The sequence below is a fragment of the Bubalus kerabau genome, chromosome 22 (assembly GCF_029407905.1).
Source record: "Bubalus kerabau isolate K-KA32 ecotype Philippines breed swamp buffalo chromosome 22, PCC_UOA_SB_1v2, whole genome shotgun sequence".
NCBI classification, from domain to species: domain Eukaryota; kingdom Metazoa; phylum Chordata; class Mammalia; order Artiodactyla; family Bovidae; genus Bubalus; species Bubalus kerabau.
Genome location: NC_073645.1, coordinates 21,504,788 through 21,793,145, shown reverse-complemented (window position 1 = coordinate 21,793,145; position 288,358 = coordinate 21,504,788). Strand labels below are relative to the sequence as shown.

The following is a 288,358-nucleotide window of genomic DNA, read 5'->3' as shown; positions in this document are numbered from 1 at the left end:
GTGAGCTCAGAGAGCGAAGAGTCCTGGTAGACGAGGCTGGAGAGGCTGGGGGTGGAGGGGATGAACTGAAGCCAAGGGCCTGTGGGAAGCCCACCCATCATGTTAAAGATGGCTCTAGCTACAGGAGAATGGATGGAGGCAGGGGGCAAGGGGATGGAGGGCAGCCATTGAGGAGGTCACTGTGATGCCAGGAGAAAGATGGCAGAGCCCTGACTGAGGCTGTAGTGGGGAAAGGAGGAAAGCAGATGGATTCCAGGGCCCACTGGGGAGGAAGAGGGAGCCAGATACTCGTGGAGGACTCCAGGGTTCCTGGCTTGGAGATGATCAAAACAGACCTCTTTTCCCTGAATTCAGTCCTTCCTGAACACCAAATTATGTTCTGTGCTTTGCCCTTTAACCCGATTATAACCTCCTTGAAGCCAAATACCAGGTCTTGCTTCGCCCTGAACAACACCTGCCCAGGACTGTCTGGATAACAGATATTCAGTATGTTGCTGGTAAATGAATAGCCATTGAGGAAACGCTTGACTTGATCCTGTCTATGGTCAATCATGGCCAGACCTGGCCTTCCCTCCCCTCCTGGCCCTCTCCCCCTTCTTCCACTCCCTGCTAGTGACAGGTAGAACCCAGAGGCAAGGGTCAGAAGTGGCTTGTGGGCCTGATGCCACCTGGAATACTTAAAACATGAATTGCGAGTCAAGTGGCCCCTCTCACAGTTAATCGATGGCAGCATATCCTGATCGCTTTCATTATTATTATTTTCTTATGCATGTGTGATCGGGAGATTTATTGTTGAGGCTACAGAGGCAAAATCAATTATTCATGTTATAAATTAGAAAATGATTTATGTCTACAGGAGACGGGGCCTCAGCGAGCCGAGCCCATTACAGATAAGCTTTGCTGAAAGGACCAAGATTTATCTGTAAACTTCACAAATTGCAGCTCACCAATTCAGTCCTGTTCCCAACCCCTCCCCAGGGCACCCATCCCTCTTCCTTAGTCATTCTGTCTCTCTCTGTTGTCCACCACCTCCTTGACTCCGGTTTCCTCTTCCTCCTTCCCACTGACTTCTCCTTGTTCTTCTCTCCTTTTTTCCCTTTGACAAATGCCCCATTGCTTGCTCCTATCTCTTTGAGGGGCAGACACTCTTAAGATTCTAAATAAACTTTCTGGTCTCTGGGTACAGCCTGCCCTGTATAGGAAGAGATAGGTAACAGCTAGGCAAAGATCCTCCTCATTCAGTTTATCTGTAAATCTGTCGAGGGGATCCGAAGGACCAAGTCACATCTCTCAGAGCAGCTGACTCCTGCCTCTGGTAAAAGACCACTGGCACGCAACATCTGCAACCCATCTTTTTTGGAGATGCAAAGTGAGGATGTGGAAAGCCCATGGGCTTTGGAGTCCAACGGACAGGGAACTGAATCCTAGCTGTGCTATGGATAGTGTGACCTTGGATAAGTTACTCACTGTCTCTGATCCTCAATTTTCTCCTCTGCAAAATGGTTTCCCAGCATTTCCCCTACCTCATGGGATTGTTGAAGGAGAAACAAAATGGCAGACAGGAAGAAATACAAGGATGGCAGCGGCAGCGTTGTGCCTGACACACAAGATGTTAGCTTCATTTGGGTGGACAAAAAAATTGCAAATAGAATATCCCTCTCCTTTCTCTCTTCTGCCAAACAACAGCTGCTCTGGATTCAAAGAGGAATTGAGCTGGGAGCCCGAGGACTGGGAGAGGTATGTCCCGATGATGACTACCTCCAAAGAAAGCATCATGGGCTCTGTCCCAGGAGTCAGAAGACCAAGGTTCCAGCCCCGCTCTCTGATATGAACCTGTGACCAGGGCAAGTCACATCACTGTCTGAGTCTCATTTTCCCCTCCTGTCAAATGGGGATGAAATACTTGCCCTTCCAACCTCATAGATCTTTGTATCGAATACAAGGAAGGCTCTAGAGTTGTTTGGAAAACTCTGACCTTCTCAATAATCTTGATAATAATCACAGCAGGATCTTAAAGCATTCTTATTGGATGATGTTATAGGAGAAAATAGCAAAAAAAAAAAAGAGATTTTGGTTGATTGGAAAGCAACTGTGGCAGAAATGTGCTTAAGAAGAATTAGTCTCTTAAGTGATTGCGTAACCGCACCTAGAATGCTCTGAACTGGCCCCAAAGCCCTTCTGAGGGATCTTCACACTTCATTAGGGGCTGTGGTAGCCCTGCTGACCCACTGATGCCTGAGCCCCTGGCCCCATCAGACTCCCAGGTCCAAGGCTAGTAAATACGATGAGGCAGTGCAGTCTCGTAGCTGACTTAGTGCAATGGCAGGGAGCGCCGACCCCAGAGAGCATCACACTTCTGAGTGCCCGAATGTGCCAGGCACAGAGGATAGTAGAGAGCACACCAGGCCCAGCGGTTGCCCTCAGGAAGCCTGTAGTCCAGAAGCAGAGGAGAGAGGCATGATATAAAACCACACAAACATCACATACATAAACCTGTAAACTGCAGACTGTGAGAAGGTGCTATGATACGGACATACAAAGTGCCATGAGATCCAGGCAGGGGGCCTAGCGCCAGTCTGGAGAGTCAAACAATTTCCCATGAAAAAGCAGGTCTAAGCCAAGACCCAGATGATCACAAACAAGTAGGAGTAATGAGACGAAAGGGACAGGTGTGGGAGACTGTGTGAACACCCCTGAAGGAAGGGGAACAGAAAGGAAAGCAGCGGTTGTGGCCAGAGGGAGTAAGCCAGGAGGCAATGATTGGAGGCGGGGTGGGGAGGAGGTATGGGGTAACTTTTAGAGAGAATCCAAAACTGCCTCCAGCTCCCCAGCCAGGAAGCTGCCTGCATTTGGGTAACTGTCTAACTGAAACCCAGGAGCCTAAGCCCAGGCACGTCATCCTGGCCTGAGAGATTCAGCCACATCCTCTTCCAAGGGGCTAGAACCCTGGGATCTGTTGAGAATTCTCCTACAAGGGATCTCATGGTGAAAGACAGAGCTCCTCCTCCTGTTCCTCAGAAGGTCACAGGAGACCAGGCCCTAGGCTTCCAGGGGAGGTTCCATAGAGTCCATTCAGCACTGCCCCAGAGCCTCAGACCCTGTCCCCAAATCCATGGGTGCCTGCCCCATGGGACCTTTTGCCTGAAAGTAATTTCTCTCACCCCTATGACTCTTTCCTGAAGTCCTAACACCTGGTTTTTCAACTGATGGGAACCCAGCGAACCCATCCTCTCCCTTATCGCGTGAGACAGCCCCTACGCTCCCTGCCCCCAGCCCAGGGAACAACCACATCCCCATTGACCAAGAAGCCTCAGACTGATCCTAGCTACAGTGATATTCTCATGGACAAAACCACTAGATTCAACGGTAGGTCTTTCATCTGATTCTCTAGGGACTGGTGCCAGCTGTGTTCTTGGAGTGTCCGCTATTTCCCCCAGAAATTCTATCTACCTGAAAGCCCAGATCAGATGATTCTACTCCCCACTTCCAAATTCCAGTGGCTCCCCATTGGCCATATCTGTAATGAGGTTCAAAGTCATTAATATGGTAGGAAAGACCCTCAGAGTGGACCTCCCCATAGCCCTAGCCCTGTCTGTCCTCCATGTGTGCTAGACATGCACTGTCCCGCCTTCATGCCTTTCACACACACAACCTCACCATCAAAATCCTTTTGTGGCCCAGTTAAATGTTACCCATCCCCCAGGGAAGAGGCCTGCAGACATGGAGGGAGCACCCCAGGCTTGCCTCTTGGCTTCTCTAATAGCTGTGTACCTCGACTCAAGACACAATCTCTTTAGGCCTAAGTCTCTCTGTATCTTAAACACAGGTCATACCATTTCCCTCCCACTTTGGGGCAGGAGCTAAGATATGGGATTCAAACCTGGCTAAGGAGACAGAGGAAGACTTGAATCCAGGCAAAGAGATGGGGAACGGCATTTCAGAATGTAGCCTAGGCCTTTTGGGCTCCCCTGTTAGCTCAGCTGGTAAAGAATCCACCTGCAATGCAGGAGACCCCTGTTTGATTCATAGCTCAGGAAGATCCCCTGGAGAAGGGATAGGATACCTATTCCAATATTCTTGGAATATCTTGGTGTTTCAGATGGTAAAGAATCTGCCTGCAATGTGGGAGATCTGGGTTTGATCCCTGGCTTGGGAAGATCCTCTGGAGGAGGGCATGGCAACCCATTCCAGTACTCTTGCCTCGAGAATCCCCAAGGACAGCGGAGGCTGGTGGGCTACAGTCCACGGAGTCTCAAAGAGTGGGACACGACTAAGTGACTAAGCACACAGGCACAAGGCCCTTCAGGGGTCACAAAGCACTCCTGGAACAGGGCCTGGTCACCAAGGTGGGGACGAGGTGATGCCTGTGAAAGTGCATCCTGAGTGTTAGATGGCTGTGCATACTGTAGTTACCATCATCTCCAATCATCAGAGAAGGAAATCGAGAGCTTTAGAGGGAGAGGAGGCCGTAGCCTCAAGATAGGAGCCTGCAGCTGCCCCTGGGATGCCAACCAGCTTAGATCAGGATGGAAGCGTCAGCTCCTGCCGGAGAGGAAAGTGCGGGAGCTTGATGAACTAGCTTTGGCAACGCTTGGTTACCTTGTCCTGCCAATAAAGTCACCAGGATTGAAAAATGGAACCAACTCCCTCCCTCGCCCTTGTCCTCGGGTGTTCTATGTGTCTGAGCTCTGTCCTTCTGCTGCCGAATTACCTTTGTTCCCCTCGCTCTGAAAAACTAGTGGTGAAAAATGACCACCCCACCCCCACCCCGTGTAGATGGCGCCCATACGCTGGGTGCACCAGGGTGTGGACCATGCCGGAGCTAAAGATGCCTGACTCACGGGGGAGGGGAGCTGGGTCTTAAGGAAAGGGGCCAGGGATGCTCTCTCATCCCAGGTGAGACACAAAGCCTACGAGGCTTTGTTTAAAGATTAAAGGGGTAGGCCTAAAGTGGGATTTCTTAGCATAGGTTCAGAATCAGGTCAACCTGGAATGGAATATGAACTCTACCACTGAGTAGCTGTGTGACCTTGGACAAGTTAACTTAACCTCTCTGAGCCTTGGTGTGCTTGTCTGAAAAATGGGGGGAATAATATCTCCCTTACCAACTTGCTGTAAAGATTAAATATAATTACTTGTTTAACTTAATGCCTGACTTTATTACAACTGTTATTATTATTAATAAGCCTCCCAGGTGAACCCTCCAGCTTTCTCTGAGAACTATGTGAGAAGGCCAGAAAGTAAAGAGCCTGGGAGAAAAAACGTAAGATTGGCATTAGGGAGATAATTATGGCTGAGAAGATAATAGGTTTCTTTGGGGAGAAGACTTTCCCCAAGAACTTGAGAGCCCTACCTCGAATCCCCTCTGGCATGCTGTCAACTGAGGGAGTGGGCAGAAGAACAGAGCAGCCAGCAGGGTTTGCCCTGCCCCGCTATGCAGGGTACAGGCAGGGTCTTGCAGAGACTCTGGGCTGGGAGCCAGGCTGGTGTAAGTATAACTGAGTCTGGGGGGTTCCTCTTTAAAAGGATCGCTAAGCCTCTATGCAGAAAAAAGCTTAGTGCAAATGTAATAAATGCTTAATAAATTTTTGTTGAAAGGCAGGGAGGTGATGGGGAGGATGAGAGGGAGGAAGAAAGGAGGAGAGGAGGAAAGAGAAGACAGGCTGTAAGGGAGGAAGCCAGGGGGAACCGTATGGAGGCTGGGCTTGCACCTGTTCCCTGTCTGCAACACCTGCCAGGTAAGCAGTCTGCATCTGGTCGGTCGCATTGCCTCAGAAGCTCAGCTGCGTGTCTACAGTCTAATCACTCCTCATGCTGCTCAGAGGCCTAGAGCTGGCCCACAGCCCCTCTACGCGGGTCCTGGCAAGCCTGCACCCCCTAACGTCCAGCCCCAGGCTCAGGCAGGGCAGCGTCAGTAAGAACTAAGATCCAGGCTGCTGGCTGCCTCCCTCCTTTTCTGACCCCATGGATCTTTTCAGCTGCCATCCCAGCTTCTTTCCTTGCTTCACTGACCAAGCAGCTCATCAGCTCACTGTCCCTCTGGCTCTGGAGCCTTCCACGCCTTTGCGGCACTGGCCTGCTTCACCCTTCTGAAAGAGCAGTACTGTCTAAAACCTCCCACATCCTCCTGCTGGCTTGTAACTGCCTCTTCCCTCACCTCCCCCGTCACTGACTCTCCCCACCTCTCCCCACAATAGCTTCTCCCATCGTCTGCCTGGAAACCCCACTTAGTTTTGCATTAAATAAATGTATCTGATTATGCTCCATACAGGGGCTTATACATCCAGAGTCCTGTCCCATCCCCCCCACCCTTGAGCCACCTCCAAATTTACTATATCCTTGGTCTAGAACATTCTCCACTCCCCAATCCACCCTCAACCTTTCTCCTGCCAAAGGCTGAAGATGATGCCTCCGTAAGTCCCAACATTTAGCTCACTTCATCCAACACAGGTTGTAAATCAGGCCCAGCTCAAATATCACCTCCTCCACGAGGCCTTCCCAGAACTGAGCCATCAGAATTCATCACCAGCACTTTGCTAACAATGGTGTTTTAAGCACAAGTCACAGGATGCCTGCAATAGGCTCAGTCATGTGTCTGCCTCCCTACTCACCTCTAATTTTTTAAACAGGAAGCTTCACTTATGCATTTCTGCATCCTTGGCATCTAGCTTGTTGCCTGGAACATGAAAGGTACTACAATAAGGCTTATTGAGTTGACTAAACAGTAGGCACTATGATTTGGCTGGTTTACCAAGCACTCAGCTCACTCAGAAGATGAAAAAAAAAAAGTGTGTTGTTTGGAAGGATGTAACTTCAGTCTCACAGTTCCCTAGGGATGGAGCAGCGGCCTGGCAATTTTCCTCTCCAGGCCTGCGGCCTCCAGTGCACATAGAGAAAGACCCCTTTACGTTCAATTCCCATCTGTCACTGAGCAACCATACTGTGATTGCTTCCTTCAGAAGTGCTGATTTCTGGTTTGGAGTCTGCTTATTTTCTACTAGGACCTCCGGATCTTGTTCATCCATATGAATAGAGAGTCACTGGGTACTTCCCCCACCTCCCCCACACACCTTTTCATTCTTGTAGTTTATTCTTCCCTCCTTGGAGAAAAAAACGAAGCTTTGATATATTTGCCTGTCTAAATAAAAATACAGAAAATAGTCTAATTTGGGCCAGCAATCATCTTCATTCTTTTCCCAACTTCCATTTTCTTTGTGGATAACACCTTCAGGTTAAAAACCTCAGACATCTTTGCCCCTTCGGTTTCGCTCCTTCCCCATAGCCAAAGAACCGATTTATTCTTAGGAATGTTTCTGGGTTCATCCCTCCCTTCCCATTTTTAGAGATTTCAGTCCTCAACATCTCAAATCCAAGGAACAGCCCTTAAAGGATGTTCAAGCAGGAAAGAACAGGAGGAATCACAGCCTAGACTTCTTGTTTTAGAGAGGGGAAATTGAGGCTCCAGTGTGAAAAAACCATCCAGGGTCAAGATGAAAAAGAGTGGAGACACCCAGGAGGACAAGATCTGGGTCTGCCATATTCAAGTCTGTATTCCCAGCACCTGGCAGAGTGGCACACAGCCTCATACTCAATAAGCACAAGGCTTGACTGACAGAAGCAAATTCAGAACTGAGTCATCTGACTGTCGGTCTGGGGCTCTGTCCACCCCGCCATTGTTGTGGTGACCTGGGTCTCTCCCAGCTGCCAGCCTATCCCTTGCCATCTAAACTGTGGCTTAATGGATAAGGAAGTCATGGTACATATACACAATGGAATATTACTCAGCTATAAAAAGGAACACATTTGAGTCCATTCTAATGAGGTGGGTGAACCTAGAGCCTATTATACAGAGTAAAGTAAGTCATAAAGAGAAAAACAAATACTGTATATTAACACATATATATGGCATTTAGAAAGATGGTACCAACAATCCTGCATGCAGGGCAGCAAAAGAGACAGAGACGTAAAGAACAGACTTTTGGTCTCAGTGGGAGAATGAGAGGGTGGGATGATTTGAGAGAATAGCATTGAAACATATACATTACCATATGTAAAATAGATGACCAGTGCAAGTTTGATACATGAAGAAGGGCACCCAAAGCCAGTGCTTTGGGACAACCTAGGTGAGGGTGATGGGGTAGATGGGAAGAGGGTTCAGGATGGAGGGGACACGAATTTACCTATGGCCGGTTCATACTGATATATGGCAAAAAAACATCACAATATTGTAGAGTAATTATCCTTCAATTAAAATAAGTTAATTAATTAAAAAATAAACCATGTCTCAACATCCAATCAAAGCTGTCTTTGACAGGCTATGCTCCTGCCTCAGAATATAACACGAGTCCTTATTCCCTTATTAAACTTAGAACGAGTCCTATTTCCCTCCTTCCTCAAATTATAGGGGCAAGAATATTTTTCTTTCTGAAAAAAAGATGGAAATATATATTATTGAGGGTGATGCCTGCCTGCTGCCTGCTAAGTTATTCCAGTCGTGTCCAACTCTCTGTGACCCTATGGATCACAGCCCACCAGGCTCTACTGTCCACAGGATTCTTCAGGCAAGAAAACTGGAGTGGGTTGCCATTTCCCTCTCCAACTGAAGGTGGTAGAAGAAAGAGAATGTGCTTTGACATGCTAGATTTCTGAAACCCAGATCTGATCTCCCAGCAATAAGATCCCATGAAGAGCTGCTTGAACTGGTCTGATGCAGATGAGGAAAGGAGGGACAGAAGTGGGTGCAGGGCCAGGTAGGAGAAGGCAGAGGGGTCAGAACTGAGGAAACCGTAGCCTTGGCTGGGGATATCTGAGGTCAGCTGTGGTGCAGCCATAGGCTCTGATCAGGGGCTCATCAAGTCAGGCAGTCAGGACATGCAGTGTCTTCAGAAAGAAAACCAGGAGGCAGTCTCCCACAGAATGGTGTTTCCACTGAGTGCTTCCCTGTCTTGGGGCCTGGAGTTATCATAGTGAAGGGAGGACTGTCTCCCAGCATCCTGATGTGTGTGCTCAGCCTCTTGGTCATGTCTGACTCTTTACAACCCCATGGACTGTAGTCTGCCAGGCTCAGGAGCCCATGGAATTTCCCAGGCAAGAATACTGAAGTGGACTGCATTTCCTACTCCTGGGGATCTTCCTGACCCAGGGATCAAACCCACATCATGTGTCTCCTGCATTGGCAGGCAGATCCACTATTGCCACCCGGGAAGCCCCAAGCATCCTGGTGTCTTTAGTCAAACATCCAAGACTGAATTTCTGTCTCCATATTAGTTTATTTGGACTGCAATAACAAACTCGGTGGCTTAAACAATGGAAATCTACATATTTTCTCAGTCTTGGAGCCAGGAGTGTAAGAACAAGGTGTTGGCAGGGTTGTTTTTTTTTCTGAGGCCTCTCTCTTTGGCTTGTAGATGGCCATCTTCTCCCTATGCCCTCTTATGGTCTTTCCTCCATCTGGTATGTCTGTGTCTTAATCCCTTTTTACAAGGACCCAAGTCATTTTAGATTAATGACTTCATTTTAACTTAGCCACTTGTTTAAAGGCTCTGTCTCCAAATACACTCATATTGTGAGGTACTGGGGGTTAGGACTTCAGCACGTGAATTTGAGGGCACCAGAATTCAGCCCATAACATCCTCCCAGAGGAAAGAGTCCAGGGTGGGATGAACAGAGTGTTAAGGCTGCAGAGGACCTACCTGGCTTCTCCTTGACATGTGTCCATGGGCAAGGGAGGTTTGGAGATAATAGCAGCTGATGAATACCCATCAGCTGGGTTGAGGGGTTTAGGGGTTTTCAGTGAAAGATTTTTTTACAGGGTATTGCTTCTGAGACTGGCAGCAGCAGGCAGATTCTGGCATGCAGTGTCTCCATCACTATCCTAGGAAAAGCGAACAGCCTATATGGGAGACATCTCAAAGCCTACCTGGGCAGCAGAGAACTCTCAGCCATCAGAACTGAGAGCCAGAGAAGCAGCTCACTTAGCAGGACCAAAATGGTGAGAAGTAAAATAAGGCAACAGAGCAAAGACCTGAGAACGGAGGCCTGGTGGTAGGTTGATTGTGCTAATAGCCCCAGTGAATGGCCATGCTGAATTATACCCTCTACCCTTTAATTTTGCAGTTCTGCCCACTCCGACTCTGGACTTGGCCATGTAATTTGCTTTGGCCAACAAAATGTTAGCAAACGTTTGCAAACAGAAACTTGATAATTGGCTGTGTGTTTCCATTCCTTGGGTGATCAGGCTTGTGGACGTGTCACTCTGCCATGCCATGAGAATGTGTCTGGGCTTGGCATATTCTGTGTGGACACTTGACAGAGAGCTGAGTCACTTCATTCATCACAGTCATCCAAGCCATCCCGTCACAGCCATCCTAGATCAGCCAAAATAACAAGCCAACCACCCCACAAATGTGGAAGAATTCAGAATAAGAAAACCTTCCAGGGGCTTCCCTGGTGGCTCGGTGGTCAAGAATCTGCCTACCAATGCAGGAGACAAGGGTTTGATCCCCAGTCTGGGAAGATCCCACATGTCATGGAGCAGCCAAGCTTGTGAGCCGCAACTATTGTGCCTGTGTTCTAGGGTCTGGGAGCTGCAACCACTGAGCCCATGCGCCACAACTACTGAAGCCTATACACCCTAAAGCCCGTGCTCTGCAACAAGAGACGCCCTCACTTGCCACAACTAGAGAAAGGCCCGTGTAGCACTAAGGATCCAGCACAGCCAAAAATAAATAAATATTGTTTAAAATTTAAAAATATTAAGAAAACCTTCTAGCTGAGCCCAGTCTCAGTCATTAATCCATAAAGAGCTAAATAAATGCTTACTGTTTTAAGCCTCTGAATACTTGGATAGTTTGTTAGCATTATTGTAGCCATAGAAAGCTGATGCAAGAGACAAAGCAAGACAGTGAACATCTAAGCACCAAACAGTCAGTGAACCAGGGACCCTCCAGAAGACTGGGGGCCAGAGCAATAGCTAGACTTGAACCCTGATGTCAAGGCAGCTTCCTCCTTACCTTGTATCTCTGACCCCCCACCACCCCCTCAAGTCCTGCCTTTCATCTTCCTTCAATCAGGGTTACTTGTGCATTTGTCTAATTTTCATACTAGATTCTATGTCTTGGTTTGTCTGTCACTGTCCCTCCCCTTCTCTCCATATCCCAAGAGTGCTAGAAAATTCCAGTGAACCAAGAGCCAGAGTCTGGCTCTTCTAATACCAACTGGGTAACCTTGGGCAGTTCAGTTCAGTTCAGTCACTCAGTCGTGTCCGACTCTTTGCGACCCCATGAATCACAGCATGCCAGGCCTCCTTGTCCATCACCAACTCCCGGAGTCCACCCAAACCCATGTCCATTGTGTAGGTGATGCTATCCACCATCTCATCCTCTGTCGTCCCCTTCTCCTCTGGCCCTCAATCTTTCCCAGCATCAGGGTCTTTTCAAATGAGTCAGCTCTCCACGTCAGGTGGCCAAAGTATTGGAGTTTCAGCTTCAACATTCAACCTTGGACAGACCACTCCCCAGTCACTGATTTTCAGTTGTATTGTTTGTAAAGTGAGGGGTGGAGCCAAATGGCCCCTTGAGCTTTGATGGTCTAAGTTGCGTGTCATCATGATCCCAGATCTTTGGATACACGTGGGCTCTTTCCCTTCAGTTTTTACTCCCCCATTGTTTTTTCTTAGCCTTCTAGTCTGTATGCAGTCTGTTGCAGCTACCCGAGGAATAAAGCATTAAAAACCTATGCATTTCTGGTGTCATCTATTATCAGCTTTCACTCATCATCTACTAGGAAGAAACATTCTCCCTTATCTTCCTCTTGTTCCTAGAGTATTTTAAAGAATGTTTTTCTGTTTCCTTTTATGTGTTTTTCAGGTTCCACCTCATTCCTTTCTTTGATTTTTCTCTTCTCACACCTATAAATTCTGGCTATTTCTTTGTTCTTTTCTTGGGTGATCGGACTAAGCTTCCTGTTTTTGCCTTTCCAACTGGCAGATCTGTTCCCTCTGCAGCTTTTTGCTTAGCCAATGAGATTTCTCCTCATCCCTTACCAATCTTGTGCATGGAGTTTTGTTTTTTGTTTTTTTTTTCAAAGGACTTTAATTAATTCTGTATGCTGGGGAGCTGGTTGACAGTCACAGCTCTGCAACTTAACTGAGTGACCTTGGACAGATTCACTTAGCATCACAGAGTCTCAGTTTCCTTGCCTGTAAAATAGGGAAATAAACGTGTCCTTACTACCTACCAGAGTTCCTATGAGGCTCTGAGGAGACTGTAAGATAGATTTTGGTAAACTGCAGAGAATTGAATAAAGATTGCGGTTATTATTTTTGTGGATAGGCTTTATCTTCTGCCTTATAAAGATGAGCTCTGCAAGTAAAAACAGAGGGTTTTTTTTTTTTTTTTTGGAACCAGAGTTGCTTTTTGTCCCAAAGAGCTCATTGAGTAGGGCTGTTCACCTTTCCTGAGCCTACTTCCCACAGCCTCCCCACAACCCACTCAGGAGATAAGATCCCCTGACCTAATTGCCTAGGGCTATGTGTTTCTACTTGATATTTTTATTGTCCAGTCTGATTCCCCATCATTCTTCTTCTGGTTCTTTAGGAAGGTGCTCCCTCACTTCAGATGACATCTTTTGAGCCATCATTCTCTTGCCCTGTTTTCCCTCCTACTCTCAACAGATGAAGCCATGAGACTCAGGCTATCAACAAGATCATGTGCACATGGCCTAAGCAGAGCCAATCAGAATCTGCCCTGGGAAAGAGAAGGTACTTTACTGCTGGTGCTGCAAATCAGAGAGGGTGTGATTTGGGGGCTCCTGGCAGCCATCTTGTCATCAAATGAGAGCCTGTCTTCAGAAAAAAGCAAAGTGGAGAAAGAGGTCTGGAGGAAGGGGCAGAGTCATGATGACATCATGCAGTAAACATCCCTTCCTCTTCCTCTCCCCTCCTCACCACTGAGTCAGTGTATCTGAAGTTGGATTTATGCCTATACCTAAACTTCTTCATCTTGTGAGTTAACTACCTACCTTTTTGATTAAGCTTATTTGAGTTGAGAAACTATTATCCTATTGAAAGATCTCTATCCAATACACCTCACACATCTCAAATAATTCTGGGAACTCTCTGCTCCCTCTCACCACCAATTGGTGCTGTTCCAGGGTCAAGATGGCAAGGAGATCCTTAGAGGAGGAAGAGGAGCAGAGGAGCTGGCCTTTCCCTCATAAGTTCGAGTAAGCTGTGTGCATGCAGATTGAAATGTTCCTTCCTCCATAGTGGCCTAACAGAGGGAGTCATGAGAATTTAGAAAGACCACAAGCTTTAGAGGAAAACAGGTATGGGTCTTGATCCTGCTCCTATTTAGAAGCCATGTGACTTGGGACCCATACCGTCTTTGGGCTCCTGTCTTACAAAGGTATTTCGAAAGAAAGTATGCATGGTTTATAGTAGGCACTCAATAAATGATCTCTATTATGGAAAGTCTCCTAATCTTTTTGAATTCAACTTTATAAACTGAAACTGTGTTTTTTTGTGTTTTCTTTCCTCTTTTTCTTGGGAACCTATGTTGTAATAGTTTTCATTGTTTCCCCTAAGATTATCTTCAACTTTAAAATATTCAAAGATTTGTTCTTTCCTATTGTACCTAGATGCTGCCTGAACAAAACAGGCCTTCAGTGAATGTTTGTGGAGTGAATGAGTCAGTGAACCCTGAACTAGAAAGTGCATTCACCTCATTATAGTCCTACCTTCACACCATGGAGCTGTCTGCAGTACCCTAGAAGTGGGGAGTAGAGTCAGACTAGAAACTGAATGGATTGCCTAGCAGACTTTAACTATTTCAGGTGTATTACCTGGCCCCTCCAACCTAGTAGTAGGTTCCCTGGTAAGGCGGAACTTTTCATATGTTTTATTTTTTGCCTCATTCATTCATCCTTCATTCATCCAATACAACTTTATGCAAGTTCCTAGAAAGATACCTATTGTTCTCAAAGAGCCTATAGACACCCCTACAAAGTAAATTAAAAAAAAAAAAAGCACCTTTCCTCTACACATTTCTAGGCACATAAGTACAATGGAGATAAAACAGAATCACATGTTGTTAAAGGTGGAAAAACCATTAGAAATCATTAAATTCCACTTTCAGCATCCCAACCCATCTTCCCCATCACAGCTTATGTATTTATAAATGTAGACTGATGCCCCATGACTTGCCCAAGGCTGCACTTATAGTTTGCTACTTGTTTTTCAACAAATTCCATGCACCTCTGTTAAAGTATTAAAAGGTTTCCATCTTTGGATTTCTGGAGAGCAGCCCAAAGTTCTTCATAATTTCCCTCCTGATTAGCAACTCTCTGGCACTCCTCATCATGGGTCTACCTTGCTCCTTCCCCCTCCATCTTCTCCATGAGATTGCCTGTGCTTTGTGTTCAAGGCCACATCCCTGCTCTTTCCCTTTTTCACGTATTCCTTGCTCTCGTATTAGCCTGGCTGCAGAACTGGCCCAGAATTTCAATCATCCACATCACATCGTGTTCACCAACACCAGGAACCCCTCTGGGGAGCATGTGTTCTGCAGATTGCCTCTGGTAAGCCAGCATCTCTGTCTGAATATTCTGTCCTCTTCCCCATCACCTTTGGGTGTAGAATGTATTCGCCATTCTCCCCTCCCTGGCATAGAGCAGGAAAACTCCTCCATCCTCCTATAGTTCGTGTCATTCAGTGAGGAATGTTATTCAGACATGAGACACTTATCTGACCCTCAAAACTGGAGATAGGAAGCAGTGGATAGGGTCAGAAAAAACGGGAACCCAGGTAAGATTTTTAAGACCCTTCTAGACTGCCTCTTATACATAGCAATCATTCATTTTGTTCCCACTCTACCCGCACCAGGCTGGTACACTTAGAGTTTTTTTATGCAGATATATCACCCCCACCCTTCTCTACCCACTTCTGGAAAGAGGCTTCCAGGGGGAGAGCTGTGCATGGAGGAGAGAAGGACAGAGGAGAAAAAAAGTATCTGTGTGTTTGTTAGTTGCTGGTTGTCAGCCCCACCAGACTATAAGCTCCATGAAAACAAAAACCAAGTCAGTTTTGTTCACATTGTTTACCTAGGACTTGACACATAACAAGTATTCAATAAATACTTGTTGGATGAGGAAATAAACAAAAACAAAGAAGAGAAACTGAAGGGGCAAGCAGAAGAAAGGCACTTCCCTGTGCACATGTCTCTGTCTTGCAGCTAATGGAATGGGATGGATGAGAGGGCATCCCGTCCTCAGAGGCTTGTCCGAAGGGCTCTCATCCTCCCTCCCCTCACCCAAAGGCCAGGGTTGCTTCCCGTGATTTCTGATCCAGGGCTGACATTAGTTCTCGGGGGAAGACACAATGGGCGGCTGACTCTCTCTCCTTATCCTTGTCCAATCATCTGTAACTGTGACAGATGGCAGCCAGGGAGGGCTGCATGTGGAAAGGGGCAGAGGCAGTGAAAAGACGAGGACAGAGAGAAAGGAGCTGCCTCCGGGTTTCAGATTCAGGTCACTTCTGAGTTCTGAATAAGCAAAATGAACAAGCCTGTCTTTGGCCTTCTAACACAGGCCATGCTCTCTCTCCAGCCCACAGTGTGGACTCTGGGAACATGGGTATTCTGGCTAGTCGATGGCAATCTATGTGCAAGACTTGGCAGACAAGGTTCTTAGGGAAGGGACCAGGATGCCAGAAGTTAGCTCAGCTTCTTTAGAAATGCCCAGAAGTGCTGTGGGCCCTGTATGTCTTGGCTGGACAATATAAGCCTCCATTATTTGACCTTCAAACTACTTTACCAACCTCATGGCCCATTATACTCCCTCTATGCCTCTTGGCATTCCCTTCATGCCCCCTATGATTTCTCAGGAAATTTATTTAGCAAGTTCTAAACAAGAATCCATACAGAGAAGTCATGGTGCAAGAATAGCCATAACTGTTTCAAAGAAGAAAAAAGACAGGGGTTTGTCCTACCAGATGTCAAGACATAAATAGTGTGCTACCGGTTCAGGTATAGAGAAAAAGGACAATGAAATGGAACAGAATCCAGAATGAGGCCCAAGAATTTAAGGGAATTTGTCATAAAAATAAGATGTTATTTTGAATTATTGAGGAAAGAATTGGTGATTAATTAAATTGCCTTGGGGCAATTAACAATTTATGTGGAGAAAAACAAAGTCAGATCCCTACCTCACACCGCATAAAGTATATTCCACGCAGGTTACAACTTTTTTTTTTTTTTTTTTTTTAGGTTACAACTTTTAAACTACCTTAATTCTACTTCTTACATTTCTTTAAACATGGATTTTTTTTTTTTTTTTTTTTTTTTTTCAAAAACTGCACTCCAACATCTCTCTGCCTTTGTTGGTCCCCTTGTCTAGAATTTTCCAAGTCCAAACTCTGCTCCTTCTTTCCTCTAAACTCTCTCCTGAAGGCCCAGGCTACATATACCTTCACACTGACATTTTCCTTGATTTCCCCATTGGATTAGAAGCTCCTCAAGGATAGGACCTATATTATGCCTCTATATATCTATCCCTAGAATATAGAAATGTTTCTTGTAAGAATAATGAGCTCTGTTAGTATACACAAGTGATAATGTTTATGGTGATATTAATGGCAGTGATGATGATAAAGATGAAACTTAGCTGAATGCCCTGGGAAATAGGACTGATGACTCATGGTTTGTAAACAAAATAATCTTCATCAAGCTCCCTAATTACATCAAGAGTCAGATATCCCTGTAACTGATTTATGTTGATGTATGGCAAAAACCATCTCAATATTGTAAAGTAATTATCCTCCAATTAAAATAAATACATTAATATTTTTGAAAAGTACTGAAAAAAAAAGTCAGGTATCTAAGCTCAGTTCATTCTCTGACATCTATCTATTAATTCTTGATTTGGAATCCAAAACTTACAATGATACTTGGCTTTTACAATCAAGGCCATCCAAAATCTTCCTTCAACAGAGGTTAAAATGTCACTATTTGGAAAGTAGTAAAATATAGGAAAGAAAAAAATTTTTTTAAACCCTCACCACCAATCAATTAATTATAAAGCATTTATTTAGCTTTCTCTATGTGCCAGGATCTATAGAACATACAAAAAGCTAAACTCAAAGTAGCCAGTTATGAAGAATATAAACAGTATATGCCAAATTCTACTTCTGTGATTAAGCATGTGGATTTGAAATCAGAAACACATGAATCTAAATCCTGACTCCGCCACTTGCTATCCATGTGGGCTTATCTATATGAGTGAATTATTTCACCTAAGTCTATGTTTCGTCATCTATAAAATTGAAGACTATAAGTAACTATTTTATAAGGTTGACATGAGAATGAAATGGAATGTACGTAAAGCACTTAGCACTTAGCATAGTGACAGACATGTATGAGCCACTCGGTATATGCTGTCAATCCTTTTTTATTGTTGTTCTAGAACAGCCATTTCCAACCTGCAGGCAAGAGATCTTAGTAGAGCCCCAGAATTATTCTCAGGGAACCCCAAGTCCTGCATGACAATCGAGAAAAAGCCATAGAATGAATAAATACTATGCCTCTCACGTACGTCTATTCTTCAAATGCTGCTGTAACAGAAATAAAAAAACTGATCGAAGATAAGAAAGGAATATCATTGTTCACTTTATCTCTGGATATTTTCCCAACTTCTAAGCTACCTCACCCCCCAAATTAATCCAGACAGTAAGAAAGTTTTGCTTCCCTTTTTGTATGTGGTGAGGGGTGGGAACTCAGAGGCATGTGGATGAGTGGTAAGCAAAGGGTTCTAAACGCCCACTCCCTGCATAAGAAATGTGAGAGAAGATCCCAGAGTTTGGGATATGAGCTAGAGGTTTTGCATTCCTCTCACTATCTTTCCTCCCATCTGTAATCGCTCACAGATGGGAACCAAATAACCAGTTTCCTTCCTGATGACCATGCTTAGTGTAGGATGGTAGTACCATCACTTAATCCTCCAGTTTTCCCATAATTGTCATTACAGAGAAGAAGACAAGCCCCAAGTAGCAGTGGGTTGGGTTGACTTGGGGAGGGTGCCGGTGAAGAGAGACTCAAGGAGAGGTTAAAGGGCCACTTCTTAATAGAGCATAAGGGATTTGGAATTGTGAGAGGCAACATTAAGATTGATTTCCCAGCAAAGTGCCTTTTTCGTAAATGCTATCTTTGGGTGTTTAAGTGGATAATCTTTATTTTCAGGAACTTTTCTGAGGGAATTGGACTTGAATCTCTTAAATGCTTAAGTTTCATTTATTGAAACCCCTATTGGTCCCTAGTGGCCCAATATTTTGATCTCTTCTAATATTATTGCCAACTTTGGATTTCCCAACTAGAAACTCCAGGCATCTACAGGAAGGTGTGGCCAAGAGGGTGCATATACAGAGCAGGGGATAGAGCAGGGGTCAGCCCAAAGAGGTGGAAGCAGCCCACAAGGCAAGTTCCAGACACGGAGGCCAAGTGCTCAGCTTTCTCAGCTCAGAGAGAGAGATTCACTTTATCAGTTTCCAGAATCGTGTAATCAACAAGCCATTGAAGCTCAGAAAGAAGACTCTTTCCCGAGGCCAAGGATTGAAGGTCTGAAAATGCTGTAATTAGAACCTAAGTCTCCTGGCTCATCAATGACACCCTTTGAATCTGTCACATAGCCTTTCCCCATGGTGGCACCAAGGTGTCAGGAATCCTGAGAGTTGCAAGTAGGAAAGAAAGACTTTGCTGACATACCATGTGCTACACAGCTTCTGATTGGTGCCAGAGTAAGGATTTGGGGGAGTCACAGGACAGAGAAGGAAGGAGACTGAAAAGCCTTTCCTAGGGAATGTAGTTCAGAGAAGGTGATGGCACCCCACTTCAGTACTCTTGCCTGGAAAATCCCATGGACGGAGGGGCCTGGTGGGCTGCAGTCCATGGGGTTGCTAGGAGTCGGACATGACTGAGCGACTTCACTTTCACTTTTCACTTTCATGCATTGGAGAAGGAAATGGCAACCCACTCCAGTGTTCTTGCCTGGAGAATCCCAGGGACGGGGGAGCCTGGTGGGCTACCGTCTATGGGGTCGTACAGAGTCAGACACAACTGAAGCGACTTAGCAGCAGCAGCAGCAGGGAATGTAGTTAAGACTTCTAAACGGGACAGTCATGGACTGCTGGTCTCTGTTCCAGCAGCACTAAAGGCTCAGACTTGCTCAGTGTCCAGCTTACCTCAACCACGGGGACACCTTCCCAGCCCCTGTTCTGGAGCACTGCATCCAGAGACGGAGACCTGAGAAGAGGTTCAAGGAGTCTGACAATGAAAGAGTAAGCTGGCTCCTGGCTCAGCAGTGTTTGGGTATCCGGAGTCCTGCACTCCTTTGCAAGGTGACACGGTGTCTTCTGGTTGGTGGATAAGAAAGACGACCAGTTGGACTTGCTTTGGAAGAGGGGGCAGCTGGACAGGGGCTGCTGTCTGGGGCTTTGTGTAATTATAAGATAATCCAAGATATGCCAAAGTGCCTCTAAAGCCCATCCTAGCCTCTCCCACCCTAATTAATTCATCTCTGTAAAAGGCAGAGTTGGAAGAGAGGCACCCACAACTTCTGTCACCAGATTAAAGTATTTCTGAAGAAATGGGGAATGTTGTCTCTGTTACCTATTCTGGGTCCAGGCTTCCCAGAAGGCACCCGGTGTTCTTGTAACAGGGGCAAGGCAAGTGCAGGACTGTTAGCACTTGGGATTAGAGGTCCCGCTCTGCCGACAGTTAGCCTAGCAGCGATCTGGGAGCAGCGACTGTGGTGAGAGGGGATTGCAGCCTTCTCCTCGGGGCTCTCCAGGCCCTCTGACCTCCGCTGGTGGGTGAGCTGGGGGCCGGGGACAGCCTGAGGAGCCCTCGCCATGGCCGCCCACTGGTGGGGCCTAGGCCCTGAAGCAGCAAACCTCTCCTCCATCCCCATCTCAAGACCTAATGGCAGTGGAAGTCTCCATGAATGGTGGTCCAAGGGACCAGGCCCCCGTTTGGGCTGCCTGAGGAGCCTGAGGGCCAGCTGGGTCCTGGGCGCCTGGCTCCCTCAGTGATGATGACTGGGCAGGGTGTGGGGACCTGGCCCTGAGGGCACCTGCCGCCAGCTGAGATCTGCCTCTTCACCTGGGCCTGGGCACTGGTAAGAGGATCCAGACTGGGTGCTGGACAAATGCTCCCAAGCCTTTAGACCTGGTCCTTTCTTGTCAGAACAGAGAATTACATTTCTTTCAGTGGAGGTTTACAGAAACATGGTGACTTGACTGTGACCTGACCTCAAGAAAAAAGGATGTGATGTGACACCAGAGGAAGTTTGCAACCATTAACCATGCCCTTCCCTCACTTTTCCCAGAAAAGGGCTTCATTGAAAGCTTTTGGAGGATTTGGGATTTTTAAGGCATGAGCCTTGCTGGGCTCTGCAGTAAAGCTTTCTCTGCTCCTAACTCCCATGTTCTGGTATTATTTGACCTCATTGTGTGTTAGGCGAATGGACTTGAGCTTGAAAGCAGTTTCATCCCTACCCATTCCCCTTTGCCCGCTTTGAATGAAGCTGACCTCTGTGTGTGCATTTTGGTTGTTCAGTCGTGTCTGACTCTGTGACCCCATGGACTGTAGCCCACCAGGGTCCCTGTCCATGGAATTCTCCAGGCAAGAATACTGGAGTGGGTAGCCAGTCTCTTCTCCAGGGGATCTTCTTGATTCATGGTTCAAACCCACATCTCCTGCATTGCAGGCAGGTTCTTTACCATCTGAGTCATCAGGGAGGCCCAGCTACCTTCTATATCAAAAGAAAAACCATGGATATTGACTCCTGTCTCCAAAATTCATCTAGTCACCACCCCCTTATTTGCCAGCTTTGACTTCTGTGTGTGAATTTTTGCTTTTTCTGGCTTTCCAACCCCCCTTTCAATTCCTCATTTCATCTCTGGATGGTAACGTTAGCACCCACCCACTCCTTGTTGACAATCATTGTGGATCTTTCTTGGATCAACTTCCATTCTCTTCTTCATGTGTCATTTGTATATTTTCCTCCAATCCCCTTGCACAATGACACATGTCTTTGCAGAGAAGAGACACATGTCTTCAGCCTGCCTCGCAGAATAGACCATCTTCTTGTTCAGGACCAGCTTGCTCAAAGTGCATTATCTTGGCACCCCCTTCCTTTGTCTGCTACAGTTCAGTACTGAAGTTCTACTCTGCTAGACACTGAAGATACAAAGATGAGTAAGACAACAATCCCTGCTTTGGGGGGAAACTTGCAGTCTGGTGGAAGAGAAAGAACAGCAAACAAGAAAATATATCAGTAAAGATTCAGTTTGGGTGACCAACTTAGGCAAAAAAGTAGGGAAGTTAGAGGCAATGAGTTTTTCAGTTTGTTGCATCATATAACTTAAAAAGTTGAAGAGTAAACTGGCTTCAGACATGATGTCATCCAGGACCTCAAATGAAGTCCTGAGGAACGTATCGTTCTCTTCTCTCCATTCTACTTTGCTCTGTCTTTATTCTCAGACAGCCTCTCTCTATATTATTATGTCCTCCACTCCCATCCAGATGCTGCAATCCTATTACACCATTGAGGGTAGATTATAACCCCCAAGAATATAACTCTGTCCCAATAGCTCTAGTTCAAGTCTAGGATAGGCCTCCTATTGGCTTGATTCAAGTTACATGACTGTTTTTGAACCAATTACAGTGGTCAAGTGCAGTTCTCTGACTGGTTAAACCTAGGTCACCTGCCCACTGAAATTCCATGGATAAAGATTAAAGGTGGGATGGTTTCCCAAATGTTAATAAAAATCCAGATCTAGGAAAAAGACATTGGGCAGGCACAACCAAATTTACCTTCTTCTCACCTGTATTCTCCCAGCTTTTCCAGATTATCAACCGGCTGGCTTGACATCTAAAATGACTGATGTGTTATTGTGCACCAGTGTGTTAATAAGTCATCGCTGTCTCATCACTTATTTATACACTTTGTCTTTATTGGGAGGCCCAGTGCCACACCCTTTACAAGTGACCAATGATGAAAAATCACAGCCGTCAAAGTAAGACAAGGTAGGGGAACTCTGAGAAAGAACAGCCTTTGAAGTACCTCCCAAACACCGTATCCCATCATAGCAGCTTTTCCCCTAATTCTCAAAGCTGACCCTCACTATGGAACACTTTATGTACATGTAATAGTGTTTTAATTGCCTCATTTACAAGCAAACACAGCTGTTTGTACAATAAAGTTTTTCGTCACAGAGTGTTTGTGTATTTGTGTGCATGCTTGAGTCTTATTTCAAGCACAAACTGCCCAGCTTGAATTGTTAAAAAGCTTTATCATTTGCAAATATGCAAACATACCCCCCTCTGTCTTCCAACTACCTCCTCCCACCCTCGAGACCTGGAAAGCATTCTGCCAGATTAAAGAACCACCACCCCTCTTTCTAGACTGCCTAGAAGAGGGTTAAACTCTGTGCTGTGTTGAAAGAAAACCTATAGGTTAGTTAACTAAGCCATTTGGCCCACATCAACTGTCCCAACTGCCACAACATTGGCAATGTCCTGCCAAAGAATGACTCAACATTGTCAAGAATTCAAAAGAAGCTAAAAAAATCTGAAGAGAGGTCTACCTGCTAGGCAAGGATGATTCATTCAACCTGGAAAATAACATGTTGGCAATGAAACTCCATGGGTTAGAGCACGATGCTCATGAGGCCACATTGTCCCCCAGTGCTGACACTTCTTATAAACAGGAATGCCCGAGACTCCCTATAGACAGGGGCTGGAGGAGTCCTGAGGCCATCATGAGTCTGTGCCTGCAACCTGGGCTCTTCCCCTGGGGATTATGTAAAAGGACCATCTTCTTCAGGCAGCACCATAGAACTGAAAACTCTCAGGTTTGGAGATCACACATGCCTGGGTTTAAGTCCTGCCTCTACCACTTACTTGCTTTGTGACCATGAGTGAGCCTCAGTCTCCACATGTGTATAGTAGGGATAATAATAGTAACCATCCAGTTGGTGTGACCATTTAACAAATATTCACTGAGTACCTACTCAGTGCCAGACCTGGGGGGCACAGCAGGGAACAGATATGTGGTCCCTGTCATCAAAGAGTTCTAATTAATTAAGTCAGGTCATAGTGTTTGCAAAGCAATTGCCTCATAGGAAATGGTAGCTATTAGTATGATGGAGACCCAAGAATTCCCAAACTTTACCTCCCTTTGGGGAGAGGGAGGTGACTGAGGGTGAGAGCATGGGAAATAGCCTTAAAGGGCTTGGGGAAGTGGGCTGAGCTGAAATCCTTCCTCAACTGAAGAAAGCGTTTGTTGACAAACCACTGGGGAGTGCTGACTTTTAAACAGAAAAATCTTTTTCAAGCCCTGCTTGGATGTAATCAGAACCTTCTCAGCCTTAAAACCATCCTAACAGTGGTAGGTCAGTGTCCTCATTTCACCCAAGAAGGAGCTGCAGCTCAGCGAGGTTAAGTGCCTTGCTCAAGGTCACGCAGCTGGTAGATGATGGCGCTGGGACCAGTACCTGCGTTTGTCCTGTGCTCACCTCCATGCTCACCCCTGACACACAGTGCCTATCTTTCCACCCTGGAAAGTGATGTGCAGACCCCAGGCTCTAAAGAAGACAGCCCTTTCCCTGTGTCCACCCAGCTGCTGGAGACACTGAGCCCAAAGTTTACTCTGAAGAGTAGCCATTCTTGCATTCATTCATTCATTCAAATATTTATTAAGTACCAGACACTGTTGTGATCTTAAGGCCACAACACTGAAAAAGATAGGCAAAAATCCCTGCCTTCATGAAACGTTCTTGTAGGGATGAGAGACAATAAACACAACAAAGGAGAAGAAAGTATGGTAGGCTAGACATCAATAAAAACTTGGGGGAAAGACGAAGCAGGGAACGAGGCAAGGGGGTGTTGGATGGAAAGTTGCAGTTTCAGTTGGAATAGCCAGGGAGGGTCTAGTGGAGAAGCCCTGTAGAGGAAGGAAGCCGTGTGGATACCAGAGGAAGCCTAGAGAAAGAGTCCATTGAAGTGTAGAATCAGGCTGTGACTTGGCTTTAGGCATGCCAAACTGCAGAGTCATGGGGCTATGAGTATGTGCCAAAGCAGACCTCTAGCTGCAGAGGCAGGATTGACCAAGTCTCCCAGGGTTAGGCTCTGAAACCCACTGCCCAGTTCACAGCAAGACCCTGCTTTCCACAGCTGCTCCCAGTCCATGACAGACCACAGCACGGATGCCATGGCAGGCCTCTTCTAGAGACATCAGACTCCTCCAGTGGCCAACCCAGACTCGAGGATGTCCCAACAGCCTTGCTGAACCTTCCCTAGGTGACAGGGCAGTCGAGCTTGCTTCTGCCCAACCTTCCTTTCTGCACTCCAGGTCAGACTTGCATTGCTTCTTCCAACCTTTCTTTCAAATCCCTCCCCATGTTCTTTCCCACAGGTAACGCTCCCAATAGAACTGATGCCCCTTTAATCCCATCTGGACATCTGCTTCTTGGAAGACCTGGACTAACACAGGGTGGAGATAAAAAAAAAAAAAAAAAAGAAGGAAAGACTGTAAGAAGGGAAAAAAGAAAGGGAGGGAAGGAGGGAGAAAAGAAAGAGAAGAGAAGACATAGTAAGGGAAGGGAAAAGAGGAGAGGACAAGAGAAAAGAGGAGAAAAGGAAAAGAAAAGAGGCCTGCATTTTCAACCCTGTGCTCACTGGGCTGGTCTAGAGTCACCTTGGGTTGAAAAGTCCCAGCTCTGCAAACTCATCCATTTTCACTTTCTTCTCCTTTGTACTTTCTTTCCCTGGTTTGTTTTGGTAATTTACTAGGAGTTCCTTTTAAGTAACCGGCAGGGATAACAATAAAAGCTCCAGCACTGTCTCACCTGACCTAGGATGGGACGGTGCTCACTCACATTTCGACCTACACACAGCGGAAGCCTTGATGACAGTGGCAAGAGGGGATCAGAGGTCACTTGTGGCGAGGTAGCAGCCAGCCCAGCGGGACGCTGAGGAAGATGTTAACGCTGGTGGCCATTCGAGGATAAGAGTGGGAGGACTGAGCAGGGGCGGTGGGAGAGTTCCAGTCCTGCATCTCTCATGCCAAGGTTTCCCATGATGTTCTGGTGCATTGATTGATGTGTGGGTATTTCCGGGAGGGAGGGGAGAAGGGCAGGGTTCAATCAGGTCTGTCCTAGGCTCACTGACTTCAGTTTCCCTATTGGTTTTGCAGGCAAGTAAGTCATTTCCGGCTGTTCTGCAAACATCAGCTCCGATCGATAGCATCAGAACCGTTTCTTTGCCCCATTTGTTTTCAACAGCCTGCCACTGGCGGTCCCCCACGCTGACTTTCTCCAGCGGCAGCTGTGCTCTCTGCGCTCTCCCGGCTCCCTGTGGGTGAATGGCAGAGGTCCCCAGCCGAGCAGCAATCACAAGTTCAGGCCTTTAATCTCCTGCTCAGAGGGATAAGACCCCAGTTCCCCTCCCTGAGCAGATTATATAGGCACTTACTGTGCAAGCAACAGTCTTCCTTTGCCTTGTTCTGTCTTTGCTCTTGAGCAGTGCATCTCGGGGTAGGCAGGACCTACCCTTACCCACAGACACTCCCCGGGACTTTGTAAAACTCAGCAGCTGCAGGGAAGGCTAACAGCTAGGTTTCCTAGGAGGAGAGACTCCACAAGAGGAAAAGGGCTCATGCCTCATCCACCCGCGTGGAGGATTAGGTCTGTTCTAGACCTGCTCGCCAGACATCCTGCACCAAAGCAGAGGCCTAGAGTACCTGGTCCCATCCTCACCCATTTGCCCATCTACCCACATTTCTTCAGCAAATCTTCCTGAGCCTCTACTGTATGTGCCCAGCACTGGGTTACCCTGGAGCGCAAGAAGCCTGCTCCCACCAATTCTCCAGAACAATGGAAGAGAGAGCCGTTTGGACAGCTCATTTAGCTGAACTGAAAAGGTCTTCCAGGCCTGGAAGACAGCATGGTAGGACTTGCGGAGGAGGTTACCTGCTTTGTTGCTTAGTCTGTTTCCCTTTTTGTGTTGTTTTATAACCAAGTCTGGCTATACCAGGTAATGGATGGCAGTCATGGTGGGCACTGTTCTTTATGGAAGACCACAGAGTCACACACACACACACAAAATCAGTCAAGGAAGAAAAGTGGTAAAAATAGAAACAAAATACATCAAGTGATTAGTGGGTGGAGGTGGGCAATCACCCTTGTAGAAATAAGTTCTATGTGAGCAGGGAATTTAAACTATTTTTTTCACTGCTATAACCCCAGCTCCTGGTATAATGAAAGTGGAAAAAAAAAAAAAAAGTGAAAGTTGCTCAGCTGTGTCCAACTCTTTGCAACCCCAGTTCATGGAATTCTCCAGGCCAGAATACTGGAGTGGGCAGCCTTTCCCTTCTCCAGGGGATCATCCCAACCCAGGGACTGAATTCAGGTCTCCCACATTGCAGGCGGATCCTTTACCAACTGAGCTATCAGGGAAGCCCAAAAGGAAAGATGTTTCCACCCAGTTTTGAACCAAGGACCTTTTGCATGTGAGGTGAACGTGATAACCAGTACACTATATGCTCAATAAATACTTACTGGATGAGCACTGAGTTAAATTGACAAGGAGAGAGCTGTGATTCTAATATCAAGAATAATTGATTCATTTTAAGAACAAAATCATTAAAAACAAAATAATGATGAATGTACTTCTTTTGATGGCTAAGTGCATGCTAAGTCATTTCAGTCATGTCCAACTCTTTGAGACTCTATGGGATGTAACCCACCAGGCTCCTCTGTCCAAGGGATTTTTCCAGGCAATAATATTGAAATGAGCTGCATTTCCTACTCCAGGGGATCTTCCCGACCCAGGGATTGAACCCATATCTTCTAAGTCTCCTCCATTGGCAGGCGAATTCTTTACCACTAACGCCACCTGGGCAGCCCGATGGTTAAGAGTCATCAAAGAAGGAGAGGCAAAAAGAATATCCTCAAAGTGGTGACCAGAGAGAAGCAGCAAAAGGCGAGGAGGATAGCAGAACCAGTGAATGGGAAGGTCCACGTTTCCCTGTTACATTTCTGACCCATCTGTATTCCTTGTTATATCTGTTACCCAGATACTCACCAAAATTCAAAATGACCCAGATTATGAATACTTTAAGCCTCTGGACCCCACAGATGTCAAGTTTGTCCAGCTTGGACGTGTGTGCAGCAGAAAAGACAAGGATGATCTCATTTAGGCCTCAAAACAGCCCTGCAAGGTCGACACTATCATCCCACTTTACTGATGGGGAAAATTGAGGCTTGGAAGGTTAAGTAAGGTGTTCAAGGTCACACAATTAATAAGCGTCAAAATTGGGAGTTACTTCCAGGTCAAACTTGAAACCCAGTTGTAGTTTTAGCTCTGCAATTATGCATGAGACCTTGGTCAAATCACTTCACCTATTTGGACCTCAGTCTCCCCGACTGTATAACAAGGAGCTCAGGGACACCTACGTGGTGCAGTCCCACTCCCAGAGCTGTCTTTGCATCAAGGCAGCCCCTCCCACCCCCACCAGTCTTCCTGGCGCTGCCTGGATACCCCACATCTCTGCAGCTGGACCCATCCAGCAAACAGTGAGCCCAGCAATTCCACCCCTCACCTCCCCCATCAGATGCCCTCCCCCAGCCTGACTCCTAGAGCTACTGCCCCAACATCAGTTTCCTTGCTTCTGCACCCACACCTGCCCTGAAACTACTCCCTCTCCCCATCCTTTAAACCTCAACCAACCAGGAGCCACTTCCCCCTCAAGAATCCTTCCAGCTCAGACTGAGCGAAAGGGAATATGGGAGGCCCTCTTCCTTGATGTTGCCATTAGAACTGTTGGCCAAACAGGCAGATGCAGGATTGAAACTGTTGCTGTAAACAGTGGGAACTGGGCAAGGAAAGACTATAGAAGCATGACATAGACCACCCCCCCTCATTCTTCTTTCTTTTTCACCCCTTTTCCTTGTACCCCATGTCCCAGGACCTGGAGCCTGGTCTTCTCAGAAGTAGAACACAACACCTACTTATGACCCACATGGGTATTATGGGGTAGAGTGCAAATGAGAACAAAGAGCTTATAGCTGCAGCAAGTGGCTAGTGGAGGTTGGCAATGGTTCATTGCCAGCACTGGGAGCTGGCCAGGGCACCTGGGAGAAAGCATTGGCAAAACAGATCAGTGCCTTGGCATGTCTTCTCCTCCTGGGATTTGGGTTGAGTTCTGAGCTAGAGGACAAAATGCCTCCTCTGATTGCCTCTGAGGGAAAACGGGGTTGTAGCGAGGGAGGAGACTGGGCCTTAGAGGATCAGGTGGAGAGGTCTCCAGCCACCAGCTCCAGCAAAATCACAGGCTGCACATCACCCCTGGCAGCTGGGACACTCAGAACCTCTCAACCAACAATGCTATTGGTGATGTCTTTTATTGGGTAATGCTCAGTGTTTACAAAGCCTTTCCATGTACAAAGGCCAGGATCATTTGATGCATAAAATAATTCTGAGTAGGGCATAAACAGGCCCTACTTCACAAGTGAGGAAACTGAGGCCAGATACAACATTCAAACCAGGAATTCATAAATTCTGCCTAGGCCCAGGCACTCCTCCCAGCAATGACCCTGACATGGATAGATGCACGAATGAGGCAGGGCCAGAGATGCTTTCCTCTTAGAGAGAGAATATGGTGCAGTGTTTAAGGGAATGGATTATGGAACCAGACTTACTAGATTTGAATCCTGGCACCACCACTTTGGCTTCCTTGATGGCTTACGTGGTCAAGAATCTGCCTGCAAGTCAGGAGACCCAGGTTTGATCCCAGGGACAGGAAGATCCCTTAGAGGAGAAAATGGCAACCCACCCCAGTATTCTTGCCTGGAAAATCCCATGGACAGAGGAGCCTGGCAGACTGCAGTCCATGGGGTTGCAAAGAGTCGGACACGACTGAGTGCTTGATGGATGGATGGACCACCCACTTTACTAGCTATGTGACCTCAGGCAGGTCTTTCACTTCCCCTCCTTATGCCTCAATTTCCTTGTCTCTTAGAAAAGGAGGTGGCCAGGACCAGCTACATCATCTGACAAAGGGCTTAACCCCCACTGTGCTCTGTCTCTTCACCACTCTGTGCTCTGTAGTAGCTGAACAGAGACCTTGCATTAACTGTCCCATCAGTCACATAGAGGCAGAACTTGGTGTATAATTCATATCTTCTGACTCTCGTCCTGACTGCTCACAGTGCTAATTTCACTCTAATCTGTTGGCCACTCTCCTGAGCATCCCTGAACCCTTTTCACCACTGACAACATGAGGGTCATGACTCTAAATGACCTCGTTGGCTTGTTTGGAATTACTCTGGGATCGGCACGAGAGGCCTTTGTAAATAGGCAGGACTATTTAGACGGAATGAATAGCTAGCTCAGGCTCATGGTACTGTGCTTCTAGAGACAAGCAGGTCTGACAAGGTAAGACCTTGGTTCCTTGGGTGCTAGAGAGAGATACAAGGAAAGGGACCCATATCTGAAATTGTTCCAGCTGTCCACAGTGCTGACTTGATTCTCTCTCCACACTCTAAGGAACTCCACACATCTAGAGTTCACAGCAATATTGAGAAACTATAGTTCTCCCAAAGTTTCATGATCCCAGGGCAGTATTTCTTAACCATTTGGAGACTATAGACCCCTTTGAAAATACAATTAAAGCCAAGGGCTCTCTCCCCTGCAGGACACGTTGTCTGAGGATGCTCACATTTTGCAAACAGTTTTGAAGGCATCATAGTCCTCTCTGAAGACTGTCCCTGGATCCCTGACTCATGACACATCCTTGGGTTTGGTAGGTATAAGGAATAAGTCTTTTCTAGGGCAATGGCAACCCACTCCAGTACTCTTGCCTGGAAAATCCCATGGACGGAGGGGCCTGGTGGGCTATAGTCCATGGGGTCGCTAGGAGTCGGATACGACTCAGCAAATTCACTTTCACTTTTCACTTTCATGCATTGGAGAAGGAAATGGCAACCCACTCCAGTGTTCTTGCCTGGAGAATCCCAGGGACGGGGAGCCTGGTGGGCTGCCGTCTATGGGGTCGCACAGAGTCGGACACGACTGAAGCAACTTAGCAGCAGCAAGCTATCTAAGCATCCTGTAAGTAATAAGAATTTTTACATTTATCAAATATATCACACATTTAAAAATAGCTTCCATTCCACATCCTCACAGTTCTTACAACTTTTATGTTCATGATGAAAATGAGGCTCAGAGGACTTAGGAGCATTTTGCCCGTGTCACAGTACTGATAACTTCAGTTTACTACATGTTATCTGCCAGGCATTTTAGATATGCTAAATTTAACTTCCCAACAGTACCATACGGTAGACATTATTATTATACCCAGTTTGCGGGTTTGGAAACTGAGGCTTAGAGAAACCAAGTGGCTGAAGATCACACAGCTACAGGAGGCAGAGCTAGGATGTGAACCCAGGACTTCCTGAGTGTTTAAAAGGGAGCACTTGAGCAATGTGTATGTACAAGTGTTTCTCCAGTACAGAGCAGGAAAAAATGTGTATGCTGATACATTCAACCATCATAGCAGCCTGCCCAGATGTGGATCCTTCAACCAGGCCAGAACATCCCAGACCCCATGCAGCTGGCTCCAATCACAGAGCGCTCTGGGCTTACCAGGCCCATTTGCCAAAAAAGCCCTGGACCCTCTCAGAGCATGCCCACTTTTTCTCTTTGATTTTCCTAGCACTTACTTGGCATCTGCCCTCTTGGCTTGTCTCTCAAGCCCAGCTTCATCCTGCCCCTTAAACCTGATGACCAACTGAGCTTTGCTCCTCCTGCAGCCCTGACCTCTCTCACAGATGCTGTCTGCGATCATCACCAGTCCTGCCCTTGCACTCTCTGGGGTTCTCTGTCCCACTCCCGGCCCCTAACACAAACACTTAATAAGCCTATTTGGTCAACATCCTCCAGCCACGCGTGGACCTCTTCCGTCCAGGTGGGATCAGACAGTAGTTCTCAGAGTAAAATAATATGCTGCACTCTGGTTTAACAATCAGCCTCTTGTCAAGTTGCTTTGGTTGATATGAATCAGACATGCACTGATTAGTCTGTCACTCTGTCAGTCCGAATACCAGGAAGATATGCGATAGCTACTCAGGCAGGTGTGCATCCATCCACACATTTATTGAGTACTCAGAGTGTAAGGCCCTGAGCTATGTGCTGTGGACACACAAAAGGAGCTCATATGTTTTGAGTGCCTACATTGGGTGGAGCTCTGGGCTGGGTGCTTTTCATACATTCTTATTCAATGATGAAAACACGGACCCTGACCTAAGGCATGTACTTTTGAAAACATTTGGTAACAAGAGATATAAAAATGGCTTGAGCAAAAGGAAAAAAATTCACAGGTTCATGGGGGAGATAAAAATACATGCAATTACTACCATATATGATAGACTATTATAACAAAGCAGTGTGAACATTTACAAGAGCAAGATGATACTCGATAGTGGGAGAGGTGAACGTACTCTAACCCTTCAACTTTAAAGGGGCTTCTCCATATTTTCCACAGTGAATCCTCATATTCTCAGTCATTCATACACTTATTTTTCTTTTCCACCCCCCAGATCTTGTCCATCACATGTCAGCAGTAATTCCACTTGTTCACAGAGCAGATCAAGGCGATGATATGAACCCAATGCATCTTGATTTCAGCATGGCATTTGACAAATGCTTTGCCTGGTGCCCTTGAGGATGTGATGGGGAAATGAGAATTGGGTCAGAGGACAGGAAGTGGAGTCATAGCTGGATGAGCAACCACAGTCAAGAATGTTGATTAGTTTTTCTGTGTCAACCCCACGGAGGTCTCTAGTGGCCTGCCATAGAGCTCTGTCCTTGGCGCTGACCTCACTGGCATTGTTACCTGTGACTCAGAAGACAATGTACAAGGTGTTCTAATCAAGTTTGCAGCAGGTACAAAGCTAGAAAGCATAGTTACCACTTAAGATGACAGAAGGGAAATAAGAAATGACCTCAACTAGTTACCGCTACAGATGTCAGAATGGAAATAAGAAATGACCTCAACAGGAAGGAACGCAGGGCTAAAACCAACATGATAGAATGAGAAGAGAGAAATGCAAAGTCCTGCATTTAGCTTAAAAATTAATTGCACGAGTACCGGATGGGGTAGACCTGGTTTGGCAGCGGTCCATGAGAAAATGACCCATTTGTTTGTTATTCTGTAAATTGGCCACTAGCTCAGCCTGGTCCAACTGTGTTATGCAGTTGATACATGAGCCACAAAGTGTACACAATCTTGGCTACATCGAGGGAAGTACAGTGTCTCTGGTGTAAATCATAACATGACCTCGATGTGCTCAGAATTGGTCAGTCCTGTCTGGAGCACAACACTCAGCCCTGGGCATTATAGGGTAAGAAGAACACTGAGAAACTGGAGCACTTCCTGAGAGCGGCAGCCAGATGGTGCAGGAGCTGAAAGTCATGTCCATCAAGAAGGTTTGAGGGAACTGAAAAGCATGGGTCCAGGAGAAGGAGCAAATCAAGGGGCATGAGAGTGCTGTTTCAGACAAGTGACAGGTTGTTACGTGGAAGCTATGGACTTCCTCGGTGGACACCTCTGGACTCACCATTCCCAGCACTATTTGTCTGCTGGGACCCACGGACAGATAAAGTTCACATGCCCAACACATTCCCCTGGCAGATCCTCATTTTCAGCTCCCCCAATTCTTGCAGGAAAGTAGAGAACTTAACAATACCTTGTCATTGTCACAACAAAGTTCATTAGTTGTGATGACTAGTCAACCTCCAGCAGGAGTCCAGTGGTCAAGAAAATGTCTCAGCTTCTCTTCCTGCTTCCTCATGCCCCAGAAAAGAGCGTGTTTAACAGACCAACAGGTCTGAAGGTGCTGACTGGGGCATCCTGCTGGGGTGGAGCTTGAGTAGGGTAAGGAATAAATAAATCCACCATGTGCCAAGATGCTCTTGGTCTCTTGGACTCTCATCTACTTCTCACTGGCAAGTATGGCCTTTCCTTGAGCTGAAATGTTAAAAGCCAAGAATTGGGTAACATTTTGGCATGCAAGTTGGCAGAGTGGGCCTTGCAGCTGGCTTTGGTTCCAGGCTATCCTCCATGAGGGAAAAGCATTCTCGACAGGGTCCAGCATGGCTCAGTGACACCTCACAATGACAGCTGGGGCCAGAGTCCCAAGTCCCAAGAGGAATAACCTATTCCTTCACTTTGCCTTGTTCCCTGCATTCTATAATTCTAAGGATCACTCATGGAGAAGTGGCAGGATCCACTGACTTCGGTTCCTGGACAAGGATTATAGAGTCTCCCCAGCCCTCATGGGGCAGTAGTCATGGGATAGTTAGAGGCTATGGAAATAGACAGACCTACCTACCTGTTCAAGATCTTGTTCTGGTTTGTTTGTTTGTCGGCTGGGTGACCTCAAGCAAGTGACCTAACCTCTCTTCTGTTTCCTTATTAGTAAAATGAAGCCAGTAATGGTTCTTAACTCTCCAAGGAGTCATGTGAATGTTCATAACACCACATTCCTCTCCTCTAACCAAGAAAGTGTCCAGAAAGCCAGGAGTAAAGGCAACACTATTATAGGAGTAATCTTGAATCTGCACAATTCAATTTAAGAAGTCAATAATTTGCGAAATTTCCCCTACTATATTTTTAGGAAAAATTACTGGCAGCATATGTCACAGGAGGTTACATCCTTGGACACTGTGATACCAAGGTGAGAGTCCCTGCTTGTGAGTCTGGTTCTTACAGCATTGTGTGTTTATGGGTTTGTGTGCATAAGAGAAGGAAAGAGAGACAGAGAAGGAGAAGGGAGAGGAAGCAGAAGGTGGAGTAGAAATAGAGAGAGAGAGAAAAGGTGGAAAGAGAGAAAGAGACAGACAGACAGAGATGCAAATTCCTGAGTCCTACCCCTTGAAGATTTTGATTCAATGGGTCTTAGGGGGCACTGAGCTCCATGCCATATTTTCTGGAATACTGAGAAGTACAATTCCAGAAAACAGAACCAGGAGCTATTTATGGAATTGAAGCATCATGTAAAGGGAGGATCAATAAAAAGAAGAGTTTTCTGAAAAATAAAAGCTTCCACTGGTGGGCAGACAGGGGCCCTGGGTTCCCTGTCCCTGGAGCTATACACATAAGGACTGGCCAGAAAACCCACAGGCATTAGGTCAGAGGTGAGCTGAAGGAGAAGGGCACCAGCCAAGCCTGTCTTCCTCCCACTCCCACCACTGGGGTCTCTAAGCAGCTGGTTGGGATGTTGTGGAACTAGGTGTGAATCTCCACCCCACACCAGGAGAACCGAGAAGCAAAACTGGCCTTGGATAAGCTCTTTTCTTTACTGCTCCCTCCAGATTGGGCAGTAAGGAGGTGAGTAAAGACTCAAGATCAAAGACTCAGTCTGCTAGACTGCTCCTGGACTGGAGGGTGTCCGGGGTGAGGGGTGGAGGACCCCTTCTCTCAGAGGTGCCCACACCTTAATAAAGGGACTCCTGATATTGACAAAACCCTATGAACCTGCACTGAGGACCAGGTGGTGTCTATTTGATTAGTCAGAATCTAGCACTTCAGCAGCAGCAGCAGCACTTCAGTATTTCGCATATTCACAGTTGGAGACATACAGTGGGTGACTATGAGTGCGGGTCTTAGGCCACACAGCCTCAGAGAAATACAATGTGAGCCACTATGGCATTTAAAATTGTCTAGTAATCACACTGAAAATAGGAAAAAGCATCCAGTAAAGTTAATTTTAATAATGTATTTTATTTAATTCAATATATATCTAAAATTCTATCATTTTAACATATAATCAATATAAAAATTATTAATGGACTGTCTTACATTGTCTTTCTCTTGTCTTATTGTCTTTGAAATTGGGGTTATAATTTACAGTTAAAGTACATTTCAGTTCAGACTAGCCACATAGCAAGAGCCCAAATAACCATATCTGGCAAATGGCAGCATTATTATTGGACAACACAGCTCTAGTCCCTAAACACCTAAAAACTTCCAAGCTTTTTTACTTACTAGCACATGACCTCAGGTAAGTTACTTAGCTTTTCTTAACCTGACTTACCTCCTTCATAACTAAGAATAATAATAGTGTCCGTGTCATGGAGCTGTTGTCAGGAGTAAATGAATTAATATGTATAAAGCATTTATAGAACAGTGATTGGCACAGAGCAAATGCTCAGAAATTCAGTCCTCCCAGCTCTGTCACATAAGCAGGGCAGGAATGTTCATCTCTTTTTTATACATAAGACATGAACATTTATTAAGCCCCTCAGTATGTCAGGCTCACAGCTAGAGGTCATGATCTCATTAAATTCACCAATAACTCAGTGAGGGAGAGACGATCGCCATGTTTTAACAATGAGGCTCAGAGAGGTCGTGTAACTTGTCCAAGGCCGCACAGCAAGCACAAGCAGAGCAGGGATACAAAGCCAAGTCTGCTGACTCCAAAATGTTATTCTTTTCACTGACTTTTGTGGCCTGAGATGCAAAGAGCTGACTCAAGCCCTCAGAGCAGGTAGCGGCAACTCTGAGTCCCCCAGTGCTCCTCCCTTCACGCAGCTGCCTGCCCAAAAGTACAAGTGTGTACCCAGAACAGGATGCTGGAGACATTGCTGGTGGAGTGATCCTTCCAGGGATTCCTTCAAATTACATCTTTTTAAGTGGTTCCCTCAGTGTGTCAGGAAAACTGGGCCTTAGCACCTGAGTTGAAGTATAGAGAGAGTGGAAAGAGTGAGAGTTTCTTGGCTTCACTAAACACACGTCACAACATCAGAACCCAGTTCCTGCCCAGGTTCTGCCCAGTTTCTATGTCCTTGAATCCTCGGTGCTTTGAGAGAAGGAAGTGGGTGCTCTGACTAAAATGATACAGCAAAAGGATGTGTCCAGCTGCCTTTTCTGGGGTGCCCCTGCCCCCAGACACCCCAACTCTGCAGCCTGCAGGTGAGAGGCTCTTAGAAAAAAGATTTTAAAATGACAGGAGACCCAGGAACCAGGATCCAGTTACAGAGCGAAATGGGAGGAAAGAGAGCTAGAGAGAGTGATGGAGAACAGCAATGCAGCAAAAAGAGCTTTTAGTGATAATTAATAATTAACATTTCTAATGATGTCCCGGCGACAGGAAGAGGCCAGCACAGGGCTCAGGGGCACAACCCGGGGTGACGGCAACCTCCAGGAGGACCAGCAGCCTGAGCCTCATTAACCTGCATGAGCCCCCCTCCCGTTCAGCCCTTCACGCATCCAGTGGGCTGCCTACTGCTCACATGGCCAGTGTCATGACGATCTCAAGAACAGGGAGGCTGGGAGGGTGTGTAAAGGGGGATAGGCTGCTGCTATGAGATGGTTCTAGGAAGTTCCTCTTCTGGGCTCACAGATCCAGCTCCTACGAAAGCCAGATTTCCCTTGGCCAAGGCAAGCAGACAAGGAAAAGCATGTTCAAAGACAGAGCATTTTTCAGGAGTAGCAAAGGAAGGAGGTAAAGGCAGGGGAATGCCTGGAGTGAGGAGCTGCCCCAAGAAGGGGCAGGCATGGCCAAAGCCAAGAGCAGAAGGGACTGGCCTACAGAGTTATGGCTGTGAGGGTGATGGTCAGACTGGATGGTGGATGGTCTCCGCCAAAATGCCTGTGTTGAAGCCCTGAACTCACTGTGACTGCATTTGGAGACAGAGCCTTTACAGAAGAAATTAAGGTTAAATGAGGTCATAAGAGTGGGACTCCAGCCTGACGGGTTTGATGTCCTTATAAAAGGACATTCCAGAGAGCTCCCCTTCTTACCATGCACACACAGGAGAAAGGCCAGGTGAGAACATAGCTACAAGGTGGCCCTTTGCAAGCCAGGAAAAGAGCTCTCACCAGAAACCGAGTCAGCCAGAACCTTGATCTTGGACTTCCTAGCCTCCAGAACTAATAGAAATAAATTTCTGTTGTCTAAGCCTCTCCATCTATGGAATTTCCTTAGTGCAGCCTGAGTAGACTAACACGGTGATGGTTAAAGGGACTGTGGCAATCAGGAAATGAGTAACAGACTCTCAGGTGAACAACCACCTTGGTTTGCCCAGAACTGAAGGGCTTCCTGGGATAGAGGGCTTTCAGTGCTTAAACTGGGACAGTCTCAGCAGAGTGGATGGCCATCCTAGCTAGCAGTCATCCTAGTAGCAGCAGTAACAGCGGCAGTAAAAGTAGTATTTGTGTAATAATAGTAGCATCTCAGGTGGTCTAGTAATTAGCCGATGCTTTATATTACATTTCTATCATATTTATGTTTATTCACTTTTCAGCTGCCTCATTCCTAAAGGATGTGGATGCTTTGAGCCCTCATACGTATACAGAGATTTATGGATAAAAGAATTTTTGCACACACGTTGGCCCTGCCAATTTGAGCCAGCTCTTTGCTTCCCAGATTCAAACACAGCTCCTTTTACCCGAAAGGCCACTGTGGCCTCAGCCAGCTGGGGGACACTCTCCTGCCAAGGTCCTATGGCCCTGAGGAGCCCTGGCCCCTTCACTAGGTGCCAGGCAGATGCAAAAAGCCACCCCTTGGAATTTTGACCCCCTTCCAGCTGTGTGGGGCCTGGGATTGGGCAGGCTTAGTGAACCTCCTGGGGCTTCTGAGAAAAAGCAGTGCTCCCAGGACACTACAGTAGCTGTGTTTACTGCTATGTATGTTGAGTTATAATATCAAATTTATACAACAATTTCAAGAAGTGTATAAAAAAACCTGCCATATCTCCTTGACTCAGATTCACTAATTATTCATATTTTATCCACTTTTGTAATCATTCCTCCTATTTTTGAAATCTAAAAATAACACAGAAACTAAGCTTTTCTAGTCTGCATGATACAGATTAACAACAGGACACATATAATATATAAGTAAACACATCTATACATTGGGAAACATAAATACATTTTGGCAGCTCGATACCCACTCACTGATAGAAATGTGCAATCATATTCTTTGGTGGTTAAGCTCACAGTGATCTGGGGCTGGGGGAGGGGGCTGACTAGGATGAGGGACAAGGAAGCCTGGGGGTTGATGGAGACACTGAATCCTGATCATGATGGTAGATGCACAAGTATAGAAACCCATCTAAATGTACACCTACAACAGGTGTATTTATTGTAGACAATTTATACTTCAATAAAGTTGACTTTTTAAATGTTTTTTTAAGTTTAGTGCTCTCTGTTCTGAAGGACCCAGCAGAGGAAAACTGATGCCCAAAGAAGTATGGATTTTATGCCCTTAATGATCATACATTTACCTGGCCCTTCTTATAGGTTAGGCTCTGTTCTAAGCACTTTACAAAAATTAACTCATTTGAGCATCACAACAAGCCTGTGGTATTAGGGCAATTGTGGTCTGCATTTTACAGATCAGAAATAGAAGTTAGCTAGTGGACAAGACAGCACAGATAAAGTAGCCAGACATGACTCTGCACCCAGGCAGGCTGGCACCAGAGCCCCTCTCCTCAATATTATGAGAAGCAGCTCTTCTACATGATCGTGAGAAACCAGTTCCCGTCTAAATGTGGATGGTCCACTCCACAGAGGTGCCCCCGAGTGCCTGGGATCAGCTGGTGGGTCAAGGGAAGCTGACTGTCCCTAGGGCTTCCGCTGCTATCTATCCACATCACCAGACTTTCCTCCACACTCCTCCATCCTAGACACTCCCTGGGGCTGTCAGTCCCCTCTCTAAGGATTTCCAATTGCCGAATTTTAGGAAGGACCCACTGATGCATTTTAGTCTAGTGCTAGAGACAGAGTTGGCTATTTAAGCCACTCTGTCTGTCCCCAAGAGATACTAACAGAAAATAAATACGTGCGTGTGTGTGATTTCCTGAAGGTCTGTGTTTTAGAGGCCGGAATTGGTTTCCTCACTCCCTGTGTGCTTCCTGTAAGTTGGGGCTGTATGGCAGAGGAAAGCTGGGCAAGGTTTCAGGACACCTGGTTCAAGTACAGACTTTGCTACTGAATTGCTGGGTGATGTGGGGCAAGTTACTTCCCTTCTCTGGGTCTCAGTTTTCTCACTGAAAATGGCAGGAGATTAGATCAGATCAGAGGTCCTTGGTCTATGGATCCCTAGGAAGTCCATGGATGGGCTTCAAATGTTCTAGGAATTCCCCAAATTTTACATGCAGAGTGTTTTACACATGAGGTTAAAGGGGCCCCTAGATTCTTCTGATTTTCAAAGGAGTCCACTACCGCTTGAAAACTTCAGCATCACTCACCTGCCAAAATCCTTTCTAGTTCTAAAATTCTAAGGTTCTGTGTGTTAATCTAAGACTCCGTATTGCACACCAGCCCGAAACCGTCTTTTACAAAGAGTGACAGTGAAGACCCAGGACATTCCTGGCAAAGTGCAGACGAGCACATGGGTCTCCTGACTGAATCCAGCCTTATTCGGTCATTCAACATACATCCATTACAATAATTATGTGTTACTCAAATGATCACTTTTGACATAAGCCCAGAGTCTCTACTATATCCCAGGGCCTAACACAGACCTAGCACATAGCAAATATTTGGTGAATGAAACAGTGAACAGGAAGTCTGACTAGGTGCTAGGAATGGAATATGGAAAGAAAAGGAGGAACCCCTAAACAGAAGACCTTTGAGTTTTAGCCTTGAAGGCTCCACACAAAGCCTCTTCGATGCTGGCCTCTCTTTCTTCCATCTGTAAAAGGAGGGAACTAAACAACTAATCTCTGAGGTCCCTTCTGGATTTAAGATTCCAGGATGTCATGAGTACCTCTGGCTACCTAGATGGGGTTCAGGGAAAGATCAATGCCTAAGAGCCCCCATCCCAGGGAAGTCTCTATCTATTGCTGAGTACCAAATTAGCCTAAACTTTTGTAACAAATATTTATTATCTCACACAATTTTGAAGGGTCAGAAATCTGGGCAGTTGGCTCAGGCTCGCTCATAAGGTGCAGTCAAGATGTAGGCCATACTCAGCCATAAAAAAGAATGCATTTGAGTGCGTTCTAACAAGGTGGATGAACCTAGAACTTATTATACAGAATGAAATAAGTCGGAAAGAAAACAGCAAATATCATATATTAACATATATATGTGGAATCTAGAAAGATGGTACTGATGAACCTTTTGCAGGGCAGCAAGGAGATGAAGACATAGAGAACAGACTTATGAACATGGGCGGGGGAGAAGAAGAAGAGGGTGAGATGAACGGAGAGAGTAGCAAGGAAGCATATACACTGCCATATGTAAAATAGATAGCCAATGGGAATCTGCTGTATGAATCAGGGAACTCAAACCAGGGTTCTATAACCATCTAGATAGGTGAGAAAGGGTAGGAGGTGGGAGGGAGGTTCAAGAGGGAAGGGACATATGTATCAGTTCAATTCAGTTCAGTCGCTCAGTCATGTCTGACTCTTGGCAACCCCATGAATTGCAGCACACCAGGCCTCCCTGTCCATCATCAACTCCTGTAGTTTACCCAAACTCATGTCCATCAAGTCAGTGATGCCATCCAAACATCTCATCCCCTGTCGTTCCCTTCTCCTCCTGCCCCCAATCCCTCCCAGCATCAGGGTCTTTTCTAATGAGTCAACTCTTCACATGAGGTGGCCAAAGTATTGGACTCTCAGCTTTAACATCAGTCCTTCCAACGAACACCCAGGACTGATATCCTTTAGAATGGACTGGTTGGATCTCCTTGCAGTCCAAGGGACTCTCAAGAGTCTTCTCCAACACCACAGTTCAAAAGCATCAATTCTTTGGCGCTCAGCTTTCTTCTCAGTCCAACTCTCACATCCATACATGACCACTGGAAAAACCATAGCCTTGACTAGACGGACCTTTGTTGGCAAAGTGATGTGTCTGCTTTTTAATATGCTATCTAGGTTGGTCATAGGAGAAGGAAATGGCAACCCACTCCAGTGTTCTTGGCCTGGAGAATCCCAGGGATGGGGGAGCCTGGTGGGCTGCCGTCTACGGGGTCGTACAGAGTCGGACACGACTGAAGCGACTTAGCAGCAGCAGCAGGTTGGTCATAACTTTCTATGGCTAATTCATGTTGTTGCATGGCAAAAACCAAAGCAATATTGCAAAGCCATTGTCCTTCAATTAAAAATAAATTAATTTTTTAAAAAAAGTTGTTGGCCAGGGCGGCAGTCCCCTGAAGGCTTGACTGCAGTTGGAGTCTCTGCCCCCAGACTCACTCACATGGCTGTTGGCTGGAGGTCTCAGTTCATGGACCTCTCCCTAGTGATGCTCATGCCGTGGCATCTGGCTTCCTCCAGAGCAAGCAAATTGAGAGAAAAAGAGGGTCATCAAGATGAAAACTGAAATGCCTTTTTGTAACCTAACCAGGAAGTGACATGCTATCAATTACGCTGTATTTCAGTGGTTACACAGATCAATCCTGGTGTTATGTAGGAGGGCGCTACACAGGGCATGAATATCAAGAGGTGGGGATCATTGAGAGCCATCTGGGAGGCTGGTGACCAACCCAGGCTGGAGCCAAATCCCACAGGGCCCCCATTTAGACAAGGCCACTGCTCGTACTTTTCCAGGAGTTACCAGTGGGGAGAGTTTGGGCATGAGCCAGGCAGTATTATCAATGGAATGTCCTGCTGCTCCTTTCCAAAGCAAGCATGGGAAGTCTGCGCAACTCCTCTTGGAAACCCTGCTGCCTGGCACAGCCCTGCAAGGGTGAGGAAAGAGCTGCATAGGGGATCAGCAGGAATCACCTTAAATAACGTAGCAAAACCTCTATTATCCTAAGCAAAGTAAGCCAGGACACTCACCCAATCAGATTTTTTCTGATAAAGAAATCTAAATACTATGTTTAATGATAAAGAGACAAATGACAGTCAAATATATTGCTACTAAATATTTTTTAAAAATCTTCCAAGGATCTATATCTATAATCCTGTATGCTGTCTACAGCTAAAGCATTGTGAGATCCTGCAAGACCCAGGATTATCAGCGGATGATTTTCTGACTTTACTTGCTAAGGCAGAAAAGTGAAACAAAAACTTTAGGAGATTTTCAAAAAGCAACACTTCTAACAATACAGTCTTTCTATTGAACTTCCATCTAATTAGGAAATGAAATTAGCCAGACCATTTCACTTCCTCAGTAAATGAGACTGAATTTCTTGTGACTGAGACCCAGACTCCGTTCTCCATCCCCTGATGTGGCTGGCACTTCCTAACCCGGCTTTCATTCCTCTCTCAGCCTGGAATGCTTGGCAAGCTTGGAGTTGGAATGAAATGATATGGGTTCCAGTCTCTGTTCCACCTCTTATATCCGGGACATCTGGACTCTCTGAGCTCCTTTTTCCTCTCATAAAACGAGAGGATCATAGTCCATGATTCTTTGGGTATCTTTCACGCCTAACTTCTAGGACTCCATACATTGACCTTCTCTCCCTCTCACTTTCTGAAATCCCAGTGCTTTTTCAGGATGCAAGCAAAATGCTAACACCACCATGAAGCCTCCTTTATATCTGTGGACAGAGTAATTTCTCCCTTCTCTATGACCCTGCAATTAACAGATGCTAACACGTTTTCTGTATTAGGTATATATGCACATTTTGTCTCTCTGCCCAGACTCCAAGCTCTTTGAGAACAAGGGCCTTGTCCTTCTCTGTTTTAAAAAAATATTTATTTATTTTGGCAGTACTGGGTCTTCGTTGCTGCACGCGGGCTTTCTCTAGTTGTGGCTAGCAGGGTCTACTCTCTAGTTGTCATACGCAGGCTTCTCATTGCGGTGGCTCCTCTTGTTGCAAAGCATGGCTCTAGGGTGTGTGGGCTTCAGTGGTTGCAGCATGTGGGCTCAGAAGTTTCAGCTCAAGGGCGCTGGAATACAGCCTCAGTAGTGGCGCATGGGCTTAGCTGCCCCATGGCATGTGGGATCTTCCCTGTCCAGGGATCAAACTCGTGTCCCCTGCATTGCAAGGAGGATTCTTAATCCCTGGACTACCAGGGAAGCCAGGGTGCTTCTCATCTTAATATCCCTTAGCGCTGCATGTAATATGAACACAGTAAGTGTTCATATTTTATTTTGAAGGACGTCCAAAAAATGTTGTGATTTTGCAGCATACTCATGTACTGGCTGCCCTCAACCAGCAGGGGGAGAACGCTTGCTCCTTAAAAGAAGCTGCCAATTCTGAAAACCTTTCCTCTGGAGAGCTGTCGGATGGATTTACCTCTGAGGATGAGAGAAGCCCGTGGGACTGGGATGAAGGCAGAAATGAAGGAGAGCCTGTTATTTCTGACTACGAAACCACCATTTATTTTGCGACTTGGTAAACAAAATAACATCTCAAGAACAGAGAGCAACCTTCGTGATAAATTCAGAGCACTTCATATCTCTAAGGCCTGCAGAGAGTTACAGTGGGGATACATTCTTGATTAAACACTGTGTAACGTGGGGCATTAAGTCTGTGATAAATTGAGAGATAGGGACCTGCAACCTCATTTCTTTTAAGGATATTTAATTATAAAATTCTGTAACGAAATTACAGCCTTATTAAAATGGTTTCTCATTGAAGAAAGGGTCTCAAAAGGTGAGACATGCCGATAATACAGGTGCTGTGCCTTTAGGGTTTTCCAAGAGCTCTCCCTGCGCCGATGCACGCGGTCTGAAGTCAGAAAGAGGGGATAAAGCCCCTATCTCCTCTCAGGAAATAGTCCCTTAAGGAGGGCGATCTCTCTCCCCACTAGCCTGCCCCTGAAGAACTTATAGTGTCACACAGCTAGAATCCTGTCAGGGAGAGCTGTCTGGTGAATAACCAGGTTCTCTTTAAAAGATGTTCACCAGCCAGTAATGGGCAGATTGGTAGTCACTCACAACTTAGTGTAAATTACATCAATCTTCTTATTCCAGTTCCCCTCCTCCAACGACGGGGAAATGTTTAGCCTGAAAACGTTGGCTGTATGTTTAAAGCAGTCATAGTTTTGGAGCATAAGGTACTGTGGGGCAAGGAGGCCAGAGCGATGAGCCTGTGAGGGAGGCATTAGGGCCGGAGAATGGTGCGGGGGACACAGAACAGAGGGGCCGCTGAGTGGTAGGTGATTGTGCTGATACGAACCGCCCCTGGAGTTTTCAAAGAGCCTGCTCCATCACTAATCAGTACATCAGAGCACGTGCCCCCGTGTTTCATTCAGAAAACACATATTCACGGCCTTCCCGGTGACTTAGCATCTTTCTCACCATCTAGAAACAGGAAGACAATTCTGATGGCCCAGGGTTGGGGTACTTGTTTCGTTTCTCAGACATTGAGAACCAATCTCCTCAACCAGCAAAAAAAGAGGAGATATCTTGGGACTTCCCTGGTGATCTAATGGTTAAGAACCTGGGCTTCCCCTGCAGGGGGCACAGGTTCCATCCTGCTTGTCAAGCAGCGTAGCCGAAACGAAAAAAAGAGGAGGTCACTTACTCCTCTCACAGCAAACGTGCTGCTAAGTACATTACCCTGCCCGTGCATCACGAGCCCTCCGCTGCTGCTGCTGCTATCGTTGCTGCGGCTGTTGTTACTGTTGGTAGTGCTGTTTTTATTGTTGTTGCTGTGACTGTTGTTTTCAGACCCGACACACAAGAGACCCTTGGTAAACACTGGCTGGCATAATTACAGAATCACTCTGTCCTGCATCCGGGGTCGGCCTGTGACATCAGGTCTCCTGCTCATTACTTACATCCACGTTAGCTTTTCACCCCCGAGCTGCCTAATTAAGAGCTGGAGAACAGTACTGAAATAAACCCAGAAAGCCTGCAATGCCAGCTGCGCTCTGCCTTTCCCCGGTCACCATGCAGACCAGAGCAGAGCTCCTCAGGAGACAAGTGCTACTTCTAGGAATTAGATGTCCTGGAGGATTGGGTGGAGACAGTGTAAGTGCCAGATGCCTTGTGGCAAAGCCCCATCATCTTCCAGCTACGTGACTTGGGGCACTTCACTCAACCTCTTCTTTTTTTCCTTTTCATACACAAAACAGTTACCATCCTCATGGGGTTGCCGGTGTCACCGTGCCCCGTTTGGTGCCCGATGTACAACAGGAGTTCAATCAACATCGGCTTCCTTTCCTCCAGTCTTTTCTTCTGCCCCACCCCACCCCAGTAAGGACCTAGAACATCAGAGCTGCAGGATCTGAAAGCCCGGCCAGCTTTGTTTTATTCTTCCAGATGAAGGAAGGATGTACAGAGAGACACAGGCAGGCCCAGAGGAGGGTCAGTCTGCCCTCTCCTAGTCCATACCCACCCCCAGCATCGCCCTGTCCCCAGTCACCATCGCAGGGCTGTCAACTCAGAGCTCAATCCTCCGGGTTTCACTTAATTGCAATTGTGACTCTCCTCACTCTCTGAAATTATATCAGTGAAGCTCTGATGCCATGTGAAGCTCTGATGTCATGTGAAGCTCTGATGTCATGTGAAGCTCTGATGCCATGTGAAGCTCTGATCCGCCTGGTTTTTCCTTTCTGAGGTCCCTCATGCCTCTGGCCATAAGCTCATCTGTATAAGCCCTTGTACTCCACTCATGTTTTTGATGGACCCTGAGAACTGGGCCTGGATCTGGGCAAATGCAGGACTCTAAATTCAAGTTCACAAACTGGAGTCTGTTTTCTGGAGCACATCCAAGTGTGGGTGAGTGAGAGCCGGAAGTTTATAATCCCGAGATGCTAATCTACCTTTCCAGGTTGTGAATGTGGTGGAGGAAGTAATAAAGTTGGAAAACAGAATAGGTTCCAGGCCTGAATGAACAATTAAGTCTCTTTTTAAATGACCAAGAGCAATATCTATAAGGTGCAAGCTAATTAACAAGAATTTACAACAACTACTACCAAAAATAAATACAGACACTTTAACTATATCAAATGCTGAGGACTAGAAATGCAAGCCATCTTATTTTTACTGCATCTAATATTTTACCACCTATCTGTCAAATTAAGCCAAGTCCTAGCTCCAGCCTCAGTTCGCTTCTGGTCCTGGTTGCATGGGGCAGGGATTCAATAAAAGAAGGGGCAAGGATGACAGAAAGCCATAGGAGGGATAAGAAAACCTCTGTGTGAAATGCATAAAAGACCAGTCAAAAGGCCTTCTCTCCCCTGCTTCCTTCCAATCATTCATCCAGTGAATATTTATGGAGCAATTACTTCCCAAGCACCACACTAGGCACTGGGGATGCAGTGGTTCCTGCCACTGCAGAACTGACGTTCTTGGTGACAGATATAGACACGAACGGGCACTTGAACCGAAAAATAGGATAATCTCAGTGGCGCGAAGCCCTAAGAAGGCAACGCAGTAAGTCAATGAAACATTGAGGAACTGGGCTTGAGTAGGGGCACCTCGGCTGGGTGGCTGGAATAGCATCTTCCAGAAGGTGACTTCTATAAGCCCAGACCTGTATGATGAGTAGCCTGCGATGGGTAAACCTGAGAGAGCATTTCAGGTAAACAGGCACACAACTGAAAACACCCTGTGTAAGGATGAGCTCAAAAAACAGGCAAGGTCAGAGTAGCTGCAGCCCAAGGAGCCAGGGCTGCGGGTTGAGATAAGAGAGGTGGCAGTGGCCTGAAGGCATAGGCGTGGGAGGCAGGGTAAGGAGTGAGTAAGTAGGCGTGGCTCCTGGGGGGCAGACAAATGGGACCTTGAATCTCAGCTTTAAGATTTACCAGCAGTGTGACCTTGAGCAGATGACTTAACTAACCTCTGAGCCTCAGCTTCCTCATCTTTGTAATGGGGATGATAATAGGGCCAACCTCACACGATTAATGTGAGGAATAAACGAGAGGCGCCATTGAAAGGGCCTAGCAGAGCACCTGGCATCCATAGTGGTCAGTAAGTTCCAACTTCTTATCATGGACATCCAAGGTCATGGCTCACCGGCCATGGGTCCAGTTTCAGCCGCCACCACTGAGAAAGCCACCAGGTGGCAGTATTTCAAGCCTTTCTAGCTGCACCAGTGCCTGGCCATGACTTTCTTCCTTATTTTCACCCAATACAAAAGTGCAAGACACAATCCTCCAAAAACTTGTGGGGTACACAGTTACTGGAAATGCACAAGGAATCTTTTCTGATTTCAGCAACAAAATGAGATGAAAACCTGGTTAAGACCTCAATTCTAGTCTCTTCCTACAAAGCAATCAAGATTGGCAATGCATTGATCCTTCTGGGCCTTAAATTTCCCCATCTACCTACCGCACAGTGTCATTGTGAGGCCCAAGGGAGGTATTGTGTGTGGAGTGGCTAGAGGCTATCTAAAGTGTGCTTAAGTGACAGTCCCAGTAAAACTTGCTGTTTACTTATCCTGCTTTTCATCTATAAAATGGGCCTAGTAATAGAATCACAGACTTGTTAGGATGATTAAAACAATCAGAGCACATGAACAGTGCCCAGCGCGTGTAAGCACAACCTCAGTGTGAACTATTATCATTTGTAAAGCACTATCTAGGCAGACCAGCTTATTAACACACAGGCCGAAGTGGCTTTGGTTGTGGTAACTGCTGGGGACTGCAGAGAAAGAGGAGTATCTGTCAGAGAAAGATGAGTTACCAGAGGACCATGAGGAAGCAGAGAGAGGGGCGAACTCTACCTGGAGATGGGGAGAGAAGTGCTCAGTGACCAAGCCAGGGAACTATCTCCTGCCCACAGTTCCCAGGCAGAAGGCGGACCTTGCAGGATGCAGAAGGAGGGGCATGTCTCCAGGCACAGTTCCTGTTCCCTGTCTCTTTCTGCACCAGTTGGGCAGCAGTCCCCTGTGTACTATAAGCTCCTTGAAGGCAGAGAAGCTCTTATTCATCTTTGTTCCTCCCCTGGCCTAACCCAGAGCCCACACCTAACAAGCTCTGGATAAACGCTTGCTGGTGGCCCATCCATCCTGTGCCACATGGGGAACTGATCACATCCCAGACCCCTCTGGGCTACACACTGAGCCTGAACTCCTCCAACCCACCCTGGAAATTGTATGCTCTGCCTGTGACCTGGGGACACTGGTGACTGTGCTAATGTCCTCATCTGTAAATGCGTGAGCAATGCGTCAGACCCTTGCCTGCCTGGAAGGCTCTCAGGAGGGGGCACATGGTGGTGAGTGCTGTGCAACTGTTTAATGGCAGGGAATGGGTGTGAGGAGGAATGAGAGTCCCAGGGAAGGCTCAGGCACGTGGGACAGGCATGGCCGCCCCAAAGGAGCAGCCACATTCCCAGCCCTGCTTTACTGCAGAATTGTTGGGGGGTGGGGAGGGATCATTCCATCTTTCCTGTTTCCTCAAGTCCACTACAAAGAAAATATGAACACCCACTTCTTTGTCATAAAGGGCATAATGCCTGGCCCCCAGAAAGTGCTTAATTGCTTGTTGAATATCCCGATGAGATAGTGTCTGAGACACTGCAAATACTAGAGCAGCCGTGGTCAAACTGTTCTACTGAGAAACTGCAAAAGCAGAGGCCAGGGGTATCACGCACCCTACCCCAGGGCTCGGGGACCTCACCCTACCAAAAGCCTGAAAGGTCTTTTGTATAAAATGTGCATGTAGTTTTGCACTGGACTCCATGATATACCCACATGTATCAAAAAGGAAAAGTATATTTTTAATTTCTTACCTGTGAAATTACCTACCTTTCTTCCTCTTGTCCCTGCCCCTTAGTACATCTTCTAGCAAAAATGGATAGTCCAGGACGATGAGGTGCTTTTATCTGGGGTAATTTGTGGTTCTGAAATACTCCCCAAACAGCCCTGTTTAAGAAGCACAGTAAAAGAGCACAGTTTTATTTGTATTTAATATTTCGGTGGGCCAGCCTCTGCACCCTGCTTTACTTAGATAGAACCCATGATCTTTGCCCCTGTGGGGTCCAGTGGGTCCCTCAGGGTCCAGGCAGAGCCAGTTCCCTGCAGGCTGCCCTGCTCACCAGCCCCAGCCAGCAGGCAGTAATTGGGCAGATCAGACAACAAACAGCCTGTGGGCTCTCCTTCAGATCTCTACCTCCTGTCACTGCAGTTCCTGCTGCCTGACCTTCTGACCTGGCCTCCACGGAGCCTGCCCTCCCATCCCTGGCCCAGCCACTCGTCATGCCTTTGAGCTCTTGCCTGCCTCCCAAGAGAGATGTCCTAAACCCTCCTCTGGCAGCCTGGGGCCCAGCCCTACCCTCGCAGCTGTCATATCCACCTCTCGCTGGAAAGCGAATTGTGTTCCAGCTCTTAAAGACCTCCAGGGGAGCAGTTTCTACAACCTCTGCAGGAATCTCATTCTAACATCTCACAACTCTCGCAGAGAAGAAGCCTTCTTTTCATGAAATCTCAATTCCTTCCTTTTGCAATGAGCCTGGAGTTGCTTTTATTCTCTACTGATCTGAGCTACACTTAAACAACCCTAATTCCTCCTGATTTTCTCATTGCTCGCCAGAGCGTGGAATGTGGGCTTTGCTCTGGTCAGCCCTCATCTGCCGTGTGGTCAGCCCTGGGTCAGGCCCGGGGCCCTGGCTCTGAGATGGGAGCAGAGTGGCACAAAAGCAGCATGCACCCTGCTACCGATGAGGCAGGGCTGAGCCGAGAGTGGCCATGTACTGTCGTGGAGCCTTGGAGGAAAGAAATCAGCTGATTATGGTCGAAAGCCTCTTGTGGGCCAGAACCTAGAGATGTTTACAGGAAATATAAAACCAGGTCTTTATTCTAAGAATAATACCATGAAAGAAGCAATTACTTACTTGACTCTGTGGACAGTGGGCCATGCTCAAGAGATTTAAATTCGCATCCCAGCTCTGCCTTTCATTAGCTGCGCCACGTTGGGCAACCACTTCACCTCTCCGAGCCTTTGCTTACGTGTCTACCTCAGAGGTAGATGCTGTGCATGTACTCAGTCACGCCTGACTCTCTGCAACCCCATGGACTGTAGCCCACCAGGCTCCTCTGTCCGTGGGGGTTCTCCAAGCATGAATACTGGAGTGAGTTGCCATGCCCTCCTCCAGGGGATCTTCCTGATCCAGGGATCACATCCTGGATGTGATCTGCATCACGTCAATGCGTCTCCTGCATTGACGGGCGGGTTCTTTTCCACTAGCACCACCTTTTTTTGCTTCTGTGAAGTGCTGCTGCTGCCGCTGCTAAGTCGCTTCAGTCGTGTCCAACTCTGTGCAACCCCATAGACGGCAGCCCACCAGGCTCCCCCGTCCCTGGGATTCTCCAGGCAAGAACACTGGAGTGGGTTCTGTGAAGTGCTACACAAATGAAACTCTTACTATAGCTTGGGTGAGAAGAAAATAAAGGTTAAGAAGACCTACAGATCTGCCATTATAGGAATACAAATGCAAGATGCTAAAGGTCTGGGAGTAAAGTGAGAGAAATGAAAGTGAGTGGCATTTCAAAGGAAGGACAGGCAGGTGGAAGTGACAAGTTGGGCACAGAGATTGGAGGAAAGAGAAGAGAAGGATGACAGGAGCATCATTTATGGAGCGCTCACTGTGCACAGGCCCTCTGCTGAGTGCTGTGCATACATTATCTCCTGTGTTCCTTATAAAATCCTATAACAAGTTTTATTATCCTTATTTTACCTTTGCATCTGGCAGGTCATAACAATAGCTCTGGACTCTGAAGCTGAACCTGTGAGAAGTCCATTCTATCTTCAATGGAATTTGGTGTCAAGATGAGGGTGGAGTTTTAGGACAAATTGGGGAAGAACCAAGATGTGCAGAGATAGGGGATGATGGAGCGGAGTTCTCAACAAACCCTGGTTAATTAAATCAGGGTGGAGTAATCACCACCAAGTAATGGCCCCTGCAGTTTCCAAACAGGGATTCTGTCTCCTAATGGGAAGAATTGCTATCCTTGGTTTCCCTGTGACCCTCACGGATCCACTTGGCTGTCTTCTCACTCTCCAGATGGTGAGGAAAGGCCAGGGAACCTCACCTGTTAAAGAGGCTCCTGTTCCAACAGATCTTATCTGAAGCCCTTGAAGCCACAGGTGCTTTAGAATTCAGAAAGTTACCAAATATGCTGAACATGCCCCGTGAGGTTGTGGGCAGCATCTTATAATCGGCCACATTGCTATTTCTGCAGTAAAATATATGGATGACCATACTAAGTGGGTGTGAAGATAAAACAGCTTCTCATCAGTTCGTCCGGTTTTGTTGCCAGATGAAATTCGGCATCAAACCCGTGAAAAACCAAAAAAACCCCAAACCCATGTTTTGACTTTCAGAGATTTGGAAATTCGGAATTGCAGGTAGGGGACTGTGGAATGGTATTTTAGGCTAGATTGTCCCCAAAGAAATGAATGTGTTGGGAGGGGCTGGGAAAGCAGCACCAGTAGCAGAAGAGAAACCATGAACCAGGAAAGAAGTGAGAGATTTAAGGGAGTGTGAGGAAATGACCCCTCCTCAAACCAAGCCATATTGGGTTGTGGTCCATTTTCTCTAAGGACTACGTGTTTATTGGTGGCTGGTGAGTTTCAGACAGACTTGTGTTAACAGTGGCATATAAATGGCAGAGGTACAGAAGCAACGTTTGAAGGGAAGCAAATGGGGTGAAGATGACGGAAGCTCTTGAAGAGAAACCACAAACCATGATGGACTTCCAGATGGCCAGAGAACTAGTTCAGAGCAGCTGAAAATGGCAGCACATGCTACAGGCAAACCTCCAGGTAGAGACGGTAGACCTGGGAAAGAGAGACTAAATAACGGAGGGCGTTATGAAATCCTAGAAAAGTTTACTGAGGAAAGTCAGAGCCCCTTAGGATCAGGGGGAGCCTGGGAGCAATGATGGATATAGATGACCATTCATAATGTTAATCTGTACCCAGGCAGCCTGGGCACTTTGAGGCTTTGCCACACTGTAGTGGAGTGGCTTTGCAGTCAGAGGGGCTGGCTGAGAGTACGATGCAGAGAGGAGGACAGTAAAGGGGAAGGCTGTGGTGGACCCCTGACTGCACAGCTCTCTAACTTATAACTTGTGTGACCCTCTGATCCTGAACCAGAGGAAAGAGTTGGTTCATGACAGCCCCTGCTCCAATGGTCTCTCAGGATGACTGAGAAGACACACCCCAGATGTCTTGAGCTTTCAGAAAACAAAGTGCTGTGAAACTTTTCTAGCATTTTTGTTTGAAACACTCTTGTTGTTCAGTCACTCAGTCTTGTCTGACTCTTTGCCACCCCATAGACTGCAGCACGCCAGGCTTCCCTGTCCTTCACCATCTCCTGGAGCTTGATCAAACTCATATCCATCAAGTCAGTGATGCCATCCAACCATCTCATACTCTGCCGTCCCCTTCTCCTCCTGCCTTCAATCTTTCCCAGCATCAGGATCTTTTCCAATGAGTCAGCCTTTTGCATCAGGTGGCCAAAGTATTCGAGCTTCAGCTTCAGCATCACTCCTTCCAGTGATATCCAGGGTTGATTTCCTTTAAGATTGACTGGTTTGATCTCCTTGCATTCCAAGGGATTCTCAAGAGTCTTCTCCAACACCACAGTTTAAAAGCATCAATTCGTCAGTGCTCAGACTTATTTATGGTCCAGCTCTCACATCCATACAGGACTACTGGAAAAACAATAGCTTTGACTAGACGGACCTTTGTTGGAAAAGTAATATCTCTGCTTTTTAATATGCTGTCTGTCTAGGTTTTTGAAACATAAACATGTTTCATTAGAATAAATTAATCAACAAACTGTGTGTTCACTCTATGCCCAGTTTCACACTGGGTTCTACGTGGTAGCCGAGTACAAGGTACAAACTCTGGACTTAAAGGAGTTTGCGTTCTGAGAGGAAGGCTAAGCTTTCTGGGTAAGAAGCAATTAGAGAGAACACAGGACAATGTGTACAATAGAGTGCTAAGATGTTGCAGACCTGCAGGAGGGCTGAAAAGGCAAAGCTCCAGCACAGGCCAGAGCACTTTTGGAAGGTGGTGTGGGAGGTGAGACTTAATTTGGGTGCCAAAAGATGAGAAAACATTTTAGGCAAGTGTCCCAGGTAAGCAAGGGCAAAATCTAAAGGGACAGTACAGAGAGAGTCAACGTGTTGGGAGGAGACTGAAAAAGCTGGATAGGCGTAAGAAGCATGTTGAAAACGTGTGTGTGTGTGTGTGTGTGTGTGTCTGCTCGGGCTGCCATAACAACATACCACAGATCAGGTGGCTTAAACAACTGAATTTCATTTTCTTGCAGTAGGAGGCTGGAAGTCCCAGATTGAGGCACCAGCAGGTCTGGTTTCTTCTCAGGCCTCCCTCCTTAGCTTGCAATTGGCCGCCTTGGTCTGTGTCCTAAAATGACCTTTCTTCTGTGCGTGCCCCGAGGGGGAACGGAGAGCGCCAGTGTCTTTCTTTTCTTTTAAGGCCACCAATCCTAAGGATTAGGGTCCCACCCTTTGGACCTCATTTAACCTTAACTATCTCTTTAGAGGCCCTATCTCCGAACATACTCACAGTGGAAGTTAAGTCTTCAACAGATGAATTTGGAGGGGACACAATTCAGTCCATAAACATGCATGTGCCCTGAGAAAGCAGGATGTGTCTGGGAAATTTGTGAGGGCAAGATGTCTACAGTGAGTCAGGCAGGGCAGGGCTGAAGCTTCGAGTGGACAGAGACATGAAATGACTGAATAGACACGGAGGACATTAGCAGAATTAGAAATGAAAGGAGCAGAACGGCCCACTTGTTGAACCTTCACGGGTTTAAGTGCAGAAACCAAATGAATCGCCTAGAGAACTTCCTGGAGAGACTGTCTCCATCATTTCCTGCATTTCTCTGTCCCTCCCCAGCACTTCTGGTCCACTGAACCCTTATGTGGCTAGCTGCAGGAAAGCGTGAGGTAGAGCTGTTTTGTGCACAAAGCCTATTCACATCTGGAAGGCTAGTATCTGATAATTACTGTGTTGGTTACAAAATCTGGTGGGTTTAGGCGAGGGGAGGCTCCACAACTGGGACTGCTGCTCACAGCTTCACCAGCAAAGAGAGAGGTGAGAACAAAACCCAGCAAAGGTGTGCTCAGAAGCTTGGGATTGAGTGAAATTGGTTAATTACCAGTCACTTGCTGTCTCCCAGAGTTGGAGTTTCTGGCTAAGGAAGGCTCACAGATCAGACAGAACATGACAACCTGCAACTTATTTTTACACTAAAAGGGTGGCAGGGACCAAGATGCAGAGACAAGTGTGGAGCCGGGGCCATCACCACGTGACTCAGATGCCCTCAAACAGGTTGGTGGCATGAGGCAGCAGGGTAGAGTTCCCCAGACTCCTTGTGGAGAGGACTAGGGATCACGGGTACCCACGGGGCAAAAGTCTATTTGCTCTTTGGTGAAGGTTCCAAATCTGCTTTTAAGGATCCATGAACGCCCTAGCATTGCATGTTAACATGTATGTATGTGATCGAGCATTTTTCTGAGACACAGACTCTTTCCATTCATCATACTCTTGAAAGATTCAAAAGAGTTCTGTGATTCCCCAAGAGGAAGGTGATTATAAACCACTATCCTAGACCCCTAGAGAAACAGGAAGTTGACACTGGGCAGAGCCCCAAGAGAGTCCCTAATGATCCTGAAATTATACTTAAGGTGTGTGTGTGTAAATGTGTATGCTTTTCTAGAGAAAGGATTCAATGGTTTTCATCAGATTTTCAAAAGCACCCACCACCTTCAATAAGTTAAGAAACTGAGCTAGATCCGGGACCCCCAGAGCTAGAAAGATTGCCTATCCTTTGCTATTTCTTTCCACAGGAGGGTCACAGCCTCCTGAAAGCAGGGCCCAAAGTAGCCTCTGAACGTTCTGCTCAAAATCTGGGGACACCTGGGTCTGGGGCTGGAGGGACCTTCTAGGAAAGAAGACATTTGGAGTCAAGGGCCCAGAAGGCAGGGTGATGGTCATAAAGGCATCAATAGACGCGGAAACAGTCCTAGCTCCCTCCTCCTCAGATGGCTTATTTCCAGGTCTTTCTCTTCCCAAGTCTGGTCCCCCAGCTCTCAGAAACCCAAAGTCCTTATTCGGTTCAAGGTTCATTCAGTAAATCCTTACTAGGTAAATCCTTCCTGGCACCTGTTAGGTGTCAGGCTCTATTCTAGGCGCCTGACTTCAGGTCTCTTTCCAGTCCCGCACGCGAGGACTTTGCGCACTGCCGATCAAGGGCGTTCTTCCCAAGCTTAGCCCCCACTACACCCGGTCCTGAGAGGCTCAGACTATCCTGCCCACCGAAGTGGGCTGGGGTTTGATGAGTGGGGAAGCAGTACCTGTGAGCAAAGCGGTGAGGGAAGCTGGAAGAAAGCACTTGACCAGAGCAGGTGGGCCGGGCGCAGCCCTGGCCCAGGGAGGGCGGGGGCTAGGCGGGATGGGATGGGGACACCGCCAGCGGGGCCAGCGGGAAGGCGGAGGACTGAGGAGGAGGGACGAGATGCTCCCCACTGCCGCCTCCGCCGCGCCTGATCTCGGGGCTGTGCTCGCCCGCTCCCGCCTTCTGAGGCCGTCGCGAAGCTCCGCTCTCCATACTGAGCAGTCCCTGGGAGGCGCTCGGACACGTCCCCAGGCCGGATAAAGATCGGATCGGCGCTCGCTCCGCAGCGCGAAATCTCGCCATCAGCGCTGCTCGCGCTGCCGCTCCGGCCCGGCCCGGCGACGCCAGATCGCTATCTGGGGAATCGGGAAGGCACGCCACTGCCCCTGCCGCCACCCTCGACCCTGCGCACAGGGGTGGCCGCGGAGCCCTGGGACTCACTGCCCTCCCCTCCCCCTCCTCTTCCTTCCCGGAGCTTCCTCCCGGGGGACCCCGGCTTCCCGCCAGCCCCGGGACCCCAGCGCCCCGCCAGACGCCCTCGCCCCCATCGCCAGGCCCGGCTGCCTCCTGAAGGTTACGCGACGCAGCGGCGAGGCGCGGGGGGCACCCGCCCTAGCCGCCGCCTGCGCCGCCGCCCACCCCAGCGCCCGCCGCGCCGCGCCCGGCCGGCCCGGCTGCCGGCGGCTGCCACCGCAATCCCGGCTCCTAAATCAGCGCGGGGAGGCGCCCCCTCCCCCTCCCCGGCTCCAGGGGCTCTCCGGGCCGCGATTGGCCGCGCCACCCCCGGCCCCCAGCTCCAGCTGCAGCGCCATTGGCTGCGGGTCTCCGCCAGCCTTTACATAAGCCCCGGGGCGCTCGAGTGGAGTTGTATAAAGCGAGCGAGCGGCGTCGGGGCGGGAGGCTCGAGGCCAGCCCGGGACCAGGGCTCCGAGCTGGAAGGCGGCGGCAGAGGCGGCAGCGGCGGCAGCGAGCTCCGGCTCTCCGACGCCCCCAGGCGGCGGGGCTGAGAGAGCCCGAGGATGGCTGCGAGCGCGGACCCCGGGGTGAGTACCGGCTCCAGTGACCCCAACCCCTCGGGCAGAGAAAGTTTCTCCCGCCCTTTGCGCCCTCCCGATCCTCCCACAGGGTTGGCGGGGATGCTGGAGGGGAAGACCGAGATCGCTAAGGCGGCGGCGGCGGCGGCGGCGGCGGCGGCTTGGTTTCCAACTTGCCAAGAGGCTCAGGACTCGACTGGCGCGCAGAGCCTCCCGCGGGCTGTGGGGAGAGGCGGGCGCCGGGCCGGAGGTGGAGGAGAGGTGGGAGCGGAGGTGTGGGGGCTACAGCTCTCACAGCTGGCAGAGAAAGTGTTGGGGGCGCCCTGGAGGTCAGCTGTTTGGGGAGGGGGCTGTGGAGCTGGGAGGGGGCGGAGCAGGTGAGGAGGGATGTACGTGGGGTATTGGGGAGTCACCCAGCGAACCAGGCTCAGCTCCGGGCCGGGGAAGCTGCTGGCCTCGGCCAGCTGTCTATGCTTCCAGTGTGGGGGAAAGCTCTGAGGAAAGCTAGCGCTTTTCACCCCCGGGAAACCGAGCTCCTGGGCACAGCGCTGGGTGGCAGAGAGCTCCGAAAGCCAGCTCGGCGCGGCTTAGCTGTCAGCTGCTTTTGCTGGACCGAGGTGTGGTCTGCTTGCTTTCATCCAATCTTAGACAAACCAGCTTCAGGCATTTCAGGGGGACCGGGGGTCCTCCTCGGCCCAGTGAGGGGGCGGGGGGGGGGGAGGCACATGGAGGCTTTGATGGGGCAGGAGGCCGAGCTTGGGGGCATGCCCAGCAATGCAGCGTGCTTTTTCGCAGCATAGTAGTTGAGAGTCCTGGTTAGTCCCGTTTCTGCAGAAACCAACTCAAGAATCCAAAGTCATCCCAGCCCTGGATAGGAGCCTGCCAGAGTGGCGGTGAAATGTGCCTGGGGTTGGGGTGGGAGGGTCACTTTTTTCCCTCGGGGAATGACTAATGAATATTGCTGCTGGTGGTGCTATGGGGTACACCTAGTGTGGCTATTCTGTGTCCCAGGAGGTGCTTCAGCTCTCTAGACAAGACATTTTCTTCAGTCACACTTGGAGTGTCTTCTGGGATGGGTGCAGGACTTCCCAAGTGAAGCCAGGTGAAAAAGAAAAGGAAGCAGGTTCCAGCGATAGGGAACAAGTCTGTAGGGTTGTCTTGAATCAGGGGAGAACTCTCGTGGGAAGAGAAACGCTACAGGAGGGAGATTTTTTTGACCCTGATGACTTGGGCTGCAGCTACCCAAGACTGAATTGAAACAAATTCAGAGTCACCCTGTACCTCTCTCTCAGCCACAAGGGAGGGGAGATGGAGAATGGAGAAGTGGGAATATGGCGGTTGTTCCAATATGGCCCTTGAGGAAGCATTTGCTCTTCATCTGACTTAAGAACATGTTATTGGCAGCAGGTCCTAAAGTCCATTTAAGAGGCAACAAAGGCAGTTTAAGGTCTAGATGCTGGCACAGTGGGCCACAAATAGAATATTCTGGTTTACATTTGGTACTAATGGTCTCTGGAGAAGGTCAAAAGTAGACTGCTCAGTTGGGGCTGTCTCCTGTATCTCATTCCCAAACGTGGATGAGGGTTTTGAACTCCTGGGGCAGCTACGTCAGCCTGGAGATCTTTTAGCAGGGCTCTGGATTCATACCCCCAAACCTAGCTCCGTCCTCTGCCCGCAGTCAACATTTTTCTGCTGCATTTCCCAAGACCTTCTCACCACTGGGGATTTGTACAGCGAAATACCTGCTTGTTGCTCACTCTTCTCTTTTCTCCATCTGGGCTGCACCTGCTATTCCGAACCCTGATGTTTATTACTCTGCACCTTGATGTTTGGTTAAGATGTCCTATGGCAGCACAGTAGTGCCCTGTGAATGTGTGGGCCAATGGTCTATGTAATCTAGAAAGTGAAATATATTCTTAAGAGAGCAGGACTGCAGACCTGGAAGGCAGGCCTATTAAACAGCTTGTGACAGACCTGTTCTCAATCTTGCAGCCTGCTTAGGCAATGGAAGCTGCCCAGCAAGCTCCTTGGTGCCCAGTAGGGGGCGCCAAAGGCACCCAGCCAGGACCACTGACTTACTTCTTGCCCTTCACTGGCCATAGTAACTTAATGCTTTTAGCAAGCTCAGGCCTTTAACCGTCACCTTCTTGATTGGAACCCTTCTACCACGTACTTCCTGGACTTCAGGTGGTCCTGTGATCTCAGGTACAAGGAGATAGATACAAGTGCAGCATTCCAAGGAAATAGAGCCAGTACCCAGCTCCGCCTGCTCTCTGAAATTACCCGTTGTGCTTGGTGCTGGTGCGTTCTTTGAACTTGTTCAGTATTCATAGAGCCCCAGAATATTAGAGCTAGAAGAAAGGGACCTTGAAGAGCACCTACTCCAAAGCCATCCCACACAACTTACAGATGGGAAAACTGAAGCCCAGTCAAGGCAAGCATCTTGCCCAGGGTCACATGGCTGGTGGAAGAGATAGGACTGGGTCCTAGGATTTCCACTCTACTACTGAGAACTCTCTCTGCTCCCATGACCTGCTTCCTCTTTACTATGGAGATTGATGTGTGCTCTGCACAGTTGTTGATATTGTGTAGTCGCTAAGTTGTCTCCAGCTTTTTTGCAGCCTCGCAGACTGCATATAGCCTGCCAGCCTCTTCTGTCCATGGGATTTCCCAGGGAAAAATACGTGTTCATAATTGCTGACTGAACAGACATTGGTAAATTAATACATCTAGTAGCTTGGGGGAAATTTCCTCTGAATCTGTTATACAGACTGAGGAGGCAAGGAATAGATAAAGCTCTTGTAATGTACATGTACAGGTAATAGAAATTTCTAGTTATTCTTTCCCCTTCCTCCATTATCTTATCTTGTTATTCCAAGTGGTCATGTAGGGAAAAACAATGCAACTCCAGGTTTCTCTCCATGCACTTAGGAATCAGAAATGCCCAGCCCCTCGAGATGATCTTGGAACCCAAGCCTAGGGCTCTTCCTTCTGCTCAGGAATGCTGGAGTACGGTCTCTGTCCCGTAGTCACACCACTGCCTATGGGACCTCAGTAGTTGGATCCTGGGTGAAGCGAAGCATTTCCAACCAGTATTTGCCCATTTCCCCATCCTTGCGGCTCCCAGCTCAAGGTCAGAGTGCTGGGATGTTCTATTTTTGCAAAATCCTCATGCGAGGGTTTCTTGGGTGACCTGGAAGATACTACCATTTCCATTGCCCTTTTTCTGTTCTGAGTCTGGCTGTCGACATCTGAGCTGGGCCCTGGGAAGGTTTGCTGAGTGGCCTACGGGCTGGCCCCCTCCTCCGGTGTCCTCTCCCCACCCTGTTCCTTTGCACTGTGCAAGAGTTTCCCCCAGAGTGTCTGCAGACTTGGCGGTGACCCTCAGGAGGAACCAGTACTGCCGAGCCAGAACTCTGAGAGGCAGATCCGCTTCTGTCCCTAAGGCTCACCCAAGGGATGCTTGTTGCCAGGGAAGGTGCTTGAGTTTTCATCTCCTTCAGGCTGTCAGACAAGTTGTGTCTTTGTCTTCAGGTGGGGGAGGTGGGTGGTAGGATAATGTGGACCACAGAGCCATAGTCCCTTCCTTGAAAGCAGGGTTCTGAGAGCCTGGACTAGGGATTTGTGCCTGCTCCCAGCTCTGTCTGAAGAGTTGTGCCTGCATTCCCAAGGGTTGGATTTTTCTTGGATAAAGCCAGAGGAATATAATTGCATAAAACACAGTGATAGCATGGCATCTCTAGATTTTTGTTTGAATGTGGAAGCAGCGTCAGACTTTGAAGAAACAAGAAGTCGCCTCTTATATGAGTCCCACTAGATGACTGACCCTTATAACCTGCTCTCGCTGGGAAGGCAGCTCAGCAGTGGGAAGGATGCAGGCTTAGAATGTGACTCCCCGCTTCCTGCTTAGGAACCTTGGACAAAGTGCTTAACCTCTGCATGCCTCAGTTTCCTCCTCTGCAAAATGGTGAGGCTGTCAGACTGTGATGAGGGTAAGATAGTGAGCATCAAGAAAGATAGTCTTTAACATGGCTCTGCCTTGGTGAGATGTAAAGAAGACTAGATGGGAGGGGATAATATTACGGGGTCACTGGGGACTGCACTGGGTCTTCCTTTTCCCTGTGAAAGAGACCAAACGTCCAGGTCTGCCCATCAGCTTCTGCTCGCAGCAACATCTGGGCTGTGGACAAGACCTCCTTGACAGAGCTGCTATCTTCCTTCCCCCACACTGGGGCTTTCATTTGGGGGTTCTGCCATGCTTGGGGAAAAGAAATTTTACAGGTCCCAGGATAATTCTGAGTGTGATGGAAGGCCCTGAGCTATTGATTCTAGGAAGGATCTTTGTGCTAGGAGAAGGCTTCCTCGGAGCTCAGTGATTTAAGAGTGCTGACAAACCCGTGCTCACCGGGCCTCCTGCAGGCTGCAGATACAGGCTTCTGGGCCAGCCAGGGTTCTACGGGGGATTTCTGGGGAGCCTGACTGGTTGCTTAGGGGACATAAACCTGTGAACTCTCCTTAGGAGAAAGCATGAAGTCAATTGGTTCATTATCACACTAGACACCCCTGGACCATGGAGGGCATTTAAGAAATGAGAAGCTAGCAAAGGACGAGGAGGTTGTGTTTGAAAAGTCTATGGAAAGGTGTGAAGGGGTTGGAGAAAAAGACCTTTCTCCACTGAACCACATGATCTTGACCTTATTGATGTCCTTGGGCAGTGAGCGGAGGGATTACTGTGCCCATGTGGCAATGTCTGTAGACATTTTTGATTGTGACGGCTGGATCAGGGGGTGATGTTGGCATCTAGGGGGTGGAGGCCAGGGATGATGTCAACCATCTTACAGTGCACAGGACAGGCCCCGACAAAGAGCTGTCTGGCCTAAAAAAGTCACTAGTGCCAAGATGGAGAAACCCTGGACCAGAGCATCACAGCATGGACTCACAGCATGTTAGAGGTGGAGGGATTTTAGCAGTATTCTCACCCAGCCCTCCCACTTCACCGCTGTGGACCCTGCGGTCCAGAGGTGAAGAGACCAACCAGAATCATGCAGCAAGTGAGTGGCAAAGCTCATCTGTACCTCAGATCTGCTGTCTCCTAAGAGTGACTTACCCAGACTCCCCCCAGAGTTGTTGTGAAGCTTTGTTGGGGAGCTTTCCAAACTCCCCAGTTCTTAATAATAGCAATATTAATAATAACTTCTTTAGAATTTTCTAAGTGTTTTCACAGCTCACACTGAACCTTCACAACAACTCTGGGGGGAGTCTGGGTAAGTCACTCTTAGGAGACAGCAGATCTGAGGTACAGATGAGCTTTGCCACTCACTTGCTGCATGATTCTGGTTGGTCTCTTCACCTCTGGACCGCAGGGTCCACAGCGGTGAAGTGGGAGGGCTGGGTGAGAATACTGCTAAAATCCCTCCACCTCTAACATGCTGTGAGTCCATGCTGTGATGCTCTGGTCCAGGGTTTCTCCATCTTGGCACTAGTGACTTTTTTAGGCCAGACAGCTATTCTGGCTATTCCATGGACTCATGGTACAAGTTTGGTGCATCATTCCCCTGCCCCCTAGGCCTCTTGTGTGAGGGCCTGTGGGGTTGGGGGGGTGGGCGGTGGTCTCAGTAAATGACAATTTTATCATGATCAATATCTTCAAAGAAAAGTCCAAAGATCTGCCCCTCAAAAAGCCTAGACACTTTAAAAGAAGATAAAAATTTTCCTTGAAAGAAATCATGTTGACTTCGTAAGAAGAAAAACGTTTGCTTCTTGGAAAAACTCCAGTCCCAGGGCCCTGTGAATTGGTTCCAGCCCAGGAAATCTGATCAACATCCGGAGGAGAAGCTGAGAGCTCCCCAACTGACAAGCGGGCTGGATTTGTCCCCACTCCCTCCAAGACTTCGCCACCCTTTCCTGCTCAGCCCTCTTGGCACAGGGAAGCTCTGCAAGGAACTTGAAGGAGGGGTGGGCAGGCATGTCATTAATTAGTAAAACCTCGTTTACTTAACAGACATATTCTTAAAGATCTCTTCCGAGGGACGTTTTGACGTATTACTTTAATTAGCCATTGAAGAATCGAGAGTGCCGAGAGTATAAAATGACCCTTCCTGTGGTTTCCAGTTACTCTTATCTTTATTTGCACCCAACAAGTACAGTGACAAGGTCACGGGAGTCATTGCAGAGCTAAGAGGTCCTGTTGACTGGAGAAGGGACTGCAGGGACTTCTTCCCTCCTTTACTGCTGCTCCATCTACCTGGAGAGCCTCCCCACTTTGGGAGACCTGCATTGGCATCCCTACCCTCCTTGGGGATAGGCAACATGCCCAGGAACCTGATTCCCTGCCTGGATGGACAGAGGAGCCTTGCAGGGTTCCTGGGAGCAGCCTCAGCTGGTGTTTCTCACAGAAGGCCTGGCCCTGCCCTTGCCTTCCCTGCACTCACGATTGGAGGTAGGAAGTCCCTAGAGGCTCTCCTTAGAGTAGGGTTCTCCAAACACGGAGCCATGGACTGGTACAGTCTGCAGCCTGTTAGGAACCGGGCTGCGCAGCTGGTGATGAGCGACAGGCATTCGAGTGACGCTTCATCTGCAGCTCCCCATTGCTCCCATTACTGCTTGAACCTTCTCTCCCTCCGCCACTTGTCCATGAAAGAACTGTCTTCCACAAAACCTGTCCCTGGTGCCAAGAAGGTTGGGAACCTCTGCCTTTGAGGACCAAAGCTACACCATTCCCTGGCCAAACTGGGAGGGTGGACACACACACAGACCTCACCCGGTTCCTGTAGTGAACGTGGTGAGCATCCTGCAAGTCCAGGGCAGGCCAGCCTCCGGAGGTCAGTCCACATAATGAGACTTGGTGAGCACAAGGGCCCTTTCTCTCGCTTTGCCCCAGTGATGTCATGTTCCCTTGTGCCCTGGTCTCTAAGAACAGACTTTCTTGGAATGGCAATCATGTACCAGTCATCTGAGAAGCTATGTATATCCAAAGAGCCTTTTGCAGGCAGGGAAAGAAGAGTCCCGGAGAAGGAGAAAAGCTGCCTTGCAAGCAGCGGGGGCTGAGACACCATGTCTTTTGTTCTCAACTGCAAATCTAGTGCCTAGCATAGCATTTTGGAGAAGGCAATGGCACCCCACTCCAGTACTCTTGCCTGGAAAATCCCATGGATGGAGGAGCCTGGTAGGCTCTTCCGTCCATGGGGTCGAGAAGAGTTGGACACGACTGAATGACTTCACTTTCACTTTTCACTTTCATGCACTGGAGAAGGAAATGGCAACCCACTCCAGTGTTCTTGCCTGGAGAATCCCAGGGACGGGGGAGCCTGGTGGACTGCCTTCTATGGGGTCGCACAGAGTCAGACACGACTGAAGTGATGCAGCAGCAGCAGCAGCAGCAGCATAGCATTTGGTAGGGGGAGGGGCTCCACAGGTGCTCTGTGGGTGAACTACTGAATGTGTGGATGTAGGCAGCCAGTCTGGAGTAGAGTTGGCCCTTGGTATTAAAGTGAATCTCCAGTCCAGCTTTCTTTCTGGCTCCTTCTTCCCAGAGCTGGCATTTGCCCCAGGGCTCTGTAAACCCACAAAGGTCCTACTAATCAAGCAAGGTCTGAAAGTGAAAGTTGAAGTCATAACCCTATGGACTATAGCTTGCCAGGCTCCTCTATCCATCGAATTCTCCAGGCAAAAATGCTGGAGTGGGTTGCCATTTCCTCCTCCAGGGGATCTTCCCAACCCAGGGACGGAACCTGGATGTTCTGCATTGCAGGCAGATTCTTCAATGTCTGAGCCACCAGGGAAGCCGCCTCAGGAGCCCACATAGGACCCACACGTGACATGGTACCAGCTCTGAGCCTGGACGGGCTGTTTCTCTTCCTCTTCATCTCCTCCAGGTGCTCACCCCCGCCCTCCCCCCGCCCCGCCCCCACCCCCACCCGGCAACCAGGCTGCTCCAGGGAAGCCCAGCGCGGATCTATCTTGGTAGCAGCAAGCTGATAGAATAGATGATCATTTGGATTTCCACCAAAGACAGACTAGGGAATGAATCATTGCTTCACAGCAACATTCCCAGGAGGAAGCTTTTAAATAGCAAGGTCCACTAATGCATTTTAAATGATTTAGGGAAAAAACCTGACCCATAGACACTTAGGCCCAGGAAAGAACTTTGGAGGTCATCCAGGATGTCCAGTCCCCTCTGTGATACTCTCACTCACTGTTTGGAAACATGGCCAGCCTAACGGCCCTGCACACTGCCGCCCCAAATCTAAAATGCCATTTCTAAACCTGTCTGATCATGACTTCAAACCTCCCGCTCCTCACTCTGAGACAGGCAGGCTCTACGGGCTCCAACTGCTGCCTCCACGTGAGCAAAGAATTATCTGGCCCAGCACATCAGTAATGCTGAGACTGAGAACCCCGGGACCAGTGCACCATTCCTGCCCTCCCTCCTTTCCCCACTGCCCCCTCCGAAGGGCTGGAGCAAGGACTCCTCAGATGGGTCAGTTTGGGAGAACTGGGCATGGAGAGCCCTTTCTGGACTTACCTCCCTGCACATGCTACTCTCTGCCAAGTGCTGAGCTTAGCCAGGCAGGCTCAGGCCCGCGCCTCCCCACAGGGAGGGCTGCAGGAGGGTACAAGTACATCAGCAAGCACCTTGGACCCCACTCCAAAGCCTGGCCTTCCAAACGGCTGTATGTGTAATGATGGTGGCTTTTTAATCTCTATCTGAGCCCCAGCTGTCTCCTCCCCTCCCCACCTTTCTTCCCCTTCACTAATCCTGAATATGAACAGGGAGGGAAGTGGAATGCTGTTCACTGGACCCTTTCAAACCCCAACAATCAATCTGGAAATCTGACGTCATATTTGGTTCATGCTTCCTCCTCATTTTTCACAACTTCTGGATCACTGAGTCAATCTGCTTCACGAATCTCTCTCAAAGCTGCCCAGTCTTTCCATCCACACTGTCAAGGTTCTGCCCCCCTTATCCTTCAGCTGACTAGCGGTAATACTTGTTAACTGCTCCCTGCTTACTCTCATCTTGCCCTGCTTATAAGTCTCGGAGCTGATCATCACTCTTCAGGCTAATTCATGGGACCCTGTACACAAGCAAACAGAGATATTTTTTTAAATAGTAATTCTTATAACAAGTACTATATGAGGAATGAGTAGTATTAATAGTAACACCTACCTACCATTGCCTATGTACCAGGCACTGCTCCAGCCCCTTATGTGGATAATCTCCTTTAATCCTCATAGTAACCTTAGAAGGTAGGCACCACTCTTGTCACTCTTTTACAGATGAGGAAACAAAGGCACAGAGAAGTTAAGTAACTTGCCCAAAGTCACACAGCCAGAATGTGGCAGAGCCAGGATCTATGTCCAAGCCAACTGGCTCCAGAATTGATGTCCTTGGACACTACACTAAATAATCTCTTTCACTAAACGGTCTTTTTCTCACTTGATCTTAAACCAAGTGAGATGGGAACACACAGTGGAAGGAGCAAGCATCTGCCTGGGGCTGCCAAGAAAGGCCTAAGAGAGAGGCACTGATGGACTGGCCAGAGGGACAAGGTGAAGAAAGCATTCCAGGCTGAGGAGCCAGCGTGTGCATGGCGGCCGAGCAGTGTCATGCAGCCCTAGGAGGCTCGGTGTGGCTGGGGTGGGACAGGTGCTGAGAAAGGGTGCAGCTAGGAGGTTACTGCAGATGGTGACTGCAGCCATGAAATTAAAAGACGCTTACTCCTTGGAAGGAAAGTTATGACCAACCTAGATAGCATATTCAAAAGCAGAGACATTACTTTGCCAACAAAGGCCCATCTAGTCAAGGCTATGGTTTTTCCTGTGGTCATGTATGGATGTGAGAGTTGGACTGTGAAGAAGGCTGAGCGCCGAAGAATTGATGCTTTTGAACTGTGGTGTTGGAGAAGACTCTTGAGAGTCCCTTGGACTGCAAGGAGATCCAACCAGTCCATTCTGAAAGAGATCAGCCCTGGGATTTCTTTGGAGGGAATGATGCTGAAGCTGAAACTCCAGTACTTTGGCCACCTCATGCGAAGAGTTGACTCATTGGAAAAGACTCTGCTGTTGGGAGGGATTGGGGGCAGAAGGAGAAGGGGACGACAGAAGATGAGATGGCTGGATGGCATCACTGACTCGATGGACGTGAGTCTGGGTGAACTCCGGGAGTTGGTGATGGACAGGGAGGCCTGGCATGCTGCGATTCATGGGGTCGCAAAGAGTGGGACACGACTGAGCGACTGAACTGAACTGAGGAGGTTGGAAAAGGCTGTGGATGCCTCATGTACAGCAAAAGGGTTAGGGATGACCTTGCTGGAGAGACATGTTGGAAAGATGGCCTCAGTGGAGGGAAAGGCAGGGGCTGCCATTCAGTCACTCACTCAGTTATTCACTTCCTGGTCTCGTGCACCTCTGCCAGGCACTGTCCGAGCATTGAGAAAACAGCTGAGAACAAAGTAAAGTTCTTGCCCCAGCAGAGCATACATTCTAATGCCTCAGTCATTGGCATTTCTCCACGCTGTCCCCTGTCCCCTCTTCTGCCTTGCCAGCCTGGAAGACAAATGCCAGCCCTTCTGCACCTCTATGTCCTATGCATCTTCCCTAGCCCCATGAAAATATAAGGCTTCCTCTTCCTTCCCTCTACCTGGGGAGAGCTCCCGATGCTGCCTGAGGCTGCACTTACAGGAAAGAGACTTGGTCCTACTCCAGAACGAGGCAGATGAAAACTCAGGGGACCCAGGCTGGGAGGCGCCAGAGAGACCAGCAGGCTAATGAAATGGTGTTTCTGCAAGTGTGAAGACAAGTGGAGTCTCCCAGCCTCATGCACAAGGCGCCATAGGTCCTTAATGAGTATTATTAACTGCCTGGACTTCCGGGTCTCTAAAATGGGAAATGAAATGAGATAATGCATGCCCAGTGCCTGGCAAACAAAGTCAGTACTTGGAAGGTAATGGCGACAGCAAGGGTGCTATTGCTACTGATAAGCGTTTTTCGAACAAATGAACGCCTCTCATGAGATGGAGTCCAGGCCCACCAGGTGCTCCCGTCCTGTGGTGGCTGCCAAACGTTCAGTGGAACTCACAGGGCTGTCAGACTTTGAGGCATAGACTGGCTTCTATTGCTGATTTGTCTAGGGACCCTGATAGAGTTCTTTGACTTTTTAAACACTGCTTTCCAAATGCAAAACCTCTCAGTTTATAGTCATATACACATCCAATCTTCAAGCATTTTGCAGATGTTAAGGGCCAGGTTAGAAATGATGCCTGAGGCATGGCTTCTGACCTCAAGGAGCTTACGGTCCACTAGGGACGAGACACGATACAGGGGTAGGCATTCAGAGTAGCAACAGGTAGAAAGAGCAGAGAGCCCATAGGAGGGAGGGTATTGAGGTGGTGGGGAGTGGGAAGGGCAGGCAGGAAAGGCCCCCTGGAGAAGAGGAATGATGCACTGGTCCAGGAGCTTTCAATCTCAGCATTACTGACATGCTGGGCCAGATAATTCTTTGCTGTAGAGGGCTGTCCTATCCACTGCCAGCCGCATCCCTGGCCTCTACCCACTAGGTGCCAATAGCACCCCCCTTCCCTGGTTGGGGCAACCAAAAATGTGTCCAGGCATTGCCAGATACTGAGGGCAAGAGAGGCAAACTGCCCTTGGTTGAGAACCGGTGCTCTTGGCCAATGGAAGGTCCTCTGGATGGGAACCCGAAGAGGGAAAAATGAGTGCTCCCTCTAACTCATGACCCAGAGTGTGGGACCTCTAAATTTACAGTGCTAGGAGGGCAGGTTGGGGTGACATCTGGTTCTCCAGACTTTGAGGAATCTGATGTCTTCTTTATCGTCTCCTCCTGCTTCTCCTGATTCAGCTAACTTAGCATCGTTTACCGCTCAGCTACACCACCCTACCTGCGTGGAAATCTTCTTCTCCTCCACGTGGCTAATCTAGATATCTTTGTTCCCCTTCCTCCACAGCACCCCTCCCCCTGTACTGCAAATGTTGACCAGCTTTCTCCCTGGGACCTGGGCACGGAGCACAGTCCCCAGCTCATGGAGCAGGGCAGCAGGGGCGGGGGGGCACACAGGAAGTGTCACTGTGGGTCAGTGAGCTCCCCAAGCTCTCCTCTGAGGATGCCTCAGTCCCAGGCACTCCTTAGCGAGTCTCTGTGGGTCCCTGGTGGCCCAGCCCATGCAGGGTGGAGTGCTCCATGGCTGCTTCTCTTCCTCAAGCCTCTGCTCTCCTGCAGCTTCTGGAAAGGGCCTGTGCTCCCCACTGGTTCCCACATCTGAAGCATTCAGGGCTCTTGCTTTTGTAAGAGCTCAGGGCGGTGTCCTTGGCGCTTGCAATCATTCCAAAAAAACTGCTTGCCCTAAAAATTGCCCTGGAAGCCTCTCCCCACAGCTGCCTGACCCCACATCAGAGATCTAGGTTGCTTGGTTACCAGTTTTCAGACCCAATTCAGGAAAGTCCCGAGGCCGCAGAAAACTGAGTTTGGCTGCATGTGACCTGCAGCCAATGTCTAAAGACTGCCTAACCTTCAAGCTATCTGTGTGAACGGTGAGAAAAGAAGCAGTGAGCCTGGCCTCCGAGAGGCATTCCCTAGCTCACTTAACCCTTAAACCCATGGCACATCATAGGATTCACATGTTACAGATGAGGACACTTGAGATCAGAAAGATGAAGGAACATGCTCGAGGTCGCCTGCTACTTTCTGGTGGGTCCAAGTCCAGGCCCCTGACTCTGCTCTTTATTTATTTATTTTTCTCTATCTCACTGAGGATTGTTCGAGACATTTGCTTATGGAACATTTTTAAGAGATTATTACAAAGCAATTCTTCCCACTTCCTGAAACACAAGTCCTACCGCCTCTCACCCTTGTTAAGACCCCTCTGTGCTCCCTCCTCCCACCTCCCCTGCAGGAATAGCCTGGGTGCTCACGCCCTGCGCCCTCTGCCCAAACTCTACCCTTGGTACTTATCCTCACTTTCCCTGGGCTATGCTGCCCCTGGATCCTCCCATTGCACTTACATCAGTTACTACTTAATGCCACTCCTGCCTGTAGATACATAGTAGATGCTTGATATATAGCATTCAAGAAAGCAAAAAACGTTCAATTCAACCTACTTTTTAAAATTCTATTTTTAGCTTTTATCCACGTTCTTCTAGAAGAATGAGATGTTCACAGTGGTGTGACAGGAGGTTTCTGAGCCAGCCATGTAAAATATAGGGTCACCCCGCACCTGCTGGCCTTCTGCTCCAGGCAGTACCATCCTGCTCTGCTTTCTTCCCCTCCATATCCTGCCTCCTCCTATGATACTCTCTGGCTAAATAGATTTTCCTGATAGACCTCAACAAGCTGGTGATGAATTCTGGTAGCAGAAGCATTTTTCACTTCAACTCCAATTGCAGCTTACACTCCCATCTGGGGACCACAAGTCTGGGGTAGTGGTTCTCAGCCCAGGCTGAGAATCTGGGTGCAGAACCATTAACATAATCAGAGAGCTTCTAAAAATACAGTATGTGGCACCCAAGTCCTGCCCCAGACCAGTATATCAGAAACTGGGGTAAAGGATCTGGGCAGCAACCTATCTCTAAAAACTCCCCACGTGAGTTAACTGGGCAGCTGGGGTTTCAAATCATCAGTCTAGAGCCTTACTTCTGAAAGTGGAGTCTTGGGACCAGCAGCCTCGGCATCACCTGAAGGCTTGTTAGAATGCAGAATCTCAGGCCCCACCCCAGACCCACCAAATCAGAATCCGCATTTTACCATGATCCTCAGGTGATTTGTAAGCATGTTACAGTTTAAGAAGCACTGCTTTGGGGAAAGAACAGTTTCAAAATAACTGTGTAACAAGTTGCAAGCAGTTTCTGCTGATTCTCATTATCATTTGGACAGAGTCCTTCTTCCGTTTAACAAACGTTAAGTGCCTCCGAGTGCTCTATACCAGGATGGTTTGGGTTTGGGGAAACACACCGGCATGCTTATTTATCTTGGCTTACAAATTCCTGCCCATACCCCATTTCCTCTAGGCTCTGGCCATTAATAATAGCTGTCTATTGCCTACTAGGGAGAAGGCAATGGCAACCCACTCCAGTACTCTTGCCTGGAAAATCCCATGGATGGAGGAGCCTGGTAGGCTGCAGTCCATGGGGTTGATAGGAGTTGGATACGACTGAGCGGCTTCACTTTCACTTTTCAGTTTCATGCATTGGAGAAGGCAATGGCAACCCACTCCAGTGTTCTTGCCTGGAGAATCCCAGGGACGGGGGAGCCTGATGGGCTGCCGTCTATGGGGTTGCACAGAGTTGGACACGACTAAAGCAACTTAGCAGCAGCAGCAGCATTGCCTACTAGACCTGACGACATCCCCTGCCCCTGCCACCACTCCAGTTCCAACCTTTTCCTTCTTCTCAATTCTTTGTCAAAATTAAAGTCAGAATCTCTCCTTGTCACTCCCCATCAATTGTGGTCATTTGACTTTGAGCTGAAGACACCTAGTACTTCGAGTATCTAATGATCAATGAGCCTGCAGCCCTAGGATTGGTTTCAGCGTCTTAGATCTAGAAGTAGAGAAGTTTCTTAAACTAATCACTATAGGATATATGTATGGCTTATGGACCATAAATGTGTAGTTTATGGACCAGGACCATCAGAATCACGTGGGAGCTTATTCAAAATACAGATTCTTGGGCCCTCCTGCAGACCAGTTGAATCAGAAACTGCATTTCAGCAAGACTAGCAGGTGATTCATATAGTATATATTAAAGTTTGAGACCTCCTTCAAAAGGACTTGTGCCCACTGTATACTGCTGTATTCAGTGCCCCTGACCCTGCAGCAGGCCGCTGTTGACCCACACCTCCACCATAGACTCCTGGACACAGACAGGCACGTCTGGCTCAGTCTCTTGTGGGGACACTGCTCCTTTCTCCTGGGTCCTGGTGCACACAAGGTTTTGTTTGTGCCCTCCAAGAGTCTGTTTCCCCAGTCCTGTGGAAGTCCTATAATCAATACCTCTGGCCTCCAGAGTCAAAGCTGGGGGTTTTCAGTCCCTTTGCCAGATCCCAGGTTGGGAAATCTGTTGTGGGTCCTAGAACTTCCTTAAGAGTGTGAGAATTTCTTTGGTGTAATTGTTCTGCAGTTTGTGGGTCGTCTGCTCAGTAGGTCTATGGTGGGGCTAATGGCGACCTCCTCCAAGAGCTTCCTAAGTGATCAATGCAAAGAAATAGAGGAAAACAATAGAATGGTAAAGACTGGAGATCTCTTCAAGAAAATTAGAGATACCAAGGGAATATTTCATGCAAAGATGGGCACAATAAAGGACAGAAACTGTACAGACCTAACAGAAGCAGAAGATATTAAGAAGAGGTGGCAAGAATAAACAGAACTATACAAAAAAGATCTTAATGACCCAGATAACCATGATGGTGTGATCACTCACCTAGAGCCAGACATCCTGGAGTGTGAAGAAAAGTGAACCTTGGAAAGCATCACTACAAACAAAGCTAGTGGAAGTGATGGAATTCCAGCTGAGCTATTTCAAATCCTGAAAGATGATGCTGTGAAAGTGCTGCACTCAATATGCCAGCAAATTTGGAAAACTCAGCAGTGGCCACAGGACTGGAAAAGGTCAGTTTTCATTTCAACCCCAAAGAAAGACAATGCCAAAAAATGTTCAAACTGCCTCACAATTCCACTCATCTCACACACTAGCAAAGTAATGCTCAAAATTCTCCAAACCAGGCTTCAATAGTTCATGAACTGAGAACTTCCAGATGTTCAAGCTGGATTTAGAAAAAGCAGAGGAACCAGAGATCAAATTGCCGACATCTGTTGGACCATCAAAAAAGCAAGAGAGTTCCAGAAAAAAACATCTACTTCTGCTTTATTGACTACACCAAAGCCTTTGACTGTGTGGATCACAACAATCTTGAAAATTCTTAAAGAGATGGTAATACCAGACCACCTGACCTGCCTCCTGAGAAATCTGTATGCAGGTCAAGAAGCAACAGTTAGAACTGGACATGGAACAACAGACTGGTTCCAAATAGGAAAAGGAGTACGTCAAGGCTGTATATTGTCACCCTGCTTGTTTAACTTATATCTGGAGTACATGATGCAAAATGCCAGGCTGGATGAAGCACAAGCTGGAATCAAGAATGCCGGGAGAAATATCAATAACCTCAAATATGCAGATGACACCACCCTTATGGCAGAAAGCAAAGAGGAACTGAAGAGCCTCTTGAGGAAGGTGAAAGAGGAGAGTGAAAAAGCTGGCTTAAAACTCAACATTCAGAAAACTAAGATCATGGCATCTGGTCCCACCACTTCATGGCAAAGATATGGGGAAACAATGGAAACACTGAGAGACTTTATTTTCTGGGGCTCCAAAATTACTGCAGATGGCGACCGTGGCCATGAAATTAAAAGGCACTTGCTCCTTGGAAGAAAAGCTATGACAAACCCAGACAGCATATTAAAAAGCAGAGACATTACTTTGCCGACAAAGGTCCATCTAGTCAAAGCTATGGTTTTTCCAGTAATCATGTATGGATGTGAGAATTGGAGCATAAAGAAAGCTGAGTGCCAAAGAATAGATGCTTTTTTGAACTGCAGTGTTGGAAAAGACTCTTGAGAGTCCCTTGGACTGCAAGGAGATCAAACCAGTGAATCCTAAAGGAAGTCAGTCCTGAATATTTTGGCCACCTGATGCAAAGATCTGACTCCTTAGAAAAGACCCCAATGCTGGGAAAGATTGAAGGAAGGAGGAGAAGGGAACCAGATGGTTGGGTATCATCACTGACTCGATGGACATGAGTTTGAGCAAGCTCTGGGAGTTGGTGAAGAACAAGGAAGCCCGGCATGCTGCAGTCCATGGGGTTGTAAAGAGCCAGATACAACTGAGCAACTGAACTGAAAGTTTGAGAAGCACTAAAGCCCTGGTATAGAACTGTGTTTCTCAAATTTTTCAAATTAGAATCATATAGGGAGCTTCTAAAGTTCTGATGCCCCCACTGCATCTTATGCCAAGTAAGTGAGAATACCTTGGGTTGAAGCCCAGGCATAAGTATTTTTTTATTATGGTAAAATATATATAACGTAAAATTTACTGTTTTGGCCATTTGTAAGTATTTGATTCAGTGATATTAAATACACTCTTGTTGTCATGCAAACATCACTACCATCCATCTCCAGAACTTTTCATCTTGCCAAACTGAAACTCCATAACCATTAAACACGAACTTCCCATTCCCCTCTCCTCCCAGCCCCTGGTAACCACCATCTACTTTCTGCCTCAATGAATTTGACTATTCCATGTACTTCATATAAGTGGAATCATACAGTATTTGTCTTTTGTGACTGGCTTCTTTCTCTCAACATGATGTCTTATAGGCATTCATGTTGTAGCATGTGTCAGAATTTCCTACCTTTTTAAGGCATATCATATTCCATTGTAGGTATTTGCCACACTTTGGACATGTAGATTGATGGACACTTGGGCTGCTGTAACTTGCTTGTGGCTATGGTGAATAATACAGTTACAAACTGGGGTATACAATTATCTGTTCGAGTCCCTTCTTTCAATTCTTTTGGGTATATACCCAGAAATGGGATTGCTAGATCACATGGTAATTGTTTTTTGGACTTTTTTGAAGAACTGCTGCTGCACAGCAGTTTTCCACAGCAGCTGCACCATTTTACAGTCCCATCAGCAATGCATATGGGTCCCAAATTCTCCACATCCTCACCAACAATTGTTATTTTCTGGTTTTTTGATTATAGCCATTCTAATGGATGCAAAGTGTTATCTTATTGTGGGTTTGAGTTGCATTTCTCTAATGATTAGTGACATTGAGCATCTTCTTTTATACTTATTGACCAGTTGTGTATTTTCTTTGAAGAAATCTTTATTCAGGTCTTTTGAATTGGGATCTTCTGTTGTTGAGTTACAGGAGTTCTTTATATATTCTGGATATTAATCCTTTATCAGATATATGATTTGCAAATATTTTCTCCCGTTCCATGGGTTGCCTTTTCACTCTATTGATAGCATCCTGTGATGCACAAAAGTTTTAAATTTGATGTAGTCCATTTAATCTATGTTTTCTTCTGTTGCCTGTGCTTTTGGTGTCATAGCCAAGAAATTATTTTCAGACATGGGTATTTTTTAAAGCTCCTCAAGTGATTTCATTATACAGCTAAGGTTGAGCAGTGTGTCTCAAACTTTAATATGCATTTAGACCACCTGAAATCTTGTTAAAATGCACATTTTGATTTATTAAGTCTGGGGTAGGGCCCATGACTCTGTATATCTAAGAAACTCCTAGCTGATGCTTATGCTACCAGTCTGGGGACCACTGAGCAGCAGGGTATAGAGGAGCATTTCAGTGATTTCCTTCATCTGAGGCCTGAGATAGAGGGTGAATATTTGCCAGGCCTTTTCCTAAGTTTCCCACTATACCTGTTCCCCAACAGGCCCTCAGCTGACCCTCTAACTTTCAACTGGTGCTGAGCAGCCCTGGTGGGTACACTAAGCGCCTTTGGCATAGCAGAAAAATTCAAAATAAAGGACCTGTTGCCCCCACTCCACCCTCAGCCCACCCCCCAGAGAGACCATCCACTGGTCTGCCTCTGCTCAATGCATTCACTTCCACACTAATGATGGCTAGTTCCTGTCTGGCCTTGGCCCCTGTAAGGAAACCGCTATACAGCTCTGCTGAAATGCTGTTTGGCTCAAAATATATTTATTAATAATATGCTCAGAAAGGAAAACCACACAGATTGGTCTGAAGTTTATGGAAAAAGCTGGGGAGAAAAACTGCCAAAGGCCTGCTTCTAAAAAAAATTAATTAATCCAGAAAGGACCTTTAGAGATCTACTCCCAAACCCTCATTTTGGAGAAGGAAGCTGGCACCCAGTGAGGCTATGACTTGCTCAAGGCCATCAAGCAAAATAGAGGTCAGCCCATAGGTGTGTTATTTCTTTTCAATCTAGCTTTAGGTTGCGTGTGTGCTAAGGCACTTCAGTTGTGTCCGACTCTTTGCAATCCCATGGCCTGTAGCCCACCAGGCTCCTCTGTCCATGGGGATTCTCCCGGCAAGAATACTGGAGTGGGTTGCCATTCCCTTCTGCAGGGGATCTTCCTGACCCAGGGATCGAACCTGGTTCTCTTATGTCTCCTGCATTGGCAGTTGAGTTCTTTACCCACTGAACCACCCGGAAAGCCCAGGTTTAGGTTATTTATATGGAAACGGATAACACAGAGTAGCTACTTCTTTCAGATGGCTCCTTTAATTAAAGCTTTTACTTTTCAAAAAAAGATAAATCAAGAGGCTGGATTTTTGCCCTTCATGGCCTTCATTAGAAAAATCTCTACCTGATGTTTATATGACCCTAATAGGACCCTTATACGACCTACCACTCCCTGGTGGCAGTGACCCAAATTTCAGGCACAGTGCTAGAAGGAACTTAAGATCTTCTAGAAGGCATGCTCAGTACTGCTTTTCCTTCCATGTCCATTGCAAATGTTGTAAGCTGTGCACAGTACTCTTTCAAGCCACTGCCAATCAGTTTGGCTGTCAAGCTGAAATTCATTTGCCACCCCTACACTAGAGTTCATACCTTGAAAAGCCCTGTGACCTTCAGATCCACCCTACATTTCAACATGTTTATACTGGTTATTAAATAGTCTTTAGCTTCTCATTACCCTGCCCCACCCCAACTGCTCATTAATCCAATTATGAGTTCCCTTTATCCAACCAAACCTCTTGCCAAGATGCAGAACTCTGGGAGTGATGAGTTTGTCTTTGGTGATTAGACAGCCCAGTAGATGATGCTGTCATGTTCAGACATCTCTGTAATTGGGCCTGACCTCACTCTGACAGTGCCACACCCAGCATGTGCCCTCCGAACACGGTGCAAGAACTTCCTTCCCAGGAAGGCTCCCCGAGGTTAGCTGCTACGCTGCAGTTGGAGCCCTGCCCCTGGGTCTCTCTCCAGCCTCTCCAGTGAGGCATTAGAGGGGCTTCTGAATCACCTTTAGCTCTGAAGACAGTGCCTGGGCCTTTCATTTTGATCTCTTGGTTCCGAACTGGAGAAAGCTCCTATGCTGGCAGGAGTGTCTGTCTCCATCTGGGGAGTCAGTCTTCAGATCCTCTCTTCATTAAGACATCAGCCTCACTCAGCCTTGCTCTTGGCTGCCAGACACACTAACAAGCCAGCAGGGAAAGCTCCATCAGGAAGAGGTGTGCCGCCCTCTGAAGTCACGGCTTTGCCTGTGAGACTGGACCTGTGCAGACTTCATAGGACTTGTCCCAGGGGAGCCTTTGGAACACTCTGTGAGCCCTGATTCTAAGCCTGCAGGCAGCATCTCAGGGTGGTGCCGTTTCTAGTGTTCTAAGTGTCTTCATTGCTCATGCAAGGAGAGGGTGGAGTCCTTCCACTTCCTTGGCCATTCTCATTTGTCTCCTGGGTGGCTGCCGCCAGCTCCCGTAGCCCCAGGCTGTTTGGCAACACCCTGAGTTATGTTAGAGATATAATAATGAATTATACAATGGATTATACATAATTAATTTATAATAAAACACACACAATGGTTTAATTTCTCTGAGTGAATGATGTGCCACCCGCCAGTTCCTGCTGGGATGCATTCCATAACTGACTGCTTCCTGGTCTGGAGGCAACGGCCAGTGGCCCTAGGGAGGGACCTTGGCAGGGGAACCTTCCAAGTCACAGATTCTGTCTGGGCTACCTCCGGGGTCAGTCCCACACAAGGATAATCCTTTACTTTCTCTGCTATTGTGGACATGGACCCTCACGGGGGTGTCACCTGTCCCTGGATCATCTGAGATCTGTTATTTTCTTCTTTCTCCCACAGCACGAAAGATGCATGTGTATTTCTCCCTCCCTTCCTTCCTTCCCTCGCAAATATGTGTTGAGTGTCTCTTATGTGCCAGACACTGTCCTTGGCTTGATGTGCATCCATGAGCAAAACAGACAACAACCCTTGCCCTGGTGGAGCTTATGTTCTAGCTGAGGGAGACAGACACTAAATAATAAAACATGATGAATGAGGAACTCATCTGGCATGTTATACAGTGATAGATGCTGTAGAAAACGAAAAGGCAGAGGAGCATAAGGGTGACCTCAGTGATGGGGGCAGCTCACAGTTTGAAAGAGCATAGCCAGGATGGATCTTGTGGAGAAGTGGCAGCCTAGGGGTTGCCAAGCCCTCCAGGAAGCGGGAAGAAAGGCATTTCCGTGCCACCCTGGGATTCGGTTTTCCTGGGCTGCTTTCCGTCAGTAACATTTGTAACTTCTGGTTTCAGATGTTCCAGGTGTTTCTATGCCTGCTGCTGCTATGGTTTCTGCCCCTGACTGACGGGTCCCAGCGGGCTGAACCCATGTTCACGGCAGTCACCAACTCAGTCCTGCCTCCTGACTATGACAGCAACCCCACCCAGCTCAACTACGGAGTGGCCGTGACTGATGTGGACCGTGATGGGGACTTTGAGATCGTTGTGGCTGGGTAAGTGCCTCTCACCTTGAGTTTGACAGATATATCAGTCAGCTTTTGCTACGATAGGGCCGGATAACAAATAACTCCAAAAACTCAATGGCTGGCAAGAACACACATTCTCACTCACATGGGTCTTGGCTGGGCTCAGCTGGGGTCTGGTAGGCTGCATCCTTGCCCTTTTGCTGTAGCAGTGAATTGGGATGGAGGGTAGACTGGAAGAAAGCGGTTTGATCCACAGGCTTTCCAGAGAGAAGATTTGAATGCTGTGCTTCAAGGCATTCTGTTCATATTTCAACCGCCTTAGTTATACCAGTGTTACTTCCTTACCAATGAGACTGTAGAATCTCTATATAGGAGGGGCTGGAGGGTAGCAGTTATGATAGAGGGGGACGCTCAAAGCTGCCTTTGCACAGCATTTTACACAAGATTAAGAAATCATTCGGAGAAGGCAATGGCACCCCACTCCAGTACTCTTGCCTGGAAAATCCCATGGATGGAGGAGCCTGGTAGGTGCAGTCCATGGGGTCGCTGAGGTCGGACACGACTGAGCAACTTCACTTTCACTTTTCACTTTCATGCACTGGGGAAGGAAATGGCAACCCACTCCAGTGTTCTTGCCTGGAGAATCCCAGGGACGGGGGAGCCTGGTGGGCTGCCGTCTATGGGGTCGCACAGAGTCAGACACGACTGAAGCGACTTAGCAGCAGCAGCAAGAAATCATTAATTGCCTGTTTCAGAGAAGGGGGAAATATGGGGGTGAAGAGGGATGGCTAAAATCCCTCTAAACCATGCCTTGGTACCCCTGCTCCCTTCTCTCCTGAGAAGCAACATTGTGTAGCAAGAAAAGATTTGTGTTCATGCCCTAGATCTACAGCTTTCTAGTTGCATGACCTTGAGTGAGCCCCTTGTGCCCTGAGATTCAGATGTATCATCTGCAAAAACGGGGATAGCAATGCACTTCCTTGTCCTGTTAAAAGCTGTAACAGGCTATTGCACCTGACAGCTCATTGTAAATTCTGCCAGTTGCCATTAATAATCATTATTTATGGAGCACAGATATGTGCCAGACACTGTGCTAAGCCTTTCACATACACTGTCTTATCCTTCTGACAACACTATGAAGTAAATAGACAAGAAGAGGAAATTACGGTTCAAAGAGACGCAGTGAGTTGACTTGCCCTCCATCAAGTAAATAGTAAGAGGATGAGTCAGGATTTGAACCCCAAGGCTCCGTAAGTATAGAGCTGCTAAAGTACATTGTACAAAGTTTAGTTATCACTTCAAAAATCAGCCAATCAATAAAAACACAACAGGGGCCTGTCAACCTCATTCTGGAAGGCCAGAGTTTTTATGGCCGCACTGAACAAAGTAAATGGCAAGTAACATTATTTGTAGCCGTTGCATGTAACAGTAGAAAGTGTTGACTTTGGAACCAGAAAACCTGGTTTTAATCCTGTCCCATCCAATAGTTGTGTTCCATGTGCAAATTACTGAAAGTGGGGAAAGCTCCACCTTCCTCATCTGTAAAATGGGTATGTTGAAATCTACCCCCGCCTACCACACATGGTGAGGATCAATGGTAATGATGTATAGACAAAATACTTTGTAAGTGCATTTCTTCCTTTTTTTATTCTACCCCAAAAAGAGTAGAAATTCCTAGATTCTAGGTTCTCCTGGAAGTCTAGATTAGTGGCTGAAAAACAGAACTTTCTATGATGATGTACAAGTTCTGTGTTGGTTCTGTCCAATATAGTGTCCACGGGCATGAGACTGTTGAGCACTTGAAATGTGGCTACTGTGACCAAGGAACTGGACTTTATTTCATTGTAACAGCACAGCTCTGGGACATCAGAAGGAAAAACTAAAGAGCAGAATGTGATAGAAAAAGGAAAACCAGAAACGGTTGTAATGATCCCCTTATTACCCGTGCAGGGTTGGGGCCAGGCAGCTTGTCTGTGTTCAGGTCTGTGGCTGTCCAGTGACTGTCTAAATCCAAAAAAAGTCTTCTTGGCCAAATCCTGCCAACTGGAGCCTGTGCCACTGCACCAGAATCTCTGGGTGAGGGGCTGTGAGGCACTCCTGAGATGTTCTGGTTGGTCCTGCCTCCTGCCAGGTGACACCAGCCTCCCTCTGGTAGGCACTGGGAGCAGACAGAGGACAAAGAACAGTGAGGCAACTTCCCTGCTTCCCATCCTTCCCTCCTCTGGGGCCCCTACAAGTTACTGTGATGAGCAGGCTCTCCTTTCATCTTGGACGGCGGGCCACGACCTCGGATTTCCATCCCATCCAACCCTTTGAGGTGCAGGGGATGGTTACTGCATCTCCTGAGCATCCTGCTTTTTGCTTTCCCAGTGCTGGGCATTCACTTCATCTTCTCTTTCTTTTATTTTTTTAAAATAATTTTGAAAATTTATTTATGTGTTTGTATTTTATTTTGCTGGGACTTCACTGCTGTGAGGGCTTCTCTGTACTTGTGATAAGTGGGGCCTACTCTCTAGTTGCAGGGCATGAACTCCTCATTGCTGTGGCTTCTCTCGTTGCAGACCGTGGACTTCAGGGTGTGCAAGCTTCAGTGGCGGCAGCATGTGGGCTCAGTGGTTGCAGCTCCCAGACCCTAGAACAGGGGCTCAATAGTTGTGGCACACAGGCTTAGCTGCTTCTCAGTATGTGGTATCTTCCTGGACCAGGGATTGAACCCTTCACGTCTCCTGCACTGACAGGCAGATTCTTTACCACTGAGCCACCAGGGAAGCCCTCCCCTTTCCTTTATACTTATTTGTCTGGTCTTCGTTGTGGCATGCGGGATCTTAATTGCGGCACTCAGGCTTCTCTCCAACTGTGACACGTGGGCTTTGTTGCCCTGTGGAATGTGGGATCTTAGTTCCCTGACCAGGGATCAAACCCACATCCCCTGCACTGGACGAAGGATTCTTAACCACTGGACCACCAGGGAAGTCCCTCATCCTCCTTTCCAATGAAGCTTTTTTCACTTTCTGTTCCAAGGAACTCAATAAATTTACTTTTGTGTCTTCTACGGTAGAGAAGCTAGATCATCTTTCATAGGCAGTTTAGAGTAGATGTCCAAACATCTACACAGGAAGCTTGCTGCTTCCTGTGGGGCCTGCAGCACTTTGGAGTCATGCTCCAGAAAAGCAACCCAGACCATCCTGAATCAACCATAGTTCAGGGAAAGACTGAGCCAGGCGGCTCCTAACTGAGAAAGTTTGGATTGCTGGGTGTTCTAAAAGATGATATTGCTCACCCCTAGCAAAGGGCTTCCCAGGTGGCATTAGTGGTAAAGAACCCGCCTGCCAATGAGAATCCACATAAGAAATGCAGATTCAATCCCTAGGTCGGGAAGATCCCTTAGAGTAGGGCCTGGCAACCCACTCCAGTATTCTTGCCTGGAGAATCCCATGGACAGAGGTGGTTGAAGGGCTATAAACCATAGGGTTGCAAAGAGTCAGACAAGACTGAAGCAACTTAGCACGCATGCATGCACCCCCAGCAAAAAAGAAGAGTTGCACGGAGGGCAAGATGGCGGAATTGGGCAGCCTCCCAGCTCTAGGTCAGGCCTTCTTTGTGGCTGTTATGAAGCACTGTGAATTCTCAGAGCGTCAGAAAGACACGTTCTAATTTAAGTACCAAAATACATTCCAAAGGCAAATATAACTTTTTATTATCTTCAGCTCAGGATGATTTGTCACTGTCTTTCTTCTTGGGGCTGGATAACCAGGAGTTGACTGTACAGACATATTTAAATCAGAACCTTGGGAGGTCATTTGGTCCACCCCTTGCCTTCCAGTAAGGTCACACCTATGGGTTTTGGAGGCTCCATTTATTTAAAGCCTTTCAAAGGAGTGTGTGCAACCTTTTCATAATCCAGCTGAATAACTTATGTTAAAAAATCTTTCTGATTAATCTCAACCCATCATATTTGAGCTTAGTAAGCCATTTCTTTTAACTTTTGCCTTGCTATTATTACCTTTGAAGATATAAACCAAGTAAGTGGTCACTACCCTTTCAGATAATGACAGCTAGGATCATTGCTCTGCCTTTCATGCCCTGTGGACTCCTTGGCAGTGTTTCTGATTTTGACTTTTATTCAGTTCCATCCACCCTACACCCATATTTGGAGTTTCCCTGGTGGCTCAGGCAGTAAAGAATCTGCCTGTAATGTGGGAGACCTGGGTTCATCCCTGGGTCGTTTGGGAAGATACCCTGGGGAAGGGAATGGCTACCAACTCCAGTATTCTTGCCTGGAGAATTCCATGGACAGAGAAGCCTGGTGTGCTACAGTCCATAGGGTCACAAAGAGTCAGACTCGACTGAGCGACTAACACATACCAGTATTTAACTCTGTTTCCTTCTCTGTTTGATGGTAGAGGCTGTTTAGGAATCACATAGAGGGAATTGGAACTTTAAAAAATGGAATGTGAATGCCTTTACGTGGGCACCTGGGGTCCAGCTCCTGAGAGGCCCACTCTCTATTACCGTATAGACCTTTCCATTAGCCGGCCCCTGAAGGCATCTGCGTTTCAACCCCTGGGATAATGGCCAGCTCTTCAGTTTATAAGACGCGCTGTACTTGAACTTGTCTTGGATTTGTTGACCTTGTAGCATGTCTGATTCCAGCCCTGTTGCTTTGAGTATTTACTCTTTGAATAGGTTTGTTTTGCTTTGCTTTCTTGGTATCCTCATTCTGAGTATTGATGGCATTGATTTTGAACATGTTGCGGGTGAGTTTGTGTTGTATTTCAGAGTCTTACGTTAATTGTGATGGAAGGCGTGTGCTTTCATCCGACCCTGGGAGGAGCAGACAGTGACCGCCCTTTGTTCTGAGGGAATGCGGGAGGGAGAGGGACGGCTCTGCTCCTCCGCCACAGCTGGGCGAGTGCCTCCGCATGTGGAGGGCTTATCTGTTAACCGGCAGGTGCATGATTGCGGGTCTGCCTACAGTCTCTTCCCTGCGGGGTGAGGGGAGGATTTGATCACCCCCGGAGACGTTGGTGCACGAACAGACCATTGAAGATCTTCGAGATGAGTTCCCTGGGCAAATAAAAAACCCGGTGGCTCCTCCTTTCCTCAGTGGAACTAAACACCCAATCTACAGTCTCATGCAGTCTGGAACAGAGTCCCTGTTGGTGTCAATCTTGCACAATTCCTTCAGAGGAGCTTTTGCTTCCTGGGATATCCCCAGAGGTCTGAGATAAACCCTCTACACTGTCAGTTTCCAAGAAGTTTTCCCCAAATTGAAAGATTGCAGTGGTTGTAAAATTTAAATTACGATTTAGATCAGTTTTTATACACAAAGAGCATCCACTTGATAAAATCTTAGTGCATTCCTCACACTTGGAAAGGTTTCATTTAAAGGGATGCTACATATTGTAAACCAGCGTTTCATTTTTTCTTAATTTTGTAACTATGTCAGAAGACTTTTAAAATTTACTAAAATTAATTGAATTACTTAAAAGGCAAACTGATTCAATTACCAAATTAGTCATAATAATATGAGAGATATTTTTGCCATTATAAATAATAAGAACAATGATAAAGAATGATATATTTATCTATGATTTAACCAAAGCAGCATTTATGGATTTTATTACAAGCATCTATAGATATATGTGGTATCTATAGGTGGCATCATCGACTCAATGGACATGCTACTGCTGCTGCTGCTAAGTCGCTTCAGTCGTGTCCGACTCTGTGCGACCCCATAGATGGCAGCCCACCAGGCTCCCCTGTCCCTGGGATTCTCCAGGCAAGAACACTGGAGTGGGTTGCCATGTCCTTCTCCAATGCATGAAAGTGGAAAGTGAAAGTGAATTTGCTGAGTCGTATCTGACTCTTCGCGACCCCGTGGACTGCAGCCTACCAGGCTCCTCCATCCATAGGATTTTCCAGGCAAGAGTACTGGAGTGGGGTGCCATTGCCTTCTCCACAATGGACATGAGTTTGGGCAAATTTGAGGAGTGACAGACAGGGAAGCCTGCTGTTCTTCAGTCCATGGGGTCACAAAGAGTTGGATACAACTTAGTGACTGAACAACAACAGCAACAACAGATGTATATAGTATGTGTAGATAGATATAGTAGATAGATGTCGTATTCATATACATATATTAGATGTATGTAATAAGTATAAATATATATTGTACATATACATATATATATACACACACATACTTTTAACAAAATAGGAAAAATACTTTTGAAATTTTAGCCTTAACTTTGATGAAATATAATGTTGTAATAGATTTGATCATCAGTTTTGACAACCTGAAGTGTTAGATTATTTCAGTTTCTTTTTAAGATATATTTTACATTTTGATAGCATGAATATGTTTTCTTGCAAAAGAATCCATGCAATATAGATAAAGAAAAATTCCATCTTTATCAACCTCCCATCCCTATTCCAAGCTCATCCCAGTTCTCTTCCAGAATAGAAATTGTTTCCAGGTTGGTGCTTATACTTATGGGAATTTCTATGTTACATATATATATTTTAAAAATATATAATTTTGAAGGGTATCAAACTTTTGTTTCAAAACTTGCTTTTCTTCAGTGTGTAACATATTCTTTGTTCTAACATGTGGATCTAACTTAATTTTTTTAACTTACTTTGTGGGGATGTACCACATTTGTTTTGCCACTCCTCAAGTGATATTTAAGCTGTCTGTAATCTGTGACCATTGCAGACAATGCTGTACTGCACATCCTTACACACATATGCAGATATTTCTCTGGGATAGATAGCAAGAAGTGGAAATGCTGGGAATAATACGTACATTTTAAATCTTAATGAATATTGTTTCCAATCTCAATCTTTTCCCGTGTATTCATAGCCTAGAAATAAAAGGTGATTGGGGGATTGTGATTTCAATAGCTGTTCAAACACCTACTATGTGGACTGCCACATAGGTTCCAGGGTCTGAACTTTATCAATTTAGATGTAATAAAGAAGGGGGGGAAGTCCTATTCTACATGTTTAAAAGAAGCTGCTGCTGTTAAAAATTGGATTGAGGAACTTCAATACCCTGATTCAAACTGCTAAAAAGACTCCTCTAAAACTTTCTCTGCAAAAATATATTTCTTAAATGGGTCACCCTTAACCCTAAGATTCATTGTCATCAGTATCATGGAAGAATGATTGCAGGGTGCCAGCTCTTCTGCTGTGGTTAAGCATGGACTGCCCTTGATTTTGAATACTAACAAGGCATGAGCTGGAGCAGGAGCCAGGACTTTAAAACCCACTCTTAAAACTTCTATAAAAAGGTTACTCAGCAGTGCATGGCAGGTTTTCCAGAGATGTCTCAGTGCTATAAATGAACTTCCTTCTCCTCAGCCCTGGGTGGCCAGAAGCAATGGGCAAAAATTCCACTCTCCACTCCAAGTCACAGACTCTCCTGACAGCTTAGAGGACTGAGGCCCTTACTGTGTTACAGTGGCCACACACACACAGAGTAAGGTGTCAGAAGGTGTGGTAGACAGAATAATGGCCTTCCAAAGATACCCATGGCTTAAACCCCAGAACCAATAAATATGTGACATTGCACGGCAAAAGGGACTCTGCAGAGGTGATCAAGTCAGGGACCTTGAGATAGGGACATTATTCTGGATCATCTGAGTGGGCCCAATGTAATCACAGTCCTTAACGTGAAAAAAGGAAGGCAGAAGAGGAGGTCCTAGTGATCCAATGTGAGAGAGACTCAACCCACCATTTCTGGCTTTGAGAGAGGGGCCTGGAGTCAAGGAATGTGAGTGGCCTCTAGAAGCTGGGAAAAGTAAGGAAAGAGATTTACCCCTAGAGCTTCTTGAGGGGAATGCAGTTCTGCCAACACTCTCATTGCAGCACAGACCAGTGTTGGGACATACGCAAGTGTCAGATAATCAGTTTGTATTGTTATACTCCACTACGTTTGTGGGGATTTGTTACAGCAACAAAGGGAAACTAACATTACTACATTAGGTAAAGGTCAGGTGCGTGTGTGTGCTCAGTCGTGTCTGACTCTTTGCAACCCCATGGACTGTAGCCTGCCAGGCTCCTCTGTCCATAGGATTCTCCAGGCAAGAATACTGGAGTGGATTGCAATTTCCGGCTCTGGGGGATCTTCCCAACTCAGGGACTGAACTCGAATTTCTTGTGTCTCCTGCATTGGAAAGTGGATTCTTTACCACTGCTCCACCTGCGAAGTCAAAGGTCAGGTGCTTGGTGATGTTTCTCAGGGAGGTAACGGCCATCACCTATGAACATTTTAATAGTATTGTTTTACTAATTTCACAGCAATAAGAGAAGTATTCCACCCACAAACATATTATTTAGAAGAATAAGAGAACATACTTAAAAAGATATATCACCAACAAAAGTATTATTTCTATTCAGTGACAGTTCCCTAAGAACAGGTCCCTAAAATCACACTTGGTTCCTGGGTGACCCTCCACCTACCACATTAACTCAACCTGCAGCTCACCATTTGACTCCCAGTCCCATGGGTGGTTGGAAGTTGAGAGAGGGATTCAGAGCTTTTAAAGATCTCACTGTCCTTGGAGACAGACACACTTACTTCAGTGAGTCATAGGTGACTTGTGTCCCCAGGGAGATGCAAACGTTCCAGGAGGTTGGAGCAGGTGGAGAGTCCTTCCCAATGAGAATCACAGAGGTGGCATTTGGATGGTCTCAAGAAGGATAGGTTAGGTCTGTTTAACAAGGGTGCAAAGGCCTTTCTGGGTCAAACAGAACCTCAGGCTTATTTGGGTTTTGTTGTTTATTTGTTTTCAACTTTTTTTTTTTGAAGCATTCTGACAAAAAAACTGATTTTCACAGAGTATTGAAGAGTATTTATAAAAAGCTGCTCCAAAATAGTAATATAATTAAGACACTAAAATTGCCTCTGCTGAAAACGGCAAAGCTACTTTTAGTCTGAATTTTTCATCCATTCAGAAAGTGGATATATGCCCTGTCTCCAGTCACTTTCCTTTAATTTCTCTTCTATTCTTTTTTTTAAAGTGGTGGGGTGGTTGGAAGGTCTTCCTTGCCCCCTGGGTCCCACACCAGACTCCCCAAGGTGCAGGCCCATAGCAGGCTAGAGCCCAGACCAACCCTCCTCCCCACCCTTTCAGCCCTTAGGCCTTTTCCCCTGGCTCCCTAGCCTCCCCCATCCCCCTCCTCCCCAAAACTCAACTCACACCTCTCTCTGGAACAAGTGCCCTTTGCACTCCCAGAATCACTTCCGCTCAGGGGGTCCTATCTGACCCCTGCCTCCCTCTCTTGTGTTTTACCTCACGCACCCCTTCTCACCAGTCCTACTGACCTGGTGAGTCATTTTCTTTCAAGAATGATGTAGTTATGACTTCATTTTCCTTGTGAGGAATCAGTTGCTTTTCAAAACATGCAAGGATGTGAAGAAGCTAAAAGCAGACATTCCCTGCTTCCGATTTTTACATGTGCTCCCCTTGTTTGCAGACTAAAGTTGTCAAGGGGCGGAGGGAGGAAGCAACTTATGTCTTGTATTTTACTCACATCATCTCGTTTTAAACCATCACAGCAGCCCCTATGATATGTAGCATTTAATTGAGTCTAACTCACATATTTTTCCACATTTTTTATTGAGGTAGAGTTGATATACAATGTTATGTTAGTTTTGGGTCTACAACACAGTGATTCAAAATTTTTATAGATTATACTGTTGATAGTTATTATAAAGTACTGGCTGCATTCCCTGTGCTCTACAACATAACCTTGTAGCTTATTTATTTTATATATAGTAGTCTTTGCCTCTTAATCCCCTACCCCTAGTGACTTTTACATCTCTAAAATTGGGATGCGACCTACAATTGGCAGTTTGCATTTAATGGGCAGGGTTTTTTTTTTTTTTTTCCTAGAGATACATAAAAAAATAATGTCTTATCATTGATGATATTTTGGATTTCATGAAAGCACTGTAGATATAGTGTCATCCTCACTTTGCAGATGAGGAAACTGAGACCCAGAGATCTGCTGAGAGCCACAGAGACAGTGAAAGGCGTAACTGTTATTCTATCAGATTGGCCACAAATTTCATTCAGGTTTTTCCATACAAATGAACTTTTTGGCCAACCCAATATATGTGCCCATTAAATTGTTTGTTAATTGTGTTATTAAGATCATAATGGTAGTTTATTTCTTTCTGTAGTTCTTTGTTGGTATGTATATGTTGGGGCTACTTTAGTAGATGCAGTTTTTTATTTTTTTTAATTGAGATATAATTGACATATATCATTATATTAGTTTCAGGTTTACAAATCAAATGTAATGATTTGATATTCATATATACTGCAACGTCTTAAGAATTCTTATATTTTCCTGATGATAGAAGCCATTATCATTATGAAGACCTCACCCATCACTTCCCTGGTGGCTCAGTCGGTAAAGAATCTGCCTGCAATGTGAGAGACCTGGGTTTGATCCCTGGGTTGGGAAGATCCCCTGGAGGAGGGCATGAAAACCTACTCCAGTATTCTTGCCTGGAGAATCCCCAAGGACAGAGGAGCTTGGCCGGCTGCAGTCCATGGGGTCGCAAAGAGTCGGCCACAACCAAGCGACTAAGCACAGCACACAGCAGCACCCATCACGAATTGTGCTTTTTGGCCTGATATTATATCTTTATTTTGCTAGTATTTGCCAGGGATATCTTTTTTCATAGTTATACTTTGAAATGTCTGAAGTCCTTATGTTTTATATGTTTCTTATATGCAACATAAGTGTAAGTTATGTTTTTTCCAACCGTTGAACCATGTGTGACCTGTCGCCTATGAGATTAGTCCATTCCATTTAATGACAACATTAATGTGTTTAAACTTGTTTTCATTATTTTTTTTAACTTTCAAGTTTTGAAGGCTTCTTTCTTTTCTTTTCCTTTGTTGCTTTTTAAAAATTGATTGATTTAGGAGGTTTTTTTTTTTTTTTTATTGGTTGTGAGGTAGAGATTCTTGTTGAAATCTGATTTTCTGCCTCTACTGATTTGAGATTTATACCCTCTACTTCTGTCCTTCTAGTGGTTCCCTTTGAGATTTTATGGTACATTTTTTAACTTAATGAACTCTAAAATTATCAATGCCTTTCTATAACAATACATGGATTTTATTTTAGTACACTTTAACTCTGAACACCCTTTCCTGGTATACATATAGTACTATGGTCTTCTCCTTTGCAAACCCTATAAGTTATAATTATTGTTATTTTTTTATCTAAAGGCAATGTTTTTTTATTCTTATCCAGTTTTACTACTTTGCTTGCTTATTTTTTTTCTTGTATCTCAGACCTTCCAATCATTTTTCTTTTTCGCAATATATCTCTTTTAGCTGTTCCTTACTGAATGCCAGTTGCTGGTAGAATCTCTCAGTTTTTGTTTAATCTAAAAATATGTTTTTTGTATCTCCATTCTTGAAAGATAATTTTTCTGCATTCAACAGTTTTAGGCTGACAGTTATTATTCCTCTGTCACTTGTTGCTGAGATCCCATTACTGATCTTTCCTTTGTAGGTGGTCTGTCTCTTGTTCCTCTTTTTTGTCTTTAAGATTTTGCCGTTTTATTATGTGTATTGATACGGGTTTGGTTTTGTTTTGTTTTTAAATCCAGCATGTGCTTCCTGAATCTGAGAATTCATATCTCTCATCAGCTCTTAATGGTTCTCAGCCATTATCTTTTAAAAAGTTGATCCCTTCTCTCTACTCCCTCCTTCTAGGACTCCAGTCAGACATGTCATGTTTTCTCATTTTAGCCTCTAAATCTTTTAACCTTTTTTTGTATTATTCATCTCCTGTCTCTCTGTGATGCTGGTGGGTAACTTTTTGGATATAACATCCAGTTCACTAATTCTTCCTTCAGTTGCATCTAAATTGTTGCATTTTCATTTTTAAAACTGTTTTTCATATCTAGGGGCTTCACATCCTTTTTCAAATCTCCCTAGCCATTTCTCATAGTGCTTTGTTGCTTACTCATTTATTTCATCGCTTGTCCCATTAAACATTTCTTACATAGATATATTCTGTTTTGACAATTTTGATATCTACAGTCCTTGGCAGTTTAATATGTTCTTATTTCATTTTTTTCATCTGATTATTTGGAGTGGCTTTCCTTCTTAGTATATTTACTTGATCTTAAAATGTGGGAGCTCTGTAGGCCTAAAGTGGAAATTTTTTTTTTACCAGAAAGGGTTTATAGTTACCTGTGCTGGGGGTTTGAGAGTCCAATTGAACTAGGAACACTCTGGGTCTCTCCAGTGGTTAATTCAGGATTCAGTGTAGGATTCTAGGGCTCAGCATCTTCACCATGCTGTCAGCTCAAACCCATTTGTTTGCCACTCATTGCTGACAGATCTAGTTTGGCTCACTTTTCTGTGGGATGGGGTAATTTTTGGAGATTTCTCATTAGTTTGTGCCCAACAATACATTAAAAATAAGTTTTATCTAGAACCTACATGTTTTGTAGTAATAAGGTCCTTCAGCAATCTATCATATGGATGGAAACAGAAGTCTGGAGTTGTCGATAGGTTTAGAATCTCCAGAGCTTATTTTTCTATTACCAGGAAGTTTGGGGAGGGTTTGTACTGCTGAAAGAAGTAGTATTTAAGAGATTCTCTTCCTTAGCTCTTCAGGAATGCTTTTATTTACTTCTTGCAAAGTAGAAACTTCTCTGTAACATGGGATACTTTCATGTGAAATGGAGAAGTATAGGGATGTGTGCTTGTGGGCAGAGAAGCAAGTACAATAAGCCACGTGCTCTCAAGTAGCCAGGCCAAACCCTTGGACTGTGCCTCAAAGGAGGAGCATGGGAGAGTTAAGACCAAAGTCCATTGCCAGTGTAAGTGATACCACGTAAGGTCACTGGTGTTTGGTTATGTCAACCAAGGAAATGTGTGACTATACACATCCAAAAGGACCCATTCTCCCTCGGCAGCCATCTTTCCATATTGTTTATAGAATTATAGCCATAAGAAGTCATGGGCAGGACATTCCTGGTGGTTCAGTGGTTAAGAATCTGCCTGCCAATGCAGGGGACACAGGTTCAATCCCTGGTCCGGGAAGATTCCACATGCCATAGGGCAATCAAGCCCATGTACCACAACTACTGAAGCCTGCATGCCTTTGAGCCTGTGCTCCACAACAAGAGAAGCAACCACAAGGATGGGCCCACACCCCACAACTAGAGAGCAGCCCCGGCCTGCCACAGCTAGAGAAAGCCCACACGTAGCAATGAAGACCCAGCACAGCCAAAAATAAAAAAATTTTTTAAAGGAAGTCATGGGCAACTACCCGGTGTCCTTTGACATGCCCTAGTGTTGTGGTCACTTTATATACTGGTCACAAGTGGGCAGTGGAAAGATGAGCAGGCTAATGAGGGGTCCACCTGGGGCTCTACCCTGAAGAGCAGCACTGGATTGGCAAGGTCATCAGAATAGAGTAGCAGCATCTTTTCTTTGAACCTCCACACTGTCTTTACTGTTTCTCTTGGGAAGAACATTCCTTCTCCTTTTGGAGAACTGTTCTAATCACAGGATCCTTTGGGGCTGCCAAGTACCTTTTCTATCACTAGGGATTAGTCTGGGGTTCTCTGTAACCTAAGATGGTCCTATCAGCTTCTTTCTTAAAATAATTTTGCTTATGACTGTGCTGGGTTTCTGTGCAGGCTTTTTTCAGGTTGCAGCACACAGGCTTCTCATTGTGGTGACTTCTCTTGTTTGGGGAGCACGGGTTTTAGGGTACCTGAGCTCAGTAGTTGCAGCTCCTGGCTCTAGAGCACTCGGGCTGAGTTGCTCCACAGCCTGTGGGATCTTCCCAGATCAGGAATCTAACCTGTGTCTCCTACATTGGTAGGCAGATTCTTTACCACTGAGCCACCAGGGAAGCACCAATCAGCTTCTTGATCTGAGATTTTCCATCCAGAGTCTAAGAAGGAAAGCTCTACCTTTGCTCTTGGATCATGACTTGTGAGACTGTATCCCAGAATTACCACGGATATATCCCCATCCCCCATACCCATGGAATAAACTAAGAAATAAAAGTTACACCAAGAAAGAAGAAGAGAGAATTCCAGGGACATCAAGGCCATGATCCTGTCCCTGAGGTCCCCTATGGACCTCTTGCACCTCTCCAGTTCTGGGAACACCTTGCATACCTTCAACAAAGACTCACTTTTCTCATCAAATACCAAAACAGTGATTTGTACATTTAGACCAAGGCAGCCTCGTTGCCTGCTAGAGCAAGCACCCTCTCTGGTTCTGTGTTGCAGACCAGAGCATAACCATCCTAGCCCCAAAGGAGATCCTATGGTTGCCTAGTCAGAGGGAAGAGTCTCAAGAATATATAAGAGCGGTTGATGATCTGTGATTAGTGTTAAGCTGTGTTTCTGAAGGATTTTTGCTAGCTCGATCATATTGAAGAGGAAACTCAAGCCAAAGAAATATCATAATGGTATTTAATTAAACAGTAGACATTTTATATATACACTTTGATCAAGAATTCTCTTTAATATTTGCCCTCTCACATTAGATTGCAGACTCCTAAAGGCAAGAACTTTCTCTTTTTTATCTGTGCATCTATAGGACCTAAATCATACTCAGTGTTCAGTTAATGAATGAAGTGGAATAGGCAGGGGTCTCAGGGATGGATAGAGGGTCTTAGGTAAGAAGGTTCAGTTCAGTTCAATTGCTCAGTCATGTCCAACTCTTTGTGACCCCATGGACAGCAGCCCACCAGGCCTCCCTGTCCATCACCAGCTCCCAGAGTTTACTCAAATGCATGTCCATTGAGTTGGTGATGCCATCCAACCATCTCATCCTCTGTTGTCCCCTTCTCCTCCTGCCTTTAATCTTTCCCAGCATCAGCGTCTTTTCCAATGAGTCAGGTCTTTGCATCAGATGGCCAAAGTATTGGAGTTTCAGCTTCAATATCAGTTCTTCTAATGAATATTCAGGGCTGATTTCCTTTAGGATGGACTGGTTGGATCTCCTTGCAGTCCAAGGGACTCTCAAGAGTTTTCTCCAACACCACAGTTCAAAAGTGTCAATTCTTCAGTGCTCAGCTTTCTTTATAGTCCAACTCTCACATCCATACATGACTACTGGAAAAACCATAGCTTTGACTAAGCTTTGTCGGCAAAGTAATGTCTCTGCTTTTTAATATGCTGTCTAGGTTGGTCATAGCTTTTCTTCCAAGGAGCAAGCATCTTTTAATTTCATGGCTGCAGTCACCATCTGCAGTGATTTTGGAGCCCCAGAAAATAGTCTCTCACTGTTTCCATTGTTTCTCCATCTATCTGCCATGAAGTGATAGGACTGGATGCCATGATCTTAGTTTTTTGAATGCTGAGTTTTAAGCCAGCTTTTTCACTCTCCTCTTTCACTTTCATCAAGAGGCTCTTTAGTTCCTCTTCGCTTTCTGCCATAAGGGTGGTGTCATCTGCATATGACAGGTTATTGATGTTTCTCCTGGTGATCTTGATTCCAGCTTGCACTTCATTTAGCCCCACATTTCACATGATGTACTCTGAATATAAGTTAAATAAGCAGGGTGGCAATATACAGCCTTGACGTACTCCTTTTTCAATTTGGAACCAGTTTGTTGTTCCATGTCCAGTTCTAACTGTTGCTTCTTGACCTGCATACAGATTTTTCAGGAGGCAGGTAAGTAGTCTGGTATTCCCATCCCTTTCATTAAACCACAACAATTGTTTGTTGACTGAGAAGTCCCATGGAACTGACAAAATCGTTGAGCCTCCAGTCCTGGTTCTTCCTGGTTCCTATCTAACACCTCAAAGAAATGCACCACTAACTACAAGTGCCGGCAGCCTTATTTTGTTTTTGTTTTTTTTTAACATACACTTTTCCATCAATAATCTGTTTTCCATATTCTTCCCTCCAAACCAAAGCAAAGTATGGAAGGAGGCAGAAGGAAGCCAGCCACTTTCCCCAACTCCCTCCAAAAGAGATAGACCTTAATTCTAGTACTCCCAGTGTCTTTTCAAGTTGTCTCCCTTTTCTGGGAAGCTGTGGGTACACCAGGCTATATGGTCAAGGCTGCATTCCTCTATCCCCCATCATTCATTGTTCCACCTAGCTGGGCTAGGAAGGCCTTGGTTAAGCCATTTCAGCACCTGATTCCTGGACAGCACCAGAGTCTTGGAACAGATCTGAGGCTGAACCTGTCCTTCCCTCACTGCAACTCCCACCCACACACAAAGCATTTGTTTGCCTGCACAAATTAGGAAAACTTTGAAACATGCAGCAAATCTTATTGTAAAAGTTTCCTTTCCATACAATTCATTAATGTCAAAAGGGCAAAACTAGTGAAATAACGTATCTCAAAGTATCTAGAAATATATGATGGAGAAATAAGTTTTTAATTTAAAACTAGGAAATAAAAAAAAAGGACAACTTCATTCTTGGCTCAGAGAGCTAGAGAGCTAAGGAAATTTTCAAGGGACACTGTTAACTTTCTGATGGTTTTCAGACAATAATACTTCCTAGGTTGTGAAGACAAATAAGATAAGACATAAAAATTGCTTATAACAGCACCTGGCACATTCTAAATGCTCAGTTTTTAGTGTGTTGAGGGTGATTATGTTTATTTAATGCCTAATATAACAGAACCAACCCTCATCTTAGAAACCTCAGTGTTTCTCTCGATCCTTTCTTCCATCAATGAAAAAAGATAGTACTGTGGAACATTTTCTGTTTTTAAATTAGAACTATATATCTTCTGTTGTTAATTTTTAAAACAGTCATTTAGACATTTTTATACTGTGCTGTCTGCAGACATGCTGTCTTAAAATAAGTTACCTTGTATTTTACTTAGTTTCCTATAAATCATTACCCCACCTAGAAAAAAGTTTATTTACCCCTACTATATTACTCAGATTTTATTCATTTCACATTTTTTCACATTCATTTCACAATTTTTTTTATTAAGCTACCATGTGCCAGACACCTTGCTGAGCCCTGGAAACTAGTAGTGAGCCAGAGCCACCCCTGCCTTCACAGAGCTCAGAGAGAGTCAATATGCCTGATGAATTAAAGAAATCTGTACTTTGGGAAAGAATTTCAAATTCTTTCAGTGAACTCTTGCATCAGAATTCATAGTTTGAAACCAGAGACATTTCTCACTCCCACTGTCCATTCTTGCTAAAAGATGCTAATAAGAAATAGAATGATAAAACAAATGGTTATAGAAAAAAAGGCATGACTTGGGCAATCCATGAATTAATCAGTTCCTGAATAATCAAGAGGTGATATATAAAATGTAAGTATCATAGTTCATGCCTCCTTAAATAATTAAACCTATTAAAGAAGGGACTAAAAGACCACATTTCAGAAGAAATTAGTAGCCCGAAGGCAGAGAGTGAGCAAAAAGGATCTCTATAGTAGCATGTATAAGCCTCTACTATATTATAATAAACCAAGCCATAAGAGGGATGGTTGTATGGATTCTTCCATATATTTTAAAGTAGTAGGTGCCAACCTAGAGGTCGCAGAGTTATTACAAGGTGTCTGAGAATCTACCTAGGCATGGGCACTTTATCAATAGATGCTAAAGCACAGCAACTATTATACAGAGATTTTTTTTAACATTAAAAAGGTATCTTCATACTTGAAAAAGAGTTGAAAGCCACGGTCTTAAAATATGTGCTCACATACTGTCAAAAGAATGGGATTAAAAGGAGCCAGAGAAGCGTCACTGAAGGCAGAAAAAAGAATGAAAGACATCAGACAAGAGACGGACAGAGGATGAGAGAAAGGAGCAGTGGGAGAAGGAGAAGAGAAGGTGAGAGAGGAAACGTGCACAAGATATGGAAGGGAGACACAGGGTCCTTCAAACCTGCATTAATAGCCCACCTCTCAACAAACATGTGGCTGCCGACGGGGAGGAGAGGTGGGAAGGGATGGACAGAGAGTCTGGGGCTGGCAGAGGCGAACTTTTATATATAGAATGGATAAACAAGATGACACTGCTGTATAGCACAGGGAACTATATTCAATATCCAGTGATAAATTGTAATGGAAATGAGTATTTTAAAAAGAACATATATATATGTATGTATAACTTAATCACTGCTGTACAGAAGAAATTAACACAACATTGTAAGTCAGCTATATTTCTTTTTTTTAAGGCTTTTTTTTTTTTTTTTTTTGGCTATGTAAGATCTTTGTTGCTGTGCCTGGGCTTTCTCTAGTTGCGGCGGGCAGGGGCTCTTCTCTAGTTGTGGTGCGCGGGCTTCTCGTGGCAGTGGCTTCTCTTGGGCAGGTAGGCTCAGTAGCTGTGCTGCACAGGCCCGGTGGCCCCGTGGCATGTGGGATCTCCCTGGACCAGGGATTGAGCCCATGTACCCTGCATTGGCAGGCGGATACTCAACCCCTGGACCACCAGGGAAATTCTTAACTATATTTCAGTTTTTCAAAGTCTGGCTGTTTCTCTTTTCAGCTGTGGGACTTTAGAACAAGTTGCCTGACCTCTCAGAAAATTGAGTTCCCTCCTCTATAAAGCAGAGATGGGAATACCTAATAACCTACTTCATAGCACTTACAGTTACAGTGGACACAAAACTGTGGACACAAAATGTTGGGTCTTGTGTCTGACACAGGGAAAGCACCACCACCACCGTCATCATCCTTTCTTACTGCCCCACCTCTCATCTGCCCAGGAGACCTTCCAGAGACTGACCTGTCAGCAAACACCGGGGTGTGCCTCCTGGTCAGTACCTTTAACAAACTGGGCTAGTCAAAACTCTTTTGATTGCAATAACAAGTAACCCTGGCTAACTTATTCTTCCTCACCCCAAACAAAAGAGGATATATAGTGGAGGCAAATGGAAAGGAAATCTGGCCATCTGAGCCTCAAGAAAGCGGACACAGGGGCAGGGGTGGGGACGTCAGGACTGACAGGAGCCAAAGTCCAAAGATGGCTAGGATCACTCTCCCTGGTTTTCTGCCTCTCATCCCAGCCTCTGCATCTTGGCCTGTCAGCCTAATTACTTCAGAGCATCTTTCTCCCTGAGTCTGGAACCAAAACCACCAGCAGCTCCTGGCTAGATGTCTTTGTCTTCCCAGCTTGACCACCAGAGAGAAAGTTCCAGTTGTAAAAAGGAGGTCCTGAGTAGCTGTGTGCTGGTCCCTGTGGCTCAGGAAAACCATCTGGTTAGAAAACCCCTTCGAGTAGAAAGGGTTCTGTTCCAGATTCAAGAGGGCAGAGTGCTGAGCACACAGACAACCATAATAGTCATTTACTGAGCAAACCTTCTTTAAACACCTACTATGTTGCCAGTGCCTGTGTTCAATACTATAGACACAGAAGGGGCCAAGACATTCGTGGCCCTGCACTCATACAGCTGACATGCTCAACACAGAGGCAGCAATAAACAACGAAACAGGAAATCTGAATTTCTATAGAGAAAGAAGGTGCACACACACGTGCATGTGCACACAAGCACACACACACACCTCTTGGGAGGATCCTACACAGCCGTGTGCTGACATCCCTTCATCACTGCCCCTGGAGGCCTCGGGCACAGACCCCTTCCCCTTTCCAGGCTGCCCTAGAATCCCTCAGTTAAATCATCCACTTCAGCACCCATTTATTTTCCCTTCTAACCCTCAATTTTAATCCTTTTGAAACCTATTGAGATCCAGTGATGCAAAAAAGACACCAGCTAGATTTCCAAGAAAATTTGCATGCTCAGAATTATGAACTAAAGGTAGGGAGGTCTGGAGAAATGTTCCACGTGAACTCCAGTCAGGGAGAAACAATGAAAGAGCAGAGAGTAAAATGGGTGTGTGCTCGGAGTGTGTCATCCATGAGAACCGTGGCTTAGGAAGGAGTTAAGCAGGGCCTGTCACAGGGGCCCAGGGGCTGCAGCAACCCCACCGCATTCCCACACAGGTTAGATGCGTGGATTTGTGTTGGGTGCACTGGATATGTATTTGTGTGTGGATGTGTTCCAAACATTTTTTCTAATATGAGTATTTTTTAAGCTATGTGAATGATTTTGGCAACCCTGTCTTAGGGGGCCTTCATTTTTAAAATATATTAAGACTTTCAAAAACTGGAAGTGACCCAGTCTTCTTAAATTTGAAGAGGGTCTGGTATTAGCGTGGTTTTAAAATATTTCTTTCTTTGTTTATTTGGCTGCATTAGTGTCATAGTTGTGGCACTCAGGATCTTCACAGCATCACCTGAGGTCTTTTGTTGTGGCCCACAGACTCTCTAGTTGTGGAGCATGAGCTTAGTTTCTCCGTGGCATGTGGGATCTTAGTTCCCTGATAAGGGATTGAATCCATGTCCCCTCATTGCAAGGTGGATTCTTACCATTGGACTACCAGGGAAGTCCCTGGTTATAAGCATTTAATGAGCATCTATTATGTACCATGTACCAAGGGGCTTCCCAGATGATGCTAGTGGTAAAGAACCCACCTGCCAATGCAAGAGACATAAGAGATGCAGGTTTGATCCCTGGGTCCAGAAGATCCCCCAGAGGAGGACATGGCAACCCATTCCAGTATTCTTGCCTGGGGAATCCCATGGACTGAGGAGCCTGGTGGGCTGCAATCCATGGGGTCACAAGGAGTCGGATGTGACTGAGCATGCACACACGCCCTATACCAAACTCTCTGTTTTGCCCTTCACACACATTCTCATTTAAGGAGGTGGTACTGTTTCCTGTTTGTAAAGGAGGAGACTGAGACTCAGAGGGCGAGTCTCTTGCTTAAGGTCATGTAGTCGTGAAGCTGAGACCCATTTGGCTCCAGCATTCAGGCTTTTTCCTCCCTACCACTGGTTCCAGAGCCAGGCAGGTCAGGAAGGAAGTTGTTTTCACTTGGTACCAAAAGAAACTAAATAAGGATGATGCAATTTTTTCATAAAGCCAAAAATATTTCATCTAAAGGACTGATGTTTTCAATTCTAAGATTCCATGCTTTCTGCTTTTTTTGGTATTAAAAATATTTTTATGGTTATGACATCATAGATGGTAGTTGTTTTTTCATTGTCCTTAGCTGGCAAAATAAAACATTGGCAATCCCACGTGAGTGCTGCAAAGTCTGTGTTTTGAAGTTTTACTGTGCCATGAAATCTCCAAGTCTGGAAAGGACTGCTCTATATAACACTGGCATCTCAGAAATACAGAGCTGCTCTTCATTGAGTGCCTGCCATGTGCGGGCACCCGGCTGGATGGTTTTCATACATTATCTCAGGTCAAAATATGAAAGGGGGAGGCATTGCGTAGGGTTTATAGGTTAGGAAACTGAGGCTTAGAGAGGTGAGGGTCCTTGCTGAGGTTCTTGGGCTCCAGGCACACACGCTCACTCTCCCAGGTAAGGATGCAGACTGCTCATGAGCCCAGCATCTCCCTGTACATCTCACCCTACTCAACGCCCCCCCTCCAACCTCAACTCCTGGGGAGACACTAGTGCTCCCAGCTGACGTTACTGCATCATCTTCCCTTCATACCTCCTCTCACAGAGCCTGTGCCTTCCCCCACACATTGAAGCTTTGACAGTTTTCAGAACCTCCATAAACAGCATTCCGGAGGACCGAGGCCAGCGTCTGCGATTCTGTTCTGGTGCTCTGTTCAGAAGAACCTCTCAAGAGACTCAGCAGTGAGGTGGTGCTTTGTGTGATTCTGTCCCTCGCTGGCCAGGGCCATGAAGGTCCAGTGAGTTTCCCAGAGCTCTTGGCAGTTCTCAAGGAGATCTCTTATTTCAGTCAATGCAGGCCAGGCGGGGGTGGGCAGGCCAGCGGCCGCCCTGAGGGCCTCGGGACCTGCCTTGCTTGCTCACAATGGCCTGGGTGCATGCACCCAGCCTTACTTCTGTGAGCAGTGCGTGCACAGGCTGGGGCTGGTCATCTTGGCATCGTGCACATTCGGTCTGCATGGGGGGACCTTGGCACCTTGCAGCGGCAAGTGCACCTTTGAGCTGGGTCTCACTCATGCCCCAGCTGATCCACAGCCCCAGCCTCCTGGTGTGTCCTCACGTGACTGCCAGCTGCGGTGGTGACAGCCATTCATGCAGACAGGAAGAGTGCCCGCTGTCTTCATCAGGAGAGGAGAAAACTGAGCTTGTGCCCTGGACTTGTGAGCCTCTGGGGCAGAGAGGGTCTGGCTCTGCCTAGAGAAGATGGACCCGACTGGAGACCTAGGTATTTTTCAGGTGATGATAGATAAAGGGGAAACATTCTGTCAACTTATGGAGCTGGAGATGACCAATGAGGCAGATGTATTTAATTTACAAAGTGAGAAAACGTTGATGAGTATTATACATAACATTATGCAGGAGGAGGAGTAATAATAGCAAAACTGAGCTGTGGTTCATTTTTTGTCATTTTTTTGGTGTCTCATCTTTAGTCCTTCTTCTGAAACACACCCTCCCTTTCTTCCTCGTGGAAAATTGCTTCTCCCCTTTGGTGGGCAGTTTTGGAGAATGGTAATCAAGAAATACTGCCTGCACTCTGCAGAAGCCACAAACTCCCTGAAGATTCTTCCATCAGATGCCAAGAGGAAGAGCCAAGAGGTGGGCACAAGCTCCAAGCACATCCAATTGGATTCTCCCCTGACACTGTCATTTGGGGTCAGAGCAATGTAAGGAGGGAAGAAACATTTGGAATTTAGTTGTTTTTGCTACAGCATCTGAGCTAGCCTATCAGAGGGTTCCAGCTCTTCTGGAGTTGTCTGTTCTAACCTGGTCCATCCGCCTTCCCCTTGAACCAACCAGCTCCCCCATAGCCTGCCAACCAGTTTCCTTTCCACATAAGTTAGACAGAGTCAGTTTCAGTCATTTTTAACCAAAGAACCCCCACCAAGTCTCACCCACCTTAAATTAGTGGAGTCCTCTTCTCGGTGGCCCACTGGAAGGTCCTACACCTGGTTCAGAGGGACACCCCCTCCTCTGAACTGGCCTTAGGGGGCTGTTTCCTTGCAGCACAAGAACACGTGACCTTATAACTATGCCTCAATTTGGACCCCAAACAACATTACCAGCTCAATCAGCTGGTTATTCACCAGACTTGGCTACAAATGCCAAAAACCCTTTTGACTGTTTCCAAAAATAAAATTCAGCCTCACGGGATGAGGCTCTGCCACCATTGTGTCTGTTCCAAATAATGTGGCATTGATCTTGAAGAAAATCCTCCAGGGAGTGCCCAGAGTATCTGGAACAATGGCAGCAGCCTTGGGATAAATATCTGGCGTCTCTGGATGATGGCTCAACAGGGGGAGAGAATACCAGTTTGGATGGATATATTCTGATATTTGTATTAAATAGCTCATGTCATTATCTCATGAGCTCAAAGTCATACTGCATGGTGGAGACATGTTTCTAAACCTAAAAATTAGATTTTGTTTTAAAGATCCTTTGAAAAATCCCCTGCATACAAGCTGAGAACACCAACAAGTCCCCCCACCACTGCCATGCCCCCAGCCTAACTCATTCTCCAGGCCTGGCCAGGTAAGGATTTTTCCCTTCACAGTGGAAGCATGCATGCATGCTGTTTCTTCAGTCGTATCCAACTCTTTGCGACCCTATAAACTGTAGCTCCCCAGGCCCTCTGTCCATGGGATTCGCCAGGCAAGAATACTGGAATGGGTTGCCATGCCCTCTTCCAGAGGGTCTTCCCAACCGAGAGATCAAACCTGCATCTCTTATCTCCTGCACGGCAAGCAGGTTCCTTACCACTAGCGCCACCTGGAGGCCCAAGTGGAAGCAGTAGTTATTATCCGTTGTTCTTAAGCAGGACGAGTGTCCTCTGCTTAGGGATGGGCTGCGAATCTAAAACAAGAGAACATGTGACATCCATGAGCTCCCTTAGATCCTCTTATGTAGGCATCATGCTTTCTAGCTTTTGAAGTTTTTCTTAGCTTGGGGAAAGGCTTGCCTCTAAGTTTCCCAAAGTAAGAGTGTGTGTGTTTGAGTTGTATGTGCATAATGTTTGCTGCTGCTGCTAAGTCGCTTCAGTCATGTCCGACTCTGTGTGACCCCATAGATGGCAGCCCACCAGGCTCCATCGTCCCTGGGATTCTCCAGGCAAGAACACTGGAGTGGGTTGCCATTGCCTTCTCCAATGCATGAAAGTGAAAAGTGAAAGTGATGCTAAAGCTGAAACTCCAGTACTTTGGCCAGCTCATGCAAAGAGTTGACTCATTGGAAAAGACCCTGATGCTGGGAGGGATTGGAGGCAGGAGGAGAAGGGGACGACAGAGAATGAGATGGCTGGATGGCATCACTGACTCAATGGACATGAGTTTGAGTGAACTCCGGGAGATGGTGATGGACAGGGAGGCCTGGCGTGCTGCGATTCATGGGGTCGCAAAGAGTCAGACACGACTGAGTGACCAAACTGAACTGAACTGATTGTTTAGATGACACTCTGGGCACCAAGTTGAAATAGTAGAGTGGACAGTACCCACCCTCCCCACTGTCACTCCCATGCTGATGTGATCACCTGGCTGTGTCCAGTCAAACAAGGAGAACAACACCTCCACCCTTATCCACTCCCATGTCGCTGCCAGGTTCAGAGTCCTGGACCACCCTGACAACTGAAGAATCCCACTTTCAGGCCACAGGCAGGAGAAATGCAGTCATTCTTGATGTTTCTTTTGATAGGGAAAAGAAAAAGGAAGAGTGAAGCTTTCAGAATTGACTTCTGTCTTTTGGTGTCTTGCAGTTTCCATCTCTTTGTGAACCAAAGATCACAGCCCAGTAAGGGGAGGGAAAGAAGAATCTCTACTCTTGGCGGGCTCTAAGACAGTCTTGGATTATTTATTTGTTCTGTAACTCATTTCTGTCAAACAGTCTTTTTCTATCACTTGTCATAAAAAATTGAAATGCTAGTTTCTCAGTGAATGTCTTGGCTTTAACTATCTGTCTGACCTTGGACAAATTATTTAACCTCTCCAAACCTGTTTTCTTGAGCATAAGCACAGCGCCCAGACACAATGTAGATGCTCAGTAAGTATGTGTGTGAATAAATGAGATGATTTCTTAGGTCCTTTCAGTTCTAACACTCTGTGGCTTTCCTGGTCATTGAGGGGAATCTTAACAGTGGGTTTCTTCCCAGTGGTAGGCACCTCCATTGCCCATGGGCATGTTTCATATTCATTTGAGGGTGTTTATTCTCAAAAGCACTGCTCTGCTATTCTCCTGAGCATGCTCAGTACCACACTAGGCATATAAGGTTTGTCTTGGGAGTCTAGAATGCAAGGTCCACATGGTTTTTAACCAGAAGTGACATTGACCACCATTGCTCAATGGGCCTGGCTTTTGCTTGTCAAACGTTGTTTGCTCATTTACTCTGTGTTTTGAAAAAACTTTTTGTAGACAACACCTTCCCCACATCGTTCAACTCTTATTAGTTGCCTTTGTTATGTCACCCATAACAGGTGAAGCCATAAACTTTGTTCAAATGTTGAGTCACTCTTGGCATTCTTCAGTTGACCAGTGCCTGGAGTTGCACAGTTGAGGTGCTTATAGGGTTAATGTTGCTCTCTTGTGAAGTTGGCTTACAAAAGGTGTCCCCTCGAGGCTCACCCCTAATCTGGATTGTCAACTGGGGACCTGCCAGAGATTGATGACGGGGATTATAATTGTCTTCGTGTTGTGCTTTCATCCAATTTTCTGATGTGTTTTGGTAATGATGTTGACAGTTGTGTGAAGATCTGTTACTGAAATTAAAGCAGCAGCAGCAGCATTTTTAAGCTTGATGATTAGATTTGATTAGACCAGAGTGGGTTTTACTTCTCCCTCAGAGTCAGCGGAGATTTACTGTCCACTGACTGATTTAACTTTGTGCCAGAAGATGGTTAGTGACATAACTTACCATCAGAAAAAGAAATGTCAAGGAACATTGAAACAAACACCTAACCTTGTTTGACTTTTGTGATGACCTTGAAGGGGTTGGAAATGTACACATTATCAAAGGTTTCTGCCCGTAGAGCATCACAGAGAAAACAAATGTTGACACAATTTTGTGGACATTTGTATTGATGAGCGCCTTTGAATAGTAGCTATCATTTGAGTGAGTCAGAGGCTTTCATGAAATCAGATAAGGTAAAAAAAAAAAAGAATAGGATTATAGTTTCTGATTTTTCTTGCCACTGGCAGGTGGTAAAAGTAGCCATTTATGAGTCCGAGTCTGCATGACTTAAAGCCATAGTGAGAAGCTAGGACAAAGCTCATGAGTGGTCAAATGTGAGAATTTCCTGTAAGGTAATATGTGGAATTTCACTCTGTATGTGAATTCTTAAAATAATCATAACCAATAATTCACAAAAGAAGAGATGCAAATGGATAATAGACAGGAAAATAATATATAACTTCACTAACAATTTTCAAGATGCAGTGTAAAATCTGACAATAGTTTTCAGTAATAAAACTGGCAAAAATGTAGGCAGATTATACTACTCTGTGTTGGCAAAGATGTAGTGAGGTGGGTATTTTCATGAACTCCTAGTGGCAGTTCAGTACTCTGGAGAGAAATTTGTCAAAAGCTACTGAGAGCCTTAAAAATATGCAGACCCGTTGACTCTGTAATTCTACCTTTATAACTCTGTCCTAGGGAAATAATCAGAAATATATGGTCAAAAATTTATGTGCAAAGCTATTTATTGCACCTTTTTTATAACAGCAAAAAAAAAAACAGAAGCAACTTTATTATCCATTAGTACCAAAATGGTTAAGAAAATTATGGAACACCAACGTGATGAAATATTATGTGATCATTAAAAATTCTTTTTAAAGAATATTTAAAGGTATGAGGGAAATATTCATGATATTATAACTAAGGGAAAGAAGCAGAATGTTAAACTTGATACAGTATGGTCTTCACTTTGTAAAACATTTAAATATGAACAGAAAAAGACTTGAAGGAAATATACCATTATATTAATAGTTATTCTAGGTGGTTGATTTAAAGATTATTTAAATTTACTTCTTTGTGACTTCATACCTTTTTCCAATTTTTGTAAAATTGGCACATAATATATTTTTATAATCAGGAAAAACTTTTTAATCTGAACTTCTATTTATTGTTATTATTTTTATTTATCGGAGTATAGTTGCTTTGCAATGTTGTATTAATTTCTGCTGTACAACAAAGTGAGTCAGCTATATATATACATATATCCCCTCTTTCTTGGATCTCCCTGCCCCCCTGTCCCACCCATCTAGGTCAGTTCAGTTCAGTTCACTTCAGTCGCTCAGTCGTGTCCGACTCTTTGCGACCCCATGAATCGCAGCACGCCAGGCCTCCCTGTCCATCACCAACTCCCGGAGTTCACTCAGACTCACGTCCATCAAGTCCGTGATGCCATCCAGCCATCTCATCGTCTGTCGTCCCCTTCTCCTCCTGCCCCCAATCCCTCCCAGCATCAGTCTTTTCCAATGAGTCAACTCTTCGCATCTAGGTCACCACAGAGCAAAAAAAAACTTTTAGTGATCATAATCACAGCGTCCATAGGGTCACCCAAGAATTTCTTTCAGCATTTCAGATCCTCACGAGATCAGGGAGAGCAATTATATGTTTCTTTCACCTAATTTTGAAAGTTTTAGCAGAAATTCCTTGGGCTCCAGATGCCTTGTTCTTACAGCCACTTGATGATTTTCTGCACCTTGTCAAGAATCAGAGGGATTCTGCGAATTCTTTTGTCTGATATCACAGGATAGAGCTAAAAATGTGTTCCTCAATAATTGTCTTAACTGGGAAGGTCTCTGAAATGCTCTTTCCAGAGCTCAGGGACAGCTTCATTCTTATTTAACAACTCTCCATCCAGGAATAACAAGTAGGCTGGAGGCTACTATTTTGTGTGTGTATGTGTGCACACACATGTGCACATGCACATGTAACACTTAAATACACACATGTTATAAAATGTTGGAGGAATGCCAGATGCTTTCATGAGGGTTACTTTTCCATGTCTTCTTTGTGTCAAATTTCTTTGAGCCTCTGCCTAGTTTATAGTTGCCTTGGTTTCTCTCCCTCTGAGTGGGCATGAGTAGCTGGAAATTAAAAACCTCTACTTCCCAGCCATGGTGTGAGGAGGCTGGACTTCATGATCTCAGGTGTGGTTTAGAGTTGGTCACTCCCTCTATCCCCTCACTCTTCTGAAGAACCCAATTGTGATGTTTTGTGGGAATGGATCCCAGAACTTCCACAGACATTACTAATGGTAAATTAAAACCCACTCTTCAGTGGGTTTAGAATATAGAGTATATGGAGTATAGAATATAGTATTGGAGGTTCAAGAGGCTTAGAAGCAAATGATAGACATGATCTCTGATTTAAAAGGGAGGCAGGACCCAGACATTTGCCCATAACGGAAATGGATTGCATTGCTAGCTAGAGCTTCCCCAAACCCACCTTACTAGGGGCGGGGGTGGGGTAGGGGGGTAGGGGGACAAGTAGCATTCACGGGCACCTGCAGTGTGCCTGGCATTGTGCTGAGTACTTTGCATCAATCTTCTCCTGTACTCCTCAGCCATCCTCTGAGATAGATACGATTGTCCCCACCCCACCCCCATGATAAACATGAGGAAACAACGGAGGTTTAAGAAACCTTCCTGAGGTTAAGTTGCAACGCTAGACATCAGCCCTAGAGCTCACACAGGCCAAGTGACCAGTGTCTTCCAAGCTTGCTCAGAAGGATCACCCAGGCAGTATGTTAAAAAGACAGCACCCAGGCCCTCAGAGCTTCAGGGTGGTCTGGGGAGGGACTTGGAAATTGGTAGTTTTAACAAGTGCCTCTGGTTCGATCCCTGGGTGGGGAAGCTCTCCTGAAGAAGGGAATGGCTACCCACTCCAGTATTCTTGCCGGGAGAATCCCATGGACAGAGGAGCCTGGCAAGCTACAGTCTGTAGGGTCACAAAGAGTTGGACACGACTGAGCGATAACACTTTCACTTTTTTCTGGTGATTTTTAGCATCAGGAAATCTTGGGAGCGCCCATGTTAACTCTGTGATGGTTTTCAAGCCTAGCTGCAAGTTAGAGTCATCTGGGGAGCTTTTTTAAAAAATGCTGGTGCCCAGCTCCACCCCAAGTCATTGTGATTTAATAGAACTCAGATGGGACCCAGGCATTGGTATCTTAAGACACTCCAGGTGATTCTAAAGTGCAGTCAGGGCTGAGACTACGCTGCTGCCTCGGCTGATTAAAATTAAATCAGCCTGACTCACTCTAAAAAAACACTGATAAAAGAAGAATCACTCCATGTCGACCAACTGTCTCCTGCTTTCAGCCCCGCAATCAAAGGAAGACATGTAAAGGCTGAAGGAAGAAAAGCGAAATACCCAGCAGGGTGTGACATGACATTGCCCATTGGCTCCCCGGCTCCTGACTGAACACCAGGTCGGTCTGAAACCCCAGAGGCGCTTCCTAGCCAGAGCTTGCACACAGAGGGGGCCTCTCTTACTTCTTTACTTCAGTGGTCCACAAACTACAGCATGCAGCAGAATTCAGGGGAGAGGCGGGGCTTATTAAAACAGATGGCAGAACCCTGTATCCATAGTTTCTGATGTAGTTGGTCAGGGGTGGGGCTGAGGCTGCTGGTCAGGAGACCACCCTTTTTCGGACCACTGCTCTGGCTTCTTGGCTGTCACAGAACTCACATGCCATATGAACGCAAGGATGGCCCGGCCCTGCTTCCTGACCATTGAAAAACTGTGCCTTGGAAGAAGAATTTCTCTGAAGGAACTTTCAGTTGGGTCTTAGACCCTTTGCCTGTGACTTCTGCAGGAGTCACCACTGAGACATCTGAATGGATGTCATAGACCAGTCCCATTCCCCCAGCACCCAATCCCTGCCCTCAGTCACAGGTTATCACACACATACCTCCAGAAACAAGTGTTCATTTGCCCAGTCATTCAATAAAGGTATGCAATGCCTCCTCGGTGCCAGCCAGTGTTCTAAGAAAAAGGTAGAGAGTCGGACCTGAGTCTTTCCTTCATGGAGCTCTTATAGGAAACTAGCAAACATATTAAAAAAAAAAAATGAGTGAATGGTAAGTGATATGAAACAAGCAAATCTGAAGGGACGACGTTTGAGCTGCAACTTGAATGACAAAAGGAGCTAATCTTCCAAGGACCGGATTAAAGAACCCCTATATCAAGAATGTCACAAGTGGGTTCTTAAGAATGATGAGGGCACAGAGGAAGTGACCAGCTCCAAGTGTCACAGGCAGAGGGGACCGTTTGTACAAAGATTCCTGAGGCAGGAAGAACTTGGTGCCTGTGAAGAGCAGAGAGCAGGACAGCGAGCCAAGGTTGATGGGTGTGTGACCACCATGTGAGTTTCCTAGCGCTATAAGGTTCTTCACATCTGTTCTTAATGGGGGCCTCATGACAGCCCTGTGATGTAGAGGAAAGAGAGTGTTATGTACCCATTTTTTTTTTGTATGAAAACACTGAGGTGGATGCAGGTAAAGGGTCCCTGCCAAGGTGTCAGGGTAGTAAGAAATAGAGCTGAAGGCAGAGCTTCTCAAACTTTCATGGGCGGGGCTTCCGTGGTCCAGTGCTTCAGAACCGGCCTGCCAATGCAGGGGACGTGAGTTTGATCCCTGGTCTGGGAACTTAGGTCCCACATGCCACAGGGCAGCTAAGCCCGTGAGCCACAACTACTGAGCATGCGCTGCAACTCCTGAAGCCCGCTCACCCTAGAGCCCGTGCCCCGCAACGAAAGAAGCAGCACAGTGAGAAGCCGGCGCACGGAAACTAGTGCGTAGCCCCCACTCCCTGCAACTAGAGAAAACCCACGCACTGCAATGAAGAGCCAGCGCAACCATAAATAAATAAATAAAACTTTCATAGACAACAAGTCACTGGGAACCTTGTTAAAATGCAGATCCTTACTTTGTAGGTCTGGGGTGGGGCCTCAGAGTGTACATTTCTGACAAGCTCCCAGATGAGGTCAACCTGAGGTCATTATTTCATCGTCTGGTTCTTTGATCAGGTGGACTACATCCTTGGAATTGAGCTCCTCCCCACCTACCCAGGGGCCCAGTGTCAGAGGTCGCAGTCCTCCCAGACACTGATGTAACACACAGGAAGAAGCTGTGGGGACCACCCCATCTCTTCAGGGGCACCAGAAAGGCCAGCCGAGTCCCAGCTGGTGTGAGATCCTTCCTTTGTCTGGGGCGCAGCCTCCGGGTCAGGCCGTCCATACTGATGGCCCAGTGTATCGGCTCCCTGCCACTCTGATTTACACTCCTGAAGTGCTCATCAATTCCAATAGGCAACCTCTTGAGTTATTTTAGGTTTTCAGTTTTGATAGCGAAAACCAGCTCCACGAAGCCAACATATTTCTTCTTGGTTTCGTTTCCAGATATGGCATAGCTGCCTCCCAGCTCTCTGGTTGCCTTGCTAACCACATCTTGCTTTTCTTGGGGCCTCAGAGCTAACGTCGCCGCCCCCCCCCCAAGCCTCTCCAGTCTCAAATTTGGATGGGGACCCTGGAGAGTCGCCATTAAGACTGTCCCAGGCAAAAATTAGCATAGACTGCAAGTAGCTGGCTTTCTTTTTAACAGCAGGACCATCATTGCACTCGCCACCATTAGAGAGAGGAAAAAACTGACAGCATATGATTTGGGGGACCATTCACCATGCCCTGCTCCCAGAAACCATGGCAGGGAAATCACAGCTCCCGCCGTGCTCAGGTGCCAGACAGCGTTCCTGGAACTCAGCTCTCCTCCCCAACCCTGGTATTTCAGACTTCACAGTTCAGCCGCTGGCACGGTTAGCAGCCTGCCAAAGGACTTCTAGAACCTGCCACAGAAGATGCTGGTGCAGAGGCCCCTTTATTCATGACCTGGGCCCTCTTAGCTGTCAGGGGCCCCCCTAGTCCAGCTGTTCAGAATGTAACCATAAATTCTAGGCAGACCCAATACTAATTTGGCGGTCAACTGCCAGCGAATACCAACCACATAGAAATGCTCAGTGAATACTTTTCCTGTGACATCCTGAAAGTCCAGCAAAGATTCTTGACTTGCTCAGGGAATTATCTACTTCACACCTTTCGCCAAAATGATCCATGGACCTCAAATAACAAAAATGACTGAGCTGACCTGTGTTTGTCTACATTTTATTCAGTTCAACAAATGCTTCTTTAGGTGTGTGAAGGAAGCTTGCTAATGACTTGAAAAGAAACAGAGATGTAAAAGGAGCAGTCTTTTTTGTCAAGAAGATTATCATCTGTTAGCACTGGGCCCATAGATACATCCACAAATATCTGTACACAAAGTAGAATGTGACAAAGTCAGGATTCAAAGCAGGAACAGAGTGTGGCTAGCAGCTGGTGGCAGAGGGATTTATTCTAACTGGAGAAGTCTGGAAGGATTTTGTGGAAGGGGTGGCAGTGAATCTGGTTTGCCCATGGGATAGAATTTCAACTTGGGGATGAGCACTTTTAGTGAAATGAACAATATTTACCATGTATTAAGCTCTCACCATGTACCAGAGGCTGTTCAAAGTGCTTTACATGTTAGCCCATTTGACCATCTCATTAGCTCCATAAGATGGGTGCCTATGTTATCATGCCCATATTACAGGTGAGACAGGAAGCCAAGCCAGGTCAGGTAACTGCCCCGGGCTAAGTACTGGTCCAGGCAGAGCTGAGATTTGAATCCAGGTAGCCTGGAGTCGGAGAAGGCAATGGCAACCCACTCCAGTACTCTTGCCTGGAAAACCCCATGGACAGAAGAGCCTGGAAGGCTGTAGTCAATGGGGTCGCTAAGAGTCGGACACGACTGAAGCGACTTAGCAGCAGCAGCCTGGAATCAGAGAAGGCAATGACAACCCACTCCAGTACTCTTGCCTGGAAAATCCCATGGACAGAGGAGCCTGGAAGGCTGCAGTCCATGGGTTCGCTAAGAGTTGGACACGACTGAGCAACTTCACTTTCACTTTTCACTTTCATGCATTGGAGAAGGAAATGGCAACCCACTCCAGTGTTCTTGCCTGGAAAATCTCAGGGACAGGGGAGCCTGGTGGGCTGCCGTCTCTGGGGTCGCACAGACTCGGACACGACTGAAGTGACTTAGCAGCAGCAGCCTGGAGTCAGTGGCCAGGTTGATGACTACAAAACCCTATTGCCCCTATGTATAAGACATTGGGTTTTCTTTTTTCTTACCTTCATTTTCAAAATCACTAATCAACTCTGTTGAGGAGGCACGATAGGCACTGAGGACCTCCTGAAGATGTTTGTTTATTCCCTCACTACAGGCTGGTGAGCCTCCTAATCAGCCAGGCCCCCGAGGAGAACAGCCTGCTGCAGCCTGGCTGGCTGAGCTCTAGAAGCCAAGAGTGGGCTCTCCAGGCCAGCTACTCCCCTACCCTGGAGAGTCTTTCCAGTCCTCAGAGGCCAGCTCAGCCTGTCTCTCTGCCTTTGGGGCTTTGAGCTTAGCTTCCATGGTCCCTTTAGGGCCCTGAGATGTAAGATGTGGTTGTGGGATGGGGAACACACCCCTAGGGAGGAGAAGATGCTTCTGTCTTCCATGGCTTCACGGCTTGGGGCTGTTCATGGCCCCCAGGGGGCAGAGCCCAGGAACAAGCTCTGCCTGGTGGTCCTTCCCAGAGGCTCTTGGCACAGAGAAGGTGGCATTTAGGCAGGGCCTCTACAGGTGAGCTGAGGGCTTGGAAATCCTCCCAGCCCTCCCCTCAATGGGAGGCTGTGCTGGAAAGGGCACCTTTGTGTCATCTGTACAAAGGGTCCACTAGCACCCTGTGAAGGAAATGTGGCTGACAGGCTGAATAGAAATGGTGTCGCCTGACAACAACCCTGTGTCCTTAAAGAAGAAGGCTGGGTCCTGACCTGGGCCAAAGTACCGACAGGGTTAATCCTCTTTCTTCTCTCTGATGCCAAGTGATGTTGAATCTTTCAGCTACTTCTTCCCTGAAGAAAAGGAAAAAAAGAGAGGTCTGCAGGACCCCACCCCCATTCCTCCATCCTCCCCCCTCCCCCAGCGACATCTCTTTCTGTACTCAGGAGCTGGGAGGTCTGAAGTCTTCTTTTGAACCTTCCTGCCAGGAGGCAGGTGAGGAACAGGAGCTGCCTGCCTCCGCACCCAGGGATCTCTGAGAGGTGAGGGAGGGCCAGCCAAATCAGCGGCGAGCCAAGCCCCAGATCCCTCTCCGCCCTGGGATTGGTCCGGGAGCGTTTTGTGTTAAATGCCGACATATAAATTTGTAGACGTTGCTTGTGAGCAAATTGGATTCCTTCACGGGGCTCTTAAGTGCTGCCATTTAGCCAGATTTAACGGAGGCTCAGGCCACCGCCACTCCCCACCGCCCCCACTCCCCACGCTGACCCCTCCAGAGTCACGCAGCAATCGATCCCCAGCCAGTCCAGAAACAGCCAGGGGCCTGAGCACACTCCAGCCTGTCTCTGCACTGCTCTGCATCCTCTTGGCTTCCTCCCACCGCTCTCCGTTCTCCCTCCGTCCCTCCCCAGCCTCCCGCTCCCTTCCTCTGAACAGCTCCCCCCGCCTGCCTTCCCCTCTTCCCTCCAGTCTCTCCCTCCTCCTGTCTGCGCCGTGGCAGCTGCTTCCAATGCAGTGAGATGCACCAATTCATTCAGCCTCGCAGACTCTTTAAGGTCGTTACTAAATATATCAAGCAGAAGAAAGGGTCTTTTTTCCTATCTCTGAGCAGGGAGCATAAATGCTGGCCTTAGGATCCAAGCTGGTCTTCCCTGATCCTGAACAGCAGGCAGTCCAGAGCCAGCCAGCCGGGTCACTGGAGTCCTGGGTGACCCCCGAGGGGAGGGGCCAAGGTGAAGCCTCTAGAGAGGGGTGCAGGGGATTCCGGGGAGACAGTGGGCATAAGAGATGCAATTCATTTTATATTTTCAAGAGTTAAACAGCCCTGGAGACCATTTCTGCCAAAGCTACTTCTCCCCACTCTAGATTAAATTTTTTTTTATTTTTAAAGAAATTGTGAAGCATTGAAGGAGGCTGACTCACCAGTCCTGGAGAAAGACTTCTATCTGAATGCCCTAAGCAGTGTTGTCTCTGGTATTTTTCTAAGTTAGAAGCTGATGACCTTGCTGCTCAAGCAGTAATGGGTAGTGAAGCTCCAGACTTCAGTGTTGTGATTAGATGAAATGTACAACAAAGTTAGTCCGCATGTTACACACCAGGGCGGATGCCTGGCCGGCTCCCGCTTCTGGGGTCATAGTTGCCCAGCAGCTCCTCACTCCATCCAATCCTCCCTGCTACACACAAACACAAGCCCACCCTAGGAATCTCTGAGTCTCCATCCCCTCCTCCATGTGTGTGTGTGTGTGTGTGTGTGTGTGTGTGTAGGCAGAGCAGGCTGAGTTGTGATTTTAGAGAAACGCCTCCTCCCCATGCAAAAATATCTCCTGCACACAGCACGCAGCACCCATCGTTCAGAAGTTCTTGGAGGGGAGATAAAAATATAAGTGGTATTTTATCTTCAAATCAAAAGTAGATGAGGTCACTGGAGAACCTGTCGGGCAATCCTTTGTAACCTTCTTTTCTTTTATGAGACAAAGAATACTGTGGCTGTGTCCCCAGGTGCTGTCACATCACAGAACTCTGCATAACAGTGTAGGAGATGCCTGAAGCTCTAGGGCCTGTCTGCAGACTTGCTGGACCTCCAAGGAGGAGCCATGGTTGTGGAGAAGGGAGGCTGGGGACACTGGCAGTTCTATGACAATCCAGTGGTCAGGGAGGAGAAGTTCAGTGGAAGAGAACATTCTAGAAACCTGAGATGTCACTGACGCCCCTGGTGGTAATGGGCTCAGATTGGAGGAAGTGGTGTCCACCAGGTGCCTCAGGGGCTCAGAGACCCGGGAGAGGAGTTCCAGTGGGGAAAGGGGGCTGAGTCAGCATTTCCAAGTGTGGCCCCCGGGCAGGAGGGGAGTGGGGACATTTAATGTAGAGCCTTCTTCAGAATCTTGGCCCAGAGCAGGAAGAGGCAGCAAGTGCTTAGGAAACGTAGAGGAGGAAACTGATTTTCTTTCTGGGCGGGAAGTTAACGGGAGGACTTCAGAGGAAAGGAGTTTTGAGATGGGTCATTGAAAAATAAATAGGAATTCACCAAGCAGAAGAGGGGGGCCACGGAGGGCCTTTCAGGCGGGAAGAAGAGCATTTTCGTGGAGGCAGAGGCATGAAAGACCACGCCGTGTGTAGAGATCCAGGAATAATGTGTCGGCGTGTGGAGTCTGTGAGGAGAAGAATGGGAGGGAGGTATCACTGAAAGGCAGACAGAAGCCAGAGGGCACAGGGGCTGAGGCGCTTGTGCTGTATCCTGTCAGGCAACCAGCAGTCATGGAAGAGATATTTTTAACGTACTTTTTTCCCCCTATGATTCTAAAAGCAATATGAGCTCATTATAAGATTTTTTAATGTGGAAAAGTTACAAAGAAACATACACATAATTACTGTTAACATTTTGGCATGTTACTTTTAGTCTCCTCATCACTGGGAAGTACATCATTACTTTCTGTGCAGTTACACTTTCACAATGCTTCTTTGCAGAAGGAGTGAGATGCATCCTTTTTCAGAGGAGTTAAAATATTGGGTGGGGGGAAATCTGTGCCTTGACGTTGATGAAATAGGGTTTTGTTTTTTTTTTCCAGCTTAAGTTCTCGTATTTCAAATTTGGTATCTTGTTTCTTGACTCAGAATTGCAGCACAAGAATTCTCTCAGGTTATAAAAGTATTTATAAAAATCATTTTTAACAACTGCATAATATTCCACAACACAAATATTTCACAGTTTATATAGCTGTTTTCCTATCAGTAGGTATTTTGTTGATTTCTACAACTGTACATAGTTTTTAAATTTTGTTTTGTGTTTTTACTATTTTTCTCATAGATAAATGTATATACTCTAAGCTAAACATTGATACTGTATAATAAGACTTATCTTTGAAAAACATGTTACACTTTCTATCTCTCTGAGGGATATAAATAAACTATTAGTGAACTTAGCTATTTTTAGAAACTTAACTCAGTCCTCTTTTTTTAATCCAGTAATTAGAAAAATTTGGATTTTTTTTCTAATCACAGTAAAATGCATATAACACAAAGCTTACATCTTAATCATTTTAAGTGTAAAATTCAGTGACATTAGGACATTCACAATGGCACCCCACTCCAGTACTCTTGCCTGGAAAATCCCATGGGCGGAGGAGCCTGGTGGGCTACAGTCCATGGGGTCGCTAAGAGTCAAACAAGACTGAGCGACTTCACTTTCACTTTTCACTTTCACACATTGGAGAAGGAAATGGCAACCCACTCCAGTGTTCTCGCCTGGAGAATCCACAGGGACAGGGGAGCCTGGTGGGCTGCCGTCTATGGGGTCGCACAGAGTCGGACACGACTGACACGACGCAGCAGCAGCAGCAGCCGCAGGACATTCACACTGTTGCGCTACCATCACCCCCAACCAACCATAGAGCTTTTTTCTTCTTATGAAACTAAAACTCTACATCTGTTGGACAATAACTTCCCATTCCCCTCTCCCTACCTCCTAGAAACCACCCATTCTGCTTTCTATATTTTTTAATGTAACTGCTCTGGGTACTTCTTATAAGGGGAGCCATGCAACATTTATCCTTTCATGACCGACTTCTTTCACTCAGCATGTCTTCACGGTTCCTCCGTGTTATAGCACATGTCAGAATTTCCTTCCTTTTTAAGACAGAATAATATTCCTGAAAATACATGTTTTTAAGGTGTGTGTCTGCACCACATTTTGTTTACCCATTCATCCATCTGTGTGCATAAGCCTTTATCTGAATTTTGGACTCTCTCTACAATAGACTCTGTCATCAATCAAGAGATATTTTTTAAATTAACCTGATATATATGCAAAATTGCTTTCCAAAACCTTTATATAAGTCTACATTCTATCAGTGTATAAGTATGAATATCAGCATTGGATATTATTTTTGGTTTATTTTTATTACTTTGATACTAGAATAATAACATGTCATTTTTTAAATATGCATTTTTTTGAGCATTCCTAATGAAGGCGAACTTTTTCTTATATCTTCATTAGCCAGATGTATTCCTTCTTCGTAAATTATTTTTTGTCCTCTGATCATTTTTCTGTTAAAGATGTAGTATTTTGCTTATTGCTTTACATGCTATGCCTACAGATTAAAGGTTCCTTCATACAATCACCTGTGTCCTCGGAGTGCCTCCTATCATGGGTCAGGCACTATCTGGACACTGGAGATACTTCTGCAAACCATCAGACAAAATCCCTGCCCTCATGGAATTTACATCTAGTGAGGGAGATATTAAACAAGACAATAAGCAAACCATGTAATATGTTAGATGGTGTAAGTGCTAAGGGGAAAGGATTAATTGGGAAAGAGAGGTAAAGTTTGGGGGCTGGGTGTCAAGGGAGCCTCACCCAGACTGAGACCAACCCTGTAGGAGGTACGTGAGGAAACTCCATGGTCATCAGGCAAAGGGTCCAGCCTGTGCAATGGCCTTGAGGCAGGAACACAGGGGTCATGGGATCTGGTACAGAGTTAGGAAGGGGAGAGGGGTGAAAAATTAGGTCTAGATGTGGCCAGAGCAGCAGACCATATCGGCCCTGAGGACTGCTTGCTCAGCCTTTGGCTTCTTTCTCTGAGTGAGAAGACCGTTAGGAGACGGATTTTGAACAGAGGGGTGACGTGCTGTGACCTGCTCTTTAAAGGACAGCTCTATTTCCACGTTGAGAATAGACTGACAGAAGAAAAGGAGGAAAGCAGAGACAAGTGTTAGGGAGTTCTTAGAGTAATTCGCCTGAAAGGTGGTGGGGCTTGGGGTGGAGGTCAGCAGCAGAAGTGTGAGAAATAAGCCAGACACCGTGTATATTGAAGGTGGAGGCAGCAGGATTTGCTAATGTCTTGGGTGCAGGGTGAGAGAGGAGTCAAGTAAGACTTTGAGCTGTGAGCCAAGCACCTGGAAGTCAGCAGTAGAGAAAGGAAAGACAGCAGGAATCTAAGGGGGCTGATCAGGAACTCCATTTTTGACAAGTTACATTTGAAATGTCTATTAAACATTCAAGAGCAATGTCAAGTAGTCAGTGGGATATATGAGTCTGGAGTTCAGGGAAGAGGTCCAGGGTGGAGAGATAAATTTGGGAGTTGTCAGCGTAGAGATGGTATTTAAAGCCCTGATACTGTGTGAGGTCACCAAGGAGGAGGAAATGGATCGCGGAGAGGGGGAAAACCCCAGGACTGAGCTTGCTGCCTCCCACATCAGGAGAGATTTGCACCCTGCAGCTTGGTTTTGGCACCCTGAGGGTTAGCAGGCTGAGCGTGGGCAGGGGTGGGGGCGGAGACGTGATCAGATCTGTGTGTCAGATCGGTGGCTCTGCAGGGTCACCCGTGGTTTATCCCATCTTTCCTGAGCGTGGAGGGAATTTGAGAGCTTCCCATTAGAGGTCCCCAGTAGGCAATGGTGAATGTCTCAGATTTCCATGGTTACTTTTGACCAAAGATAAGCTAACTCTTTAATCTCAAGAGCCATCATCAACAGGACGAAGTACACTGACAGCCCTTTGATATTGACACTGGAAATGCAGGCTTAGGAGAAACAAGGAGGAGGAAGAAAGGGGGCGCACGGGGTCCAAAGGGAGACTCAGGGCGAGAAAAGCAGCACTGTCTTCATATCCTCCGGCTCCTTCCTGAAAGTGGTGATTCTTAAGGGGCCGGGGAAGGGGAGGAGCATCAAAACACTAGGGAGCTTTCTTAATCTATTTTCCCCTGGCCCCCATACTCCTGACCCCAGGAGATTCTAGAACCCTCCCCAGCCACAACATGAACCTCTCCTCATCCCCAGTAGAGAGCCCTCACTCTCAAGGGCAAATACACTCTCACATCAGAGCTGGGGTGAAATAGCTTGGCCAAAAGGATGCCTTGCAAATTTACAAGTCTTTCCTGTGTGGCTCAGAAACGTATCAGTATTAAGAAGCATGAGCATATAATTTGTCACCCAAACCAGGGCACTTTTGATATAATGCTCAGATACCTAATATTAATAATTTTCCAGAACAAGAAACGAACTGGGACTATCCTGTGTTAAGACCACTAGCGTAGCTCCAAATATGGTTCAGAAATTCCAAGATCAGCATCACCTAAAAGAGATTACTTTAAAAATAAATCTCTGAATCCGTCTCCAGATCTACTGGCTCAAAATATTTGGGGATGGGACTCACCCTTGGTAGAGGAAGTCTCTCTTTATCCCGTCATCTCTTTTCTTTCCTCCAGAGGTGTTTTACAGTCTTTGGGGACAGGGCATTAGCAGGAAGGAAGAACTTTTTCCTGCAGTGGAGTGTCAGTTCTGTACCTAACTTATGCTAAAACTGTGGCAATTTTCTTTCCTGGGAAACCCATGTGTTCAGGATGGTCAATTCCTCATCTCCTCTTGAACTCTGCACTGCTGCGTGTTCCCTGACCAGCCCCTGGTCTGCGGTACTAGAACAAAGAATTGTCCCTCTGACTATGCACGCTCAGGACTCTTAAAAGGGCAACAGGATTGACTCCTTGGATGTCAATCCCCTGGCATGTGTCCCACCCACAGGCCAGCATCACTTCCATTTCATAATCATTCTGGCTCTGTCATCTGTGAATTTAAAACCTTTTGCATTTCATTTATATTTTAAGCCTGTTTTCTCTTCTTTGACTTACAAAAGCCATAAATTTCCTACCTGTTGAAGAGTGTTCCTTTATGTGTTCTAAATAGTGGCTCTTTCTCCTGGCCCAGCTCCTGATAGGTAGAAGACGATGAATCTTTAGGGGAAGCCATATAGACCCTTTCCTTATAAGGCACAACTGTTTCAACAATCATAGGGCTGGAAGGGACCTCAAACATAGTCAGGTTGAACTGACTTTTCCAATTCCACCCACCAGATCTCCCCTTTCTTTGTAGTTGCCCTGTTTGCTGGAACATATTCAATGACAGAGTACTCACTACCTCCATTAGCAATCAGCTTCAACTTTGCGGAATGTCTTTTTAATGGTATTTCCTCCCTCGTTTATTGAGATATAATTGACATATAACATTGAATAACTTTGGTATACAATCAGATGATTTTTTACACACATATATTGAAACAATTGCCATAATAGGGTTAGTTAACACATCCACCACCTCACAAAATGTTTTTTGTTGTTGTTGCTGCTTAAAAATCAGCCTCCTCAGGGTTTTCTGGTGTCTCGGGTAAAGAATCACCTGCCAATGCAGGAGACACGGGTTCAATCCCTAAGCTGGGAAGATTCCACATGCTGCAGAGCAGCTAAGCCCGTGCACCACAACTATTGAGATGGTGCTCCAGAGTCCAGGAGCCGCAATTACTGAGCCCCCATGCAGCAGCTAGTGAAACCCACACACCTAGAGTCTGTGTTCTGCGACAAGAGAAGCCACTGTAATGAGAAGCCCGAGCACTGCAATGGATGGTGGCCCCTACTCGCTGCAACTAGAAAAAAGCCCGTGTAGCAACAAAGACCCAGCACAGCCAAAAGAAAAATTAATGTTTTAAAAAATCAGCCTCCCCTAGGATAGGCTGATTCACATGGCAATGGATTAGAGTTGGAGAAATCACTGTGACCTCATGTTTGGCTTAATATAGATACAGATGGTCATATATAGAAATATTTGTAGATATGTACACATACATGGATTAGTATCCTTCCTTGCTATGTCATCTGACAGCCTAGATGCAACGGACTATGCAATAGCAATGAGTGCACCAAGTCCCCAGATCTTTGTTTCTAAAAACATTGTTTAATAAAAGGAACCAGGGCTTCCTGGAGAGATGGCTGATCCTAGGACTAGGGCAGGAAATACACAAGATGAACCTGCAGCATCTGGTGAAAGTGAAGTCGCTCAGTCGTGTCCGACTCTTTGCAACCCGTGGACTGTAGCCCACCAAGCTCCTCCGTCCGTGGGATTCTCCAGGCAAGAATACTGGAGGGGGGTGCCATTTCCTTCTCCTTCTGGTAGTGCTAGAATCTAAGGAAATGGTCAAAAATTAACACTGATGGGTGTTAAAGAGGCCAGGAACCAGTAGAAGGAGCTCCCTGTGACAAAATATATGTGAGGGAGAATAAATAGACAAATCTCCCATGTAGAAGAATTCAAAATAATTTACATAGATACTCCGTCATCAGGGAGGTGAAGCACAGTTCCCTACTCCTTAAGTGTGGGTCCTTCTTCCAAAGGGTGCAATATGTAAAGGAAGAGGAAGAGGGACAAACACAAGTGACCAAGGTCAGCATCAACAGGAATAAGTCCTGTTAATAGGGTGTACCCTTGATGCGAGGTGATGAAAATGGCTCTTTACCTGTGTGGTCTTTCTTCGAAAAATGCATAACCCTGGTCTAATAATGAGAGAAACATCAAGAAAATCCCAATTGATGTCCATTCAACACAATACCTAACCAGTACCCCTGAAGCTGTCCACGTCATCAAAACTAAGGAAAAGAAAAGGTCCCTTTTCTATCCCAGATCCCATCCACACCACATTTAGTTGTCATCTCTCCTTAGGCTCCTCTTGGATGAGACACCTTCTCACTTTCCTTAGTTTTGATGACCTGGACAGCTTCAGAGCCAAGGTGAGCAAGGAGGAAGTATGGACTTTAATGCATCAATACTGATGCATTATCAACCTAGACAGCGTATTAAAAAGCAGAGACATTACTTTGCCAACAAAAGTCCATCTAGTCAAGACTGTGGTTTTTCCAGTAGATGTATGGATGTGAGAGTTGGACTATAAAGAAAGCTGAGCATCAAAGAATTGATGCTTTTCAACTGTGGTGTTGGAGAAGTCTCTTGTGAGTCCCTTAAACTGCAAGGAGACCTAACCAGTCCATCCTAAAGGAGATCAGTCCTGAGTGTTCATTGGAAGGTCTGATGTTGAAGCTGAAAATCTAATACTTTGACCACCTGATGAAAAGAACTGACTCATTGGAAAAGACCCTGATGCTGGGAAAGATTGGGGGCGGGAGGAGAAGGGGACAACAGAGGATGAGATGGTTGGATGGCATCACCAACTCAAAGGACATGAGTTTGAGTAAACTCCAGGAGTTGGTGATGGACAGGGAGGCCTGGTGTGCTGTAGTCCATGGGATTGCAAAAGTCAGACATGACTGAGTGACTGAACTGATCAACTAAAGTCCATACAGTGATAGAGGAAACTGGGTATGGTATATATGGGCACTCTGTACTATACATTCAGCTTTTCTATGAATCTAAAACTATCCCAAACTTAAACATCTCTTTTTTAAACAATCAGTCTTCCTGCCTCCTTACTCACTTTGTCTCTGTCCTTGGCCTGAATTCACTCTAGCACCGCCATCAGATTCACCGCTCCCCTTCCCCCACCTGCCTTCTCATCTCCAAACCAGTGGTCTCTATCTCCATCATCACATCCTCTGAGTCCTGCTTTCAGTTTCTCTCACTGGCCAGATCACCATTCTCCAGACTGCTCGGGTTAGCAACTGCCTCCCAAGTTCATTGACTTGCCCATAACTGAATATAGCCCCCTCTGAGTGTGGCTGCCCAGCCCAGGGAAGAGAGAACTCTGTTACCCCCTTCAATTTGTACACTCTATCTCTATTAGCATAATACACAGTGACTTCAGCAACTTGTATTTGGCGGGCTGCCACCTCATATTCATATCTCAACTACCCACTTTTTTTTTCTTCAAATAGATTCACTACAATCAACATAAGGAATAACTTCCTGCAAAGTTGAAATTTACCCAAAAAATGCCTCTGGAGGTAGTGAATGCTCCATCAATGGGAGTGTGCAAATACACTTGGCAACCTCAAAAAAAGGGGAGATTTGGTGGGTGAAACTGAAGAAGGAAGTCCAATAATGTTTGAAGTCCCCTGGACAAATTACTTAACTGCTCCTGCCTCAGTTTCCACATCTTTAAAATGGGAATAACAGTAGAACATACCTTGTATGGTGTTGAGGATTAAGTGCACGAATATGTAAAAAGGCACTTAGAACAGTTTCCAGCGCACAGTACTACATAAGCATTTGCTATCATTTTGTTTCTCTTTAATATTTGTCTCAAAGATGGAGACAGTGCAAGACCTCCCTATAAATCACTCCCGGCTCCCAGGTCCCTGTCGAATCCTGGCTCCACCCCCCTCCCCAGCTTTATGTCACCTGTCCATTTGATCAGCAGGCTATCAGTGTCCCCTTCCCATCCATCCATGTGCATGTCAAATAGAAGGAGACAGAGGGCAGAGCCCAGTGGTGAGTGTCATGGGGTGATAAGGCTGGGTCCCCTACCAACCGGGCTGGGGTGACACCAGGAAGAATGAAATATCCTTCATCTCTGGGCGCCAGATTGGTCTTCCCACAAATCATTGCAAACGCCTCACACATGCTAATGACCAGCTTCCTTTGGTTTTAAAGACCAGTCATTTCAGGAGCATCAGGGTAAATGATGGGCTCAGTAGCCACCGAGAAAGAAGTTAGAGGTGCTGGCATCTGAACTTAATTAGACTCCTGTGCTCTTTATAAGGCCTGATAAGGTCAGGCAAATACATTCAGCGTTAATAACATTATCAGCACCACGTGGTCGGCAAGCCTTGCCAGAGTCGATATGTCAAGTTTTTGTGGCTTGAAACATGTGTCTTCTATTCACACTCGGGCTTGTTTCTTCTGTGCCAGCAGCTGGTGCCACATCTGGATAGCTTGTCTCTGCCGAGGCTTCTTTTCTCCTGTGAGTGTTTTATGGGACACCCCACCCCATCTCAGTCCTTTTAACAGAAAAGAGCTCATTTGTTCATTCATTCTCTGACGGCCTGTCAAGGGGTAGCCCTGGGCATTTGTTACAGACTTGCCTGGACAAGATGAACTCACGTCCCAGAGCAGTGGGCCTGGAGCATCTGTGTGCAGAATAACCCCAGGGGAGGAGGTGCTTAGGAAAGAGGCATTTTTCAGACCCCTCTCCAAGCCCATTGGATTAGAACTGTGGGGCGGGGAGAGGGGTGGGTCACAGCCTGGGGCTCTGCATTTCACATCTACTCCCCAGGTGACTCTGATGTAGGTGATCTGATGACCACACTTTAGGAAATGCTCACGGAAGGGTTGTCAGTCACCAATAAACCACCCACCATAATGCCTCGGATCATAAGGGTCATTAGCAAGTGGTTCATCCTCTGTTGAAAGAGGATCAAGTGAGACTTCACAGAGGCTTATAGCACAAGCCAAAGCCTGAGAGCTCATGTCCTTGGAAAGAGAGTAAAACGGTCATTGAGGTCTGATTTTGAAAGGAAATACATTTAAGGCGTGAACCCTGGAGACAAACCTGGAATGAACTCCAGCTCTTCTCTTGGTGTCTGTATGTTCTTAGGCAAGTTATATCACCTCTTGGAGCCTCAACTTCTTCAGCTGTAAAGGACACCTCTGCTCCTAAAAGTTGACCGATTAAAAAGGGAAAAAAGAATAAACAGCATCATACAGGATATTTACCAAATTGTCAGTAGACTGCTCCACAAATAACTACTAATTAAAATAGTACTAATAAGAAATAACAGTCAGATATGATTCTACCTTGCTGAGAATTTCTAGGTTTTGTACAGGCCATGAGTAGCCGTATAGGGTTTAAAAGCAGAGGCTGTAGTTCAGTGTCAGCAAATAAAGATTTATTGTGCACCTACTATGTGCCAGGCTGTAACGAGCACTGGAGCTGATTAGTCTGTGTTTAAGAAGGCAGTTGTGGTGGCCAGACTGAAGGATTGCTTGGAGGCAGGCGATCATTATAGACCATTGTGACAGTCCAAGCCAGTGATTCTCAAGCTTGAATGGGCATCAGAATCATCTGGAGGCCTATTTAAAAACACATTTTCCTGAGTTTCATCCTCAGAGTTTCTGATGTGGAAAGTCTGGGTTTGGGGGTCTGAGAAATTTGCATTTTTAACTACCTCCCAGGTGATGCTGAAGCTGCCGGTCAGGAGACCACTCTTGGAGAACCGCTGGTCCAGGCAAAAGACAAGCACAGAAAAACATGATGAAGACGCAGGCACTAACCAGGGTTGGTGGTGGGGGTTGGTTCCAAACAAGGTTTTAAGGGTGAATGGACAGGAAATGGCGACGACAGGGCTCAAGGGACACTGGAGCTGGGCGGCCTCTGAGTCTGGCTTCTGGGTTTGCTTGTCCCTGGATTCTGCAGACCCTTGGGGTCCTGCCGGCCCACCAGCTTCAGGGGTGAGGAGGAGGTGCCAGCCAGCGTGGACTAGCCACACCTGTTGGAACCTTCAGTCCAGTTGTCCTGGCAGGGTTTCCCAATGTGGTCTCTCTCTTTATCTCTGTGTGTGTTCAAAAGAGAGCCAATTTTTTTTTTTAATGCCTTTCTATTCCTCCTGGGATGCTGGCCGCTGAGATGCGCGGGTACCGTTCCACAAGAGTGCCCGAGGTGTGTATTGAATTTCGGTCCCGGATCATTTAATGTGCGGTGACGGAGGCAGCGGCTGTTGTTTGGATTCATGGGGAACTCTCCGCCTTTTCTGTTTTCTGTACGGAAAGACCTCAGGGGCTTGCTCAGCAGCTGGCCCCTGAGTTCCCCGCCTGTTAAGATCCTCATGGCATCAGGAGCCCCCCAGCCCCACGGCATTGCCAAAGCTCTTGTGGAAGCCAGTGGAAAATTGGAACATTTGTGCAGGTCTTCAGAACATTCATTTCATTTAAAGCTCTCCACAACTGGAGCTGTTACTGAATTAAACATTGAAACAAACATCAATAGCCTGATAATATTATGTTCTGAAATGTGTTCTTTAATAATGACCGTGAAGCTCTTTGAGGCTGGAATGAGTCTGTGTGCGCACGAAATGGTGATCTGCATTAATTCCTTTCCAGCTGCTAGTTTTGAAAAATGGTCCTGAGTGTTTCTTACTGATGCAGGGTGTCCTGTTTTCTGTGGATCAGAAACTTCTCCTGGCTGTGACCTGGCCCTCCGGGTCTTGTTTGGGAAGGCTGCTTCTGATCCTCTCAGCCTCTCCTTTCTTTCACCTGGATGGCGGCTAAGAAACTAGACAGAGAGACCCAGCCCTGTGACCTGAGGCCCAATTACAGATGGGCACTGCATGAAAGGGAGGAACAGGCACAGAGGCTGCACGTCCGAGAATAGGGATCTGCTTGTTTTCTGAGCACAGTGAGGCTCTAGGGCTTTCTAAAGAGAGTTAAAGACGTGGAAACTGTCTTCTGGGATCTCGTGTTCTAAAATAGATATCACCGAAAAGGGTAGACACCAGCAATAAGTACATATGGAAATTAATCAGTTACCATTCAAATTAGATGCAAGCCTGGGGTAGGTGCTTATTGTAGGAAAAGGCATGAGACGAATGCATGTGAGCGTCGGGGCGTTCCTGCTTAAGTGGATTCAGAATTCTCTTCCTTAGCCACCACCACCCTAAAGGGTGGAAGTACAAGAAGAAAGTGTATTTGGGCTTTTGGTTTAGGATTGGAAGGCTCTAGAGAAGTGAATAATTTCCCCCAAGATCCTATACCGACATATTCTACTCCATGAACACATTCCCTCCTCTCCTTCTCCTCTGACTCAAGATCCAGACTGATTAATTTGTTTTCTAATGTCATTGAAATGATTTTTAGTGGTTTTTTAAAAAATTATACTGAAGAATTTAAAACACATACAAATGTAGACAGAATAGTGTAATGAATCTCCTATAATTGGGGTGGGTTTTTTTTTTCATTAAAAAAATTTTTTTTTAATCTTTTGGCCACACCCCATATTAGTTCCCCTACCTGGGATCAAACTCGAGTCCCCTGAGTTGGAAGCACAGAGTCTTAACCACTTGACTGCCAGGGAAATCCCAGGATGGGTTTTTAATGACTGTTTTTCCCAATCATTGATGTCCTGGAGTGAAGTGTTGGTATTTCTTGTTTGAAGTAACAAAAGATGAGAAAAAGAACAGGTTGTTGAGGTCTGATGTGAGGAATACAGTGTTGCATGTGATAGAAAGAAAGTAGAAGTTGCAACTTCTGGTGACTTCCATCTTCATGAGTTGTCTTCAAACTTGGACTGATGGAACCAATAATCTACTAAAGGATTACTTACAGCCTAAGGCAGGTGAGTTGCACAACTGAAATTAAATCACAACACAATGCACATCCCAGGGGCTGAGGAACCCGCTCTGCTCTTAAGGGTGCATGCTAAGTTGCTTCAGTTGCATCTCACTCTGTGCAACCCCATGGACTGTAGTCCACCAGGCTCTCTGTCCATTGGATTTTTCAGACAAGAATACTGGAGTGGGTTGCCATTTCCTTCTCCAGAGGATCTTCCTGACCCAGAGATCACACCCATGTCTCTTATGTCTCCTGCTTTGGCAGGCGGGTTCTTTACCACTAGCATGGTGATGCATGGTGATGCTGGGAAAATGGTGCAGTCTGAGAAGAGGCAAATTGTTTCAAACTGGGGGGAAAAAAAACAAAATACCTGTAAACTAACTGGGCTTCCATAGTGGCTCAGACAGTAAAGAATCCACCTACCAATGCAGGAGACCCAGGTTCAATCCATGGGTCAGGAAGTATCCCCTGGAGAAGTGAATGCCTACCCACTGCAGTGTTCTTGCCTGGAAAATTCCATTGACAGAGGAGCCTGGCGGGCTATAGTGCACGGGGTCGCAAAGAGTCGGACATGACTGAGCACGCACACATAAGCTAACTAACAGGAAGTTGGAAGAAATAGCATATACATTTTCAGGACACAGGGTGTGATCACCAGGAGCTAGCACTGGCTGCCTAAGAATAGTCCAAACACAGCTAACCTCGTTTCCTTACACGGAGGCATTTGGCTGGTGGTTTAGCAGGATGCTATAGACCTAGCTTAGTTTTATTTTGGTGAAATGATTAACAGCCTCTCCACATATTATTATAACTAACATGTTGACCCATGAGCCAGATGATCATTCTCTTAGTAGAATCATGTCCTGAAAGTTTATTCCAAAACCTGAAGGAAGGCTTTAAGTAGACTGCCTGGGGCTGTGTCCCGGGTTCTGCCTTGATGAACTCATTTTTTTTTTTTAATCAATGACTCAGCTGAAGAAATGAAAAGCATACTAATCAGAACTGTAAATGGCAACTAAGACCAGAGATGAAAGAATCATGATTCGACATTTGAAGAGGAAAAGGTTTTATATAAGCAGTTATTTTATCTTAGGTACACACTTGCATGTGTAGATATGTGTGCACTTGTGTGCTCGTGTGTTCTTTGTTTTCCAAGCGAGTACCTGATTTGACTCGAGGACACTTGTGGTAGTATGACGAGCTCTCCTTCCTGTAGAGAAAGGTGCAAAAACATGACATTGCTGGTATTGATAGCTGCAGTGTATTGAATGTCCACTGTGTGCCAAACTTCAAAGCAGGCTGTGCGGAAAAGAGTTAACATAAGCCTGTTATCCTTAGAAAAAGCTGCTTGCGAGGTTGGCCTTTGGCTGGCATATGGGAACTTGAATTTGGGAAGGGTTCTCACTTCCCCCCAGAATAACAGTGTCTAGGCTGTGGTTTGTATCGTATACCTGCTTTCCTTCTGGGAGTTCGGATTTTGGGTATGTGCCGAGCAGAGGGTGCCTCTGTGACTAGCTCCCAATACAAACCCCGAGTCTCTAACGAGCTTCCCTAGCAGACAACACTTCACACATATTGTCACAACCTGTTGCTGGGGGAATTCGACACGTTCTGTGTGAATCTGCTGGGAGAGGACTCTTGGATGCTTGTTCCTCCAGACGTCACCCGGGCATCTCTTCCCTCTGCTTGTTTCGCTTTTTACCCCTTCACTCTTATTAATCTTAGCCATGAGTACTATATGCTCAATTCTAAGAATCTTCCTGCAGAATCTTTGAACCTGGTGTGGACTCGGGGACCCCTGAGCCACAGGCTTAATTCTCATTACATCATAGAATTTTTATAGCAATTCTACACTTAGAGCTGATAACTCACAGATCCAGGACTTGAATTAACTCCAAAGGTTCGCTTGTTCTTTGGAATCACAGAGTAGCGTGATGCTCTGATAACAGGCCCGGAGACATTCACAGAGCGTCCTGCTGTTCTTGAATTTCCAGACAGTCTCCCAGGCTCATCGCACTGTCTTTTGGGGTGAGAATGAATCACTGAATGGCCCACCTTGAAGCATCAGGAATGAGGGGTGGTTCCTGTTTTGTTTTTTTTTTCCAAGCCCATGGAATTTATTCCTGTTAGTTTCATCTCTGTGGACTCTCTCCACCTCTCTTTCTTATCATCTGCCCCCCAGGAAATGAGCTGATTATATTTTCAGGTGAAGAAGGTATGGTATGAGGGTAACCAAGGGTTAGGGGCTGGCATCAGATGAATTGCCCCACCATGTGACCATGAACCTGTCATACCTTCCTGTTCCTATCAGATTAAAAGAAAAAAAAGGGACATGCTCCAAACCCATAGAATGTACAACCAAGATGTAAGTTGTGGACTCTGGGTGCGACATGTCCACGTTGGTTCATCGCTTGTAACAAGTGCACCGCTGCAGGGAAGGATGTTGATTATGGGGAATGTTATAGGCAGGTGGGGCCAGGTGCACATGGGAGCTCTCTATGCCTTTCACTTAATTTTGCTGTGAATCTAAAACTGCTTTAAAAGGTAAAACTTATTAACTAAAAAACGAAAAAGAACATGCTCTCACTTTAGGGTATAGATTAGAGCAGCAAGTGAATGCTGCTTTCTTAAAAGTGTGACTAACTTCTAACAATGAGCACTGGTGGCTCAGATGGTGAGATTTGCCTGCAAAGTAGGAAACTCAGGTTCAGTCCTTGGGTTGGGAAGATCCCCCGGAAAAGGGAATGGCAACCCATTCCAGTATTCCTGCCTGGAGAATCCCATGGACAGAGGCACCTGTACAGTCCACGGGGTCACAAAGAGTTGGACATGATTGAACGACTGATACACAATGTCTAACACCCCTCGCTACTATCTCCATTAAATGCACTGAAATGTCTTTGAAAGAGAAGCAACTGTCCCTTTTCTTTTGTCAACTGGGATGTGATGTGCCCATCCTCTCCTGCAGCTGAGAAGGCACAGAATGCCCAGTTCTCTGACTTTAAACTACATCGTTTCCCTGAGGTGCCGGGACTGAGTGAGCCAGAGGTTGAGCATGGAATGACCCTTTTTCATGAATGTCCCGTTTCCAGAGGGCGACCCCTCCTTGTCTGCTGCAGCTGCCCTGGGACCCTCACAGGAGTTAAAGAAGGCAAAGAAGGAAGGGACTTCCTCTATGTGGCCTGGAAAGTGATACAGGGATAGGAGGGAAGAGGGCTCACAGAACCTGCCCCAGTCCCCCCAAATCCAAACCCTACTTCTCCTGATTGACACAGGAAGTGATGAGAGGTTACAGTCAGATCAGATCAGTCACTCAGTCGTGTCCGACTCTTTGCAACCCCATGAATCGCAGCACACCAGGCCTCCCTGTCCATCACCAACTCCCGGAGTTCACTGAGACTCACATCCATCGAGTCGGTGATGCCATCCAGCCATCTCATCCTCTGTCGTCCCCTTCTCCTCCTGCCCCCAATCCCTCCCAGCAGCAGAGTCTTTTCCAATGAGTCAACTCTTCGCATGAGGTGGCCAAAATACTGGAGTTTCAGCTTTATGCGTTAACAAATGTCATGGCCACTTCTGGTTCCTAAGCCCCTCCCCAGCCCTCCCCATCACCACACTAATGTGTCTTTGAATCCTTTAAACCTAACTTTAAGGGTGTGAACAGTCCATCACACTCTAATACAACAGATACCACCGATGCAGGGAGACAGCCCCCACTGCATAAAAAATGCACCACCTTCTGAGAGCGAGGAACCAGCGACATGAAAGACAAGAAGGTTATATAAGAACACAAGCTCTGGGATCCCACGAGCCTGGGTTTGAATTGGCTTCTGCCACTTTCCAGCTGTGCAATTTCAGGCAAGTTGCTTAGCCTTGCGGAGCCTTAGTTGCCTCACCTGTAAAATAGGGGTAATAATCATTCCTTCGTTGTAGAGTTGTTGTGAAGGTTATTCGATAAAAGTGCACATCACTCACTGTAAGCGTTCAACGAGTGTCAGCAGCTGCTTCTGCTGTTGGCGGATACTGCAGATGCTGTTAGGCACAAGCCCACCTTCCGAGGACCACAGTGAAGACGTACTTTTTCTTATCACTCACTCCCCCTTTCCCCACCCCTCCATTCTGTTACCTTTCTCCTCAGTCTCAAAATCCTGCCATTGCCCCCTGTAGGGAGCCTGTCAATGCCAGGCAAACCCTTGTGCCAATGCCTTTTTGGAGCATCTCCTACTCCACCCCAGAGCAGTGCCTCCTCTCTTAAAATAAGTGTTAAAATAAGTGTTCTGCTGCTCAGAGTGCACTTTCCAGAAAGTTCTCCCTGCCCTGGCACCTCCATCTGAGAGCATGTCTGTCACCCTGGCACACCAGCATGCTTTAAGAGAAACAGTCTAGATCTGTGTTCATGTTCATTCCTTTTGTGAACCAATAGCTGTAGGTTTCTGGGATTCAGAGGAGAATCTGACCTAAAAGCAAAATTTTTGTTTGTTAGTGTGGGTTTTGTCGCTGGTAGCAGTTTGTTTTGTTTTGCTTAATTATCACTCTTACTGAATGTGACATTTGACAATCAGGGGAAGATCCTGTCCAAAGTGAAGATGGGAAAGAGCGGGCAGTGTGAATTCTTTCTCTGGAGCACTCCACTTCTAGGTCACAGTCCTGGGTGGAGTTGAAAGCACAGCCTCCAGAGGCTCCCATGGACCCAATCTGCACTGTGGACCCCCACTTCACAACTAAGTGACCTTTGGGGGGCTGCTTGACCTCCTGGGCCTCATCCGTAAAAAGGGATAATTGGCTCCTTGGGGGAACATGAGAACATGCAGATGCACACATCTTTAGCCCAGAGCCTGGCAGACAGTATGTAGTCAATAAACGCTAAGTTCTCATTATGATACACTCTAAAATTCAATCAGAACCTGTGCTTAAAGCAGCTGTTTTTTAATACATTGAAGAGGTTGGTGTCAGTCAGCCTGCTACCTGGAACTCACATGTTTCATTCAAGTGGAAGCAAATGCAATCGTAAGCCCTTCACAGAGGCAGGTAAGCTGCCCATTGCCGCTTACGTCTCACCTTACAGGGAGTTCTGCTTGGCCGTTGAGGCAGCAGCTGCTTTGCTGCAAGATTACCTGGAACCCCACAGACGTCAGCAAATAAACCTTTTCAATTATCAAAGCTGTCGAGAAAGTCCCACACCTCCCTCCAAGGCCCAGCAAGCTTCGCCATCACAGCCTCTTCTGGGACTCCTCTCCTGTCAAGGCAATGGCTGTGCCTTAAATTCATCACCAAGACCGGAACTCGGACCCTTTGGACATATGTGTGGATGACAGGTGGAGAAGGCAATGGCAAGCCACTCCAGTACTCTTGCCTGGAAAATCCCATGGGCAGAGGAGCCTGGTAGGCTGCAGTCCATGGGGTCGCTGAGGGTCGGACACGACTGAGCGACTTCACTTTCACTTTCCACTTTCCTGCATTGGAGAAGGGAATGGCAATCCACTCCAGTGTTCTTGCCTGGAGAATCCCAGGGACAGGGGAGCCTGGTGGGCTGCCGTCTATGGGGTCTCACAGAGTCGGACACGACTGAAGTGACTTAGCAGCAGCAGCAGCAGTGGATGATGGGGTCCTTGTGCATGAGCCAGGAGGAATGACACTGCATGCCGTTGTCCTGGCCTGAGGCACCTCTGTCCTCTAGAAGCTCTAGTGAGGGAAAACAGCTGGACCCGCCAGTTCTGGAGAGTCATTTTCACTTTCAAGAGGTCCTAGATTGAATATCTAGGAAACTGATCAGTAGAGAAATGCACAAGTCAATGACAATAACAATGAAAATGACAGCTTTTCTTTACCGAGCACTTCTGAAGCATTATAGGTGCACTGTAAGCTCATCCAGTTCTCAGGCCAACTCTTTGAGGTGGACACTGTTACTATTTCCACTGCACAGATGAGAAACGCGGTGTTCAGACAGGTTAGGTAACTTGTCCAAAGACACAGAACTCAGATGTGTCTGCCTCCAAAGGCGGGATTCCTGAACCTGGACCAATGCACAAACAATACCAAATCAGTGGAATTCAGAACTGTGTTCGCAAACTTTATTTTCTCAGCCTAGACAGCATATTAAAAAGCAGAGACATTACTTTGCTGACAAAGGTCCGTCTAGTCAAGGCTATGGTTTTTCCAGTAGTCATATATGAATGTGAGAGTTGGATTGTAAACAAAGCTGAGTGCCGAAGAATTGATGCTTTTGAACTGTGGTGTTGGAGAAGACTCTTGAGAGTCCTTTGGACTGCAAGGAGATCAAACCAGTCAATTCTAAAGGAAATCAGCCCTGAATATTTATTGGAAGGACTGATGCTGAAGCTGAAGGACTGAAGCTGAAACTCCAATACTTTGTCCACCTGATGCAAATAACTGACTCATTGGAAAAGACCCTGATGCGGGGAAAGATCGAAGGCAGGAGGAGAAGGGGATGACAGAGAATAAGATGGTTGGATGGCATCACCGACTTGATGGACATGAGTTTGAGCAAGCTCCGGGAGTTACTGATGGACAGGGAAGCCTGGCGTGCTGCAGTCCATGGGGTCGCAAAGAGCAGGACACGACTGAGCGACTGAACTGAACTGAGCCCTTTGGAACAAAAGGAAATCTTCTGCAGCCTCCTAACATCTACATCAGACCCAGGTGGGGCTGCTGTGGTGGAAGAGGTTTCAGAGCCAGAGACCTTCTTGCCCTCTTTTCTTTTCCCCAGAATCCTTGAGGACCTTCTGGCCCCACTGGCCACAAACCACCACTACCTGGTGAAGCTGAAGGAGTATGGATGTTAGAGCAGCTGTTCTTCCCTTGCATTGGGTAATACAAGTATCCACCTTCCAGAGTTACTGAGAAGAATAACTGAGCTAATGCATACGAGGGACCTAGTAAGCCCCCCTGGCTACTATTAGTGTTATCCTAACTGGTATGTCTTATAGGAAGATAGTTTCAGTCATTCAGCCGTGTCCGACTTTGTGACCCCATGGACTGCAGCCCACCAAGCTCCTCCATCACTGGGATTCTCCAGGCAAGAATACTGGAGTGAGTAACCATTCCCTTCTCCAGGGGCTCTTCCCAACCCAGGGATAAAACATGGGTCTCCCTCATTTCAGGCAGATTCTTTACAGTCTGCCACCAGGGAAGCCTTTATAAGAAGTTAAGAGTTAATTCAGAAGATGCTATAATGGGTCAAATGGCGATCCCCACAAAAGATACACCTATAGCCTAATGCCTGGATCTTGTGAGGATTGCCTTATAGGGCAAAATGTGTGATTAAGTTAAAGATTTTGAGAAAAGCATGTCCTGATTATCCAAGTGGGACCTCAATGCAATCACACATTTCCTTCTAAGAAAGAAGCAGAGGGGGCTGTGAAAGAGGAGGCGGTAACATATCGCAAAGGCCTAGGTAGAAGGCGGCCACAAGCCAAACTTCACCTGCAGCCACAGGAAGCTGGAAGATGCAAGGGACAGATTCTCTCCTGGAACTGGAAGGAGTGTGGCCCTGCTATACCTTGATTTTGGAATATCTGGTCTCCAGAACTGTGAGAGAATCCACTTCTGGTTTTGGGGTTTTTTGTGGGGGATTTTTTTGCCTGTTTTTTTGGGGGGGTTGTGGTGCTGTGCTGGGTGTTCATTGTACTGAGCAAGCTCTCTCTAGATGCTACATGCAGAGAGACTTAATTGCTGTGCAGCATGTGGGGTCTTAGCTCCCCAACCAGGGATCGAACCCATGCTCCCTGCATTGGAAGGCAGGCTCTTCATCACTGGACCACCAGGGACGTCCATCCATTTCTGTCTTAAGCCACCCATGTGTTTATTACAGCAACCACAGGAAGTTAACATAGGGCTCATTGCCTCCACTGGGCCCCAGCGCATGCTCTATGGACGGGTGCAAAGGGCACGTGCTGGAATCCTTGGACTAAGGCGTCACATTTAGGCCTGCATTTATCTGTTGAGGCCAGTGATTGTGGAGGCAGGAGCCTTACTTGTGCTGTCACCTACGAGCCTCATCTCCATCCACATCTGGGCCCAGAGAGGGCTCTCGGGACAAGTAACCCTTCTGGATGCCGCTCTCACTACAGCGCCTTCTCTCCTGTTTCACTCGATCGTCAGCCTTGAACATTGAACATGGAGCCGAGCCAGGTCACCTCAGTGCTGCCATGAGGGGCCACATTCCTCAGCTGCAAAGACGTTCCTCCCCCAGTGGATCCTCGGCAGCCAGGCCATGGAAACTTCTCCGCAAGAGCCATCTGGCATTGATTTTTCACCTCCACCTTTGAGAATTCACCAGAGTCACAAAAAGAAAGAAGCAACAACTCTTCTTTGCCCTCCGCACCCGCTGAGGGGCTGTCACGTGCTACATCTGCACTTACTGGTGTAATTTGGAGAGAGCTTGCCAAAAGGAATCCCTGGTCTAGTTAAAATAATATGTTGGTTCAGGAGCAGAAGAAAAATAAGGCCTTACAGTTGGGTACAAAGAAAGTCGAATTTGGAATCTGAGGAAGCAAATTCAAGACCCAGCCCGCCCACCTTCCAGCTGTGTGATGGGTCCATGATTAATCCCTGACCTTAGTTTCATATTTAAAGGGGAGACGAAATAACTAATGACCCCCACTGGATGGCTGAGAGGATTGAGTCATATGGGTGAGTAAACCAGAAAGCACTAGACGGCCAGACACACACCCCGCAAGGCCATGAAAAGTGAAAGTGAAAGTCGCTCAGTCATGTTGGACTCTTTGTGACACCATGGACTACAGCCTGCCAGGCTCCTCTGTTCATGGAATTCTCCAGGCAAGAATCCTGGAGTGGTTAGCCATTCCCTTCCCAACCCAGTGATTGAACCCAGGTTTCCCGCATTGCAGATGGATTCTTTACCATCTGAGTCAAAGTTTGATTCCCAGGATCTGGGCCAGACACTGTTCCACTAAAGGATCGCTGTTGAGGGCCAGCCTCTTTGCCCACATTTATTGATGCTCTGAGTCAATAAATACCCCCACCTGGGCTCCCATCACACATTGCCCCTTTTCCACTTGTACATTGAATTTCAAAAGAGGCTGGCTGGTTTTCTCTTATCTGTAAAAGAGAGTGTTATAGTTTGTGTCTCTCTCTTTCTGAAGGAACTGAAATGCAGACATCAAAAGGGAAAGAAGAAAGCTCATGCCATCCCCAAGGGCTGAGTGCTGGCAGATGCCTAGCCTTGATCTGACCCTCTCCTGACCTGTGTCGGGGAAGCCACGTAGGCAGAGCTGCAGAGTGCTGGACCCTACTGACCCTGAGAAGGGGTGGTGGACACAAGAAGGAGAGGGGAGGATTTATAGGAAAAGGCTAATGAAATGAATCACCAGTTTCCTATCTCGGCTCAAGCAGCTGAGCCCTGGGCTGGTCTCTGCTTGGTAGCCCCAAAGAATGAATGGTCCCTGAAAAGAGGAGTCTATTCTGCTCCAGGAGAAAAGCTAGGAAGGATGAGGACACAGGTCTGTTATCCTTCACCCTCAGGGAAGACATGTATCCACCAGTGTGGATGAGAGACTCAAATGCATTGTAAACTAGTCAGTAATAGAATCCTTCTAGTTATTTATGCCATAGCTTGCTCTCCACCTGCTCGGCAGTTAGAAGCCCCTACATGGCAGAGATCTCATCCATCCAAATCCTTTCATACTGGACTCAGAGCACCTCCTGTCAACTGGTCCTTCCTGGATCATGAAAAGATCAGAAGGACTAGGGGTGGTCTCACAGTTTGCTGAACAGGAAAGCCATCAGGGAGTTTGTTTCAAATGCTGATCCCTAGGCTTAGGAATTTGCATTTTTAACGAGCTCTCCAGGTGTCTCTGATGTATTTACATTTGGTCTACAGGCTACTCTTTGAGAAATACGAATTCAGACCAGCTAGCTCTTCTCAGACTTTAATGTGCAAGTGAATCACCTTGGCATCTTATTAAAAGGCAGATTCTGAGGCCTGAGATTTCACATTTTTAACACTCTCACATGTTGCCAGTGCCACCTATCCCCACCCCCACTTAGAGTAGCAGGGCTCTAAGTACCTGCAAAATCCCCCCAACCCCCTGCAATGGGAAGGTACCAGCTCCAGCATGGTCTTTAATCTAGATGGATGGTTCAAACATAAAAAGCCTATGTTACCTAATATCTTAGGTAAAAGTCATGTACGTTTCATTAGTAATTAATATAACTGTTTATTTTGAGTTGCCAGTCAGGTAGGTAGTTTTTATACTGCAAGCACATTAAATAAATATCTAGGTACATTTGAATGCTTTCTCACCAATACTTAACACACAACATTTTCTGTCCCTATAACTTTAAAGCACATTTGCTCCAGCAGCCAGATTCTGATTAGTGTTAATGCATGGCTCAGGGAATTCAAGTCAGCTTGGCAACAAAGACCCCTCTGAATGAACGCCTTTCATAGTTGGCAGCTTTATATATTTTTTTTAAAGCAAGCATCTCTTCTAGGACTATTTCCTTCAAATCAAAACGAAGAGTTTAATTCATCAGTTAACACTCCATAGCAACTGGCAGGCTTTTGCTGCTTCCTCCAACCATTATTTCTCAAGATACAACCAGGCATGCCCCCATTAGCTGCAGAGAGAGGGGAAACTGGCAGGGACTTGATTTTCCTGCTGGGTGGGGATAGCCAGGTGTGTAGGGAGTGGAGGCCAGCAAGCGGAAGGACACATCCACAGGATCCAGTGAGAGCAAGGGGAGGTCCCGGAGGGCAGAGGGGTCCCAGAGGGCAAAGGGGGAACAATATATACGTCCCCTGTATCCTGGCCAGCACAGGTGGGGGCTCCACAGTGACTTGTACTCACAATTCCAAGCAGACAGTCATCATGGGGGGAAGCTCACCACCATGAAGAGGGGCCTGCACCCAGCTAGAGTCTGGACTGAGATTCTGATTGGACAGAGCCCTGGGCTAGAAGGACAGGCCTTTTCTAAGCTGAAGGCGGCCATTTCTGTTCCCCCTTGAGCTCCAACCACCAGGAGCCCACTGGTCCTTGTCTTCACATGAAAGCCCTGCCTTTCACCAGCCAATACCCATCTGTCCTCTGCCCTCACCAGGGTCTGTGACCTGTGTCTCATTGCTTGTCCAACCTGGGCATCAGGCCAGGCTGACTGAGAGCAGCCGCCTGCCTAGCTCATGTCCAGTCCAGTGCCAGCTCTGGACTTCCTCCCTGCTGGAGAAAACCATAGCTGTCTCTGACCAGGCTCTCAGAAAATTCCTCCTGTCTCCATTTCACGAGGCGTTCCTGCAGCTCAATGGGCGTATCATTCAGCTCTTGTCGAAGAGAGTAGAAGAGTGAGGGCTCCCGGGGGCTCAGGAAGCTGCCTCTGCTGCAGACAACAGTCATATATCGTATGCACGTGTGGGTGTGTGCATGTGTGTGTGTGTGTGTGTGTACGTGCACATGCAAAACCCACAGCTGTATCGTGGCTTACACATGTCCTCTCCTCTGACCTCAAGGTAGAGCAAATATTAATAGCCCCACTTTATAGATGAGGAAACCGAATCCTAGAGAATGCATGTAGGCAGGTTCCTTTATCAAACACGGTGATGGCAGCTAGAAGAATAAAATACAGTCTGGGACTCCTTGGAGCTCACAGTCGTCTGTGCTCAAGGCTACACAGGTTATAATCATAATAACTCATTCTTTCAGAAATATTTATTGAGTTCACATTATGTGTTGGGCACTGAGTGTAGATGGAGAAGACAGACTTTCTAACTAGTGTTTATTGAGCATTTGCTCTGCGCGCAGCACTGCGCTGACAACTTTACAGGCTTTATCTTCATCCTCGGCACCACCCATGGCAGAGGAGCCCGTATCAGGAAGCCGAGGCCTGGACCGACTGAGTGACTGGCTCAAAGTCGCCCACACAACTGGAGAGTTGCGAGCAGGGACCTGCCCTTGGGCAGTCTGGCTTGTGGTCCACACTCCTCACCAAGGAGCTGTGCTGCCTCTCAGCCTTTCTGTTCTCACTTCAGGTCCCTTGTGGTTTCTGCTGCCCCGTGTTGCCCCCACAGAACCCTCCTCACTCCCAAGAGAAGATGTTCCCACTGCTTTTTCCCAGCCACTCCAGACAGAGGCAGGCAGTTCCGATTCTGGATCCCAAACCTGAAACGCCTGTTCCACTTGTCCGCAGCCTGAGCCAGCCCCGCCCACCCTCTACCTCTGCCTGTGCCTCTCCCTGGACTGGCTGTCAGCCCCCTGCCCGGTGCCCCTGCTCTGCTTGCTTCATTGCCAGTGTTGTGTCTGTGTCTTCTCTGCAACCTCAGAAACAGATCCTGTCCTGCCCCTGCCCTCTGCCTCTCACCACCCCTCAAGTTGTCCAACTTCACCCTCTGAGGCGTTGTACCCTGCCTGCCCCATTTACTGTGGAAAATGGCAGGGTAGTGGCTCCTCAGCTAAGGACCTCACCTTTTATTTATCCATGAGCAGATCGAGGTCTCTGGGCATCAGCTCTGTAGTCTTCCACCCATCCTATCTTCTTACCCTTCTACATTTCCTCTGTCTTCTCTGAATTCCAAACCTAACCTACCTGCTGGTGCTTAGACTCTTCCTCTCAACCTTCCATGCTTCTTGCTCATGTCCCTCTAAATCCACTGCCCCCTTGCATCTTTTCTTCTTGCCCACAAACATACATAGGTCTCAGAGCTTGGTGATCCCATCCCATCCCTCATCTCTCTGTGTTCTGGCTGGTATCCCAGGCCTCCCTGAGCCTTTCCACCCTCAGTGAGTTATGTGCATGGCTACTCCTCTCTCCTATGCCCTGGATCTAGCTCCTCTCTCTTCTGTAATGAACGGCTTCCTTGACAGTTACCAGGAGCTTCCAAACTGCCCAATCCACTCTCCACTTCCAGCCCTTGGCCTTTTGGACCTCTTGGGAGCACTTAGTTCTGTTGGCCATGCCTCGCTTTTTAACCCTTGCTTTCCCCATTTCTGCGCCTTCTTGACCATGCTCTGTCTTAGGAGTCATTTGCGGGCAAGGAACAGGAAGAAGTTTTTGGAATAATCCAGGCGAATTTCCATTTTCTGCACTGTTATTACAGTTCTCTCCCCTGACCCATCCTTCACTCACATGGCCACCAGACAACACTGCAAATCGGCACTCTGATGTAATGGTACCCCTTGTTCAGAATTCTTCAGCGGCTCCTCATTTCCTGCCAGATAAAACCTAAACTCTTGGTTTACATGTCACATCTTCCACTGTCTTCACTGCCAGATACTCTCCAGCTTGCTTCTGCTCTTTTCCATGATTGTCTAATACACACCTCTGTGTTATTCAGTTAGTCTACTTTCTATTCCCTAACCATGTTTTTCTCTTCTCTGATCTGCTTCATAATTCACACTATTTCTTTTGTAAATGCCTAAATCGTATGGGGCTCCCCTGGTAGCTCACGGGTAAAGAATCTGCCTGTCAATGCAAGAGACACAGGAAATGCAGGTTCAGTCAGGAAGATCCCCTGGAGGAGAGCATGGCAACTCACTCCAGCATTCTTGCCTGAGGAGTCCCATGGTTAGGGGAGCCTGGTGGGCTATAGTCCATAGGGTCGCAAAGAGTTGGGCATGACTGAAGCAACTGAGCACACAAATCCTATATCTTCTATTAAAATTCTATATATCCTTCCAGTTCTAGATCAAATGAACCTTCTTTATGAAGACTATCCCAGTGGAAGTGACCTGTCTTCCTCTGAAAGCTTGGGCTTGAGATGACTCCTTATTTGGCATATTAAGTTGGAGGCTGTCTGAGCAGAGAATTCCTCATATGCCATGCAATATGCCCAGTCTGAAAACAGGATCCCAGAAGGGGAAATGAACTCATTGAGAATGATTGGTATATCTTTTTGTTTTAACTCTTCGAGAAGAGTGAAGCATCTGTAAGCAACTTGCCCCACCATTCTGCCCCTGAACTGACCCATCTTAATCAAACAAGAGACAAAGACCAATAGCTTTTGAGCTAAATCTTCTAGTTATAGCAGGAAGGAGAGAAAGTTTGAGCAGACATTTAAAGTATCTGTAACCCAGCAGTTAAACATGATCTGTCTTAGTCCACAAGTTAATCACACAGTGGGGCCAGGGCTCCCCTTGTGTCCCTCCATGCCCCATGCTGGGCTGGCACTGCCAACTCTCAATGCCCTCCCACCTCCCACCGCCAGCATGCTGCCTGGAACAGAGGCCTGAGGAGGAAGCCAAGAACTGGACCCGTTTCTAGAACCTAGTGAGTCAGTTGTTCCACTTTCTCTGTTTACCTCTTTCTGGGGCTCCTGAAGGGGAGTGGGGGTACCTTGAGATGTATCTGAAGGACACAGGGACTCAGTGGTGCCAGGGAACTGCTGCCTTCCATCAGTGGGCCTGGCAAGTCTGTCTCCAGAAGTACAGGCCCAGATGAGCCACCATCTCTATAGAGACACGTAGCTCATCCTTCCTGGCCCTTCCCTTCCTGTAGAGACGTGGCTCCTGAGCTGCTGCTTTCATGAACACTGATCCCAGCTGAAGGCTGTCAACTGCAGGCTCCAGATCCTGGCTCAGAATGCACGTGTGACATAGCCTGGGCTAATCAGGATGCTTCCCTGGGGTCTTTCACATCAGAGCTGAGGAAAATAAGCCTCTACTCTATGCTGAAGGTGTCAGTCTGAGTGTGTACACAGGTCAGGCCTTGCAAGGAAGGGTGGTGTGAGGGGATGAAGCTGACAGCAAACGGGGAGAGGCCAGGGTAGAAGAAGTCCTGACACCCTCCTGGTCAGAACCCTGGTTCTAAGCACCCCAAGGCCTCGCTGTGCCATTGCTCTTGGCAGGTTGGACACCTGAGCCAATCCTTTTTCAGTTAGTTCAGGTGGAGTGTTTGCTACTTGCAAAAGAATCCTGATTAACCTGGCCCCCATCTGGCACTCGAATCCCTCCTTTGATAGTTTATAGAATTCCTGCCTCCCCATCTTCCTCTTTTCTTGAGAAATAAACCTGCCTCGAGGGATGGAGTCATAATCTTCACCATCACCACCGTCCTCATCATCACAGCAGCAGCAGCAGCAGCAGCACCATGGCCTGTCTCTTCCGGGCATCAACCTAGGTATGGAGGGCATGGAGCTGCAAACAGTAGTCTTTGCCTTCTGGGTGCCTCCATGCTCATCAAAATACAAGAAATTCCAAGGGCACAGAGCACATGCTGAGCACAGATCTTTTTTAGAACAAGGCATAAATCAATCAGTCTGCGTGGAGCTTTCACAGAACATAGACACTCATCACTGCAGATTATTCTGACCTTTCGGTGCCAAACATCCCTTTCTGGAAAAACCATCCACCCCTTAGGACAAAAGGTTTTTATCCTCATCTTAAAGTTTCCCTCTTATTCTTTGCCCTGTATTTGTGGGGTCTTCTCTACCCTGGTTAGCTCCTAGTTCAGGATCAAATTTGTTTGTTTGTTTCTGGAATGCCCTTTCCAGACTCATTCAATTTACCCCCATGTAAAATCCCCAGCTCCAGATTTCTCATCATGGCTCAAAACCTCCCGTTAACAAAGTCTTCATTCCTTTAAACTGATACCTGGCCTCTGGATATGTCCTCTTCTGGGATACAATCTGTGAATCTCCTGTTGGAATGCCTTCCCAGATGTTTTCTGGTCCTATTTAACTTCAATGGGTTTCAAAGAATTAAGCTTGTAAAAAGGAAAAAAGTGCACTATACCCAATTCCAAAGAAATGATCCATGTTCAGGGTTGTGCTTTCCAAATGGGAAACAGATGTAGCTAGAAACGAAAGAAGAATTCAGAGGAGGAGGAAAAAAATAGGGGTTTCTGGACTCCTTGTATTTCTCTTTAGGCCTCCACCCTCAGGCTCTGCAGAGACCCTCAGATATTCTAAGTATCAACTCAACAGATCCAGGCCTCCCTTAGAAAGACCTGCCTACTGTGAATTCAAATGGCTATCTTAGAGAAGTCTACTGATTAATGAGTAATGTTTATTCCTACTTTGCAGGGGAAATTCCTCTTCCCCTCAGGTCTGAAATGATCGGGCATTGTTATCTACTTTCTTGTCCGAAAATGTAGTTAGTTAAAAACAAGTTATCCTTTCTTACAATGCTGTGGGTGGGGAATTAGGGCAAATTCAGCTGGGGGGGATGGGAAGGGGGGTGAGGGGCGGCTCTTCTGCTCCATGTGCAATCAGCTGGTATCACCTGCTCAGCTGCAGTCAACTGTCGGTGGCGCCAGGCTGGGCTGGAAGGCCCACAGAGTCTTCACTCGTTTAGCTGGTGCCTCGTGCTCTTCCACGTGGCCTCTTGCTGGGGCTAGAGTGCCCTTCCCCAGAGCATGGAGGTCTCGAGGAAGTCAGACGTCTCAACTGGTGACTGGCTTCTCCCAGAGACAAAGTGGAAGCTGGTGGGCCTCTTTAAGCCTAGACCCAGAACTGGCCCACATTCTGCCAATCGAGGCAAGTCACAAAGCCTGAGCCAGGGGAGGCAAAACAGATTCCACCTCCTGATGGGTGGATTAACATGTGCATACAAAGAAGAAAGAAAATGATGACAGCCATCTCTGGAGATCAGCTGCCACATCTCTTTAACCACTTCACTCACTCAGAGGTCACATGCTTATTTCTCAACCTTAGATAAACCCCATGTATAGAATAATCTTCTGTCTCTTTTCCCCTACAGATTGTTTTGCCTCACAATCTCCATTCTAAAACCTAGTATCTTCCTTCCATTCAACTTACTCTCTCCCTGAATACTTGTTTCAGAAAACCATATTCCCAAGCACACAGCTCAAATTAATTTTTATTAAAGCTTATTTTAATTTTATGTTCTGTTATGATAATGATCACTAGAACTTGTAATATACTCATAAGTTGACAACCCTTTAAAATCTCTTCTGCAAAGTGCCAGATGGCAAATATTCTTTACTTTGGGGCCATATAGTCTGTTACAACTACTCAGCTCTGTCATATAGGAAAATCAGCCATGGAAAACTTGTACATGAATGAGCAGGCTTCTGATCCAGTAAAACTTTATTTACAAATATAGGCAGCCAGCCAGACTCGGTACAAAGGCTTGGTTTTGTTGACACCTGCTTTAGAATAAGGAATCCATTTGTCTTTCAGTATATTTCATCTAATGATTAACTGTTTGACTTTCAGAAAGTCTGAAATTCACTTTCTTCCTCTATGAAATAAGGATATTGAAGTAACCTTCAAGAAGCAACAGTTAAAACCAGATATGGAACAACTGACTGTATCAAAATTGGGAAAGGAGTATGACAAGGCTATATATTGTCACTCTGCTTATTTAACTTCTATGCAGAGTACATCATGCAAAATGCTGGGCTGGATGAATCCCAAGCTGGAATCAAGATTGCCAGGAGAAATATCAACAACCTCAGATATGCAGATGATACCTCTCTAATGGCAGAAAGTTAAGAGGAACTAACGAGCCTCTTGATGAGGGTGAAAGAGGAGAATGAAAAAGCTGGCTTAAAGCTCAATATTCAAAACTAAGATCATGGCATCCAGACCCATCAGTTTATAGCAAATTGAAGGGGAAGCCATGGACACAGTGACAGATTTTCTTTTCTTGGGCTTCAAAATCACTGCAGATGGTGACTGCAGCCATGAAATTAAAGGACACTTGCTCCTCAGAAGGAGAGCTATGACAAACCTAGACAGAGTATTAAAAAGCAGAGACATCATTTTGCTGACATAGGTCCATATAGTCAAAACTATGGTTTTTCCAGTGGTCATGTACAGATGTGAGAGTTGGACCACAAAGAAGGCTGAGCACCAAAGAATTGATGCTTTCAAATTGTGGTGTTGGAGAAGACTCTTGGGAGTCCTTTGGACTGCAAGGAGACCAAACCAGTCAATCCTAAAGGAAATCAATCCTGAAAATTCACTGGAAGGGCTGAAGCTGAAGCTCCAATAATTTGGCCACCTGATGCGAAGAGCTGACTCACTGGAAAAGACCCTGATGCTGGAAAAGATAGAAGGCAAGAGGAGAAGGGGATGGCAGAGACTGAGGTGATTAGATAGCATCACTGACTCAAGGGACATGAATTTGAGCAAACTCCAGGAGATAGTAGAGGACAGAGGAGCCTGGTGTCCTGCAGTCCACAGGGTACCAAAAAGTCAGACACGATTTAGTGACTGAACAACACTGAAGTAACCAACATTACTCTGAAATGTTGTTCTGAAAACACCACACATCTTTAAATAACCTTTGAAGGAAATTCCCAGAAAGGCCACAAGATGAGTTGTTTCCCTGTGACAATGTCCCAGAGCCCTGCTGATATTTCCACAACTTTGCATCTTTCCAGGGATCTCTGTCTCCGTATATCTGCGTACCCTCCCTTCTGTGGGTCTCTCTTTAAGAGCGAGTCTCTTTAGCTGTGCTTACAGTGTTTTTCTCTCTGTTCTCAGGGTTTTACTGCCCTTCAATTTCAATTTTGTATATTCTTGTGTATCTCTCTTGCATTCAGATTTTTCTCTACATCTATCTCATTTCTCTGCATCTCTTCTTGATTATGATGTTGGATAGCTTTATATTTTTTCATTTCCTTTTCAATGAAAAAAGTTCCCTATTCTTAATTTTCAAAATAGTACATTTTTCAAATTTTAGAAAATTTTCTGTTTATATACGATGAGATACGTGTAAACTATTTAGCATATCCAGTGTATAGCAGGTATCCAGTGTATAGCAAGTACCAATAAGCATTACATCCTTTTATCTGGCTTCCCCTTTATGTAGCTGCCTAAGTTTATTTTTTTTTTTTTCATATGGGTCAACAATTTTCAACAGGAAAAAAGGTTGGTCCTCTGTCTTTATCTAGAAGACCTTGCTACTCTCTCACCCTTACCCAGGACACCCGCTCTCGACCTACTCCATGTCATTACCATGCTTGTACATATTTTGGGAACTAATGAAGGTAGAAGGTCGAAGTCCAGGCAACAGACTGGAGGCTCAGTTGGCTTTGCTCAGCCACCCAGTGTTGATCTGGTACTTCCCGCAGGCTCCTCTTTCATTCGCTCTAGTAGTATTTTCTGAGCACTCGTTATGCCCTAGGTGACGGGGAGACCGAAGTGAACACAACTCACAGTTTCTTCCCTCCTAAAGCTCATGGTTCACAGGGAGAACTGGATGATAAGTAAGTAACCAAATCAGAGTAGGGCAGAGGATGCAGCGACTGGAATATAGACGAGGGGAGGGTCTCTCGGAGACGCCTTTCAAGGTGTGACCTAAAAAATGAGAAGCCAGCCCAGGAGGGAGACGGAGGGAGAATGTTCTGGTCAGAGGGCTGAGACCGTGTCTGCTGGACCGTTAGGAACTGAAAGGAAGCTGGTGTGTCTGGAGGAGGTCAGCAAGGCACGTGGCAGACCGAGTCGGCTCCCAGGCCAGGCGTGATAAAGGGTCTGGGTTTCATTCCAACATAGTGGGAAACCAGCATAGAGTTTTAGGCTGGAGAATGGCTCATCTGATTTATGTGTTAAAACGATGACTCTGGCTAGGGTGTGGGGGAATTCGATTGGTGGGGGAAGTGGGGAAGCAGAGAAAGGAGGCTCTCCAGAGATGGTGGCCATGGAGGCGGAAAAAAGAGAAAGGATTTGAAATATTTTAAGAGGCAGAAATGACGGGATTGACTGATGAATCCGATGTGGAGACAAAAGGGTGGGAGAACCAAGACTGACACCAGCCTTCTGGCTTTGGTACTTGGAGGCCCATTGCAGGGAGGAGGGGGAAGGAGCGATCAATAGTTCCATTTTGGACGCGTTCCGTCGGAGATGACTGTGCTGCGTGCAGGGGAGATGTCAGGTAGGCAGCCGGATAGATGAGTCTGAGCTTGGACTAGGGGTTTGGGTTGGAGATATAAATTTGGGAGTTGTCAGTCATGGGAATGGATATTAAGCCCTGGGAAAAGGGGACAGAGAGAGGAGAAAGAAGCCCTGGACCAGACCTGGGGACTCCGGCATTAAGAGGCAGAAAAAGGAGGAAGCACCTATAAAGGGGAGAAACCAGAGAGAAAGAAGGAAAGCCGGAGGAGGATGGCATCCTCGGAGCCAAGAGAGCAGAGTGTTTTTAAAAGACAAGTGGCCGAGAGCACAGGCCACTGTGCCAGGTACTGTTGAGAGTCCCCAGGAGAAGGGAGTGAAAATGTATCCTGTTTGTGGCCTCGTGAAAGCCGCCAACGGCCATAACAAGTTGAGATATAAATTTGACTGGAGTTAGATGAGTCATATAAACATGACTGGAGTTGAGGTGGAATGTGGATGGCGAGTGTGCTAAGTTGCTTCAATTGTGTCCAGCTCTGTGTGACCCTATGGACTGTAGCCCACCAAGGGTCCTCTGTCGATGGGATTTTCTAGGCAAGAATACTGGAGTTGGTTGCCATGCTCTCCTCCAGGGGATCTTCCCTACACAGGGATTGAACCCCTGTCTCAGGCATCTCCTGCACTGGCAGGTGGATTCTTTACCACCAGCACCACCTGGGAAGCCCAGAATGTGGATTGGGGTGAGGTAAATGAGCGGCAAGAAAGTGGATTCCACTTGTGAAGACAACTATTTGAGTTGAGTGACAAAGGGGAATAAAGAAATGTGAGAGATCACGGGTGGGATGTTTGGGGAGGAGAAACATTATTGTGTGTTTGGAAACTCAAAGTGATCACTCTGGAAGGTGAGAGATGGTGCCTTGGCTTTGTTTTTAATAACGATGAAAACTTACAATTGTGTAACTCTTCACAGTTTACCAAAGTGTTATCACACACACTGGCTTATCTTCACAGACTGGTAGATGAGGAAGCTGAAGCTTAGGGGAACGGAGTGACAAGCGCAAGATCAGAGCCAGAAAGTGGCAGGCCCAGGACCCCGCGCCCAGGCTGCTCTTCTTGGCCTGACCCCCAGGCCCCTCCCTGTCCACGTCAGTGGACTGGCACGAAACTTGGCCAGCACACACACAAGAATGGGTCATGCCCCACTGGTATCTCCCAAGCAGATTTTTAAATTTCCACCAAGCCAATCACTTGTACCTGCTGGCCTAGCCTTTGATATTATAAAGCCACAGCTGCTTTTCAAGAACAGGGAACCCTGTCCCACTTCCTAAGCCTGTTCAATTGAACTTCAAAGCCTCCTGAATTTCTAGAAGTGCCCATCAAGCTCAGGCAGGTGTTAGAGGAAACGTGAAACCCCATGTACCTCACATCCATCTCCCCACCCCTGTTGTGGGAACTGACACCCCAGAGGGACCGTGACTAACCTCTCACACCCCAGTCTCCAGATCTGTAAAATCCTAGGACTGTCATGAGGGTGATATGAGGTAGGGGTTATAGAGTATTTGGAAGGATGCTTGGCACACGTTGACTACTCTAAGAGTGCCAGTCATGATGCTTTTCCTGTATTCGCTCACTCATTCACTCAGACACTTGCTGGGCACCTTCTCTCTGCCAAGCATGGCTCTAGGCGCAGCAAATGCAGAGATGCACACACATTCTTCCTGGGCTCAAGAAGCATATGTTTTAATGAGGGGAAGCAATGTTGGAACACAAACAATTCTGCCTCGAGGGAATAAGCAAGGTGCAAAATGCTGTGGGTGTCCAAACAAGAGAAGATCACATCTAGGCCAGGCAGCTGGGGCAGGCTTCCTGGGAGGAGGGGAGGGAGGGGAGAACAACCCCTACCTGCAAGGCCAGGTGGTGAGGAACCAACTAGAGCGTCAGCTCCATGGAGCAGAGTGGGAGGGGATGCAGCTGGCTGTCCTGGGGGGAGACTCTGAGAGGCTCTGGTGTCAGGGCAGCAGAGCCAGCCAAGGGAAGCCCTGGTGGAAGGAAGGACTGGCAACTCCGTGCCCCACCCCCAGCCTTCTCCCCGGGTTGCTCCCCTGTGTAGGAGGTTTGGCTTTGTGTCTGTAGCCCCTAGGGGTGGTGGTGGACACCGTGGCCAAAGTGTCAGGTTTCATCCCAGGCTGCCTTATAGGTTTGGGCAAGACTCTGTGGCACCCTGAGCCAGCCTGGCACCTCCACCCCTCTACCCCATAGAGAGTACTGGGACTAGCACCCCCAAGTGGTTCAAAGGAGAGATGATCCAGGGTCATCTGCTACCCCAGGGTCACCACCATGGGAGCTTGTGTGACCACCCACCACCCCACATTCAGGGTGAAAGGACTGGCCTCCAATAGGTGTGGAGGCCATGACCTCTCCCCCACTGGGAAGTGGCTCCTGGGGGTGGTAGAGACCTTCCAGGAAACCCAAGGGACAGGGGGTGCGAAGGAGGGGCGTCAGGGCTGGACTTTCTATGGTAGCTCCTCAACCATAGCCTGGAGGGTGGGGCCCAGCCCACTCTGTCCCCTGAGGTGAGTTAGACTCAAGGCACTATTTTAAGAGCAACAGACCAAGAGGGGCTCTCACACAGCTTTTAGTCCAGTGCCTTTTAAATGCTGGCTCTGGAATCCCTTGTTTAAACTGCATTTTATGGCATATGATGCATAAAATAAAATGCATGCATGTGTGTTTAGTGACTCAGTCGTGTTCAACTCTTTGTGACCCCATGGACTGGCATGTTTTCCGAGCAAGAATACTGAAGTGGGTTGCCATTTCCTCCCCAGGGGATCTTCCCGACCCAGGGATTGAACTCATGTCTCCTGCATCTCCTGCTGCATGGCAGGCAGATTCTTTACCGCTGAGCTATCGGGGAAGCCCCCAAAGTAAAATGCATCCGCATAGAAATGGCTCTGTATGAAACTGAGCAAAGAGGGCCCGAGGCCCACCCCCACGTGTGTCCACACATTTTGTGACCTGTGATTTAGTCCAACTCTCGTCTTGCAGAAGAGAAACTCTCTACCTAGAGAGGCGAACTGACCAGCCTAAGGTCCCTAAACTAACCTCTGAAAGAGTCAAGACCTGCAGAGAAGCAAATGAAATCAAGGATGAGAAAGTGTTTTATAAACTGTAAAGTGTAGGGTTATTACCTCCACTTTATGGCAAGTTCTTGGGCATTTTCCCATGTTGCTACTTTGGGAGAGGTCACCAGAAAAAAAAAAAGGACCAAGAGTGTTGGCATCCAGGCAGTGTGGAGAAAGCACAGGATTGGACCTGAAGACAGTTATTTTAGAAGCCTTATGCTGCCACGTACAAGCTGTGCAGCCTTGGACAGCTTACTTTGCCTCTCTGACCCTCTGTTTCCTTTTCTAGAAAAAAGCCTTCTTTACTATCTTTCTGGATTACCAGGGTTCAGGTGAAGCAATGCCTGGGAAAGTGCTTGCAGCCAGGCCTAGACAGAACTATACTGTCTCATGAGGAGCCATAATGGTGGTAAATGGAAGACCTGAAGGCTTTGAGGACCAGCATTTAGCGCCCAGAAGACACTTGCTGCCCCTGAGGGCTTGAGCCAGCTGCTGGCAGGGCAGGAACTCAAGTGTTCCGTCTCTGCTGCCTAGACACGTTCCATAGGTCATACAACACCCCGATATGTAGCCCTCAGACACTCTTTGTCAAGGCGTCGAAGGCATGACCTTCCATCAACGGGTGCTGACTCAGCCCCCAGTGAGCTCAGCTCCCCTTTCGCACACTGTGGATGCCAGAAGGCGCCTGGCCAGTCACTCAGCACCCCCTAAACTTCACTGGCTATGTGTCTCAGTGACGAAGGAGAGGGCCAAATTGGATGTGTTTCAGGAAAGCAAGAAGTGATTTCTCTCAAAGACCTTGGAGAGTTCTTTCCTCCCTCCCCGCGGTGAGCTCCGCAGGGGACGTCCAGCAGCTGGCAGCCGAACTCTGCTCAGGATGCACACGCTTGGGCTAAAACAAAGGCAGGAGCCTGGGGACTAATGGATGGGGGTTGGCGAGCCTGGCAGGTGTTCCAGGAGGAGGGAGGAGTCCTCAGACATTCCTGGCGGTGCTGCCTGGGGGTGACCTTGGGCACACCACTTTCTCCAGATGGAAAGGCGACGGGAAGAAATCAACCATGGGACACCTAAGCCCTTCTGACTCAGCTATTGGGCTCTGAGGATCCACTCAGTCAACAAAGATTTATTGAGCACCTACTGTGTACCAGGCACAGTCCTAGGCCTTGGGAACAAAGGAGACAAAAACTTCTGCCTTCATGGAGCTGATATTCTAGCAGGAACAGAGAAAAGATAAAGAGGAAAATAGAAAATGATCAGCTAGTGGTAAAAGCCATGGGGAGGAGAAGGGAGGTGAGAGGTAAGGGATCCTGGGTGATGGTGATTGCAAGCTTCAGAAATGTGGGAAGGAAGGCCTCATCAAGAAGGGACAACTGAGTGAAAGTCTGAAGGATGTGAAGGAGGGAGACAGCCATGTGGATCTCAAGGAAAAGCGTCCTGGGCAGAGGAAACAGCAAGTCCTTGAGGCAGGAGCGTACAGTAGCGAGGCCAGTGTGGCTACAGGAGAGGCAGACGAGAGAGAGATGAGGACTGAGGAGCAATTTAATCTTTTGCTTTGTTCCTCAGGAAAAAAAAAAGATTCACCTGATGACTTTAGATGCATTCATAATGCTACTATTTAAGAGATTCATTCCAAACCTCAAGGACAAAGCCTTCTGCATTTCTAGGGCTCATTTACCACAGGGCCCTTGGGACAGCAGAGAGAGCCTGGGTTCAAGTCCCAGTACCTGACACTAGCTATGTTACCTTGGGAAGGGCCTTCAACCTCTCTGAGCCTCAGTTACACTGCTAAAGTTCATCAGTTGCTTCATCTGCAAAACAGGTTAATAATGCACCCACCCATGCAGCCATCCATGCCTACCTCTGGAGAAGGCAATGGCACCCCACTCCAGTACTCTTGCCTGGAAAATCCCATGGACAGAGGAGCCTGGTAGGCTGCAGTCCATGGCATCACTGAGAGTCGGACATGACTGAGCGACTTCACTTTCACTTTTCACTTTCATGCATTGGAGAAGGAAATGGCAACCCACTCCAGTGTTCTTGCCTGGAGAATCCCAGGGACGGGGGAGCCTGGTGGGCTGCCATCTATGGGGTCGCACAGAGTCGGACACGACTGAAGCGACTTAGCAGCAGCAGCAGCATGCCTACCTCACTTGATTACTGTTAAAGTAAAGGTCTCTCAGTCGTGTCTGACTCTTTGTGACCCCATGGACTATCCATGGAATTCTCCAGGCCAGAATGCTGGAGTGGGTAGCCTTTCCTTCTCCCAGAGATCTTCCCAACCCAGGGATCAAACCCAGGTCTCCAGCCCTGCAGGCAATTCTTTACCAGCTGAGCCACAAGGGAAGCCCAAGAATACTGGAGTGGGCAGCCTATCCCTTCTCCAGGGGATCTTCCCGACCCAGGAATTGAACCGGGATCTCCTGCACTGCAGGCGGATTCTTTACCAACTGAGCTATGAGGGAAGCCCATTTGTTGTTAAATTTAATGAGATCATTAATATGAAAGTGACTTTTACGTTGAAATGGGTAAGATAAATGTCACGTTGCTTTTTGTCTTCTTCAGCAAAGCCTATGATAAGGGTTCATCAATGGCTTCCCACTCCCTTCCACCACGCTGCTCCCTATATTGCATCCCATGTGGGCCCTGTTGACTCTCACTTTGCTTAAGCCACCTCTGATTCAGGGACGCTTGTCAGATGCCTGGAGACCCCAAGACAAGGCTGCCAAAAGTTTCCAGGAATGTTCTGGGTCTGATGTGTCCCCACCCTGGCCTGGCCAGGAGGGCTCTGAGTCCACTGCTCTGGTCGGGTGGAACCAGGTGGGCCCAGCCACTCCTCCCCAACATTCCCCTCCACCTTCCTGCAGGTACAATGGCCCCAACCTGGTTCTGAAGTACGACCGGGCCCAGAAGCGGCTGGTGAACATCGCGGTGGACGAGCGCAGCTCCCCGTACTACGCGCTGCGTGACCGGCAGGGCAACGCCATCGGGGTCACAGCCTGTGACATTGACGGGGACGGCCGCGAGGAGATCTACTTCCTCAACACCAACAACGCCTTCTCAGGTAAGGGCTGCGGGCCTTGGGCCTTCCCTGCTCCCACCTTCCTCCTCCCATCACCAGGTTACAGTCACCGGCTTCCCCAGGCCCAGGCCCTGCCACCTCCAGGACCTCGGTTTGTCCCAGCAATAACCCAACAGTGACACCCCCAGGAGGCCCTTTCTTCTCTTATGCATGAAGCTTTTTCTCACCTCCCAGCCCCTGGGCCTGCCGATAGACGCCTTGAGCAGAAGACCAGACCCTCTCCCTCAGAATTTATGTCCTGTTTGCCCTCCAGTCACAGCAGACCACCCCCTGCATCCTGCTAAGTAACTCATCCTCCCTTCTCCTCCCTTCTCCCCCAGCTCCTGTGCGACTCAGTCATTCAGGACTTCTCACACCCGTCACCCGCAGATGACCCCCACCTCCTGGCATAGATCTCCATGGTACTTTCAGGGAGCCTTTCTGAAACGCTCTGAAATCCTTCAGGGGTCCCCACAGTGTTCAGATGAGCTCATTCTTTCACCCTACATCCCTGCCAAGCACCTGCTCTCTGCCAGACAGGAGGCCCTCGGGGCTGGGGACACAACTTGGAGGACAGGCTCTGGGGCCTGTCCTAGCCCAGAGCACCATCCCGTGTCACTTGGGCTCTTGTGTAAATGCAGATTCTGCCTCAGCGGGCCTGGCTGGGGCCCGAGAGCCTGCCTTGCTAACAAACTCGCAGGCGATACTGCTGCTGCTGGTCCAGGGACCACACTTTACTTAAAGTGTGACGTCCTACATCCCAAGGAATGGCTGAGGGAAATTGATGCCCAGAAGGCTATATAATAGTAACAATGATGATAACTAATATTTTAGAAGCACTTACTCGGTGCCAGGGTGGGGGTCTAAGCGCTTCATCTTGTTCAGTTGCTCAGTCATGTCTAACTCTTTGAAACCCCATGGACTGCAGCACACCAGGCTTCCATGTCCTTCACTATCTCCCAGAATCATCTCATTTAAGTCTCACAACAGCTCAAGTATGTAGGTCCTGGTATAGCCCACTTTATAGTTGAGGAAACTGAGGCACAAAGAGGTCACATGACTTGCCCAAGGCACACAACTTGTACACCCCAGGATTCAAACCCAAGTGTTTGACTCCAGATCCATCTTTTTAATCAGCACACTCTATGGCCTTACTCAATCTGAGGCCCTGGGGACCTAGTAGAGAGCCAGGCTTACAGTTGGCATTCAGTATTCCATGAGTTGGGAGGCTGTATTCTTGGGGCTGCAGATAGAAGTCTGCTCCCATGGGGCCATACATCTGCAGGGAAGTCCCAGGCCACAGCTTCCTCCTGAAGGATGCAGGGTCTCATGTCCCTGTGGGGCCAGGTTGGACATGCCCTGGACTCTTCCAGATGGTGGCAGCCTCTTGGGTTGGTCTGGACCACACTGTGCAGTTCAGACTTGTGCATTCACTGTCCTGCACCCTCCCAACCTCCTGGAGTCAGGTGGTCACCTGACTTTGGGGACCACCCTCCCTGCTTACACACACACACACACACACAGTGGCTTTACCCTGGCCTATACTGTTGCCCCTCCTAGTCTCTGAGCCCAAGCCAGGATCCAGCCCCAGACTGCCCTTGCTGTTGAGCCCTGCCAGTTGCCTGAATGGGAGGGGATGGCGTTGGGGCCAGTGCCAGAGGGAGGGGCAGGGGCAGGCAGAGCTGACTGGCTGACAGCCAGCCTTGTGCAGCCAAGAAACAATGAGCCACAGCCCCGAGTGGTGTTTTATGGGTTTTCATCTCATCTTGCCACCAAGTGAGGCCTGAGAGATAGTAATTATCCCTACACAAATATCAAGGCATGATTACCCAGCTGGATTTACTGCCCTCTCTCCAACCAAGCCAAGATTGGATTAGGACACAATTAATTGATGGGCTGATCAACTCTTTAATGTGGGGCAAGGTCAGGAGGGGAGCAGCGGCAAGGGATGCTGTGGAAGGGGTGAGTCCCTGGCTGGAGGGAAGCTGAAGTGGGGAGGACTGCGGAAGGGGTGTTTAACACTGGCTTGGCGGGCGCGATGCCAGAGGAAGGGGACAGACTCTTCCCAGTCACTGAACACAGAGCACCTGGGCTGGGACCTGTCAGGTGTCTCTGAAGCGGCAGCCCTCCCACGCTCTTCGAGCATTTCGTAGTGAAACCAAGAGCCACGGTGCTCAGCCCAGGCTGCACATGAGACATCCCTGAGGAGCTTTAACACTCCCAGTTCCCAGGGAGCATCCTGGTCAGTCCAATCGGAAGATCGGAAAGCTCTCCGGGTGATTCCCCCGTGCAGTCAAGGTAGACAGCAATACCCTAGAGTCATGTTGGTTCCATGCTCAGCCTAATCGTCACCCCATTCACTCACTCACATATTCATTCACTGGATACGTACTTACTGAGCACCCACCATATGCCAAGCACTGTTCTAGGCACTGACGATGCCCCAGTGAATGAACTGACAAAAATCCTTCCCTCTCTCCTCAGTGCAATCTTTTATTTCTCTAGAAACCTGACCCCCCTCTCCTGGCCCTGTGGACTCTTAAGTTCCTCGAGGGCAAAGTCCCTGTGTTGGTCATTTTGTGCCCCATTCTGGCCCAGCCAGAACTTGAACATCCTAAGAGTACAATTAAAACTTAATAAATAAATCCAGGAAGCAGAAACAAGGCACACGCCATTAGGCCTATGAGAAGGTTCTCCAACAGAGGAAATGTGAGGAGAGGCAGACATATGGAGCCCCCAGAAGGTTCGCCTGGGAGAGGTTGGAGCTTGTCCCCCAGAACTGGGGTGAGGATGACAGGGCCCCGCAGCCTTAGTCCCAGGCATGTACCTCCCAGTGGCCTTCTGTGGGTTTGAGTTAATTTTTCAGTTGAGTGATTCAGTTGATTCATCGACAGTGGGCGGGTTGTGGAGCCAAACCTTTGTGCCAGGTCAGCACTTCCCTGGGTCCAGCTGGCATGAGGCTCAGCCAAGCTACTGCCACCCTGCCTACCATGAGGAACCTGAGATCCTCTCCAGGAGCCCCAGCCAGCCCACACCTGCCCCTTATGACTGGGGCTCCCCCGGCCTGTGCTCAAGCATTGGAGGGACCTGGGGAACGGGGACCCCTCCCTCTCCCTCAGCCAGCCTTAGGGAGTCAGCACTGGAGTCCCTGGAAGAGGGCTGGGACCCTGCATCCTGGCAGTGTCCTGTAGGAGTCAGCCTGTACAAACCTGGGATCTACCGCTCACTTCCTGGGTCACCTTGAGCACCCAGGGTGCTCGACACTTCTCTGTCTCAACCCCTCACCTATAGAACAGGCAAAATTGTATCAACTTCATGAGTTTAACTCCTTCCATAGACTGTATCCAAAGTCTTACCATCACCCACCACACCCCCTCCAGATGTGAGCCCCTTGCCTTTCTGACTCCTTCTCCTCCCCTCTTCCTCTTGCTCACCTCATTCCCCCCTGAGGCCTTTGTGCTTGCCGTTCCCTCCACCTGAAATGCTTTTCCCACCATTGTTCTCAGGACTCAGTCCTTTGCTTCATTCAGGCCCCTTCTCAGATGTGTCTTCCCTGTCACTCCCTATGCTCTCAACTTGCTTTATTTCTCTTTGGAGCACTTCCTACTGTCTGAGAGGAGGCTATATATTTGTTGTTCATCTTTCTACTCTTCTCCTAAACGCCATGGGGAGAGAGACTTTGTCTTGTTTTCTGCTGTATCTCCATGACCAAAGAAATACTTATGCCACTTAGTAAACATTAATACATATATCTGACTGAACAGCTGAACTAGTGAATGAAAATCACTTATTATGGTGTCTAGGATTTAATCCATGCTCTCTAAGCAACTGCTGTTATAATTCTGTGGGCTGAAGAAAGGCAGAGACTTTAAAAATGTCCTGGACAAAGGCGCCATGGGCCTCCCTCCCAGCTGCTTGAAGGAAGAGACTCTAGGAGCAGAAAGAAGAAAGGATCATCCTGTAAATAAGACACCACACAAACGAGGGTGTCAAGTGCACGCAGCTCAAGGGTTAATAATTGGAAAGTAGGTAAGAGGGAGGGCGCAGAGGAGGACTGACCACAATCCCAAGAGGCCTGAGCAAGGAAAGCAGCCGATGGCTTAACTGACCTGGAAAAGTACTACCGTGTCAGGCAACACTGAAGCCAGTGTTTCAGGCAACACCACTCTGGAAAATCAGGCAGGAGCCTATGCAGGACAAAGGGGGATAAGAGCCTGATCCAGCACCCCATCCACAACCCAGGAACCCAGGACCCCCTGCAGCTCCTGTTCAGAGCCCATCCCTCCAGGGTCCTGCACTGACTACCCATGCTGTTGTTCAGCTTGGCCCTGAGCTCTCCTGCCCAGGTGACCTGCCCGGGGTTACAGCAGTGTGGTAGTAGATGGGCCAGTGTGGACTGTGAGCCCCGCAATTTCATTCATTCATTCATTTCAGCAGAATGGTCACTGACCATCTGCCATCTTCAGTCTTCATACACCTCCCTCCTCTTCTACGCAGATAGTACTACTCACAGTACTGCCCCTTACTTTTTATTTAAGAACTGATTTTGGACATTATGCCACAGCCACACACAGACAGCTTTCTCATTCTTTTTATGGCTGTATAGTACTCTATTATATAGATTTGCCATTTCCTGAATTGGCTCTCTACTGAGGAATATTTAAATTGCTTGCAAACCACCGAATGAATAAGCTTGTACTGCATGCCGTTCTCCACAGCTGCAGGTGTGTCTGTAAGGTAAGTTCATAGAAATGCAATTGCTGCGTCGAAGGAGTATACAGGGGCAGTTTTGATAGGCACAGCCAAATTGTCCTTCAAAGGGTCAGTCCTAATTGCACTCCCGTCAGCCCACATGCCAGTGAGCATCTCCCATACCAATACTCTCACCAACTCATGTCATCATTTTAAAAAATATTGGCTAATCTGATGGGGGGGAAACTGGCATCTAAATTCAGTTTTGATTTTCATTTTTCTTAAAATGAGTGAGGCTGAACATATTTTTATATATTTGGGTCTCTTGTCTGCTCAGAGGCTTTGCCCATTTTTTTCTATTGATTATCGGCCTTCTTCATATTGATTTGTAACACCTCCTTATAAATTAGGAAAACCAAGCCTCTGTCTGTAATACAAGTTGCACATAGTTTCTCCTTGTTTGTCATTTTTCTTTTGTCTTTGTTCATGGTGGGTTTTGCAATGCGGAACGTTTTTGTTTTTATGCGCTTGGATTTATCACTCTTTTCTCTGATGGCTTCTGAGCTCCGTATTATATTTAGGCCTGCAGTGGGGCTTTTGTAACCTCTCAGAGAAGAGGCATCAGTCACTGTGCCAGAGAGAAGAAAGGGAATCAGGGGCGCCTTGCACTTTCAGCCTCTTTTGCCTCCACAGCAGATGAGCCGTCTGCATGGAGCACACCCATTATCCACAGCTCTTCACCCAGGCCCTGTTCCCACGATATCTGAGGATGCTCTGCACCTTGCTTCTCAAAGCATGTTTTGCCACTGAGCAGCACTGGCAACAGCTGGAAGCTCATCACTTTGCAGGATCTCAGGCCCCATCCCAGACCTACTAGACCAGAATCTGCATTTTACCAGGATGGCCAGGACTTCTTGTGCCTGGTAAAGCCTGAGACACACTGCTCTGAGGCTCCAGTCTCTTTCCTAGGATCCTCTGAAAAAGTGAAAGCATTAATCACTCAGTCATGTCTGACTTTTTGCAACCCTATGGACTGTAACCTGCCAGGCTCCTCTGTCCATGGAATTCTGTAGACAAGAATACTGAGTGGGTTGCCATTCCCTTCTCCAGGGGATCTTTCTGACCTAGGGATCGAACCCAGGTCTCCTATATTACAGGTAGATTCTTTGCTGCTGAACCATCAGCTACTCCCAGGGAACTCTACTCAATGCTCTGCTGCTGCTAAGTCACTTTAGTCGTGTCCAACTCTGTGCAACCCCATAGACGGCAGCCCACCAGGCTCCCCCGTCCCTGGGATTCTCCAGGCAAGAACACTGGAGTGGGTTGCCATTTCCTTCTCCAATGCATGAAAGTGAAAAGTCAAAGTGAAGTCGCTCAGTCGTGTCCGACTCTTAGCGACCCCATGGACTGCAGCCTACCAGGCTCCTCTGTCCATGGGATTTTCCAGGCAAGAGTACTGGAGTGGGGTGCCATTGCCTTCTCCACTCAATGCTCTATGGTGACCTAAATGAGAAGGAAATTCAAAAAGAGTGAATATGTATAACTGATGTACTTTACTGTACAGCAGAAACTAAAAATAATAGTTTATAGGACCTAAAACGGATTCTAGGGTCTCCTTATCCCCAGCCATATTTCCCTTAGACATAAGCTCCAGATTTTCAGCTCACCCAGCATGACCCCATTTGGGGAAATGAGCTCATGAACTGCTCAGGCCCCCTGCCCTCCACCACCATATGCCTCATTCCCATGTGGCCTCAGAAGAAGCAAGAATAGAATAAGGCTGTCAAAGTAGCACCATAATGAGTGTGAGCCCTGGGACTTTCCTGGTGGTCCGGTGGCCAAGACTCCACACCCCCAATGCAGGGGGCCCAGGTTTGATCCCTGGTCAGGGAACTAGATCCCACATGATACAACGAAAAAAGATCCATCGGGCTGAACCTAAGACCTCATGCAGCCAGATGAATAAATATATAAATAATTTTTTTTAAATAGTGTATAGAGCCCTGAAGCCTATTTCCTCAGTCCTAACACAAAAAGAGGTTCCTCAGGGGCTGGGACAGCCCCCCACTGGCTCCTACCCAGCTATCTATTTACTTTTAGTTTCTGCTGTACAGCAAAGTGCATCAGTTACATATATATCCACTCTTTTTAAATTTCTTTCCCATTTAGGTCACTACAGAGCATTGAGTAGACTCCCCTGGGCAGCAGGTTCTCATTAGTCATCTATTTTATATATAGTAGTGTATATATGACAGTCTCAATCTCCAAATCCATCCCACCAATCTTCCATTCCACCCCTTCTTCCCTTCGTGGCAACAGTTTTTTTTCTACAACTGTGACTCTGTTCTGCTTTGCAAACAAGTTCATCTGTACCATTTTTACAGATTCCATGTATAATCGATACTACATGACATTTGTCTTTCTCTTTCTGACTTACTTCACTTTATATGACAATCTCTAGTTTCATTCAAAGCCACGCCAAATGGCTTTATTTCATTTCTTTTTATGACTAAGTAATATTCCACCGTATATATGTACTATATCTTCTTTATCCATTCCTCTGTCGATGGACATTCAGATTGCTTCCGAGTTCTGTCGACTGTAAATAGTGCTGCAATGAACATCGGAGTGCAGGCATCCTTTCAAATTATGATTTTCTCCTCTGCACAGGAGTAGGATTGATGTAGGTTGCTCTGTTTTTAGTTTGTTTTTTTTTTTAAACTTTACAAAATTGTATTAGTTTTGCCAAATATCAAAATGAATCCGCCACAGGTATACATGTGTTCCCCATCCTGAACCCTCCTCCCTCCTCCCTCCCCATTCCATCCCTCTGGGTCGTCCCAGTGCACCAGCCCCAAGCATCCAGTATCGTGCATCGAACCTGGACTGGCAACTCGTTTCATACATGATATTTTACATGTTTCAATGCCATTCTCCCAAATCTTCCCACCCTCTCCCTCTCCCACAGAGTCCATAAGACTGTTCTATACATCAGTGTCTCTTTTGCTGTCTCATACACAGGATTATTGTTACCATCTTTCTAAACTCCATATATATGCGTTAGTATACTGTATTGGTGTTTTTCTTTCTGGCTTACTACAGCTCAACTCCAGAAAAATAAATGTTTTTAGTTTTTTAAGGAACCTCCATACTTTTTTACATAGTCCACCCAACTCTTTAATATGTGGGGTGGGGGGTGGTGCTTTGCAGTCAGACCACAATTTGAGGCTCAGCATTGCCACTTAACAATCTTAGGTAAATGGCTTAAGCCCCTAAGCCCCAGTTTCTCTCTCAAAGAGTCTATCTTCCTTACATGACTATGGAAAGGACCAACTGAGCTAACGTGAATGAAGCACTCGGCAGTTCTTTGGATTTCCCTCTTCTCCCTGGAATGGAGGAAGGAAGACTAAGGTCCAAATTATATTGGGGGGTGGGGGTGGCATGCAAGTGGGACACAGGGAAGCCTGGGTTCTTTCTTTTTTAAAATATCCTTTGCCAGAGCCAATTCTTTTCTCCCCTAGGGCCGTCACTTCTTTGCTGGTTTTCCACTGTCTTATAAAGCATTTTATACTTAATGTCACAATTGTCTTCTGGGGTGTGGCTTATTGAGGATTTGCAGTGGTCATGCCCTGTAATTACCTGGATGATGATGGTGGCGATCATGGTGGTGGCGAGGACGAGGAGGAGGAGGAAGATAGTGGTGGTGATGGTGGTGATGGTGATGGCAGTGTTTTTATTGTTCATTGAATTTAACATGAGCCAGGTATTGTTCTAAGTACTTTATTTACATTATCTAGTTTAATCCTCACAACAACCTGATAAATAGGCGGTCATTCTCATTATCCCATTTTATACACAAGAAAAAGACAAATTCATGACTTGCCCAAGTTCATCCCAGGCCCGGGATGTTGCTGGCTAGCTCCTGACCCTGCTGCTTGGCAGTCATCTCTTTGCCTTAAGAATGTAGCTGGAGGCTGAGCCCCCAGCCCTACCATATGCACTGGCCCACCCTTCTCTTTGCCACCATTATCAGACTCAAGTCAGGTCATCTCCCGGGGTGGGGGCAGCTCCTGAGGGAGGAGGCACTCAAGCTAACAGTCCTTAGCAAGAGCCCTTTGTAGCCCAAACTCACCCTCCCAGTGGCTCTAGGATGATCTGGGGGTAGAGTTGGGTGTGCAGATGACAAGATGGTGAATTGAAGACCGTTTGCTCGATGGAGACCAGTGCCCTCAATGCAGAACCTCTCTGTTTTCTATTTGTCTGGTAACTCCTCCACTTCTGCCCCTTCTTCTCCCTCTCAAGCCCAAATGTGCCCCCTTCCTGGGACTGAGTCTGTGGCCCTGGGCTTTCCGTTTTACTCCAGCTCCAGCCTCCTTTCCCTGCAAACTGCCATCGTCATGTCCAGCGAGCTCTTGGGCATGCCTTCTTGGCCACCTTATGATCCCCGAAAATGCCAAGCTCCTGCTCCCACCCCAGCTGCTCCAAAGCCCCGCTTCCCTCACTCCCCCACACGGTGGACTTGCTCTGACCCCCCGCACCTGGCCACGCCCTCCCGCCCTAGCCTCTGGAACCCAGCACTTGTCCCCACTTTCCCTGTTACCTCTCGTGCCTGAGCTACTACAGAAGTGGCCTCCCCACTTCACTATCTCCCTTGTGAGCCCACACCTCACCCCACTGCCAGGTGAATCTTCCAGAAACATTGTCTTCCCCAGATCAGAAACCACCCGTGCCCCCTTCAGCCTCAGTGCTGGATTAGCGGCTCTCTCCTGGCCTGCCTTGCTTCTCCTCCTGCCCCTGCACAAACCCTCCCCTCTAGGCATATTCAGTGTCCCCTCTATGTCTTTGTCTAAGTTTCCCTTCCTGCCCTTAGCACTCTCCCTCCCCCTCTCTATCTGATGAGCCGTGGGTGCGGTGCTCAGAAGTGCAGGCTTCGGAGTCAGAAAGACCTGGGTTTGAATCTGTCTGCACCACACACTGGCTCTTGGGGAATTAACCTCTCTGCCCCTCGATTTTTCCATCTGTAAAATGGGGCTACACCACTTCTCAAGGCAGTGTGAGATTCAGGCAAGATGATGATTGTAAAAAAAAAAAAGTGCTTCGTGCAGAGCCTGGCTGTACTAAGTGCTCTGCACGCTGGAGTTGTGCTATCGTTCCTCTGATGCTTCCCGTCCCGGTTCAGGTGCCTCCTCTGTCATGAAGCCCTCCCCGATCACTGTGACTGACTTCACAGCATCTCCGGATGTACTATCCTATCATCTCTGTGGGGCTCTTCTAGTTGTGGGATCATAGGCAAGTCCCCTTGCCTCTGGTGCCTCGGGTCCTTCATCTGTAAATTGATCTTGAAAATAGTACTTGCCTTGTAGGCTTGTGGCAAGTGTTAATGAGTGAATGTATGTGAAGCTCATGGCATATAGAAATCACCATAGGAATGTTAAGTAGTTTTATTTTTACTACAGTCCCATGGCATCTCCTTTTTGTAACCTTCCTATCTGCTAATGAACTGTAAGTGCCCCAAGTCAGGGACCGAGACTCCTACTTTGCTGGGGCCTCTCCAGCATGAGCAGGGAGTGGTGGGCCCCTGAGCCTCCTCCACTGGGCCGTCCCACTATCTTGCCACCTGGCAGCAACTGCCCTTTCCATTGGGCTGGCTTCCCAGGTGATGCTAGTGGTAAGGAACCCACCTTCCAATGTAAAAGACATGAGAGACCAGGTTCAATACCTGGGTTGGGAAGACCCCCTGGAGGAGGGCATGGCAATCCACTCCAGTATTCTTGCCTGGAGAATCCCCATGGACGGAGGAGCCTGGCAGGCTACAGCCCATGGGGTCCCAAAGAATCAGACACAACTGAAGTGACTTAGCACACACACACTGAGGCCTTCAAAGCTCCCTTAGTGCTAACATGCCAGATTCTGGGTAGGATTGTGCCTCACAGGGGATGTGACCTCCAGAGCCCCCTACCCTGCCCTTGAACGCCCTCTGTTTCTCCCAGGCCTCTGCTTTCTAGGAATCTCCCCCCAGGACCCAGGAGAGGCCCTCTGCCCTCTCCTTCCCAAGCTGCTGCCCCTGACTCGGTGAGGGACCCTAGGGCAGAGTGCAGCTACAAGGAGCCGGAAGGTAGGATTACTCGCTGACATGGGCCAGGGGCCAGTGCTGGGTGTTTATTGCCAGTGCCATCGACCCGCACAGCTCGCTGTTTATCTGTCTTCCTGACACACCTAATTACCCAGGTTGCAGCTGCCAGAGCGTTTGCTCTTCCTAAATCACAGGCTCCCATCCCTCCTGTCGCCCAGGCCTCCAGGCCTCTGCCTGCAGAAGGCCTGCCATTGATTTTGCCGTTCCCATTTATGATCTACAAGGCTCTGCATCACTGTTGCACATTTTACCTTAATTAGTTTATTCTTTGGGGCATCCCCGGTCAGCTCAGAAGCCAGGAGACTGGAACGAGGGAAGAGGCTAACGTGTCACCCTAACGCCTCTGGCCACAAAGCCCAGCATCTGGCCCCATGTCAACACCCCAGGGCAGCAATTTGCACAGAACAGGGCTAGCTCTGCAGGATGCTAAGAGGTGAGCTGCAAAAAGGGGTGCCATGGCTGAGTACGTTTGGGAAAGGCTGGCTTACATGAAATTAAGCCTGTAATATACTGCAAGACTTTTCAAAGTTTTGATAGACTGATGTCCACTGAGAATCTCCAAGTGGGGGATGAAAGGCGCAGTCTTTCCTGAGCTCAGATAATCATGAAATCTTTTCTCCAGGCAGCTCACAGAGACCAGGTTCCACTAAGCACACTTTGGGAAATGTGAGCAGGAAGAATCGGGGGTAATTAGGCAACTAGAGGGGGGATCAAGTCACCCTGGGCTCCTTTTTTTTCCCTCTTGCCTAGCTAAGGCAGGGACTCAGAGGTTTGAGAAAATTTTCCCACTGTATGCAGAGGTGCCCATCAGAGGTCTGCAGAGCCCCCACTGCCGGAGCTGCTTTCTCACCCAGCCCAAGCTTTGGTTGAGTTTAATCCTTGGTCACATTTCAGGGGGAACTAGACAAGCTGCTGCTGCTGATGCTAAGTCGCTTCAGTCGTGTCTGACTCTGTGCGACCCCAGAGACAGCAGCCCGCCAGGCTCCCCCATCCCTGGGATTCTCCAGGCAAGAACACTGGAGTGGGTTGCCATTTCCTTCTCCAATGCATGAAAGTGAAAAGTGAAAGTGAAGTCGCTCAGTCGTGTCCGACTCCTAGCGACCCCATGGACTGCAGCCTACCAGGCTTCTCTGTCCATGGGATTTTCCAGGCAAGAGTACTGGAGTGGGGTGCCATTGCCTTCTCCGAGACAAGCTGAGGTGTAGTCTAAAGAGGCCCTGGTTTGACAGAGAAGAGCAAGGGTCGCTCGCTATTGTGAAGGCTGGGCATCCGGAAGCTGCAGAACCATCCTTGGAGGCCCCCCAGGCATTAGAAGGCAATGATAAGGCTGCCACTTGCCTGGGGAACAGCCGTGAGTACGGCAGTCCACAGTTCCTCTCCCGCAGTCCTGAAACCCAGAACACTCTGAAAGCCTCAAGTGCTTTTTTTAAGTTTGTGGGAAAGTGAATTGATAGCAAAACCTGTCCTGAGCTGATGTGAGCTATTTAGGGGCTTTATTTATCCCACTTGGTGTGATATTCATATATTTCACTGCAGAAATATTAATGTGTTTAATTACAGGGTGTTGCCCTGGTTCCTGCTGGGGGTGTTATATAATAAACAGGGTGTGCATTGTGTTACCTTTCTGAAATGTGAAAGGGAAAATAATCTAAGTTTCTAAACATATCTGTTCCCCAGGGATTGTGACAAGGGCCTAGAGACCCAGGTGGTGCAGAGCAGCCAAGGGCCGCAGAGTTTTCCCCTGCAGTTCCCACAGCCATGCTGGGAGTGGGAGCCCAGCTGTTACCCCCAACTCTCAGATGAAAAAACCAAGGCCCTAAGAGGATAAAGAACTGGCTTAGGCAAATGGGAGTCAGAGCTAGACTTGGGCTCGGGCAGAGTCCACACCTGCGCTTCTGTCCTGATCGGGCTCCTCGGGAGTCCCAGTGGGCACCACCCCCAACCACAGTAGCTCTGGCAGACCCCCAGGAGCCCCAGTGGGCCCCCGGCAGCCACAACTGCTCTGTGCAGACCCTTGGGAGTCCCAGTGGGCACTCCCCCACCAGCCACAGACACCTGCAGGACTCCTGGATCTGCCTCCCGTTCCATTTGGGAAGGGCCTTCCCCTTCATGGAAACCGGTCTCTGCACGCCCAGGAGGGTCAGGCCAGGTGGCGTGGCTCAGTCCCCGGGCCAGCTCCCCAGAGTCCGGCAAGTGTCCCTGAGGTCAAGTCCAGGCCCTACAGAGAATGCACCTTCCCCTGTGGGTCCCCGTGGTCTTAGGAGGGCCCCATGTGAGGCCACTCAGAGGGCAGCCTTTGTCCCCCAGAGTCAGAGCCCCCTGGGGACCCTTCCAAAAACAGCCCTCACCAGAACATGCTCACATTCATGCACACACCCCCTCCCTGTCACACGCATTCTCACACTCATTCAATCTCACACTTACACTCACTCATTTTTACTCACTCTTATTCTCATACACCCACTCACTCCTGCTTATTCCTACACACTTTCACACACTCTCTCACATACTCAGACACTCTCAACACGCCCATGCAGTGCAGGGCTGAAGTCCCTGAAGCACCTCAGAGGGTCTCCCATCTATGAAACCAGAACAGTCATTTCTGTCGAGGACCACCCCCAACTCTGGGGGCGCTGTGCGCAGCCTCTGACCTGAGTTATCTCATTTATCCCTCGAGTTAAAGTGGAATGTAGTTATTATCGTTATCCCCATTTCCAAATAAGGAAGCTGAGGCTCAAATTGCCCACAGTCAACAACTAAATCCTGAAAGAGTCTCTGTAGAACCAAGCCTGAGACTCAGGCCAGTTTACTCAAAACCCCAAGTTTTAGCTGCCGCATCACCTGCTCCCCTCAGTCTGAGCCCGTTGCCTCTCCACTAACCCTTGCCCCATGAGTGCTGACCCCACTGCCATCCAGGTTTCTCGGGCTGTTGGTGATACCCCTGTCAGAGCTCAACTCCCAGCCCCGCCCTCCGTCTGGACTTTGAGACCCACCCACTGACCAGGACCATTTCTTCTGAGACCCACATCAGGCTCTGTGATTCTGCAGAGCATGCAGGGAGCAGCTCCTGGAGAAAGAGACATTCTTGGTTGAGTCTGGATGTGAAATACTGGCGATCCCAGGATGTCCCTCCTGGTGCCGCAGAAGCGTGGTGCAGACCGTGAGATCCTGCTATTGAGGATCAGCTCTGACACACACTAGCGGTCACACTTCTTCTTAAGTTCCTGAGGCCTGGGCTGGCCATCTTCATAAGCTTCAGTGTCTTCTCTCAATTGAGAATAACTGGGTGTCCCCAGGAGAGGGGTCCCCACTGCCTGAGGGCTGTGAGGAGCGTTCACCGCGCAGCAGGTGACCCGTCCACCTGCGGCCCCAACACCTGGGGCAGGCACCCCACCGACCACCAGCCCTCTCTTCCGTCCTGTCTCCAGGGGTGGCCACGTACACGGACAAGTTGTTCAAGTTCCGCAATAACCGCTGGGAAGACATCCTGAGTGACGAGGTCAATGTGGCCCGCGGCGTAGCCAGCCTCTTTGCCGGGCGCTCTGTGGCCTGCGTGGACAGGAAGGTGAGTCCAGGGGAACATGGGGACCTGGGGAGAAGGGAGGCAGCGTGATGGCCAGGAGGAAGCGCCAGCAGACATCCCCAGACAGAGCGTGGCTCCCAAGGGCAGAGCTCAAGGCCACTCCCAGGGCCTTGCACAAAGTAGATGCTAACATACTTTCACATCCTTTCTCCCCTGAGGCCCTCCCGGCAACCAGGGGGTGTCATCATTGTGTCTGCTGGACAGAGGACACTGAGCCCGAGCATGGGGCAGGGGCCTGCCTGAGGACCCAGAATGGATTGGTGGTGTGGCTCAGACGTGACTCAGAGTCAGTCAGCTCATAACCTTGTGTTCGTTCATTCAACTCAACTCATTTATGAAGTGCCAACTATATGCCAGGCACTGAGCCATCAGGCCCCCTCCCCCATAAATATTTATGGAACAAATGAAGGCATAGCAAAGGGGCTCATGAGCGGGTGAGTGGAGGGTTGCCTGAATGTACAGTACCATTCAAAGCACCATCGATACCTTCCTGCCCTGCTGGTCCACCCAGCACACAACTGCTCAACTCAAAGTGTCGGGGAGAAAGGCCAAGTGAGGAGGGAAGAAGCAGCTGCAACCATCCGTCCTGTGAGGGGGCCCCGCCCGGGCATCCCAGCCAACCCAGCCAGAGCCAGAGCGTGGCGTGGCGGTGATTCATCCCTCCTGTCACCTGCTCCCCTGCCGCCCCTCCTTGGCTTTTACAAAACATCATCACTAAATCAGGGACCCAGCTGCTGCCCAGCTTCCAGGGGACCGTCTCTGGCCCCCATTGTGGGAGTCGGGGCGAGGGGGCCAACTCATTCGGGATTTGAGATGGCACCAAGGGGATTGGGGATTCAGAGTGAATCTTCACAGCAGGGGCCTCCAGGCCTTGGGGAAAGGCAGGTGCCAGGTATAAATATTTATTTCTTAACAAGCTGGTGCTGGGAAGAGCAGCCAAGCTGGGCTGTGAAGCCACATTTAGCCCTGACCTGAATCTGTGCCACCTGGACTCCCGCCTGGTGGGAGGAAAGGGGAGGAGGCTCCATGAGAGCCCCAGGGAGTGGGGAGGATCTGGGGGGCGGGGAGGGGCACCAGGCCTGGCCTCTGAGAGGCCTCTTCCGTCTCCTCCTGGCTTCCAGTCTCCTTAGCCCCTTCAGGACCAGGGCGCCCCACACCCAGCTAAGGCGGGAACCTTCTCAGCACCGGTAGGAGGGTCTGAAGGTTAATCACAGAGAGATACACTCTGTCCTAACAAGGTCACCTACACACCCACGCACTTAACCACAGGACAGAGGCACCATGTGAAGTGCAAAAAGAAAAAAGGGGAAAAAAAGACACTTTGGCATGAAGCACAGTAGGCAGGCACTTAGCGGCTCGCTCACTCCCTACTCAGACCCAGCCTCAGGGAACTAGAAAGCGCCGGTCTGTCATCAGAAGAGGGGCTACTGTTTGTGTTCAGCCACCACCTAGGCAACCCCCGAGGCCCGAGAACTGTGGAGAGGTCAAGGCTGAGTGGAAGCTGAGAGACAAGGAAGCAGTGTGGTGCAGGAAAACACGAGAGCAATCGTAACACTAGGAATATAATATTAACAGAACACTAATAATAATAGCTATTATGCTTATTAAACTAACCCCGTGCCAAGCTCTGTGCTAAGTGATTTCCATTCATCATCTTACTGAATTTTCAAATAAGCCAATGAGGTAAATGCTGTCATTATCCCCATTTTACAGATAGGGAAACTGAGGCTTCTAGCACTTAAGCAGCTGACCTTGTTATCATATAGCAAGTGACAGGTAGAGCCAGAAATTGAGTCCTGCCTAGCTGAAAACAATCAGACACCTTTTTACCTCCCTGCTACCCTGCCTTTGGGTAAACCTGTACCAAATACACATTTCTAACCACAGGCTCTGTTACAGCCTTTGACTTCCTCCTCCCTCAGCCCCACAGCCCCTAGCTGGGGCCTGTTAGTGTACCTGATTGGTGGTCTCTGGACCAGCAGCATCAGTGTTGTTAGAAATGCAGATTCTCAGGCCCCGCCCTCCAGATCTACCCATCAGAACCACTGGGGGTGGGGCCCAGCAGCCTGGGTTTCAACTAGGCCCAAACGTGACTCTGATGTATGCTAAGCTCGGGAGCTTTGCGCCAGGTAAAAGTCTCAAACCCTACAGTATGCTGTTCTCTCCGTCTCCCCTCGCAGCCCTCATCCATTCTCTGCCCCTCACCTGGAACACCACTGCCCTTCGTCTTCAGCTGCCTCATCACTCATCCACCTTTCTGGATCCAGCCCAAAGCCGATCTCTTACAAGAAGCGTTCCCTGATCGATAATGATTATGCCTCATGTTTATATAGCATTTTTATCTTTTCAAAGTCCTTTCACATGCGTTGTCTCATTTCATCTTCTCAACGACCCTGCCAGGAAGCAGGAGGGTTATGATTCGCATGTAACACATGAGGAGGTGCAGCCAAAGTGGGTGAGGAACCTGCCCAAGGACGTACAGCCAGTTAGGGGCAGAGCTTGGACTAGGATCCAGACTGACAGCCCTAGACCAGTGGTTTTCAGGGTGTGGTTCCTGAAACAGCTGCACCAGCTTTACCTGGGAACTTGTTAGAAATGCAGATTTGAGGGCACCCTCCAGATCCCCTGAATCAGAAACTCTGGGGATAGGACCCAGCATCCAGGTTGCTTTCACAACCACCACCCCCCTGCCTGCTGCCAGTTGATTCTGAGGTAGACTAAAGGATGGGTAACACTGCCCTGGACCCAAAGCTGCAGAAACATCTTCCTTCCCCTGGAATCAGCTCCCCCACCCACAATTACCGTGGTCAAGTTCACATGTGACTTTCTGCAGTCTTCTAGAACTGTAACACATCTACAATTTTTCTGTTTTGTCAACCCAATACACTGATGTAAGGAATTAGGTATAACCACATTTTATAAATATCCTGATTTCTAGCAGAGTGCATTTCAGTTCATTTGGGCTTAATTGCTCATTTGTCGATGCGATTGCTAACAGCTGGTAGGGTCAGGCAGCGTCACAGTAAAGGCGCACTTTCCCCTTTGGCCCCATCCATTCGCTCTTCATCCAGTCATTCCACACACGTACACCAAGCTCCTGGGATGGGCAAGCATCTTTCAAAGTTCTCCCTAACCACAAATGATGTTGTAAAGCAGTGCGACTCAGACTTCAGTTTTGCGTAGGGATCATATGGTGATCTTGTGAAAATGCAGGTTCTGATTCGGCAGGTCTGGGCTGGAGCCTGAGAGTCCGTATTTCTAGCATGCTTGCAGGTTACACTGATGCTGTTGGCCCAGGGACCGTTTTGAGTAACAAGACTCAGGTAGCCGAATCAGAATCTGCATTTTCACAAGATCCCCACATGATCCCTTCGCAAAACTGAAGTCTGAGTCACACTGCTTTACAACATCATTCAGGTAGCAGGCTAGAGACCCAGAGAACCAGAAATGAAGAGGCAGAAAAGTCTTTATGGAGCTGGAAACTGGAACAGCTCCAGTTTCCTCCCCCGACATGCCACACCTTGCGTTTTATATTCTGGGAACATTGAACAAACTGTTTGCAGCTTCCCAACACACGGTATACATCACTCTTTGTCTCATCTCTGTCTGGAAGGTTCTTTCCCCTCCACTTCACCCGGCCAAGACTCCTCTTAGAAAACCTCTTCTGAACTTTCTGTGGCCAGGCGCCCTTCCTCTGGGTTAGCAGCCCTTCTTCTGTGTACCCAGCGAACCCTGTCCCCACTCTTAACCAGACCTGTAATTGCTGACACGTCTGATTCCCCCAGGAGAACCTGAGCACCTTCCTTGCTTCACCTACCCGTTAGCCCCAGGTGGCTCTTAATCAACTTCCCCGAAGAAAATGGTTCCAAAGGGATACAGTGACCAGTTAGGTGAGAGAGGGCTCTCATGGGACCACTGGGGAAGAAATAAAAGAAAGTAAAGAAGGCTGAAAAGAGGGCAGCGACAGAGCGCACCATGCTGTCTTAAATTCAGCTGTTTCTCCCAGGTTGTTTTGTGCTCATGGCTTCCTTTGTTGTTGTTGTTTTTAATTTTATTTTTTATTGATGTATAGTTGATTTACAATGTTGTGTTGGTTTCAGGATACAGCAAAGTGATTCATCTATACATACATACATATATATATATTTTAGATCCTTTTCTCTTACAGGCTATTACAAAATATTAAGTATAGTTCCCGGTGCTATACAGTAGCTTGTCAGCTTCCTTAAAACCAGACTATAAGCAACCTAAGGACAAAGACTTTGTCTGAAGTACATTTATAACCCAGGACCTTGCACATTGTTGGAGCTCAAGAAATATGTACTGTCTGATTAATTGGAGGGAAATGCTGCAAGGGATAAGAGGAAAGCTAGAAAACTGATTGAGAAATTGTGTGGATCTCTTGGGGGAAAGAAAGCATCCATTGAAGAAATAACACCATTATAATAACAGGCAGGAAAGAATCTTTCATCAGCCATGTTTTGGACTAGAAAGGAGAATGAATACAGTAACAAGGAACTGGTGCCCAGGGCTTCTCCTGAATGCAAAGGGGAAAATATATATATATATTTGAGACACTGTTATAAAGGCAGAAGCAATATACAATTTCTTTCTGGTACAGGAAAAGCAAGGGGGTAGAAGTGGGAAGGAGGAGCCTGGCGTGGCCGAACCTCTTGTGCCATCCAAATTAAGGAGTGAAGAAGTATGGGGTGGGGATGGGGGAGGGAGATGGCTCAGGAATTTGCTTGTCATCTTGGCTGGAGCAAGCTTGAATGGGAGAGAGAGAGACTGAGAATAATGGGAATTGGTAGATCAATCAATCAGCAAATATTTATTGAGCAGCTACCCTGGCTGGCAGCTGGAGAGAGCTCAGCTGGAGGGAGGCACATTAGAAAATTGTCTATAAAAAGGTGGTTGTGGGGGAGAGGGAGGGATGTTCTTCTGGAACAGGAGAGAAGGGGAAGCACTGTGCTGTAGGACTCTGGGGGATCCCACACTTCGTAGCCTCTGTGAAAAAGCACCTCTGGAGCTGTGTCGTGCAAGGTCACGCACGCCAGACCCCAGGAGCAGAGCCCGAACCCCGAGAAAGAGCTATGGTCCTGTGAGTGGAGGGGGGATCTGCTTCCGGGCCCCCAGATGGTCCTGCTCACTGACCCTCCTTCCTTTCCCGCTCAGGGCTCCGGACGCTACTCCATCTACATTGCCAACTATGCCTACGGTAACGTGGGCCCTGATGCCCTCATCGAAATGGACCCTGAAGCCAGTGACCTCTCCCGGGGCATTCTGGCGCTCAGAGACGTGGCAGCTGAGGCTGGGGTCAGCAAATACACAGGTAGGCAGAGTGGAACAGGGGGGCCTATGAGCTGGAGGGGCTGGGGGCTGGGGGCTGGGGCTAGGCTTCAGGCCCTGCAAGGCTGAGTCTAATTCATCAGAGCCCACAGGAGAGGGTGGGTCTGTGCCCTGGGGAGGGAGGGTGAAGGTTTTATTCTATCCCACCACCCACAGACGGCTTCCTCCAAGGCCGCCTCTCCAGATGATGGGACATCTGGTGGGGTGGGCTTTGGCGGGCGCAGTGGGTGACGTCGGACATAGCCCAGAAGATCACCGCATCTTTCTCTCCTTGGAACCCCTTGCCCCATTCTCTGCTGTAACCCAAGCGATGGGTGAACAGGTTCTGTAGGAGAAAACTGACAAATCACAGAGGCCAAGATTTAAAGCATTTTTTATTGCCAAACAGCAGATGAAATTATTTACTTACACATAAGCAGCCAGGAATTGAGTGCTAAATCCCTAAGCTTCAGCTGGGTCCCGTCTCAGTAAACTGAGCTCAAAGAATTGTGTTCTTATTCCCAAACCTCTCCAGCACTTTTTTTTAAGGCACACTCCCCCCACATCTTTCAGGATGGGGGACCTATTGTCAGAGTCTCTGACAAGGAGATCTTTCTAGGGAAGGCTGTTTTTCTAATTCCAGCACGGCTGCTGACTAAACTCTGATAATCTGCCAATAGACTGCTGATGGCAGAGCAATCTAGTTCCTGTTTAGGATGCCAAAAATCAGGAAGCCAGAGCTGTACACAACTTCTCACGTGTACTCTGGCCTCATTGATACCCTACCTGCACCTTGAATGTAGAAATTCTCTGAGCAGTTGACCTTCCTGATATGTCCGTCCCAACTGGCAGTACAGAATTCCAAGTGGCAGCCTACCTGGTTCCAAATCTGGGGGCTGGAAGGATCCTTGATGGGTCATTTAGGCCACTCCCCTGCCTTCAGCCACCTGGGTAATGGCATAATCTCAAAGTCCTCCCCAGAAACGGTTGTCACGGCCTCCCCTGAGTTTACGATGCCTTTCTTTAGCCAGCCTTCCACCTCAGTGAAAGAGGGAGATTGATGTTAACCTGTCTGACAAAGTTTGTGGGAACAAATGACTAGACAATAAAATAGTTTACACAGCTCAAGCCCCATCAAAGAGTGCGAGAGCTCTGCATGGGAGCGAGCAGCAAAGAGGCTGAGTGTCAGCAATAAACCATGTTTTCCTAGGAAAAGGAATAAACATGCAGGAGCTTCAGCCTCGACTTGTACAGTCAATTTTTCTGAATAGTTCCCAGTTTTGCGCACTGGGCTGGCTTGGCAATTAAGTGCCTTGATCTGCAGAAGGAGGGTGGGCTGGGGAGATGAAGCGCTTGAACATGATGAGCTGGGAGGGAGGCAAGGTCTGGGAGCGAGGGCTGTACACAGAATCAAAGAATTCATAAGGTTGCAGCAGGGTATGAGCAAGAGGGGACATTGTTCACGCCAGCGGGCTGGCAGGGGCGCTGGCAGAACCAGGGGTGGGGAAGGAAGGCTGGCGGAACCAGGGATGTCTCCCAGACAAGACAGCTGAGGAGCACGGGTGGGGATGGGGGCACCGGGCAGCTGCCAGACTGCACTGGAGGGACCGGACAGCTCAAGGAAGGGACAGCAGTTTCTGTGGAGCGTGCAGGCAGGCCGGGGCAGCTGGCATGCCCAGAGGACACGTTAGAGCAGCTCTGCAGATTTCCAAGAGCCATTTGGCTGACAAGAACCTATTTGGCCCACCAAGTTACTATTCTGTCTACCCGCCTATTCCCAGCCCACCCTTTCCCTGCCCGCCAAGCCCCCCAATGCTACCCTGCAGCTCCCATAGTCACTCTGTTCACAACACATGGACATCTGGCTGGAAAATTTGCCCAGATGCCCCCTCAGGAATGGACCCCAAAGGTAACAGCCACCACCAGAGCCCAGCCTGATTGCCAAGGCTCTGACACATGGCCAAGGCTCAGCTCCAGGAGGGTGCCCTGGGCCCTGGGAGAGATGTAGACAGTGAGGAGCAGGGCCTGAACAGGCTGGGAGGGAAGCAAGCCTCGGCCAGCTGTGCAGTCAGAGAGCTGCATGTCCCTGGAGCCAAGGCACACAATACCCATCTGCCGGATGGACCACAGAGAACCTCCCGTTTGGAAAAGAACAAATCGAGGTCCAGAGAGGAGAAAGGACTTGCCCAAGGTCACACAGGAGGTTTACAGAGACACTAGCACTTAGAGCCCCAGCCGCTGATACCTAAACTACCAGAATCAGCTGACCTTTCAAACGACCTCCAGCTTGAGAATCCTGCTCCAGCATGCAAGACAGGAGGGGCTGGTGAAGAAGGAAGAGGTGCACCCACCAGAAACGCAGCCCCAGGGATTGGCCCTCTGGACTTTAATTGCGACTCCCGGTTTTTCTGATTGAAACAGCTGCCTGGCCTGGTCTGCTCAGGGAAGCAGGGGAGTTGGCCCGGGCATCCCGGGCTGCACGGCGGGCAATGGCGAAGCCCACACCCGGCTGTCGGGCTCCGCGGGAGGGGGAGGGGAGGCATCCTCTCCAGACACCCGACTCCGCCGCCGGCCGCCGCTCTGCTGGGTCACAGTGCCATCTAGCGGCCAGCGCGCCCGCTCTCGGGGGACTCGAGGGTCCCTGGAGGGCGGCGCAGCCCGAGCCTCCCATGAAGAGTTGAGCAGCGGGAAGACCACTCCCTGGTGGTTCCTGGTTCTCCTAGCCCCGGCTTCCCCAGCTGCCCGCAGCCTCTTATAGCCTGAACTGCCCTGCATGGGAATCCTAAGAACTAGTTCTCCGCATGGCCGAGAGCCTGTCAGGAACTCGAGGGGACCAAGAGTTTTGCAGCCACCTCTATGGCCCCCCAGTGATCTCAGACATGTCCCCAGGCCTCTCTGAGCACCTTAAATTAGCCCTCTAGCAGAGCTGCTAAGTAGCCAGGATCTGGAGCCAGAGTGCTGGGTGCAGATTTTGCTTCCACCACGTCCTCCTGCCCAGGCAATAGAGAGCAACTTATTAACCCCTCTGGGCCTCAGTTTTCTTGCCTGCAAAATGGGAATATTAAAATAGGTAAACATAGGGCATGCCTGGCACAGGGCCTGGCACACAGACAGTACACACAAGTGTAGCGGACATCAGCACCCTGCTCTGAGGTTCTGACAGAGGGATGCTGGTCATTTCCTGAGTGTAGGGAGCACAGCCATGTGCTTTGTTGCTTAGTTGTGTCCGACGCTTTGGGACCCCATGGGCTGTAGCCCCCCAGGCTCCTCTGTCCATGGGGATTCTCCAGGCAAGAATACTGGAGTGGGTTGCCATGCCTTCCTCCAGTGGATCTTCCCAACCCATGGATCGAACCCAGGTCTCCCACACTGCAGGTGAATTCTTTACTGTCTGAACACAGAGGGAAGCACAAAGCAAGCAGGACCGGCCCTTGCCCTGGAGGTATTCTCCATGTGCCTACCCTGGCATGTCCTCCAGGGCACAGGTGTGGGCATTTTAGCCCTATTCCTGCTGGAATCCATCTATTTTTCCCTTCTTCCCTCTGGACCCAGCCTGTCCCCAGCCTCTACTTCTTCTGAGGACCTATGTGATTTGGCCTCACCCTTTTAGGGAGCATCTGTCCAGGCTGCAAGGTGGTGATTAAGGAAGCCTCAAAAGAAATTTGGAAAGAAAATGAAGGTGGATTTACAATGTTGGGTGGAGAGTTTTGCTGTTGGCTGGGAGCAGTGTAGAACAAAGCAGCGGGCAGATCTGATTTATAGAAAGTCATTATTGGAGGAGACAGAGATGCCTAAAGCCCAGCTGAGGCCTTCTGGCGGATCCCCACTAGCCAGCTCCAGAGAAGGGGCGGTAGCCTGGGGACCTCGGAGCCTCCCGGGTTCCCAAGCGGGTGCTTGCTTTTCAGTGAGTGTGCAGCCAAATGTGTCAGCTGGGGACAGGCAAGGCTAGAGCGACAGACTCCTCAGCCAGGGCCTGGGACCCCCGGGGAGTGCAACCACAGGCCTGCCGGGGGTACCCAAAGCCCCAGCAAACACAGAGTGTCAGATGCATTAGATGATTGACAAGAAGGGACATCGTTTTTTATTTAAAGCAAGCACAGATGTATTACAGAATGCAAATGCAATCTTGGTATGCATTTTCTTCAGTGAAAACAACTGAGTTTTATTTTAATGTCGAGCGTATTATGGCTGGCCATTCTGGGGCCTTATCAAGAGTACAGACCCCTCTTCTAGGGAGAGGGAACTCGAGTAGAAATGTTTGAGAGCACTCTGTGGGGAGAGAGTGGCTCTGGAGTCACTCAGGCATGGGTTTCAGCTATGATCCATTGCCCCCTAGCTGAGATTACGCCTCTGTGAGCTTTGGTTTCCTCACCTAGAAAATGGTGAGGTGAGGTGAATCACACAAAACCTAGGACACGGGACTGAACCACAGAGCATCTCTTCCTGCCCCTCCTTTTCCAGCCCTCTCTTATGAAATAGCTTCTTCCAGCCCTGCCTGGGGGCAGGGCAGGGGAGCACATAGAGAAGGACTTCGCTCCTGCACCCACCAGGCACCCAAGGTTTGGAAATCCCCACCCAGCAGACAAGTGATGGGGGTTGTCCTCCCGCCCCTCCCCACCCCCTCAGTCTTCTGCAGGGACAGGCTGGAGGGATTAGGGACGAGTGGGAATATCCTTGTCTAACACCCTCCATCCTGGCACACTTGGAACCATTCCCAGCACCTGGACGGCTCTCACAAGGTCGGGGGTAGCAACACCAGCACCAACACCGTATTATTGTGTTAGAAGCTTCAGGAAATTTGGGCTGTTACCATCCTGCCCTTCTCACACCCCCTTCTCCAACACACACACACACACACACACACACACACACTGTTCATTCCTCCACCCCTTCATGCCACTGCTTTGCTACTTTTTTAATATCTTGGACGTTCTTGGCAGCCTGCAGGCCTTAGCATCCACTGGAATCATTAATCAGCAGAATAATCCCACAGGTCCAAGTTCCTTGTCTAACAGCCTCACGGCAGAGCCTCCATGGTGCGGACTGTGAATGGGCCCAGGAATCCACTCGGGTCCGGCTTGGAGGATGCCCTGAAAAGTAGGGCTGGAAGAAGCCTTGGAGACCTTCTCACCCCACCCCCACACCATTTCACAGGGAGGGAGACCAACGCCTGGAGGGCACAGTCCCCAAGTTCCTGCCACTCCAGGCAGTCCCTGGAGGCTCTTCCTTAGCACAGCGAATCCCCGGCCTCTTCATCCCGGCCCCTCTGCTGTACTGTTTGGGGTGGTGCAGCGGCGTGCCCCCAACTTCCTACAACCCTCTTTCCCTTCCCCAGCCTCAACCATGAGGGCTGCCCTCATGTGGTTTGAGAGATGGATTGTTGTTGTCAGTCACCCAGTCTTGTCCAACTCTTTGCAACCCCATGGACTGGAGTACGCCAGACCTCCCTGTTCCTCGCCATCTTCTAGAGTTTGCCCAAGTTCACATCCATTGAGGCGGTGATGCCATCCAGCCATTTCATCCTCCGATGCCCTCTGCACCTAAATTGGACTTGAGTCTGCATCTCCCTCCCAAGAGGTTTAGGGGTGCAGTTCTTAAGGGTGAGCAAGGCTTGCCCCGTGGGCTCAGAGCCACGGAGCTGGTCATCAAGGGGTGCCAGAAACCGACCAGAGAAAGAGGGGTCCACAGGAAAGCATTTTCCCCATGACCCTCTCTCCCACCCAGTCTGGTGGGCAGAGTGAGAAGCCTTCAGGGAGGGGTGGGGAGGGAGCCGCATTCATACTCAGCAGCAGAACAAGGAGGTCTTTGAAGCTTGAGAGTGTTAGCAAAATAAAGGGATATTTTTCTCCCAGCAGGTGGGAAATAGTGGTACTAATGAGTCTGTGGCACTTGACGTTTTTCCAAGGTACCTTCCAAATACCAGCACACTTAATACTTATGACAGCCGGGAAGGGGTTATTATTATCAGTCTCGAGTTATAGGTGAGAAACCAGATGCCTGGAAAGGCTCAGTGACATGCCCAAGGCCACACAACTCGAACTTCCTGACCAGCCCCCCATCTTTCCCACCACCAATGCGCCTCTCTAGCCCCAACTGCGGAGCTGCATGCCCCCCAGAGAATATTCTGGCCTCAAGTATAAAGGAATTAATTGATGTAAAGTGGAGTTTAACTCCCTATTGGGACATCATTTTCCAAGGCTGAATAAAGATGTTCCTAACTGCCCTGGGGTAGTCCCATAGGGTGTGTGCTAAACCTCAGAGGCCACGAAACAGGGTGGGTATGACAGAGAAGATGGGGCGAAGTCAGGAAAAGAGCTACGTGAGAAGGCAAGGTCTAGGCAAAAGATCCTTGCTAAATAACGGACCTCTGTCATTGACCGGGCATGGAGTGGGAGGGTCAGGCTACACTTAAGATGAATGGATTTTATTGGTCTGAAGAGCCCTTACACGACGGACCTGGGAGTAGTGTTCCCCTTTTGGCCTCAGAGAGGGGTGCAGGTACCTGGCTGCCCCTGCTTCAGATCCCCTTAGACCCTCCATCCTGAGTCTGCTACAGCTGGTGCCCAGGAGGCTAGTTCCCTGACTGTCGACTCACCTGCTCCCCAACTGTGTGGTGAACTTGCCAAGAAGGAGTTGTGGGTAACATCTCTGTTATGGTCCAGTTGCCATGGCAATAAATTGTCACTAATTAGTAGTGTGGTTACCATGGCAATTTTCTAGTAATTACAGGTTACAAATGGTGCAAGGCTTCAACCCAACCCAATTAGTTAATTAGAAAGATTTAGAAATTTGTCCAAGAGGGAAATAACCTGCTTTGGAGAAAATGAAGGGAATGTGTCACAGCTTGGGAGTCAGAGGCAGAGAGGAAATTGGAGGATGCTGGAGCAGGGGAAGAAGGATGGAGTTGCAGGGCAGCAAGTCCTGGAGCCCCACCTGGAATTGTTGGGGGTCCAGACAAAATGGAGGATTTCTCACCGAAGCCTGCTCCTGGGCTGGAGTCTGGCAAGACAAGGGCAGGACCAGCAACCACTTAGCGGCAACTCCTTGAATGAGCAGAAGAGGTGCCCAGGTAGTATAGTAGCCCAGCACCCTCCCTGCTGACTTAAGAAAAGAAAAGCATCTGAAAGCCCCATGCATGGCTCTCCTAATGAAAATGCCTGGCCTGTGCAACTTGGATGACACTCCCTGGAAGCATTGTGGATTCAGGGGCTCTGTTTTCATGAGGCTTGGGCTCGCTTTGAGAGTTAATTAGATTCCCTGGGGGGAATCGGGAGACACAGGGCCCAGAATGTGTTAACAAGGAGCCCCACAATGACCCCCATAGCAATGCCATTTGCCCCAGTCTGTTCCCCTGCCCCCAAAGCTGGCCCCTGGTGGGTAGGCTCCACAGGTGAGAAAGGTCCCATGATTTCCTCCGAGGACAAATCTCAGAGAAGGAAAGGGCCTGGGGACCAAGAAAACCTCCATCCCAAATTCAGTTCAGTTTAATCACTCAGTCATGTCCAACTCTTTGCGGCCTCATGGACTGCAGCATGCCAGGCTTCCCTGGCCATCACCAACTCCTGGAGCTTACTCAAACTCATGCCCATCAAGTTGGTGATGCCATCCAACCATCTCATCCTGTCGTCCCCTTCTCCTCCCACCTTCAATCTTTCCCAGCATCAGGGTCTTTTCAAATGGGTCAGTTCTTCACATTATCCATAGTAGAAACCTCTGCCTTGTCTGGAGGTGGGCTAATGAGGGAGCTTGGCTCAGCATCACTCAGGTCCACTGAGCTCTCATTTATTTATTTTTAAAAATCACATTCTTCTAAGTGCCCTAGTAAACAGCTGTTATTGTACTGAACAGCCCTTCAAAGCGGTACTTTCCAGACTTTTCCGTGCAGGTAAAGCCCCCAGGATCCTGTTCGAATGCAGGTCCTGGTTGGGTGAGTAGGTGCCTGAGATTTTGCATCTCTGACGAGCTCACAGGTAGCATACCAGCAGCTGGTCCACGGACCTGACCGAGTAGCAAGGCTGTAGGGCTCACAGAGACCTTTCACATCATTTGATCCTCTAAGTTTTCTCACCTCATTTGATTCTCTCAAAAGGCCTGAAAGAGAAAAGGCAGGGCACATTATCTGCATTTTATAGATGAGAATACTGAGGCTAACCAGGTAACATGAACTGCCCGAGGTCAAAAAAGCCAAGCTGGGACTAGAACCCACATCCTGGTCATGGTCAAGCTATTTCCCGCCCTGAACTTGGGGTGCGGATGGGGCAGAGGGAAGGCTTTCAGGGCTTTATTTGAAACTCATTGGTTGGGGGTGGTTTGTTCAAAACATCTTAAGATTGAACTTGGTGACATGTCCACATCGATCTTGGGCACTTCAAACCCTAACATAGAGCTGGTTTTATTTCTTTTTTTCCTTAAAAAATATACACCTTATTGGATTTTTTCCTTTCAAACTGCAGAAGCAATTCTTGTTGCAATAAGCCAAACAATACAGACATTCCCCAAAAAAGGCAGCCAGTGTGAATAGCTCAGGGTGTGGCCTTCCCGGCTTTTCCCAAAACTCAAGAACAAGTTTGCACAAATATATATTCAGGAATATCATTTGTTTTCCTTTTAAACAATAAAAACAGGATCATAGACCATTACTTGGCAAATTGCTTTTTCATTTAAGAATATGTCATGGGCATTCCTCCAAGTCAATATTATGGATCTACACAGTCTTTTTAGCAGCTGCAGACTAGGCTGTCATATGGATGCACTGTAATCCATTCAGCATCCCTGTTGATGGACAGACAGGCAGGTGCTCACATTTGTTTCCTACATCAATTAAACCAAAGGAGGCCTCCTTGTACCTGTGCCTGGAACCCATTTCTCTAGGTCCTTAGAACGGGAACACACCCAGTATTGTGACCAGCATACGTGCAATCAGGGTAAGGCGGGGGGCTGTCAGGGAATCTGTGACTTAATCAAAATGTTGTTGGCAGAGGTGCGTTTAGGAGTAGAATTCAGTCACCGAAGGGAAGGGAAAGCTCCGCGTGGTGGCCTGTGTTCCTCAACTCAGGGACCCATTCCGTGGGCACTAAGTGACTCTGTCTTGCTCCTCGCTTGCCTCACCAGCAGTGCGGCCACCCACCACGTCGGTTTACAGAACCATGAGCCCACATCTGGGCTCCAGGAAGCATCAGAAATATCAGAATCGCCCTTCCCCAGGCTCCTTGTGGCATCACCATCGCAGCTTCTCTAGGGCCCCCCCCCCCCGCCTGCTTCCAAGGCCTCCCCCATCCTCTGCGTGGGCCTGGGGCTTTGATTCTTCCACTTAGTGAAGGTCAATGTCCTCCCCAGGGGGCCGGGGCGTCAGCGTGGGCCCCATCCTCAGCAGCAGTGCCTCGGATATCTTCTGCGACAATGAGAACGGGCCCAACTTCCTCTTCCACAACCGGGGTGACGGCACTTTCGTGGATGCTGCGGCCAGCGCTGGTGAGTGCAGTCTCTGCCCTGTGCCCCCCACCCCCACCCCACAGGGGACTCTGGGCTGCCCTGCTCCCTCCGGGCCCCACAGGCCCCAGGGAGAGAGGGACAAGTCAACGTCTGCACAGCTAATGGTGCGTGTCACCTCTAATCCCCCATCCATCTTAAACATTCAGTTCAATCCAGTGACCATTAATTGAGCCCCTGCTAAGTGCCAGGCTGGTGCTAAGAGCTGGGGACCCTGACTTGAATAAGATCACCCTACCCTACTCTCACCCCCCATAAACAAGGCACTGATGATCTAGAGGGGGAAACAGACAAATAAATGAATAGCTATAATAAGAAGCAGAGTAAAATCCACCCAAAATAGTATTCCAGGCTTCCAGCTCTGCTCCCCTTCCTCCTGTTGTGCTCATCTGTCCTCTGCCTCAGGGCCTTTGCACCTGCCAGTTCTCTCTACGTGAAATGCCCTCTCCCCCTTCTCTACCTGCAGAACTTCTATTGGTCCCTCAATATTCATTCAGATATTGTCTGTGAAGCCTTTCCAGCCTCCCTATGTGCTGCCTGGCTGAGACTGTAACCCCCCTCCTCTGTGTTCCCACTGCCCTTGCGGGTACCACTCACTCAGGCTCCTACACCACTAAGACCATCTGTCTGTGTCTGCAAGGACTGGGACACATAATAAAAGTTTGTGGACATAATCAGCCTGCCCTTCAACTACTTCTCCCCACCTGGTACCTCCCCCCACTCACCTTGCTCAGGAACAGGAGGTTGAATTTCTCCTCCTCTCAGCAGTGGAGCGACAAGCTCCAGTCTCCAGAAGAGGTGAGCGGGGATGCAGACACATAGATCAAAGGTCCTACAAGCTCCAGCTCGTGCTGACAGCTAACATCCAATCCCTGAGCAGGTACCAATCCATTCTCTGTGACTTAACTGCCCTTCCAGCACTCTGCTCCAGAGTTCCTATCTTGAACACCCTGCCAGCGCATCCTTGCAGCCGATCAGCTCCCCTTATCTCCTTCTCCGGGCAAAGCTAAAGGTGGAGGCAGCTCCCCAGCCTGTCTTCCCACCCAGCTCACCTGCTGTACACTCCGGCAGGAAATTTTCTCATTGCTGAGAAATCATAAAATGAAGGGGAGGTGGTGGTGGAGAAAACCGAGAGCACTTGATAAGGTGTTAAAGAGATGGAAGCAGAGGTGAACGAACAAGTTGGAGTGGGGGAAGGTATCAGGCGGGAAGAGAGAAGAAAGGTGCTAGGCCCGTAATTGAAAGTCAGAGTGATTGCAGGGGTTTAACAAGACATGTCAAGAGGGCATTCATCACCCAAACAGATGCTGCTGTGAAGTGCAGCCTGGCACCGATTATTCCCATGAAAAGGAACCAACTCCTTGTCAAGGTGCCTTGTAGATAGGAGAGAAATGGGCCAACACAGAAGGCCACCAACATTAGGGCTGGGGCGTTTTGTGGAGAATTAATGGGGTATTAATCCTAGAGGTTGGGGGTTGCCCCCATTCTTTTGAAAGCCCTCTTTCTCAAACCTGGGTCTCCCTGCCTCTTCTGCCCGACCCGCATCCATTCTCCAAATCCTTCCCTCCCCCAAGAGGATGATCAGCCTCTGAGGCTCCCAAGGCGGATCCCACCTTGCCTTCTCCTGGCCCCCATCTCAGGATCGCCATGTTCACAGCTGGCAAGAGCTACCTGTGTCCTGGGTCCATGATCCCCACCCCCCATCACACTGTCATTTCACCTGCCAATGGCATTTTTCCTCCAAAAGACTCAGCGTGGGTGTTTAGATCTGGCCTCCACTGCCTCTCAGCTGTGCCCTCGGCCTGAGGGATCGTGTCTGCCAGGGGCAGCCAGGAGGTCAGGCCACCCCTCTGGGCAAAGCCAGCCTCTGTCCTCCCCGAGGATCAGCTCAGTCCCACTGGCCCCTGGCAGATGCAGGCACAATGCAAACAGGTGACCCTGGACACACAAGCTCCCCCCACAGATCTCACAAGGCAAACTGTGGTTTTCTCAGTCACGGAGCAGTTATTTCCTCTGCTGTCACCAAAGCCCCCGGGTGCCTTCTGTCAAAGTATTTATGTCTCTTCATTCAGTAAGTATTTACAGAAAACTGCCAGGTCACCACAGACACTGAGATAGATCCTGTGGGAACACAGATGAGCAAGAAGACAGACCCTGACCTCATGGAGCAGACGGTCTAGTAGAAAAACTGGACCCTGCCATGGAACATGATTGCACCCGTGATCCGCACAACGGAGGAGAATGAGAGGCTTTTGGGATGAATAGCAGGGTCGCTGGGAGGGGCTGTTTTTACGGGAGTGATCAGGGAAGGCTTCCCTGAGGAGGTGACATTATAGCTGACAGCAGAAGAGAAACAAGGAGCCAGGTAACCATGAGCTGGGGAAAGAGCATTCTAGAAGAGACCAGCTTAGGCAAAGGCCCAGAAGCTGAAAAGAGCTTGGTTCGTTTGTGGAATGGTGCATGTGAGGAAGGCGAGATAAAGACAGATAAGGTGGGCAGGAATTTGAACTTGACTTAAGAGCACTGGGGAATCACTGAGATTTAAGCAAAAGAGTGCTGATCAACTCAATGTATCCCCATGTCAGGGGTGGCTGGGGAAGGCTTGAAGTCCTCCAGGATCTCCACAAGTCTCCTTCCCCCAAAGTCATGCTACCCCAAAACCAAGTTAAAAATAGTACTTTCTGGGCAAAGGCATCCTGAAAACAAGTCTCTGGTTCTCTCTGCAACCAGACGGCTTCCCCCCTTCTACCCCTGTGGAGGAATCAGGACACAGTGAGGTTCATCCTTCCTGGTTGCTCTCCAGGCTCCCCTGCCACCCTCAACCCCTGACAAGGCAAGTGTCTGTGGAGCCTGCAGGGCTGCCCTGAGGCCTCCTGCCCTTCCTCCTAGGTGTGGACGACCCCCACCAGCACGGGCGCGGAGTCGCCCTGGCGGACTTCAACCGTGATGGCAAAGTGGACATCGTCTATGGCAACTGGAACGGCCCCCACCGCCTCTACCTGCAGATGAGCGCCCACGGGAAGGTCCGCTTTCGGGTAAGAAGGGGCCTCTCTCCCACTTCCCCACCCTCTATCCGCCTGTGACTCCCACCAGGGTGAGCAGACTCTGCAGAGCCTGGGGGCAGGGTGGCCACAGCGAAGGTGACATCCAGCCAGCCCGGGCTGCTGTGCTGTCCGTAGTGTCCAGAGCATGGTCATTAGCAGAGGAGAGAGAGCAGCCCCCAAGGTGGGAGTCAGGGCAAAGGCCCCGTGAGAGGGGTTTCATTGTCTGAACTGGGAGCGCTTCTCCCATAGCCCGGGCCTGAGCATTTCAAATTGAGGCTCAGGCCAAGGGTACAGTGGGAGTGGGGGTCGGGGTAGGTTGAGGTCACAGAGCTCCCAACAGCTGCCCCCTCTGGCCAAACAGCACGTGGTGGGCAAGGTGACATCAGACCCCTCTCTGTGCCCCCTCCCTGAGCTATCAATGGTCTGTGATGCCAAGAATTCTTCAGAAAGACTGTTCGGTGGCAGAAAGGGAGGTGCCACCAGGCTAATGAGCTTGAGACTGGGCCTTTCTCTGAGAAGGTGATGCAGGGCATGGGACAGTTAGAGATGCTTTCCAGGAGTCAGGATGGCTCTGGAGGTATGTAGTCTTGCCAAAAGCCCCCAAGGGAGCAAGAAACTTGATGATCCCAGAGAAGTCTCCAGGGACCTTCTCTCTGAGGGACCACCACAAGCCCCCTCTCTGAAGGTAGCCACCTCAGCGTGCTCGGGCCCAGCCACTCTCTCCCTGCAGAGGCGTGAGACCCAGGCTGTCCAGGTGGGGAGGAGGCACACCCTGAACTCGGGACAGCTGATCCTAGGATCCTGGGTGATCTTCATCTCTGTTCAGCTTTTTATTCCAATCCAGGTTCGCAATCAGGGGTGATTTTGTCCCCACCCCAGGACATCTGACGATGTCCAGGGACATGATCAGCTGTCACAGGTGGGATCGAGTGCTGCGGGCATCTCATGTGCAGAGGACTGGGTGCTGCTAAACGTCCTACGAGGCACCGGCGAGTCTGCAACAAAGGGTGATCCAGCCCCAAATGTCAACCAACCCTCTCAGCAGCCCAGCCTAGGGCTCACAGGAGCGATAATAATAACAGAGGCCCCATTTATCAAGTGCCTTCCATGTGCCAGGAGCTGTGCCAAGCATCTTACATACATTATCTTAGAAGCCCGGGCATCCAGCTGGGGCAACCCCAAAGGGCCTATGTAGGTTTCCATTTTTACAGAATCAATAGAATAACGACTTCAAGGTCCTGAGGTCTCTTTGTTACCAGTTCTCGTGGCCCTGTTCAGCCCACCTTTGACAGCTGGCCAGGCTCTCAATCAGCCTTGTGATTGCATTGATGGGGACAGCCTCCCTCCCTGGGCAACCCAGAGCAGGCAGCTCATTCCTGCCACCAGGGAAGAGGGCCTGAAGCAGGAAGCCTGGGGCCAAGGGGCAGGGAGCCACCCCCAGAAGCCCCCATGTGTCCTTCCCAGTTCTCCCCACATGGGCCCTGGAATTTAGACAGGTTTCTAAGTCTTTAAGGGACAAACCCACCTGGAATGGATAGTCTGCTCAGAAAAAAAAAAAAAGGTCTCCCTATACAGCTCTTCTTCTATTTAAAAGTCAAGCCCCTTACACTGGACCCTTTGCCAGGCCCACCAAGGCCCTGTCTGCACTTGGAGGTCCCTGCTGGGCTGTCCTGGGTCTGGGGTCTCCTCATGAGTCCTGGGCAGAGGTATCTGATACTGCAAGTCCCAAAGTGGATGTCTCAAGAAAAAAAAAAAAAAATCAAGAGCCCAAGAAAAAAGATAATAGAGGCAGCAATACCCAGCTGAAGGCCACCTCTGCCACTTTCCATGAGGCTGACAGCTGGAGCAAGGCCAAGACAGACCCCTCAGAATTCATCTTGAGCCCACTCTGCCAAGCTCTTTACATGCAGTCCTCACAGCCTGAGCAGCTGTTACTTATCCCCGTGTTACTAAGGAGGAAGGTGAGATCTGAGGGGTTGAGTAGCTTGCCTGAGATCACAGCGAGTCAGCAGCGAGGCCTGGATTCAATACACAGGATTTCCCAGGTTCCACCCAGCCTGTGCCTCTGGCTGTGGAGGAGGAAGGGCACACACTAGAAAGGGCCTCTAGCATCTGGTGTCGGAGCCAGGCGGTGGCCCAGCTCATCAGCTACAACAATGGGCAATTTCCTTCCTCTCCCGGACTCAGTTACCTTGCCTGTGAAATGGGAACGCTCATGTCAGCCCTGCCTCGAGTGACTGATGGAAAGGCCACGTGTGGTCCCGACCAGGGAACAGCAAGGCGCTTCCCTGGTGTGAATTTGGACTGTTCTTCCTACCTCCTTGTTCTCCTGCAAGCAGCCTGGGGTTCATGTGGTCCTAAACACAGCACCCTGGGGCCCTCATGGGAAAGATGAGAGAGGATGTGCTAGCGTGGGTTTTTATCTTTGCACACAAACAGGCACGCACACACACGCACACACAGGGGTGGTGGGAGTCGGCCTCTGGCCCACTCTGTCCACTGACCTGCAGCCCTCTCTCCCCCAGGACATCGCCTCACCCAAGTTCTCCATGCCCTCCCCTGTCCGCACAGTCATCGCCGCCGACTTTGACAATGACCAGGAGCTGGAGGTCTTCTTCAACAACTTCGCCCACCGCAGCTCCTCAGCCAACCGCCTCTTCCGGTAGATGCTTCATCCCGGCTCGTGGCTACTCAGCCTTCGCAGTGGGGTCAGGGAGGAAGGTTTAGGGCTCAGAAGAGGAGCTCCAAGGGGAGGGAGGAGGCAGGGCCCCTGATGAAGGAGCAGAGAAGGGGGGAGGACAGGAATTGATTGAAAAGTTGAGAGAATGGCAGGAAGCTGGCCTCCTGCTGTTAGCAGAGGGTGGAAATGGGTGGGGGAGAGGGGGAACCTGGGCAAAGTGTACACAGAAGCCAGGTTCCACTCTACCATCCAAAGGAGTCCCAGAGCCAAATCTATTTGGGTGCACCTGGATGAAGCCAAGACAGGTGTATTGACTACAGAACTTCTCATAACCTTAACATGACCGTGAGTATCTTATGCTCTGAGAGGTGGATGGAGTATTTTGAATAGATTTGACCACAGGGCACTGCTTTCAGAGATTCTGCTTTTGGGATTGGTGCTCTGCAAAATATCCTTTGGGAAATGTTGGATGAGACAATTAGTGGTGGGCAAGAGTGAAAGCATCTGAGCATTGCATGTAAGAAGAAGGGGTTAGATTTTCCAAGGCAGCACTTCTCTAATCGGGGTCCAGAGACCACTGGTGTCAGAATCACCTGGAGTGCTTCTTTAAAATACAGCATCCCTAGGCCCAGCCCAGATCTCCCGGATCTGAATCTCCAGGGTTGAGGCCCAGACATCTGTCTTTTTTAACACATATGCTAGGCATGAGGTGATTCTTAGCACATTGAGGTTGGAGAGCTGCTGTTGGGGGACAAACCTCAGGACCCATGTGGCCAGAGATGGTCCTGTTCCTGGCCTGAAACATGCTAATGGGCCTCAGGACCAGGTGGGGAGAGGAGGGTGGCCCAGGGCCTTGGATGCAGGAAATGGGCCACATCATCTGCTCGGTTCCCCAAGACCCCACCCCCTCCCCCAGGAGGGCCCCCAACTATTAATAAAAGGCAAGGGCTGTGACTAAGTGTGTTTTAAAATATAATTATTAACAAAGCATCAATCCCGACCAGCTGTAATCACCCCCCGAAGGCCCCAGATTTACTAATTAGGTGCCTCGCAAAAAGCTTATTCACAACTTCCAGATTAATTGTGGAAGATCAATTGCTCATTAAAAGAGACACTGCTTTCCTTCTCTGGCTAATAAAGTGTCCCTCACCAGGTCCCCTGAGCACCAGAGAGTCTCTGTATCCCGAGAACCCAGGCATCTCCCCTGCCTGCATGGCCTCCATCAAATCCCCATCCTCCCTCTGGCCATCCCAAGGGCAGGCTGGCCCGGGCTGTCCACAGACGTGGTCACCACATGGTCACCCCATGGGTCAGTGTGTCTACCCCCACGCAGCAGCAGGAAAGCCATTTCCCAGATACGTGGTTGTGCCCTGAGTCCCTGTGGCAGTTGGCTGGGGCCACTACTCAGCTGGCAGCTCTGGAAGTTGAGCCCCCACCTACCCCACACCAAGCGGGCTTGTCACCTGTTGCTGAAATGAAGGTGGTGGGGTCCTTGTAGGAGTCACTGGAGATGCAAAACCTCGCTGTGCTTGAGTCCACAAATCCTTCAGTGATGCCTGGGAAACCGGGGAACTGATCACCCACACCAGGTGCTAAACAAGCATGCAGGGACCCTGTTACTAATGGCAGGACCACGGGCAGGAGCGAGGACTCTGCCCAGCCGGGCGGGATGTGTGTAGCGGCACCACTGACAGCCTAACGCGCTGCTCTGTTCCCATGGCTCCACCCCTGCACGTTCCCGCTCCTTAGCTGCCTTTCTGCGCCCAGTTCCACAGAGCAGGCTGTTGAAAATGCAATTCTGGCCACACCCCTCTTCTACGTAAACCCCTTAGAAGCCCCCACCGCCACCACCTTCTCGTTGGCACATCCCGCAGGCTGGCTTTGTCCCCAGCCTTGTCACTCTCCATTTCCCGATTTACACCTTAGGGCCAGACACCCTGAGCTTCCTTCAGTTCTGGGCCGGGCCGGGCCTGGACTCTCAGGCTGCCCACACCCTCTGCCCCTCTTTCTCTTCTGAGTGACATGGACATCGTTCTGGTTTCAGCTTTGTTGACCCTTCCTCTGAGAAGCCTGCCCTGGTTGCCCAAATCTGGGTGAGTTTGCCCAGCTCTGCACTGGAACTTCTGGGCTTTCTCCCCCAGAAACCCTTAACTGCCTTGTCACCTGAACCCCAGGGTGTCTCTGCCCAGTGGTGACAGAGGTTACAGGACATGAATGGCCAAAGGGACCGTGGGTGCTAGCCAGCTGAGGCATATACACCTGCAGCAGGCCGGCACACCCCCCAAGTGCCCTGCCAGGCATGCCGCTCCCTGGCCAGGCTGCACAGGAGGGTGTGCTCGTGCAGTTGCCGCGTGTGGACAGAGGACACATCCCAGGGTACGTGCTCTAGCCTACACCCACCCTGCAGTTCTGCCAGCCCCCTCTGCCGTCCAGCCCCCAGAAGCTCCAGCTCAGGGAACCCTGGCCTGCTCCTAAAAGAAAGCACTGGCCACAGTACAGCCCTCTGGTGACCCTGTGATTTGAGCAACAAGCCCCACCTGCAATGTGTGGGGAGAGTGATAAAGATCCCTCCTGGTTCTTCCGAGCCTGACCCCAAAACTGCTCCACACAGCCAGGGTAGAGCCCCCAAGGCTGCAAGACCCTAACTAGGGAGAAAAATTGGAGAGGAAGCTTAAGGCCATCATCAACATTCAGCTCAAAGTGCAAGAAGAGCAGCACTTCACAGTGGACTAGTCTACAGCAAATGTTACCACGATTCAGAGTGCAAAATAGAACCCCAGCAACCCAAAGGGACCCCTCCCTCCCTTTTGCCTCCGAAATTCCTCCCTGCAGGCCAGACATGCACTTGGAGCTTCCTGAGAAGCAGGCATCATTAGATGCTGCAGGAGATTCAAAGGAGAAGAATACGTGGTCCCAGCCTGCAAAGAACTCAGTCTAACTGAGGAGATGCATTCATGCAGAGCTTCAACCCGAGGCAGAAAGTGATAAAGGCCAGGAAAGTGACAGAGGCAGAGCAGGAAGGCACCGCTTCTAGCTGGACGATCAGGGAGGGTGTGGAGGAGGTGGCATTGAATTGGGGTGGGACCCTACGTAGCATCCAGAACTCGAAAACCCAGGGCCACATGAAGGAAAGTGAAGGTCAGCTGAAGGTAGCTGCGTCCCTGCCCCTTCTCCATCCATCACCTGCCCTTCCCCAGGCTGTCTATAATTCATCCATTAGAGAAGGAAAAATCAATATTTACCAACATAAATTAAAACCAGAGAAAGGCACAGCCAGGGTGTAGACAGGGTCTGTGAGCAGAGTGGCTCTGTCGGTGTGCAGGTGGCAGGGTCTCAGGGTGCTCAGAGCATGGAGGATGGAGTTAGTGGACTCCCAGGTCCAGAGGCCCCACTGAGGCTTTGCCACGTGTGGCCATCCGTGAACTGCCTGTCTCCCCTCCTGCAGCATCATCCGCAGGGAGCACGGCGACCCCCTCATCGAGGAGCTCAACCCTGGCGATGCCTTGGAGCCTGAGGGCCGGGGCACAGGTGAGGACACCTGAGGGCTCCAGCCTGCTCTCCCCCAGCTCAGTGCTGCCCTTAGCAGGGATGCTGCAGCAAGCCCCATAGCCCGGCTTGTCCTGTTCCCACACACCCTGAAGGCTGAGTACCCCGGGCTGGGAGCCGGGAGGGGCCTGGGAGTACCAGGCGGGAAGCAGAGGAGAGAAAGGTCCATTCTCCCAGCCCCAGGGCTGTGGGGTCACAGGCGTGGGGAGCCATGGGCACTAGTGTTTCTGCTGATGCTGTGCCTGGAGGGGAGGGAAAGGAGGGGCTGGGGGTCCTGCAGTCTGACCCCTCCTGGCATTCAGGCTGGTGGCAGAGAAAGAGCACTGGATCAGGAGGCCTAAGACCCAGCCCTGCCATTGCCATTGTCTTGGAGAAGGTGTTCCATCTTCTGGGTCTTGTTCTCCACACCCATGAAATGGGGATAACTGCATGTGCCTTCTTCGTGTCTCTGGGTTGTAGTGAGGACAAAAAGGAGACTAGTGTGTGCAAACATGTGATAGATTGATAAAAACTGTGCACATGTCTATATTATGTATAACAGACCAGACAGAAGCCCTCATCGTCCAAGTTGTTTGCACCCACACTCTCCTTGCAAAAGTCCAGGGAAAGGAAAGGGACCCCTGCACGAGCAGCTGTTAGGAGAGCAGCTTCATGGTCCAGCCTTCATGCCCCAGTGCTGTGCTCTTTCCTTCACGCTCAGGGCGTGGGCTGGCCCAGGTTAGGAGCCCTTCTCCTGCTGGGCTCCTGGCCGATGGCCAGACTGAAATCTATGCTGTTGCAGGAGGCGTGGTGACCGACTTTGATGGAGACGGGATGCTGGACCTCATCTTGTCCCACGGAGAGTCCATGGCTCAGCCGCTGTCCGTCTTCCGGGGGAATCAGGTGTGCCTGGACCTTGAGACCCACAGAGCCCTGCCTGGCATGCTCCCCTGGGCCTGGGATGAATGAGAACAGAGGAGCCCGGGGTGCTTGTTTGACCAGAGTGGCAGGAAATGGACATCTCAGGGATGAAACAGATGAGTTCCCAGACACTCAGTAAGCCCCTGAGAAGGGCTGCTTCTCAGAGAAGTCTTCTACCCCTCTCCTTCCTCTGGCACGTCTCCAAAAACTGTTTTCCCTGAGCCTATTTTCAGGAAGATCCCCCTGGAGAAGGAAACCTCACCCCACTCCAGTATCCTCACCTGGGAAATCCCATGGACAGAGGAGCCTGGCAGGCTACAGTCCACAGAGTCGCAAAGAGACACACACGATTTAGTGACTAAACAATAAGACACAAAATTGGCTTTCCCTGCTCTTGCCAGAGCTGCTCCCGGCAAACTTTAATCAGTCGGTCTGCCTCATTCACCCTCCCTGCCTGGCTCCCTCCTCCTCTCTTTCCTCTGCCCCTTCTCTTCTCCCCCTCTTCCTCCTCTCTGATCCTTCCATCCACCCGGCTGATGCCCAGACCTGTGTTCATCCCCTGCTACAGGGCTTCAGCAACAACTGGCTGAGGGTGGTGCCACGAACCCGGTTTGGGGCCTTCGCCAGGGGTGCCAAGGTCGTGCTCTACACCAAGAAGAGCGGGGCACACCTGAGGATCATCGACGGGGGCTCAGGCTACCTGTGCGAGATGGAGCCCGTGGCTCACTTTGGCTTGGGTGAGTCAGGGCTCAGAGGTAGGGGGGTTTGGGGAGTGCCATGGGCTCTTGTCAGGGCAGTGGGATGCAGGGCTCTGCAGAGCCCGCTGAAATGCAGGGCTCACAGCCTGAGCATCTTTCAGGTACCACCAGCTACTGGAGGCAACCCTGCTTTGAGATGAATCTGAACTCAGAAGGGAGGTTCTTTATGCCCCACTTCTTGCTGGGGTCCCCATCACAGTGCCTCTGACGAAGAAGTTCACCTTGGGGTCAGAGTATTTAATTCTCCATTTGTTCAAGGCTATGGCCTTGTTCTTCAAACAATGGTTACACCAAACCTGTCCACACCAGCTGCTTCTCCAGATGCCTGGGTGTTGGTTCAGTAATTAAAGTGTCTCAGCAAACCCTGGGTGCCTTCTCTTAGCTAGAAGGCTCAGGAGAAGCATGGCGGTGATGCCATCCCCAAGAAGGTAAAAATAGGTTCTTGACTGGGAGAGGGGGATTGAAAAAACTTCTACTCTTTTATGTATGTATAAATATGTATGTATGGGATCCCCAGTTGGCTCAGTGGTAAGGAATCTGCCTGCCAGTGCAAGAGACGCAGAAGACATGGGTTCAGTCCCTGAGTCAGGAAGATCCCCTGAAGAAGGAAATGGCAACCCACTCCAGTATTCTTGCCTGGAGAATCCCATGGACAGAAGAGCCTGGCGGGCTACAGTCCATGAGGTCCCAAAGAGTCAGACACAACTGAGCGACTGAGTACTTACACATTATGTATGTATAAATATGTATAGTGTATCTGTGTGTATACACATATTAACATCAACAGATACGCAGTATACCTGTGGTATTAATAAAATATCACTATACATCTATTAGTATAGCTAAAGTAACAAAAGTTACAAAGCCAAATGCTGTCAAGGATGTGGAGAAGCTGAATCTCTTGTTCATTGCTGGTACATCTACTCTGGAAAATAGTTTGGCAGTTTCTTTTAAGACAAAAAAAACCTCTGTACTGTACAACTACTATGAAAGTCACTCAGTCTGTAAGACCCAGCAATTGCACTGCTGGGCATTTATCCCAGGTAAATGAAAACTTATGTCCACATAAAAATCTACGCATGATTGTTCATAGTAACTTTGTCTCTAATAGCCCAAACTGGAAACAGCCTCAATGTTCATCAGTGGGTTAACGGGTCAACAAGCTGCCATCCATTCACACCATGGAATATTGAAACGTGAAAGTCACTCAATAATGTCCCCATGGACTTTACAGTCCATGGAATTCTCCAGGCCAGAATACTGGAGTAGGTAGCCACTCCCTTTTCCAGGGGATCTTCCCAACCCAGGGATCAAACCCAGGTCTCCCATATTGCAGGTGGATTCTTTACCAGCTAAGCCACTAGGGAAGCTTACTCATCAATAAAAAGGAATGAACCATTGATACATGCAGCAATTTGGATAGCTCTTATGTGTATTATGATGAGTGGCGGGGGTGGGGGGGTGAAGTCAGTCTCAGAAAGTCACATACTATTGATTCCATGTATATAATATTCTCAAAGTGACAAAATTATAGAGATGGAAAATAGATCAGTAGTTGCTGGGGGTTAGAAATGGTGAAAAGGGGAGGGGTGGGTATGACTTTAAAGGGAGAACCCCAGGGAGGTCTTCATGGTGATGGAGCAGTTCTGTGTTTTGATCATGGAGGGAGCTGCACAATTCAACAATAAAAAACAAAGAACTTATACACACACATCATGCCAATGTCAACTTCCTGGTTTTGATGTTGTATTATAGTTACATAAAGTATATGTAACATAAGGTATATGGGGGCAACTGGATGAAAGGCATACGGAACCACTTTGTACTATCTTTTACAACTTCGTGTGAATCAATAATTCTTTCAAAATAAAGCATGTTTAAAGAAATGCACTAAGGAAGGGAATTAGGGGGGAAAGTCATAAAAGGTCTTCTTGGGGAGGAAGCACAATAATGGAAAAAGTGTCGAGAAACACTACGGGGTGGGGGGTGGGGGCAACAGTGTCTTTACTAAAACACAACGATTAAGAAAACATTTAAGGAACTTCCCTTGGCAGTCCAGAGTTAAGAGTCCGTGCTTCCCCTGCAGGAGATGCAGGTTCAATCCCCGGCTGAGGAACTAAGATCCCACATGCCATGCGGCATGGACAAAAATGGAAAATAAAATAAGTATTAAAAAAAAAAGAAAGGAAACCATTTGAGTCAAATATACCTAGGTTCAAAATCAGATACCCTCCCCCTTATGTTAGCACCTCATGATATTAACATAAAAAGAATAGGCAATACGGTCTCAAATTAACAAACATATATGTGTATGTTAATATTATATATACATCATATGGGCATAGAAAAAAACTAAAAGAAAATGCAAAAAGTGTGAACAGTGGTTCTCCTTGAGTGGCTGGATCCGTATGGTAATTCTTTCTTGTTCTAGGTGTGGTGACATTTTACTCTTATTATTTCACATCATCCTTGTGATTACCCTTTGATGTGGGCATGATTTATCCCCATTTTACAAATGGGAAACCTGAGGATCGGAACCATTAAACATTCCCCAGTCACATAAATGGCAGAGCTGAGATTCAAATCCAGACCTAACTGGATTTATTTTCCTCCATACTTTGTCTTCAGTATTTTGGGCTTCCCTGGTGGCTCAGACGGTAAGGAATCTGCCTGCAATACAGGAGACAGATTCAGTTCCTGGGTCAGGAAGATCCCCTGGAGAAGGGAATGGCTACCCACTCCATATTGTTGCATGGAGAATTCCATGGACAGAGGAGCCTGGCAGGCTACAACCCATGGGGTTGTAAAGAGTTGGACACGACTGAGTGACTAACACTTCACTTTCATATTTTGTGTATGTGTGTATGTGTTTTCCAATTTTTATAGGCAACACATAATATTTATGTCATCTGAAAAAGAAGCATAAATATTTAGGGGACCCAGGGCCTGGTTATATGAGCATTTTCTCAGGCTATTTCACCCTGGGTGGGTCAATCCAGAGTTGGAAGTCTATCACTTTTAAGGCAGCCGTTTACTTTGCTGGCCCTGATGGTACAAGATGACTTTTATTTTATTGTTAAATATGTATCTATTTATTTATTTGGCTGCATCAGGTCTTAGTTGCTACATGCAGGCTCGTTCCCCAACCAGGGATCGAACCTGGTCTCCCTACACAGAACACAGAGTTTCAGCCACTGGACCACCAGGGAAGTCCTAGGTGACTTTTAAATACATAGTCCTCTCTTACAATATAGTAGTAGTCAACATTAATCAAGTGCTTAGTGTGTGCCTGACGCTGGTCTACATGCTTTACGAAGATACCTTATTCCAGTCTCAGCACAACAGGACAAACTAAGAATCATAACCCCATTTTACAGGTCCAGAAACTGAGACTGAGGTTAAGTCACACATCCAGAAGATAGGGAGGATTGGATTTCGACCCCATCTCCTTGAACACCCCAGTCTGGGGTCTTAACCACTATGACTTGACTGCCAGACTCCCATAGCTATTCTGTGTGCAGCCAGCCAGGGTCCTGCTCTGCCCCTTTCTCACTGGACATCCACGACCCCTCAATTACCAAATGACCCAAGTGAGCCCATCCACACCACGGTGACGGCCATGGTCTCACAGGTGGGATGTTTATCCAGATATCTGCCTTGGCTATCAACCCACACCCCATTGTACAGATAAAGAAACTAAGGCTCACAAAGCAAATCAATGTTGAGGCCAGGACTGGGGCTGGGTTCTCCTTCTCCTCTCCCCTTGAGCTGCCTCTGCTATTTTGAGGTATGTCTTATGGGTCTTATTGGGCCTCTTCTCTGGCCAATGTCAGTCCCTGCCAGAATGGACCTGCTTCTTCAGCTGGGAAGCCTTGGCAGGATCATCTGATGGTATCACAGGGTCCCAAGAGCCTCCATGACTCTTCCCAACTGTCTGCCTCCACAGCTCAGGGTTATGGAGGCTGCTCCTGCTTGGGACTCCCTGACAGCCTGGACTGCCAATCCTTGCTCTTCTGCATCACCATGGGGTTTGTTCTGGGTCTGAACTCTGGTTCAGACTGCTCCACAGGTTCCCTGCGGCCTCCCCTGCCAATGGATCCACTCCCAGAGAGGTGTAGAAGGAAGACTACACTTAGAGACCGGCCCCAGTGGGTCAGTCATGGCCTGGCAGTGAGACTCTCTAAGGCCGCTCAGCAGGCAGCAGGGCCAACAGCCGGGGACACAGCGAGGGGCAGGAGGCTCCACCCCTGCAGCTTCGAGAGCCCCACATCCAGAAGGATCTTCATGGATCCAGCACAGCACAGGCCTTCCTGACTGATGGAGGGACCAGCAGTGGGGCAGGAGGAGAGGGAACCAGTGGGAAAGCCAGATGGGAAGGAAGGATTGCGGAAAGAGAGAAGAGTAAGGAGACAGAAATGGGGCGCAGGGGAGACCAAGAGATGTGGCCAAGAGACAGATGAAACAAGGAAATGCTCCCTGCCCTCCAGGCTCGCTGTCCCATGAGAGAGACCGATGGACACAGGCGCTCTGGTCGCAAGCAGATTTGGGTGCTCCATCACACTGGCCCAGAGACTGTGAGAGGACTGAGACAGGAGAAACCCACTCTGCTCTGAGCAAGGAAGTGGGCCTTGAACTAGGTCTAGAAGGATGGTAGGAATTTGTAAGGCATGGATGAGGGCTGAAGGGGGGCATCCAGGGGCTGGCCTGGCTTGAACAAAGGCCAGAGGTGAGAGTGTTCATGATGTCCACAGGACAGGAAGGGTCTGGTGAGAGCAGAGTCTGAAAAGGGAGGCCAGGGCCAACGTGTCTGGAGCTCCCAGAGCCCCGAAGAGAGGGTGGGCAGAATGGAGGGGGTCGCGGAGCCAGGAAAGCCACAGCCAGGCTCAGCTTTCAGTGGGAGGGGCGTTGCTAGGGAGGGAGGACCAGGAGGAGCCCAGGAGCCTCTCCAGGGGCACAAGACTGGCACCTAGAGCCCTGCAGGGAGACCCGCGTTTGCAATTTTTTTAGAAAGCTTTAGTTTTGTTGTTTTTTTTTCTGACTGTAAGAATAATGCATATTGATTATAGGAAAATTAGAAAATATAACACCATAAAAAAAGAAAGTAAAAATAACCTACAATCTCACCACTACGTGTGGAATATTAAGCAAATAGGAAATGTTCTCTCTTCACCCTCCCCCAGGGTCCTGTGACCCATTTAGTTGCTGCTTACCGAGCACCTACTGTGTGCCAAACGCTAACTGAAGGACGATCCTTGCTATGGGTGACCTTACATTTTAGTGGAAGGAGGAGTCACATATGATACCTCATAAACATAACAACTAGGTAAATATGTAAAAGGTTAGAAGACGGTAAGTGCTATGAAAAAAGAAAATGCAGAACAGGGTAAAGGAATTAGGAACGCAGAAGGAAACAAGCCGGGAGCGGTTTCAGTAGGTAGTCTGGGGCAGCTTCTTCCCAATTCCACACTTTTCGATAAGATTTTATTGCATGTAAAATACACAGGAGCCCGTTTATAAATAAATATGCCTCGGAAGCTTTTTTAACGGAAATTATTAGACTCTCCCTATTATTCCCAAACTTGCTTTTTTCCCCCTCTCTCTTAACAGTAAGTATATCCTGGACATTATTCCAAGCCTGTGCATATCTCCTTTGTTTTCCTTTAGTGCTGCACAGTATTTTGTTGTGTGGCTGCATTCATAATTTATTTAGCAAGTCCCCTGCTGACGGACAGTAGGGCGGTCTCCAGTCCGAAGTAGTTTGTTTTGTGGTGTTTGCAGTGAGCAGGGGCAGGTCCAGAACAGGAATGCAGAAAGGGCTGTCCTGGTGTCAGTAGGACTAGGAAGAAGATGTGGGCCCCCCCCCACCCCGCGAGGCTGTGCAGGAGGGCAGAGGGCTGCAGGAAGCCTCCTCCACCACCCATAATGCTCCTGCTCATCTCCTCTGACCCTGTTCCTTCCTGCCTCGAAAACCACCCCTGCCTCCTCCGGATTTTGCAGCAAAGTGTGGTGATCAGCTTGTCCATGGACACGTGTGGGTGCACACGTGTGCCCCTCAGCAGCCAGCCCCCTCCCTGGGGCACTTCTCTCCCCCACACACCTGGCTAGCTCCTCTCAGCTCCTGGGCCACTGGCTGGGGAACCAGTGCTTTCCCATGCTGTGGGCCTTTGCTTGGTCAGCACTGAGCTGTGCTTAGAGGACTCGGCTTCTCAGACCCTCACGTGCATGCCTAAGGGTCCAGACTGCATCACATCACACAGTAAAACTCAGGGACCTTGCTGCGTTTCATGCTTCAAGGGGCAGGGGGTTCTCAGCGGGCCACTCTGTTGTGCAGAGCGCTCTCAGCTTCATCCTGTAAAACCATCCCACGCACCCCTGCTCAGGGAGCCCCCTGGCCTCGTTCCACCATCCCCTACCCTGTCCTGCCCTTCCCCTGCTCCACCCAGTGCAGATGGCCAGCCAACCTCATAAACAAGCATTTCTGCTCACAGTCCCTGTTGAGTGCCCTGCTGGACTCGGGTTGCTCTGAACCCCAACATCTCAACCCCTGCATACCCACCCCATGTAGCCCACACCCACCCCGCGCAGCCCACACCCAGGCTCTCTGGTTCTGAGCTAGCAGAGAGCTAAGGCAGCTCTACCAAAGCCAATACATGAAAACAAATGCCAATAATCTCCTTTCTCCACCAGCCTCCCACTTGGGCTCACCCCCTGGGCCAACCCACCCCAGGCTTTGATGGCACCCCCATCCCCTACACATACACCCCTCCTTCCTTCAGCTGATTGTTCGCACGTGACTCAGAGCTGCCTCCCAGCCGGCTGGTGCTCTTTTAGGAAAGGAAAATTCAGTGGCCCACATAAAAATGGCTTTAATAAAGTGCAAAAATATTCCACCAACTGTATTCCCACCATCTGTTTTGCTTGTGATTCTTCTGAAAAGCGCAATTCTCTGTGCCTCTTTGGCCTTTGTCCTTTAAAAGCTGCCGGAGGCGACTCCCTGCTGCTCTTAATGGGGCCTCCTCTGCTCCCAGACACACAGGCCCGGCAGTCTGGCCAACTTAAAGTCTGTCCTTGTGCAGTGTCTGGTGGCCGGGCCCCCTGGCTTCTGCAGCTGCGGGAAGACTTGAAATTTGTGGGGCAAAGGGAATGGCCCAGCCTGGGGGCAGGAGCCTGGGTTCCAGTCCGAACTCAAACACCTGCAGTTCCCTGCACCTTGCCAAGCCTCAGTGTCTACATCGGGGGAGTGGGTATAAATTCTCCCTCGTGGAGTAGTTGAGAGGCTTCAATCAGTCACACCTTCGAGAGTTCCAAGTCCCTCACCATCTCCTCTCCCACCCACCCTACTTAACGCACAAGCTTACACCCTGCTTTGCCCACTTTGAACTGCTCCCTGATCTTCAACACGCACATCCTTTTCATATCTCTACACCTTTGCCTGTGCTGTACCCTCTGCCCGGAACGTACTTCCCTTCCCTTCTGCGCCTCCCAAGCTCTTATTCCTCCTGCATCCTCCAACGAAATGACTTTTAACACCCGCCTCTCTCACCAAGTGGTACCCATACTATATGTGCACTTTCCCAGTTTATTTTAACATAATCACTGTGTTCATTGCCCCCACAGGGCTCAGCTCCTCCAGGATGGGTCCTAGGTCTGTCTCCTTCCTGCTGAATCCCAGCTCCCTGCATGATGCTTGGTCCATGGTGGTTTGGTCATGGGGGAGGGGGGTGGGCAATAGAACAAGGGTTTCGCAGGTGTGGGCTTCAGGATCAGACATTCCCTCTCTGGGTAGCTGTGAGCAATTCCCTTCACCTCTCTGAGTCTCATCCCCTTCAACTCTAAGATGGAAATTATAAAACTAGTATTTTCTCAGGGGACTGCCATGAGGATCCAGTGCCTTGACACTGAGAATCACTGCGTGCAGTTTGGAGTACATACTCTGTAGTATTATTGGCAACAAGGGGAAGCCCTTTGGGAACTGCAGGGTGCCCCCCATGTCTAAGAGATGATGGGGATGCTGAGGGTCAAAATTGACTGGGGCAGTGCTCACATCCAAGGAAAGACTGTCCTTCCTGGATAGGCTAGAGCTCCCATCTTACAGATGAGGAAACTGAGGCCCCTAAATAATCAGTAACAAAAGAGTGAGTCCTACTGAGATGTGCCCTCCCCATGGCTGATTTCTATCCTAGTCCTGCTGATCCCTGGGTCTGGAGGAAGAGAGGAAGCAGGATTCAGAGGCAGGATGTAAATTTGTGATTGTCTATGAATATTCGGCAGCTCTTGAGTTATTTGCGGCACTTCTGTCAGGCTGGAAAATGTATTCGTGTAGCTGCTCTGTTGGCTTAGGCGAGAAACATTTGTTCTTCTTTGTCTCCTTTTTTTTTTAAATAGAAAAATGTTTACTTTTTACATCTGCCACTTAGTTTGGGCGCTGAACACCCTAAACATGCCAAATCTCTTGAACCTCAAGAGACTACTTCCAAACAGAAAAAGAGTGGGCAGTTAACACCCCCAATCCTATTTTCACCCCCTTCCCCAAAATAAATGATTGTGGTAGGAGGGAACAGGAAAGGAAGGGGTTATGAGAAATGTTTTCTGGCTTAATAGAGCCAATCCCAGAACCAGCAAACCCCCAGCCTGGAAGGGGAGAACCTCCATGGGGAGAGAAGCTGCATCCTGTCTGGGGGGGTCTCTGGGTCATGTGGGGGTCTCTGCTCAGGGGACCTCTCTCTGGTGCTGCTGCCCCATCACAGGCACAGGGGCAGGGGCTGCTCACCTTTGACACTTCCGGAGGGTGGTGGCTGGTCCCTGCCCTTAATAATTCATGATGGCCAGAGGAGAGACTTCTCTGGAGGCCTTGGGTTGGAGGGAGCAGAAGAGAAGCAAGCCCAGGGAGGCTCAGAAATAGACAGTGTGGCTCTCAAGATGCACCTTTCTCTGGAAGCTCCAGACTGACACACTGGGACTTGGGGGGAAAGCTGAAGCGGGGTCCTTCCACACCGTGCTGTCTTAGCTCCAACCCCAGGGGGACCTCAGAGGTAGAGATAGATTCCAATACCGGAATCTCTATATTGATTCCCCCAAAGTCTAGGCATGCAGCTTCTCTCCCCGTGGAGACTCACCCCTTCCAGGCCCATGGCTTACTGGTTCTGAGGTTGGCTCTATTAAACCAGAAAACATTTCTCATAACCCCCTTCTCCCCCTGCTCCCTTTTCTAAAATACAGGAACCCCGTTCATACACAAAAATGTTTCACAGACCACCCTCTGCCCCCATCGCAGCAATCATTGTAAAAAATCCATTGGTGGACAGTAATGACCAAAAGCTGCTATACATTTGATGGCACTTTCCAATTTCCCTTGTTTTGTGACAGTCTCTATACGCATTGAGGAGAAAGTAGCACGCACATGTGGGTGACTTTATTCTCAGCCCTCGACTGATGCTTGGGGGAGTGTGCAAGTCTGTGGAGCCCCGAGCACCAAGCCCATGTCTAGGCAGCCCAGGTGGGTGTCAACGAGGGGGCTGCAGCATCCCTCCCACCTGTACTGAGCGCTGCCCTCTTTCCCAGGTGACTGACTGGAGAAAGGCTTCTCTCAGCAGGTGAGGCCCAGCTCCCGCTCTTCTCCACCCCAATCCATCACCATTAGCCTGACCTTGTCTCAGTGACAGGCCTGTTGCTTTAAGCAGGAAGCCGGGGCCGGCTGTGACGCCTAAACACCTGATAAATCTTTCCAACCTGCTTTCTGCCAGTGATGTAACACGTTGCTTTAAGGATGTGTGCAGATGGATTCACAATGAACATTCCCTGAGTTTCACCACCATTATTTTCTGTAAACGTCTCAGCTTTGTTGTTGTTGTTCAGCTGCTAAGCTGTGTTCGATTCTTCGTGAACCCATGCTGCAGCACAAGAAGACTCCCCTGTCCTTCACTATCTCCTGGAGTTGGCTCAAATTCATGTCCATTGAATCGATGATGCTATCTATCCATCTCATCCTCTGCCACCCTCTTCTCCTCCTGCCTTCAATCTTTCCCAGCATCAGGGTCTTTCCCAGTGAGCTGGTTCTTCATATCAGGTGGCCAAAGAATTGGAACTTCAGCTTCAGCATCACCCCTTCCAATGAATAGTCAGGGCTGATTTCCTTTAGGATTGACTGGTTTGATCTCCTTGCAGTCCAAGGGACTGTCGAGAGTCTTCTCCAACACCACAATTCGAAAGCATGAATTCTTCAGTGCTCGGCATTCTCTGTGGTCCAACTGTCACATCCAGAAAAGACCACTGCAAAAACCATAGTTTTTACTATGCAGACCTTTGTCTGCAGGGTGCTGTCTCTGCTTTTTAATACACTTTCTAGGTTTGTCATAGCTTTTCTTCCAAGGAGCAAGTGTCTTTTAATGTCATGGCTGCAGTCACTGTCCGCAGTGATTTTGGAGCCCAAAAAGAAAAAATCTCTCACTGCTTCCATTTTTTCCCCTGCTATTTGCCATGAAGTGATGGGTCTGGATGCCGTGATCTTAGTTTTCTGAATGTTGGGTTTTAAGCCACTTTTTTCACTTTCCTCTTTTGCCCTCATCAAAAGACTCTTTAGTTCTTCTTCACTTTCTGCCATTAGAGTGACATCATCTGCATATTTGAGGTTATTGATATTTCTCCCGGCAATCTTGATTCCAGCTTGTGATTCATCCAGCCCAGCATTTTATATGAGGTACTCTGCATATAAGTTAGAGAAGCAGGGTGACAATATACAGCATTGCCATATTCCTTTCCCAATTTTTAACCAGTCAGCTGTTCCATGTCCAGTTCTCACTGTTGCTTCTCAGATTGGTCTTTCTCCTGTGCCCTTTGTCGCCTCAGCTTTTATATGGAGCTCAACTCAAATACCTTATCCCCAAGAACCTGTCCCTCATCACCTTGACTAGAAAAGGCCCCCAGTAACTCTTACTTCCTCTTTATCTCATCACCCGATTTTTGTTTTCTTCACAGAGCTTGTCAATATCTGGCATTGTTTATCGGTTCATCTGTGTGCCTGTCTATCCACACTAGAGTGGAAGCTCCCTGAGAACAGGGACTTTCCCACTGACGGCCCCTTGCAGACTTTAACTATCACTATAGATACAAATCAATGGAATACACCCAATATTAAAAAGCAAATCAGCTGTAAAGCTGATCATTGTCCCCGGGCCTCCCAGATGCCCCATCCCCACTCTTTCTTTCCCAACATGCTAGGTAAATGGTACAGCCAAGATTTGAACCCAGGACTCCAAAGTCAACCTGTTTACCACCAGGTTTAACCCTCTTCCCCAAAACAGCCTCCTGCCCATTGGCCTAGCCACTAGAATGTAAGTTCTAGAACTGCGCTGTCTGGTATGGTAGCCACTAGGTGAGTGGTTAAATAATTCTATTTTAAATAGAATTTAAAATCCAGTCCCTTATCACGCCAGTGCCACACCGGAGCTCAGCATACACCTATGGCTAGCCACTACCACAGCTGACAGATAGATAGAGAATATCACCACACAAGTTCTCTTGGACGGCGTTGTCCTAAAGGAGCAGGATCTTGTCAGCCTTGTTCACTATTTCCCCAGCACTTAGAACAGTATTCAGATCATGTTTTTTATCAGGTGAACGAATGAATGATGACACCCTTGAAGAGAATCCCTCCCCAGCCCCCACTCTCCTCTGCAGCTGATCATTTCACCTTTCTTCCCACAGGGAAGGACGAAGCCAGCAGCGTGGAGGTGACATGGCCAGATGGCAAGATGGCCAGCAGGAACGTGGCCAGCTCGGAGATGAACTCAGTGCTGGAGATTCCCTATCCCCGGGATGATGACAGACCTCAGGACCCAGCCAGCCTGGAGGTGAGCAGAGGCATCTGGACCTTAGAGCCAAACAAGCAGGCCCCTCCCACAATCCTGGGGGCTGAAGCTGGATTCCCAGGAATTGTAGACTTTGTTTCTAGAATGATGGAAATCTTCTTAGCAAAGGGCAGGCTTCGTAGTCACCCCTCCAATTGTAGTTTCCACACCACTATCACACCCACAGCTCTTCTGCTCCTCAAAGAAATCCTAGCATGTTGGAAGGGTAAGCATTTTTTTCACCCATTTTACAGAGAAGGTAAACTGAGACCAAGAAAGAGAACCCACCAAAACTGCACAGCCATTTGTGAGCAGAGTTAAGGACTGGCCCCAGGTCTCCTGCTTCATCTCTGATTCTTTCCAAGGCTCTGACAGCCTCCCGTTACCTCTGCAGACTCCTAGGAAGAGCTCTGGGCCCCTGTCCAGAGAGGATCATGCCATTGCAAATAATAGGAGCCACTTAAACTCATGCAGACAAGGGGACTTACAGGGAGGTTCCCGGGAAGCTCACAAAACTCAAGGGACACTCGTGGCCCCAGGAGCTCATGGACCTCTGTTTTTAGTGCATTGGCTCTGTGGGGAGAGCATTATCCTTCCCCAGTAATCTTCACCAGCACCCCATCATTCGTCAGTTCCAACAGTCGACATTTTCTGTCTTGTGTAAAGTGTTCTGAGTCCCAACCACCGTCCCCAGCCACCAGGCTGCTGAGACCTCCACAGAGACCTAGCAAAGCCCCCACAGCCTGGAGTGACCAGGCTCCCCAATCTCTGTCTCCGCCTCACTTAGATCAAATTCCAGCTGCAAAGCCTTTGAGTCACTCCTCTGGATGGGATATCCACCTCTTGTCCAGCCCTGCCCAAGGTGGGGTGATGGCCTGGCTCGCAGGCACCCCGGCCCCAGGAGTGGGGAAGGTTCTCAGAGAAAGGGGTGTGGGGAGTGAGCTTATCCAGCCCTCTTTACACTTTGCCTTCCTGAGACCCAGGTTGTCTCAGGTGATGCCATAGGAGGGACAGACTCTGTTGGGGATCACGGGGCAGGCCTGTGGATCCCACATGAGGGAAATGAGCAGGAGTTTGTACAGGCTCTGTTCTTGGCCTTCCCCCTGAGTCTCCTCTGATCAGTGCAAAGGAATCCTGGCAGGAGGGGCTCTCCCTGATCCAGAGCTGCGAGCAGGCCTTTACTGTGGGGTCAGGGTGACAGCTGCCCTGTGGCTGTGACTGGGAGGGGACCTAAGATGGGACCTTCTCAACTCACTAGTGTCTCTGCTTCTGCCCATCTTGCAGTGCGGCCAAGGATTCTCCCAGCAGGAAAATGGCCATTGTGCGGGTAAGTTGCCTGCAGGTACCAGAGGACAAGGCAGAGGCCGGAATCTCGCTGGGGAGGGTCAGCCTGGGCCCTGGAAGACTCAGGTTGCAGACAAGGGGCAGTGGGAACGGTGAGAAGGGGAATGTGTTGTTTGTCCCTGGGGCTCCTGATGCCAAGACAACCGCCAGGTAACTCGGCAAGGTGGGAATGATGGTAGCAACCTGCAGGCTGAATCACTACAGCTCTGGGAATTGGCAGCACTTCCCTGCCGTGAATACAGACAGAACAATCACCGGGAGGAGACACAACTGCCTAGACAGAGCGCACAGGGAGGCCTTGCTCCTGGAAGCCATGGTGGGTGGGCATGCACCCTCCATCCAGCACAGCAGCCAGCAAAGGGGCTGGCAGGCAAGAGTGGGCATGGCTAGCCAGGGGGCATTGGAGCAAACCAGGATGTGGCATGAGGTCACAGCTCAGAAGGGAGATTGCAGCCTTTTGCAGTACTGGCCGGCAGGTAACTGCAGCACGGCCAGGCTCTGAGGATCCGGGAACCTCCTAAGACCTCTCAAAGGCCTGGAACGGGCAAGGTAGCCCAGAGGCTCAGCACCGAGACTTTCAACCCCATGTCTTCCATCCTAAGGACCAGCAGGGGGTCTGGCCAAGGACTCCACCTGCCCTTAGATGCTCAGGCGGCATTCTTCCCAAGTCCCCTCTGCAGCCACTCATCAGCCCCAGGTGAATGGTTTGCTATTGAGATGCCGGAGTGAACGAGACAATCCCTGCCCTCTTGGAGCTTAGACCCAGTGGGAGGGGTGCACAGAGAAACAGATTGACCACACAACCTGGGCAGGGCTTGTGGGGAGGGGGTGCTATGGGAGCACAAAGGCGGGGGGTGGGGTGCTAAGCCAGTCTAGTGAGGGTCCAAGAAAGTGCCCCAGAGATAGTTTAGGTCTGAGCTGAGACCTGAGGGGTGATGAGGAGTCCACCAGACGGTAGGGAGAAAGTGTTCCAATGGAGGGCGCTGCCTGGGCAAAGGACCACAGGTCAGAAGTGGAGAGGATGGCTGGAAGGGTGGCTTGAGGAAGAAATTAGTTCCCTCCGCTCCTCATGTCCCCACCATGGCCACTCTAACAGATGATGCCCATACCCAGAAATTCCAGCATCTCCCCATGTGCTGGGAAGATCCCATGACCTCCACAGTGCAGCCGCCTCTTCATTTCATCACCCGGTAGACATTTGTGTGCCTCCTGCACAGCACCCTATGTGGGGAGCTGGGGGTGCAGGTGAGGCACCTGCCCTGGAAGGGTGTTCATTCTAGTTGGGCAGACTGACCACAAACCACGTGGCCCAAGAGCTGGATGAGATGAGTTAAGAACCCTTTAAGCAAGGTGCTCTCTGAAGACTCTTCTAGAAGATGTGGGCAGGAAGAGGACCTTTGTGCTGAGACCTGAAGGACAGGAAGGGTCCAGCCATAGAAAGAGCAGAGAGAGGAGCTTGCCCAGCAGAGGGGAGAGTGGGAGCAAAGACCATGCAGCAGGAGAAAGGCTTATTGTGTCAAATGGACAAGAACGAGGCCAGAGTGCTGGGAGAGGATGAACAAGCTGGATGCCACATCAGAGAGGATCTTGAGTCCCCAGAAGGGAGTCTGGACTTTGTTCTCAGGGCCCTTTGCAGTTAAGCAAGAGCATGGCATGGTATGGTTCATATTTTCAGCAATCACCTGGCTGCTGAATTGCAGATAGGATTGGAGGAAGCAGGGAAGCCAGGAGGCCTGGGGAGTGGATGGAGGTGTGGTGGCAGGACAGGGGAAGGCGAGAATGCAGCAGCAGAAATACAAGTAAGAGCTTCTGGTGGCTGGGGACAGGCTGGTGGCAGAGGAGTGAGAGGAAGGTGGTCAGACTGGAGAGGTACGATGGGGCAAAATTGACAGGATCTGTTGTTAAATCACCTGCAAATTAAGGAAACTGGAAGAATCAGGAACCTCTCCAATGTCTGCTTAAGCAGCCAAGAGGCTGATGGTGGCCTTGATTGAGCTGGGGAGGATGGGAACAGGGGACAAAAGAGGCTTGAAGGCTGGGGGATCTAGAGTTCCATTTCAACCTAGTAAGTCTGAGATGCATGGTAGAATTCATGAGTCTGGAGCCCCAGGGAGAGGTCATGGCTTGAGATAGGAGGCCTGGAATCATCCATATGTGAAGGGACCACCTAGAGAAACTGTGGGAGATAGAAAAGAAGACCCAGGAAAACATGAGTGCCCTCAAGGTGTAAAGGTCAAGTATAGGAGGAGCCAGCCAAGAAGACTGAGCAAGCTGAGGCCCAGGAAGAAGGGCCATGCCCAAGGTCATGGCAGGAGTGGGGAAGCAGAGCCTGAGCAAGGACCCATTGCCCCCAGCCCCCAGTGAGCGGCTCCCCTTGCCTTTCAGATACCAACGAATGCATCCAGTTCCCGTTCGTGTGCCCTCGAGACAAGCCCGTGTGTGTCAACACGTACGGAAGCTACAGGTGCCGGACCAACAAGAGATGCAGTCGGGGCTATGAACCCAATGAGGACGGCACAGCCTGTGTGGGTGAGTGGGGCCCTGGCCACCGTCCAGTAGCAAAGGGAACTTGCCATCCACTGGGGAGCTCTATGCTATGCTATGCTAAGTCACTTCAGTCGTGTCTGACTCTGTGCGACCCCATAGACGGCAGTCCACCAGGCTCCCCCGTCCCTGGGATTCTCCAGGCAAGAACACTGGAGTGGGCTGCCATTTCCTTCTCCAATGCATGAAAGTTTGGGAGGCCCCAAGTTGAGGTTCTCAGCCCCTGCCTTCTCCTGGCTGGAGGACATCTCCCTAGACCTTCGTGGGGTCTCCAAGGAAGACCATGACAGGCTTGGAGAAGCCCCACCGCTACTGCCATCAAGTGAAGGGCCCCTGGGGTGCTGTGTCCTGGCCAGAAGCCATTGCTCTTCCTGTTGCTCCCTTTCCTGAAACTAATGTTCCTACCTTAGGCTCAGCCCACGTTTTCTTACCTGGGGATATAGACTAGCTCCTGCTCACCTTTGTCTGAATTTCTGAACTGGTATTTGTCTTCTTCCTCCCAAATGCTTTCCCCCACCCCAACCCCACCCCCATTCCCCTTCTCTTTTCCCCATTTTCTGTCTCCCCACTCCATCCTTTTTGCAGCTCAAGTGGCCTTTTTAGGTGGGTATCCTTCTGCCGCCTTTAGAATCTCTGAGCCTCTCTCTTGGGCCTCATCTCTTTCTCTAGGCCTTGGACTTTTCCTTCAGTTATATGCACTTTAAATTCCATCAATAAAGGAAAAAAAAAACTTAACGATCTTTGTGGAAAACTAAATCTCTCCTGCTGCCTGTCTTTCTCTATGCCCAGTAGATTCTGCTGCGTGCTCCTTCTGAATGGACAGCGGGGGTGGCCATCTTTGAAAAGGGAAGTTTGGGAGATACGGATATTTGTGTCACCTTTAGTTGCTTGTGAAGTCTTTCTTTGCATGTCTTCTGAGAACATGTTTTTTACCCCATCCAGCCTCCCTCACTCCTTCAGAAGAATCAAGATAGTCCTGTCTTTTCTGTATCCTCCAGTGTCATGAGCGGCTTATTTTGCCCTTAACAAAGATGGCTTCCAGGCGGTTGCTTGCTCAGTTGATTTTACAGTGTGTCCGTGCCTGCTGGTCTGGCCTGTGCTGTTTCTGCTCTGCGGGCCCTGAGTGCCTGTGGTAGAGAAAGCCATATTGGGGTCGGTGGTGATGATGGGGGGGTGGGGGAAAGGGTGGCCATTTGGGACTCTTGATAAAAAATGTTAAAGTTTGAACTTGCGAAGTCTTCCAGTCTCTTTCTGAACAAATTATACCAATAAACTCTCTGCTGGATATTAGTGTCTAGCTGGTGGAAAAAAATAAAAAGTGTCTGAGGCAAGCAGAGCTGGTTGGAATGCTGAATTAGCAGCAGCCCTTCCATCACGTGGCCCTTGGAAAGCAACTCATGATACGGAGAAAGTGTCTGCCCCAGGCATGAGCAATGGTTGGGTTTCGCACCAGTGTTCACTTGGGGGACACTAGGGTTTGGCCAGGTGAGGCATGTGGAATGAGCAAGGGACAGACACGGAGGGAATGTTCTGGGGCAGTCACTTCTCCAGAAGTCTGGGCCTCAGTATCCCGCATCTAAACAGCAGCAGAGTTGGGCTGGTGTATACCTAAGAGCCTTTTCCTTTCTAAGACCCCTGAAAATGTGGCTGGACATAGGCATGCCTAGTGTCAGATTACCCTAATTTCTAGAAAGAACGTTATGGTTTGGTCTCTCCTGCAATATGCTTGGAAACCTGGAAGTTCCTGAAAGCCTCACTTTTAGTAATGATGTAACACCTTAGAATACTTTCATGACTAGCTTCAGTAGTGCAGGAGCCTTATAAATCACAGATCTATTCTTTATGTGATTGGGAAAAAAGGCACACCTCAAGATATAATAAAATCACTCTTACGAAAGCCACCAACCCTTTAAAAAATATATCTAACAAAAAACTACCATATTCTGATATAATAATTATATGCCCCATAAATCACAAAATATTAATTCCTCATTGCTAGTGTTGTTTTTACACTTGGAACAGGAGCTAAAATGAAAAGTTTTAAAATAAAAACAGCTACAATCTCACAGAAAAGCATACACCCACTTAAAAATCGTTCCACTTCTGGGAAGCGCTCTCCTGTGTGTCGACACAGAATTAAAGATCTGAACAGGCCCTAGACATGAGACTCGGGGAGATGAAAAGATCAGCCCAAGGTCGTGAGCCAGCTGGTCCCCAAGCCAGGGCTGGAGCCCTCTGCCACACCCTGTCTTGTTGAGGGGGTAACAGAAAGCTCTGTCACCATTCAGACAATTCCCTCGTCATTCTGGAAGATGCTGCCTTTTTAGAGACGAACAAGTGGGTCTATGATAGGGAGATAAGTAAAACCCAAAACCCATAGAGACTATGGTTCCAAATGCAATGGCAAATAACAAGATAATGGTGTTCATTGACTTCCTGCACACACAGCACGAGAAATAAGGGCTAAGACAGCTAGTGTGACAGGCTGACAAGGACATCAGGAGAGCTGAGGTGACAGCAGACTTCAGAGGATGACTTACAAGTAACAACCGTGAACTCCTGCACATTGAGTTTCATATAACCGGGTGTATTTGTGTGGTTCTTACCCTACTAGGTGGATGGGGCCAGATGAGTTACAAAGAGGAGTTCAAAATCCCTCCAGCTATTAAGAGCACAACTATAATATCCTGACTCCAGGGTATTAGATCCACACCCTGAATTAGATTCGTTCTTCTGTTCATTCAGTCTTTCAACACATATTGGTTGAGCACCTATTATGTGCTGGGTACTGCGCTAGGCTCTGGGAGTGCGCTGTAACCAAAGGTGTCACGGCTGCTGTCCCCATATTGCCTCCCACCAGCCAGATGGAGGAGCCCAGTACACAGGATGGCAATGGGACTCAGACGCAGAGGGGCTTTCTAAAAAGTCTAACTAAGTTCTTGGATCACTGTACCAGAAAGCTAATTCTCTGCATTCACTCCTGTATTTATTGAACAATCATTTATTGTAGGAGAAGGAAATGGCAAACCACTCCAGTATCCTTGCCTGGAAAATCCCATGGACCGAGGAGCCTGGTGGGCTGCAGTCCATGGGGTCACAAAGAGTTGGGCACAACTGAGTGACTAACAGAATCATTTATTGAAAACCTCCTGTGTGATGAGCACTAGGTCCCTCCCATGAGTACTGTGACAAGGTCCCTCCTCTGAAGGTGTCAAGTTCCCTGCCCCCAAGATGCTTGGGTTAGAAGAAACAGGAGGCGAAAAGATACAGAGGACAGGCAGGTACTGAACCGACTCAGCCTCACCCGCCTCCAAATAACAACACCCCCGCAGTGGGCCAGAAGGGCACCTTCCAAGCCCAGGGCCTCAGTGTAGAAATTTTCTGATCTGTGCTGAACCACCCAGGCTCAGAGTCCCTCTTCCTTTTAATTCCTCTTGCTCTGAGGCCCTTGGGCACCCAATTCCTTCTGAAAGTGTTAGTCACGTATGGACTGTGGCCCACCAGGCTCCTTTGTCCATGGGATTCTCCAGGCAAGAATACTGGAGTGGGTAGCCATTCCTTCCGCAGGGGATCTTCCCGACCCAGGGATCAAACCCACATCTCCTGCATTGCAGGCAGATTCTTTACCATCTGAGCCACCAGGGAAGCCCTTTGCCTTCTGAGCATGAACAGTTCAGTCTCTCTTTTTTTTTTTTTTTTTTTTTTGGATGATAGCCCCACTCAGGCTCCTGACATTTTTGTTGGCTTCTCCTGGGCCTGAGTTTATAACAAAAATAGCATATGCCTTCAGGAGCTTACAAATAATGGCAGGGGCTAAAAAGGATTATGCAAATAGAGAGCTGAAGCACTGAAGGGGCTCATCCAGCAGAGCAGGAAGAGGGGCCAGCTCAGCCAGAACTTCCCATTTTTCAAGAAAAAACAAATAATGATAATAATACCATTTTTACTCTGCCCAAGGATGTTCCTCTTCCCAGGAAGAATCTCTCTTAGTCGCTCAGTCATGTCCAACTCTTTGCAACCCGCTGGACTGTAGCCCCTCAGGCTCCTCTGTCCATGGGATTTCCCAGGCAAGAATACTGGAGTGGATTGCCATTTCCTTCTCCAGGAGATCTTCCCCATCTAGGGATTGAACCCCCGTCTCCTGTGTCTCCTGCATTGCAGGCAGATTCTTTACCTGCTGAGCCATCAGGGAAGCTGATCTTTCCAGGAAAGTACCACCTAAAATGACGATACTAGCCTCATTTAGTGAGTGCTTGGTATTTCTGGGTCAGATCTGAACTCTACAAGAATCAGCTTGTTGAATCTGCATACAGTCCCCAGAGGAAGGTGCTATAGTCGTCCCAGTCTTACAGAGATGCTGAGTGCTGTGTCCAGGGCCACTCGATTGGGGCAGGCAGAGGCAGGACTACATCAGGGTGGTATGGCCTCAGCTGGCACTCTTCCTTCTCCATTCGAGCTGGCCAACTGGTTACTAAAAAGCACGATCTCTCCTGCTGCCCAGGGTCAAGGAAGGGTTTGGAAAAAAGGTATGGAAAGGATTCCGTAGGGGTGGCCCAGGATCTGAAACAACATCCTTACAGTCTCGTTCAACCTGCAAGAAGAAATGCCATTCCCTGTGTGGAGCCCCCTCACCAGGCACACAATCAGCCATGTGACCTCTTCAAGCATCTGCTCAGCCACCAGCCCTGCTCTGGGGAGGTGCCATTCTGAGGGCCAGGAGTTTGATTATGAGTCACTCTGGCTGCTATGGCCCCCTCCCAGGGTCTGGGCATCACACCTTGACCAGCACTGGACCGCAGCTTAAGCAGGGCTTCCACTCCCGCCGGCAAACAGGGCCCTTGGTCATCATTCCAGAGTCACATGAGACAGGAGGACAAGCGCGTATCTTTCTCAGGGAGCCAGCTAGTTTTTTTCCAGCAGATTCCCAAATGACACCCCCACCCAGACTCTCAGCCCTTGAGGCAAGCCGCGTTCCTCCCTTTCCCTCCCTCCCCGGGGTCAGCCATAGTCTCACTCCTTCGGTGTGGACCAGACCCCAGCCACATCCTGTCAGGAGCTGATGTTGCGTCTCCTTAGCAACGAGCACATCCTAGAAGGAGGAGGGATGAGGGTGAGAGAACAGGGGCTGGTTAACTCCATAGGTAATGTCAACCCCTCCTTCAGCACTTGTCCTCTGAAGAAACCACTGTTGAACAGTAGAGTGGTCAAAGGGTAGGCCATCAGAGAACAATGAGAAGCAAGAAGAAATAACCCTCCTCGGGGAAGAGAGCTAACATTTACAGAATGCCTGCTCTGTGCTGAGAACTGTGCATCTGCGTCTCCGTTCATCCCCACACCCATCCTATGGGATAGATGCTTTTATTCTATTTTGCGACCAAAGGAACTGAGGATCAGAAACAAGATATCCAAGGTCATATGGCTAGTTAAGTAACTGACACCTGGGAAAGTTATTAAACCAGTTGTCACTCAGCATATACTCATCAGACACCTACTATGTGCCAGGTGGTGGTTCTAGTGGCTTGGGATGTACATCAGTGAACATCACCAGGCAAGATTCCTGAATGCCCTGGTGACATACGGCAGGCACTAAATAATGTAATAAGGTATATAATATGTTAGAAGTTAGGGGAACAAGGAAGCAGCATTAAGGCAAGTTGGGAGTCCTGAGATAGGCAGACTGCCATTCTAAATAGGGTGGGTTAGTTGGGCCTCACTGAGAAAAAGGCATTTGAAGTCAGTGAACTGTTTTTGAGCCTAAGTTTTCTCATCTGTAAAATGGGGATAATGCATACCACACAAAGTTATTACATTAAACAAGAGGATATAAAATAGTTGACATAGGGCTTGGCACCTATTAATAGTAAGCCCCCAGTAAATTAGAAGTGTTATCAGTATTACTAAGTAGCAAAGCTCAGGATACATCCTGGATCTATTCAATACCAAATCTCACGTGGCTCCTGGCATAGCCTGCCTTGGCCCAGGTCACTGGGAGCCTGCAGTATGGGAGATTTGAAGGACATCTTCCCCAGGGAGCTGACAGCTTAGCAGGGGAGAGATCTCAAGGACCGAAAATGGCCGTGAGGGAGCAAGCAGAGCAAACCTTCCTGGGGCCTGGGCTGTGCTGAGAAGTTCAACTTAGTTCTCACACGGTGTCATTCCCCAAGAGAATGGTCATAAACTATGGTGAACTAAGCAGTGTCCAACTCTGCGACCCCGTGGACTGTAGACCACCAGGCTCCCCTGTTCATGGGATTCTCCAGGGAAAAATACTGAAGCAGGTTGCCATTTCCTCCCCCAGGGGATCTTCCTGACCCAGGAATCTTTTCCTGCGTCTCCTGCATTGCAGGCGGACTCTACCACTGAGCCACCTGGGAAGGTTGTGATGTTCAGATGTGTAAATGGAGTCCCAAAAAGGAGCAGTGACTTTCCCGAGGACCACAGCCTAGCCAGGAATCTGACTCCTGCCTGGGGCTCCTCTCTCTCTGCCTCCTTCTCCAGAAAAAGTGAACTATTTCAGAAGCAAAATTGTATCAAGCATTTTCAGAAATATGGGTGCCAGTGCTTGTCCTTCCTATGATGCTGACACAGAATCAGAGTTGGGGGAAGCGCCCACCAAGTTAACCCAGGCACTGTGATTGGGCGGTGGAGCACAGCTGGGATGCAGGAACTGCGGGATTAGCAGCAGAGTCCCACTCAGCTGAGACAAGAGAAGCTGGAGACAGCATCAGGAGCATAAGAGATGAGGGTGGGGACAGAAATCCTGCCAGCATGTCTGCCCAGAATCTTATGACCCCTGCCTGCCTTCCAGAAGGGGCCCAGAATAATTCCTATAAAGGTAGCTCATTATCCTTCTTCCTGGCCAGACCCAGAGCAGCCATGCAGGATCTCTCCCCTAGAATCATTCAGCGCATCCCCTCAAAAGATCCAAGGGCTCACTCTCCTTCCCCAGCCCAGACCTGAGTGCCGAGCTCCCAGGGAGGGAGAAAAGCACAGCCAATGTTTCCCAACTGCTCCTGGGGACAAGCAGAGGAACACACTTAGGCTGAAGGCAGGAAGGCAAATCCTGCATATACCTCCCCTGCCTATCCGTCCCCCGGGCTCAAGATGCACAAGCCTTGAAGGCAGACGCAGGGAGGATAGGGGGAGAAGGAAGCTGGGAGGACTCAAAGCCTCACCCAAAGCTGAAGGTGTCCTGTTTGCAAAGGCCACATTCTTTCCTACAGAGCTCATTCCAAACTCCTGTAGCCCTCCGTCCCTCCCTCCTTCTTTCCATCTATCCTTTTTTTAACATATAATTTTTTTTAATTTATTATGGAAGTATAGCTGATTTGGGTTTCCCTGGTGGCTCGGACAGTAAAGAATTTGCCTGGGTTCGATTCCTGGGTTGGGAAGATCTCCTGGAGGAGAGCATGGCAATCCACTCCAGTATTCTTGCCTGGAGAATCCCCGTGGACAGAGGAGCCTGGTGGGCTACAGATCGTGGGGTCGCAAAGAATCGGACACAACTGAGCAACTAAGCACAACACGCAGCCCATAGCTGATTTAGTGTTTCAGGTGTACAGCAAATTGATTCCATTATACACGTTTCAGATTCTTTTCAATTATTGGTTATTACAAGATATCAAATATAGTTCCTTGTCTCAGCCCACTTATTTAAAATTTATTTTTAAATTTACTTATTTTTAATTGAAGGATAATTTTTTTACAATATTGCATTGGTTGCTGCCATTACATCAAAATGAATCAGTCATAGGTACACACGTGTCCCCTCCCTCTTGAACCTCCTTCCCACCTCTCACCCCTTCGCACCCCTCTAGGTTGTCACAGAGCCCCAATTTGAGTTCCCTGAGTCATACAGCAAATTCCCACTATCTGTTTTACATATGGTAGTGTATATGTTTCAACTCTTCTATCTCCATTCATCCCACTCTCTCCTTCCTCTCCGCTTCCTGGGTCCATAAGTCTGTTCTCTATGTCTGCATCTCCATTGCTGCCCTGCAGGTTCATTAGTACCATCTTTCTAGATTCCATATATATCCATTAATATACAGTATTTGTTTTTCTCTTACTGACTTACTTCACTCATCTATCCTTAAAATTCTCTATTTACCCTGAGACTCTGGGATCAGATGGACTCCGGCTTGAATCTGAAACTCAGTTTCTTCATCTGCTGAAAACGGAGATATAACAACCTCATAAAGCTTTTGTGAAGCTTCATCAAGATGGAGCATGTAAGGCACACACCGCCCAGACTGATAAAATGCAGGTATTATTATGAAATCTGTTCCAGGTCCTTTAACCTCCTGCCTTCACTCCTAGCAGTGCCTGATTTTACAACAATCCATAAGTCATTAACTGGGACGATGTTAGACCTATAAGACTCCTTCCCAACGAGACACAACCATCACTCATAGTTACAAATGCAGAGTTCATTTGGGGACCGGGTTACACAGCACCTTTCCTTCGAAGAGCTCTTGTCCTGTATTTAGATCTGCACTGGGGAGCACAGGGCCGATCGGTACCCATCCATTCCACCTGCCTCCCCACAGTCTGCGAGCATCCATCTCGAGCCAGACAGCCCTCTCCCTCACCTTTGATCCATCAGTCATCTCTCTGTACATAACTTCTCTGTATCCTTCCACTTATCCATCCATCTATCCATCCACCCATGGTATTTCACCCTCTAGGGCCCCAGGGCCAGACTTTCCAGGCAGAGCAGTCAGCCCCACAAGGATTTGCCCACCTCAAAATAACAGCAGGAACGCTGGGTAGGGGCTGAATGGGGTCGGGATGTATACTTCCTCCCCTCCCCCCTCCTCTCTCCTCCCCTCCCCCCTCCTCTCTCCTCCCCTCCCCCCTCCCCTCTTCTCCCCTCCCCCCAGGTGGAGATCATCACGAGCAGAGCCACAAGATCACAGCCAGGGCAACGTTACTGAAAGCTGCCCAGTGCAGGGGATGGCCTAGGGTCACCCTTTAACCGAGTGATCCCATACCTGCCTTTGCCTACAGTGGCCTAAGCTGATTCTCAGTGGCATGTTGCCCCAGGAGCCCGAGGATTTCACGTCTTCATATTCTTGTCTCTTCCTGCAGCCCATGATGGGCAGCATTTCTCATTCACCTGCCAAGGGTGAGGCACTGCACCCCAGGCTCTTGGGGTCGGGGGAGAAAGTGGTGGAAATGAGTAAAACAAGATTCCCACCTACCAAGAGTTGGCTGAGGAGCTGGGGCAGGAGGAAGGCCATCACCACACACACAAGGTCTTGTAAGCTGTGTATAACATATCCCCTTCCGGGGCCTCGCTCGGCGCTGCTCTCAGGTGGTAGCCGGTCTCCAATCACTTTTCCATTACAAAAATCAATAACTTGAATTACTCCAAAATAACTAGCCCCTTCACGCCCCTGCAAATCTAATTTTTCTGTGTCTGCATTTGCCCACATGCTGCTCTCTGAGTCTGGAATCTGTCTTCATGAGTCAATCCAGGCAGAACGAAGCCTTTCGCCTGACTGTGATGCACTGTGTCAGGAGAGGCGGACTTGGGGTCGGAGACTCGGGTTCAAGTCTTCACTCTGACACTAACTGTAGGTGCTGGTGAAGCTACTTAACCATCTAATTTCCTCATCTATAAAATTAGAATTCAAATATAACCACCCACCAAGAGCGTTAGAGAGCAAAATGGAATAATAATGTACAGGAGTTCCTGGCATACACAAGGAAATCAATGAACCCTTGCCTTTTGTTTGTTCTATGCAAGAATCTGAAACCTGGCTATAAATCTATATCATGAGGCCACGGTGTACTGAGATCCTAGTGAAACTTCAACAATAACAATATCTTACATTGGAGAAACAGATTATCATTTACCAAAATTCCTTCTCACAATGCTCACAGTTTACAAAGGACAAGAGAGACTGGGTGTGGCGAAGTAATTGACTGGAGTGTGCCGACCGCTGCAGCCCTCTGACTCCCTCTGAATACTTCCACCTCCTCAGTCATCCCCATGGTAACCATGAGTCCCCAGCAGCTCGGGGACACTAAGTCCTGCTGTCCGGCAGCTGCTGAAATGACAGGTCTCTTAGGGAAGAGCTGTGAACACAGCACAGTCCGCCCTCAGCGCTGCCAGGAGAATAAATCCTCCCAAAGTCACCTGAGCAGGGTCCTGTGGAAACATTGGAAGGCTGAGCTCTGAAAGGAGGGAAGGAAAGTGAAGTGAAGTGAAAAGTCGCTCAGTCGTGTCTGACTCTTTGCGACCGACCCCATGGACTATACAGTCCATGGAATTCTCCAGGCCAGAATACTGGAGTGGGTAGCCTGTCCCTTCTCCAGGGGAACTTCCCAACCCAGGGATCAAACCCAGGTCTCCCTCATTGCAGCCAGACTCCTTACCAGCTGAGCCACAAGGGAAGCCAAAGAATACTGGAGTGGTTAGCCTATCCCTTCTCCAGCGGATCTTTCCAACCCAGGAATCGAACTGCATTGCAAGCGGATTCTTTACCAACTGAGCTATAAGGGAAAGGACACCTATTTCATGCCAGGCACATCCATGGCCAGTTTCTCTCTGGCTCCTCAAAACCAGGTGTTCTTAGCATTTGGGGGATGGTTACATACCCACTTTGAGAATTTGCTAAAATCTGTGGGCTCTCTTCCCCAGTTAAAGGTACATCATTCTGCACACAGGGGCAGGGGGTCAAGCTTAAGAGCTCCTGGCATAAACCTAGGCTGTTTGAAGATTTTCTTAGGTACCAAGGACTTTCTCTTTTAAAGGCCCCACAACCTCATCGTATCAAACATTTTCATGTACATCCACAACCCACACTAAATCATACATAAACACATACATGCACACACATACAATCACACATACACACACACACGAGTTGAGTTAAACTGCAGTTGACTGTCTGACATAGTGTTACATTTTGTAGCTATGTAATAAAACATTAATTTCAATTTTGTGCTTTCTTTTCCTATTTTGGAGCCAATGAACTTCCTTTATAAATTTCATTCAACTATTTCATTTGTTTTTTAGTAGCTAAGTCATATCCAACCCTTTGCATCCCCACGGACAGCAGCATGCCAGGCTTCCCTGTCCATCACCATAGAAAATATGCAGATCTTAAGTATACAGTTCGTTGAACTCTCAAAGTGAGCACAACTGTGTAACTGCTGGAGAAAGCTCATCAGGATTCCCCAGAAGCCCCCCCTTCCACTCACTGCCCCCCACCCCAGAGCAGCCCCTCTGCTGACTGCTAACACCATAGACCAGTTTTGCCTGTATTAGAATGTGTTATAAGTACAATCATAGAGTTCATACTCATTTTGTGTCTGGCTGCATTCATGGAACCAACAAACTTTTTCATTCAGGTCTCAGACATTTTCAGAGGCTTGTGAAAAGTTCATAGGCTCTAAGTACCATCCAGGGATTCTCAACCTTCACACTAGAAACTCCAGGGGAACTTTTAAAACCCCTGATGCCCAGGCTGCACCCCAGAACAATGAAATCAGAATCCCGGAGCATAGGACCAAGCATCAGCAGGTCTTCTTGCTTCCCAAGTGATTTCAATTACAATCAAGGATGAGCAGCACTGGTCTAGGCAATCCCATAAAATATTAGTATTCTGATTTTACAACTGGGGAAACCAAGGCTTCAGGGGTCTCCCCCAGAGGGAATTGTCAGGAAGCCAGAGCTCTGATTCAGGTCTAACTTGGGGTAGTCTGTGCATTGCATTCCTCCATGGTGAGCAATAAAGCCACAACCAGGTGTGGGCACCTCCTGCCAGACACCTCCTCACTATAAGTCCTTCCAGATCTGGGAGGTGTGGTTTCCCAGGCTGCAGGACCCCCAGGAGAAAGGCAGCACCCCAGGGGTTGGCCACAGGGAGAAAGAGTCACCACCAACTGGACTCCATCTTTGCCCTGCACCTCTCTGGAAGTCACAGAAAAGTTCTTGCAGGTAGGAGCAGCTGCTGGTTTGGGGGTCAAGAGAAGTCTCCCAGCTGCTAAGATGCTCTGACCCAGGCGGCTCTGATCTGGGGGTGCAATGCAAGATGCCACCGCTCGGTGGCACCAGGAGCTTCTGTAAACCCTGCGGTTTTACATACCCCCTGCCTTTGGCTAAAAGAAGCCAGAAAGCGGGCTTAGGAGGCAGTGGAGGGGAGCAGCAGCCCAGAGCTGCCTGGGGGTTCCTGTGTTTTCTGGCACCAGATGGGGCCTGTCTCTGGCTGGCAAGTGTTGCAGAGGAGATGTGGCTACCACTGAACCCAAGAGAGAGGCCACTTTCTCCATAACTGAGGCAGCAGAGACACGCCAGTCTGAGAAGCCACACCTCAATCAACCTCTCCCCCCAACTGCCCTCCACCAAGCTGCCCCGAGGCAGCTTCACATGTGAGCCCGAAGGTCCGTGAGAAGCCCAACCACCCACACTCCCGTGATACCCTTGGCTTGGAGGTACCAGCCCTCCCTCTGAGCCTAGGATGGCCAAGGGGGTCTCCGAAGCTGGTATCGTCTTCCCCACAGTTTATGGAGTCAGACTGTCTGGATTCAAAGCCAGGCTCAGCTGCATTCTAGTTGTGTGATCTGGGGCAAGTTACTTAACTTCTGTGAGCCTCAGTCTCTTTATCTGTAAAGTGGGAATAAGGTTATTGTGAGGACTGAATGATGAATTATGTAGAGTCTTAACCTAGGGCCTGGCACATGATGCTGCTGCTGCTGCTAAGTCGCTTCAGTTGTGTCCGACTCTGTGCAACCCCATAGACGGCAGCCCACCAGGCCCCGCCGTCCCTGGGATTCTCCAGGCAAGAACACTGGAGTGGGTTGCGATTTCCTCCTCCAATGCATGAAAGTGAAAAGTGAAAGTGAAGTCGCTCAGTCGTGTCCGACTCTTAGCGACCCCATGGACTGCAGCCCACCAGGCTTCTCTGTCCATGGGATTTTCCAGGCAAGAGTACTGGAGTGGGGTGCCATTGTCAGTGCTAAATAAATGTTAGCTACTATTGTTTATATTACTACCGCTAATAAAGTTGCAAACAGGGCAAAATGAACCTACCCACATGTTAAAGAACAGACTCCATGGTGACAACCTGCACACATCCCAGATCTGAGCAGAGGCAGCGAGTCCAGCTGCCTCTTAGGAGCAGAAAATATAAGTGGGGAAGCCACACAGGGCGCTCCCCAAACCCCCACCCAGAGGTATAACCATTGTCCCCACAATCTGGTGGGATCCTCTCTTGGCCCACAGACCTGAATGTGTGACCCCAGCCACCCTGCAGCTTCAGACAACTTCCACTTGGGTGTCATCCCCACGGGCTTGGAGTGAGCACTGGGTCAGACCTTGGATAGAAACCTGGTCCTATTCACTATCGTCAACCAGCTGTGTGACCAGAGACAAGTCACTCACCCTCTCTGGGCCTCCATTCTGCCTCATTCAGATGATCTTTAAATCCCCTCCCACACCTGTGCCCTACGGGTTTAGCAAAGTATCTGGCACACACTGAGTGCTCATTACATGTTATTTAGTTTTATAAGAGCCAAGACACACCTCTGCTAGATTCCAACACCCACATACTTTTCTTTAGAATGGAGTGACCTGTATGATCCAACCCCTAACAGATATGAGCTCAAGACATAGGTATTTATCTAATTAATTCATGACTTGATTTTGACCTGGTTTCAGTTCAACCTGTTCCCCCAACCTAAGGATCCGAGGGCCAAATAAAAGCTCCAGATTAGAGATGAGGAGTGTCTGCCTCCCCACCAGACTACAAACTCAAAGAAGACATTGTCCATTCTTCCATGTCCGGGTGCTGCCTCTTCAGAAACACACTTGGCCCTGTCTCCTCAGCAGGAGGTGGGTGGGTCACTAAGCATCCCCTCACCATGATCCTGGGGCATAGATCTGGCCCCCCATTGCCGAGGAGGGAGAGAAGCAGCAGAGAACCTCAAGCTGGGCAAGTCCTTTTATTGGAAAAAGAAACAATAAGATGAAAGGCCACCCCACAGCCAGCGCCCAGCCATCCCACAAGAGATGCATCATTCACCCCACAGGTCGGCCCCAGCCATGCGGAGGGCCAGGGTGGACACAGGCCAGATTCAGAAGGAAGGGGACTGTGGTGGAGATAAGTGGGCTGCAGCTCACCCAGGGAACACTTGGACCAGGACCCACTGAGGCTCAGGGGCTGGGCCGCCCTTGCCAGCTCTCTGAACCCTTCCTATATACTCCTCCTGCATCCAAAAGAAAGTCAGGCCCCTCTTTGGTTCCAGAAAGCTACCTGCAGTGACTGGTCTCTCATATCCCCTCTAGCACCTCCTGCCGGCCAAGACAGGCAGCCTGCTTCTGTCCATCTCCAGACACCAGGGAGGGGCTGCTGGGCCTTGGCACTCAGGGCCTCACTGGCTGGACACCCCTCTTTCAAGAAAGAAATTTGCCTTTTCCCCTGCAGATTGGCAGCCCCGTTGGCCTTCCAAGGATGTCTCACACAGCCTCGGAGACCCCCTGAGTACGCAGTGCCCAGGGCCCTGTTGCCTTGTTATGAGGGACCTGAAGTGGGGCACAGAAGGCCCTGGAAGGTTGGCTCAACTCTCCTAGAACCCCAATGCTTTCGTTAGAATGTATACAGTACAGTCAGACGGTGGGGAGAAACGTGCCAGTGGGGGAGAGACCAAGAAGAAGAGCCTAGCTGGCAGCCAAGCAAGAGACAAGGGATGTCAGGACATTTATTTACAAGAGGACAGGCTGGACCCACCCAGGGAAGCAGCCAGACCATGGCACACAAAGATAAGACAAGATGCAGAGAGGGGCAGACATCGGCCCAGTAGCCAAGGGCAACATACAAGTGCATTCACACACCTGTATGCACACATGTGTACACATACACGAGGGCAGTCACACACAGGCACTCACAGTACACTCATGCACACACATGTCCTCACACATACCTACACTCAGGTGCATTCGTGCACACAGGGCACGCACATATGTGCACATACACATGTGCCTGCACGCACACACACTCATTCTCACACACAGGCACATTCTAATCTCAGGAAGTTGGCTCCCGTTTTGGAGGTTCAAGCCCCCCAAGGCTACATCTCTCCATGAAGCATCTCTCTGGACCCCCATACAACCTTCCAGAGGCCAGGCCATGTGCCCCACCTCCACCAGCACCTGGGCTGCCAAGTCGCAGTAGCTGGACACTTCTGAGTAAGTCCAAGATGACCTCCTGGCTCTGGGTGGAGGACAGGGATGCCAGGAGTCTAGAAGAGGTCAGGAGGGGGCTGACCACTCCCGTCTCCCCAGACCTTGAATCAGTGGAGGCAGGATCACAGACAGGCAGAGGCCCCGTGGTGGCATCAGAAAGCATACACACTGGGAGACAGCCTCGGGGCGTGGGACCCCGAGGAAGGGAGTCCTGGTGGATGTGGGATTTGGAGTCAAGTACCATGCAGGATGGGAATTCTCTATTTGACGGGCTTGGATCCTTTTCAGGGGGTGTCGGGAGGGAAGCTGCGGAAGAAAGGGGTTTGTCCAATCAGTGTTGTCCCCACCCCCACCCCGTGGAAGACCTGCCTCCGCGTGACCCAGACCAGCCCCGTCGGATAAAAGCCAAGTCAGGAAGTGGACCGTCCTGCCAGTGGGCAAGGGGCGCCGGCTGATGGCCCGCGGGCGACACTGGGCGGGTCACCCTCCTTCCCGCCCTGGGCAGGAGATGGGCCCAGAGAATGACTCAGAAGCGGGTGCTCTGGTAGCGCAGCCGCCTCAGGTCTGCGAGGCCCTCAGTCCAGCCGTACACCTCCCTGCAGGGACTCTCGGCCAGTCACCGGCCCCCCGCCCCACCGCCCCCACCACTGCTGCTGCCGCTGCCGCTGCTGCTACCGCTGCTCGAGCTGCCGCTGCTGCACCGGTCCTCGTAGATGGAGATCTCGATCTGGGCGGGCGTTAAGGAAGGGTGCAAGCCGAAGGGAACCGGCTGATGGAGGTCAGCAGGGAAGCTCGAGGCCGAGCTGCTGCTGCTTCCCAGACAGGCAGGACGCGGACGCCTGAGAGCCACACCCAAACCCCTCCTCTCACCTGCGCTGGCTCGGCTCAAAGGCGCCTGCGCACAGCCAGGACCCGCGCTTAAATTCTAGCGAGTCTAATCTTTGTATCCCAGCACGCGATGTACCCAATGTAGTGGGTGTGATTGAACAGGTGTGAGGACTTGGCTGTCCTGAGTTCAAATGTCCCCATACCCAATCTCAGCTATGTGACTTTTGACCAATCACCTCACTTGTTACCATCTGTTATCTGATCTGTAAAATGGGGATAATAATAGAATCTTGGAGTTATTGAAAGAATTAAATGAAATAAAGCATGTAAAGGACTAAACACAATACCTGGCACATAGTAAAGGCTCGATGACAAGAAGCGCCTCTCCTTGGGCTTTGTAAGCATGAGATTCCCTGGGATTTGTGTTTTCTTTACCAGTAAATGTTATTTTTAAGAATTCTACTATCTGCTGCTGACCGGGGATGGGGGGGATGTATGTATACCTTGATCAGGAGGAGTGGGTAGACCTATAACACACTCGAGGGCCGGTCTCCCACCAAGACCTCCATCTTCTCATCTGTGAAAGGGGTACAAGGGGACCTACCACATAGGCTTCAATGAGGGTTAAATGCAAGGGCAGTGAAGAGTGGGCCTGGGCTCAGATCTTGGCTCTGGTGGTCGCTGGCTGGACGGCTCTGAGTCAGGGTCCACTACAAAGGCAATAAGAAGAGTTACCCATTTTACAGGGGTTGTATGAGAAGTACAGGAATTCATATTTTCAAAGCGCTTACTGTGACATCTGGCATGTATTGATATTAACCACTGGTTAAATGCAGGCTTCCCAAGTGGCACTAGTGGTAAAGAACCCGCCTGCCAAGGCAGAAGATGTAAGAGATGCAGTTTCAATCCCTGGGTCGGGAAGACCCCTGTAGAAGGGCATGGCAACCCACTCCAGTATTCTTGCCTGGAGAATCCCATGGACAGAGGAGCCTGGCAGGCTCCAGTACATAGGGTTGCAAAGAGTCGGACATGACTGAAGTGACTTAGCATGCACACACGCACTGATTAAATGCAGCTCAATAAAAGCAAAGCCTAAAATTTACAAATAGCACTAACTTATAGTGGGAGAGGAAGGTCAATGATCAGGGATATGGGGAACCCTAAGAAATCCCTGAGCAGAGTCCCCTAGGGTGGTCCAGTTTCCTGGCAGCCTCCCCGGGGCTTCTGCTGGCTGAAGCTGGGTGCCTTCGAATGGAACAGCCAGAAAGGATACAACTCTCATCCCACGCTCCACGGGGTCTGTAAGCAGGAGGCCTCGGGGGGCAAAGACCTTCTCATTCTGCTCCTGGATGTAGCGGGAGATCTTCTTGAGAACCTGTGAGGAGAGGGGCCCATTGAGGCTGAGGCTGAGGCTGAGGCACCAGAGCCCCAGGGGGGAGGAAATGTGGGGCCGTGGGGGAATAGCCACCTTCTCATAGTGGGTCTCCATGCAGAGGAAGATGAAGTAGGCCGTGGCACAGGCCAGGCAGCCCTCGAGGTAAGAGCTGCCCCCAATCTTCTCGGCCTCTGCGTAGAAGCTGTTGAGGGTCTTCACAGTCTCCTCAAAGAGCTGCCGCTCGATCTGGAGGGAGAGAGAGACAGGGAGCAGCACCAGGTCAGCCTCCCTGGAGTGTGGTTGCCGTGCTGGGGCCTCACCAATGTGGGGGTTGTGGGCACACAGGCAAGACCAGAGAGATGCCCATGGAGCACTGGACAGGAAGTCAGAAGCCTGGGGGTCCAGTCCAGACTTGGCTATCAACTAACTGCATGACCTTGAGCTAATGATTTAACTACTCTAGCCTCAGTTTCCACATCTATAAAATGGAAACAAAAATGACGACTTGTCCTCACTTGAAAACAGAAAACTCTCATGAAATCCAAGAGGTGAACATTTTCTGCAGTGGATCAGCTCTCTATGCTCTCCCTGCCAGGACTCTGATCAACCTGAGCACCCAATTCTATCTGTATCCACTATGGATGCAACTGTGTCCATAAGGAAACAAGAGTCCTGTGAAAAAGCAGAGTCGGACGTCAAGGCCTTTCTGGCGCTCAGTCCATTTGGTACATCACTTCCTCTTCCTGGCCTGAGCTTTCTCTCTTAAAGGAGAGGACCAACTAGAGCAATGCTTCTCCAACTTTAATGCATGTATGAATAACCTCGGGATCTTAAAATGCAGATTATGAGTCAGTAGATCCAGGGTGGAGCCTGAGATGCTGTTTCCAGGAGACAGGATGTTGCCTGTGCACAGGCCACAGTTTTGGTTCAAGGGCTTAGCGGTTCTCAATTCTGGTGCACACTAAAATCTCCTGAAGAGATTTTAAAACGTAGGCATACCCAGGTCTTGCCTCCAAGAGATTCTGATTCAAATGGTCTGGGAAGGGGGAGCGTGGTTCAGAGCAGCCAAGACCACCACTATCTTAGTCTACCTAAGCTGACACCTGCAATTTTTTTCAAAAGCTCCCAGGTGGTTCTAATGGGCAGCCAATCATGAGAAGCACCGCACTAGGAGACCAGAGATTCTCAAAGTGGGATCCATAATCACCCGGTGCCATATCGCCTGCGGCTTTCTCATTAAAAATTAAGATCCTCAGCCCAGCTGCACATTGGAACCATCTGGGGAAATTTAAAGCAATGCTGATACCTGGGCCCCAGCCCCAGACACTCTGATTTGATTGATGTTGGGTGTGGTCTGAGCATCAGAATTCTTTTAAGCTCCCCAGGAAATTCTAATGCACAGCTGGAGTTGAGAAGTGCTTCTAAAAAGAGATTCCTGAACCTAATCCTGCAGCTGAGTCAGCATCTCTGATGACATCTGATACTATCCAATAAGACTCAGGAATTCCTGTTTGTTTGACAAGCTCCCTAGGTGATTCTCTGAAATTTGAGAACCACTGAACTAGAAAAATCTCTGAATTTTTTTTTTTTTCAGTTCTAATTTTCTAGGAGGCGACAGTGAGGCAAAATGCTTTAGTTCTTCCACATGAAGCAGCTGAGCAAGTTGTTTCCTATACTATTTTTATCCTAGAAAAAGATAAATATTCTAATAAGCCCCTCAGTTCCATCATGGTCTGTGTCCCAAATTCAGGGAAAGACATCCTTACCCGACTGTCCAACTCTGGGGGGAACTTGGTCTGGAACTGGCAGATGGTCCCATCGCTGTAGTCTCTCTGGATAAAGACCTTGGTGGCCAGCGAGGCACTTCGCCGGAGCTCCTGCAGATTGTGGACCTTGGGAATTGATCAGGAGACATGAACTCAAGGTGATCTTCCTTCTAGGTTTGTCCAAGGCTGAGTGGTTTATTAGGGTGTGGGCCTTTCATAGCTAAAACCAGGAAAGTTTTCAGGAAACCAGGACAAGTTGTCCACCCTACAAGTGTTCAAGGAAGGCCATGGGAAGCAAGCCTATCAAGATTACCCAGAGGATGCCTCCAGCTATCCCAGAAACATCCTCAAAAAGCCTGAAGCAGGGCCAAAGTTGAGCCAAAATAAGAGGTTCTAGAACCACCAACAGAGCCAGGAACAAATTGTAATGAAAAGAAAACATTTCCTGAGGCTCGCCCAGATCCTCTTCTCTCTCGGTCTCTCTTTTTCACACACACACACACACACACACACACATGCACATGCCCATGGAAGGGCCTTTCACTCTCTCATTCATTCAACAAGTTTCAAACATTCACAACTTGTCAGGCCTTGGCTTGGAGACCCCAGCACTGAATAAGACTGACGCCTCAAGTGGGGCTGACAGCACTTTACTGGGGAAGGGGAGCACATGGGGCAGAGGAAGAGAGGATGTACCCATGAACTCAGAGGGAGACTGGGGTTCAGGCCAAGTTATGACCAAGGTCAGAAATACCACAGATCATTTCCATGTCCAGCACTTCTCATCACAGGAATGAAGGGGGCCCCACAGACACTGAAATTCCCCAGAGAAATCTGTGGATGAAGTGGGCCAAGGCCAGAAACTGAAGAAGTCTCCTGCCCAGGCAGGAAGGAGTGGAGGGACTTTGGTCCCTTGTTCACACCTGAGGACTTGGCATTGACACAGACTGTAGAGTCTAGGGGGGGAGTGGGCTCAGTTCCACAGAAGAACAGAGCCTCTTTTTTGCACTTCTAGCCTCCATCACCCACATTTGAGACAAGCAACCCATTGGGTGAAATATGTCAGACATTAGAACTACGTGGAGCCCAAGCCCCAAAGGCAGACTGAACACAGCCAGTTCATCCTGTATAATTAAGGTGAATCCATTCAGTCACTCGGCTTTCATTTATTGAGTCCCTACTATTGCCAGGCTCTGGGGATGCTGAGCAAAAGACAGTCATGAGCTCCAGGGAGGAAGACAAGTAAATATATAATGAATCAGACTGTGATAAATGCTACAGAGAAGTAGCATCTTACCCAGAAATGCTTGCTCAGAAAAGGCTTCCTGAGGTCTGTGCGGAGTCATAAAGGAGCTACCAGTAGTAGGGGGTTGGCAGGGGGCTGCGGGGGCGGGGGGGGGGGGGGGGGAGGCAACCCAGAGGGAGAAGCCTGTGCAAAGTGAGAGAGACAGCGGAGAACAAGTTCTGCTGCAATGACTGGAGGCAGATTTCAGCAAGAATGGACTGGTTTGCAGATCAGATAAAAGCAGTAGATGAAGAGAGTATAGAGGAGGCAAGGGGTAGATCACAAAGGGCTTGACAAGTTTCTACTGGAGGGGATGATTTCTGATAGAAGATACACTTGCTTAAGAACTGGGGAAGAATAAGTAACAAGAAAAAGGTTGTCAGTATGGTAGTAGGAGCAGATCCAGGGCCTGGGATGGTACAAAAGCAGAGACTGCAAATGAAATTTTCCTAAATCCTAGTGAATTTTGCTCTATTTAAGAGTGTGATGCCAAAGTATTGTGATCAGATGAAATAATGTACAAGTGCTCCTATAGTCTTGATAGTCCTTGATGCCCCTAATCAAGGTTTTAATTGAGAGTCTCTTGACTTTTAGCAGGACCCTATGATAACTTTGAAAAATAAAGAATGCTTTGGTAACATAAATAAGTTCATCAGTGCTTCTGCTCTGTTTAGTTAAGGTTTCACATGGTTGTGTTTTCAAAAGAGAAGGGCATGTGACCTTCCTCCACCCTTCTCAACCAACTGCATGAGCCTGTCAACCTTGAAGATGGAGTGCCCTGGCCCCAGAAGGGTCATTCTGGCAGCTTTGTGAGTGGTGCACTGAAGCAGGCATGACTGGGGTGGGGGCCAGTTGGAGGGATGACTATCTTTGTAGTAGTTCAGGGGGAAACTAAAGTGGGTCTAAGTTAAGAAAAATTATGGTGAGAATAGAAAGGGAAAGAACAGTGCTTCAGTCATTCTGAAATGGGCTCGGCTTCCTCCCTTCCAATATCCCCCTTTGTCTGTGCCCAAACACACCGTGTGCTACCATGAAGGTGCGTATGTCTCTAGTGACTGGTGAGCTGTTGACTCTAGACAAGGAGCTGTTGACTCCTTCCTCTTAGGCACACAGCTAGATTAGTTCTCAGCCTTCTTTTCAGTTAAGTGTGGCCATATGACTCAACAGAATGTGAGTGGGAATGATGAACGTCATGTATAGGCTCGGCTCATAAAGACCACCCCTCCTCTGTGATCTGCCCTGTCCACAGAAACCAAGGGAACCATGTGTTGAAGATAGTGGGACCACAGGCTGAAGAGAACCTGGGTCCCTGAATCACTGCTTGGAGGAGAGCCACCGACTGATCAGGAACACAGGCCTGAGCAAGAAACAAACCTCTATTTTATTACAGCATTTAAGATTTTAGGGCACTACCTAGCATAATATATTCCCATTTCTTTTTGGCATTTATCCACAGGTTCTCAAGTAGCCAGAGCAGGAAGGGTCAATACCCTTTCCAAACCCAACAATATCCTGAGCCTGAGAACACTATCCTGGCTTTGGGTGACTAGAGATCTTCTTCCCTACCTGGAGAGTGCTTGTGGGGTCTTGAGGAGTTACTAGAAGATGGTATCAGACACACTTTATATGCCAGAGCCCTAGTTCCCCAGATCTACTTAGAGCACACATATCATAAAATCATCTGCAGTTGGTGAAGAGTAGGATCTAAGGTAAGGCAGTCTCCTGTCTCTCCATCCATGGTGGCTTGGTTGTGAAGTGCCATAAAGCCCTGGTGGGTCAATAACCCACTGACCAAGGAGCAAGAAACTGGCTTGCCAGTCCTGGCCACATGATTCTGGGAAAGTCTCTCCTTCTCTGGGCCTCTGTTTCTTCAGCTTGAAACTGAGAAGTTGGAACTACATCATCACTAAAGCTGTTGCCAGCTCTGACATTCTAAGGCCTTATAAGGGATTAGGAATGCAAAGGCTTTCAGGGACTAAGCGTGTGAGTGAGTCAGCTGGTTGTTGTCCAGTTGCTCCGTCTTGTCCAGCTCTTTGCGGCCCCGTGGACTGCAGCAAGCCAAGCTTTCCTGTCCTTCACCATCTCCCAGAGCTTGCTCAAACTCATGTCCATTGAGTCAGTGATGCCATCCAACCATCTGGTCCTCTGTCACCCCCTTCTCCTCCTGCTTTCAATCTTTCCCAGCATCAGGGTTTTCTAATGAGTCGGCTCTTCACATCAGGTAGCAAAAGTATTGGGGACTGTGACTAATTAGAGAACTCATGTGCTATCTCAAGAAAGCAGCTGATCATTGCCATGTGAGAATATGTGCCCAGGTTGCCACAATTCTGATTTTTTAAGAGAAGACATAAATTCAGATTTCCTTAATATCAGATATCCAGATTTTTAAATGTTTCCAATGAATTTTTTAAATTTATAAGCATTGAGCAGACCAAATAAGGCACATCTGTAAACTAGATTCATCCCTAAAGCTGCCAGCTTAGGACCTCTGAACTAAAATCCCAGGGTGGGGCCCATTGGGCCAGAGCTAGAACCAGGGCCCAAGCCACTTGCCAGCTACTTAGCTTTCAGAAAGCTGACAGGAGTTTTCAGTCAAGATCCATAGATCCACGATGCTCTCCACCCCTGGGCAGCACTCCTGGGGTTTCCTAAATGATGCAGAAATGCGGGCTTCTCATGTACCTTTCCCCTTCCTGAACTCTCCCCTCTCTCTCATCACCATCCCCCTGCTGCTGGCACCTGAGTAAAGACAGGACCAAGAGGCATTGCACGAAGAAAGAAAATCAGCAGTAAGATCTGCGGACACCAATTTTCAAACTATAGTGTGGCAGGAAGAGGAGGCTGCCAGGAGAGTAGGTACCCCCGGTCTCACATCTAGAGTCTGTACACCTGATGGAGTCAACGTGGAGGACTCCAAGGAGCAAAGGAGCAAGTGCACTGCAGTGCAGGTGAGCACTCCCAGGCAGAGGCCCCATCTGGCCCACATCTCCAGCCTCATTAAAAACCAGCTAATTCCCGAGGACACATCTGAGACTCAACTCAAGAATCAGAAGACTCAGATGATGAGCCAACACCACGCTCCCTGGCTGAAGTGTGGAGGAGGAGTGAGGATGGTGAATCACAGGCAGCAGGTTGGGCCTCAGGATGGAAACCTGGGCACAGGGCCTCCTTCCTTCTCAGACTGCACCAGAGCCCCGGCCCATTGTCTGCTGCTGCTGCTAAGTCATATCAGTTGCGTCCAACTCTGTGCGACCCCATTGTCTGCTGCTTGTTAATTCCATACCTCAGAGATCAAACCTTCAATGCCCCTCTTGGATAATGCTACTTTGTTGTCATTGGTTAGTCTCTAAGTTGTGTCGGATTCTTAGCAACCCCATGGACTGTAGCCCACCAGACTCCTCTGTTCATGGGGATTTCCCAAGAAAGTATTCTGGAGTGGGTTGCCATTTCCTTCTTCAGGGGGTCTTCCCAACCCAGGGATCAAACTCACGTCTCCTCCATTGGCAGGTGGATTCTTTACCCCTGAGCCACCAGGGAAGCCCCTAATGCTACTTGGGTGCATTTTAAAATCTCTTAGGGGCCAAACTTCACCACTTGGAGAAGTTCCTCCCAGCCAGGCATTTCCCAGTTGTCCTTGGCCATTTGGACTGGTTTCCAGGGCAGACCCTGATCCCATGACACACATTCACAGAGGTTTGTCACGAAGGAAATGGGCTTATTACAGTTTTCTAAATGAGGTCAGTGTACAGCTCAGGAGGCTTTATCCCTCCTCTGGGGTTCTCACACACACACCCTTCCCCTAATGTTCACTCCTAAACAGAAATTAGGGAGTAGAAAAGATCCAGTCTCCATGCCTTCCATCCAGGGATCCAAGGATATCCAACTTGTCTCAGTTCTCTCCTTCTGTTTCTTCTTCCCTCTCCATCCCTCTCTCCCTGCCTCCTCCTCCCTCCCTTTCTCCCCCTTCTCTTCTCAAAACATCTTCCACTAGAGCTGAGGACTTCCCATTCAGAAGCCTAAGGGAATGGCCCTGGGAGCTTGGCATGAGGTTTTCTTTCTCCCAACAGGTTTTTCCTGGTAATCTTAACTCAATCCTAACAGTAAAAACAGCCTGGGGAAAATGACTCACTCTGCAGCCCAGATAATGTGGACGTCCTGTGCCTTGGCAGAACTAAGGCTTCCTCCCTCCAAGCCATCATCAGAGTATAGCCAAGGCCCAGCCGGGAAATGGGCAATGTTTGTCCTCAGCCCCTCTCCCTTCTGAGCATGCCTCCATTCCTCTGCCCTCAAGCTGAGCCAGCCAGGCCATTCAGGGTACCTGAGTCCCCACACTCCAGCCCTTCCCGAACTCCTTTGCATCCTTCACCATCAAAAGACCCCTAGTCCTCTTCTGTCTATTGGGCAACACAGCTGACTAATTGAATACACTGGATGCAACAAACAAATCACTGGCCATGGAGGCAGAAGGCTCAAGTTCTTCTCCTGGCTCCGTCACTTTTTAAGCCATATTTTCTTGGATAAGTCTCAGCACTCCAGTTGCATCATCTGTAAAATGGGATAATGATGCTTTCCTTGGCTCCTTCACAGGGATTAGGCAATCTTCTGAGCCTCAGTTGTCTCATCTGTTAATTGGGGATAATGACACCACCTTCGCCCACTTCACAGCGTTGCTTTAAAGCTCAAAGGAGGTCATGCATGTGATAGCACTTTGTACACAAGAAAATGCTATGTTCACAGAAGCATTATGAGCAGAGCCTCTCCCAGGCTAACAGCAGCCACCTGGAAACACTGGCTCCACTGAGAGATGTAAGCTTGCTGGTTGAAATCTGTGAACCATAGCAGAATGGAGAGGGAGATTTGCTGGGACAAATGGGCCTCTTGGAATCTGTCAGATCTCATCACAGATGTGGACACCTTCTATGCCCACAATGCTGGCCCAACTGTGCCTGAGTGACTGAACTCTCCCCTTCCTGCCCAACAGCAGCAGCCTCTCTACTGCAGTCTGGCAACCTTGTCTGGAAGGTGACCAGCTCCTTGGCCATCTCTCCTTTGTTCTCCACCCACCCCCCCTTCTCAGTATCTTTGGCACTCTCTGAGCACTCTGCATACCTCCACCCTAGAAACCAAGCTCCATGAGTCTGCTCAGGACTTGCCCCTCACTGGGTCCTAGGTGACGAGCTCTCCTACTTAACTCTGTGCCTTGTCAGAAAGCTGAGTGATGTCAAGCAACTGCATCTCATTCCGTGTTGGCAACAACAGAAGAATAACAACAGCAACACTTGGCACTGATGTTGCACTGATCAGCAGGATGCCCAGAGGCACTGACTAGCATCATTCAAAAGCCTTTGCTGTCCCCCGGGCTTCTGTTCCAGCTGGGCTGGAAATGGGGAAACACCACCAAAAAAAGTCAACATCAGAACAGGGGAAATCTGGTGTCCTGGGTTCCACTCCCAAATTTAAAGAAGAAACTTCCAGCTCTGGTGCTGACAAGCTGTGACTATTAAATAGATTCTCTTCTTCATGTATTAGCTCTACCACTTATAAAAGTGGAAATATAAAGAGCCCCATTTCCCTTGTGAAGTGAGGGGTAGAGAAGGTAATTCCTAATCTCTTAAGCACTAGACACAAATCCTGCCCTCAGTTAATAGGTCCTTGGTTCAGCTTTCAAGCCCCTTGAAGGTGACACACCTATAGGCACACCCTGAAGAAGGAGGCTCCTCCCACCAGACACAAGAGAAATGTGATCTTCTGGTACAGGGAACTCAAAAGGGGTGACGAAGCGAGAAAAGGTCATATGCAAAATTGAACTGGTGCAGGCAGATCATTGAAACCAACTATTTGGGGTTTTGACCTGAGGGTTCTTTGTCTCCTCCCATCCCCCACGCCCCGCCTCCGTGGAGGAAATGCGGATGTGAAGGTAGGTCTGTCATCTCTCTGCCAGACTTTTGGGATCAGAAGCTAGATGGCTGCATCGCATAGCAACAGCAGCCAGCCGCCTTCCCTCCCTAAAACAGGCTCAGGCTCGTCTCCAACCCTCTAGGGAAGTGGTTTCAGGACTTGCAGTCCGTGAGAAGGGGAAACCCCGGCTGAAGCCCCGGAACAACCCTGGCACTAGTGCCAACAAGTGGTGCAGACAGCTTCAGGACTCAGATGAGGAAGATTGACACGCCAGGGGTCAAAAGAGCTCCAATGAGGAGCCCCTTTCTTCCACCCTGCCATTCCACCTCCCCCCTACGCCCTCCCTGTGCACCTGATCGGGAAAACCACCCCATCCCATCTTACCCCAGCCCCCTCATCCAACCCCATTCCACCCTTTCCCGCCCCTAGAAGCGATCTCTTCCCACAGCAGTCAGGCATTGACTGCGGGCCGGTGCTCGCCCCCTACCTCAGTGGCCATGTTCCGGGGGCGCTGACTGCTCCGAGCCCGCCGCGGGGCCCGTCGAGGAGGGATGTTGGCGCTGCTGACTCCGGGAGCAGGTGGGTTGACGGCGACGAGACCCGGGCCCGGGCGCTGTCCGCGGTGCTGATGCGAATGTCACGGACCCGAGCGCCTGCGGGCGGGTGGGCCGGCGGGCGCCTAGGTCCTGGAGACGATCACTGTGCTGTCCGCGGTGCTGATAAGGGCGCCGGGCCGGAGAGGCGAGGCCGCACCCGAGGCTCTTCAGGGCCCGATCGCTAGTTGCCGCTGCTCCTGCAGGCAACGGCCTGGTTATCTTTGACAGCGGCGGCGGGCGTGGGGGCGGCGGGGAGGGGGTAGGAGGGGCCAGGCGCCTCCGCAGATCGGGAGCGGGAAGCGGAGGCCCCCAGACTCCGGCGCCCGCCCGCCGGAGAGGAGCCCCGCCCGCGGCCCGAGGCTCCGCTCCCGCCGGGCCCGGAGGCCCCGCCTCTCCTGCCTGTCCTTCCCCCTAATAAGAGCGCCAGGAGCTCTGCGCTCACTACCGAAGCCTCCCAGGGCTTCCAGACTCGGAGGAAAGAGAGGTAGGACCATTCTGGGGCAAGACATTCCAGCTTGCCAAGGCTGACGGTCCTAGACTCGTTCGCGGGCCCCCAGGTGCGGCTGTCTTTACCGTTCCAACACCCCTCTTCCCAACCCCTCCCCCACCATGGCCCAGGCTGCCTCTTATGTTTTTCTCTTTTTTCTCTTACGTTCCTTCTCTGTGGCCCCCTCTCGAGGCCTGCATGTACATTCCTTCCTCTCCCCTCTGTCCTTTTCACTGCCACGAAACCTATGACCTAGGGGAGGATGCTGCAGACCACAGATAATCGTTTCCTTTCTTTAAATATGTGCCCTTGTTTCATCCCCAGAAATACCCTGGGGTCCCTTCTTTCAGGGAGGGCCAGACTGAAGCCAGTCTCTCCTTGCTGCTTTTCCTGGCTCTGACCCCAACCCTAGTCTTCCCTCTCTCTGAAATCCCAGAGTTTACACACACACACCATCACCACACTTAAAAACCACAAGCAGATGGTGCCAAACTGGTATGCCCACCCTTTAAGGATGGCAGGTCTGGCTCTGGCGCCTCTTTCACATTTTTCAACATCGCACCTTCCAACCAGATGACCTATCTATTTGCATAATAAACAAAAGGAAGCACCAACACAGGTGCCCTTTTATACACCCATATACTTCCCTTGGTCTCTGAGAGAAAGCTGGGAATACTCCTCTGCAGCTCACAGTTGCCTGAGGGTTAACACACACAGTTAGCCAGGAGACCTGGGTCCTGGCTCAGGCAGTATGACCTTAAGTAAACACTTCACATCTGGTCTTCTTTCTGTAAACTGAGTATTGAACTTCACTAGATTATTTCTAGGGTTCTTTCTTTTTCCTCAACCTTTTATTTTAAAATTTTCAAACATACAGAAACTTTGAAAGGCTAGTACAATAAACTGTACTATCCACCTAGCTTCACCAATCGTTAGCATTTTGTCACATTTGCTTGATAGATACAGAAACATAGAGATGTAATTGGCTAGATTATTAGAAAGTAAGTGAGGGTTTATTCTTAAGTACTTCACCATGTATCTCCTAAAAATAAGGGCATTCTCCTACCTAATCACAATATTATTATCACACTTTAAAAAGTTCCATATCATCTTATATTCTAGGATACCTTATTGCCCCTAAAAGACATTAATAGCAATGACCCCTCAGAGCATCTCATGTTTAATAGCTAACATTTGTTGAGCACTTATGATGTGCCAGACCATATTCTACATATTCTACATGTATTATCTTATATAATCCTCATAATTATTCTTTGAATTAAATGCCTTTTATTATTTCCACTTTACAAATGAGGAAACTGAGTAAGTTACTGGAGGTCACATGGCCTGTGAGGAACAGAGGCAAGATTCAAACAAGGCAGTCAAGCTCCAGGGCTCATGTGGTTGATCCCCCTAGCTGTACTGTCTCCTTCCAGCATCGTGTAGCCTATAAATTAGCAAAACAGTAACCACATCTCCAATTGCCTATTTCACAGATAAAAACACTGAGTCCCCAAGGATAAGGACATGCCAAAGAAATTAAAGGCAGATGTTTCATTTCACCTATAGCTTTGCAAATGATTTGGCATTGAACAACAACCTGAAAATATCTGTGAATCCCATGGTGGTCTCTGGTAATAAACAAACACACATCTGATGATCTCCATGTATACCTCTCCCAGTTCCTTACACTTGGTTTTGATCATATTAATTAGACAGCCATCTGAAAACCACTCTCTTCACTTGAAGATAACACACCTGGATGAGTGCATTCTATGTATATTTGTTGAACACCTACTATGTACCAGGCGTTTTTCTAGGAGATTGGGATACAGGGATGACTAAATGCACGAAGATTTTTGTTCTTACTGAAACTTATATTAATAGGGAAATGATCAATAATGGATTAGCAAAGAGTATCAAATATCTCAAGTTGTAATCAACAATAGGAAGAAAAGTAAAGCATGGTAATGAGATAGAGATGGGGTAGAGGGTATTTTAGAAAAAATAGGGCAAGTTTTTTGTTAAGGTGACATTTGGGCAGAGGCCTGAAGGAAGTGAGAGAATTTAGCATGCAGTTATCTGAGAAAGTTGACAAAGCTTAGAGGACAGAGTATGAGGGCTCTGAGGCAGGAGTGGGCTTGGCATGTTCAAATAGCAGGGAGACCAGTGTAGCTAGACTGGAGGGGGCAAAGGAAAGAGAGACAGAAGCTGAAACCAGAAAGGGAGCAGGGGCCAGGTTTTACATGACTTGTCAGCCCTCATGAGGATTTTGGATTCCATTCAGAAAGTGGGATGGCAATCCTTAAAGATTTAGAGTAGAGGCGTGGTATTATCTAATTGCAGTTTTTAATAGATTGCTCTAGATGCTAGGGTTGGCAGAGATGCAAGAACAGAAGCAATGAGGCCAATTAGGAGGCTGTTAGAGTTATCCAGGCAAGATATGGGTGGTGGCTGAGATTAGGGGAGTAACAGTGGAGGTGGTGAGAAGTGGCCAGACTCTAGATATTTATAACTTGGAGGTAATGCTGAAAGGACCTGTGGATAGATTGAGGTTACAACATGAAAGAAGTTAAAGATGATTCCAAGTTTTGAAGTCTCAGCCCCTGAAACAAAGGAGTTGTTATTTACCGAGGGAGGAAGACTAAGGGCTGAGCAAGGATGGGGAATACAGAGTTTGGATGTGTTTAGTTGATTCAGGGTACTTTTAATATTTATTATTTGGCTGCATTAGGTCTTAGGTGCAGCTTGAGGGATCTTCATTGCATAACCTGAGACCTTTCGTTGTGGTGCATGGGTTCTCTAGTTGTGGCACACTGGCTTAGATACTCTGTGGCATGTCAGATCCCAGTTCCCTGACCAGGGACTGAACTCGCATCTCCTGCATTGCAAGGTGGACTCTTAACCACTGGACTCACCAGGGAAGTCCCCTTGGTTTAGGTTTGAAGTCTGATATGCATGTTATACATCTTAGTAAAATACGCAGTTGGCATTCAGGGAAGAGGTAGAGGGTTGGAAATAAAAACTTCAGGAGTCATCAATATGTGAATGGTATTTAAAACCATGGGTCTAGATGAAATTATCTAAGAAATGGGTAAAGCTAGAAAAAAATTAAGAATCAGTCCTGGTACTTTATTACTTACAGGTTGGGAAGACAAACGGATTCTAAGACTGGCCAGTGAAGTAGGAGGAGACCTGAAGGAGAGTGGTATCCTGGAGCCAAGTAAGAAACCTGGTAACAGAGTCTTACCTGCTGCATTGAGTGCTGCTCGCATACGGAATAACATTAGAATAACATGAAGACTGAGAAATAACCATTGGACCTGGCGGCAAGAAGGTCGCTGGTAATCTTGATAAGGGCTGTTTTAGTGGAGCATGGAGATGAGATTCTGATTAAAATGGGTTTGAGAGTCAGAATGGAGGAGAGGAAGCAGAGATACTGGGAGTGTAGACAACTCCTTTAGTCATTCTGCTGTAAAGGAGAGTGACAAGTAGTATGGTGGCTTGAGGGAGAGGAAGGAGCAAAGGAGGTTCTTTTAAGATGGGAGACATTAGAGTCTGGGGTTTGCTGACAGGAATAATCTACCAGAGAGGAAACACTGATGGCTCTGAAAAAAGAGGGTTAATAGCAGAAGCAAGCCCTTAAGAGGTCAGCAGAGAATGGGCAAACACGGAGGGGGTGGCTTTGGAAAGGAGCACAGACAATTTCCCATCACAAATACAATGGAAGAATCACAGTACGGGCTACCGATATAAGTAGACTAGGAGGTTTTGTGGTGCAAGTTAAGACCTGAGCTCTACACCTTATTCCTCTTCAACTAGCTGAGACCTGCACGCATCACAGCATTTCTGAACAAGTACATTCAACCATTATGTATGAAGAGTTTGCTGTGTACCAAGCACGGTGCTGGCACTTTCCTGTAGAGCCCAAGGAGAGTTCTCCTTACCAGTGAAATTACAGGACTAGGACTCTGTACAGAACCTTGAATTCATCCATGCAAGGATGAATGATCCCTTCTAATATCCAGCTCCTCTGACTAGAAAAAGACAGTAGCAGCCTCAGCCTTTTATTACTACATTGCCTCCAGGGTTGTTATCACAGTCTTGACAGACCTCAGGCTTAGAGGCATCAAAGTGGAAGCTATGGAGAGAGATCCACTTTCGGAATAAGCAGAGCTTCCTATAGTACTGAGTCGAGGCTGCAATGGAATCCTACAGAATGGGATGTTCCCACACTCCAGTCACTTGGACTTTAACTCTGGAGGAAGGAGAAGATGCTGAGATTTAATCTGACTGATCATTATTACCCAGCTGCCTGGGGACAAACCAGCCCCTATGCAAGAGCCTAGCTCTTTGATGTTTTTTGTCATAAATTAATGAGTTTGCCCACAAAATAACATCAAAGGAGATCCACTAACTAATTCAGTGTTATCATCCTCTAATCTTCGGCTGCATTGGAAAGTCTCCCCGAAAAGGACCACAGCCAGAAAAAGAAACCAGTGGAAAAATTTGGAAATCATGCTACCTGGAAAGAGATGAGAGGGAGACGAAGTCCTGCAGACTGCAGAAGAGACAGAGAAAGAGCTACCTAATCTCAGGGCAAGGAAGAAAAAGCAGGAGGGGGATGGAGATTCTCAGCACTGGGTCTGGAAAGAAGACAACTGCATGCAGGCTTGAGGGGAAATTGTGGTCTGTAAAGTCTTAAGTGGTGTCATCTCAGAGCACACTGTGGAGACTACAAGGAAGTGTGTGGTAGGAAACCATGTCCCTGGAGTCAGATGACATGGGTTTCAACCTCCGGCTTCTGCTGTTCACTGTATGATCACCAGCAAGTCTCAGTCTCTCTGGGCCTCTGTTCTCTGATGTGTAAATTGGTGGCAACAATTTTCTTCCCCAGACAAAATCCCTCCAAGTATAGGAGGCTATCTCTTGATGCCACCTACTCTTTCAAATCTGGTCTTTCAAGAGGACAACAGGAAAAGATTTATGGAGATGCTTGCTAAAGATCCTCCCACAGTAACGTTTCTTCCAGGCCAAGCAAGTTTTCCTAAAGCACAGAAAAAAATAGCCAGCATGCTTTATTTAATTCACTGAACGGATGCAAAAAAAAAAAAAAAAAAAAAAACCCACTGTATACCAGACAGAAAGATGACCATGGGATGTTTTCAACCCCACAAGGACCCCAAACTCTAATCAAGTGATGGCAAGTCTCCATGATAAGTATTGAGGCAGAGATGGTTTCTTTAGAAACTGAGGTCCAGAAAAAGTTTTACCAACTACATGACATTTGGGCTTGGACTTCAAAGATTACTATCATATCCCCAGACAGTGGATGAAGGAACACCGTGTGAAAAGGCATGAAGGCATGAAAGGTTCCTAGAAACACAGAACCTTTGGAACTTCAAACTCAGGAAAGCAGCTGCAAGGTAAGTATCAGGGATGACTGCAAAGGCCCTGGAAACATGAATGAAAGGGACCTACTCTAAAAATAGTACCAGAGCAGGCAGACCGTGACACTTGTCTGGAAGTGGAGTCACTAGGAGGTGACTAAGCGAATGGGAGGTTGCCACCGTTTCTTCATTCATAGTCTCCGTGTCTCTCTCTCTTTGTCTTTTTCTCTCTTCCTTTTTCTTTTACAGGAAGTGGAGTGGGAGGCAAGTTTCCATAAGAATTCACAGCTACCCCAAGAGAAACTGCCGATACTGGGATTCTTAGCTGCAGTGCATTCCTGTCATGAGGACAGCCACCATGCTGGAAGCCCGGCAGAATTCACAAAGAACCCCTGTTCTGAGAATGGTTCCAAAGGCCCTCTGCAGGAGCAATTATCGAAGGACTGACTGCAGGGTCTCACCTCCAAACTGGCAACAAATTCACCAATTATTTCCAACCGTAGCCAACTGGGGGGAAGACTGCAAGGCTTCTAAGTGATGGAAGTTCTTTAGAGAAGTAAATAGGCACGAGGATAAAGGGTAATGGGTGCTTATAAAGCATCATTAATCATGAGAGCCAAAAGGAGTTCAATCCAATTTCACTGGCAGAAACCTTTGTTCAAAAGAAACCTTGCATAAAAGTCAGAGACATAAAACAAATCAAAGAAAGTGGATTTGCATGAATGGGGGGAAAACTTGCCTACTTTCCCACCCTCTCACTCCCTACAAAAACCCCCAGCACACCCCTCTGCAGACCTCCCAGGACTCAGTAGAATATGGGGTCTATTTTTAATCGTGAAAGTAACACATGCCTATGATTTTAAAAATCCAAACATACAGCTGCTAAGTCACTTCAGTCGTGTCCAACTCTGTGCAACCCCATAGACGGCAGGCTACCAGGCCCCCCATCCCTGGGATTCTCCAGGCAAGAACACTGGGGTGGGTTGCCATTTCCTCCTCCAATGCATGAAAGTGAAAAGTGAAAGTGAAGTCGCTCAGTCGTGTCTGAGTCTTCGCAACCCCATGGACTGCAGCCCACCAGGCTTCTCCGTCCATGGGATTTTTCAAACATACAGAGAGGCGTATGATAAAAAGCAAGAGTCCTCTATCTACTGTATCCTACATGTTCCTACCTTCAAGTCATTTCTCCCCTGGAAGAAATGACTTTCCACTCTTCAGCTGTTTCTGCTTTGAATTCTGATTTTTAGAAGTTTTCTTTACATTGCTAAATGATATGCCTGTAGTTCTATTTCTTGTTTTATTAACTTTAGAAACCTTTTTCCTGTTTTCTGCTGTGGCAACAGAGAACTTAACTCACCCTGCCACCCTCACATACCAATATAATTACAGCACTATTTGAATTTAACTTTTATTTTTATCAAAGTAATACACATGTAGTTAGTTTAAAATTCCAGCCAGGGACAAGGGTTTATCATGAAAAACAGAAGCCCTGTCCTGCAACCACTATGTAAAGCTGTATGGAGATTCCACGAAAGACTAAAAATAGAACTACTGTATAATTCAGCAATCACACTCCTGGGTATACATCTGAAGAAAACAAAACATTAATTTGAAAATATACATGCACTCCAATGTTCATAGCAGCATTATTTAGAAGATCCAAGATACGGAACCAACCTAAGTGCCCATCAACAGATGAATGGATAAAAAAGATGTGGCTTATATACACAATGGAATAGGAATGCTGCTCAGCCATAAAAAAGAAAGAAGTTTTGCCATGGCTAGAACTAGAGGGTACTGCTGCTGCTAAGTCACTTCAGTCGTGTCCAACTCTGTGCGACCCCATAGACAGCAGCCTACCAGCCTCCCCCGTCCCTGGGATTCTCCAGGCAAGAACACTGGAGTGGGTTGCCATTTCCTTCTCCAATGCATGAAAGTGAAAAGGGAAAGTGAAGTTGCTCAGTCGTGTCCAACCCTCAGTGACCCCATGGACTGCAGCCTTCCAGGCTCCTCCATCCATGGGATTTTCCAGGCAGGAGTACTGGAGTGGGGTGCCATTGCCTTCTCCGAGAGGGTACTATGCTTAGTGAAATAGGTCAGAGAAAGACAAATACTGTGTGTTATCATCTATAGGCAGAACCTAAAAACTAAAATAAATGACTGAATATAACAAAACAGAAATCAACTTACAGATATAGAGAACAAACCAGTGGTTACCAATGGGGAGAGGAAAGGGGTAAGAGCATAATAAACAGAGAGGACTAAGAGGTTTTCTATACAAACTACTACGTATAAAATAAGAAAGCTACAAGGATATATTGTATGGCACAAGGAAGGAATATAGTCAATATTTTATAAGAAATATAAGTGGAGTGTAATCTATACAACTTTTGAATCACCATGTTGTTCACCTGAAACTATATTATTAATCAACTAGACCTCAATAAAAAAAATTGTCTCCTTGTAAAAAAAAATAAAATAAATAAGCTACAAGGATATATTGTACAACACAAGGAATTAGCCAATATTTCATAAAAATTTTAAATGGGGTATAATCTAAAATGTTTTGAATCACTATGTTATACTCCTGAAATCAGTATAAGATTATAAATCAACTATGCCTCAATAGAAAAAAAAATACCTACAAAAAATAAAATTGATCCATATTTTTTAAAAACAGGAAAAAAAAAACAGAAGCCCTGCTCATTCTCTCCCTTGCTTCTCATTCTATCTATCCTCCTGCCCACTAAGTTAAGTTGACTTGTGAGAATAAAAAACCTCTGTTTGGTTCCCCTTCTGGTTCTTTTTCTGGAGCATTCATCACCTTTGCTAGCAAACAATGTAACTTACTCATTATGTCTTCTGTTTGTCTTGTCTGCTAAATTGTAAGCTTGAGCAGAGTCTTTACCCTGGCTCCTATTTCACTGATGTATCCCAAATGTGTGTTATGTCTTACAACAAATTTGAATTAATTATACAAAATCCTCTATAAGGGGAAGAGAAAGAAGCAGAGTTTCTGTGAGATGGTGTTAGAACCAATCATTTTACATCTGCTTTCTTCTTTGGGAAGCAATAAATATAAATGAAAATTTATTTTGTAGATTATAACAAAATTATTTTGGATGGTGGGGGAGGTGCTACAGTAGACAAAGACCTCAATTCAGACCCACTTATTGGCCACGCATGTTTGGACAAGTTGATCCAACTGCCTTGGAGAGAAAGTAGCTATTTGCAGAGGTTGGTAGAGCCTGGGTAGGAAATAAATGTCGAGGAAGTGGTCTTTGCCCTCCCAGTTCTCCCAAGGAGCAGTCCTGCTATAGAAGGGGTACTTCCTCCAGAAATAACAGCCACCATGGGCCCCAGAGCCAGAGGCCATTAGATCACGGGTTGAGCACTGGACACTGGCAAGAAAGAGAGAATACTGTCCTGAGCCCACCCACTCAGCACTAGGAGTCCCGTTCCAAAGCCCATCAGACCCAGGAAGCCTTTCTTGAACTACCTCGCTCCAACACAGGGCTTTATACACACCTCTCTCATGGCTTTTATCACGCCATGCTTGGCCTGGTAGACTCTACAGAGCTTTTGGAATTCCTGACCACCAGCTAGGTCACAGGGCAGGTTCCAGTGATTGGAACGCTTCCATGGTCTTCCGAGTTCTGCCAGCCAGTTCACCATTCCCTGCCTGCTTGTCATCTAGTCCTCTTTCCGTGCCCTCTGATATGGCCCTGTATGTATAGCTTCCTCCCCTAACAAATCTCACCCTCTCTTCACCAAGGCCACAACATCCCAGCTCCTCTGGGGTCCAACCCACGTGGCCCTGCTTATCCCTCCCAGCCCTTCCCCCGACCTGTCTCCTTTACACTCTCCATGCCAACCAGAGCCATGTGTGACTTTTATCTTCAAATAAAAGTCCCTCAAATGTGCTACATTCTGTGTCACTTCTGAGCCTTCATATGTACTCTGCCTGGTATGTTCTTTCCCTTCTCTTCACCTGGATAAATCTCTTCAGGCCCCAGACTAACATTTACTTCCTTAGGTAATATAGTTTTTATTTTCTTTTCCCCTGCATTTTGTTTGTTCTGATTATATTTATTGAAATGTTATTTTTTGTTGATTCTAGGATTCTTTACCAACTATGCCACCTGGGAAACCCCCAATAACAAAAAATTGAGACTTGTAAAAACTAAAGTAAAGAATAAAATTTACTGTCTCAGAGAAGCCTTCCCTGGCATTTTAGCCACAGTCGTGGTGGCAGTGGCTTAGTTGCTAGGTCCTGTCCGACTCTTTTGTGACTCTGCGGACTGTAGTCTGCCAGGCTCCTCTGTTCATGGGATTTCCCAGACAAGAGCGCTGGAGTGGGTTGCCATTTCCTTCTCCAGGGGATCTTCCTGACCCAGGGATCAAACCAGTGTCACCTGCATTGGCAGGTGGATTCATTACCACTTGAGCCAACTGGGAAACCTTTAGTCATGGTAAGCTGCCCCTATTAAGAGCACCTTATACTTGCCCTACAAAACACTCATACTTTCTAAAATGTATGTATCTGTTTTCTTATTAGACCATAAGTTCCTTGAGGGCAAGAACTTGTCTCCTCAGATGCACTCTTAGTGTTCAGAATAGTACCTAGAACATAGTAGATGCTCAACTAATGTTTGTTCAGGAGATGGACTGATTTACAAGAAAGGGCATGGCTCCATTCAGTTCCCCAATCTTGAGCCTCAGCAAGGACAAGCATGGTTCCAGTCACAACGGACTTCACCGTCTTGATTTTGGGAAACCCAGCTTAGGCACCATGACACAGTGGGCAACTGTCAGGTGCCCTGGTGACATATTCAGACAACGAGTGTTTTGGGAAATCTCAAAGGAGGAAGGGAGAGATCCCAGGGCCTGGTGACTGAAGTCTTACCCTGGCCCAAGGGACGGAGGTGGTTTCAGAAAGATGTGGCATTTGACACTTAGAAGAGGAAGTCAGGCAGGGTTGGACAAATGGGCTGCTGGAAGTTAAGGAAGGGGGAGGTACATGTAAAAGAGCAAACCACTCTGGCTGATTTGAACTACTCTGCAGAGAAACAAGACTGGAGCCAGACAGTGAAGCGCCATGAAAGCGAGGCAGTGGGGGTTCAACGAGGGATCCAGAACAGTGAGGGACACAAGGAAAGCAATGTACCAGAACGGGTCATCTGGGAGCACCCCGGGGATGGATGAGAAGGGAGGGGCTGAAGCAGGAAGAACAGGGAGGAAACTATTGTGCTAGACCAGGTGGGCGTGGGTCACTGCCCAGGAATGAGGGCAAAGGGACAGATTCAAGAAACATTTTAAATGAAGTCATTATCGGCTGCTGCTTCTGGCTGAATACATGAGATGAGGAAGGGAGGAGGAGACAAAGAGGATGCAAGACATCCGTCCATCTCCGTGGCTGGGATACGCCATGGCCAGAAATTCACAAAGGCGGATTAGGTAACTCTAAACATGCCAGATGTAAAGGATAGGAGAAGCTTCAGTGATTTTTTAGGACAAAGGAGATAGTACAGCCTATAGGACTACAGTCACTCAACCATGTGGACTCTGTGCAACCCCATGGGCTGTAGCCCACCAAGCTCTTCTATCCATGCAGCTCTCCAGGCAAGAGTACTGGAGTGGGTTGCCATTCCCTTCTTCAGGGGATCTTCCTGACCCAGGGATCAAACCTGGGTGTCCCACATTGCAGGCAGAATCTTTACCATCTGAGCCACCAAGGAAGAGGTCTCTCTATAAAAGTACAGTTGATGCTATAAGAATGGGTCACTTTACCTTGGGAGAGGAAATACAGAGAGCTATGAGAAAGGGACTGTCTGCCTAGCCTTGGGCAAGATGGTACAATTAAAGTAGAAGATAATGTCATCTACTAACTGGATAGCCTTGTGCTTAGTCGCTCAGTCGTGTCCAACTCTTTGCAACCCCATAGATTTTGGCCCTCCAGGCTCCTCGGTCCATGGGGATCTGCAGGCAAGAATGCTGGAGTGGGTTGCCATGCCCTCCTCCAGGAGATCTTCCCAACCCAAGGATCGAACCTAGGTCTCTTGCATCACAGGTGGATTCTTTACTCCCTGAGCCACCAGGAAAGCCCCAAAATTCTGGAGTGGGTAGCCTATCCTTTCTCCTGGGAATGTTCCCGACCCAGGAATCGAAACAGGGTCTCCTGCATTGCAGGTGGATTCTTTACCGGCTGAGCTACTCGGGATAGCCTTGGGTAAGTTAATTAACCTCTCAAATCCTAGGTTCCATATATGTGAGGTGGGGATAATAATAACTAAGCAGTAAATAAAATGACCACTGGAAAGAGCCAAGTTTGGCTCCTATCATGGCATCCGGTCCCACCACTTCATGGGAAATAGATGGGGAGACAGTGGAAACAGTGTCAGACTTTATTTTTCTGGGCTCCAAAATCACTACAGATGGTGACTGCAGCCATGAAATTAAAAGATGCTTACTCCTTGGAAGGAAAGTTATGACCAACCTAGATAGCATATTCAAAAGCAGAGACATGACTTTGCCAACAAAGGTTCGTCTAGTCAAGGCTATGGTTTTTCCTGTGGTCATGTATGGATGTGAGAGTTGGACTGTGAAGAAGGCTGAGCACTGACGAATTGATGCTTTTGAACTGTGGTGTTGGAGAAGACTCTTGAGAGTCCCTTGGACTGCAAGGAGATCCAACCAGTCCATTCTGAAGGAGATCAGCCCTGGGATTTCTTTGGAAGGAATGATGCTAAAGCTGAAACTCCAGTACTTTGGCCACCTCATGCGAAGAGTTGACTCATTGGAAAAGACCCTGATGCTGGGAGGGATTGCGGGCAGGAGGAGAAGGGGACGACAGAGGATGAGATGGCTGGATGGCATCACTGACTCGATGGACGTGAGTCTGAGTGAACTCTGGGAGTTGGTGATGGACAGGGAGGCCTGGCGTGCTGCGATTCATGGGGTCGCAAAGAGTTGGACACAACTGAGTGACTGATCTGATCTGATCTGATGTAGCAAGTGTTCAATAAGGGCAGTTCATGGTGAGGAGTCAGTGCAAGAGGAAGAGAAGGAAGGCAAGAATCCCAGTGGGACCTCCAGGAAAAAAAGAAAGAGAGGAAGGTAGATAGAGACCCCAGACTCTGAAGCATCGCAGAAGCCCAAGGAGGCAAAGTTCTCCAGAGGATAGATGAACAGTGTCAAGTATTATAGGAAGTTCAAGAACAACTGGAGTGTCAGGAATTACATTCCTGAATCTTCAGAATGTAATCTGGAGGAGCACAAAAGAAGTTAGTCAACAAAATAGAAAAAAAAAAAAAAAAAGGCAAGAGAAGACATCCATACAAAGACAACCCTGTCAGTCAGAATGTTTGAGCTGCAAAAAGATGATTTTACTAACATAATTTGATCCAAAAAAAACCATTAAATTAACATAACAAGAAGTTTGGAGTATGGGAGCACCAGGATTAGCTCAGAGGTCCAGCAAAGTCCCTAAGAACCCTGGCTTTGTCCATCCTGTCTCAACAACATCCTAAGCACACTGGTTTCTCATCCTCAGACTTATTGCCTTCTAGTTGCAAGACGGCTGCCTCAGCCCCAAACATCATGTTCTTATATATAAACATCCATGGCAAGAAAGAAGGGAGAGAGCCTATTTCCTTTTCCCAGAGAATAAATGTTCAAAAAATATTTCCCATAAGCCTCCTACCAGACGTCCCCTTATGTCTCATTGGCCAGACTGAGTCATATAGCCATTTGTAGCTGCAAGGGAAGCCAGGAAAGTTTCTGGCATTTTCAGACTCTATAGGAGGAGGAAGGCTGGAAGAAGAAGTAGAAAATCATGAGGAACTTGGGTCTGTGACCAACATGTCTGCCACACTACTAATTTTTAAAATCTGGAAATCATAAATAGAGGGATGCTGAAGATAAGAGGAAAGACAGAAGGAGTGGGATCATAAAGGAGACAGAAAAGGACCAGGCTTGAGAGAAGAGAAAGCTCGTGTCCTCTGCTATAGGCAAGAAGAATATAGGTGGGCATAGAAACAGATTCTGAAGAGGAAAGCCAATATAGCTGCATTGGTGAAGACACCAGAAAATGAAGAAGGAACACAGAGAGATTCTACCCTCTAGATGAGCGAAAATTACGATTATGAAGCAGGCAGAATAGCTGTGGAGTAACAAGAACACTTCTGTATTATGTTCTACCTAATTGGAAAATAATTTAGTGTGATCCCATATAATTCCAGCAAACCCACTCCTAGATGTATACCTTGTGGGTGTGTATTTAGTTATGAACAGGAGCATTTATAACAGCCCTGGTTATGAAATTAAGAAAAAGAAAAAACCTGAAAACAACCCAACTATCTTTAGGCCAGAAAATGAATAATCAAGTCATGCTCTATTCCTACAATGCAATCCTATCTAGTAGTAAGAGCATGCACGAATTTTAGGAAAATAGTGTGGAATTAAAAAGGCACACGGCAGAAGAATACACAGTGTTGTTCCATTTATATAAAGTTTCAAAACATGCAAAAACTAAAACATTACTCAGGTCTATAAACATAAGCTGAAAACTATTAAGAAGAGAAAAGAAAAAATATGTATACACAAAATTCCAGAAGGTGGGTTAGCTCCAGGGAAAAGAAGGGAACTGCACACGGATTCCATATGGGAAGGCAGCACTCTCATTCTTAAATTGAGTGGCATTCACTGTGATTTTATTCTTTATGCGTGCATGCTGACTCACTTCAGTCGCACCTGACTCTTGGCGACCCTATGGACCGTAGCCCGCCAGGCTCCTCCGTCCATGGGATTCTCCAGGCAAGAATACTGGAGGGGGTTGTCATTTCCTTCTCCAGGGGAATCTTCTCCAACCAGGGATCGAACCCGCATCTCTATGTCTCCTGCACTGGCAGGCAAGTTCTTTACCCCTTGCACCTCCTGGGAAGCCCCTTATTCTTTATACTTTATACATACTCCAGAAATATTCTTTTTGTACCTGCTGACTATTTAAAACAATCTAAAGATGAGAAAGAAGAGAGAATGAGGGGGAAATGAAGGCATGCATGCCAGCCCACAGTGAGGGCAGAAGTCCCTCCCACCACGTTACCATTTAGAACACGCAGAGCTCAGACAACTGGGTTTGTTACCACGCAAGTCTGATGAGTTCTGTCTGAGTGTCAGCTGGAATGGGGAAAGCCCCACATTTAAGAAGAGATGGGCTCGGAGAAGGCAATGGCACCCCACTCCAGTACTCTTGCCTGGACAATCCATGGGCGGAAGAGCCAGGTAGGCTGCAGTCCATGGGGTCGCTAAGAGTCAGACACAACTGAGCGACTTCACTCTCACTTTTCACTTTCATGCATTGGAGAAGGAAATGGCAACCCACTCCAGTGTTCTTGCCTGGAGAATCCCAGGGACGGGGGAGCCTGGTGGGCTGCCGTCTATGGGATCGCACGGAGTCAGACACGACTAAAGCGACTTAGCAGCAGCAAGAGCTGCTAAAAAATTTCTCTAGTACCAGTTGTATAAAATTAAGAATGGAGTATTTCTTATAAAAGACAATATGATCATTAAAGTGAGGCTTTTCAGAGAAGAGATGCTTATCAGACCCAATCTCCCTGTAACATATTTAACAATATTTAATATATTATAAAAAATAACATATTTTCCTTTTTAGTAATCTCTTATTCCATTATTTCTAGGATACCTTCAGTCTTTCTGTTCTCCACTTCTCTCATTTCTACTTCTTGGTGCCCACATGGACTTTTCTTCGCCCTGCCTTCCTATAAATGTTGGAGAGTTTCAATGTTTCAACTCAAGAATTGTTACCATCTCATTCCATGTATTTACATGATATAAGATACAGTGGAAGTGAGAAATAGATTTCAGGGACTAGATCTGATAGATAGAGTGCAAAAAAAAAAAAAAAAGAGATGGGATTGAGGACAGGGGTTGGATGGGAAAAGAGCCAAGGGGTTCAAATGTTTTTCCTTGAGGAGGTAGGGGTGGAAATAGGAATAAGAATTGCTCCCCATGTGGAGGGCTGGCCTGTGCTAGGCCCTGGGGTTTTCCATGGTTTCATTGAGGCCTCCAAGAGGCTTGTACAGGGGAGTTACTAGTTCCATCCCATCCAAGAGGAGCAGAGGTTTAACTAAGCTAAGTTACATGCTCAGGACACACAGGGAGTCCGTGAGAAAGCCAGACACCTGTGACAATGAACAGACCCCTCCAGATCTGGGCCGCCTCCAACCTTAGCTCACACTACACGGACCATCCATCCATCCCTCCTCTCAGCTGAGTCTCTTGCACATCCTGTCCCCTCTCCCAGAAACACCTTCCCACATCTTTCCCTAGGAGAGTCCTTCCCACCTTTGGGTCTCAGCTTTAATGACACTGCTCAGAAGCCTCCTAGGCCACCCACTCCAGATGGCCCCTCGTACTGTCCTCCCCTGGACTCTGTGCTTGGCCTCCTTGCACTTCACCTGTTCACAGGTGTATTGCTTTGCTTGTTTACCGTCACTCCCGAGCCCTAGAAGATGGGCTTCTTGAGGGTAGGGACAATGTGCCTCTCTTTTACCATAGTATTCCCAGTGCCTAGCCCTAGGCCTGGTATGCGGCAGGGACTTAATAAATGCCTATTGAATGAATAAAAAGCTGGACCAGGGTGATGAAAGGAGGCCATGAGAGAAGACATGGAGACAGAGTCACATGGATGGCTCCGTCCATCCTCTGTGCCCAGGAGGGCATTTGGGGAATCTCCTCTGCCTTCAGACTGGTACCCGGGCAGCCCTGAGTTTCCAGGAAGGAAGGAGAGAGGACCTTCCAGATGGCCGGGTTACTGGCAGCCTGAGCACAATTCTGCCCAGTGGGGACCCTCCCTTCCTCTATCTGTTTCTAATGAGATCTTTCCCGATTGTGGCCTTGGGTTCTTGGCATCCACCATTCCGGAAAGATATGCTGAAATTGGAAGATGTTCAGAGATGAAGTATCTGAAACAATGCAGAAACAGGAAATGGACTGATTATAACATGAAAAGACCCACATTCTGGGTTTTGCCAAACTAAGCGGAACAGGATCACTGCCTGTGAGACTCTAAGGGTGTGAAGCCCTAGAAGGGAGAAGAAGGGATGCTGGTGACATGAGAGAGTGTGGTTATGTGAAATGGAATCAAAGGAATCCCTGGGGATTTTAGGCTCAGTGGCAGGAACCCTTTCCTCCCAGTGAAATCTCTGCAGTTGGGCAGTATTTTCTCAATGAAAGGCATGGGGTGCCACCCGAACAGCCTAAGCCCATCTTAAGCCAAGCCCAGGAGCCTCTGCAAGTGTGACAGCCTCATTATAGAAGGCTGGGGCCAGGTGTCAGAGAGGGAAGAGGCCATCTGATGGCAGTGTGGAGTCCTGGTTACTTGCACAGGCTCTGTGGTCAGAGACTGGATTCCAGCCCCAGTGTCCTGGCTGGTGGGGTGCAGTGGAGAGAGCATTGGATGAGGAGTCAGGAAGCCCAGCTTTGAGCCCCAGCTCCATGTCTTACCAGCTGCTTGACTTCTGACAGCTCAGAGTCCTTCTCTGGACCTCAGGCTCTTCATCATTTAAAAGAGGAGGGTGGGCCTCGTGATCCTAAGGGCTCACCTAGGCCTGACACCTGAGATATGTAAATTCTCCTGTCTTACAGCTGCTCGAATATGTCTAGATTTTTCTCCCTCATTAGAGCCATTTTACATACAACACAGCAGGAAATTGGAATCCTCCAGACATTTCTGTGAAATTGAAGTCACTGTCAGAAGAATCTCCCCAATACCTGAGCAGGGATTCCCTCAGGGGTACCTCCTCAGGGGCCCTGTGGTCTGGCAGAAAGAGAAAGCTGGAAGGACCAGGCAGAAGTGTTCCACTCCGCCCTCGTGACCCCAGTTTTGCATCCAGATCCAAAGCTGGATAGAATCCAGGTCTCAGGGGGGTAGGGGGTGGGTGGGGAGCCCTCACCTCGGGGAAGCCCTCGCCTCGTGCCCAGGACAGGTTCCAGGAGACCAACTGGCTCCCACAGTGCTTCGGACAGGCCTAGGATGTCTGGTCATTGCCGGAGGCTCTGCATTCTGCAGGAGAAACACAGAGCCAGCATCCTGGAGCAGCAGCAGCCTCCCATTGTTGAGGCCTCATTCAGCCTGAGCCAAGGGCCTTCTGTACATCATCCGGCTCAGTCCTCACAGCTGCCCAATGAGGAAGTGGTACCTTTACTGTAGCCATTTTCCTGATTGGCCAGCAACTTGCCCAAGGTGACACAGCTAATGAACAGTCCGGATTCCAACCCGTCTGTCCTCTTTCCAGAGTCTCCACTCCCCTAGTGGGAATTCAGAGACTAAAAGCCAGCCTATTCCAGAATCCCGCCCCTGCCAGCCTGCGATTCCATTAGCCACACTGGGAATTAAAGCATCGTATCTCCCGAAAGTCTCAGTGGAGACATGATAATATGATAAAACGGAAATGTCAGCTGTTCCAACAGGCCATGAGCAAATGGGACATAGGCTGTAGGAAGGGGAGGGGTCTTAGAGACCCACGGGGTGGCTCCAGCCGGTGCTCCTAAAGGAAAGGAGCTGAGCCCAGTGGAGTGACAGAGTGACCATGGTACCTTCCTCCCAGGCTTGGACTCAGGCCAGTAGTCTAGAAGAAGGGGGAATGCACCAGGGCGGAAGGTTTGCAGACGCCTCCAAATGCGGTTCCAGCTGAATGGGAGGGCTGCAGCTGGAGCCCTGCTCCCAGGATCTAAATCAGGCCACACAGGCTCCTGGGCTCCCAGGCACTAGGCTGCTTGGGGAACCAGGGAAATTCCTCTGAAATGAGCCATCTACCCACCCCCATGCTCACTGAGTTTCCTGGCAGAGAGGGAGCCCCAGAGCAAGTGGAGGGGGCTGTGTTTTAAAATAAGCAGGGAAGCCTGCAGAGAGGATGAGCCTGTCAGTTAGAAGCCTGCAGTTCCGTGGCTCCTGTTGAAGAGATAGGAAGGCCTGGAGGAAACATCTTTCCAAAGAAGCAAGGTGAGCTTGGAGGTTCCAGTCAGGGGCTGGCCACATCCAGCAGGGGGAGGTTGCCCCAACCCACTCTCCATGCTCCAGAGATGATAATATAAAAATAACACATATGAACAAGTACCATTTCCAGGCTAGACACTGGGCACAAAACAGACAAAAAGCCCTGCCCTCATGGGCCATATTTTCTAAGTGAAGTCAAAGTGAAGCTCTTAGTCACTCAGTTGTGTCCAACTCTTTGCAACCCCATGGGCTGTAGCCTGCCAGGCCCCTCTGTCCATGGGGTTTTCCAGGCAAGAATACTGAAGTGGGTAGCCATTCCCTTCTCCAGGGGATCTTCCCAACCCAGGGATTGAACCCAGGTCTCCTGCATTGCAGGCGGATTCTTTACCGTCTAAGCCACCAGGGAAGCCCATGTATTCTAATGAGAGTGACAAACAAGAAATACAAATGCACAGTATGTTAGAAGGCGATAAACACAGAGATGGGGTATGAGGGGGGAAGGGAGAGGAGGCATGCCAGCGTGGGTGAGGGGAGGCAGTTTGTGACTTCAGACAGCTTAGCCAAAGACCTCGCTAAGGAGGTGGCACTTGAGCAAAGACCTGGAGGAGGCGAGGGAGTGAGCCCCGTGGGGATCTGAGGGGGAATATTCTAGTGAAAAGGAAGCAGCAAGCGCAAAGGCCCTGGGACAGGAGTAACCTGGCATGTTCAAGGCATATCAAAGAGGCCAGTGTGGTTCAAACAAGTGATGGACATGTGGAGAGGTTAGGGGGAGGTTAGATCACGTAGGGGCTGGAAGACCAGTACAAGGACTGTGGCTTTGAGGGAGCCCCTGAGTCTTGTGAGCAGAGAAGGGACAAGATCTGCCACATTTTAACAGAATTACTCTTGCTGCTATGTTAAGAATAGACCAAAGGGGAACTAGTAAAGCCAGCTGTTATTCTTACCACCAGCAGCAGCAACAACCGCAATAGTAACACCACTTATTGAACCTGTGTCTGGCCCAGTACCACCATTTTATTTTCATTGTGTCTGACTCTTTGCGAACCCATGGACTATACGGTCCATGGAATTCTCCAGGCCAGAATACTGGAGTGGGTAGCCCTTCCCTTCTCCAGGGGATCTTCCCAACCCAGGGATCGAACGCAGGTCTCCCATATTGCAGGCAGATTCTTTACCAGCTGAGCCACAAGGGAAACCCTTATTTTCATTATCCAGCTTAAATCTCATGACAGCCCTGTACAAAGAGAAGGCCTTAATTTTCCCATTTTATATCTGAGGAGACTTATATGCCCTCGCCAGACTGGCCCTGCTCACCTGTCCAACCCTGTCTCTCATACCCTTCGCTGCTTACCTACCCCCATCTCCAACCCCACAGAGTTCTTCCCAGTTTCCCCAACTCCAGACACCCTTCCAGGCCTCTGAGCGTCTTTCATATGCTCTTCCAGCTGCCTAGAACTCTCTTCTCCCACTTCTAACTGCATAAATTCCAGCTCCTCCTCTGAGCGAGGACTCCAGCACCACCTCCCTGATTACCTGCAGCACAGCCGTTATACCCTCCTCCCCAGAAACGCAGGTGTTGTAACAGCCTTGCAGCTGGCCTCCCGGGCAACATGTGAGCTCGTTGCCAGGGGCCAGCACTCCTTTGCCTCCACAACCCCGACAATCTGTCCTGCAACCAGGTAGGCCTCAACTTCAAAAGTTGCAGACACTCTATTGGGTGATCCTAGGATATTTCGGATTTCTCCTGGGCAATTTTATTCTAACTCACATTTCCTTCATAGAAGCTCACTTGCATGTACTCCCGACCTTGGGGAGATACAGGCATGATCTTGGGCTTTAGGAGAACAACACTCCTTACAGAGGAGGAGGTACACAAGGTAGAGGGAGCCCTGTGTGCTTTAAAATCAGCCAGACCTGAGTTCAAAGCCTGCTCTGCCTCTCACCAGCTGTGCATCTGAGAGCACATCTAAGCTGGGCCTTGCTATTGTACCTGTAAGCCATGGCAAATGATACTTTCTCAGATGGGTTGTGTGAGAGCTGGATACAGAGTGATACAATGCCAGGTGTGCCCTCTGGTGATGAATGAATGCCCCCTTGCCACCCCATCCCTATCAGGTCTGTCTTCAGAAGCCTCCTGTACATTAATACTTGGTCACTGTACTCTTGGGAGGTCTCAAACTCTTTGGGACTTTCATAGTAATGAATTAGGAATCCCCCTTCTGGCTGCAACTTGAGCTCTGAGGTGGAGTATTTGGCTTCCTGGTGGCTTCCCTAGCCCTGATCCCTCATCTCAGAGCCCCTACCAGGCTTGGTCCCCAAGCTGGTCCTCACTGCCTGAGCACACCAACCTGTTCACCCCTTCCCTCTGCATCAACTTTCCTGCTCTGTTCCTGCAAGGCCTTCCTACCTGGTCAGCCAAGCCAGCCACACTTCCAGCAGACCCTGGGAAATTAACAAGGAGAGGGCAGGAATCATTTGGGAAGTCAGAAGGAGGGATTCCACAGCAACAAAACTGGTCATAATAATGGTTGACACCAAAATGTAACAAATAGCCAGCTCCTAGTCTTTGGAGGTGTTATAACACATCAAGTTGGGGAGGACTTGAAAGTCCAAGCCCCTCACTTTACAAATGAGAGGCCTAGAGAGGATAACGGACAAGCTCAAAGTCACACAGCAAGTGAGGAGGAGTAAGGAGTCTGATCAGGGCTGTGGACTTGCCTTTCGCCACGTTCTCTCTGATGCACCAGGCTCCGTCTGGTCAGGGACTGGGCTTAACCTGAAGCCGCTCACAGTGCAGAGTGTCCTGTTGAAGGCCCCCTGTTCTGTTTCCCTCAAAAGGCCCCAGAACCCCTTTTGGCACTTTAATCCCCCAAAGCATGATTTTTGACATTTGTTTCTTCAAGGCCATTTGTGCAGGTTCTGCAGTGGCGGCCAAGTCCATTGATAAAGATCACATTCATGGTCTCCTGAGATTGCTCTTGATCTTCACCCACTGTCACTATGTCAGTGGTTGTACAGTGCTCCAAACCCACGTGGCATGATACATTTAGGGTAGGGGGCTGGGATAAATTTAGCTTCAACCTTCTGAGGTCAGCACCATAGCATCACAGAACGGTAGGGCAGACGTGGGGACCACATGGCTGAGACCCCTGGGAGTCCCACTGAGTGTGGGTGGTGCAGTGGGGTGGAGACCGGGGAAATGTATTACTAACAGCCTCTTCATGGATCCAGCTTCCTGGCCATATGGGGAACTACTGAACTACAGCCCTTCACTCCATATGGAATCCCTTCCTCCACATCCTTACAGAAGAGCCTTCATTCAGGGACAGGGAGCTCACCACCTCACAAGTCAGAAAGGTTCTAGCAGGAAGAGCACAGGATACATCGAGCTGAAATCAGCCTCCCAGGTCCTAGTCAGCCTTCTGTGGTGACACAAGTCAAATGTGTCTTCTCCCTCAGGGACAATAATCAGGCTCTGTCTGAACACACCTTTCAGAGCTTTCCCCCTGGCCCCAGAGGCTCCCAGTGTCCACCCACTCAGACGAGTGAGAGTCTCCTTGTCCAGCACATGGGGCTCCAGGTGGGGTCACTGCCACTCCTCCTGTCTCCAAGGTCCCCACACACGAAATTTGTGATACAGGAATGTCTAACCACCCATTCACACCTACAACATGTCAGACATGGAATCAAAAGTGTAACTGCTGCCATAGAGAAGAGACTTGTGGACACAGCTTGGGAAGGAGAGACTGTGACAGCTGAGGGAGTAGCGCTGAGACATGCACATTACCGTAATGTATAAAAGAGATCGCCAGTGGGAATTTGCTGTACGACTCACGGAGCTCAACTTGGTGCTCCGTGACAGCCTAGAGAAGTGGGATGGGGTGGGAGGTGGGAAGGAGGTTCAAGAGGGAGGGGACATATGTATACTTACGGCTGATTCACATTGTCGTATGGCAGAAACCACCACATTATAAAGCAGTTATCTTCCAATTTACAAAAAAAAAATTTTTTTTTAATGCAACTGCTGGACAGGACCTTAGCACTCATCTAGCTCAACCCTCTCATTTTACCAGAGGGTTCTGAGACTCAGGGAGGGGAGTGACCCGTCCTGGATCTCCCAGAGAGTTTAGCCCATATTAGCTCCCTTTGCCCAGCCAGAACCTCCCCCAACACACCTCACAGAAGGCGGGGGTGCTAACATCATGGCTGAGCAGAAAGCCCTCTGGGGCCCCAGAATCACTGCAGGGCCCATCTCCAGAGGTTGACAACCCCGTCTCCCAGCACCCCTGACCCTGGCTCCTGACTATAGTGGGGGCCCCTCTACCCGGACATGTAGGAAGGCTGGCCCCTCAGTGCCTGCCACCTGCTCACAGAGTGTGGGGGGCATGGGGGTGGACGCCCACCTCCCTCCTCCCCTCCAGGTTATTTATAAAGTGTTTTGGGATGAGTCAGGCACAGAGCTGCCCAGCACCAGCAGAGAACCGCTCCCCCGGAACTGCTATAAACATCCCGGGCTCTGGAATCCCACCCAGAACCTTAACAACTCCTCACAGGAAGGCTGGGGCTGGAAGCTGGGGCCAGCAGGGATCTGTCATGACGCCCCTGCTAGTGGTCTGAGCCCCCAGCAGGAACATGAACCCTGATAGGCTAGTCTTATGGGGACAGATGGGGAACCCTAGGTGGGGGGAGGAGGGCCTCAGCCAGGGACCCTCCTGGCACAGACCACATGCCCATGTCCAGCCAGTGAGACACCCTCTGCCCCTTCCTAAACCAGACTAACAGACAGACAAGCCCAAGAAGACAGCTCCCACCCCCGCGGCCCCAGGCGCTAGCTGTCCCACCTCCATTCCTGTGTGTAAGTCTCTCCACCTCCGCCAACAGACCGGCTATTTATAACTCTGGAAAGGGAGCCCGAGCCGCCAACCCTCTCCCTGCTTCCTGCGCCTGGCAGCACTCTAATTACTTCCTCAGTTGGGTGCTGCCTGCCATGGGTACCCTGGCTGGGGCTGCCATAAATAACTGCCCCTGCCTTACACCCAGCTTCCCACAAGGCTGGCCCAGGTACCCCCGCAGAGAGCGTGATCAGCCAGAGCCTGACCTCCGAGAATGCATGACCTTTATGACCCTGAGCTGAGGACACAGGGGGTCTTTGGAACCCACCCTTTTCTCTTCGGCCTCAGCCACAACCCTGGAGGGGCCACTTGTGTGCCTGGCACACTCTGAGGGAAAGGGGATGGCAACAGATGAATAAGCGCTGTCCGCCCTCAAGGGAGGCGAACACATAAACAACTCATTATGCAAGAGAGAGGAATGAAATAAGTGCTAAATTAAGATACAAGCTGTGCCCAGGGCCTTCAGGCCCTCAATCTTTCTTCCCTACTTTATTTTTCTTATTATAAAAGCAATTCATATTCCTTTAAAAAAAGTTGTAAATGGAGTTAGCAAAAGGAAATGTATAATATATTCATCATCCAGCCACCCAAGGACAGCTTTGCACACCTGAGGCCCAGACTTTTTTAAAACAGGACAAGGTGTGTCTCAGGGACCCTCAGCCTGGCACCAAGACAGTCGCTGGAGCAATCAAAATTTACAAGAAACTAATAGAAAGATTTCAAAGCAAGAGCATACAGACAGTATGACATGTTTATATAAAAAAGAAAATTCAAAGTCTATATAAATGCCTTGAAAACATTTGGAAGGATACAAACCAAAGGGTTAACCGTGGTCAGCCAGAGGGAAAGGAATAAGATGGGGGTGAACAGAAAAAACTTTTTTTTTCTTCTGGAAATTATCTGAATTATAATAAGGATATATTTTTCTTAAAAGTTTTTTTATAATTTGAATTACTTAAAAATGTCTTTAAATTGCTCAATAAATAACTTCCAAATTCTCTATAGTGTTGTATCATTTCTGCATTTAGAATAATATAATCTTAAAGCCAAAGAGACGTGCAGCTGCTATGAAAAGTTCGGCAGTTTCTCAAAAGTTAAACATAGAGTTACCATAAAACCCAGTGATTCCATTCCTAGGTATGTGCTCAAAATAATGTAAAACAGGTATTCAAGAACATACTTGCTCCCAAGTGTTCGTGACAGTACTATCCACAACAGCCAAAAGGTGGGAAGAACGCAAACATGTCATCAATGGACAAACTTCCATCCGTACAATGGAACACCATTGCTGTTCAGTTGCTAGGCTGTATCCAGCCCTTTGTGACCCCATGGACTGTAGCACATCAGGCTTCCCTGTCCTTCACTGTCTCAAAAAGTTTTCTCAACCCCATGTCCATTGAGTCAGTGATGCTATCTAGCCGTCTCATCCTCTGTCGTCCCCTTCTCCTCCTGCCTTCTATCTTCACCAGCATCAGGGTCTTTTCCCAATGAGTCGGCTCTTCGTATCAGGTGGCCAGAGTACTGGAGCTTCCGCTTCAGCATCGGTCCTTCCAATGATTATTCAGAGTTGATTTCCATTAGGATTGACTCGTATGATCTCCTTGCAGTCCGAAGGACTGTCAAGAGTCTTCTCCAGCACCACAATTCAAAAGCAACAATGGGATATTATTCAGCCATAAAAAGGAGTTAAGTACTGATTCACTCCACAACTTTATGTTGTAATGTTAAAACGTTATGTTGGACCTGCCTGGTTGGAGCAGTAGATGGTAATCTGCCTGCCAGTGCAGGAGACACAGGTTTGATCCCTGGTCTGGGAGGATTCCACATGCCTCGGAGCAACTAAGCCCGTGCACCAAAACTACTGAGCCCAAGCTCTAGGGCCCGAGAACTGCAACTTCTGAGCCCAAATGCTACACCTACTGAAGCCCGAACACCTAGAGCCAGTGCTCTGCAACAAGAGAAACCATTGCAATGAGAAGTCCACGCACCGCAATGAAGAGTAGCCTTCACTCACCACAACTAGAGAAAGCCCATGCAGAGCAATGAAGACCCGGCAGAGCCAAAAAAAAAGACTGTTAAGTGAACGGAGCCAGACACTAAGGAATGAAATAACTAGAGCGGGCAAATCCAGAGAAACAGAGCGCAGATTTGTGGTTGACACAGGATGCGGGGAGGGAGGAGATGGGAGGTGATTACGTAAGGTACAAGAGCGCTTCCAGGGTGAGGAACAAGTTGTGAAACTAGAGAAAGATGGCGGCTGCACAACTCTGTGATGCACTAAACGCCCCTGAACTGTATGCTTTAAATTGGTTGTGTTATGAATTTCCCCTCGCTTAAACAAAGACCAATGAGACACTGAAAATACTTGGTCTCACTCAGCCCTGATATCTTCCCCACCCCAGTCCCTGCCCCTCACCACCAGCACCACCTTTGAAGATCTGAAGGAGAATGCTTCTTTCTGCCCCACGGCAGGGCAGAGCCACAGGCTCTAAGGCCAGGAAGAGATTGAGGGGGTCTAAGGGGAGAACAGGTATCGCTGAATGAAAGAGGGGAGGGCAGTGTCCGGGTGGCATGGCAGGGGGAGAGAAGAGACAAGCAGCAACTCTGTGTCTCAGGGCAGCACCTTCCTCAGAGCCACCTCACTCTCACAGAGCCTCCTGACAATCACAATGTCAATACTTTTATCCCATTCTTTAGATAAGGAGACCAAGATTCTGTGTGACTTGGGAGCAGGACTGAAACCCCTTGAGTTCAAAGACTGGGCACTGAGGAGGCAGTTAGTGAAGCCTGGAGTAGCTCCCCAGGGAGCCCCTCACCACTGCTGCCGAGAGCTGCTCCCTCCTGCTGGCTAGTTCCCACTCCTCACTGCTGACCCAGGGGAGGAGAATGGGAAGGGGGAAGAGAGAGGACGAGGGAGGTGCAGGATGCCCTGCCTGGAGTGGAAGGTGGAGGGGCTTGTCCTACCTCTACGCCCTCCTTCTATTCCTCAAAGTCTAGAAGAACCCTCTGGCCGACCTTGGCCTTCCCCAAGCCTCACCTTATGGCTTCAGTTCAGTTCAGTTCAGTTCAGTTGCTCAGTCATGTCCAATTCTTTGTGACCCCATGAATCACAGCACATCAGGCCTCCCTGTCTATCACCAACTCCCGGAGTCCACCCAAACCCATGTACATCGAGTCGGTGATGCCATCCAACCATCTCATCCTCTGTCGTCCCCTTCTCCTCCTGCCCTCAATCTTTCCCAGCATCAGGGTCTTTTCCAATGAGTCAGTTCTTTGCATCAAAGAATTGAAGTTTCAGCTTCAACATCAGTCCTTCCAATGAACACCCAGGACTGATCTCCTTTAGGATGGACTGGTTGGATCTCCTTGCAGCCCAAGAGACTCTCAAGAGTCTACTCCAACACCACAGTTCAAAAGCATCAATTCTTCGGCGCTCAGCTTTCTTTAGAGTCCAAGTCTCACATCCATACATGACTACTGGAAAAACCATAGCCTTGATGAGATGGACCTTTGTTGGCAAAGTAATGTCTCTGCTTTTTAATATGCTGTCTAGGTTGGTCATAACTTTCCTTCCAAGGAGTAAGCATCTTTTAATTTCATGGCTGCAATCACCACATGGCTAGGGTCATGTTTGAGACTTGGGCTCTGGTCTAGCCTGCACGGGTCCAAACTTTGATCCGTGGTTTAACAGCCCTGCGATGTTGTGCTTCCACTTCCTTAAATGTTAAATGGAGATGATGATATCAGGGTCAACCAAATAAGACTCACAAATGAGAAAAGGCTTAAAAAGGATTTAGCACAGTAACTGCTCGACATCTTACTTTTCTTTTTAGCCAAGCATCTGTTGGCGTTACCGAAGCTGCTGGGGTTGGTGGGACTGAGGCTTAGTCTGGGTCTGTCTCTCCTGCAGCTGAAGAAAGCCCCTTGTTACCATGGGCTCCAGTAGCTGCCACAGACTCAGGTCTAAGAAGTGCTGGTCCAGGTACCACCGCACTGATGTTTCTGCCCCCAGCTGCTCCTGCTCCCCCTGCACTGCCCCCCTCGGAGCTGCTGTGTGGTATTTCCTTTTTCCCCTTGAGAATCAAATAGTTTCAGCACATCCGCTGTGCTCTTTATGAGGATTCAGATAGTCCAGTTTCTAATAATTAAGGTCCAGTGATACCTGCATGTTTTACCGTGCACAATGCATTTTCCCAGATATCACCCCACTTGGTTCTTACCAGAAACAGTGAGGCAAGGATCACAGTTTCCTGTTTTATCAATGTAGATTTTTGTTTGTTTAGTCATTACAAGATACCGATCACCAAGGTAATACTCTTCATTCTGAAATCTACTTTGATATTAACACAGCCATTCCTGCTTTCTTTCCACTAATGTCAGCATGGTACATCTTTCTGCATCCTTTTCCATTGAACATATTTATGTCTTTATATTTAAAGTGTGTTTATTGGAAATAATCAGCAAAATGAAAATGCGGCCCATGGGTTAGGAGAAGATATTTGTAAATCATGTATCTGGTAAGAGATTAATATCCAAAATAAACAACAATCTCTAAACAATGTTTAGATCGTTTGCATTTAATGTGATTATTGATATGGTTAGGCTTGAGTCTACCATCTTGCTATTTGTTCTTTATTGGTTTCATCTATTTTTCACTCCCTTTGTCCATCTTCTTTAAGATTGGATATTTTTGATGATTCTATTTTAACTCCTCTGCTAGCTTACTAACTCTAAGCCCTTGCTATTTGAGTGGCTGCTTTTTCGTTTATAGGATACATCTTGACCTAACCACAGCCTACCTTCAAGTGATCTCATACCACTGCACAAGGAGTTAGAATAGTATATTTCCATCTCTCGCCTCCTGACATCCTTCCCCTACCCTGGGCTGTGACACAGACACTCTCACAAGCCGGTAAACTGAGAATCATTGAGCTCACTGGGGTCACTGAACGTTGTGGCCTAATGTCCAGTATCTTGAAAACCATCATTTCATGTATTGGGTCTGTTTGTTCTTTGTTTCAGACAAAAGGGCAAATTCAATCCCTGTTACTCCATCTCAGATGGAAGAAAGTCCTCAATGTGTCTATGAAGACACAGGGACTCAGGTGCTAAGCCTCTGTCCAAGGTGAAGCAGCCACTAAGGGGCCCGGTGGTGGTCCAGTCAGATCTCTGGCCACCCGGCCTGGCATTCTCCACCCCGCTTCCCTGCTCCTGAGAAAGCAGGAAGAGCTGGCGGGAGAGGAGAGCAGAGGACAGCAGAGTTTGCTACCACTGCAGAAAAGCTGCTCACAGCACTGCCCCCAGCTTTAGAAGCCAACGTGATGATTATTATGCATAGAGTTACCCGCTAAATAGCAACTTTCAGCATCTTCCAAGCTTCACCTTAAATGCTCCCTCTGCATCTTCAGAGGCCTCCGGGCCCTGTTCCTGTGTGTTTACCATCTGTCTGCCAAGGATGCTGGGACTGGCTCCCCACAGTCACTCAGTGATCCACAATACAATGTGACTGGCTGAACAGTCTCCCCCATTATCCTTCCATATTTTCTGTTGACTCCAAAGACCTAATTGGTGGAATTACAGCAACTCTGATATGTGTGTATGTGTTAATGCATGTGTGTGTGTGTGTGTATGTATGTTGACCTGGAGACAAGAAAGGGGGGGGGGTCCCCTCTTTTTATCACCCTACTTGACTTTAGCTCCAGGGATCTATTTGGCTTAAAGAAGAGGGACTGGGAGAGAGGAATCTTCCTTTAAAATCACATGGGATGCCTGGCTCTGACCAGACTCTGCACAGACTCTGATGGGAGAGAAGAAACCAGAAGAGCCAGCACTCCTCTGCTGTGACAGAGAAGAGCTGGGGAATCAGTCCTTTCCCAAGCCCTGTCCTCACCCCACCTCAAGCCAACCCCAGAAATGCTTTGAGAAACGAGTCTGAAAGCAGCAGCACTGCCTTCCCTCCTGCCAGCTGCCTGTCACATATCCATTCCATTCACCGTACTGCCAGCCCACAGCAGTGGGACCCGGGCGAGTGGTTAACACAGCCAAGACTCGGGTTCCTCATCTGTAAACTGAGCCTGAGAATATCGACCTCCCAGGGTTGATTGTTAACTACAAACATGATGTATCTGGCATGGACTGGGAACTGGGTTTTCTTTCTAGTCTCCTCATATTCCATCCACTTTGTTCTAAATGTTCTTGTATTACCCTTAGAGGTCTGTGTCAAGACTGGTGGTCTGTTACTCACAAAGAAAACCCATGAAAGGAAAACCAGTAAACAGCACCCACCCTGTACCATCTAGATTAGAGCTTCTTGCACTTCACTGCACATGAGATTCCCCTGGGGAGACTTTAAAAACCTTAAGAGCAGGCTGCACCCAGAATCAATTATATCAGAATCTCTGAGGACCAGACAACAGGATTCTGTAAAGATAACAGGGGTTTGCAGTGTACAGTCAACATTGAGAATGGGTACCCTTGTCCGAGAGACAAGAACGCTCTTGATGCTGTACTCTCCCTCCCTCGCCCGTGATTCAGGCATGTCTCAGGGGCTTCCTGGGGTGCAGTGGGCAGGACTGGAGGACAGGGGCCAGGGGAAGGTGCGTGAGACAACATTCAAGGAGCTCCCATTCTCAGGCTCCTGCAAGAGCAGCGTTGCCTCTTCTTACATGTTGTTCCCTAGACACCTCACTCTTAGCGAGGCACTCACTCTTGGGGGCACCACCCTTCACTTGTGAGACCCAAGAACGAGGTCTCCTTACTCAGTCCCCGCAGCCTAGCCCCACCCTGGCCACCCCAGCCTACACCTCCCACCCCCACAGCTGAAGGCTCCAAAGGGAAAGGTAGTCCAGGGGCCCCTCCTACCCTCCCCCAACTCAAGGAAGCATCTCTCTTTGAACACATCGCCAAATCCTCCTCCTTTCCTGCACAGGCTATGGTTCCAGCCCCCTGGCCAGAGCCCAGTACCTGTCAGGCCACCTGGCTGAGAAGATGAAGGGGAAACAAGGTGTCCCTTGCCTGCCAACCAGCCTCTGTCCCTCTCCCTAGAGCCGGCCCCCTGCCCAGGTGACAGTTCAAAGAGTCAGGGAAATGACAAGGCTCAGCAAAAGCCAGCATGACCTTTCTTCCAGGTGTAGGGGCAGAGGCAGGAAAGCTGGAGATGTTCCTCATGCCTTTAGCCTGGTGGGGGCCTCAGCTGTGCCAAGAAGGGGTGAGGGTGTTCAGAATAAACTCCATTGTAGCTGGACAGTGAAGTGGGGTCCCCAGCTGTGCCCTAGAAAACACAATTTGTCTGACCCTACTACTCTCTAAGCCGCAGCCTCCTCTTCCTTGCAGTTTTCAAATTTGAGCCACCTCAACAATTACCTGGGGGGTGTGGGGCACGGTTCCCAGGTGGGACTAGTGGTAAAGAACTCTTCTTCCAACGCAGGGTACGTAAGATACGTGGGTTCAACCCCTGGGTTGAGAAGATCCCCTGGAGAAGGGCACAGCAATCCACTCCAGTATTCTCGCCTGGAGAATGCCATGGACAGAGGAACCTGGGGGCTACAGTCCATACAGTCGCAAAGAGTCGGACATGACTGAAGAGACAGCATGCACAACAATTACCTGGAGAATTTTCCTCCAGCTTCTGCTCAGTAGGTCCATGTTTTGAAGCAGCACCCCTTGGTAATTCTGATCCAGATGGTCCATCCCTTAGAGCCGCTTACATGGGTCTTAGGGCCAACACCTCAGCATCTCATCTCCCTCTCATGTCCCCACCCCCTAGCACATGCTACACATCCTTTCCCAGAAAGTATCTGATGAACTCACTCACCCTGAGGAGTAGGAGACAAAGAAGACTTAGAGGGGGACACACTCTAACAGGAGATCAAGACCCACTGCCTCCTCTAGGAGGCCTGCACTAATTCTCCCCATCGAAATGAGCCTAATGTCTATGGGGCCAGGCAGGGAAGTTCTGAGCAGAGGACCAGGCACAGTGCTGTAGGGACAGGTGGTGGAGGGAACAGGCACGAGTGTGCCACCTGGAAGGGCGCATGGGGAGCAGCATGCACACTAGCTGCATGAAGGCGAGCCATGGTTATCAGACCTTCTGGCTTGTCAAAAGAAGCCAGAAATCCTATTGTTATGGACAGTTTCCAATTTTCAAACCATGGGGGCCAAAGCAAGCACATCTGAGGGCCAAATCTGGATGCAAAGGGGCCATCCATTTGCAGCTGGTCTGGACACTGAGCTCCCTGGGTTGAGAGACTTTCTGTTCATCCTTATGCCCTTGGTGCCAGCTCACTGCCTGGCACACCCAGGGTGTTCCCAGCAGATGCTGTTACATGGGAAAATAGGTGAAGGCATGATGGGGCCAGCAGGTGCAAGGGGACTGCTTGCCCTACCACACCTAAGGCCAGGCTTGCCAACCAACAGTAGTGGGGCCTTCTGAGAGCCCCACCCCCACTCCCTCACAGAGGAGGCCAAGGCTGATGTCTAACTCACTCACACCTGGTAGTGGCCACTTCCAGCATCCCTGATGTCCCATGAGCATCCCCTGTAGTGTAGACCTGTCTTGGGTCTCCCCCTAAAGCCCCCAGCCTCTCCTGCCTCCTGCCAATACGTGGACCCAGCCCTCCAGGCCCTACTTCATAGAGCCCCCAGCTTGTCCCCACTTTGGGCCATTGCTCAGAAATCTTTGCCCAGGGCCCACGCCCAGCTCCTCTGAGAGCAATGGCAAGAGTGGGCACAGCCTCACGGCTGCCCCTGGGAAAAAGGAAGAGGGAGGAAAGGTCCATCAGGAGGCCCCTGGAGGTATCCACGTGTCCTGGACAGCCCCTGACCAAGGAGGCACGTCTGAGGGCTCTCAAGAGATGAAACCACACTGTCACGGGTGATGTGCCAAAAGGGAAGCGCCCCTCCCATCAGGAAGAGTGGCTGACAGCTGCCTAAAACTGATTAGAAAAAGGAAAACGGAAGTGAAGTTATCATAGGAACTATGTGGGGTCCAGGGTACACAATGCCACTTCATAGGAAGTTCAAGAACAGTTACTCAGTGATGTGAGGATCAGCTGAGTTGCTGGAGCAGCAGGTGGGGAGCAGGTAGGGTGGATACTGACGGGGAAGGGGTTGGGAAGCCTTCCAGAGCGATGGGAAGTGTTCGGTATCTTGATCTGGATGGTACTAACACCGGGGTGCGCATACAGAAAAGCACATACACTACATAGTACATTTAAAGATTTGTGGACTTTGTATAAATTTCACTCCAACAACAAAGTTTAAAAATAGCAATGGAAGCAAAGAAGGGAAAGACCTCTCACAGACACCCATAAATCAAGAAGCTAGAGACCTGGCACTAGTTCTTCGGGATAGCTTAAAAAGAGACAAGAAGGCAAATGAGGTGTGAGAACCTTGCTCCCAAATGAGCCATGGAACTGATTTCTAACAAAGTTAGTCGGCCAGCAGGTGGTCAAGTTCTAGTGCAAATACATAATTGAAAATGTGCTCATGGAAGAAGCCTTGAAGGCAAGAACTGCAGCTTTAGAGCATCATAGCCTTCTCCCTTTCACGTCCTTTGGCTTCAGTTGGCCCAGTGCATCCTTACCACAGCCCTGGGAGTGGCTGTTAGGTCTCTTACTTCAGTGGAATAAACACAGGCCCAGGGAAGTTCAAGGACTTGCCCAAGGTCCTTGGCAAGGTCAAGTCAAGGCCAGGCCAAGACTCAAATCTCAGCAGGAGTCATCAGGGCTGTGACCTTGCTTCTGCACAAGCCTCTCCTAGACCATCCAGCATTTGGAAGCAATGCAGACGTGTGGATTTCTTGCCTATGTGCATGCCTGTTCAGTCCAGTTGTGTCTACTCTTTGCAACCCTGTGCACCGTAGCCCGCCAGGCTCCTCTGTTCCTGGGACTCTCCAGACAAGAATAGTGGAGTGGGTTGCCATTCCCTCCTCCAGGGGATCTTCCCGACCCACGGATCGAACCCAGGTCTCCTACGTTGCAGGCAGAATCTTTACTGCTGAACCACTAGGGAAGCCCATCGTTTGTCTGTCCAGTCCAGTTCAGTCACTCAGTTGTGCCTGACTCTTTGTGACCCCATGAATCACAGCACATCAGGCCTTCCTGTCCACCAACTCCCAGAGTCTACCCAAACCCATGTTCATTGAGCCAGTGATGCCATCCAACCATTTCATCCTCTGTTGTCCCCTTCTCCTCCTGCCCTCAATCTTTCCCAGCATCAGGGTCTTTTCAAGTGAGTCAGCTCTTCACATCAGGTGGCCAAAGGATTGGAGTTTCAGCTTCAACATCAGTCCTTCCAATGAACACCCAGGACTGGTCTCCTTTAGGATGGACTGGTTGGATCTTCTTGCAGTCCAAGGGACTCTCAAGAGTCTTCTCCAACACCACAGTTCAAAAGCATCAATTCTTCGGTGCTCAGCTTTCTTTATAGTCCAACTCTCACATCCACACATGACTACTGGAAAAACCATAGCCTTGACTAGACGGAGTTTTGTTGACAAAGTAATGTCTCTGCTTTTTAATATGCCGTCTAGGTTGGTCATAACTTTCCTTCCAAGGAGTAAGTGTCTTTTAATTTCATGGCTGCAATCACCATCTGCAGTGATTTTGGAGCCCCCAAAAATAAAGTCAGCCACTGTTTCCACTCTTTCCCCATCTATTTCCCATGAAGTGACGGGACCAGATGCCATGATCTTAGTTTTCTGAATGTTGAGCTTTAAGCCAACTTTTTCACTCTCCTCTTTCACTTTCATCAAGAGGCTCTTTAGTTCTTCTTCACTTTCTGCCATAAGGGTGGTGTCATCTGCATATCTGAGGTTATTGATATTTCTCCCGGCAATCTTGATTCCAGCGTGTGCTTCCTCCAGCCCAGCATTTCTCATGATGTACTCTGCATATAAGTTAAATAAGCAGGGTGACAATATACAGCCTTGACGTACTCCCTTTCCTATTTGGAACCAGTCTGTTGTTCCATGTCCAGTTCTAACTGTTGTTTCCTGACCTGCATACACGTTTCTCAAGAGGCAGGTCAGGTGGTCTGGTATTCCCATCTCTTGAAGAATTTTCCACAGTTTATTGTGATCCACACAGTCAAAGGCTTTGGCATAGTCAATAAAGCAGAAATAGATGTTTTTCTGGAACTCTCTTGCTTTTTCAATGATCCAGTGGATGTTGGCAATTTGATCTCTGGTTCTTCTGCCTTTTCTAAAACCAGCTTGAACATCTGGAAGTTCATGATTCATGTATTGCTGAAGCCTGGCTTGGAGAAATTTGAGCATTACTTTACTAGCGTGTGAGATGAGTGCAATTGTGCAGTAGTTTGAGCATTCTTTGAGATTGCCTTTCTTTGGGATTGGAATGAAAACTGACCTTTTCCAGTCCTGTGGCCACTGCTGAGCTTTCCAAATTTGCTGACATATTGAGTGCAGCACTTTCACAGCATCATCTTTCAGGATTTGAAATAGCTCAACTGGAATTCTATCACCTCCACTAGCTTTGTTCGTGTGATACTTCCTAAGGCCCACTTGACTTCACATTCCAGGATGTCTGGCTCAAGGTAAGTGCTCACACCATCATGATTATCTGGGTCGTGAAAATCTTTTTTGTACAGTTCTGTGTATTCTTGCCACCTCTTCTTAATATCTTCTGCTTCTGTTAAGTCCCTACCATTTCTGTCCTTTATCAAGCCCATCTTTGCATGAAATGTTCCCTTGGTATCTCTAATTTTCTTGAAGAGATCTCTAGTCTTTCCCATTCTATTGTTTTCCTCTATTTCTTTGCATTGATCATTGAGGAAGGCTTTCTTATCTATCCTTGCTATACTTTGGAACTCTGCATTCAAATGGGTATATCTTTCCTTTTCTCTTTTGCTTTTCGCTTCTCTTCTTTTCACAGCTATTTGTAAGGCCTCCTCAGACAGCCATTTTGCTTTTTTGCATTTCTTTTTCTTGGGGATGGTCTTGATCCCTGTCTCCTGTACAATGTCATGAACCTCTGTCCATAGTTCATCAGGCACTCTGTCTATCAGATCTAGTCCCTTAAATCTATTTCTCACTTCCACTGTATAATCATAAGGGATTTGATTTAGGTCATACCTGAATGGTCTAGTGGTTTTCCCCACTTTCTTCAATTTAAGTTTGAATTTGGCAATAAGGAGTTCATGATTTGAGCCACAGTCAGCTCCCAGTCTTGTTTTTGCTGATTTTATACAATAGCCAATGAGAGACAGTAATTTTACCCAAATTTGGTTTGGGGAATAATTGCATGGGGGCATTAATTAACCATCAGCCTTTTCTCTAGAAAAATCTCTGTTCTCAGGAGCCAACAGTCTCGAGATGCATCAAGGTGAGAGTTGGCCCTGTCTTGCTCAGGCCTGGCAAAGAGTACGACTCGATGAGATTTGTTGAAAGGGGACATCTTTTCCCTTTGACAGATTTGATAGTAAACCCCAAAGAGGGTATCAACAGCTACACAGGAAGGTGTGACAATACAGGGGGCATTCCATCTTTATCCAGAAACTGAGGACTCCTCAAACAGGCAAGGTGGGTGGACCAGACAGCTTACGCCAGTAGGTTGACGGTGACACAGGAAATTAGAAAGATTGCGGGGGGGATACTGTTGGTGCTACCCTCCAGCCATCTCCCCCCCTCCTCACCACAGACTTTGGTTTTGTTCTAGCTCCAGAAGATGAATCATGATCAGGCTAAAGCCAACACAGTAACTTCATTTGCTTTTCCTAAATTTTAAAATTAGTTTCCTTTGTAGTCAGGATACAGTTCTAATCAACAAGACATAAAGACAAGTTTGCTGAAAGGGCTTTTGCTTCTTGACAAAAGAGATAGAAATTCCCCTTAATAGAAGAAACTACCCCTTCCTCCTCCTTCCTGTCTTGAATGTGCTTTTGTGAGGATATGATGGCTGGAGTTGTGGCAGCCACCTTGCCATCAAAAGGTAATAAGCTTAAGAAAAGCTGGCACAGCAAATACGGCTGAGCAGAGAGAGATCAATAGAGCCTGGGTCCTTGTTGACATTTTTGAGCTGCTCATCAATTCAGGATCAAACTTCATATGGAGATAATTCAGTGTCATAATGGTTTAAGCCACAGTCTATTTGGGTCTTTTGTTACATATATCCTATCTGACACAAAGGGCAGAGGCAGATAGACACCACCTGCAGAATTCAAATTATATGGATAAAACCAGATAAGAAGCAGGAGCAGACCAGTTAAAGACCTGGAGGGCAGCAAGAAGCAGAGCTCAATGGCGTCACCCGGCCAAGGAATGATTTCCCGGTATTTCCTGGGCAATCAGGCCTATCATCAAAAGAAGTCTGAGCCTGCTACATGGGCCCACGGCTTTGATGGTATTCCAGGTGTCTCTCATCAGTGATTACCCAAAGCTAGCGCACAAAGAACTGTTGCCTTTCACAGCCACAGAGTTACAGGAATCCAGGGTTTTGACATATTGTAACCTTGGACAGAGGAAAGGGGCTGACCTTCTCTCTTTTTAATTCAGTCCAATAACTAAAAAATAGCTAGACTCATTGCAACTGTAGTCTATGCATTAACTAATAGGGCTATGGGCATTCTGTGTATCCTTTCCTAGTGGTAAGTTATTGTAAACTTTTTCTCCTATAATGACCTGTTAAAGTGAGCAAGTAAGTTGCAAAATCCACATGAATTAAAAATCAGACATGAGGCTTCAGATCCATTTCTCACTGTGGCAGCCTCAAACAGAGTTCACACGCCTCTGTTGTCAGGGGTGCTCTGGGGGAGAAGTTGGAGGCTCATGGCAACTGTGAGTCAGTTTATCAGCAGGGGGGCTTTATCCTCAGAGCAGTCGAGTGGAATGGGTCAGAAGGGGTACCTCATGATCTGCCAGAAAAAGGAGTCCAAATTCATGGCCAGAAAAAAGCCACGGACCTGGAGACCAGTTCAGGATCTGTGTGAAGGGGGAAAGTCCAGACGCAGGAGTAGAGCTGAACCAGAATCTTGGAGAACAAAGCCATCATACGAGCAAAAAGAAACAGAAGCAGCCCTGAAGAAAGAGCCACTTTGCCGGCAAGTTTCCTCTTTGTGCCCACCTGCAGCAGGGGAGTTAGACCTGTGGTTAAGGACAGGTGGCAGGAGGATGACTGCGACCAGGGTTCTGACCAGTGACTCATCACCGTGGCTTTCGTTTGGGAGTGTGCCTCACACCCTGCTAAGTGTCTTTTCAAATCCTCACAAAGCCCCATGATTGCCTAGAATCATCCCCCCGAACAGGTGAGGAACTAAGGCCGAGGGAGGCCAAGTCTTTCTTGGTCTCCAAAGTCCCCCTGCTGGTGAGTGGTAAAGGCAAGTTTCAAAGCCCAAGTTCAGAATCACTTCTGGAACCTCAAATCTACCCACTCACCACCTCCCGCCTCCTTCTGCCTGAACTCCTCCCGTGCCTGACGACTCCCACTGATCCCACCCTGCCCTCCTACCTTGTAGGGCCTCTAACAGCCTGCTTGCTGCTGAGTGGTGCATGCCATGTGGTGACCGAATGACCCCTGACTGTGCTCCCTAATACCCCAGGAGCCCGGTAAGCTCTTTAGGGACCATAACAACTGGGAATGCTGCTAGCTACAAGTCACAGAATGTTCAACTAAATTAGCTCCCATAATAAGGTCACTTATGATCTCATTGGAGAAGGCAATGGCATCCCACTCCAGTACTCTTGCCTGGAAAATCCCATGGACGGAGGAGCCTGGTAGGCTGCAGTCCATGAGGTCGCTAAGAGTCGGACATGACTGAGCGACTTCCCTTTCACTTTAACTTTCGTGCATTGGAGAAGGAAATGGCAACCCACTCCAGTGTTCTTGCCTGGAGAGTCCTAGGGACGGGGGAGCCTGGCGGGCTGCCGTCTCTGGGGTCGCACAGAGTCGGACACGACTGAAGTGACTTAGCAGCAGCAGTATGATCTCATACAAAGTTAGCCTGGGAACTTCCCTGGTAGTCCAGTGGTTAGCCAATGCAAGAGACACAGCTTTCAACCCCTTGTCCAGAAAGATTCCACCTGTTTGCCACAACTACCGCAGTCTGTACTCTAGAGTCCACATGCCACAACTACTGAAGCCTACATGTTCTAAGCACCCTTGCTCTGCAACAAGAGAAGCCAGCATCGTGAGAAACCTGCACAGGCAGCTAAAGAACAGCCTCTGCTCGCCACAACTAAGGAAAACCCTTGCACAGCTATGAAGATCCAGCACAGCCAAAAGTAAATGATAATATTAATTATTTTTAATAATTATTAATAATTAATATATAAATAATGATATTGATTATTTTTTAAGTGTTAACCTGGGGACTTCTCTGGTGGTCCAGTGGTTAAGACTCGGAACTTCCAATACAGGGCTCACAGGTTCAACCCCTGGTCTGGGAACTAAGATCCTACATGCTACGTGGCCAAAAAAAAAAAAAATTATTGAACTGAATAAAAATGAAAATACACTGTTAGGTAGTTAGAATAGGAAACAGGAGTCCACAATGGTGGTGGCTAAAAGACAAGGAAGGGAAAAGCCCGCAAAAATAGAACAAAGGAAGGTCAAAGGAAGGTCCGAGGACTGGAATGAGGACCTCAGGTAGAACAAACAGCACTCCTGGCTAGCCCAATTTACATAGGGCAGGCCCAGGGGGAGGAAAAACATAAAAGAGGAGCCAAAGCTCTTGCTCTCTCTCTCTCTCTCTCTTTCTCTCTCCCCCCTCCCCCCCACATGCTGGCACGCTCCCCCCACTCTCTTCTCTTCGTGTTTTTGGGTTGGCATGCCCTCACGCCTCGAGGATGGATTCTCCTGCTATTTTCTAAATAAAATAGAGCTGTAACACGGAGCTGTAACACTGATTTGTCTAAGAGCTATAACACGGTCTGTCCAAGACCCAAGAGCTGTGACATGTCGAGGGCTTTAATGTCCATCACTCCAAATCTTTGTTGTGATGAGACAGAACCGAGGAGAATACACTCGCCGGAGAACACCATATCAACTTTAAAAAATATTTTGAAACATGTACATTATCATATGTGAAACGAATCACCAGTCCAGGTTCAATGCATGATACAGGATGCTCGGGGTTGGTGCACTGGGATGACCCAGAGGGATGGGATGGGGAGGGAGATGGGAGGGGGGGTTCAGGATGGGGAACACATGTACACCTGTGGTGGATTCATGTCAATGTATGGCAAAACCAATACACTGTAAAGTAATTAGCCTCCAATTAAAATAAATAAATTTATATAAAAAAAAGAGTTAGCCTAGAGGCAAGTGTCTTTCAGATCATGTTAATTTAGTATCTCCACAAAATCAGGGCTTTGGGTCAGATTCCCTGGAATTCTCTTGACTTTACCCACATGATCATAAGAGGCCTGCAACAGTGACAAACAGCCTATGCTCACACGATACCAACCAAAGACAGCAAGGGATCCTTGTACCCTTGTCTGGAGAACCATCAGCATGTTCCCTGGTGCTCCCCTGTGATACTGTGACTTACAGCAAGAAAGAGGTATTTGTTCTTCACCCTGACCTAGCACAGAGCTCATGATACCCTTGGAATTTCCTAAGTGATAAGAGCCATAAAGATGAAAGGAGATTCTTTTGTTATTCATAACAAGGCCCTTTCAACCACACCTGAATTTATGTTAAAATGTGGAAAATCCCTGGATAACCAGCCACAGGATGGGGCTGGTTGCCAAGGGGAAGCAATCATGTGATTAGAGCAGTGGAACTTTCAGCCTCTCAACTTAGCTTCCTAGGAGGGGAAGGGCTGGGGATTGAGTTCAAGCAGTGCTGATGATGTAATCAATCATGTCTATGTGATGAAGCCTCCATAAAAAAAAAAAAAAAAAGGAGGCCCTAATTCAAGAGGCTCAGAGAACTTCTAGGGGCTCAGTGAACATGTAGCGGTGCTGAGAGGGAGACACACCCAGAGGGGGTCCCTTCCCCAACACCTTGCTCTATCTTTCTCTTCCAGCTGACTGTTCCTGAGTTGTGTCCTTTTTATAATAAACTGGCTATATCATAAGAAAACTTTTCCTGAGTTCTGTAAGCCATTCTAGGTGATTAATTGAAGGCAAGGAGAGATCATGGGGACCTTCAATTATAGCCAGTAGCTTACAAGTGTAACAGGAGGGAAAGGGGCAGGACACAACTTTTGAAAGAATGACGTAGCCCAAGGACACAACGTAAACTGATTAGAATCAAACGGGCCCAAGATGGCAGACAAGACTAGACTTTGATCCTGAATTAGCAAGTGAAATGACACAGCCAGAGGTGCCGTGACAGTTCCAGTTCAGTTCAACCGCTCAGTCATGTCCGACTCTTTGCGACCCCACGAACTGCAGCACACCAGGCCTCCCTGTCCATCACCAACTCCCAGGGTCTACCCAAACCCATGTCCATTGAGTTGGTGATGCCATCCAACCATCTCATCCTCTGTTGTCCCCTTCTCCTGCCCTCAATCTTTCCCAGAATCAGGGTCTTTTCAAATGAGTCAGCTCTTCGCATCAGGTGGCCAAAGTATTGGAGTTTCATCTTCATCATCAGTCCTTCCAATGAACACCCAGGGCCAATCTCCTTCAGAAAGAATTGGTTGGATCTCCTTGCAGTCCAAGAGACTCTCAAGAGTCTTCTCCAACTGCTACTGCTACTGCTGCTAAGTCGCTTCAGTCATGTCCGACTCTGTGCGACCCCATAGATGGCAGCCCACGAGGCCCCCCCGTCCCTGGGATTCTCCAGGCAAGAACACTGGAGTGGGTTGCCATTTCCTTCTCCAATGCATGAAAGTGAAAAGTGAAAGGGAAGTCGCTGAGTCTCGTCCAACTCTTAGCAACCCCATGGACTGCAGCCCACCCGGCTCCTCTGCCCATGGGATTTTCCAGGCAAGAGTGCTGGAGTAGGGTGCCATTGCACCACAGTTCAAAAGCATCAATTCTTCAGCGCTCAGCTTTATTTACAGTCCAACTCTCACATTCATACATGACCACTGGAAAAACCATAGCCTTGACTAGACGGACCTTTGTTGACAAAGTAATGTCTTTGCTTTTTAATATGCTGTCTGGTTTGGTCATAACTTTCCTTCCAAGGAGTAAGCATCTTTTAATTTCATGGCTGCAATCACCATCTGCAGTGATTTTGGAGCCCCCAAAAATAAAGTCACTGTTTCCACCCTTTCCCCATCTATTTGCCATAAAGTGATGGGACCAGATGCCATGATCTTAGTTTTCTGAATGTTGAGCTTTAAGCCAACTTTTTCACTCTCCTCTTTCACTTTCATCAAGAGACTCTTTAGTTCTTCACTTTCTGCCATAAGGGTGGTGTCATCTGCATATCTGAGGTTATTGATATTTCTCCCGGCAATCTTGATTCCAGCTTGGGCTTCCTCCAGAATGTAGAGTTCCAAAGAACAGCAAGGAGAGATGGGCTCAATAAAGGACAGAAATGGTAGGGACTTAACAGAAGCAGAAGATATTAAGAAGAGGTGGCAAGAATACACAGAAGAACTGTACAAAAAAGATCTTCACAACCCAGATAATCATGATGGTGTGATAACTCACACTCACCTAGAGCCAGACATCTTGGAATGTGAAGTCAAGTGGGCCTTAGGAAGCATCACTACAAACAAAGCTGGTGGAGGTGATGGAATCCCAGTTGAGCTATTTCAAATCCTAAAAGATGATGCTGTGAAAGTGCCACACTCAACATGCCAGCAAATTTGGAAAACTCAGCAGTGGCCACAGGACTGGAAAAGGTCAGTTTTCATTCCAATCCCAAAAAAAGGCAATGCCAAAGAATGCTCAAACTACCGCACCATTGCACTCATCTCACACGCTAGTAAAGTAATGCTCAAAATTCTCCAAGCCATGCTTCAGCACTACGTGAACCATGAACTTCCAGATGTTCAAGCTGGTTTTAGAAAAGGCAGGGGAACCACAGATCAAATTGCCAACATCCGCTGGATCATTGAAAAAGCAAGAGAGTTCCAGAAAAACATCTATTTCTGCTTTATTGACTATGCCAAAGCCTTTGACTGTGTGGATCACAATAAACTGTGGAAAATTCTTCAAGAGATGGGATTACCAGACCACCTGACCTGCCTTTTGAGAAACCTATATGCAGGTCAGGAAGTAACAGTTAGAACTGGACATGGAACAACAGACTGGTTCCAAATAGGAAAAGGAGTACATCAAGGCTGTATATTGTCACCCTGCTTATTTAACTTATTTGCAGAGTACATCATGAGAAACGCTGGTCTGGAGGAAGCACAAGCTGGAATCAAGATTGCCGGGAGAAATATCAATAACCTCAGATATGCAGATGACTCCACCCTTATGACAGTTCCAAGGCACTGTTAAAAGACCAAGGAGTGGGTGGTGGCCCAAATCCTGGAAATCTCCACCCCTTCCCCAAACTAGTTGGAGTAGTCCCCCACTCATAAGCATATGAAATTACCCAGCCTATAAAACCTAACCATGCCAAATTTCAGGGTGGCATTTGCCCTCTGCAATGGCCTGCACTCTGTGGAGCGTGCTTCTCTCTGTATCTGAATAAATCCAATTCTTACCTATCACTTTGTCTCTCACTGAATTCTTTCTGCAATGAGACATCAAGAATCTGAGTTTCATTTGGTCCTGAAACCAGGTACTGTGGGTTTTGCCTGGGTTTGAGTCTCAGCCACGTGGGTCAAGTCCCAAGCAGGGTTTTGGCTGGTTTTGAGTCCCAACAGGTGGGTTCAAGTCTCAGCCTGAGGTAAGTGGTTTCAGAAGTACAGGTAATAACTGGAGAAGAAGCTGATGTCTGAAGTTGGGGTATCAGGGGAGAGGGATGGTCTCATGGGACTGAGCCCTTAACCTGTGGAATCTGCCACTCACTCCAAGTAGAGAGTATCAGAACTGGACTGAACGACACCCAGCTGGTGTCACAGCATCTCTTGTTGTAGGAGAAGCCCTCACTTGTTGAGTGACCAGAAGCATCAGAAGTGTTAAGAGAGTTTCTCCCTTTACATTCCCCTACACACACTTTCAGCTTCCCACATGGCGCAGTGGTAAAGAATCCACCTGCCAACACAGGAGATATAAGAGATGTGGGTTCGATCCTTGAGTTGGGAAGATATCCTGGAGGAGGGCATGGCAACCCACTCCAGTATTCTTGCCTGGAGAATCCCATGGACAGAAGAGCCTGGCAGGCTACAGCCCATGGGGTTGCAAAGACACAACTGAAATGACTCAGCAAGGACACACACACACTTCTCCTGATGTCTTAGTGGCCAGAATTGTATCCCACACCACACCTAAGACAATCACTAGCATTAATAATTTATTGGGTTGGCCAAAAAGTGCATTCAGGTTTTTCATAAGATGGTACAGGAAAATCCGAACGAACTTTATGGCTACCTTAATATACTAACCAACATTTCTCTGGGCTGCTTCCTGGGTGCCTGCCATCCCATGTGTTCAGCACCAAAGGTTCTGATACAGGCATGATGAATACCCAACAAGACAGTCCTCAGCATAATGAAGAATGCAGGCTCTAGGGTCATAGCCAGGCTCTAGGGTCATAGCCTGGCTCTACCACTTGCTGTTGTATAAGTTAGGGAGATCCCTCGGTTTCCCCTTCTGTAAAACGGGGATCGTAATAGAGCTCTGGCTTTGGTGTTCTAGTTGCTCTTGGATTCAAGTCCAGCTTCTGCCACAAATTAGTCATGCAACCTTAGAAAAGTTTCTTGGCCTCTCTGGACCTATACTTCCCCTTCTGTGAAATGGGATAAAAAGGTAGCCTTATCAGGATATCAGGAAGAAAAAAATGCGGATAAAATTCAGAGCACACCATCATTCAAGAGAGCATGTAGGAAAACAGAGCATTTAGAGATCACAGTAAAGACTGGCCCCAAACTCCAAGGATCTAGATATGATGGCAGCCCTCATATGTCTGAAAAGATGTGCCTGGGAGAAGCATCCAGCTTGATTGGTGTGATCCAGAGGGTAGACATCCCAGGGAAGGAGACAAAGCTTCAAGGGAGAAAACTTCACCCTCTCTACCAGGCACAGCAGCCTTGAGGGTATTGACTTGAGCCTGGCAGCACCAGGCAGAGGCCAGCTGAGCCAAGGTCCCAATATCTCTGGGTGCTAAATGCATGAGATCCAGTCAAGGAAATCTAGCCCCAGCTCCCCAAAATGTTATGGAGCTTTCCTCCAACACAGTGGTCCTCAAACTTTTACAAGCCTAAGAACCTGGCAGTCCAGTGGTTAAGATTCTGAGCTGCCACTGCAGGGGATGCACGTTTAATCCCTCGTCCAGGAACTAAGCTCCTACATGGTCTTAGTCAAAAGCATAGCATGGTCCAAAAAAAACCAAAGAATCATTTGGGGAAGCATGTCAATAAAACTGACCCCAGGCTCCATCCGGAGATTCAAATTTAAATTTAGTAGATCTGAGGAGATTCCACATTTTCGGCAAAATGATGAGAGCTCCAAGGACCAGACTTGAGGACACCTGGTCTAAACTCCCACTGCTGCTGTCTCAGAGTCCCAAGGTTGGGGCTGAGCCCACAGGTAAAAATCACTGTACATAAAGAACCACTTTGTGCTGAGAAAGACGGGCACAGGGAATCTGGCACCTTGATGGTGCTCAGAGAGAAAACAAAACAGGTGCTAATGAATTCTGGTCCTAATTCAGGAGGTGTGGCACGCCGGCACCTCAGAGGAGAGAAGTTATTCAATGAGATCACTAGAAAGGTAGGGGATGAGATGGTGTGTCAGGATGCTCTCCAAAAGGCACCCAGCCAGCCAGCCCTTGGCTGGAGACTTGAAGGAGACCATGACCAAGGAACAGCTTCCTAGGTGTCTCAGCGGTAAAGAATCCACCTGCCAATGCAGGAGACACAGGTCTGATCCCTGGGTTGGGGAAGATCCCCTGGAGGAGGAAATGGCAACCTGCTCCAATATTCTTGGCTGGAAAACCCATGGACAGAGGAGGCTGGTGGGCTACAGTCTATGGGGTCACCAAGAGTCAGACATGACTGAGCACACACATGCACACCATGACCAATGAAGAGTGGCAGGGCCCAGCTTTGGGGGGCACCACTCATCTTCAAGTCTTTGTGAATGGCTCCCCTAGAGTTGCTCTCTGGGGGTGGAGGGGGCCTGAAAACAAGGCTACAAATGCACAGTCCAAACCCTTTGGCACAGGGTTCAGAGTCCTTCAGTCACCCCAACCCAACCTACAGGTGCCTTTTCCTCTGAGTGACTTCTGGAATTGCTTTATTTGTAAAAAACAAAATAAACTGGAAATTCTGTTCCCTAGTCCTGCCCCTGTGTGCTCTGGCAAATCCCACTCGCATTCAAGACCCCAGCCAGTATCTTTTCTCATGTGAAACCTTCCCCAGAGCCCCAGACACAGCAGTCTCTCCTCCCACATCTGGGCCCCCTGCACACTCTGTATTCTACAGCAGAACTGAATACATGCCCATGTAGCCTCACGAGGGCAGGGGCTCTGTCTGTTTTGCTCCCTGGTGCTTCCCAAATGCCTAGGACGGTGGTCGGCATGTACGAGATGCAGTGTAAATATTTGTTGAATGAATAAATGAACTTTGCAAGACAGAAGCTGCCAACCACTTGCACCACGTGAGCCAGCCAATGGCCCCTGCACCAGTGTTCATGGAGGACACAGAGCCCCAGGAGCCCCTCTGGGTTATGCGAAGGTGAGGCACATAGACATGCATTGCCCAGAACTTCCCACAGCCAGACAAACACCACTGTTCCCAGTCTCCCTTGGAATGCAGAGCGAGTATTGAGGAGCAGGGGGCTACATTTGCAAAGGGCCCCAAAAGTCTCCTGCCCAAGCCCTGCACCTTCAAAGGTGGCTGTTTGAGAAATTCTCCAGTGAAGAGGTTTGATGGTAGCCGAGAGCAACTTATTGGAAATCACACCACAGTCTCCAAAGGGTGGGGGCCTGTCCAAGCCCTGTATCTGGTCTTAATCCTGGCTCCTGAAGTCAAAAAAAGGGGACATAGCCTGGGGCTGAAGCTGACCCCCTCTTAGCACCCAGCCCCTCAGGCACTGAGTGAACATGAATTGAAAGAATCAGAACTTCAGGAGCTCAGGACCTCCCTGGTGGTCCAGTGGCTAAGACTCTGAGCTCCCAATGCACAGGGCTCAGGTTCAAGTCCTGGTCAGGGAACTAAACCCCACATACTGCAACTAAGGCTTCACACGCCACAACTAAAGATCCCGCATGCTGCAATGAAGACAAATAAATAATTTTTTTAAAAAAGAAAAAGAACTTTGGGAGGTCAAGAATGAGCCACCCCAGTCTGCCTGAGAAGCAGGTCACAGCACCCCTGAGCAGTCAGGTGAGGACTCACAGGACCATCTGGAACTGGAGCCGACAGTTAAAACCCTTCAAGCCGGGGCCTGCGAGTGGATGGCTCACCCTCTCCGTCCATCTTCCGTGAAGCACTTCAAGGCACAATGGAGCCCACTGGACTGAGCAGCACCACGGAATCTTGGATACTTTAGAAGGCCTCACTAGGGACATGCCAGAAAATGGATTTTCTCCCATGATTAATTGAAAAAATAAGAGCTGTGATTGCATTTTGTGAAGCTGATAATTTAGGACCCATTCAAACCATTGTTTTGAATTATTTAGGTACACAACATGTATTTCGTTAAAATGAGAAGAAACTGACTCTCTCTTATAAAACTTGAATACCTTTCTTCAGGTTCAAAACAATGGATTTATTACATGCATTTATTAGAGGCAATTTTCTAAACCAGACAGCTTCCTGGGAAGCATAGACACCATTTAAAATTTAGATGCTAAAATAAATCACATGTTCCTGATAAACAGCATTGTGCAGACATTAATCAGCTTCAGGGTCGCAACTGATGGGGGCTGGTTACTCCAGTGACCTGCAGAGGGCAGAACTCAGGGTAGGGGGGTGACTTGCTGGGGGTACAACTGGCACAAACTTCTGGGGGAAAAAAAATGCAGAAGTAGGTAGGCAGGGGTAAGGGGGGATTTGATTTTTTTTTTTTTTTTTTCCCGCTGAGCGCATCTCTTCAGTCTGAAACAAACCAGTTAATTTAGGCCAGGGGTCAGCAAATTTTTTCTGGAAAGGGCCAGACAGTAAATATTTTAGGCTGTGTGAGCCAGAAAGCAAAACTGAACAACTGTCAGCTAAAGGGCTACATGGTCTTTTTTCACATTTACATTTAAAACTGTGAAGTCTATTCTTAGCTCTCGGATTGTGTAAGACCAGGTGGTGGGCTAGATTTGGTCTATGGGCCACCGTCTGCCAAGTCCCAATTTAAATCAGGCAGTTACTGAAGTGTGGTAACTGGAATTCCCAGGCCCTAGATGTATGACTTACAAAAGTGATGTTTTGGTGCCTTTAGCGACAATTTCATAGCTAACTCCCTAGAACAATTCTAAATAAGATAATGATACTACCTGATGTTTGCAGAGCACTTTACAATGTCTTCCCCATCTATGTAAATGCCCCCATCACCAGGAATCATTCCTAATTCTAACCCTGCCTTTCCTTCCTACGATCAGCAAGTTCTGATGATTCCAAAACATATCTCAAAACCAACCACTGAACTCCAGCAGATGCTTACACACCATGTTCATAGAAGCATCCTTCACAATGGACAAAATGTGGAAATAACCTAAATACTTATCAACAGATGAATGAATGAACAAAACACATAATATCCGTAGAATGGAGCATTATTTAATTGTAAAAAGGAACGAGGTTCTAATACAAGCTACAATGTGGATGAACCTTGAAGGCATTCGAACTGAAATAAGCCAGAAGCAATATGACAAATATTGTATGATTCTACTTCTATGAATTATCCCAGAATAGTCACATGCATAGAGACAGAAAGTGGGACAGAGATTACCAGAGACTGGGTGGAGGAGGAATGAGGAGTTATTATTTAATGGGTCCAGAGTTTCTCTTTGGGATGATGAGAAAGATAGAAATGGATGGTGATGATGGTTGCATAACATTGAGGATGAATACAATGCCACTGAATTGTACTTGAAAATGATAAATAATAAAAATTTGTCAAGAATATTTTACCACAATTTTCTAAATTAAAAAAAAACAACACCCACCAGTGTCATAGCCTCTGCCACCACCTTAACCCAAACGACCATGATTTTTGGCTTCTTGACTAGCCTCCCAATGTCCCCTCTTGTCCCCTACACTGCCTTCTCCACAGAAATCAGGTCACCACTCTTACGTAAAACTCTTCAGTGATGTCTACCCATGCTCCTGGACGTGTGGGTAACAGACAAGCCACGTCAGCACCTCTGGAGTACTCGTGTGAGATACAGAATCTCAGGCCTGGCCCAGACCATCCTATGCCGGTGGGTGATGGTGCCTGATGCAGAAGCACTGGAGCAGCCAACCATGCCCCACCCCAAGCCCCAGCTCTCCTTCCTGCCTCCTTTCTCCAGCCAGAGAAACTCCTTCCTCTACCTGACTCCCTTGCTTAGCCTCCCTTGCAGCTAGCACCATTCTGATTTTCTGATTCATCAGAGGGAGCAGAATCTGCCTTGTATAGATGTGTTTGCCTGAAGTGGCTGCAGACACCGACACCCCGTGGGGGCAGTTTGCAGAACATCAGCCCAACACCATCAGGCAATCACTGAACTAGTGTTAACAGCCAGCTGGGTTCCCATTACCTTGAGAGTAAAACTCAAGCTCCCCGCCAGTGCCCACAGCGGCCCTCCCCTAGTGGCTTCTGCCTGACCCTCAGCTCCATCTCATACCTCTCTCCCCTTTGCTTATGGTGGTCCAGCCACCAGCCAGACCTCCCTGGTGACCCCTCATGGGAAATGTTCTTTATATGGTTGGCTCTTTATATCAACAGGTTCCAGCTGCTCAGATGGTCCCTCTCTACCAACCCATCTGAGGTCGAGTGAGTCCCATCAGCTGTCTTATTCATGGCACTGCACACTATGAGAAATCACCATAATTGTTCATTCATTGACAGGTTTATTGGGTATTTCCTTACCCACCCCTCCTACCCTATTTAGATCCCATGAGTGGGACCGAGGAAGGACCTCAACTGTCCTTACTGGTTTCTAGAAGATCTCTGCTCCCTAGAAAAGTGACCAGCTCCAGATAGGGGCTTGATAAATCATTGCTGATTGAATAATAGATGAACATACAAATACTGGTCACATGCCTTATCCAATTAGTTCTGACCACTCACTACTCTATGACATAATCAGGATAAAAGTATCTTTAAAAAAATCCGTCTTGCTGGTGAGCAAAAGGAAATCCCAAGTGGCAAAGTGGTTCCCAGCTAATAAGCAGCAGCAGGTCCAGTGTGTAACCCACGGAGGGGACACAGCGGGATCCAGTCCCAGCCTCTGCCTCACCTGCTGTGTGACCTTGAACTGACCACTGAGGCCCTCACCGTGCCGTTTCCTCTTTGAAAACAAAACCGACAGCACTTCCCTCCTAAGAGCAGAGGATTAAAGGAGACAGTTCAGATAGCGCCTGGCCCGATGCCTGGCACACAGGAAGCACTAACAACACTAAAGCACTAAAAATAGTCATACTCCTTGCTAGTTCATATTCATTATTCATGGCCATCTATAATGATAGTGCCGGAATTATTATGTTAGCTCACGGATACTGAACGCCACAACCAGGACCACGCTGGCTCGAGTCCTGACCTCATACCTGGCTCGTTGGTCTCAAGCCCCCGTGGCCCCCAGCACAGTCCTCACCCCCTCTCCACACCCCAGGACCAGGAGCTTTGGAGGGGTGAGAGGTGCCCGAGCCACGGCTCTGTTGGCCTCCCCCATGTGCCTTCAGAACCCAGACTGGCCTGCCCGCTCCCTTCACCCCCACACCTTCCCCTGCAACAAGCAGCTGGGGCCCTGAGTTGCTGGCAACTCATAGGAGCCCTTCATGAGCCCTTCCCTGCCAGTGGCCTGGGGGGCTCCGACTCCCAGCACAGATTCTGAGATAAGGCTGCAGGTGACACCCTAAGGCTGCATACAGGCCTGTGTCTGCATCTCTGTCTGCCCAGGGGCACATGGCTCTCTGAGCTCCAGACTGGCAATGGGCACAGCTGGGGGCTCTGCCTGCTGTGTGGCCTCAGCCGGTCCACTCCCCACTCCCTCCAGGGAGCGTCTCTCTTCACCATGGGGTGAGGGAGCACATGAGGTTTGGCTGACTCTGGAACCTCAGACAAGCTGCTTAAAATCCGGAAGCCGTATTGTGTGCACCAGAATTTCCTGCAAGGAACAAAGAGAGAGGCGGGGCTCCACCCAGAAGAACAAGGGCCACCACTTACTGAGTGCCCAAAATATGCCAGGCACGCTTCTCCATGTTCTATCCACATTGTCTCATTTAAGCCTGATGGCAACCTTGTGAGGCATGAACTATTATTATTTCCATTGCGCAGATGAGGGCCAAACAAGGCAAAGAGGTCTCAGGCATAGTCACAGTTAAGTAAGTGTGAGACTCTGGTTTGAATCCAGGCAGTGTGACCCTGGAGCCCACAGTTCCTCCCCCTGGCTCCATCAGGACCCACTGGGCTGAGTACCCCATGACCCACCCGACTGCCACCCCTGGAGGGACCCCAGGCAGGCAGGGACAGAGAGCCCGAGGGAGAAGAGGCAGCACCCCTGGGCTTGATCAGGCCTGCCAGACGCAGCATCTGCTGCCCCAAAGGCCAGACAGGCCCCCTTATGAGGTCCCGCCAATGGATACGGGGGCCACTAATGAAGCCATCATGACAGACAGAGGCCAGCATGCCAGCTTCTCCAGAGATGGCTTTCCTTCCAGAGGTGCGGTGAAGGGCCGTGGGAGGGGCAGTGGGCCCCACTGGGACCAGGTGTTCTGGGCTCCTGCCATGCCTTGGAAGGTTCTGTCCTGGCTCCTTCCTTCCTCTGTCCTTTCTCCTCCTCTGCCCACCTGGAGGCCAGTGACCTTGGCTCTAGCTGCGTAAGGATTCCTTCTCGTCCCAGCACTGGGAGAATGAAGAGAGCAGCTATTTTCGTCCCCATCCTCTCCTTTCCACTTGCTCGTGCGACACATGAAGTTACTGAGGCCCAAGCATCATAGAATCACTGACTCACAAGTGTCACTCTCTTAGAATCGTCTTGTCCAAGAGTTTTCAACGGGGAGTAGCATTGATCCTAACAGGCCGTTAGAAAGCGTGGGGTTGTTCTGGTCATCACAATGCCTGGGGCTACTACTGGCACTTAACAGGCATGGCCCAGAGAGCTTCAATGTCCTCCATCGCATTAAAACAGTTCTGCACAGTGAAGAATCGCGCCACCCGAAAAGCCAATGGTGCCCAGACCATCGCCACCAATTTCTATAGAAGAGGACACCGAAGTTCAACAAGGAAAAGTGATTCATTCACGGTCACTGTGGGAGAAACTGCCAGTTGCCTACCAAATCTGCTTTTCCTTATTTCCTTAGAAAAAGAAACTTACAAGTAGCCAAGTGCCACCCAGCTCAGAGAGTCCATGTCCCCACTTCCCCAGCAGCTCTGTGTGAGCCATATGCAAGATTTGGTCCAAAGGATTAAGCAGGTGTGTTGTGCAGGACCCCCAAGAAGTCCCTTTGAATGTGTGCCCTTTCCTGCCCTTCCTTCTCCTGCCACCTGAGATGCAGATGGAGCCTCAGCAGCATCCTTGCCCCACAAGGGGATGTAGTAAGGATCAAGGAGCAGTAGCATGAACCGTGTCTGTGAAAGTGAAAGTGAAATCGCTCAGTCGTGTCCGACTCTGTGCGACCCCATGGACTGCCGCCTACCAGGCTCCTCCGTCCATGGGATTTTCCAGGCAAGAGTACTGGAGTGGGGTGCCATTGCCTTCTCCAGAACCGTGTCTGAGGCCTGGACAAATGTGGAGTCTCCACCCTGGCCCTGAACCACCTGCCTTCAGATGTCTGATACATGAGAGAAAGAGATAAATTCTTTTTAAAGCTATTGTTATTTGGGTGATTTTTCTAGTAGTTGCCACTAAATCGATACAGTCATGTAACTGGTTCAGATTAACACTCATCAAACATTTTTCGAGCATCTACATGTGTCAAGCAGCAAGTTGGGCATCTTCACAGACATTATCTTCCAAAATAATCTTAGGGGATCTGATTCTTAATCCCAGGTTGCAGATAAGCATTAAAAAAAAAAAAAAGCAAAGACCTAAAAGAGGAAGTAACTTCCTTATCCGTGGCAAGGAATGAGCAAGTGGCAAAGCCAAGACTGAAACCAAATCTGACTCCTCAACTATTGCGACTTCTGCTTGTGATGAGAGGAAAACTGGGACCAAGAGGGTAACTTCATGGCAATGGCATCACCCATCCTTCATGACTAGGACAGCTGTGTGCCTGGCCAGCATAGGGCTCTTTGTGATGAAAATAAGCCCAGGAAGGCCGTAAAGTCTCCTGCCATGAATAAGGCCGCTATTACTCTTTCTGACATAGCAAGGTCACAGTCACTCATTCTTCATGTGAACTCCTGGTCAGGGTGGACAAGGTAATTCAGGCCAGTCTCTCTACTGAGGATAGTGAAAAGAAGGTGAGCCAAAAAAAAACTGGAAAAACATCTTCTTGAAAACAACAAAGATGACAAAGTACTGAGGAATTGCTGGATTAAGATCTGGGAGAAGACAAGAATCCAGGGACAAGCCCAGCCCACAAAGCTGCTCAAATGTCCAGAGAACATTTGCTTACTCGGGAGAAAAGGGTCCTGGAGTGGGAGCTGGGGTCTGAGGGTCCACACAGGGCTAGAGAAAAAGAAGAGAAAACCCCGAGCTTGTCACAGGTGGGAACGCTGAGACCCACACCCTCACAGCAGTGGAACTACACACCCTGGGTGGGGTGCAGAGAAGAC

General features: G+C 48.2%; 2 protein-coding genes and 3 long non-coding RNA genes across 15 annotated transcripts; 2 read left to right on the top strand and 3 right to left on the bottom strand.

Moving 5' to 3' along the window:
* The first annotated feature begins 56,195 nt into the window (after nt 1-56,195).
* CRTAC1 (cartilage acidic protein 1) lies at nt 56,196-208,942 on the top strand. The gene is made up of 15 exons (XM_055560312.1): nt 56,196-56,327; nt 77,638-77,837; nt 151,666-151,862; nt 166,113-166,249; nt 171,443-171,599; nt 180,932-181,066; nt 183,974-184,119; nt 186,654-186,790; nt 190,254-190,336; nt 191,136-191,236; nt 191,823-191,991; nt 203,716-203,861; nt 205,143-205,185; nt 207,588-207,731; nt 208,689-208,942. Exons 1-15 carry the CDS (start codon nt 56,304-56,306, stop codon nt 208,718-208,720), a joined length of 1,851 nt encoding a protein of 616 aa, XP_055416287.1. The 5' UTR covers nt 56,196-56,303; the 3' UTR covers nt 208,721-208,942.
* On the bottom strand, nt 119,052-123,633 carry LOC129636708 (uncharacterized). 2 transcript variants are annotated; one of them, XR_008707090.1, is made up of 4 exons: nt 123,490-123,633; nt 123,138-123,241; nt 122,118-122,715; nt 119,052-119,821 (listed from the first exon to the last, which is right to left on the bottom strand). It is a non-coding gene; the product is annotated as an uncharacterized LOC129636708 (long non-coding RNA). The 2 variants fall into 2 exon arrangements; XR_008707089.1 differs by lacking the exon at nt 122,118-122,715.
* On the bottom strand, nt 134,054-135,186 carry LOC129636711 (uncharacterized). Its single transcript, XR_008707095.1, has 2 exons — nt 134,795-135,186; nt 134,054-134,193 (listed from the first exon to the last, which is right to left on the bottom strand). It is a non-coding gene; the product is annotated as an uncharacterized LOC129636711 (long non-coding RNA).
* On the bottom strand, nt 179,370-254,043 carry GOLGA7B (golgin A7 family member B). 8 transcript variants are annotated; one of them, XM_055560319.1, is made up of 8 exons: nt 252,540-253,093; nt 234,579-234,884; nt 226,909-227,034; nt 225,236-225,388; nt 225,041-225,142; nt 223,615-223,666; nt 223,181-223,245; nt 179,370-179,686 (listed from the first exon to the last, which is right to left on the bottom strand). In XM_055560319.1, exons 2-8 carry the CDS (start codon nt 234,588-234,590, stop codon nt 179,678-179,680), a joined length of 519 nt encoding a protein of 172 aa, XP_055416294.1. In that variant the 5' UTR covers nt 234,591-234,884; nt 252,540-253,093; the 3' UTR covers nt 179,370-179,677. The 8 variants fall into 8 exon arrangements, 7 of the variants coding, with proteins under 7 accessions (XP_055416294.1, XP_055416293.1, XP_055416289.1 ...); XM_055560318.1 differs by lacking the exon at nt 179,370-179,686 and adding an exon at nt 221,484-221,696 and having other exon boundaries at nt 252,540-253,110; XM_055560314.1 differs by lacking the exon at nt 179,370-179,686 and having other exon boundaries at nt 221,684-223,245; nt 252,540-252,897.
* Nucleotides 235,098-241,307, top strand: LOC129636709 (uncharacterized). Of its 3 annotated transcripts, none has more exons than XR_008707093.1 (3): nt 235,098-235,171; nt 238,320-238,511; nt 240,814-241,307. It is a non-coding gene; the product is annotated as an uncharacterized LOC129636709 (long non-coding RNA). The 3 variants fall into 3 exon arrangements; XR_008707091.1 differs by having other exon boundaries at nt 235,109-235,244; nt 238,320-238,397; XR_008707092.1 differs by having other exon boundaries at nt 235,109-235,244.
* Nucleotides 254,044-288,358: the final 34,315 nt, after the last annotated feature.

Bases quoted from the DNA above. Each gene is read 5' to 3' on its own strand.
- CRTAC1 (XM_055560312.1), top strand. From the start codon at position 56,304: ATGGCTGCGAGCGCGGACCCCGGG. The intron at 191,237-191,822 runs GTGTGCCTGGAC...CCCCTGCTACAG, and splicing joins CCGTCTTCCGGGGGAATCAG to GGCTTCAGCAACAACTGGCT. The intron at 203,862-205,142 runs GTGAGCAGAGGC...CCCATCTTGCAG, and splicing joins AGGACCCAGCCAGCCTGGAG to TGCGGCCAAGGATTCTCCCA.
- GOLGA7B (XM_055560314.1), bottom strand. The intron at 225,389-226,908 runs GTAAGGATGTCT...CTCTCCCTCCAG, and splicing joins CCCCAGAGTTGGACAGTCGG to ATCGAGCGGCAGCTCTTTGA. The intron at 225,143-225,235 runs GTGGCTATTCCC...CTCTCCTCACAG, and splicing joins TGGAGACCCACTATGAGAAG to GTTCTCAAGAAGATCTCCCG.